Source organism: Dama dama, chromosome 3, assembly GCF_033118175.1.
Source record: "Dama dama isolate Ldn47 chromosome 3, ASM3311817v1, whole genome shotgun sequence".
Classification (NCBI taxonomy): Eukaryota; Metazoa; Chordata; class Mammalia; order Artiodactyla; family Cervidae; genus Dama; species Dama dama.
The window spans coordinates 42,636,287-42,888,048 of NC_083683.1; the positions used below are offsets into that span (position 1 = coordinate 42,636,287).

General features: G+C 44.8%; 2 protein-coding genes and 3 pseudogenes across 2 annotated transcripts; 3 read left to right on the plus strand and 2 right to left on the minus strand.

Moving 5' to 3' along the window:
• Positions 1-9,636: 9,636 nt before the first annotated feature.
• Positions 9,637-156,442, plus strand: LOC133049247 (large ribosomal subunit protein uL22-like; annotated as a pseudogene).
• LOC133049280 (U6 spliceosomal RNA) lies at positions 31,104-31,203 on the minus strand (annotated as a pseudogene).
• A 26,188-nt stretch (positions 156,443-182,630) lies between the features above and the next one.
• CALCOCO1 (calcium binding and coiled-coil domain 1) lies at positions 182,631-197,353 on the plus strand. Its single transcript, XM_061126612.1, has 15 exons — positions 182,631-182,757; positions 184,932-185,111; positions 185,453-185,555; positions 186,466-186,656; positions 188,090-188,248; positions 188,661-188,809; positions 190,461-190,551; positions 192,039-192,194; positions 192,397-192,651; positions 193,107-193,232; positions 193,718-193,813; positions 194,161-194,269; positions 194,492-194,697; positions 195,229-195,335; positions 196,295-197,353. Exons 2-15 carry the CDS (start codon positions 184,956-184,958, stop codon positions 196,470-196,472), a joined length of 2,082 nt encoding a protein of 693 aa, XP_060982595.1. The 5' UTR covers positions 182,631-182,757; positions 184,932-184,955; the 3' UTR covers positions 196,473-197,353.
• A 26,715-nt stretch (positions 197,354-224,068) lies between these two features.
• On the plus strand, positions 224,069-231,982 carry ATP5MC2 (ATP synthase membrane subunit c locus 2). Its single transcript, XM_061126636.1, has 5 exons — positions 224,069-224,199; positions 228,354-228,423; positions 229,506-229,583; positions 230,079-230,278; positions 231,720-231,982. Exons 2-5 carry the CDS (start codon positions 228,385-228,387, stop codon positions 231,832-231,834), a joined length of 432 nt encoding a protein of 143 aa, XP_060982619.1. The 5' UTR covers positions 224,069-224,199; positions 228,354-228,384; the 3' UTR covers positions 231,835-231,982.
• Positions 231,983-235,912: 3,930 nt separating this feature from the next.
• LOC133044832 (large ribosomal subunit protein eL19-like) lies at positions 235,913-237,651 on the minus strand (annotated as a pseudogene).
• Positions 237,652-251,762: the final 14,111 nt, after the last annotated feature.

Consider the following 251,762-nt stretch of genomic DNA (forward strand, 5'->3'; position numbering starts at 1 on the left):
GAGCATTCTTTGGAATTGCCTTTCTTAGGGATTGGAACGAAAACGGACATTTTCCAGTCCTGTGGCCACTGCTGAGTTTTCCAAATTTGCTGGTGTATTGAGTGCAGCACTTTCACAGTATCATCTTTCAGGATTTGAAATAGCTCAACTGGAATTCCATCACGTCCACTAGCTTTGTTCATAGTGATGCTTTCTAAGGCCCACTTGACTTCACATTCCAGGATGTCTGGCACCAAAGAATAAATGCTTTCAAATTGTGGTGTTGGAGAAGACTTTGAAAATCCCTTGCACTGCAAGGAGATCAAATCATTCAGTCCTAAAGGAAATCAACCCTGAATATTCATTGGAAGAACTGATGCTGAAGCTGAAGCTCCAATACTTTGGCCTCCTGATGGGAAGAGCCAACTCACTGGAAAAGACTGGTGCTAAGAAAGATTGAGGACAGGAGAAGGGGACAACAAACGATGTGATGGTTAGATAGCATCACCAACTCTACAGACATTCATCTGAGCAAACTCCAGGAGATAACGGAGGGCAGAGGAGCCTGACGTGCTGCAACCTATGGGGTTACAAAGAGTCAGACACAACTTAGTGACTGAATAGCATAACATAAAATACATTTGTAGAATCAGCATCACAATCAAGATAAACCTATTTTTCCCCCTCAGAAGATTCTTCTTGCCCCTTTGCCATCTTCCCCTCCAGCCTCAGCCCTTCTAGGCAACCCTCGACCTAACTTCTGTCACTGTAGAATAGCTTGCTTTTTCTAGAGTTCTATATAAATAATAATAAATATGTTCTAATTATTACCTGGCAACAGCCATTTTTTTGACTGACTAATGAAATGTGGATAATTTCTTTGTAAAAAATTAAAAATTTTTATTTAGTTATCTACTTTTGGCTATGTTAGGTCTTAGTTGCTGTGTGGACTTTTCTCTAATTGTGGCAAGCAGGGGCTGCTTTCTACTTGTGGTGTGCAGGCTTCTCATTGAGATGGTTTCTCTTGTTTTGGATCATGGTCTCTAGAGCATAGGCTCAATAGTTGTGGAGTGCAGGGTTACTCCACGGCCTGTGGGATCTTCCTAGATCAGGGATAGAACCTGTGTCTCTATGTTTTTTTACCACTGAGCCATCAGGGAAGACCTGGATAATTTCCTAAGGAGGATGTATATTTATTTTAAATTCTAAGGGGAAATATTTAAAAATTAAATTAATACTCAAGATCATGTGAATTTATTGATCAAGTTCTTCTGGAATTTGTGTGGGAAACTTAAATGCACATAGATTTGGCCATTTACAAATAGGAATACTCCTTTGAGTATGCAGTAGAAAATGATTTGGGAGCTAGAATTATATCAACATTTATATAGATATTATATTATATTATATTATTTATATATAATATATTATATATAATATAATATTATATTATAGATCTACATTTATTATAGGCTCCATCATCCCTAGAAAAGTGAGTCTGAATAAACTATTTAACCTCTCTGAGTTTCAGTTGTTTAACCCATAAAATGGGAATAACAAGGACCTCTTTATTGGGTGACGGGGAAGATTCAATTAGACTTGGATATGGAAGTTGTCTCATAGTCACATATTAGCCTCTCTTCCCTTAACAGTGATTCTTATTTCTATGAGAATATTACTTCAGAATCGTAAAGTAAGTCATCTAAAAATTACTCAACATAAAAATAGCCACTTAAAAGCCTTTATGAGAACATATCTGGTGTGTAGAGCTATGTTAATCTATGTAATCTTTTTTTACAGTAGCTGGTTAACTTTCCTAATTCTGCTTTGTCCTAAATGACATGAAAAAGAATTTGGTATTAGTATTCCCTGACTTCTCATTGATTAGGGATGGGAGAAGAGAGCCAAGAGGCAGACCAGGAAGACCATCAGAAATTGATCAAAAAAAAGACCATGGGTAAACTCCAAAATGGATAACCCCTACAGAGAAAATACTGAGACCATGACAGTAGCTAAAACGAACCAAGTGCTGCTACATGTGAGGCTTTGTGTTAAGGCTTTACCTTAATTTAACCCCCATAACAAACATTTGAGTTAAGAACTATTATTGGGACTATTCTACAGATGAATAAATCAGGCTTAGAGAAGTTTAGTAACTAATTCATTCAAACAGATGGAAGTGACAAAGGATTCAAACCTAAGTCTCTGCCCTCAAAGCTCAGATTACTTCTAGAGAAACACAGATGAATCCCAGGCTTGAAACACGTCCCTAATTTGCAAACACCCAATTCTTCTGTGGTAGGCCTCGGAGAAGTTTTACTCTCTTAGAAAGAGAGGAAAGGAAACTACTATAAAATTGTATCCTGGATTTTAGGAAAGCAACCATCCACAGTGACTTAAGTGGAATTCAATCACTTCTTGATCATCTTTCTGTACCATTTTTTTCCATGTGTCACCCATTTTAGGCCTTCCTCAGTCCCCTCCCCGCCCCCAGCATCACCCCCTAATACATGCCTTTGAGTTCCCTCATGGCTGGAAAAGTCCTCCTGTTGTTGAACCTCAACCATCCCCTTGAAGTGGAGTCCCTCCAGTCCTGGCTAACACCCATTTCCCTCCAGGGCTATTTGTCGAGGAGGGGGTGAGTATGGACTTAATGACATGCTTTCCTTAACAATCTTCCAAACCTATCATCTAGGATAGGGTTTATAAGCATTCATCAACAGCACCCCAGCAAAGTAGGTTAGTAGGATGAGCCCACTACCTGTTTAGGAATCTGGAATGCTAAGAAATAGGTACTAAGACTCAGGGATTTTACCCTCAGTTCCTCCTGTACCACATGGCCTTCAGTAAGTTGTAAGCTGCTCTGGTTGTCCATCTTTTCCCTGCCTTCCTTCCGCCCCCACCACCATCATCTCTGTTGGCAGAGTGAAGGCTGCGTTTTTGCCTTACTTCCCACGGAACTAATTAAAGTCTACAAAGTACTTTGAGAATATTCAGTGTGGAGTTCTTGCCAAGATAGAATTATAGGTGGGAAAGGCAAGGAATAGGAATAGACTAACCTGGAAGAGTTGAGTTGTGCTAAGAAAGGTTCTGAAAAGCCTCTTTCCACTGTGAATCTAAAGGCTTGTCCTTCCTTGCTCAGCCTTCACAGGGAAGATTCACTTCTTTTCCCCTTTCACAGGCTCAGACATAAAGTGAACTGGGACCTGAGTTCTGCTGTTGAATCTGCTCTTTCCCCTCAAAATCACACACAGACCCCTTCAGACAATACTTGTCTCACGAAAAGGAAATGGTTAGATTATATATTAGTCTGGAGTGAAGTCCTCAGATGCAGGGTGTTGATTGTTGCATCTTCAGGGCTTTACACTGTGGTTGGTTCATCTTTGTGTTTGAACTTGTACTCTAGTACAGCCTTGACATGGGCACCTCTGGTCGGGGACACTCTTCTGAGGAGTCAGATCCTGTCCAGGGGGAGTTTACCTATGAAGGTACACTCAATAAAAATTTACCTTTTACAACAAAAGCAACTTGAGAACAATTACAAAGCAACACATTAATATGGACAAAATAAAATAGCACAATGGATGTTGTGGGTTCTGCTTTGCTTGCTAGCTTTAGGAATATGCCCATTTGAAAGCAGAGAACTTTTGGCTTTAGTACTTGTCACTCATGTTACAAACACCTCAGTTCTTGGGATCTTTTAAATATGTCCTGCTTTTAAGCAGGTCTGCAGTATCTTTGGGTAACTTTGGGTATCTTTCCCATTCTTTTCTCACTGTCTTATGAAACATTTTCTGGCTCCATTTTCCTCACTCCCATATCCTGAATAGCAGAGACTTTCTATTGTCTAAATCAACCTGTTCCCTTGTGGGACATATCATGGAACCAGCCAATAAGCTGCCAGCTGAAGAGGAATGGCACTGTTAAATATTCTTTTGTACGAGTCTCGAAGTACAAATGCTGATGTTGTGGATTAAGGAGGGTGAAGGTTGGGAAAGGTTATCTACCCCTCATAAGTTCTCAGAGGTTAAGCTCCACATCCATCGAACCAAAGCCTTTCACCTTTTTAGAAAGGGCTCTTTGTTGTCTCTGAACTGAGGAGACTCTTGAAAGTCCCTTGGACTGCAAGGAGACCAATCAATCCTAAATGGAATCAACACCGAATATTCATTAGAGGAACTGATGCTGAGGCTGAAGCTCCAATCCTTTGACCACCGATGCAAAGAACTGACTCATGGGAAAAGACCCTGATGCTGGGAAAGATTGAAGGCAGGAGGAGAAGGGGATGACAGAGGACTAGATGGTGGGATAACATCACTGACTCAGTGAACATGAGTTTGAGCAAGCTCTGGGAGATGGTGAAGGACAGGGAAACCTGGCATGTTGCAGTCCATGGGGTCACAGAGTTGGACACAACTGATAGACTGAACAACAACAATTCTGTCATCTCAACTGACCATGTTTCTGGTAACCAGCTAGAAACCGATAGTCGAAAGAGATTTCTGATACAGATGGAAAGGTGTTCCTTGAGGGGTCTGATCCAGCAGGAAGAGCTTCTCTAGGAGGAGTGGCTATCAGGAGGGGTTTGTTTTGTTCTACTATCACCAAATGATAGAGCAAGGAGATGGCCAAGCCCAAGGATGCAGGGTAACAGGGAAAAGCTGGGCCGAGACAAAGCACCTGCCGCAAATGATTCCAAAATGTTAACAAACAGAGACAATGGCAAAATGAACAGACAATAAGTGGGAAATGATCAACTCTTGCCAAAATTATATTCTCATTGGAAGAAGAAATAAGAGGAAAGGGAACTCTAATTTGGGGAAGAGAAGGAGGTTACGGAGATGAACCCTAGCTCCAGGATCACTCTGTAACTGTGGTTTCTGGCCAGGAGGTTGTGTTTTCAGACTTGCAAGGTACATGACTACAGTCCTGGAAGAGAAGGTTCTCTTCAGTGTGGGTTCAGCCAAGTCAAACAGGCCCAATGTTCTCTTCTAGCCCCACTCTGCTCTGCCGGTTTTTTCTCTTCTTCTTTACCACCTGCTCTGTTGCACCTATGTTCCTGATCTTTTTTCTTCAAACTACGTATGAGGCTTTTTGGACTCCATTGGATACACTTAAGGAATATGGAAGAATTATATCTTAATACAGAGCAAGCTTCTCTGACATAGATCAAAATAATACATTTCATGAACTTGAAATGGCAGAAGGGCCAATCATAATTTTTTGATACCTGTCCTAAAATCTCCTGTGGTTTTAGGCCAGGTATCAATTATTCAATAATTTCAAAGAATATAAAATAATATTAAAGAATACCTGGCCCTGCCCAGAGGACCTTACAGCCCTGCCCAGAGGACCTTACAGTTTAGTAGGGAAAGGGAACACAAAGATATGAGAGCAATCAAACAGCTCACACAAGTCTAGGAAAATTACACAGCACATTTTGGAAAAGGGAGAATCGAAGCTAGATTTCCTTCTATTCTTCTTAACAACCATTTCTGAGCATTCAATGTCGGCCAGGCACAGTGCTGGCAGGTACTTTAATAATACTCACAAACCTTTGTGGTGGGAATTGTTACCATCATTTCAGAGATGAGACTAGGTAACTTGCCCTACTAAGCAGGAGAGTGGGTTGAAACACAGGCCTATGTGACTCAAAATTCGTACCTTTAATCATCACCTCATACTGCCTCCTTCTGCAGAAGAACTTTCTACCTGGAAAGAAGCTGAAACTCCTTCTTTGCTTGAGAGGGGGATGTACACTCAGAGGCTGTGAAACTAGTGGAATGACTTAATGAATTTTTATCCTTGCCCGATTGGCTCGCCCAGCTCAAATCCCTGGGCCAAGGGAAAAAAGGCAAATGCAAAACACTGCAAGCTCAAGAGATGCTAAGAATGCACATCTAGGAACCTTGGGCTGAAAGGTGCTTTAAGGGATCATTCTGCTTTCCTGAAGAAGGCTCTTTCTGCTCAGTCGCTCAGTCGTGTGTGACTCTTTGCAGCCCCAGGGACTGTAGCCCCCCAGGTTCCTCTGTCCATGGAATTTTCTAGGCATGAATGCTGGTGTGGGTTGCCATGCCCTCCTGCAGGGGATCTTCCTGACCCGGGGATTGAACCCATGTCCCTTGCATCTCCTGCATTGGCATATGGATTCTTTACCATTAGCACCACCTGGGAAGCCCTAGAAGGCTCTTTAGACTCAGTGGAATTCACTTTGGGAAAGTAGAAGAACAGTATCTTAGTATAGAGCAAACTCCCTTGCAGTAGAAGATTACATAAAGCATTTCGTGAACCTCTAGATTGGTTATTCCTCAATACAGCTTTTGTTGTTTCACTAGACTCAGTGAAATTAGTAAAAAGGAATATTTGGGGAATCACTCATTTGACTTTCCAGCATAGCAGTTTTCCCATATGTCTAGCCTCAATCCTTGCTGCTGTGAAATAAGCCTGAGAGTTTTACTGTGGCTAGGAAACATGCCACATACAAAGCTATTTAAGTTATACACAATATAAAGCTGCATACAATGGTCACTGTCCTCCAATAACTTATGCCATTGTATATAAGTAATTACAATACAAGCAGGATTCAACATGAGAGGAGTATGAAAAGAGACTAGTTCTTAGGACCAAGAGCCCCTTCAGTTAACGATATTTACACAAATGCTAATGGATCCACAGTCTACTTAAGAAAGTTTTGAGTAAGAACACTCAGGTCCTATGCTCAATTTGGGCTACCAACCCACCCTCTCCCAGAGCTCATGGACCATTTACTGGGCACTGATGCTTGCAAGCACTGGGAATGCAGAGATGACTGTGAGGTGATCCTGAGAGCTCTCACATACCTAGGGATCCATGTCCATCCAACACATCCAACTTCAGCATGGAGTTTAATTAGGGAGTGTTGCAGGGAGCACAGGGCTTAATGCTCAGGGTGCCGAGTCAACAGTTTCTCCACCCCACTTCCTCAGAGAGTGGGGGAGTTGGAGGAAACCACATGAGTTTCACTAATCCCCCATCAATAGCACCCACTGCATTACTGGCCTCATTATTTCTTAATGGGACTTCGTTGATTACAGACTGCATAATTATAGTGACAGACTCCTCTTGGTTGATGGGGGGTGTGGGGACTGGGGCAAGAAAATAAGAGTGAGAAGATATGGGGGGACTATGGATGCAAGCAAACCTGTCCTACCCCCACAGTCCAGGGCAGAAGCTAAGGTGAGGCAATCTCTGATCAGCAATGTTGACCCTCCCACCACTGCCTTCCCCCCAGTTAATAAAACCTCCAGAAATAAAGGGGGAAGTCAACTTCCTGTGATAGCTGTTTTCCTAGTATAACTTCCTTCTTTAGGCTTTTAAAATTTCTGGCAGAGTGGTGGTGGTGGTTTAGTTGCTAAGTTGTGACTGACTCTTGGGACCCTATGGACTATAGCCTGCCAGGCTCCTCTGTCCATGGGATTTTTCCAGGCAAGAATGCTGGAGTGGGTTGCCATTTTCTTCTCCAGGGGATCTTCCGGACCCAGGAATCAAACCCGGGTCTCCTGCATTGCTGGCAGATTCTTTACTGACTGAACTACGAGAGAAGGTAATTAGACACAGCAATATCATGTCACTATTGAACCACAAATATAATTCTTGGCACACAGTAAGTACCTGATAGATATTTGTTGAATACATGAAAGATTACTGAGAGAGACAAAAGAGGGAAAAGCAGACAGAGAGCAAGCTGATGATACATCTATGTTGGGCTACTTGAATCAAAGCACTGTTCCCCATCCACTGAAATCAGTTGGCAACAACAAAAGGCACTTTTAGCATTATACACATGCATCTAGTGATCAAAAGAGAAGAACGAAGAAGGGAGAGAGGTTTTTCTATGTGAGTAGATAGGTGCAGCTGTCCCAGAAAGGCTAAGGTGAAAAAACAGAGAATAGGCAAGGCAAGGTTAGAAACACTGAGGGAAAAGGTGTGGAGCAGAATGGGCATTTCAGGCCTTAAAGGTTTGGGGCTGATCCAGAGTCACATTTTCAAGTAATATGATTTGGTTCTTTTGTGGCCTTGAACTGACCTCACATTGTCACCCCTGCCATATCACCATAGCTATCCCAGGTACTCAATAAATATTCTTGGTTTAATCTCAAGCAACTCTTGATCAGTTGTGCTAATAAAAATGAAGTGGACAATGAACATTTTTTATTATTAAAATTTTTTTTTTAATTTTAACTTTTTTTTCTCTGTGCTGTGCAGCTTGCAGGATATTAGTTGTGGGTTGAACCTGGGCCCATGCCAGTGAAAACACTGAATCCTAACCACTGGACTGCCAGGAAACTCTGCCCAAATTTTAAAATTTGGTTTGCCCAAGGAGTTACATCTTAGCAATTATGATTTATATAAGCAATCCCATTTGAGAGTTTGCAATGCTGATTTGGGAATGACTGGGATAGGGGAGCCAAGATACATGTTGACAGGCAAGGAAAAGTCATGTTAGGTTTTTAAATTTCCTAAAGATAGTTGGCATGCCAACGTTTAATAGCTGACTCTTTGTACTCACATTCTTTTTTTTTTAATTTATTTATTTTTAATTGGAGGATAATTGTTTTATAATATTCTGTTGGTTTCTGCCATATATCAACATGAATCAGCCGTAAATATACATATGTCCCCTTCCTCTTGAAACTCCCTCCCGCCTCCCACCCCATGTACCCATGAACTACATGATTTGTGGAAATTTCTTTAATGTTCTTAGCTTTGATTTGTCATAGTCATCATCAGATGCAGATATATCTCAGGGTTGTTTCTCTCTTCTGTTATATAAACTGGTTTATGCCTTATTCTGGTAGAGTATTAAACTGTCTATAAAGCTCCCTAAATTAATCACCCAGTATTTTAAACATAATAAACATGTGAATTGTCTCAGTTAATTGGCCCAAGAAATTGTGTTCATCCACACCACCATATTTCTTTTTTCTCCTCACACTTTCTTTTTCCTCCCTCCTCACATAGTCACACTGAGCTAATGTCAGAAGCAAGAAACATTTGTCCTTGAAAAATGCTGAATTCATATCCAGAGTTAGAGCAAGATCTAAAATAGGAATTTAAGAGGGACTTCCCTGGTAGTCCAGTGGCTAAGACTCCATTCTCCCAACGCCGGGGCCTGGGTTCCATCCCTGGTCAGGGAACTAGATTCCACATGCCGAGTTTACATGCCATAACTAAAGATCTCACTTGCTACAACTAAAAAAAGCCTGCATGCCACAACTAAGTCCAGAAGAGCCAAATAAATACATATATATATATATATATTTTTTTTTTAATAGGAATTTAAGAAATATCTCACTGACTTGGAGAATTATCAGATGACGTGTGGATCAGTGACTTCTGAGGTGACCACTTTGTGTTCAGGGAGCAGAAGGGAAATCTGGAGACAGGAGACCCTCTTCCTATAGGTGGAGTCCAGTCCCATCGGGGAGGTGGGATGGCACTCCTGACACAGGGACCAAGGCAAAGAAAGACAAAGACACACCAGGAGGCACTTTATTGAGCTGCAGAGGTAAGTGCTGGAAAGATGTCAAGAAATGAAACAGAAAAATCAAGGTCAGGACTAAAGTTTAACATGAAGGGATAGCTTTTCTGGTAAGGGGCTTGAGATGACCTCTAAAAATGGTTCGCCATTCACTTGACTCAGGAAACCCCACAAAATCATGCAAATCATGAGGTTCATATCTTTGTGTTCACTCTAAAAACACTCATGGAACTGCCCAGGCCATTAAGGGTATGAGTATCTGAAAAGACACCGCATACCTGAAGGATGTCCTTTACAGAGCTGTGAGTACCACTCTGCCATTATGATAGTAGAGTTGGGAGGTGGGCCTGGGTCAAACAGTGGGGCCAGATGCAGGGTCGGTGGCCCAAAAAGAGTGTTGAATGTTTACTGCACGTGCTCAGAATGCAGAGTAATGCTGAACTTAAGGGTAGATTCTCTGGTTATTGAGTACATTCAGATAAACCAACTCCCAAGATATGGCACTCATGGTCAGACAACCCATTCATGAGCTCTCCCTGCCACACTGAGATGGTTCTTACCAAAAAATAACACACTGTTCCTAAACCAGAAGATGGGGTTGCACAGAAGAAAAGAAACCCCAGAAGAAACTGAAGAAACAAAAACTTCTGGGAATAAATGCCGTAAGAAAATAAAGTTAAAAAAAATAAAGAGAGAGAAACATGAATGGGTATACACAAGATGCCATGTATGTGTCTCTATGTATGTTTTGCAAGAAGCGTCTGGAAAGGGTAGTGAAAAGCAGTGGACCTAGATCTGTGGAGAGGAGCAAAGTAAGGACCTCAAGTCTGGGGAAGAAAGTAAGAGGGTAATAGACAGGGAGGTGTGATGGAAACTACGTTACCAGCTTTCTGTTCTCCCAGTTGATTCAGATCCACACCCACCACTGGTGGGCAGGCCAGTAGCTTCTTGCCAGGCTATTTGGCCCATGAAATACATCTTCAGGGTCCAGAGAATGAAAAAGAGTGATCTTGCTTACATAGACCTTTGAGCCTCTACTGAGGAACACTCAGAGTTAAGTCCACTCTAACATGAAAAGATGGGCACTGGGAGAGAACCGTCTTCCACACCATAATGGGCTTCAAATCTCTGAAGAGTTATTGTTTGTGGGACCACAGGCAGCCATTCTTCATTCTTTCTGGGGAAATAAAAACCACAAAGAAATAGAATGAAACTATAGATGCAACGATTGAGTTAGACAGAGGAAATATTTCCTGAGTGAAGCAACCCCCTCTTGGTAGTGTTTAGGGCAAGCTTTCTGATACTCACCCATCAGGATGACTTAGATGCCAGTTAGTCGAGCTTGTTGGAAAATAGTGCTAAATGCAGTGTTTCATTGCAGAACTCAAATATTTCCTCATCTGTAAGATGGGCAAAATAATTTTATTTCACAGAGATGGCATGAGAGAAAATGCATAGTCCCACAAGAGGCCCCTAGTAGGTAGAGTGTGTGTGTGTGTGTGTGTGAGAGAGAGAGAGAGAGACAGACAGACAGACAGACAGAAATAATTTCCTCAGTAAATATTGACACTTTTCTTTGCCCCCTCCTCAGTTTTCTTAAATATAAAATGTGTATGGACTGCATCCTTTAGAGGCTTAGTGTGACTATCAAAGGGGTTCAATAGATGGGAAATATTTAGATACTGTAAACACACAAAGATATATGTTATTATTAGAATCTCTCTGTAAGTATTTCACCATATTGTTCTATCAATATATCGCAGTGGTAAAGAATTCTCCTGCCAATACAGGAGATGCAAAAGAAGCAGGTTCAATCCCTGGGTCAGGAAGATCTGCTGGAGTAGGAAATAGCAACCCACTCCAGTATTTTTTCCTGGAAAACTCCATGGGCAGAAGAGTCTGTAGGCTATTGTCCATGGGGTCGCAAAGAGTCAGACATGACTGAGGACACGTGCACTGTCTGTTATCACAGGTCAGTGTTTTTGTGTCACAAATATAGGCTATAACCCTTGCCCCTGGCTCAGAACAACACCCTTACACTGCTGGAAAAAAAATGCCAAAATAATCCTAAAAACTCAAACTTCCCTGGCTTCAGATCAATTCTAGCACAGGAGAAGAAAGAGAATAAGAAAGCTCATAAGTCAGTCAGGACTGAGTCCAAATCCCAATACCACTCTTATTTAATACCTTTGAACCTTGGTTTTCTTGTTCACAAATTGGAGGTAAGTATGATCTCCCATTTGGACCGTTTTAAGGTTTTAATAAAATCAAATATATGCAAGGCCTGGCCTATTGAGGATGGTCTTTGAGTATTAGTTCCCTTCACACAAGACACATTACATCTTATTACCGGTCAGGGTTCTGCGTGGAGATAGGAGCATGAAAACATTGATGTCTAACAATTTAAGATTTGGAGCAATGTGTAAAGGGCAGGGAGAATCACAGAGAACCTCTAAAATAGGACTGCAATGCCCTGACAGAATGACCATCGTTTCCCTAATTGGTTCTTTCTTTCCTGTACCTTCTCCAATAGAAATTCCTCATTTTTCCCTGTAGGCTAATGCGCCACTTTAAATAGTTTTCAGCCTTAAAGTAGCCTCTGGGTCCTGCTTTGTCCAGGAGAAGAGGGCAAGGAGACTGGTGATTAAGGGAAGATGCTTCCACCGAGGGCTTGCCCAGTTCATTTCGAAAATTGGTCCAATATACATCCATGATAGTTTTCAAAGCACTTCTGCTCCTGACAAAAGGGAGCATGTTTCCACATCCCTCACCTTGCCAAGGGAGAAGGAAGGAGCCTGGAGGGGAAGCTGAGGTCTGCAGGTATATTCGTGTACCTCTGCAGGTACACACATTAGACAATGTGTCTGAATGGATATGTATTAGCGGAGGGGAAGGTGGCATAATCCGAATGTGGGGAGGCTTGCTATTTGGGTGAATGTATGATTAGTGAGTGCATACACTGGGTTGTTGCTGAAGCATAGTTGTGTCTCCAGGTGCCAATGTCTATCTAGCATGGCATAGGTGCTACAGACAGGTGTGTGTATTATGTATATTGGTGTTTGTGGCTGAGAAATATGATCACAGAAAGTCACATGCAGATAGAGCTCAATTGTCAAATTAAAGTGGAAAAACGAAGCCATATACACATGGCTGAACTGAATTTGTCAGACAATTTGAGCAAAAAGCTTTTCTGTTCTCAATCTGTCTCTCAGTGCAGTCTTCAGACTAAACCGTTAAAATATAAACATTATCAGGGCAGGAATTTTGACCGTCTTATCGTTTTATAAACATTTTATAAAACGTCTTAGACTGTTTTATCTGATGTATCCTCAGCATCTAGAACAAAGAGTGCTTGGCACAAGGTAGATGTGAGATAGATATTGGAATGCCTGTATGTGTGCTAAGTCACTTCAGTCGTGTCTGACTCTTTGCGACCCCACGGTAGCCCACCAGGTTCCTCTGTCCATGGAATTCTCCAGGCAAGAATACCAGAGTGGGTTGCCATGTCCTCCTCCAGGGGATCTTCCTGACCCAGGGATTGAACCCACATCTCTTATGTTTCCTTCTTTGACAGGCAAGTTCTTTACCACTAGCACTACCTGGGAAGCCCAAATATTGAAATAAATATCTTATAAATAAATAAGTGATTTATTTGAACTCCCAGGCCCATTATGGCTTGGCCAATTAATGGGGGAGTTGGGATGATGGCAAAGAAAGACTAGGGACCATCTGGAAACAGATACTTGAGGAAGAGGAAGCACATGAAGAACGAAGCTGGAAGAATTCATCCAAGCAGTCTCCTCAGGTGGATGGGGACGTAAAACAGAGAGCTGTTAACATTCTATGGGAGAAGTTATTCCTGAGTATTTGTTCTCTAACATTTTATGAGGATCTACCGTGTGGAGGATTCGGTACGTGGTGGGGTGATTATAATGATGAGCAAGCTGTGATCTTGAGGTATGCATTTTAGTGAAGACAATAAAATGGGCATGGGCCTTGCTGCTGCTGCTAAGTCATGTCCGACTCTGTGTGACCCCACAGATGGCAGCCCATCAGGCTCCTCTGTCCATGGAATTCTCCAAGCAAGAATATTGGAGTGGGTTGCCATGCCCTCCTCCAGCGGATCTTCCCCACCCAGGGATCGAATCCCTGTCTCCTACATCTCCTGCAGTACAGGTGGATTCTTTACTGCTGAGCCAGCAGGGAAGCCTATAGGCCTAAGTAAAGGTTTGTATAAAGAGCTCTGGGAGCAGATGGGATGGCGGAGGAGCTAGGTTTTGAAGCCTGAGTTCTTTTTCACTTGCCCAGTGCAGAAGGGGACAGGGTTTTCCAACCAGAATAGGGCAAAGCCCCTGATGTTCATGGGATCAGGGAGATGTGGGGCTTATTGTGCACAGGGGCAATGACACAGAGAATGCACGAGGAATCCAGGCTTGTAGGTACAAAGATTTCCTAGAGATGTTGTCCTAGAGCAGATAATCCATAAAGCACAAACCTAAGGACACAGGTATCATCTCCTGACTGCACATGTAGCATTGATTTCATGCGCTGTGCTTAGTTGCTCGGTGGTGTCCAACTCTTTTCAACCCCATGACCTGTAAGCCCACCAGGCTCCGCTGTCCATGGGTATGCTCCAGGCAAGAACACTGGAGTGGGTTGCCATGCCCTCGTCCAGGGGGTCTTCCCGACCTAGGGATCAAACCCAGGTCTCCCATATTGCAGGTGGATTCTTTCCCATCTGGGCCACCAGGGAAGCCCAAGAATACTGCATTGGGTAGCCTATTCCTTCTCCAGGGAACCTTTCCGACCCAGGAATCAAACTGGGGTCTCCTGCATTGCAGGCGAATTCTTTACCAACTGAGCTACCCGGGAAGCCCATTGATTTCTTACTTGCAGTCAACAGCAAGAAAAGGGCAATGTGTGGATAAGGATTAAGAAGTTACATGGAGATTTTTATGAGACAATATCATATGAACAGCATTGTAAAATGCAAACGAAAGAAAAGGGAAAACAGCTACTGAGAAGACTTTCTTCATAAATTCACTTAAGGAAACACAGCCCACATACAGAAAAATGGCTCAAAAAACACTTACAAAGCAACATAAAAGTAGTGCAAATAAATACAACACAGATCGTGTCCCCTGGTGCTATGTAAACACGGAGTAAACAAGAAACCAATATTGGATGAGGAGAACTAGGGAATGCTTCCTGCAGGATGGAGATTTAATTATTGGTAGTCCTGGGATAAGGGTATGTTAAATAGAGTTACTTGGAAATGAATCAAGCCACATTGTGAAAATAGGTAGGGTGAGAAAATCATCAGAGCCCCCTTGGCTCACTCCCATTGAGGCTGTTTTCCTGCCTGCCACATTGAGCACATTACTCATTTGCTACTTTGAACAGTCTGTGTTCATTTCCTATGCTGGCAGACACCCCTGTCAGATGTCCCACTCGGTTTCTCACAGACAATTATGACTTTCAGATTTCCTATGGCTCCAGGAGTATGGGGGTCAGGTAGCCCTAGACCACAGAGAGACAATTATCTCGGTAATTTAGGTGTCAAACTACTTTACTTGAGTATCAGGCTCATCCCTCCAGTTTTCTGCTCCCCACAGCCTGGCAGTTGACTATCCTAAGACCAGCATATGCATCATTGAGTCTTGGAAAATCTAACAATGTCCAATAAAATGCAGCTATATGGACATCAGGCAGGACCTTTGGGCCCCCAACCACCTTTTCCATCTGCCGTGTGGTTTGACATACACAGCAATCTTTAAGTTGTTGTTCAGTCGCTAAGTCGTGTCCATGGACGGTAGTAAACCAGGCTTCTCTGTCCTTCACTATCTCCTGGGGTTTGCTCAGGTTCATGTCCATTGAGCCGGTGATGCTATCTAACTATCTCATCCTCTGCCACCCCCTTCTCCTTTTGCCTTCAATCTTTCCCAGGATCAGGGTCTTTTCCAATGAGTTGGCTGTTTGCAGTAGGTGGCCAAAGTACTGGAGTTTCAGCTTCAGCATCAGTCCTTCCAGTGAATATTCAGGGTTGATTTCCTTTAGGATGGACTGGCTGGATCTCCTTGCAGTCCAAGGGACTCTCAAGAGTCTTCTCCAGCACCACAATTCAAAATCATAAATTCTTCAATGCTCAGTCTTCTTTACGGTCCAACTCACACATCCGTATATGACTACTGGAAAATCTTTAAGAGACTATGTTAATGTCTTGTAGATAGATGGGTGAAGATCGGCTTCTGGTTTTGTTAGGTTTGAAAATCAAAGTAGTCACTGACCTAGAAAAGGAATGTGAGTCTGAAAGAACCCCTCACCATAGGGATCTCTAAACTGAAAGACTGTTAGCCTAGACTTTGTCAATATAAACTGCCTGCTCTAGAGGTAGGTTTGAGAAGAGTTTAAGTGGAAAGGATTTGGTAATTTAAACAGTGGTAGAGAGGGAGAAGAAGAGAAAGGAGTCGATAAAGGTGACCAGGCTTCTGGCAGAGGCAACTGGATGCCCCAAATGAAGCAGGTTCCATAAAAGATAGAGCAGTTTAGAGAAAGCAGACGAGTTCTACCTTTGAGCACATTAAATTTGAGCTACTAGGGGGACTTCCCTGGTGGTCCAGTGGTTAAGACTCTGTGCTTCCAAGGCAGGGTGCCTGGGACTGATACATAGGGAGAAAACTAGATTCCACATGGCGCAGCTAAGGCCTGGGGCACCCAAATAAATAAATAAATTGTTGTCATTGTTTAGTTGCTAAGTGGTGTCCAAATCTTTGTGACCCCATGGACTGCAGCATGTCAGACTTCCCTGTCCTTTACTATCTCTCGGAGTTTGATCAAATTCATGTCCTTTGAGTTGGTGATGCCATCCAACCATCTCATCCTCTGTCACTCCCTTCTCCTGCCCTCAATCTTTCCCAATATCAGGGTCTTTTCTAATGAGTTGGCTCTTCCCATTAGGTGGCCAATTTGAATTTTAAAAAAATATGAGCTACTTGGGAGTGGACAGTGGCTGGATACATCAGTCTGTTCTAGCCTTGCCTACTCTGTATTCTGTTTTATTTCATGCTCATGTAGCCTTAACCTCCTACCATATTTCATGTCATAATGTCTAACATTTCTTTAGTATCCACCTGCAGAGAACCTCATATGGGGTCCACTCGCAATTGGGGCTAATATTTGTTGTTGCTTAATGGGCTGGGGAAAAAATATTTGAAGACTCTTTAAGAGAAAACTCCTCCCTCACAACTTGCTAATTTATTGGGGGCAGCATGTTTCTTTGAACCCAGTATAGACCAGTTTAGACCAATGTAGCTTTGCTGTTTAAGTCTGCTCTCTTTTTTTCTTTTTTTGAAATAGCCCTGGTTGTATCTATTCACTAGGTTTTTAAGTTGTCAAATGATATTAAACTGAAGTTAGGGTAGATGATTTCATAAGTCTGTCACCATGACTGCATTACTATTATTTTAGTCTATTACTTTATATCATAAAAATGCAGCTATATGGACATCAGGCAGGACCTTTGGGCCCAGTTTGTCCCACCCCCATAGCAAATGTACACATATCAAATAGTGCTAAGAGGACACAGGGAGAAGACTCTGACCTCAGAGACTAGAGATTTTAGAACCATCTATTTGATGCTTTTGAACTGTGGTGCTGGAGAAGACTCTTGAGAGTCCCTTGGACTGTAAGGAGATCCAACCATTCCATCCTAAAGATTAGTCCTGGGTGCTCATTGGAAGGACTGATGCTGAAGCTGAAACTGCAATACTTTGGCCACCTCATGCGAAGAGTTGACTCATTGGAAAAGACCCTGATGCTGGGAGGGACTGGGGGCAGAAGGAGAAGGGGACGACAGAGGATGAGATGGCTGGATGGCATCACTGACTCGATGGGCATGAGTTTGAGTAAACTCCGGGAGTTGGTGATGGACAGGGAGGCCTGGCGTGCTGCGATTCATGGGGTCACAAAGAGTCGGACACGACTGAACGACTGAACTGAACTGAACTGAACTGAATTTGTGGTAGACATGTTATGCTCCCACATATGAAAAAGCAGTAGCGTTAACTCTTTCCCCCCATTTCCTCGCTGCTATGAAGAGTACTCCATCAAGTTTGTGAAAATGTGGAATTAATTTTTAAATTCCCCCTAATCTTTGCCTTATACAGTCAAACCTTTCATGTTCTTCCACCTTTTTATCTCTCAGATTCTGCTCTTCTCTCTTCTGATTTCTTGGCTCTAGAAATCAGAGCCTGAAGTAGAAGTTTCTGTGATAACATTTTATTGAGGAGTACAATTCCAGGAAAGCAAGAGTGAAGGATGGGGAAAGCAAAGCAGAAAGAAGGAGCAAATCAAAAGGATTGTATTGGGACTTCCTGGGTGGTCCAGTGGCTTGGGACTCTGTGTTCCCAATGCAGAGGGCCCGGGTTCAATCTCTGGTCAGGGAACTAGATCCCACATGCTGCAACTAAAGATCCTGCATGCCACAACTGAGACCTGATACAGCCAATTAATACATTAAAAAAGTAAATATTAAATAAAAGGATTGCATTATATAGCTTACCATGGCTTCTTGAAAAGTTGTTGCTTCACATGGGACATTGTCTTCAAATGAGGCCTGTGAAGCGTCCATGTGTATCCCCAGTCTATCTAGGGGAAAGAAGGAAAACATTTAACTGCTAGCTCACATGATTAAATTTTTGTCCTTTGAGGTGTTAACTATCTCGTGTATGTGAGTGTGTACATGTGTGTGTGTGTGTGTGTGTGTGTGTGCACAAGCCTCTTAAGCATCAAGAGCAGCATGGAAGCCCCAGTGTAGGAGACAAAAGACAGAGAGGACAGGTGTAAGCTGGGCCAGTCTGTGCGTGTCTGCAAGTTACATGAGGGGCCTTGTTCACTGGGACTGAGCTCCCCAAACTCCTAGCAACAACAGACACCCCTGCCAGAGGCTGCATCTGGCGTATACTTTATCATTTTTATAGTCCTGAACCTGGTCTAGAACCAAATTGGTTGTCTGGACTATCTCAACAGACTCCTAGCCATCTTTCATGTTTTCTTGTGTCTAGTCTTTCCCTTCTTTATTTTTTAAATTTGTATTGAAACATAGTTGAATTACAATGTTGTGTTAGTTTTAGGTATACACCAAAGTGACTCAGCTATACATATATATTTCTTTTCCAGATCCTTCTCCATTATAGGTTGTTACAGGCTACTGAATCCTGTGCTATACAGTGGGTCCTTGTTGATTATCTGCTTTATATAGAGTAGTGTATATATTTTAATCCCAAACTCCTAATTTATCCCTCCTCCCTCTATCCTCTTTGGTAATATAAGTTTGTCTTCTATGTCTGTGAGTCTATTTCTGTTTTGTAGGTAAGTTCACCTGTATCATTTTTTTTGTATTCCACATATAAGAAATATCATATGATACCTGTTTTTCTCTGACTTACTTCACTTAGTTGATTATCTCCAGGTCCATCCACATTGTTGCAAATGGCATTATTTCATTCTTTTTTTATGGCTGAGTAATATTCCATTGAGTATCCCTTCTTTCAATTAACCAGTTACTGGTAAGAAATCAAAAATCCATAAGATTTGTTTTAATAGGGTCCCCTTGTTATGCAGTAGCTACTGTTGTTCATCATACCAGATCAAATCACCTCAGTTTGGGCTTAATTCACCCCTTGTGCTGCTTTAGCCCTCTCCTTCCATCTAATGGCTTTCTTTCTTTCTTTTTTTCTAATGGCTTTCTAAATGGAATCTCTTCTCTTGTTCAAGTTCCCTGTCTCCTCTCTTTCATATCTGACACACTCATGCAAAACCTTAGGACTTCATGTCAAAAATGCTCTTCTCCAGTAATGTAAATTCCTTTTCTTATAAAAATAATGATAGCTAAGATTTCTTAAATGCTCACTATGTGCCAGGCATTGTGCTGAAGATTTTGCATATATCATCTTCAGTTAACGTTTTTAAAAAAACCTTTAAGGCAGGTAGTATGATTATCCACATTTTACAAAAGAGTTAACTGGTACTTGGAATGATTAGGCATTTTGCCCAAGATTATATGGCTAATAAACTGCACTGTAATGACTTAAACTCTGGTTTGCCTAAACTCCACATAAAACTTCCTATTTGCAGGAACACTTCCCTTGTTAACTCAACCCAGTAGTGACAACTCTATTGCTCTGTGACTGCTCAGCAGTTGCAAATATAGTTTCATTATGCTGCTTTGCCTCTTTTGAAACATTACCTTATTAAGTGTTCTTAAGTCTTTTATTGCTGTGTGTGTGTGTGAGAGAGAGAAAGAGAGCACTTTCTCAAACTAGACCTTAGACTGGGAAATCCCAAAAGTCAGAGACTGACTTTCATGATTTTTTGGTTAATCATTTGGTTTATTCTTTTTTTTTTTTTTAATAATTTTTATTGGAGTATAGTGTTCTTCAAATTTTAAACTTTTTATTTTTTATGGGGGTATAGCCTTAAGAATTTGTGATATTTTCAGGTGAACAGTGAAGGAACTCAGCCATACATACACATGTATCCATTCTCCCCCCAAACCCCCTCCCATCCAGGCTGGCACATAACATTGAGTAGAGTTCCATGTGCTATACAATAGGTCCTTGTTGAGTATCCATTGTGAATATAGCAGTGTGTACATGTTGATTTACAGTGTTGTGTTAGTTTCAGGTGTACAACAAAGTGAGTCAGTTATACATGTACATATATCCACTGTTTTTAAGATTCTTTTCCCATATAGGCCATTACAGAGTATTGAGTAGAGTTCCTGTGCTATACAGTAGATCCTTATTAGTTATCTATTCTATATATAGTAGTGTGGATATATCAATCCCAATCTCTCAACTTGTCTCTTCCCCCTTACCTTAGTTTCTTTTGTACATCTGTAACTCTACTTCTGTTTTGTAGATAAATAAGTTTATACTTTTTAAAATTAATTTTTATTGAGCTGTGTACTAATTTCTACTGCACAGCAAAATGGATCAGCCATACGTATCCATATGTCCCTTCCCTTTCGGATTTCCTTTTTGCTCAGGTCACCACAGTACATTAAGTAGAGTTCCCTGTGCTGCATACATGTGCTCATTCTGTGCTTTTGTTCTCAGTCATAGCTGACTCTTTGCAATCCTATGGACTGTAGCCTGCCAGGCTCCTCTGTCCATGGGATTCTCCAGGCAAGAATACTGGAGTGGGTTGCCATTTCCTCCTCTAGGGGATCTTCCTGACCTGCGTCTCCTGCACTGCAAGCAGATTCTTTACTGCTGAGCCACTATTTTATTTATTGGATCAGCAGTGTGTATGTGCATTTGTACTTTTATATCTTTGTCATCAGAGGGCAGAACTCTACTCTTCGGCACTAGAAACACAAGGATACTAGAATGCTTACAGAGCAGCATTCAGATTCTTATTTTGTATAAAACAATGGTATGGCCACACACAGGATAAGAACCCACTCCTAGATTCTCCTCCCTGTGAATGAAAATGAAGTCAAGGATGGCCCAGGGAAGAGAGGCGGGACTGACTTATGACAATAGTGATCCTTATTTACAAAGATAAAATTTGGCTGGGTAAGGATACAATGAAAAATTTTAAGTCAAGAAGGATATGATTGAAGGTGAATATAATATTTACTAAATTATGAAGTAATGGGTCAAGGGGGGCACATTTTGATACATAAAAGAACACCTGGGGATCTTGTTAAAATGTGGGTCTTGATTCAGTAGGTCCAACGCAGGGCTGACATTCTGCATTTCTTCCAAGGTCTGGGTAATGCCAATACTGTGGTTATGAGCCACACTCTGAGTAGCATATATCTAGACTTTGCAAGAGACTCCTGAAAATAAATAAAGAAAATGTAACAACTCTAGTTGAATAATGTAAGGAAACTCAGATATGAATATACACTTCCCAGTATTCTGAAGTTGCATGTGTTGATAGTTTATTCCTTCTTGTTGCTGAGAAGTATCTCATTGTGTATATCCCACAACTTGTGATCCATTTACCAGATGATGGACTTTTGAGCTGTTTACAGTTTTAGCTCTATTATGAATAAGGCTGCTGTGAACATTTGGTGTTCAAGTCCTTGTGGAACATACATGGACTGTTAGGGATAAATCTGGGTTAGTTTAGCCTTGGTACTAACGCATCATCCTTCTGGAATTTCCACTGATTACTCCAGGTGTTCAATGATGTCTAAGTGAATGAAATCTGACTGTTTCCTAGTCCTGTGTAAATTCTAAGAACTGTCCAACTTAAACTTATCTGCTGTTGTTCTTTGCTCAGCTTCATGGAGTTTTACCCTACCCAAGCACAGATTAGTATTTATCCAAAAAATTCCAGGAGGCTGTAAACAGACTTCTGGAGCTTTTTCTCTGCATAACTCCTCCTCTAAAGTCCTCTTACCCACCAATTCTAGCTGTCTCAGCTTCCCTGATCTCCAGTTTCTACCTCAACTTGGCATGACCCCCATACTCTACTTGATGCCTACTGTCTCTGCTGCTACTCTTTCCAAATTGCCTCCAGGCTGGAATCCAGGGTGATGGTAGGATCCACCTTGTTTGTTTCCCCCTCTCAGGGATCACAGTCCTGCATCACTTCTGGGCTCAACATTTGAGAATATTTGAAAATATCATGTGTATTTTCTAGGTGTTTACAATAGGAAAATACGTTCCAAATCAGCTCTTTCCTTGTAAGCAGTCCTCTTACCTGTTTTTATTTTCTGTTACTCTTCATTTTTCATATTCTTCAGTTTCACTGACACTGGTTAAGTATGGAGTTTCTTTATTTAACTTGCTTGGAACTCATTGGACTTCTTAGCAACTAAGCAGCTTTAGAAAATTCTGTAGGGTAATTAACTCTTCAAATATTGCCTCTTCTCTATTCTTTCTCTCCTTTTGTTTTGGAACTTTAATTAATATATGGTAGGTCTTCTCACTCTATCTTCCATATCACTCAACTCTCCTCTATATTTTCATATTTTTGTCTCTGTCTCTCTGTGCTATATTCTGGATTTCTTCTGACTTATCTCTCAGTTTGCCAGTTCTCTCTTCAACTGGATGATCCAATCTGCTGTTAGATTCATTCTACAGTAAGTCCTCTACATATGAGCCTTCAATTGTGAATTGTCAAAGATGAGAACATGTGTTCCATCAACGTCAGATGTGAGTGAAATTGCAGTTTGCCCTCTGTCTCCTACTGCTAATGATCCTTCAGTTCAACCATCTCCCACTTCCTCTCCCTCCTCAAGTCAGTAACTCTTCTTATCTGTTCATTTGATGCTAGCTGATCTGATAGAGTACCTGAAGAACTATGGATGGAGGTTCGAGACATTGTACAGGAGGTGGTGATCAAAACCACCCCCAAGAAAAAGAAATGCAAAAGGCAAAATGCTTGTCTGAGGAGGCCTTACAAATAGCTCAGAAAAGAAGAAAAGTGAAAGGCAAGGAAAAAAAGGAAAGATAGACCCATCTGAATGCAGAGTTCCAAAGAATAGCAAGGAGATATAAGAAAGCCTTCCTAAGTGAACAATGCAAAGAAATAAAGAAAAACAATAGAATAGGAAAGACTAGAGATCTCTTCAAGAAAATTAGAGATACCAAGGGAACATTTCATGCTAAGATGGGCACAATAAAGGACAGAAATGGTATGGACATAATATCTAACAGAAGCAGAAGATATTAAGAAGAGATGGCAAGAATACACAGAAGGACTATACAAAAAAGATCTTCATGACCCAGATAACCATGATGGTGTGATCACTCACCTAGAGCAAGACATCTTGGAGTGTGAAGTCAAGTGGGCCCTAGGAAGCATCACTGTGAACAAAGCTAGTGGAGGTGATGGAATTCCAGCTGAGCTATTTCAAATCCTAAAAGATGATGCTGTTAAAGTGTTGCACTCAATATGCCAGCAAATTTGAAAAACTCAGCAGTGGCCACAGGGCTGGAAAAATTTGGGACTCCAATCCCAAAGAAGGGCAATGTCAAAGAATGTTCAAACTACCACACAATTGCACCCATCTTGCATGCTAGCAAAATAATGCTCAAAATTCTCCATGCTCAAAATTTTCAATAGTACATGAACCGAGAACTTCCAGATGTACAAGCTGGATTTAGAGAAGGCAGAGGAACCAGAGATCAAATTTCCAATATTTGTTGGATCATTGAAAAAGCAAAAGAATTCCAGAAAAGCATCTACTTCTGCTTCATTGACTACAAGAAAGCCTTTGACTGTGTGGATCACATAAAACTGTGGAAAATTCTTAAAAGAGTTGGGAATACCAGATCACCTTACCTACCTCCTGAGAAACCTGTATGCAGGTCAAGAAGCAACAGTTAGAACTGAACATAGAACAATAGACTGGTTCCAAATTGAGAAAGGAGTACGTCAAGGCTATATATTGTCACCCTGCTTATTTAACTTATATGCAGAGTACATCATGCGAAATGCCAGGCTGGATGAAGCACAAGCTGGAATCAAGATTGCTGAGAGAAATATCAATAACTTCAGATATGCAGATGACATCACCCTTATGGCAGAAATCAAAGAGGAACTAAACAGCCTCTTGATGAAGGTGAAAAAGGAGAGTGAAAAAGTTGGCTTAAAACTCAACATCCAAGAAACTACGATCGTGGCACCAGTCCCATCACTTCCTGGCAAACAAATGGGAAAGCAACGACAACAGTGCCAGACTTTATATTTTGGGGCTCCAAAATCACTGCAGATGGTGACTGCAGCCATGAAATTAAAAGACGCTTGCTCCTTGGAAGAAAAGCTATGACAAACTCAGACAACATGTTAAAAAACAGAGACGTTACTTTGCCCAAAAAGGTCCGTCTCGTCAAACCTATGGTTTTTCCAGTAGTCATGTATGGATGTGAGTGTTGGATCATAAAGAACACTAAGTGTCAAAGATTGATGATTTTGAATTGTGGTGTTGGAGAAGCCTCTTGAGAGTCCCTTGGACTGCAAGGAGATCAAACCGGTCAATCCTAAAGGAAATTAACTCTGAATATTCATTGGAAGGACTTATGCTGAAGCTGAAGCCCCAATTCTTTGGCCACCTGATGTGAAGAACTGACTCATTAGAAAAGACCCTGATGCTGGGAAAGATTGAAGGCAGGAGAAAGGGACTACAGAGGATGAGATGGTTGGATGGCATCACCGACTCAGTGGACATGAGTTTGAGCAAGCTCTGGGAGATGGGAAGCTTGGCATACTGCAGTCTGTGGGGTCGCAAAGAGTCAGACACAACTGAGCGACTGAACGACAACAGTACTTTACAAGGTATTGTATTGTAAGATTAAAAATGTTTTCTTTAGGACTTCCCTGGTGGTACAGTGGATAAGAATCCACCTGCCAACACAGGGGACACGAGTTCGATCTCTAGTCCAGGAAGATGCCACACACCACAGAGCAACTAAACCCATGAGCCACAGCTATGGAGCTCACACACTACAACTACTGAAGCCATTGCATCCAGAGCCTGTGCTTCACAACAAGAGAAGTTACTGCAATGAAAAGCCTGTGCACTGCAATGAAGAGTAGGCTCCACTTGCAGCAACTAGAGAAAGCCTGTGTGGAGCAACGAAGACCCAGTGCAACCAAAAATAAAAATAAAGAAAATGTTTTCTTTATTTTTTGTGTTTGTTTCTTATATATTATTTGTGTGAAAAGTATTATAAGCCTATTACTCACAGTACTATATAGCCAATTGTGTTAGTTGGATACCTAGGCTAACTTTGTTAGACTTATGAACAAATTGGACTTTCGAATGCACTCTCAGAACAAAACTCATTTGTATGTAGGGTACTTTCTGTACTTAATTCTGTTTCAAATCCACTAGGTCACTTTTCATATGTTCCCTGTAACTATTTTCTAGCTTGTCTTATATTCCTAAGAATTTCAGTGTCTGAATTTGTCATGAATCTGTCTCTGTTGTCTGTCGTTATTGCTGATTCTCTTTCACAGTGCCTTCCCTCCCTGTGTGCTTGCTTATTCATTGCCTTTGAAGAATAACTTGTGGGCATTTTTGAAGGTTAAGATTAAAGTGTTTTCACCAAGGGAGGATTTGCGTTTTACCTTTGCCAGATGCCTAGGGAAATACTTGTTTGGCATCACTCTAAAATTCAAGGTTTGAGGGTTTTTTTATTACCTAGGTAATGTAAATTTGGCTACAAATCCGGCTGGCTCAGAATCTCCCCGCTGCTGTGTTCAGCACCAGGGACACTTTCTTGCAGTCCTTCAGGAGGTAGAAGAAGAATTAGGATTACTACTGTTTCACCTTGGAGAAAGAAATGGCAACCCACTCCAGTGTTCCTGCCTGGAGAATTCCAGGGACGGGGGAGCCTGGTGGGCTGCCGTCTATGGGGTCGCACAGAGTTGGACACGACTGAAGCGACTTAGCAGCAGCAGCAGCTGTTTCACCCTTACCCTAAGGATGTAACCCTTTGATGCTTCAGTATGTTATAGGAAAGGTTTCCTATCAGACTCCCCACTTTAGCCAATCCTGAGTTTTAACTTCTGAGACCAGAGTTGAGTTTGCCTTAATCAGCAAATATCTTCTGGTCAAAACTTGCCTCTTTATTCCACTTACCACTTTGAATTTTCACCTTTCATTAAGTTTGACCTGATAATTCCTTACTATCTTGTCAGCTTTTTGATGCTTTTAAGATGTTTTAAATATTTCATCTAGCATTTTTAGTTGTTTTCAGCAGGAAAGTTGATTCAAATAACCTAGCCTGTCATGTTTCCAGAAACTGAAGTAGTTTTTGTTTTGTTTTGTCTGTTTTAACAGATTCCATCAAATAGCCTCTATAAGCAATTCAAAGTAGCATTGATTCTGTTTTTATTTGGTGGGGGGGGTGGTGTTTGTTGTTTTTTCTGGCTGACGTGTCTTCCCCAAAAAAGAACCTAATTTTTCAAATTCAAGTAATTGAAAACATATTCTACAATATGAGACTTTATTTTATGAGGATTCATATATAAACCAACTTCTTTTCTAGGAACTTATTTTGGGAAGATACAACTTCACCTTATATTTAGGCCAAAATGGTACATAAAGAGTCTTTAATAATACCCAGCATAGAGTAGGTATTTCATAAATATTCATCTCCCCCAACTCCTTTAGCTCTTCAGGGATCTCCTTTAAAAATATCTAAGTGGCCCAGTTATTTAAACTAATGTCAGTCTGTCTCTGCTTAGGGTAAGTGACATGGTCAGTGTGACATTTTCTAGGTCTCTTCTAGTCAACTGTAGTAATCACGTGAATTACACACACACACACACACACACAGCCACATAACCTTATAAATGACTGGGTTTTATGCTCTTTTATTTTACAGGGATTCTTATGAAGCATAACAGCCAATATATCATAGAAGAAATTTGAGTTCCATTTAGAAAATGAAGATTTCTTTTTTTTTAGCTCCAGATAGAACTAGTCTTTATTTACTCACATAGGACTTGGGGGTTTCTAAGAAAGAAATGAGTAAGAACAACATGTAGTCTTTTTTAGTGACTCTAGTGAAGGTGGGCTCATCTTCCTGAGGTAGAATAAGTATATTTCTAGGCTACAGGGTCACTGTACAAAGGTTGTAAGGCTTAAGCCATAGCCACTTCCCTACCCTCTAAAATATATCACATGTATTTCTGTAATATTACAAGATTGACCTCCCTGGTCCTTGCTATAAATTCCCAATCATTACCACCAGCACTGCTTACACACTAAAATGGCTTTTTCAAACCCCTACTAATTAGGTGTCTCTCTTGCTCCCTTTTTTTTTTTTTTTTTTTTGGTGTTGGCAGGTTTAACTTCTTCTGAGGTCTCTGTCCTTGGCTTGCAGGTGGCCACCTTCTCCTTGGTCTTCACATGGTTCTTCCTCTGTGAGTTCCAATCAGGTCTTTGAATTCATTTTTCTTTTATTCTCTGATCTCCCTGCTTGTAGAGTTCTGTCAATAATTTTGGAGGAGACCAAGAAGGAAAGGAAAACACAAATTCATAATATTTCAAGTTTAAAGTGGTCTCAGAGATGACCTAGTGCAATACTTCCCTGTCCAAACAATTAACTGAAAGGCCAGAGAGGTTATGAGTTGCCCAGAGTTACCCACATTAGAACCCTGGGGTTCTTGACTTCTGTACTATTCTACACCCCTATAATACTCTGCTACTGGTCCCCTGTCTGCTCCTCAGGACTTTTTTCATCTGGACTTCGTATTAAAGACAGTGAAGTGAATGCAGATCTTGAAGCCAGCTGAATGAAGTTCTTCACATGACTGAGAGAGGGAATCAGAAGGATTGGGAACACAAATGCACTTAGGAAAGGCAATTGACAGGCAGAGAGAGAGAAAATGGAACAGGGCATTAAAGTAACAGAAAGTCAGAATGATGAGAGATAAAAAGGCATCCCAGACAGAAAACTCCATCTGAGGCCTCAGTCCAAAGAAAGGATGAGATATATTGGGGGTGGGGCACAATAACAAAGTGACAAAAACATGGACCAGTAGCTCAGGTCAACAGTGCTCAGGTAATGAGACAAAATTCAAATAACTTTCCTCTTCCTCTTCTGGTACAAGGAAGACAGACATGAAACATAAACTAACGTTTGAGAAGCTTTATAAAAGAACTGAGAACTTTTAGCTGGAGAGTTCTAAGAGACACCTGGATCTCCTTTTTTGGGTGGGAGGTGGGCGGGGTACAGCAGGTGATCTTACGGGATCTTAGGCCCCCAGCATGGAAGTGCCAGCTCCTAACCACTGGACTGCCAGGGCATTCCCTGGATCTCCCTTTTCACAGTGACAAGTAATGGGTTGGAACTGCCAAAGGAAATTGAAATTAGACAGCAAAGGCAAAGAGCTGTGCATGTTCAACCAGAAGATGCTGAAAACTGAGGAAATCTTGAAACAAGGTCTAGAAGAGACAGCCTTCAGTCTGGGACGAGTTAAATTCAGTCCTGCCTAGAGGCAGAGGGAGGGTTGAAATGTCCTCTCATAGAGTCTGAAAGTCTGGATCAAGGCCGATTCATTCACTGAAACAAAGCATCTCATTATGGAGAGAGGTGGAGAACAGCAGGAAAAATCCCCAACCTATTTGCCTGGGGCTTCAAAGCAGTGTAGATGCTTTCTGGCTTGATCAATTTTAGGCTCTGATTATAACACAAAATTTTTCAGTTAAATCAAAGTGAAAGAACATCCTGTGATGCTATCATAGAGATTGAATCTCATTTACTGGGGATTTAACAACTGGGAATAATTTGCAAGAACAATTTAGGCACCACTGGGGATGGAAACAGAAAGAGGGATGAGATTATCGCTTGGTTTGGGGATTTAGGAGGCAGCATGAGGCCCTGGACTTGTCAGGGAGTGTTGGTTCAGTGAGGGTCCTCCCAGCCTGGTGGCTGTGCAGGAACCCGCTTCTGGGAACCCGTGAAGGCTGGGTGTGGCCGAGCGTGTGCTGAATTCCTGGCTTCAATTACAGACTAGCAGGCGGCTGAAGAGTCTGTCATTGCCGATGTCATCACATTTACAAGATTCATAGGTCCCCTCTCCAGTAAGACCCAAGAACTAGGGCCTCTCCACACCTGCAGCCATGGCCCACCGCTTCACGCCAGGTGAAGAAGTAGGGAGTAAATGTGAGGATCTATCTGGTGCATTCACTCAGTCCTAGCAGGGCAATGAGGAAATGGGACCTGGGAGAATTTACACCAAGCTCCCACTGCCCTGGTAAGGCCTCCATGTTATAGGCCAAAAAAATCTTCAAGGGAAGAAGAGATTTTTATTTATGTGGGATCAAGGCAGAAGTATGGATAAGATGAGCTCTCAAACATCCTTTCCATTGAAACACTCGATGATACCTTGATGGTCTATGGATTGTCCTCTGCCCATTAATATCTAATTAAATTCTCCTGTCAACATCCTGGGGGATTCAGAAGAGTGTGGCTGCTCATTCTGTCTTCTTCAACTGATTGTTTCTAGGCTCTGCCCTGGGGATGCCATTAGAGAACCGACAGGCATGGGGAACCGGCTTCTCCTCACAGAGCGAAACTCCCAAACAACCAGCCCCACATTCCTCTCTGACTCATGCCACCAACACCCCCCTCACCAGTGCCCAGCAGGTCAGTGGGCTGGGAACCCTGCCACATCTGGAACAATTGCAGCTGGAATAAGATGTCTATTCTGATACCCAGGACTCACCTCCTCCCATCCACAGCCCTGGATCACTCCCTGGCCTGTGCCCTAGGTTTTACCATAAGATACAGCCAGTGATGGGCAGAGGATGTCAACAAGGGATCTGCCCTAGGGCTGCCAGCCTCACCTGGAGAGATCTGATCTCAGTCTGTGGCTCATCTCCGATTCCTCCACTTGCCATAGTACAGAATCCTTCCAGCCTCTGGAAAGGCACTTCTCATTATCCAAACCAGTAGATAAGAGCAGAGGCACACAGAATTCTTTCATTTGTTGACTGACTACTATGTGATTAGTCCTATGATAAATGTTGAGTGTGAAATGGTGCATGAAATAAATATAAGTCTTGCATGAAGCTTACTATCTAGTGGTAGAGGCCACTATTAAACAGACTCCCAAATAAATATATAAGCTCAAAATGTAATTAGCATTACCAAAAAAAGTGAGTGAAATAAATGCATATTATTTTACCTACACAAAGTCGCTCACATACACACACTTGCAAACATAACATCTGTGTCTACCCCTCATGGTCTTTCTTTTTTTAAAAAAATTCATTTATTTATTTGGCTGCCTTGGAATCTTTGTTGCAGTGCACAGACTCTCCAGTTGTGTGGCCTAATTGCTCCGCAGTATGTGAGATATTAGTTCCCCTGAAAGTTGCTCAGTCATGTCCAACTCTTTGCGACCCCACAGACTATACAGTCCATGGAATTCTCCAGGCCAGAATACTGGAGTGGGTAGCCGTTCACTTCTCCAGGGGATCTTCTCAACCCAGGGATAGAACCCAGGTCTCCCGCATTCCAGGTAGATTATTTACCAGCTGAGCCACCAGGGAAGCCCTAGTAACCTGACCAGGGATTATCAAACCCATGTTCCCAGCACTGCAAGGCTGACTGTCAATCACTGGGCCACCAGGGAAGTCCCCCTGATGTTCTTTCTGACACTTTCTGCCAAACCCAAGGCAGTGCAAGTATGGAGTCTGCAAAAACCCACCAAGTAGATAATCCACAAATCAGGAATAAAGACTTTACCCAATGTCTATATGAAAATTCACCTTGATTAATCATCTAGATATGAAAATCATATCAGAATTGATCACAAAATTCCATGTGCACATCTAGGTGAATAAACTTCATCTTCATTTTCCTCAAGGTTTTCTATCTCTGAATTAGAAAAGCAAAAAAAAAAAAATTTTTTTTTGAGAAACCAGAAAGGCATGCAGCCTTGGTAAGAGAGACATGAAAAATGAGTTCAAGTCCCTCTGGCTTCCTCCGGCTAATTCCTGTTCTGAAATCACTGAGTCTTAGGCCTTCAGAACTTTGGAGGTCTCCACATCTGTTTCATCGCCTCCAAAATCAAGCAGACAGTTGGTAATTGACCTAATTCGTCTAGTGTCTCAGATAAAAGGAACTACATAATTTCCTTCATGAATGTGTATGTCATTCTTGCACAGGAGCCATGCTAATCTTCTCTAGTATTATTCCAATTTCTTTTATTTTAATTTTAAATATTTATTTATTTATATATTGCTCCACTGTTGGGCATGCAGGCTCTTAGTTCCCCCACCAGGGATTGAACCCCTGCTGTAGAAGTGCAGAGTTTTAACCACTGGACCACCAAGAAATCCCCTTATTCCGATTTTAGTATATATGCTGCCAAAGCACACACCACAGTTTCTTTCAGTCATCTCAATAACCCACTTTGTTGGGAAGTTCTTCTTTCTTTTGTGTTTCTAGTCTTTCTTTCCCCACAAAATTTAATTCTTTTGTTGGTATTTTGTCTTTTAAATCTAAATATATCAAAGAGAAGAATATCTTTTCTCCTCATTCATATTTAAGCATTATATGGAAAGTGGTCATCCCTTCCTTCTGCTTCAGAGGAAATTCCAGCAGAGGTTCAAGGTGAAAATATCATAAAAGTCCTGGAAGCTACAGCCGGTACTCTTTTCCCCTATGGTGGTGGTTTAGTCGCTAAGTCGTGTCCAACTCTTACGAGCCCATGGACTGTAGCCTGCCAGGCTCCTCTATCCATGGGATTCTCCAGGCAAGAATGCTGGAGTGTGTTGCCATTTCCTTCTCCAGGGAATCTTCTTGACCCAGGAATCGAACCCGGGCCTCCTGCATTGCAGGTAGATTCTTTACCAACTGAGCTACGAGGAAAGCTCTTCCCTTCTAGTAGCTAACATAACCCAGATTTAGAAGACCTCTCTGACTAGATCTAAAGGCAGTTTCTCCATGAATACTTACTCCCCTCAAGCAGGGTCAGTCCAGAAAGGCAAAGGTCAATGGACAGACAGCAGGTGTATGGACAGACAGCAGGTGTGAAAGTTTCTTTGCCTTACCTTGAAGCCTTTTTATACAGGAGAGATGGACAGACTGAAGGATGCAAGAAGCATGTGACTGGGTAAGCTCATTTCTGTAGAGTCATTCTATGATTCCAGAGTAGAACCAAGCAAATGGAAGAACAGAGTTCTTGTGAATAAATAATTACAGCTGAAATTTTAGCAATATTTTGAAACAAAACAAAACAAAAAACCAGACCCCTGGGCTTATGTTATCCTTGGTCTTTGTTCCTTCCCTCATGTTAGCAGAACCCTTATGTCAGATAGTAGTCAGAGTTCTAAAAACCTTAATACCCTTTTCTCAAAAGCTGAGGGGAAGAATACAAGTTTTAGTCCTCCTAAAGCTATTTTATTTATTCCCCTGCCTTCAGCTAGGAAGACACATCAACCTAGGTTGATCATCTCCACCAATTCTACCCTAATCTCTCACTGAACCTATTTCTTTTTATTTTTCCTACTTAGAGCTTGTGCTTCAGCCAAGATAACCCACTCATCAACTCCCACATTCCCACTCATTCCCACATCTAAGCCTGTGATTGACTATCATCTCCTATCCCCTAGAATGTTGTCTTCATGGCCTCTATTTCCCACATCTCCCATCAAAACCCAGCTGCTCAAAACCCTTTCCTCCAAAGAGCCTTTCTTTATTAACACCAAGTAACTGAGATGACTTTTTTGCTCCATTTTAGTTTTTCAATAATATTTAATTGCATAAGTTGCACATAGGTACGTTTGTATATAACAGTGGGAGAAATGTTTTCTGTCTCATTTGTTAAAAGTTTAAGTTCTGTGAAGGCAAGAAGTAGGGCGTCTGTTTTTTGGGGGGACTATCTAGTCTCCCCAAGAATCAGACACAACTGAAGCGACTGAGCATGCATGCATGCACACATCTAGCCTCACCACCTCCATCCTTCGAGTCCTTCAGTAAATGCTAAAACTGCTCATCACAGGATGAGACATAAAACAACATTTCTATATCAAGTTCTGAGAGACGGACCAATGATGAGTAGCAATACGAAATCCTAATTTTGTCCTCAACGAGCGACTTCTAGGATTTTGACACTATTTGGGGACATCGGATTAAGTAGTTTCCCATAGCAAACCAGTATCTAAACTACGACTCAGAAAGAACATTGAGTATAAGCTATATACAGGGAGAAGCATAGAACGGCACCTAGTACACAGCAGATGTTCAACCAGCATTTGAGGAAGGAAGGAGTGGTGGAAAGAAAGGACCGAGGGAAGAAGAAAGGGGTCAAGAAAGTCAACAGCTTCTAAATCTCTCTTCATTGTCACCTGTTAATATTGGTTAATATTGGTTAATATTGGTTGGCTTTCCAAGCCAACTGGAGGCTGCATGGGTGCATGCAGAGTTAATAAGACAAGTAATATCTATATGGGGGCATTCCCTGGATGATGGAAAATAGGACACAGACAAATAGGAACATCACTAAAAGATCTGGGTTGAGGTCTTGCCACCCAGGCTGGGAGGGATTAGGAAAGGTTAAGGACATTTCTGGAAGGTTGTCAGAGAAGACTTTCTATAGGAAGAGGAGAAAATAAATCAGGATATGGCAAGAAAGAAGCTACAAGAACTTCCCTGGGGGTCCAGTGGTAAAGAATCCACCTTCCAATGTAGGGGATGCAGATTCGATTCCTGGTCAGGAAACTAAGATCCCACATGTGGAGGCAGGGGGCAACGGCTAAGCCCACTCACTGGCCAGTAGAGAGCCTGTTCCCCTTAATGAAGACCCAGCTCAGCCAAAAAGAGAAAAGAAGCTACAGAATTGAACACAGAAGACTAGGACTGAAGAAATTACCCATACAGACCTTCAGAAATGAGAGAGGGTAACAATGGAAACAATCTAACAGTTTAATCTTAGAACATAAAGGGCTTGTTGAAGTCAGGAGACCTAAGATGGTGTGGAAGTGAGTAGGTGATGGGAAGAATTGTCAAGAAACCCAGGAGGTTAGACTTGTCTTTTCTTAAGCATATGTCAGACCTTATTTTTTGGGGCTCCAAAATCACTGCAGATGGTGACTGCAACCATGAAATTAAAAGATGCTTACTCCTTGGAAGGAAAGTTATGACCAACCTAGATAACATATTAAAAAGCAGAGACATTACTTTGCCAACAAAAGCCTGTCTAGTCAAGGCTATGGTTTTTCCAGTGGTCATGTATGGAGAGTTGGGCTGTGAAGAAAGCTGAGCGCCGAAGAATTAATGTTTTTGAACTGTGGTGTTGGAGAAGACTCTTGAGAGTCCCTTTGACCACAGGAGATCCAACCAGTCCATCCTAAAGATTAGTCCTGGGTGCTCATTGGAAGGACTGATGCTGAAGCTGAAACTGCAATACTTTGCCCACCTCATGCGAAGAGTTGACTCACTGGAAAAGACCCTGATGCTGGGAGGGATTGGGGGCAGGAGGAGAAGGGGACGACAGAGGATGAGATGGCTGGATGGCATCACTGACTCGATGGACATGTGTTTGAGTAAACTCCAGGAGTTGGTGATGGACAGGGAGGCCTGGTGTGCTGCAATTCATGGGGTCTCACAGAGTTGGACACAACTGAGCAACTGAACTGAACTGAACTGAGCTGAAGCATATGGAGCCGTCAAAACATCACGTTCTTCACCTCCTACCAACAAGCACAGGGGACCAAAGCCGTCAGCCCTTCCTTAGGCACTTGATAGGAAAAGCGCTGTCAGCAACATTATTGTAGCATAAAGAAACAAGCTGGGTGCCAGGAGTGAAATGAATACCTCTAAGCAAGTACACTGCCCTTTTTGCTGACATACAAACTCCTTAAACTGATCCCTTTCCCAGAAATCAGTATCTTCTCACCTTCAGGCTCCTCTCCCTTGATCCTGGTTTCTCCCCAGTGGCTCGGCAGAGCCATCCCTACAAATGCCTTTTGTTACGCAGGAAAGCTAATCTCAAACCAGTCCAGAAACTGTCCAAGGATGGATCTGCTTTCGGGGTCCTCTGAAACCTGTCAGTTCCACTGCACTTAGATTATTTTAGATGCTCAGCTCTTACAATAGACAGACGAAGAACACCCAAAGACAAATTCGGTCAGTACAAAATGGTGACTCGGTTAGAGGAGAACTGTAAGAGCAAAATGAACATAAAAGCAAGGCCCTGGGGACTTCCCTGGGGGTCTAGTGGTTAGACTCCACACTTCAATGCAGGGAGTGCAGGTTTGATCTCTGCTTGGATCTCACGTGCTGCTTGGCTGAAAAAACAAAACACACAAAAAAACAAGGCCTTGTTTTCCAATTAATTGATATTTCTTGAGTACCTACTGTCCAAAGCATTATGAGAAACATAGGAAGGGAAATAAAGTCCAAAAATACACAATTTCTACCTTCCAGAAGTTTACAATCTAGTAAAAGAGACATATAAATATATTATATAGATTATATAATATATATGTGTATATATGTATACATATGCATATATGTGTATATATACACATATGTATATGTGTATATATGTATACATATGTATATATATGTATAGGTATGTATACATATGTGTGTATATATGTATATATGTGTGTATATATATATATATACATTTTTCCAGTACAAAACAGTGCTATTACAGAGGTTCAAAATAATGTGACATTCTAGTTGGAGGAGAGAGAAATAGTGGTCACTTGAGAGATCTAAGAAGTATTCTTGCAGGAGAAGATTTTAAGTTCAGCTAAAATGAAGGATAGGACCTTGATAAGTCAATGAGCGAAAGGATGGCATTCCAGACAAAAGAACAGTATGTGCAAATTCTGGAAGCTGAAGAGCATAGAACAAGTTCAAGAACCACAAGACCCATGGGGTTGTAGTCTAGGTTACGTAAAGGAGCATAGAGATAAATACAGGCAGTGTCACTATGGAAGACTCTGAAGATCAAGCAATGGAATCTGGACTTTATTCCGTATGTAATGGAGAACCAGGTAATCACAAGTGACGCTTCATATTTCTTCAAAATATCCAGGTAACTGACTCCATTTCTGAAGTTTGAGAATGAACAATCTTTAAGTTATCATAAGGAAAATAGCATTTCTCATTTACTCCACCACGGAAGCTACTGTCTTTATCAAGTTCATCTGCATCTATCCGGCTCCACTGGAAGTAAAAACTGGAGGCCAAGGAAGCATGTACAATTTCCTTCTTTGAGAGGCCTTCCACAGAAGAGAGATTTTTTATTCACCTAAGAAGCTGGTAGGAGTAGTTTTCCTCTCAGTCAGGAGGCTCATTCAGATGGCCACAAAAAGTTCCTTTATGGATGTAGGGAGCCAATAGGGCAAAGGGCTAAGTGCAAATAACATAATGTTGAGGACCTGAGAAACAATGGAGTCCTAGGAGTCAGGTAAGGCCATTAAAGCAGCTTTATCCCCTGGAGAAGGGCATGGCAACCCACTCCAGCATTCTTGCCTGGAGAATCCCTTGGACAGAGGATCCTGGTGGGAAACAGTCCACAGGGTCTCAAAGAGTTAGACATAACTGGAGCGACTAACACCACTGTAGAAGAGACTTTTAGAACCAGGCTACAAAGAGGAAAGGGACAGGGTTGAACAGAGAGGACAAAGAAACAGTACTAAGGTTGAAGAAAGAGGAAACTGGCCTGTCAAAATGTCTGAAGGCAAGTACCGGCAAGCACATGTGGTGAGTGTCATGTGTGGGAGAGAGAGAACAAATGAACTCAGCTGGAATGGACAGTCTGTAACATGAGCTGACAGGGACTCAGTCCACAGAGAGACCAGTTTCCAGCACGGAACCTAGGTCAACAATGGATGTTACGCTAGTCTCGCCAGAAAGGGAGGTAGGAATTTCAGTCTTCATTTTCCCTTTATATTTAATACTTCCACAAGACGTGGGTTACATTCCTAGTTGTTCTGAAATTGACTCATCCTCCTGTAATGAATCTGAGTGTCTTAGGATATGATGCTGTTTATTGTACTGAGGGACAAAGTGAAGTGGGGGCAAAGAAGACTATGGGGCCCAAATTCAAATTATACTTAAGAATGAAGTTCTGCTCAGTCTCAAATTATACTCTTCATCCTCTGCTCCCCCTGGTCATCCCTAAACCAGGTGAAGGAGTGGTCAGGTGTAGGAGTTATAGGTTATTACAGAATGACTTCAGAAGGACTGCATTGCTTGGGGTTAACTGCCTCTCATAGCCCAGGCCCCCTAGGTTAAAGTACAACATTCTTGCTTCCAATTCCATCTGAATTCACAGAAGCAAGTAGCCACAATGGGAATTTCCTGAAGAGCCTGACTGTCAGAGTAGAAACTGCTCATTGACTATTCTGTGCAACCAGTGAAGCCATGTTGACCTAAGCCATGAAGAGAAGTTTTGTTGAGTAGAACCAAATGTTCATACAATCCAACTGCAATTAGAAGCTGGGGACAAGGCGTCCCTGAAACCCAGTCGAGGAAGTCCTCCTGCACGTTTTCTCTAAGCTCTGTATTCTACCACAGGAGACAGTTAAAAGGGGGCTGCCCCACACCCTTCTTGTAGGAAAAAGGTACACTTTGGGATGGTTTGGAGGCATCAAAATGGTAAGCAATTTTAGGGTACAATTAAGACCTGGCTGCTCAACCCTACAATAAATTACCATCAAAGGCACTCACACGTCAATAGGGGAAAGAAAAAAAACACAAGTGCTTGCAAGACGATGTGTGTTTGATGCTCATAAAAAAGATAAAAATATAGGTCATCATCATGTAACGAGCTTGTAGGTGTCAGAACGTGTGCTGTTGGGGTAGGTAGGGGAGGAGAAATAGAGGGGGATCAGCAAACCAAAAAACTGGAAGTCAGACTCTATCTCCAAGTTCTTCCCCGAGGTCAAAGAACGAAAGGTGGGCAACGGGGACACAGAAGGACATCTCTCCCATGTTTTATTGCTCGGGACATCCCCTTCCCTGCTCCCCTTCACTGGATTTCCGACATATTAATCACCTCTCCCATTTTGAAATCAGCAGGTCAGGCTATTATTCAAGCATTGTTAATGACACCATCGGCCAAGGTATCAATTAGGCAAGTTGGGATAAGAAGAGCAGAGAATGGGCTGGCCAGAGAGAAGAACACACGTCTGTTTTTGTGTAGGTAACCCACGCGACAGCAAGGGCTCCCTACTCTCCTTTTCTGCTCCGCTTAAAGGCAAACGCACTGAATTCCCCAATCAAGACCTAAACCAAAGCTAGGATAGTGGGGTCACAAGAGCCCCCTCATCCGCTCAGTCACCCCTTGCCTAGATTTCAGCTATCACTGAAATCACGCAGCAAATCACTCACCATAAGCAGGCAAAGGGCCTCAGTTAACCAGTGCTGAGGGGAGTTATTCCTGCGGTGGGGGCCCAGCATCACGGGAGTGAATGTATCTGCAGTCCACACTCGGAACTTCCTTTAAAATCTCACTCAACATTTCTCATTCAGAAAGGTGTTTTTTTGTTTGTTTTTTCAAATAAGGAAAGTCTTTCTATTTGTTGATCCTTTATTTCTTAAGTCCAAGAGCTCACTAGCATTTTTCTCATCAGACTGTTTCCTGAAGACCAGCAATTAACTCTTTTCTCGCCCTGCCATGTCTCTCTGCACCCATACCTGCCCCTACCCCTTCCTTCTGTCAAGATAGGCTCTGCTCTGGATGGGAGAGGAGTTTGGGGGAGAATGGATACATGTTTATATATGGCTGAGTCCCTTTGCTATGCTCCAGAAACTATCACAACATTGTTAATTGGCTATACTTCAATATAAAATAAAAAGTTTTAAAAAAAGACAGGCTGTTGTTTAGAACAAATGGGTGTGAAGATAATTGAAATTGGGATTCTTGAAAAATGAAGGGAACCAAGACTAGAATCAAAACTACAGTGTGTGTGTGCATGCTAAGTAGCTTCAGTCCTGTCTGACTCTTTACGACCCTGTGGACTGTAGCCTGCGAGGCTCCTCTATCCATGGGATTCTCCAGGCAAGAATACTGGAGTGGATTGCTCTACCCTCCTCCAGGAACTGGAGCATAGTAGGAGTCAATTTAGTCATCAAGATGTCCAAGTTCCTTCCCATTATATACTTACATACTTACGCAGAGTCTTTTGTTCCTAGACTCCAATCTTCTTGAGTCATTCCCCAGCTCTTTCTCACCTTGCCACTCTCCAGATGGAGACAAGTTCTCCGTGGCTTTCTTCCCACACCCACCAATTATACAGATCTTCAGGCCAATGTGGGAGATTAGAGAAGGATACAAGGTCGATATTTCATATTTTTAGTGCCATTTGCACCAGAAGAAGGTGGTTGAGACAACTCAGTTCCAAATACCACAACCAAACCCAGAACCCTCAGTCAAAGATATTCATATTTGGAGTCTTGAAGGCATGGTTCTTACCTATTAGATAGGCTAGGAGGCTGAACAGGCCTCCCAAGCCTCTTCTCCAAAGACTTCACTCCTTGGGTTCCCTTTAGCCCTTATTCTCTGTCCTTTTTCCTCCTCTGCCTTTCCTGCACCTTTACCCTGAACTCCAAAGCACTAACTTTACAGTAGCCAACAGACAATAAATTAACAAACTTTCAAAATGGAGTGGCCAGGGTTTTTAAGATGAAGAACAAAAAAAAAAAATCAGTTAGCTTGTAGGTTCCCTAAGGGCAGGCACTGTATTATAATTTTCTTTTTTCAATAAAAGCTTTATTGAGATATAATTCATATAGTATATGATTCACCTATTTAAAGTGTCTACTGTTCAATGTTTTTAATATACTCACAGGGTTGTGCAACCATCATCACAATCAATTTTAGAATATTTTCATCACCCTAAAAGGAAATCTAATAGCTCTTGTCTCCCATCCCCTACCCCAAGAATCCTAGCTCTGGGAAATCACATCTACTCTCTCACTTCATAGATTCACCTACTTTTAACACTTCATATAAATGGAATCATGTGATATGTGGTCTTTTGTGACTGACATCTTTCTTTTAGCATAATATTCTCAAGATTTATCCATGCTGTGGCATGGATCAGTTCATTTCTTTTTTATTGCCGAATAATTGCATTTTGTGAATATTCCACATCTTATTTATCCAGTTGTTGATGGATATTTGAGTTGTTTCCACTTTTCAGCTATTATGAAAGTTCATTCTGCTATGAAAGTTCATATACACATTTTATATGACATATGTTTTCATTTCTCTTGGGTATTTACTTAGGAGCGGAGCTGCTGGGTCATATGGTAATTCTAGGTTTAACAATTTTCAAAAACCACCAGACTGTTTGCAAAGCAGATGTATCATTTTATATTTTTACAGGCCAAGGTTAAAGTTTATCCAGCCTTCAGCAACACTTATTATTAATATCTTATTTTTTATTATTATAGCCATTCTAGTGGGCTTGATCTGCATTTCTTTGATAGTTAACGACACTGAGCATATTTTCATGTGCTTATTGGCATGTATTTCTTCTTTGCAGAAATGCCTATTCATATCCTTTACTCATTTGGGCTACTTGTTTTTTTGTTTTTGAGCCATGAGAATTCTTAATATATTCTAGATACAAATCTCTAATCAGATAAATGATTTGCAAATATAGTCTCTTATTCTGTGATTTATCTTTTCACTTTCCTCAGGTATCCTTTGAAGCAAAAAGTATTTAATTTTGATGAAGTCCATTTATGTATTTCTCTTATGGTGCCTTTATCTAAGAAATCATTACCTAATCCAAAGTCATGAAGATTTACACCTATGTATTTTTTTAAAGAGTTCCACATTTTTAACTCTTACATTTAGGTCTTTCAATCCACTTTGAGTTAGTTTTGCATATTGTGTGAAGTAGAACTCCAATTTAATTTTCTTGCACATGGCTGTCCAGTTGTCCCAGCACCACTTGAAAAGTCTATCCTTCTTCTATCGAATTTTCTAGGCCCAGTGTCAAAAATCAATTGACCATAAATGTGAGGGTTTATTCCTGAACAATTATTCTATTTCATTGATCTATATGTTTTTCTTTGTGCCAATACTCTACTGTCTTGATTACTGTACTATTTTTGAACGTTTAAAAATCAATAAATGTGAGTCTTCCATCCTTGTTCTTCTTGTTCAAGATTGTTTGGGTTCTTCTGGGTCCCTTTGGTTTCTATATGAATTCTGAGATTAGCTTGTCAGTTTCTACAGAAAAGTGAAATAAGATTCTGTTGTAGGCATTATACTGAATATGTAGATACATTTGGGAAGTATTGCCATGGACTGGGGATGTTTTTACATTTATTTAGGTTTTCTTTAATTAAGTTTCAACAGTGCTTTGTAGTTTTCAGAGTATAAATTTTTCAATTCTTTTATGAAATTTATTCCTAAGCATTTTATTATTTTTAATGCTATTATAAATGGAATTCTTTATTAAATTCACTTTTGTATTATTTATTCAAGTATTATAATTTTCTTTTAAATACTATAGTGATGGGCATAATTATTTACAGAGCACCTACTATGCAGAGAGTGCTCTGCTAGGTTGAATGGGAAACAGACAGTATAAGACTTGTGACTTCCCAGGTAGTCCAGTGGTTAAGAATCTGCCTACCAATGAAGGGGACACATGTTTGATCCCTGGTCCAGGAAGATCCTGCATGCCATGGGGCAGTGAACCCTGTGGACCCTAAAGCCTGTGTTCCAAAACAAGAGAAGCTACCACAACAAGAAGTCCTTGCACTGCAACTAGAGTAGCCCCAGCTCACCACAACTAGAGAAAGCCCAAGTACAGCAACCAAGACTCCAAAATAAATAAGCAATAAGTAAATAAACACATTTTTTAAAGGGTGTAAGATTTGGTTCCTAAATTCAAGAAATTTATGATCTAGTTAACTAGAAACAATGCTTTACACTCTTTTCACCTGTACATTTTTTTGAAGTATTTCAAATAGTTCATCTTAATCCTGACAATGCCATTCATTCATTCATTCATTCATTCAAATGTATTTATTGGGTGACTGGCCAGTGCATGGAAGCACTGAACTAGATTCTGGGAATTAAACGGAGAGGAAAATAAACACAGTTCTTGTCTTCCTGAATATGCCTTTCAAGTGAGGAAGACAGATCTTAATCAACTACAAGTTACAAACTATGAAAAGTATCATCAAAGTAAAGTACACTGAATAGTAAATAGGGCAGGAATTGCTGTACCCATTTTGCAGAAGACAAAACAGGTAAGCAAGCACCTGAGTGTTCTAGAGGCAAAGAGCAAATGAATTCTGTGAGAAGGGTTAGGCCCTTCAGCTTTTAACATGGAGTTGTTTGATTATAACCCAACATTTGGTTTTATTTCCTCCTTTCAGCCTAAGGTCAGGGGAAGGAAGAGGCAACAGGATCAGCAAGGATGTGAGGCCTCATGTTCCAATCAGGTCAGGACATTTCAGCCACCAGTCTCCCTCTCTGCTTGGCTCAACAGTCTTCCTTGTAGAACACGATACAGACCCTGGTCCCTGCCTGCTATCCCACTGCTCTAAGTAAAGGGTAGTTTTCTTTTCTTTTCTTTCTGGCCACACTGTGGGGCTTGCAGGGTCCTAGTACCCTGACCAGGGATTGAATCTGGGCCCTCAGAGAAAGCGCAGAGTCCTGACCACTGGATTGCCACGAAAGTCCCTAGGGTGGCTTTAAGCCGCTGGTTAGCACTGGCCAAAGTAAACCAAATGGGTTCTTTCTTATTATTTCACTTTCCTGGCACTCCAGCCTCCTCAGCACTAGTCAACCTGTCCTAACTTTTGTAAAAAACTGTCTTAAGTTATAAATACTCTTCCAGATAACTTTGAAATACTTTCTTAAAGATTTCACAGAAAATTGGGATAGGACAGAGTTAGAGAGAGCTGGTGGCTTCCCAGAAGACTCAATGGCAAAGAATCTGCCTGCCAGTGCAGGAGACATGGGTTTGATTCCTGGGTCAGGAAGATCCTCTGAAGGAGGGCATAGCAACCCACTCTAGTATTCTTGCCTGAAAAATTCCATGGACGGAGTGCCTGGCACACTACAGTCCATGGGGTTGCAAACAGTAGGACACGACTGAGCGACCAGGCACGAGTGAGCTGATGACTATTTTATGAGTGGATTAGAGAAGAAAACTTTGGTTTTATTTCTTCTGGGTGACACAGATACTGAGAGGAGGGACAGTGTATTTAATTAACCAAGGAAGCAGAGGTCTGGCACTGGCCCAGGATCTTGCCCCGATTTCATCTTGACAACCAGCAGCGGGGCCAAGTCACAAACTGCAATCATGGAACCTGATCCAGAACCCAGACCTCCAGACTCCTATTCCAGTGCTTCTGTCACTGCAATTCCAGAGACTTATATAAGTCCTTGACCAATTCATTCAACAAGCAGAGTATCATACTAAGGACTAGAATGTACGACAATAAAGTTCTGGCTCTCATCGTCCGCTCCTTGAGAGTCCATCCTCCACCCCAAAGAGCAGGTTAGATACCACCTCTCCTTTGTGCTTTTATAATACTCTCGTGTTACTTTTTTCATTGTATTATACCTATTTGCTAATATGTCCATTTCTTCCACAAATATGTACCGTGAGGACCTCATAGACAAGATCTTGTTGTCTTTACACCAGAACCTCACGCAGTTCCCAACACTTAGTAGGGGCTCAACACATCTTTGCTGAATGAATAGATGAGATGCTGGTCCTATCCTCCTTGGCCCACTTAGTTCTGCTGTCACAGACCTAGGTAGTATATAGGCACATATATCCCAAGCGAGAACTGGAAAGCTGGTATATCCACCCTGTGATTAAATGGCATCACCAGGAACATGGATGAAATAGAACAGCATCTAGGTACCTAACAGAGTACTTCCACTCCCTCTTCCTGCAGGCCCATTCCCAACTACAGATTTGACTCAAGTAAAACAACAGAAGTTGGTTTCATGTTGAATGTATTTAACAAGGTGGGATGTTTAAAACTGAACAATTCAGAAAACTCTCTTTTATTTTATTTCATCCCTGAGTAGTCAATCTTGGGTTTAAACAGGGTAGTCTTTCTCCAAGGCAGAGTTGTTTTCTTCTCCCATACTTCATTTTGGTCTTGCAAACAAGATAAAAGATGCAACTAGGAGAATGAGGTGCATATTTAAAACTAAGTTGTTGCTAAGCCAACCCAGAGAGAGGAGAATATTAACAAAACTCATTTATATAATTTTTCATAAAAAATTCATCACAAATGATGTAAAGTGGGGTCTTTGGAGCCTCCATAGTCAGCTCAGCCTGGACTATGCACAGGGAATGGGGAGATGGTAGCAGTAGTCTTCTTCCCACTCCATTGTCCACAGTGTAACCCTGAGCCCCAGCTCTTGGAGGCGGACTTGGGGGACGCAGTTCCAATATCTGTTCCAGTTTCAGATACAGAACCAGACTGGGAGATAAGTAGAAATGTCATAGAGAAGCTCAGAATCAAGATAGTGAAGTAGGGACTTACCTGGTGGTCCTGTGGTTAAGAATCCACCTTGCAATTCAGGGGAGGCAGGTTTGATCCCTGGTTAGGGGACTAAGATTCCACATGTTGCAGGGCAACTAAGCCTGTACACCACAACTGGAGAGAAACAAACTAAGACCCCACGTAGCCGAACAAATAAATTAAAAAAAAAAAAAATAGATGGTGGAGTAGAAGAACATGGAGTTCCTCCCACAAATACATCACAAAAATACTTTTTCTACATGCAGAATGATTCTCACAGAATACCTACTGAACACTGCCAGAAGACCTCAGACACTTGAAAGGACAAGAAAGATCTCCATGTAACCAGGGAGGATGACAGAACTGTCATAGAAATCTGATAAAATATTTGGTAGTGGTTTGTAAACAATTTCTCAACCAAGCCATTTTGGGTCTAAAGCACATCTCCATAATTGTGGCTCATGTGCACTGGTCTGTTCTTGTGTCTGGAGACAGCCTTGTTTTGCTTACTCCCCTCCACGGACCATCAAGCTGCTGTCAGTTCAGCCCAGAAAGAAATTAGCATCAGTTTAATGAAAGAGTGAGTGTGTATATGTGTGTATGCATGCATGCCTGTGTGTGAGAGAGCAGGACAAAGAGTGAGAGAAAATATTCTGACTTCATCACAAAGACAAATTTAAATTCTTTCTCTTAGCTTTTTCTTGGATAGTTTTCTATTCTTCCTCCCTTTAAGAGGGTAGATAATGCAAATTGGAACCAGTAGGTCCTTAACTATTCATCACACACCTGCATTCTTAAAGGCGAAATGAAGTGCATTCAACTGGTTCAAATTTGTAGGGGCTGATATATATATATATATATATATATATATATATCCTAACCTATTCTATATATAATGTATACAAACATCTGTAGGCAAACTAGAAAATATATACATAATTTATAAGTCTAAATACTTGTGAACATCAGGATAACAGTGAAATTTTCAGTCAAATATGAAAATGGCTACAATTTTCAAAAAGCATACCTGAGCTATCTGCGTAATTACCTCCACGTTCCACATGGTTGCTGTAGTTATATAAAAATATTTATATACCACTCTATTTAAATCTGCAAACACACACATTATGTAAGCTACTAATATGCAGAAACGTATATATGTTTATATGCTGAGATATATAGGGATTCATAAGTACATTCTTGTTCTTTTATTTATTAATTTATTTATTAGATTTCTATTAAACATGTCTATTTTGGTTAATTATCTGGGGAGAATCTGGCCTCACATAGCCCTGCCTCCCTCTTTCCATATTTCTGCTGCCAGGAGGTCTTGTGCCCTAAGGCCTGGGAATTTTTAGCTCCTTTCTGTAAACTAGGGAAAAGGTCAATCGCGGCCTGAATGAACCCATAAATGTTAATACTGCCCCATTTTCTAGGATGTTCTTACAAGAAGAGTCATCTATACACTATCCTCCCTAATAATTTTTTTATGTAAACAGGGGCAGTCCTACAACAGAACTGCTCCCCCCTCTTGGGCTGAGGAAAGAGGCGGTGCAGGGGCGAACCATGGAATCCTGTTTCCACCCCAAGTTTAAATATAACTCCGAGTCTGTATAAAAGTGACAGGTAACCACTCTACCCCTATCTTACACTACTTAAATTAACTAGACAGTAAGCTGAGCAAGTAGGCAATGAAATTTGGGCCCCGTGACCCTGTTTGTGTGTCTTTGTATTATTATTGTTTAGTTCCTAAGTTACATATGACTCTTGCGACCCCATGGACTATAGCCTGCCAGGCTCCTCTGTTCATGGGATTTGCCAGGCAAAAACACTGGAGTAGGTAGCTATTGCCTTCTCCAGGGGATCTTTCTGACCCAGGGACTGAACCTGGGTCTCCTGCATTGCAGGTGTTCTTTACCATCAGAACCACAAGGGAAGCCCAAGAATACTAGAGTGAGTAGCCTATCTCTTCTCCAGGGGATCTTCCCAACCCAGGAATCGAACTGGGGTACATTAGCACCTAAGGAGCCTTTAAAAAATACTGATGCCTGGGCCCCGCTCCACACCAGCTGAATATATACATCAGGGAGCAGGCATCACTACTGCTTAAAAGTTCCCCCAGGTGATTCTGATCCACAGTGTTGGTTGAGAGCCACTTATTTACACTGATCTGATTCAGTATGAGCTAGAGACATATCCCAGGAATTGGGGACTGATAGACAAACAGAGTGATTCTAGCCAAAAACAAACAAACTAACAAAAAAACAAAGGTTGCTTTCACAGAGCATTATGTGTTAATATCAGATCATGTAGAAACAGCCAAGAAACTGGGTTGGGAGTGGGGGGATTGCTGTCTTTTAGGAACTTCACATTTGGGAACCCATTCCCAGAGTAGTTACAAGGAAAACTGGGGCATGTGTGCGCACGTGCACACGCGCACACACACACTCATCCACATCCACACATACATACCATGTGACTGCAAGCAACTTAAAACAAAAAAATTTTAATTGAATTTCGGGGCCTGGGGAAGATCTGAACCTATAATTATTTCTTAGCAAACTGCTGAACACAGGGTTTCTCTCCTCTGGGACGAGATGAGACGGGTAGCATAATGAACCCTCTTTAATTAAAAAATAAAATGTTTAAGGATAATCATATTCTTCCAAGCTACATTATTTTTTTTAAAGGAAAAGAAGGATGATGAGAAAATGTCCATTTTCAAATGCCCAGTGTTAGGCGGCCACAAATGGCCTTATTTCTCACTCAACCCTCTAGATTTAAAATTAGGTCCTCAAGGGAGAACTCGAGTCTCTGCATTATTCCAAGGAGGAAGCTAACTTCTTCATCCCAACTTTATTCCCAGTTCTCTTAAAATCAACATGCAGATTCAATGCCAAATTGATTCTAGCCAAGGAGAGCTGCAGGAGGGGAGCAGAAGATGAGGCACCAAAAAGAGACTCTTTGCCCAACAGCCCTCTCACCTAATTTGATACGATTCTCCAGGAAAGAAATGCACTTTTCCAGACTTATGGACAGGGGGTGGGGGAGGGTTGGGGGAGGTGCTAAGAAGGAGAGGGAGGGACAAACGGAGAGAGTTGCATGGAAACATATACAGTAACATGCATAAAATAGACAGTATAGACAGTGGGAATTTCCTGTATTTGAGTTTCCTTGAGTAAACTCAAACCAGGGCTCTGTGACAACCTAGCAGGGTGGGATGGGGTGGGAGGTGGGAGGGAGGCTCAAGAGAGAGGGTACATATGTACACCTATGGCTGATCCAAATTGATGTATGGCAGAAACCAACACAATGTTGCGATTACCCTTCAATCTGTTACTCAGTTGTTAAGTTGTGTCTGACTCTTTGCAACCCCATGGACTACAGCACACCAGGCTTCCCTGTCTGTCACCATCTCCTGGAGTTTGCTCAAACTCATGTCCATTGAGTCAGTGATGCCATCCAACCATCTCATCCTCTGTTGTCCCCTTCTCCTCCAGCCTTCAATCTTTCCCAGCATCCTTCAATTAAAAATAAATGAATTAATTAATTTTAAAAACTAAGTGCACTGTTCATGTTTTCCACCATAGCATTCTTCCCCAGTTCCTCAGGAGAGAGATATTTGGAATGTGGATATACAGGCAGAGGCGGGGAAATAGCAGATCCTGGGACTATGGAAGGGGCTGGGGGGAAGGCAGAGGAAGGCATATGCTCTAATTAACAGAAAATGCTTCTCTTCAGAAAAGGGAACAAAACAAAGATGTCCATGGAACTAGAGGCCTGAGTTCTACCTCTCAATGGGATCTGAGTTTATTGGTGGCCTTGGGGGACAGTCAGTGATCAAACACCAGGATAAATATGAGACATCCAACTCAGGATGTTGTTTTTTAATGTTGTTATTTTTATTTTCTTTGAATCCTATTTTCTCTTCTACTGCTTCTGGGTCCAACACCCCTAATGCTTAAATTTCTGCATTTAATGCCGATCTCTTTATTCGAGATAATAAGTAATACACTGGAAAAACTAAATGAAAATTCCATTTTTCCAAAACTTTTCCTACCCCTTTTCCCTGAAGAAAGAGTAAAGGTATAAGGTTCAGATGGAAAAGAATCCATCTGCCAATGCAGGAGACGTGCATTCAATCCCTGGGTGGAGAAGATCCCCTGGAGAAGCGAATGGCAATCCACTCTAGTAATTTTGCCAAAGAATCCTATGAAGAGAGGAACCTGGTGGGCTACAGGCCATGGGGTTGCAAAAAGCTGGACATGACTGAGAGGCTAAGCACAACACACACAGTACATAAAACAGCTAAAACCTATTACTGTTGTTGCTTTCACATCACAAATGACGGGTGACAGGCTGTGTCCGTACTTCCAAGTGCAGCAGGTACAGTGGCTACTTACACAGCTTCTTTAACCACTTAAAATACATTACAGCCCTTTTCCTAGACAGTGTAAACTTATGTTCTCATAGCTAAAAGGGAAACATCCACACTTCAAACTACATGTAGACACACACACACACTGCTGCACCAGAAACAGTCACCCGCCGTGGCTGAACGAAATACTAAAGAGCCTGGAAATCTACCAGTGGGGAGGGACCTCTCAGTCAACAGCCTAGAAAGCTTTGCCCTGCCAGGTCTACACCTGCCCAGGGAGAATTTTGGTAATTTTAATAAAACCAAATTAAATCCTAAAGTAAGACCAGTTGGTGATTCAGTAGGAATGGCCCCAGACCATTATGGAGTGACTATAAAATAAAAATTATAGATGGATAAGAATAGGAGCAAAGCAAATAAAATCATGTTAATGGAGGCGAGAGAGAGCACAGCAGAGAGGAGGAAAAACTGCCAAGTGTGGAGACGGGAGTTGTTGACAGGATTCTCCAGGTGAAGAAGCTTTTGAGATGGGGGCCTGAGGAGGACAGAGAAGAGAATTGGCACTGAGCTTGGGATTTGTCCATTCGAGAGGAAAGGCTGGACGGGGGTAAGGAGGAAGGCTTGGGTGAAAAAGCCTCCCAACCAAGCACAGAGGGGCAGATGCGTGAGATGTTGGAGAAGGTGGAGGGATGTGGGGTGGGGAGGGGAGAAGGCCGGTGAGATCCCAGCTCTCAAGGAACTTCTCTTTTCATCAGGGGGACAAGTTTGGCTATAAGACACTCTTCTGGGTACTTGATGTGCATGTTTTACTCTGTTCTCGTGACATCTTGTGAGATAGTCTGTTATTCAATTCAGATTTAGAAAGTGAAGTTCAAAGGGTTAAGTAACTTGCCCAAGGTACAAAAGCTAGAATGATCAAGTCTAGGATTTGAACCCAGGCTGAAGCCCACATCACCATATTCTTTCTAATGCTGTGACAGAGACTGACTACAATGCCGGTGTGTCCCAGAGAGACGTGGGTCTGGAAGGATGCTCAGTGTTAGGGTCCAACCAACTGCTTCTTATGCTAAATCCTGCCCTCCTCCCGGGACCCCCTCCCTCACCTGAGAACTTCCGTGGGCAGGGCCTCTCTGGCTGAGGTTGGCTTCTCTCTCCCCACCCCCGCCCCTTCCCAAGAAGAAGACATCAAAGATCGCAGCAGGGCCATAAAGAGAGGGAGGGTGTTAGAAGGGAGCCACCCTGGGCTCATAAACTGGGCGGGGGTGGGGGGTGGAGACCCACCCATTTGTCAGGGACGCTGCATCTCACTTTCCCCAAAAACTGAGATCTCAGCTTTTGCTTGAGGGCAGGGCACTTAAGCAAAGTGCAGGTGGCTGCAGCGAGAGGCGGGGTGGGAAAGGGGGTGATGACTGGAGTCATTCTGACATAGGAACGGTGCCACATCTCCACCCCCACCTTCTGAGGCCAAGACACTGGGGTGGGGGGGTTCATCTGAGACCTGAGTTGCAGTTTCAGTTCCACTGCCCCGTAGCTGTGAGGACCTTCTTCCTGTCTCCTCAGTCTCTTTACCTTGTTCTGGAGTTAATCTTCACTGGCACCCCCCTTTACCTTGCTGACAGGTTCACTGGAGACCACACAATGGAGGCAACCTACAGAGCACAGCTGAGTTCCCTGGGCCACAACCAGGCTACACATGTTGGAGGACAGCTAGAGACCCCAAGATTATCCGTGGTCTCCCAGTTACCACCTCCTTCTACCATCACAGTCAACCAGAACCTCCAAACTCTTGTTGGGTGGTGTCTGAAACTGCAAGTCATGCAAATTCAGTAAAAAAATGCAGTCTCCTCCATTAGCCTAGGAGCTTCTCAAGGACAGAAATCAAGTCTTGTTCCCAGATAATTCTTCCACTAAATGGAGAGCTCTGCACACAACAGGGGCTCTTCAAATGCAGTCAGAAACATCCACATGGATCAAGAAGTCCACGTTCTCCTAGGCAAACTGGAGAATCACAGTTAAAATTCTCCCTTCCTCCCAATCACATTCACCATAGAACTGCTTTTTTTCTGCATCACTGTAATTATCAACAAGCTTTTATTAAATGTAGTGGGGTGCTCGGTGCTTGACATGACAGATATCACAGGTCCTGCCATCAAGAGACATGATATAGACATCTAAAAATATACAGAGTGTTGGGAGAGCTTGAGTTCTGGGTCGCAAATGCCTGGGTTCAAAGCTCAGCTCTGCCTCTTTTCAGTCATGAAACATTGGACAAGTTCTGTAACTACTCTGTACCTCTCTTTCCTCATCTTTGAACAGAGAAGACAAAAGGCCCTACCACACAGGGTTGATGTGGTGAGTAAATTAAATGATGCACACAGAGCACTTGGGATAGTATCTGACACACAGCAAGCACTCAACAAGGTAACCATGGGAACCAGTTTCTGAGCAGAAAAGTGGCATGGTTAGGGCCATGTTTTAGGAAGACAAACCTTGAAGCAGAGTTCAGGATTGTTACAAGGGAGAGAATTGAAGGAGAGGAGGGTTTTTGTTTGTTTTTTACAACAGATAAAGCTTTTACAGCAGATAAAGCAGAAAGGCAAGGACAGCCTGAATCAGAGTAGAAGGAAACAACAGCTCCTCAAACTCTTGGAGCCTTGACCTCCCAGAGAGACCAGGAGCAACCACTATGATTCAAAAGCTGATGTGAGAAGAAAAGGCCAAGGAAGTTGGTGAGGAAAAGTATGAGACCTGAAAAGTATGCATTCTGTTTATAAACTCATGAATCGATGTTACACTGGAAGTTTCCAGACAGCTTTCCAAATCACATATAGATATATAGATATAGATACAGATACATTGATAGGTAGCCCTTACCCCAACTCCCACTAACACAAAACTAGTTGGGATGGTAGCAAAAGAGATTATATTAGGCCTAAGATCTGGGTTCAATCCCCTGGAGAGGGGAATGGCTACCTACTCCAGTATTCTTGTTTGGAGAATCCCACAGAGGAGCCTGGCAGGCTACAGTCTGTAAAGTTGCAAAGAGTCAGATGTGACTGAGTGACTAACACTTTCACTTTAAGATAAAATTAATGACAGACAGGGGGATGGAATAGTTCAGTGGGCTTCTGCTGTTCTGATATCTTTGAGAACCAGTCATCTAACCACATGTTGACAGTACGGCCTACAGGTGGGGACCTGGAGAGAGTAGCCTCTGGAGCTTCCTTCTAAACCAGACTGCTTAGAACATCCAATATTTCATCAACGAAATATTATCAGGTTTGTGGGTGATGGCATACCTTTCCCAGTTTTCTTAATATTTTCTTATCCTTGCAGTTAGATTTGATTTTTTTAGACCTCATTTCTTTTTCTCTTTTTCTTTTGATCATGCTGTGTGGCATGTGGGACCTTATTTCCTCAATCAGGAACTGAACCCATGCCCCCTGCATTAGGAGTATAGAGTCTTAATCACTGGACCACCAGGGAAATCCCCTCTACCTCACTTCTTTTGGGGCCCATGCCAAGACCATCTTATCCTCAACCATTCATAAGACTTCATAGGAAAATCTGTATTCCCCACCCTGGGAATTCTTCAGAAAGGGCTCTCTCCCTCTTTCTTTCCTTGTTGGACACAGATTTTTCAGCCCCCCCATAATGGCCTCTAGACTTTAGTCAGATGCCACATGTGTCACTGTGTTGCTAACAAGTTCTATACCCTTGAGGAAATCACATTAACTGCTCTGTACCTCGGTTTCCTCCTCTGTCAAATGAAGGTTAGAATTCCATCACACAAAGCTATTGTATGATTATAAATGAAAGCACTTTGAAACTGTAAAATGCTACTAATATTTAAATGTTTGTTATTATTACTACAATATTTACCCATTACAAGAAAGAAAAAAGAGGGAGCTGGCAAGGACTCTGATCCCAACCCTATTTTTTATTTTAATTAACTAATCAATTTTATTTTTGGCCGTGGTGGGTCTTCACTGCTTTAGCATGAGCTTCTCACTTCAGAGGCTTCTCTTGTAGAGCACAGGCTCCAGGCATTCAGGCTTCAGCAGTTGTGGCCCACAGACTCAGCTGCTCCACAGCACGTGGAATCTTCCCAGAGCAGAGACTGAACCTGTGTCCCCTGCATTGGCAGGCAAGTTCTTAACCACTGCACCACCAAAGAAGTCCTCCTATTTTTTTTTTTTTTTAATTTAATTAAGTTTTATTTTTGGTTGTGCTGGGTGTTTGTTTCTGGGCAGGCTTTTCTTTAGTTGCAGCAAGTGGGCCCTACTCTCTAGTTGCAGTGTGAGGGTTCCTCATTGCTGTGGCCTCTCTTGTTGGGGGGCACAGGCTCTAGAGCTTAGAATCCAGTAGTTGAGGCACATGGGCTTCAGTAGTTGAGGCTCTAAGGCTTGAGCACAGGCTCAATAGTTGTGGTGCATGGACTTGGGTGCTGCACGGCATGTGGGATCTTCCTGGATCAGGGATCAAACCCATGTCTCCTGCACTGGCAGACGGATTCTTTACCACTGAGCCACCAGGGAAGCCCACCAACCTTTTATTTTATTTTATTTTACTTATTTTTGGCTGTGCTGGGTCTCCGTTACTGTGTGGGCTTTTGTCCAGCTGCTTGATAGGAGGCTTGCCTCTAGTTGGAGTGTGCAGGCTTCCCATTGCAGTGGCTTCTCTTGCAGTGGAGCACAGGCCTGTGCTGGCTTCAGTAGTTGCAGCTCCCAGGCTCTAGAACACAGGCCCAGTAACTGTGTCACGTGGGCTTAGTTGTTCCGAGGCACGTAGGATCTTCCCGGATCAGGGATCAAACTTGTGTCTCTTGCATTGGGAGGTGTATTCTTTACTACAGAGCCAGGGAAGCCCCACCCCAACCCTCTTTTGAGTTGCACATTTTGTCATTTTTCTAAATCAAACTACCTTTTTTAAATCCTCAGAAAACTGGAACACTGATGTTTTCCAAGAGGGTAACACTTATGCGACTGGTAGACAGGGCTAAAGCAAGTATTGTGTCATCTAAAGAACAGAGATTTCGGGATCTTTTGTGCGTCAGTATATTTAGAGGATCACAGGGCTTCCCTGGTGGCTCAGTGGTAAAGAATCTGCCTGCCAATACAGGAGTCGTAGGTTTGATCCTGGGTCAGGAAGACCCCCTGGAGTAGAGCATGGCCACCCACTCCAGTATTCTTGCCTGGAGAATCCCATGGACAGAGGAGCCTGGTGGGCTACAGTCCATGAGGTTGCAAAGAGTTGGACAGGACTGAGCGACTAACCACCACCACACGCATCAGTATGAGAGGTCCTGCCACTCTCACTTCCTAGTTGGTTTGAGACGACTTTTAGCCTCCACACTCTGTGCAGGAGGCTGGGACAGGAGCTATATCTAGGATTTGAGGGAATGTAAACTCTGCTCCAGGATGTGCAGATGAGGCCTAGAGGGAATAGATCAGAAAACCAGGCGCCATGCTTTCTCCCCCAGTTGTTGTAGTTACAGTAGGATTGGCAGATGTGGGCTAAGGAGAGAGGGGGAAGGAGCAGAGCTGCCATGAGCCCTAAGGGCAGTGACTGTGTTGAACTCCCTGTGTTTAGAGTCAGGCTGATGGTTGTCTGGCTTCCCCAAGGAGTAAACAATAATAACCCTGATCATCTTCAACATCAGAAAACGATCATTAGTGTCCAGCTCCTTTTCTCCCTTCCTCAAGAGTAAGGGTCCAGGTTGCTCCCATTTTGTAGACAGAAAACTGACTCATCATGACTGAAGTCAGCTGGGAAGAGGTACCAGGTTTGGAGAAAAGTCCCAAGTGTTTCCAGTTGTTATTTTGTCCAGAGGCACAGGATTAGACCCATAAAGATCTCTATCCAGCCACGGTGGATGCCTGTCTGAATTTTGGCAATGGCAACAATGGGAGGGAGGCGGAGCAGCGCGTGGGCCCTGTCCTGAGAGGGCACGGGGCAGAGAGGAGCAGCTCAGCATCCCCGAGGGGGGTGACGCTCAGTGAATCGGAAACTTCTCCCATTTGGAAAGCTTAAAGACTCTGCATTCCCAGTGACTTCTCTCTCCACAATTTTCTTGCCACCAATGACAAAGTACCAAGTCTTTCCTCTTGCTTAGCTTGAGTCTCATGAAATCTACAAGGAAACAAAGAAGGACCCTCAGGACTGCAGACTTCTCCCTTCTCCCCCAAATGAGGGAGAGGGACAGAGGGAAGCACTGCATTCAAAGCAAGCCTGTTTACCAGCTGCCAGCCCAGACACACCCCCAACAAAATGCCATGGAGAACGATGTCGTGACTCATGGCTTGGCAGGTACCGGGATCATGCCCCGGGCTCCCAGATACCACACTGGCTCCTCCAGGTCGCTCTGGCTGGATCTCCTCCTCCTCCTTTTCCCCAGAAGCATTCCTCATCTTGCCCTCTCTTTCCCAGCCCCTCCTCTCCTCAAATCATTCTCTGCAGTGAGAGGTGGGGGTGGAGAAGCAGACGTAGAACTGGGATTCGAGTTAGGGTTAATTTCAGGAACAGGATTAAGGATGGGATTAGGAATGGAGTTAGGGGCTTCCTTGGTGGCTCAGACAGTGAAAGAATCTACCTGCAACGCAGGAGACTTGGGTTCAACCCCTGGGTCGGGAAGATCCCCTGGAGAAGGGAATGGCTACCCACTCCAGTATTCTTGCCTGGAGAATCCCATAGACAGAGGAGCCTGGTGGGCTACAGGCCATGGGGTTGCAAAGAGTCAGACATGACTGAGTGACTAACACTAGGGATGGAGCTACTTTGAGATTGGGTTTAATCAGGGGACTTTTAGTCGGTAGAGACAACAGAACTCTACTAACTTATATGCATTATGTCTTGGGGTAGCAGAGGGTTAGATGTCTTGGCCAGAGGTCCACGTTCTTTTTTCTTTTTTGATCACACAGCATGCGGGATCATAGTTCCCCCACTAGAGATAGAACCTGTGCCCCTGCATTGTAAGGGTGAAATCTGAACCACTGGGCAGCCAGGGAAGTCTCAAGGTCTGCTTTCTTTGAGATCAGACTAGAAGAGTTAGAATCAGGTTTAGAAGGAAGGAAATGTCAACACTTAAACAAAGATGTACTCAAGAATCACTTCCTGGGAATCTGAGCAAAGGTTTCTGGGAATCAACTTCACCTCTAAGGGTTGTAGGTGCCATAGAACCACTATATCTGTTCTCCAGGCACTGGGCAATATTCTGTGACTTCACCTTGATCTCAAACTTAGAACTTTCTAGTACACCCAAGAGTCTTTCTTGGATTCCTTCTTCTAATCCCCTCCTGCTGCTGCTGATGCTAAGTCACTTTAGCTGTGTCCAACTCCGTTCGACCCCATAGACAGCAGCCCACCAGGCTCCTCTGTCCCTGGGATTCTCCAGGCAAGAATACTGGAGTGGGTTGCCATTTCCTTCTCCTACTCCCCTCCTAGTCTTATCCAAAGAATCGTTCCACTGTCCCATAGTCTCCAAAGCACCGGGGCCCTGACATTTGGGTACCTTGGGCACTGTCTTGGCAGTGAGGCACAAGCAAAGCATGCTGGGGCTTCCCAGACTGAGACATCTGTCAGCAACCTCAGGAGGCTCCCCTTGGGCGAAGGACAAGACACATTGCAAGTTCTGAGCTCAGTTTTCAGAGACAGGAAGAAAATAAAGTAGGAACAACTAGTGGGCAGTAGCAGGGCATGGAACAGGAGGCTTCCCAGGGGCTCCTCCAGGAGAATTTGGTCCATAAACTGATGTGATGGCATTGGATTGGATCCCTAGAAACCTACACACATGCACACACACCAGCCCCTCTTTACAAAAGTTGCTCAACCCAGAAAGATGAACTAGCAAGCAGTCCACCAGTGCTGTGCAAGCAAAATCTCTTCCATTTCATAGGGGCCTGAATTTGTCTTCTTTCTCTCCAAACTCTCCTCCCACATCTGGCCCCTTAGGTGCTTGGAGATCCTCCCGCAGAGGGACGAGAGGGTTCGAGGCTGGCACAAACCCCACCTCAGCCCTGCCCTCCCCATCAGCAGCAGCAAGACGGTGATTAGCTGCTCTCCCCAAGGCTCCGAGGTAAGGGAATTTTTTTCTTTCAAACATGTCACATCTGGCACATTTGCTTTCCTAGCAATGATGCATCCCAAGGGGTATAATCAACAGTTGGGGCGGGGCCGGGAGGCAGGTCTGTACTGACAGAAGCCTGAGCCAGAGATGCCAAGAGCAAAACGTAGGAACAGCCACTACCCCCACTCCCATTCTACCGCAGGGGCTGAAGATGGGTCCAATCCCTGTGCAACTTCCTGCCTTACAGCCAGGTGCCCTCCTCACAGGCCAGATCTATTTGAGGGCACAGAGATCATGCATGGTGCACTTTGCTTTGGGAAATTACATAATCCTTTCTCTTGTCCACGCTTAAACTCTTCTACTGGAATAGGAAGGGAAGTGGAAGAGAACTGGTCATCCATCCCCCTGCCACAAATTCAGAAGCCCTGGTAGTGGCTCCCTACTCTTCCTCCCCTACTCCTAGTAGCCACCTTCATCTCTCCTCTGCCCACTCTAACTGCTTATTCTTTCCAAGTCCAATTCGTCACTGCAGGGAAAATCTCCCTCCCCACCCTGGACGTAGTGTTTCAAGGGGTTACCTAAATGCCTCCTAGCAACAATTGGATAAAACACCATCAACACTTTTATCCTTCTGCCTATTGGAACAGCCCTCTCCTCCACCCCTGCCCCCCCCCCCCCCCACTTCCCTGTGACTTCTTCACTCAAGACACTGCCTGTCAGCTTGGCAATCTGCTTCCTTCCCTGCAAATGTCTCCCTTTCTACCTTCAAGGTCATTCCTTTCTTTCTTCAAAGAGACGGTCCTTTCTGTTCTTTCTGGTCCTAATCTGCCTCTCCCGAACAGCCCCCCACAGTCTCTCCTGAAGGAAGTCCTCTGTCAGTAAGTCACCCATTTTGTTTCTAGTGGTGTCTCTCCATCCTCCATCACTATCTAGACCTCACCTTCATCTCGCTATGTCTGTGTGTTTGTCATTATCCTGGGTATCACAGCGTTCCCATCACACCTGGAGTCTCCTTCTTGTGCCCTGTATACACCAGTTTCTTGCTGTAGTAAAGGAAGGTAACTGAACCAGAGAAAGGCATAGGGTCTAATACCTACTCTGCTCCCACAAAAAGACATAACCAACATATACACACGTACACACATGCATACAAATACACATACATACACCAAGTCATCCCAAAGATGACTGAGCTTGTCAGGTATAAATCATGTTTGGGTTTCAAATGCAACAGTAATTACACGGTATCTTAACTATCTGTGCAAACTGTCAGAGAAAATATATTGGCAATTCAGGGGAAAGAGGAGGGGAAGTTTGGAGCATCCATTGAACACCACCCTCACCTTCTCTGAAGTCATCCGGAGATAGGACAGCACAGAAGGGCAAAGACGTGCTGGGGCCAGTCCCAACACTTTCAGAGCCTAATGATTTTTCAGGTGAGTTGTGCCGTCCCAAGCTCCCAGGGAGGAGGGGATAATTCAAGATGAATTGTAGGCATCACCAGTCTCTGAAGGTGTTGCAAGCAGCAGCAGGAAGGATTTAGGCTAAATTTTCTAAAGACAGTCCAACAAAACAGAGGCCCCAGAAAGACTGAGTCCTTCCTCTGTGAGTTTGGGAATCATCTGATCTAACCCTTGGCATCCAGGCAGAACTAGATCCAGACAATTCCAGAAGGGGAGTGATATTTAGAACATCCAATTTTATCTTTTTTAAAGGAACAAATTGGTTTTTAAGATTTAGTATTTATTTATTTATTTTGGGCTGTGATGGGGCCTCATAGCTACATACGGGCTTTTCTCGAGTTGCAGCGAGCGGGGACTACTCTTCGTTGCAGGGCATGGGCTTCTCATTGCCGTGCTTTCCCATGTTGCAAAGCAGAGGCCCCAGAACATGTGGGCTCAGTAGTTGTGGCTCACAGGCTCTAGAGCACAGGCTCAGTAGTTGTGGCGTACGGGATTAGGTACTCTGCAGCATGTGGGATCTTCCTGAATCAGGGATCGAACCTGTGTCTCCTGCATCAGCAGGCAGATTCTTCACCACTGAGCTACCAGGAAAGCCCCCTAGAACACTCATTTTAAGTGTAAAACATATTCATATGTAGGAGGTCTCTGTGTCTGAGATTAGGATTACATTACTTCTTCTTAGTTGTAGCTACAATTTAGGGCACTCCTCCCCCAATTCTCTCTGAACACTCCTCCTGGCCCCAGACTGACATTTGCTTGGACTCCTCTTTTCCTGGAAGCACTGCTTATCTGTGTCCAGGCTACTTTTCATACACATCTTCCTTCCAGTGGTCTTAGGGATAGCAGACTGATAAGTTTCAGATGGAGAAAATGTATGTAGGGACAGGGCAGGGAGTGGGACGTGAGAGATGGGAACCAGACTGAGGAAGGAGAGATCAGACTGGGGGCAGGAGCACAGGCCTGGAGTTGAAAAGCTCATTGCTGCAGGGTAGAGAGGGTGAGGGGGACAGGAGGAGAATGAAAGAAGCAGAGAATGAAAGAAGCAGATTTCTGTGGTTCTTCTAGCCCGTCTCTTGCCTTTGGGCAGATTTTACACACACACACACACACACACACACACACACACACACACACACACTTGGTTCCCCACAAACATCAAGCCAGGGAACTGTGTCATCTAAAACTGAGAAAAGAATAGTGTATCAAGAGCTGGTTTATGAACATTTCTACTGTGCGTGTGTGTAGGTGTTCCGGTGACTTGGTGGGCAAGAGGAGAAGGAAGCTGCTTGGACAAAAGGCTGTCATATATGGCAGCAGAGGGCAGGGCCTTCTTCATCAGAGATGTAGGAAATGCAGATGGAATGTGTCTTCCCAGAATGATTCTGGATAGTCTATTTTTATATGTTCCCAGATCTTCTTGACCTAACCAACTAATAAAACAACACACATACAGACACACACAAATACATTGTATTATTACAAGCTCGTATAAATAGTAACCCCCAATTCCCTAGTTAGCATCTGGATGAATCCTATTTTGTTCAACACCCCAACTGTCCCACTAGGCCACAAGTTTCTCTGTCAAGGGAATAAGATTCTCTCCATTTTTCTCACTTGGGGCTTCAAACTCACAAGCCCTATTTTAATGCTGGTCCTACTATCAGTATCTCATTCCCCTAGAATATACATTCTAACTATCCTGTAAATGATATCCACTCTATTTATGGAACAAAAGTAGTATGACAGTCACACAAGCAACAGAGATTCAGGACAGACCCTAATGGCCAGCACAGCTTTCACACTTCCCCGGTAGGGTTATTCATATGCTGCAGGGCAGGCAACTAGAGAAGAGAGAAGAGAAGGGATTGTTTTTTTAGTTTGTGGAAGAGAGATCTCCAACCCAGCCCATTCCCCAAATTCCTAGGTTCCTAAAGATTCAGCGTTCCTGAACTCTAAACACTGGAGTAGGCAGGGATGAGATTTCCTGACCTGTCCCTGCAGAGCCGTGAAATTCAGTTATAAGGCAAACAAGGCCATGTTTGTCCCATAAAACCACCGTGTGCGAGCTAATTAAATGACACCATAAAACAGAGAGATAAACGCAGGAGGCAGGGAGCTCGCCTAGAGATGAAGATAGGATCAGATGCGTGGCTGAGATAAAGACAGACGAGGAAAAGAGTTGTGAGTGAATATCCCCAACCCCAACCTCAAGATTCCTCAGGAGCTTCCAAGCACAAGTGAGGGGTGAGAGAAAGGAGGGTTTGAAGATAGAGAAAAGTTACACGAGGCCTAAACTGAAAGATGCTAGCAAAGGAAGTAAAGTGGAATACACAAATGTGGACCTCCCCAACCTGATATCATCACTCATGGAGACTCTTACATATTATAGTTAAACGGATTTGCATGTTTACACGAAGTCATATGTAGAGATATAGATATACATAAGGAGTTTCATAAAAACACATTCTACACAAGATAATTCTCCTCCATTTCACCTCCAAAGTGAGTTAAGCCTCTTCCATTGCAATGCAGGGTTGTGTAAGTCATGACCACAGGGATTTCCTCCAGCCCTAAAAGAGTCTTTGATTTTGTGATCTCTGAGCACACTGAAAACATTTTAAATGACATATGATCACTGCTTCCCCTAAATAGTAACCCATTGAGAACGTCACAGAAATGATGGGTACCTAGAGAAAATAAAACTCACATTTGTATCTGGTCACATGGCCTAGATTTCTGCTGTTTGCAACAGCAGAATGGGTGAGGCCTATCACCGGGCAAGGCGCCTGTCCCAGAGGAATACTGTGGCAGGTGAGGTTCAGGAGCTCACAGAATTCCGGAAATAAGCTTAAAATTTAGTTTCCTTCATAGATCTTAGACAAGTAAGAGTGAGTCTCAGGAATTTCTCCCTCCCTTCTTCCATTTCTCACTGCTCCATCCAGGCTCACATCTCATCCAGAGAGGTTCGACTAAAAGTTCAACTCCTCATGCCTGTGCCCCTTCCCAAAGATATTCACATTAGAAGGAAAAATTGGGAGTGAGGGAGATATCAGATCAGTAAGACAAACTCAGGGATAAGGGCCTTCTATATACCAAGCACAACTGGAGAAACAAAAATGAATGACCCTGAAGAAGTAAAATTGTCACTATTTGCAGATGACCTGATAATGTATATTGTTGTTGTTCAGTTGCTAAGTCATGTCTAACACTTTGCAACCCTGTGGACTGCAGTACATAGGCTTTCCTGTCCTTCACTATCTCCCTGAGCCTGCTCAAACTCATGTCCATTGAGTCAGTGAGGCCATACAATCATCTCATCCTCTGTCACCCCTTTCTCCTGACTTCAATCTTTCCCAGCATTAGAGTTTTTCCAGTGAGCTGACAATTCACATCAGGTGGCCAAAGTCTTGGAGATTCAACTTCAGCATCAGTCCTTCCAACTGATACTAGATAACCCTAACATTTCCACCAAGAACTATTAGAACTAACAAGTGAATTCAGTAAAGTTGCAAGTTACAAGGCCAGTATATAGAAATCTGTTGCTTTTCTATACACTAATAGTGAACCATCAAAAACAGAAAGCAAGAAAAGAATCTCAATTAAAATTGTTTAAAATTGCATTAAAAATGAGTAACACATCTAGGAATACACTTACCAAGGAGGTGAAAGACCTATACTCTGAAAATTATAAAACGGTGATGAAGGAAATTGAAACTGATACCAAGAAAAGGAAAGATATCCCATGTTCTTGGATTGGAAGAATTAATATTGTTAAAATCTTCACACTATCCAAAGCAATCTACAGATTTAATACAATCCTTGTCAAAACACCCATGACATTTTTCATAGAACAAATAATCCTAAAATGTATATGATAATCTAAAAAAGAGTGGATGCATGTATATGTATAACTGATTCACTTTGCTACACACCTAAAACTAACACAACATTGTAAGTCAACTATACTCTAATAAAACCTTTTTTAAAAAAATCATGGAACCACAAAAAAACCAAAATCCCAAAGCAATTTTGAGGGAAAAGAACAAGCTGGATGGATCATGCTGTCTGACTTCAGACTATACTACAAAGCTACAGTAATTTAAATAGCATAATTCTGGCTCAAAAATACATACATGGGTCAACGGAAGAGAATAGAGAGCCCAGAAATAAGCCCATGTACCCATGGTCAATTAATCTACAACAAAGGAGGCAAGAATAGACAATGGAGAAAAGACAGTTTCTTCAGTAAGTGATGCTGAGAAAACTGGACAGCTACATGTAAAAGAATGAGATTAAAACATGTCCTTACATCATATACAAAAATAAACTTAAATGGATTAAAGACTTAAACGTAAGACCAGAAGCTGTAAAACTTCTAGATGAGAAGATAGGCAGAATGTTCTTTGGCATAAATCTCAGCAATATTTTTTGGATGTCTCCTGTGGCAAAAGAAAGAACAGCAAAAATAAACAAATGTGACCTACTTAAAAGGTTTTGCATAGCAAACGAAACCATCAACAAAATGAAAAGGCAACCTACTTAATGGGAGTTTTTTTGCAAATGATGTGACTAATAAGGAGTCAATACCCAAAATATAGAAACAGCTCATACAACCCAATATCAAAAATAAAAAAAACCCTGATTGAAAAACGGGCAGAAGACCTGAAAAGACATTTGCCAAAGAAGACATACAGATGGCTAAAAAGCACATGAAAAGATGCTCAACATTACTAACCATTAAAGAAATGGTAATTAAAACCACAATGTTACCTCAACCTATCACCCATCGGAATGGCTATCATCAAAAAGTCCACAAATAACAAATGTTGGCAAGGGTGTAGAAAAAGGGAACCCTGTACACTGTTGGTGGAAATGCAAATTGATGCCACCACTGTGGAAAACACTATAGAGATTCTTAAAAAAAAAAAATAAAAATAGATCACCATATGATCCAGAAATTCCACTCCTGGGTATATATCTGAAGAAAACAAAAGCACTAATTCAAAAAGATACATGCACCCCAATGTTCATAGCAGCATTATTTACAATAGCCAAGCTATGGAAACAACCCAAGTGTTCAACAGATGAATGAATAAAGAAGATGTAGCATATACATACAATGGAATATTATTCAACTATAAAAAATGAAATTCTGCCATTTGCAACAATACAGATGAACTTAGAGAGTATTCTATTTAGTGAAATAAGTCAGAGAAAGACAAATAATGTACAAATCACTTATATATGGAATCTAAAAATAAAACAAACAAATGTATATAACAAAATAGAAACAGACCCACAGTTATAGAAGACAAACTAGTGGTTACCAGTGGGGAGATGGAAGAGGGAGGGACAAGATAAGGGTATGGAATTAAGAGGTACGAATTACTATGTATAAAATAGATAAACAACCAGGATATATTGTACAGCACAAGGAAATATAGCCTTTATTTGGTAATAACTTTAAATGGAGTATAATCTATAAAAATATTGATTCATTATGCCATAAATCTGAAACTAATATAATATTGTAAATCAACTATAATGGAAAAAAAAAAAAAGACCCTGATCCTGGTCTTGAAGCATACACCTCTCCTTGGGCAAGGCTGTCTTTGTCCGTGATACAAAAAGGAGTCCCATATTCTGAAACGCTAGCCTCAACTTTCACCATTCTCTACTGAGTTCTTTTTTGTGCTGAATATGCAGAAAACTGGAGCCCTGAATCACTGGAAGTTGAGGAGATGGTCTCCCTGGACACTTAGGTTCCTTTCCTGGCTCCACCCTGTCTCCCTGGGCAGTTCTGGACAAGTTATGGACTCAGTTTCTCTACTTGGGAAGCGGGGGAGGCTCCCACTGACTAGTTCTCAACTTCACAGAGCAGCTTGGTGATTAATGGGTTAATGTCCGTGGGAGGCTTTGAGCTCTTGGGATGAAAGACACCCTAAAGCCCTGACTCTATTGGAAACTCTGCCCAGCCAGCAAGATACCCTGAAACCAGAAAGGGGGCCTTTGATCATATATTAAGGGTTGTCTTTGGAAGAATGAACTAGAGGGGATGAGTTAAAACAGCAGCAGAAATTAAAGTAGCATGAAAAAAAGAGGACTTTCTGGCTCCTGGGTGGAGTCCCTTGCCCTGGAGTCGTTTTCAGATCTTTCATTTGCCTGTAGAGGGGGGTGGTCTGGATCATTTCTGGAAGGTTTTTTTGGACATCCTATAGCCCACACCATGTTAGTTCCTCTCTGACAGATATTTAATATTTAAGGTTAAATATTTAACTTTAATGTCTCCCTCCACTCCATGTATGAAACTAGCCACCTTTCCCACTGCCCAAGTTGGTAGCAAGCATAAATAAGAATGGTCCACTTACTTTAAAAAATGTTTTAATTAGTTTAAAAAGTTAAACAGGGATTTCCCTGCTGGTCCAGTGGCTAAGACTCTGTGTTCCCAATGCAGGGGGCATGGGTTCTATGGTCAGGGAACTAGCTCCCCCATGCTTTAAGTAAGAGTTCACATGCTGTAACTAAAGAAACCGCATGCTGCAATGAAGATCAAAGATTCTGAGTGTCACAACTAAGGCCTGGCATAGCCAGAAAAATAAATAAACACCTTTTTTTAAAAAGTTAAGTGTATAGAAGAGTTTTGCTATAGAATTTATCCAAAATCTCAAAATACTCATTATCAGGATAAAGTATAAACATTGAGATTTCAAGCTTGGTTATGGGGTCAGACTTAAGTTTAAACACTGGCATTGCCATTTGCCAGTTATACAACTCTGAGCATCAGTTTAATCAACTGTAAAATGGCAATAATAAAAATTCTAACTTCGTATGATATTGTAAGGATTAAACTGGAAAATTCTGAGACTACTAAGAGTTGACAAGGATGGTAGAACAACAGGAACTCTCAGATACTCTTTTTAGAGTGAAAATTGGTACAAATACTTTGGGAAACAATTTGGTATTGCTGAGTAAACTTGAATATTCAGATATCCTCTAACCCAGAAATCCCACAACTAGGTATAGACCCCCCAAAACATGGGCACATTTGTACTAGGATACATGTTTAAGTATGTCCAAAGCAGTACTGTTTTCAATTGATTAAAAACTGGAAAGGATGCAGGTCTCCGTCAACAGTAGAATGGATAAAATATCACACACAATGAAATATGTATGGCAATAACAATAAACTACAGATATAACAATGACATGAATGACTCTCATGTCATATACATTCATGTAATATGCTGAGTAGAAAATGTAAGACTAAAGAACACTCACAGTTTGGGTGTATTTATATAAAATTCAAATGGGGCAAAACTTTGTTGTTTGAATACATGTTGTTATTTAGTAGCTAAATTGTGTCCGACTCCATGGACTGTAGCTTGCTGGGCTGCTCTGTCTATGGGATACCCCAGGCAAGAATACTAGAGTGGGTTGCCGTTTCCTTCTCCAGATCAACCTGACCCAAGGATAGAAGCTTCGTCTCCTGCATTGACAGGTGGATTCTTTACCACTGAACCACGTGGGAAGCCCCTTAGGGACACATACATTGGTACTGAAACCATTATGAAAAGCCAGAAAACTATTATTATAAAATACAGGATAATTACCTTTGGGAAAGGGACGTGAATGTGATCAGAAAGGGGGCTTCTGGGGCACTGGCAAAGCTCTTTCTTTTTATGAGTGTTGGCTACATGGCTGTTTCTAGGTGCCACAATATTCATTAAAATACACATATGTTCTTTACACACTTTAATGAATATGTGTCATATTTTACAATTTAAACATAAAAAAGATTTAATTAGATTACTTATGTAGAGTGATTAATAAAACGTCTAGTGAATACTAAGCTCTCAGTGAATGTTAACTATTATACCCATTATTTATCCACCGCTAGTTCAGAAATTGGACTCTTTCCCCCCATTAAGCATGGTAGATATGTGGGTTTGTGTTAATAACATTTAGTTGCCTACTATGTGCTGGGCTTTCCTGGTAGCTCAGTAGTGCAGGAGATGCAGGGTTCTATCCCTGGGTCAGAGGAGCCCGGCCAGCTACAGTCTCGTGTGTGTGTGTGTGTGTGTGTGTGTGTGTGTGTGTGTTAACAAGCTTCAGTTGTGTCAGACTCTTTACAACTCTATGGACTGTAGCCCACCAGGCTCCTCTGTCCATGGGATTTTCCAGGCAAGAATACTGGAGTAGGTTGCCATGCCCTCCTCCAGGGGATCGAACACGCGTCTCTTACATCTCCTGCACTGGCAGGCAGATTCCTTACCACTAGGGCCACCTGGGAAGCCTGGATAGGGTCCACAGGGTCGCAAAGAGTTGGATGGGACTGAACGACTGAGCATGGACACACACACACACACAAACACACACACACGCTATGTGCTACATACTGTATGAAGGAGAGATGAACCAGAGAGCATTCCCATCCAAGGTGCTCACTGCACTGATCTGACTGCACCCAGACAGCTCCTGCTTCCCAGAATAGCAACTTCACTTTCCATCTATCCAGGTTAAATGTCAACTTCAACGATGATGAAATCACAAACAGGCATTTGTGTCCAGAAAGAAACCTCCACTTCAAACCACCCCTCCTGCATCCTTACCAATTGTATTACTGCCCCAGACAGTGGATAACTACTCACCCTGCTACACACACACCAGATGCAGTCTGCATCCCATCTGCCACACCCTCCACTGTGGCAGAGAAAAAAAAGAGCCACGACCAAAAAATCTCCCCAGTGTCTGCACTAGCCTCCTACTCATGGCTTCCCACCCCAACCCCACCACCCCAGCTTCAGGGCACAAAATACATTATGACCCTGGGCCTTCGTTTACATGTAACAAACAGAGGTCAATTTATTTCTAAATCACTTTTTTTACGGCTCTATTGAACTATTTGCCACATTATTTATACGTTAATGGGCCAGGCCCCTCTGGGAAGCTCCCCATCTAATAAATAACGTGCCAAATCATTAAGCAAGGTGATAAAATCAAAACCATTTAAAAATACATCAACCTGCGTTCCCTTCCAGTGAAATAAGCTCCAGGGGACCAGAGAAGGGACGGGGGAGGGAAACCACCTTCTATTACTGAGTTTGGTCAGGTGTAGGGTTTTTTTTTTTTTTTTCCCTTCCTCTGGGCTGGAGATAAAAATCAGAGCTGAGAGATCCAGATAACCTGGCTGCTTACCCATATCCCTAGCAGCTAAGAGTGAGAGGAAGCGGATAGGTATTCACTAGGGATGGCTTCCCACCAGAGGAAAAAGGGGCATCAGATTCTACCTCCCACCTGCCCTGTAGTCTACTGGAGGTAGACAGTGGAGTCCAGCTGGGCAAAAGAAGTTACATCTTCTGGCTGGGAACTAGTAGTTAAAAAGAAAATCCACCGAAGGCCTTTGCCTTTCTATCTGTTTCCCATCACTATAATTCTCTCTTATGAATCTCTGTATTTACAATTAATCTGAGTCACAGAGAAGAACACTAATAATAACAATTACTCTGGCTACCCCTCCCCCATTCTCCACCTCTCACCCTAGAGGGCTTTCCACACCCTTCTTTACCACTAACCCCCTCAGAAAACCTGTCCCAAGCTGGCATAGCAGTGGCAAAGAAACCTAGGCTGGAAGACTTACTCCTGAGCACCCTGAGGATTTGACCTTGAGCTCCCAAAAGACTTGACCTTGAGGTTCTTCCAAACAGTCCAGAGAAAAAAGGCACAGGGGAACTCTTGAATCTGTCCCTACCCTGAGGCTCCCTGTGGGTAGACCCCTGCCTTAGGTGTTATAAGGAATGATTCAGCTAGATCATGCCCCCCATTGATGAGAAAGGTAAGACCCCTTCTCAGGACTCTGAAAACATAAACAGTAATACAACTGAAGGAAACACAGGTTGAATATCTAAGCAGAGAGGGCAGGCAAAGCAAAGACATTATCTTTTGAATAGGAGAGGTTTAAATAAATATGTAAGTCTCTTTTTCAAGGAAACCAAACATTGTTTACTTTGATCATAACAAGAGCCTTAAAAGGTAACTATAGATTCAAAGAAGTAAAAAGATTTAATCAGGTCACGTAACAGATAAGTAGAGGGCCAGGGCTTGAATCCAGGTATGACTGTCTACAAAAGGCTATATTCTTTTTATTAAATCATCATGCCAAGGAGTACAGATGAGCTTTGAGTTGAGTTCTAAAGGAAGAGACCCATAGGGATAAACTAAGAGAACTGGGGAGGTAGGGTTGCCAAATAAAATTCAGGATACCTGAGCCCAATTATTTCATGGGACACACACTAAAAAATTGTTCATTGTTTATCTGAAATTTAAACTTAATTGGCATCCTGTATTTTCATTTGCTAAATCTGTCAGCCTTAAAGCAAGCAATTCTTGGGACTTCCCTGGTGGTCCAGTGGTTAAGAATCCACCTTCCAAGACAGGGCACATGGGTTTGATCCCTGGCCGGGGAACTAAGATCCCATGTGCCACAACTAGAGAAAGCCTGAATGCCTCAATGAAGACCCAGCATAACCAAAACTTAAAAAAAAAAAAAAAAAAAAAATCAAAGCAAGCAACTCTTAAACCTTAAAGCAAAGCCAATGGCCTGAGTGAGAGCTCTGAAGTGAAGGGAAATAAGGCTTGCAGAAATGAGAAATTGGTTTGCCTGCTTGGTACAGGCAGTTCTATACTGGAAAGTCAAAAACTAGGGAGATGATGGTCATAGTCAGCTGCTAGAAAGGTCTTAAAGAATGAAAAGTTAGACTTCATAGGGAATTGTTGCTTCTAAATCGTAAGCTTTGAGGAAAGGACAAAAATAGTTTCACAGAATTTAGAACTGGAATTTAATTTATAAAATGTAACACCTTTTATCTATAGATTATAGTTATCAAAGCACTGTCACATACGTTTCATTTGATCCTCATATACCCCTGGCATGGTAGACAAATGGATGTCATCTGCTTCTGTTGAGTCCGTTGCCCCTCAGCCTAGCTGGTGTCCATCCTTCTCTCTACGGCCAACATCCTGAAAGGTACCCCATTGCCTCCCACCCGCAACTTTACCACCCTCTTGAAACTGCTCACAGGGTCACCCATAACTTAGTCAAAGGCTTCTTTTCATTCTCCACCCCACTTTACCTTTCTTTGGCTCTAACACTGTGGACAACCTCCTTTATCTGTGATACTCTTGATCTCTTGTTTCCTCCTATGTCTTGGATCACTTTTTCTCGGTCTCCATCACTCTTCTCTTGTCCTTCCTTCCCCTCCTTGATCTAGGTATTTCAGTTTCCTTGTTTGATCTTCTCCTTGGATGATTTCATCCATTCTATTTTCAGTCACTGAATGCGTACTGATGACTCCCAAACTTACATTTCTCATTGGCTTTCTAGATGCTAGGTTTGGATTTTAAATTGCCTCCTAGAATTTCTACTTTCTATGTGAGCTTAGTCACTCAGTCATGTCCAACTCTTGAGAGCCCATGGACTGTTTCATGGCATTCTCCAGGCAAGAAGACTGGAGTGGGTTGCCATTTCCCTCTCCTGGGAATCTTCCCAACCCAAAGATGGAACCCATGTCTCTTAAGTTTCCTACGTTGGTAGGTGAGTTTTCATCACTAGTGCTACCTGGGAAGCCGCCCACTCTATTCATCCTCCTACTGCCACCAAATCTAGCCATCTTTTTCAATTAATGAATAACTCCCAATTACTTATAGAATAAGATCCAACTCCTCACCACGTTCGTCCATGGCCATACAGTTATGGTGAAATTTGGTCTAGATAAGGAGATGGCAAACTTTTTCTGCAAAGACCAAACAGCAGATATTTCAGGCCTTGCAAGCTGCATATGGTCTTTGTTGTATGTTCTTCTTTGGTGCTTTTTATCAATACAACCCTTAAAAAATGTTTGAAAAAAAACTTCTTAGCGTGAGGGTTGTACAGACTTAGGGTCACAGTCTGCCAACCTCTGATCTAGGACCAGAACTCCAAACTTATTCTCTTTTCCTTGTTTTCAGAAGTTAAAAACTTATACGTGTAGAGCATTCACAGCTTAAAAAATTCCTCTCATGCACTTCATTTTATTTGTTCTCATTTCTTTGAACTTTAGTGGTTCCTCCTTGATGATACACCTTCCATTTCACAGCTTATTACTCTACTAGGCTGTTTGTGAGAATAATGGTTATCTCTCATTCATTTTTTATATTCCATAGCCACTAGCCCAATATGTTATTGATAATGGGCACTTCAAAATGTTTGTTGAAAGAATTAATAACCTAGTTTAAAATTTTTGTTTAAATAGAGAAAGTTGAAGAAGGATCTGAAAGCTGAACACTCGTTCAGTAGATGTTCTTCTGGACTATAAGGAGAGCCATGGGGACAGGAAGGAGTGGTGAGAATGACAGAAATCCCTCAACACTAAGATCTCGGCTTCCCCCACTGGGAGTCCAAGAGTTGAACTGCCCAAGATTTTTCCAAGAGAAGACCTATCTGGTTTTCATTGCCGGTGGGTGTCTTATCTGTTTCAGTGGCGCTTCAGAGGCCTACAAGGCATATTGGAATGAAATCAGAGAACTTTATATTTATAGGGGGTCCAGCTTGCCACCTAAATGGCTAGAGTCAACTCCCAGTTATCTCGGCTCAGGCAGGAGAGCTGTAACATGGCTCTCACCAAGTCAGCAGAAAAATTAAATAATTTCTTCTGGACTTCTTAATGTAGCATTTTTTTTACCTTCCAAAAATGTGTCTTTGCTTTCAGAATTTCTTAGGAAGTATGTCTCATAAGTACACCTTGCTGGGAAATGAAGGAGAAAGTAGCCTTGATTAGGAAAAGATTGAATGAGAGACTTGACAACCCTATTCCTGTAGCTAATCTGAGGCCTGGGGCTGTTAGGGCAAAAGTCATTGTATTTTAATATCAGGGCATCAATAAATGTTAATAAACTTATCAACCTACTCTTCTCCCATATCTTTCTGCCTTCTCTTATTAAATCATGCATTTGGAAGTGGCTAACAAGGAAGAATTTCCAGACATCTGAGCTTGGGCATTTCAGGAGACACAGCTAACTGAGAAACTGTAGCAAGACTGGGTCACTTTCATACTAAATATCTCAGTCTAACTCAACTTGTGACTGCAATCGAATGGGTTGCAGATGCCTCCACCAGTGCATCATCAATCAGTAGACATACCCAGAGCCTACAATAAGCATGATTTGCACCCAGGAAGTCTAAAGCTACCCTCTCATCACTTAAACTCATTTCTTTGCACAAGCATCACCAAGATGTGTTAATACAATTGGCCAGGTGTCAACTCCCTTTTTTCTTCCAGGAAGAAGCTGACTTGTATGACTCACAGAACTGTTTTAGACAAATGTCTTATCTATTCAGGGGCTTCTTAGGTGACTCAGTGGTAAAGAATCCACCCACGATGCTGAAGATGCAGGAGATGCCACAGGTTCGATCCCTGGGTCGGGGAGATCCCCTGGAGGAGGACATGGAACCCATTCCTGTATTCTTGCCCGGGGAATTCCATAGAGAAAGGAGCCTGGCAGGCTACAGTCCATAGGGTTGCACAGAGTCAGACACAATTGAGGTGACTGAGCACTATTCAGGAAATAACTCTGACAGCTGGTGACAACATGAGTCAGAAAATGGTTGATATGGAAACACAGTAAACAACATGTAGAGCCTTACTCCTCACCCTGTGATCCAGGGACCAACAGCATCAGCATCACTTGGGAGCTTATTAAAGTGCAGAACTTTGGGCCCCATCACAGATTCACCGAACCAGAATGAGCATTTTAACAAGGCCCCAGGTGGTCCGCATGTTTATTAAAGTTTGAGAGGCACTGGTGTATCAGATGAGGTTCTGCTACTTAGCAGCTGTGTGACCATGGGCAAGTTAGCTAACTTCTTCACAGCTCCGTTTCCTCATCTGCAAAGCTGGGATAATAATAGTATCTCCTCAAAGTTGTTGTGAGACCTCATTTAACACATGAAAAGTGCTTAGAATTGCACCCAACACCTGGTAAGCATGCAGTCAATGTCAGCCATTATTACTCTTCTCTCTGAAGCACTCCTCAAACTCCATTAAGGGGAACTGGCTGAACTTAAGGGGACAGGATAAGAGAAAGTAGAGGACTACATTTCTGTGTGTGTGTGTGATGGGGTGTAGAGAAGAGCACTGATAACAGGAGGAATAACTTTTTTGACTAATAACAACAAAAAAATTCAAGGGAGACAGCATAAGGCCAAGCTGGGGGTACCCAGAGCCCCCAGAAGAGTGAATGATGGATTCATTCATATTCATTCATTCATATGATGGATTTATCAGCAGATAAAATGCCAGGCCTACAGAGTGGTAAACAAGACATACAAGGCTCCAGCCCCTAAATTAGGGAAATTCAGAATTTCTATTAAACACTGTCAAGAAGTGAAGGCCTATGGATGCTATATACTGCAGCACATTTAGACAGCCCAAGTATGAGGCCTTGGAAATTTGGTTTGACTCTCTGCCCAGATCTTATCAACCTAGAGTCTCCATCACTCTTCTTTCTTCCATATCCCACGTCCCACTGTCACCTGAAGCAGTCACGCAGCTCACACTGGCTGTATCAACTGCTGAGCAGAATTCACTGAGAGTAAGGACTAGCCTGCTCAGAAGCCAGTTGTCCATGTTGTCCCAGTTTTCTGGCATTGTCTTTCTTTCCTTTTTCTTACAATCATCGTTTTTCTTATTTTTATTTTACATGGTAGTAGAGGCCATTGACAATGTTGTATCCGCTTCAAGTGTGCAGCAAAGGGATTCAGTTATACACGTACCTATTTTTTTTTCAAGTTCTTTTCCCATTTAAATTATTGTTATCACTGTTATTTTGACCACCACTTTTAAGGACTTCCTCCTAGAGTAAGCACCCCCAAAGTGGATGTTTGTCAGGCAGGAGCAAAGACAAATTTCATAGTTTGGTAGCAGGAGTCGGGATGTTCTTAATGAAGTCCTGAAAGCCTTGGCTGTATTTCTTGATTTTGTTTGGAGACGCCGGGTCTCTTGGTAGGGACCAGAAGCTAGGATTGCTCTCGAAACTGCTTCTGGAATTGTCTTTCTAAAACATGGATCTGATCTTGTTACTTCTCTGTTTGGAAACCCCGAATGGTACACACACTTTAGCCCCAAACTATTTGGCAGTTTCCTTACAAATTATTACCTCTACCTAGTGCAGTGGGCACCCTACACCTTAATTACAAGAGTGGTTAAAGACCAGGGCTCTTTTCAGAACTGGGTTTCAAATCCAGGCTTTATTGCCCACGGTATATGTGAAACTGGGCGAGTACTCTACCTAAGCCTTGGATTTTGCATCCGTTAAACAGGAATAGCGATAATGAGACAGTAATTTTAAAAAATAGCTAATATTATTCTGTATTAAGTACTACTCTAAGCAGTTTCCATCTATTGAGTCACTTCATCTTCACAACAGTCCTACCTCATAACATTGTTGTAAAGATTAAGTGTGTATGTACCATGCATGATATGAAGTAATATTAACTGCTATTATTATTGATATTAATATTACAAAGCAAAAAAGCTCCATTGTGCTTTCATATTCCCTATCCCTGGAATGACCAACTCCCTTTTCTGTGCTGCAAACTCTTAGCATTCCTCCAGAAACCTCAGTTTTTTAAGTTCCTATACACATAGTACTTTAAGTATACCTCCCTATAGTTCACTTATCCTATTACATTGAAAATAGTCTTTGCCTGCTTTTCTCTACCACTAGACTGTGAGCTTTCTCAGCAGTAAATATCCTGTATATTTACTTTATGTCACTAGGGCCAACTCTAACATAAGAAATATAGCTGGTACTACACGAATGTTAGTTCAATGAATAAATGAAAGTCTGAATAATTAAATACTTATAAGAAAGGACCTAGAGTGGGAAGTCCCAGAAAGGAGCTGGGGAGTAAAACAATCTAGATAGCTTCTGCCTCTATCCCCCAGCCTCTGAACAGCAAAGCCATTCCCCAGCCCAAGCTGCCTCACATGTCACTGGATGGATTGGAACTCCCCATCAAGAACACTCCCCAATCCCCTCTTGCTGTAGACACACCACTCGCCTCTGGCAGCGACAGAAATAAAGAGGATTACATCATTTGTTACAACAAAATGGTTATTATAGTAATAAGTATAATTAGCATCAGACAATTACAATAATAACATATTTCCTTGCTGCAGAGGTACTTTTTTAAAAAACAGGTTTATTTAATACCCCCCCTCACACACCCCCAAGAGAAAACAACTCTTTTCACGAAGAGCAAAGGCCTCTTTCATTCTAGTGAGATGCTATCTTAATGAAGGAACATTATTGACAAAGCCCATAAAATGGGAGCAGATTCCCTTGGAGCAAAATCTCTTTTGCTCTCTCTGGTTTCTTGGGGGAAAGGAAAATCTTGTGCCTCTCTTTCTAGGGATTAGAAGAACTGGTTGAAGGATAGAAAAGATGAGGCTGGGGAGAAAGACAAAGAAAAGAAAAAACCCCTGCTCAAACAGCTAGAACTTAATACCTGTTTTTGACAATCTCCCTTTTTTTCTTCCTGGTTGGATGGACCTGGAAGGGAAGACAGTCTATTTATTTATAGAGGTAAATAAGTGTTTTAGGTAGTTTTCCAAGCTCCATAGGAGCAAGAAGTGCCTGGTACACAGAGCCCCAAGAGGAGTCTGAAGGTGGATAACAAACAAGGCATAATGTCATTCCACGTGCCCCTGCCCATGTGAAATGCTTATACTACATCAAGTTTGTTATCTCCTGCCTTTTTTCTGAAAAGATTTGGGGGAGCTTACAGTAATCTGTAATGCAAAATGTAAAAACTAGATAGACGAGAAAATTAGGATACACATAGACATTTCAAAAACGTAACATATACTGGCACTTCCCTGATGGTCCAGTGGCTAAGACCTCAAGCTCCCAATACAGGGTGCCCAGGTCTGATCCCTGGTCAGCGAGCTAGATCCCACATGCTGTGACTAAAGAACCCAAGTACTACAGCTAAGACCTGGCACAGTCAAATGAATAAATAAAAATAAATAACTATAAAAAAATGACATATACCTAAGCACATGTACAGTTTCCATACATACCTAGAAAAGGAGACACACCACATATACATACATAGACATGTACATTGTACATAGCAGGCTCTCAATGAATACTTAGTGAATTACTGAAACAAACTCACCCCAAAGACAAAGAAATGTAAAAATAAGTGACTTGAATAGATATAGCCTAAGATACAGACAGAAATACGAATAAATGTTCATATATAAAATATATATGTGACCTCATGCCTTGTATATATAAAACAGACCACTCTCTAAATACACATCATGTATACACCATTTTACACACACACACACATAAAAAATTGAACCTCATCCTTTTACAATAGACACATAGATAGACATATGAACACTTTTCAAACTCATATATACACATAAAACATGGCCACATTTCCACAAATATGTGCAAGTGCACACTTATTCATGTAAACACACATTCATGCACATAGACAGGTGCATACAGAATACTCATACACACAAACAGAATATAAGTCAAACAGAAACAGCTATGAAGATACACGTCTTTCCTCATCATTCTTATCTTCTCTAAGTGATGGTGCCCAGAGGCACACACTTAATTTAGGGCTCAAGCTCATCACACCCAGTGCAAGAAAAGGCAAAACATTTGGGCAACCCACCAGGGAATCTGTCTGTCTCCAAGCCATCCACATATGTGTGTGTTCAAGCACCCTGGCATTTCAACCTCCCTGGAGAAATGTGTGTTGGCCTACTTTTCCAGGTGCTTCAGATAACCTCTTCTTCACCCTCATTGACTCTCAGCGCCAAATCTACCCCATCACACTTCCCAGGTGAGCATTTTTCTATTCACCTTGAATTTTCAGTCAAGTAGGTTGCCCCATAAACCATGGATACCTGCTCTCCACACCCACCCCATCAGCAGAGAATATTCTCTTTCCTCACTTGATGTCAGTACTCCTCTCTTCCAAGGAGCCTTCTCAGAACTTTCCCTTAAGACATTCAGCTGCTTATGGAACAATCATGTTTTCTTTCCATAAACAGCTTTCCTTTCCATAATGTCTAAAATGCATTTTTTCATCTCTCTTAAGTCACATATTGGTTTAATGTCTTATTCTTTTATCCAGGTGTCCTTTATGTCAGGATATGTATCTTAGATTCAAAGTTTCTGATTCTTAGGAGATTGGGCCTCCCTGTGGATGCCTTTGTACAGTGGCCAACACTTGGGTATTTTCCTTCTATCCCCCTCTATCTTTAGATAGACTCTGTCTTAGATGTTCTAGGAAGATACACAGAGTTCTAAAGAAGTGTAGTGCCCATCTTAGGGATTCTCAGTGTAATGGTAAAAACAAATATTAAGAAAGAAACAGAATAAGAAGGGAAAAATTCTATAACGTCAGAGCCAAGAGAGGATTGAAGGATCATTTAATTCAGATCCCTCATTTTTCTATTAAAGGAATGAAGGTCCAAAGAGGGGAAGTGACTTGCCCAGAGTCACCTAGAAAGAAAAGTGCAGGTTCCTATCTCTTAGTTCAGTATTCCTTCTACTACATCAGCATTCCCAAAACTGAAGTTGATGAAACACTAATGTCCCTAAAACTGACACCAAGTTTTTCTCTAAAAAGGGTGCTATGGTCTAAATAATATCGCATATGGTGTCCCCTGTTAGAGATTCAAAATGCATATCAATATGTTAAAGGTTCTGAGAAGATGTCCTGCAGTTTAAGAATTTTGCCCAGTGTTTCCTAAACTGACCTATTCATGTAATACTTTTTAAAGAAATTGCTATTAACATCACATGGGACTGTTTTGACAATTACACAGTTTAGGAAACACAGCACTTGCCTAAATACAACATGAAGAGGATCTGAGTTGAATTCCTTCTAGAAAAGAGAGAACTGATCACAAATATGAATATAAGACTGCCTTCTTCTCTATGGAGGACAATGTGAAGCAGGGTTCAATGAAAAGCAAGGTGGTGAAACGAAGCAGGACTTTGTTTGGCTCTTGGGCATGGAAGCCTTTCTGTGTCCCCCATGCCTTGTTTGTGGGGAATAGACTTCAGTATTCATCCTTACCTGAGTCCCAAAGGGTATATCCAAAGAGGTGCTCATCCAGGAAGGAAGGAGATGCAGAGACAAGGGAGGAGGAGCCAAGACACAATACCCAGCCCTGCAGCAGGGTCCTGGTTCTGCCCCAAGGGATACACATAACAATACCTTTAAATTGTTATAGAACTAAATCCCCCAACAAATGGAAGATGTCAGCATTCTTCTTTTCAGAGAAGACCATCTGAGGCCAGATTAAAGGGACCAGAGAAATTCACCAAGAGATTACCTGAGACCAGATTAAAAGTGCAGGCATTGCACACACCCTAATCTTATCAGCAGCCCCCACTCTTGAACCATTGCTGGAAAACTCCTCACTAAATCCCCCTGCTGGGACACAGTTTTTGAGGGCAGGGAGTCTGATGTGTCCCCCTTTGCCTGGCAGAGTAATAATGCTCTACTTTTCTACTTCACCTGAAACTCTGTCTGCAAGATTCAGTTTGGCACCAGTGCATAGAGGCCGAGTTTTCTGTGTCAGCAGAAGAATATTACAAGAGGTGGAAATGATCAATCAAAGACTTAATGAAGGGAGATGGATAGGGTTCAGAAACCAAGTTCTTCCGATGGTGGAAAAGGAGGGAAAAGGTGTTATTATTACTACTACAAGATGTTATAATAGGGGGGTTTGAAATCATTCAGTTAGAAGGTAAAAGTAACTGCATTCTCTAGAGCAGAAGTCAGCACACCCCCATCACGAGAGGCCCGAGCTCACACACAGTAGGCATTCAGTAAATATCTGTTGAGTGGATAAACCAGTGAAGCAAGCTGATTTACAAGTCATGGAGAGAGCTCATGCCAAGTGAATTTGAAGGTACTGCTCGTCTTCTGCACCTCCAGGGAAGATTAATGTTCTATGGGAAAGAGGAGTAGAAATCTATATCTAGATACCCACAACCATTGGCTCCCTTATTTCCATTGGGTCTGAGGGATTTTTCCTGGCAAACCCCAGCAATGAACTGAGTATGGCTGGTGGAGGGAATGAGTCAGGTTGAGCTGTTTGTTTTCCAGGGCAGGGACATGCAAGAGTCAATAAACACACTGGAGCCTCTTTGACTGGGCCTTGGAGCAAGAGATCAGCTTGTTTGTTCTAGGGAATTTGAACTTGGGTCAAAATGGCTCTCAGGGCCTCCCTTCCCTGGGGTAGAGACCTCCAGGCGGCAACTGAGGTCATCTGCTGGGCAGCCAGGTGCTCCGCCTAACAATGCATGCCACAGAAGAAAGTCCTTTCACCAGCTATTTTTTTTTCTTCACAACATGCAGTGGACATGTCAATCTTCCACCTACTATCTTCAGGGTGTCTCATTTAACACAGGCCACAAAATTGGTGACAGTGTCAGCTTAAGGCTATAGCACATCCAAGTAGGTTCACATGCTTCCAGAATCCCAGGACTGGAAACAACCTTAAGAAACCATTTCAAATACATCCCACCCTCAAAGCAAGATCACCATACCCACCTATCTCTAAGTCAGTCTTCTTTTCTTCTTTCCTTTTCCTGATTACAGTAAGAATTTTAACTTTCTCAGCCTATCCAATCCCTGCTAGTCAGGCAACAATATAAAATTCCCACTATGTGTTCCAGGCCTTTTTATTGGGAAGTTCCTAATATAAGTAAATTGAAAGTGAAGTGTTAGCTGCTCAGTCATGTCTGACTCTTTGCAACCCCATGGACTATAGCCCTCCAGACTCCTCTGTCCATGGCATTCTCCAAGAATACTGGAGTGGATAGCTATTCCTTCTCCAGGGGATCAACCCAGGGGTTGAACCTGGGTCTCTTGCATTGAGGGTAGATTCTTTATGGTCTGAGTCATCAGGGAAGCCCAATCTAAGTAAACTGATAAAACTTAAATTTCTAGAAGCTGACTTGAGAATGCTTATTAAGCAACAAAGCCACAAGTTCAAACCAACAACTGGGATGAAAAGATAGAGACCCAAGAAGTATTCAAAGACAAAAGAGGTACTTCAGGAAGGCTTCCTGGAAGAGGAGCTATGAAGCTGGGTTAGAGAGGAAGAAGGGACCAGAGGGAAGAGAAAAGTCGGAGACGACTGAGCCTGGGGATGGAAGTGGTTTAAGGGACATTTCAGAAGCCAAAAATGTGTAGTACGGACAGGAGGCCAGGAAGCAGCTTAGTTTCGCTAATAGACAATAGGGAGGGACAGGAAAGAACTGAGTGGAAGGAAGTTGATATGGGATCCTTGCAAGTCAATGTAGAGTTTGAGTGTGACAGGCATGGGGAAGTATAGTATTAAGTGTGTTGAAGTAGGAGTCAAGAGACATGGTTCCAGTCCTAAATCTGTGACCGTCTATAGTACCATACGTCTTAGTCTGCTCATCCGTAAAATAAGGACATTGGAACAGAGGGTCCCTTGCAGTTCTGAAACTGCAGGATGCTAAGGTACAAGAGACAATGAGGACTACAATGGCGGTTCCTGGACAAATCCATTTAATATTTTTTCCTTACAAGACAAGTCTAAGTTCCCTTTATCCCTGCTACTGAATTACAGCTTGAGCATATTTACTACATCAAAGATTAATCCTCTAAACCCGGCAAGCTCAATGGTTGAGCAGCAAGGAAATATCTCTATAAAGAGAATAGACTCTATAAATTATTGGTCACTTACCTAGGGTTGTTACTAAATTATTTTAAAAGGATATATATTCTGCTCCTACACTCTCTCTTCTGTCTTTCTCAGACTAATTGCTTCCTGAACTAAGAAGGGTGCCCAGATGGAGACCTGGGAAGTTTGATATATTCCGGATCCTTCAACGACTGAGATTCCAGATGATAAATAAACTGCTCAGTGGAATTTGAAACAACCTACTCACAGACTTGAAAGGAGTAGAAGGGTAAGTCATTGAAATTGCCCTCCTTTTTCCTCTTCTAAGCATTCCAAGCAGCAGAATATTTCCACTGGTTTCCATGAGGAAGTGTCAGCCTTCCCTTGCTCCTACCTCAGGCCTTATCACCTGGTTTTTTTTTTGTTTTTCGGGTGTGCTTTGTCTTCCTCGAGGCATGCGGGCTCCTTCTTGTGGTGCATAGGCCTCTGTTTTTGCAGCATGCAGGCTTCTCTTGTGGATGGATCACACGCTGCAGGGTGCTCGGGCTCAGTAGTCATGGATCATGGGCTTAGCTGCCCCGAGGCATATGGAATCTTAGTTCCCCCATCAACGATTAAACCCAAGTCCCATGCATTGAAAGCTGGATTCTTAACCACTGTATTACCAGGGAAGTCCCATCACATTGTATTTTAGATGTTTCTTTTTCTGTCCACCACTCTAGACTGCAAGCTCCTTGATGGCGGGGATTTAATTTTATTTATCTTTAAATAGATATTCCCTGGTGGCTCAGATAGTAAATAATCCACCTGCAATGAGGGAGACCTGGGTTCAGTCCCTGGGTTGGGAAGATCCGCTGGATGAGGGCATGGCAACCCACTCCAGTATTCTTTCCTGGAGAATCCCCATGGACAGAGGAGCCTGGCAGGCTACAGTCCATGGGGTTGCAAAGAGTCAGACACGACTGAGTGACTAAGTACACAGCACACCTTTAAATAAGACCTAGCATAGTGACTACCACATAGTTGATCCTTCCTTGTTCAAGCCTGAGTGCATAGATGAAGAAATCACTATCTGATTGAAAAAGACTGTCTAGTATCTAGCCTTAGTCTTCTGCTACCATAAATACGTACCTCCTTCTGTCTACAGGGCCAGTAAATGACACCTCTTTGCTCCTGAGTTAAATGTCTAAACCCTCATCCTGGTACCTGATAAGCATCTTCATCACAGTTCTGATCACGCCCTATTGTAAATGCTCTACTTGTCTATCTTCTCACTCACCTGAAAGTACTTAAAATGTGGACACCTTGCCTTATTCATTTTGTACCCCTTGTTCAGAGTAGTAGCTAATACAAATAAGGCAATTTGTTGAATTAATCAAAGAAACACAGTAGTTTATATTTTCCATGTTATAACCAAAGAAAGAATCTTTTAGGAGTTTATTAAAGATCAATCTCTATGATGTTGTGTTACTTGGCCAAAGGAGAGGCTTGTGGAGGCAATCATATGGCTATTTTAATTATCTAAACATGCTTCATAAAAACAAAAGTTGTCTATACAGTTCAAATAGGTAACTGTCCACCTCTAGTATTTTGGAATAGTATTAATTCAGTCTCTCAATTGCACTATGAGGAGTATGGAATGGAGTAAAAAAAAAATGCAAACACGGCTCTGTTGTCAAGGATACACAGACTAAAACATATCAATGAGGGTGAACATAAGAAAGATGAAGACCATCAGTGCTGTACAATTATCCAAAGAAAGGCATTAGGCAAAGGAAGATTCTGGGGGTACTTAGCTTGAGAAATGGGAAGAGGTGGCTAATCATTCAAGTTTTGAGAAACTCTCCTCTTATTGGGCCAGGACAGCTTCTTAGGTGTAGGGAAGAAAGCACAGACTGCTGGAAGGATGAGGAAAAGACCACCTAATAGTTTGAGGGAAATCAAGGCCAGACCCAAAATGTAAAAAAACTGCCCCAAAGTTATGAACAAGGAAGCCCAAGGTAAGTGGGAGTGAAATAGGAAAAATAGGCCTGATATGTATGGCTGAGTCCTTTTGCTATTCACCTGAAGTTATCACATTGCTTGTACTTGGCTATACTCCAATACAAAATAAAAAGCTTTTTTTAAAAAAAGAAAAGAATAAAATAGGCCTGATTCAAAAGTGTTAGTTGCTCAGTTGTGTCAGACTCTTTGAGATCCCATGGACTATAGCCCATGAGGCTCCTCTGTCCATGAGATTCTCCAGGCAGGAATACTGGAGTGGGTAGCCATTCCCTTCTCTAGGGAATCTTCCCGACCCAGGGATCAAACCCAGGTCTCTTGCATTGTAGGCAGGTTCTTTACCATCTGAGCTACCTGGGAAGCCAATGAAAGGGTCTCATGAATTCTTCTGAAAGTTATAGGTGTGCTGCAGGTGAACACTAGGAGAGACTGATGAGAATGTGAGCTAATTAATCAACTGGAAAACTGGATGACCAGACTCTAGATGATCCATAATGGAATCTATACTTCCAAGTTGTGTGACATCTCCCACTTACCCACCTCTGCCCAAGGGGCCATTTCCTTTAAGAATAATCTCCTCCTTTTCAGCTCCATGTTTGTCTCTTCCAAGAAGCCTTCCAGAGCTGATGACTCCCCAAATGCCCTTCTCCATCCACAGCAACTTGGATCTTGGCTGCACTACATATTACTCATTCATTTCCTGACTTTTTTTCACTCACTGTCTACCCCTGGAGACTGCAATCTGTCTCATCTTTGTAGAAGGGTACCCAGAATAGAAAGCATCTTATCCTCCTTTGTGCATTTTGCTCCCCAAAATTGTTCACGGTAGGAAAGCACAGACCACCCAAGGAAGACAGCCATCAGATGGCTCCATTCCCCGCATCACAGAGTCTGTGACGGGCTCTTCTCTCACACTGGAGTTATGGAGCAGGAGTTATGGCTCTCCCTGTAAAAAGTCATTATAATTATGAAAAATGTCTACAGCTCCTTCCACCGTTTAGGCAAAGCCTCTGGCTGTCCCAATGAGCAGAGATTTAAGATCCTGTTCTCCATAAAGATGGCTAGATAGCTGTAGAGATGGATGTGGTAACGCCTAATTGGTCACTGTTGAGTCATCAAATCTGTTTCAGAAGCGGGACTGGACAGTCTCATCTGATAAGGGAGGGCTGAAAACAGCTCAGGAGGGTGGTGGCAAGGGGTTCTTTTCGCCATTTTGTCTGCGTTAGCTGCCCCCTGCCCCCGCCCACTTCTGATATCTCTTTGCTTGGGACTTCTAAAAACAGCAGATTCCACAGTCTTTCTCAGAAGTACCTTCATTCAACTTCCCAGTACCGTAGGGCTTCCTTTAAGTCTAACCTTAATCTCTGATGTTGAAAGTCCCAGTTGTTTCTGCTCTGGCTTCATGAAGGCCAGTATTTTCCTCTTTGTATGTGTGTGTGTGCTCTTTCAATACTTTATTTTTAAAAAATAAAGTATTTATTTATTTATTTGCCTGTGTTTATTTATTTATTTGGCTGTGCTGGGTCTTAGCTGTGGCACACGGGATCTTTAGCTGTGACATGTGAACTCTTAGTTGGGACACAAGGGACCTAGTTCCCTGACCCCGGCCCCTGCATTGGCAGCACAGAGTCTTAGCCACTGGACCACCAGGGAAGACCTGCTTTCAATACTTTAAATCACTGGTCAGCATCTTCTCTCCCCATCTGCTTCCTCTATCATCACTCTTCCGTCTTGATCTTTCTCTTCTACATATTAATCACAACTTTCTTAGTGATAAACATTTTTCAAAATCTTGTGACTTTTTCTTCCCCCCAAGAATACCATCCCCTTCTCCAGGAGATCTTCCTGAACCAGGGATCGAACCGAGATCTCCCGCACTATAGGTGGAAAGTTTTACAGCCTGAGCTACCAGGGAAGTCTCTCTTGTGACTTTTAAAGAACACTTATCTAGAGTCTGTAATGACTGTCGCTTGGTTCAGAGTGGGTAAAATATATTATTCAAACAATAGTGCCTTTTGGCAGCAAACAATGTGGAAATATAGGCCAAACTCCAGGGGTCTATCACTAGGAGGCAATAACTGATCCAGTGTAGGAGTGAGTGAAGAAGACAGCACTCTTCACAATTTGTGGCTTTAAAAGCAAGGGAAAGAGGTCAATCTGTGGTAAAAGTAAGACTTTTAAGATGGTAGAGGGTGTGAAATCTTCATTTCAGGCTTTTAAACACAAAAACCATCCTCCTGCCTGAGTCTGAAAATATTTCAAATGGTAAAGATAACTTTCTGGGTAGATGGGACAGAATGACTTTTCAAGCGAAACCTGTGACTCTTCTTTCTTCCTAAGGAAGATGGTTTGGTTTGTGAAAATGGAAAAGGAATACTCTTTGTCCTAGGAGTAAAGGTGCAGATGCCTAGGGCAAGATGGGAAATAAGGACTGGCTCCCTCTGACAGTGGTGCTCCCTTTCCCACCCACCCACCCCTTCCAGGTGGATGCAATTGAGCAGCAACTCCATTTGTTCAGTTCAGTTCAGTTGCTCAGCTGTGTCCAACTCTTTGTGACCCCATGGACTGCAGCATGCCAGGTTTCCCTGTTCATCACCAACTCCCAGAGCTTGCTCAAACTCATGTCCATTGAGTCAGTGATGCCATCCAACCATCTCATCCTCTGTCTTCCCCTCTCCTCCTGCCTTCAATCTTTCCCAGTATCAGGATCTTTTCCAATGAAACTCCATTTGAGCTGCCCCCAAAAACACTCTGCCATCATCCAACATTTTTACTGACCAAAGCCCGGAACATCAACCCTACCCCTCACAGGCAGAAAAGAAGAGCTGTGTATTTATTGACTAAGAGCACATATTCCTTAAGGTTGTCCTCAGTATCCTTCTGTCTCTGGAATGCTCCTCCACCTCAACCACTTAAGTCAGAAATGAAAATTCTCTTCATTTAAAATCCATCACAGAAGGTGCCTCTGCCACTTCCCTGGTGTGACATCTTTCCTCTTTCTCCTATAAACCTAACATCACTCCTGGGCAGCCATAAACAGAACCCATTTCCTTTTCTTCTCCTGCCTACACACAGAGTTGGTCGTCCAAGCTCTCTTGGACCAACCACTCGCCTCCCCATTTCAGTCTTAGAGATGAAGGTCAGACCAGGTGGTTAGCCTCCATCCCTAAAGTCTGAGTGCTCCTCCACATCCAGATCCTCTTGAGACACAGGAGCTAGAAACGAGCCTGGTTTCTGTCTCTCCGTGCATCTCAGAGTGGCTGCACCCCCTAGAGAAGGAGCGTTTCCTAGTTTACTGAGCTCGTGCAAGGCTACCTGCCCAGCTCCAGAGGGAAGATGGCAGATGGTAAAAAGGAACCTTGCTGATACCCATCAGAATCCAAGGCAGATAAAGCAAGGCAGCTTGCCATTCCTCCGAGGGCCTGGCACTCCCTGGAGGGACACAGGGAGCTGGGTACCCTGCTCATCCGGAGTAATTGCTGCCGCCGCCACCCTGACAATAATAACCCCCGAACCACAGGCAGCCCTTTTCATCTGAAAGATCTCAAAGCTCCTAGCCGCCAGGTGCTCATTAAGCCCTCTTGGATGAGGTTGGCCTGACGGGTCTGAGCCTTGCTACAGACGGTCAGGGTCAGGGGGTGACTCAGAGAACCTGGGATGCCAAATGATGCAGAGGAGGGGGCCCACCACCTTCCTACACGTGGGAAAATGATTCTCCTTGGCCCAGGTCTAAGTCTCGACTCCAGAGAAATGAAAAGGAGACTAGCTCCTCCCCCAGCCCTCTACAAGCCAGGTCATGTAGAATGAATCCAGCACAGGGCTCGACTACCCCAAATACCAGACAGGATTGTTTACACCCCAAGAACTGGTGGGAGTCACAGGGAAGTGGGAATGGGCAAGGGGAGTTTTGAAAGAGAAAGGCAGAAACGAGAGACACCTTTTCTCTTCATGGAAACAGCCCCTGAATCAAGAGGCTGGTTCTGGGCATGACCCTGGGTAGCAAAGCAGAGATAGGCTAGTCTTCATTGCCCTGATATCAAAAGAGGCAAAATCTATTTTTCTACAGAAGTGACCTCTGTACAAAGACTGAATTCAGAATGAGAAGGAGGAGTTGTCATCCACTGAACTCTATACTTATTATGTGTAGGTCAGAATGTGAGTTCTGTTTACCACCTCTTCTGCTATCCTGTCTCACTTGAGAGCCTCCATCAGACCATGCCAGGAGTTACACGGATCAGGTAAATGAAAACATCCCCACCTGCCTCCCTAGTCCACAGAGATCAGTATACTGAAGTGAATCCAAAATCATTTTGAATGGCTCTTTCTGACACAGACCACAAAGCCTGCCTTTAGAAAAATAGCCCACAAACCAATCCCATGGACCATTTGGATGGATCATTAGACAGACAATCTCAGAAAATCATATCCTTCACTCACTCCCTTTTTCTATTACAACTACCACAACAAAAGTTGAAAGGCCTTTTATCTGATGGCATATGTGGTTTTGAATAGAGTCATATCTAATCTAAAAATAAGCTTTAGAATAATGGCATCTTTGGTAACAATTTGAAAATGCATAAATGGGCAAGATTGCAAGCCTGTCTTGCTCTTTTTAAATGACCCAAAGTCATATCACTACTGATTCATCTAGTAGCAACTGTTGGAATTTCAGGTATAGGTGCCTTAAAGAAAACGGCCTTTATTCTACAGCAAAAACTAACACTACATTGTAAAGCAATTATACTCCAATAAAAATAGAAAACTACCTTTAGTGCACCTTCATACTCCAAAACTAGAAGATGAGAGTAGACATACTTAGTGGCCTAAACTGTGGGCTGGGAGGAAGATCATTTCCTGAGTATCAAACTTGGAGAACCAATGACTTAGGAAAACATTGAGGGAGGAGAAAGAGTCAACTAACAGTTCCAGCTTGCCTCTGGAAACCAAAGCCCAGGAGACTCCAAGAAGTCCAAAGAGCCCCAGACCTGTTGTTTAACAGCCCCAGACCCGTTCCTAAAGGTTTCCATCACTCCACAACGCTATAGTCAGGAGAAATATCAGAAGTATCCTCTGTTTGGTGGCTTCCCAAGTGGTGTTAGTGGTAAAGAACCCATCTGCCAATTCAGGAGACTAAGCAACAGGGGTTTGACCCCTAGGTTGGGAAGATCCCCTGGAGGAAGGCATAGGAACCCCCTTCAGTATTCTTGCCTGGAGAATCCTATGGACAGAAAAACCTGGCAGGCTACAGTCCATAGGTTCACACAGAGTCCAACGTGACTGAAGTGACTTAGCACGTACACATGCATCCTCCATTTTTATTTAGTATACGCCTCAAGGTCATTTTTGTATTCTTTTGCTCCTAAAAAAGGACCTACCCCTACCCTCCAACCTTAACTCTCCCAAGCAAGAAAAAGGAGAAAGCATCCATTTGCCCAGAAATCAGGGGTTCCCACTCCCAACCTCCAAGAGGTGAGGAAGGCAGGGGAAAGACTCTCATTAGCAAGTTGCAGGTGCTGTTACTAGGGTATTATTTATTATTTGTTGGCTGCCAAGGCTTTCCTGAGCCTGCAAAGACAGAGCCATTGCCTCGGGGGCTGCAAAGTCTGAGACAGACAAACAACACACAACCCAGGCATGAAATCCGCCCCACTAAGGAGCTAGGGGTAACCTCAGGGATCAGAACCACCCTCTTCTTTGGGGAGTCCTTTGCCTCCTGAAAGTCTTGGGGAAGGTACAGATGTTCATGGCAGACCCCAGTTCAGAGAGGAGAGGGCTGTTCATGGAATGAGAGGGGCTCCAGGAAAGGATCCCAGGCGCAGGTTGAGGCAAGAGGTCTTAGAATGGTGTGAGAGGTAGGAGGAAATGAGATCAGGGTTACAGGCTGGGACAGCAGGCAGAGGAGGCGGGTTGGGGGGAGAGGCATTGCTGAATGGATGGGGGAGGCCAAGAGATGTCATCAGCTGTTGCGTGGGGGAGCACTGATGCCAGAACTCAAGTTGTGGCAAGAATGGACTGCCAGAGGTACCAAAAGATTGGGAGTTTCACCAGGGGCAAAGAGGGGCGGCTTGGTCACTGATAATACCCTCTGTTGAGATGCTGCTGCTGCATGATAACTGGTCCATCCCCAGTAAAAAGCAGGCAACAAAAGAAAAGGCTAGCACCTGGCACTGAAGGACTCTTCAAGACAACAGCTGGTCATGTATCCCTTTGCTGGGAGAAGTCCAACCATCTCAGAGATGGGTGAAAGCTGTAAGTCTTGCCCGTGATGGCTTTCCCTAGGAAAGTCATCTGAGTGCTCAGCATCCCCTGGAATCTCTGTTCCATATCCCATCTTCTTGGTCTGGCCTCATCCTCTGTGCAGACTTCAACAGTACAAGGGAGCTTGTTAGGAGGTTTAGCAGGGAAAACTGCTCTTGTCTAACCAAAGACAGCACTTCTAACTAAAGAAAAGTGCTTCCTGACTTTTTTTTTTTTTTTTTAATGTGCAGCTTCAAGAGGGATATACATGAAAAGGAGAGGGAAACAGGGCATCCCATCCAGTCAGCAGTGAAAATTGATGAGGTGAGAGACATCAGAACCACACTCAGCCTTCGCACCCCACACAGGGCGGCAGAAAACAAGGCCTGGGAGGAGGACAGAAGGGACTCTGTCAGTTTCCTTGCTCTCAGGAAGTCCTGGGCTCAGGTTAACCTCAGCACCTCCAACTTTGAAAGATCTCTTCTTACTCAGAAAAGGAGAATAGCAATTACCCTTCTTCATTTTGCTACCCCAGAAACTGGTTCTACAAGCCCCAAGCCAGGGTATCAAACCCCTGAGCCCCCTGTAAAATCAGCAGTCCTGGGTTTCATTTGCTGGTCTCTTCCCAAGAATCCCAGGCTGCACCAAGTGGGGAACCTGACAACAGGAAATCTGCCCGAGTTTATTTCTCTCCTTCAAAACCCGCACCCATTACTCAATAACCTTGGAGCACTCGCCCCATGAAAACAAACACCACAGGACAGCCCTCTCCTGCTATTCGTGCCCAAGCAGAAAAGCCAAACGCCAGCCTTCTGCTTTAGACTCACTAGAGCTACCTGAAACGGGATGGAAACCTCCTAACAGTCTGGTCTAAAATGGCCCTAGGAGACAAGCCAGGACATCTCTTCTGTAGGGACAATTACAGGGTCATCATGGAGAGCAGGTCTGCCCTCCTTCAGTGTGTTCCCAAACAGTAGTGAATGGAAACATCTTCTACCCTGCGCACGCTTGCTCAGTTGCTGTCATGTCTGACTATTTGCAACCCCATGACCGGAGGTCCACCAGGCTCCTCTGTCCAAGGGATTCTCCAGACAAGGATACTGAAATGGGTTGTCATTTCCTCCTCCAGGGGATCTTCCCGACCCAGATATTGAACCAGCTTCTCATGCATTGGCAGGCAGATTCTTTTACCACTGAGCCCCAGCTTCCTCTAAACTGTCAAAGCCCCTAAATAGGCTAAGAAGCAGCCAAGACTATAAGTCTCTCTGTAAGTTTCCATGTTCACCCCAAACAGTGAAGTCCTATACCCTGTGAACACTGGGAATGGAGAACAATAACCCAGACAATCCAAAAATGTTTAATAAATTTTCCAAAATCCATGTGGCTCTGAAATATTTTATTTAGTGTTTTTGCACAACACATGTTTATCTGTGTTATTTAAACCGCCATTAGATTGCTTTTCCCTAGCACATGCTTGCTGGGGGTGGAGGGGGAGCAAGCCCAGGGTCACAAAGATGTCCTAAAATGAAAACTAAATAATTGTTCATATTAAAAACTATTGCCTACCGAATCCTCATAGTCACTATATACAGAGAAATCCAAAACTACCGTGCATCCACCAGGGGGCCAGCTGGTCAGCAATCCTTCCCAACAGCAAAAACTGGGGCTGAGGGAAACGAGATATTATTACTAATCGCTGCAGGCTCGGAGGGCACTGGAAGGTCTACTCTCATATGTTAGTGGTGGAATCAATTCTATCCTTCAATCGGTTTTCAATTTGACTAATTTATTGAAAGGAGGAAGGGCAATCAGGCCAGGCACCGTGGAAGACTTCCTAGTAGAAATGTAGATCTATTAAGCTCTAGGCTCTCTCAGACTGGTTAGCTTTAAAAGCATGGAATCCGTCCTCTTTTTCAAGCTAGATTATAAGACAGTCTGTCCTGAGGCCGCAAGACTGGTTAAAGGACGCTCCTGCTCACTCAAAGCCTTGACTCTTGTCTCCTCAGGGAAGCAGATTCAATATCCAGAAGGTGAGGGCTGCAGTGTTATTTTACAAACCAGCCCTTCCTATATCAACGCCACTTACTGTACTGGAAGCCAGTATTAACTGAACCACTAGCGTAGTGCATCAAAGGCTTATTGAATATTGATTCCCATTTACGTGACAGCAAAATGGCCTAAGAAATCTTCTCTGGATGCCTCAGCTCCTTGATAAAGAGGGTGTTAGTTTTGTTTTATGAAGCCGGGATCACAGCCAGTCACATCTTATAGCTCCACTTACTTTTATTTAATAAAAACAAAGGATGGTATGAGTGAGGAGGGGGAGCTTGTTGTGTCATGTTGTTTTTCAAGAGGATTCGATCTGTGAGCAAAGCAGGAGGAATAGGAGTTAGACTTCAGGGAGGATTTTGTGATGGGCCAAAGAAGGGAACAGAGACATCCTAAAATGAGCCATCTCAAAGGCATATATATAGGGTTCCTTCTTCCATGAAAATGGTGAGATAGGGAAGGGATTTTGCTGGCTTGCAAGTACCATATGAGCAAACGATGAAATAGAAATTGCTGCCTTGCTTTGGCAGCAAGGGCAGAATCACAGAGTCTGTCTTCAGGGAAGCCAGGATAAAAAGGTTTTCATATCCCTTCTGTATATATGCTAGGTCTCCCTAACCCAGCCCTTAGTGGGAATTCCTACTAGTCTCCAAATTTTACAGAAAAAGAGATTCCGCTATTTTCCTACCCCTAGTTTCTAGCAGAGAAAAATTCCCTAATGTTAAGCCTTAATTCTATTCACCAATTTTTTTTTAAGTTTTCCATCCTAGAAGATAAACTACAATATTTTTGTGGAAAGAAACAAACAGCTCCATACCTGAACGACATGGAGCGGGGTGGGGAGCATGGAGAATAGGGTCAGACTTAGCAAGTGAACCGTCTCCTGGATCCTGACCCCCATCCCACTCAACCTCAACTCTTAAGATGACGCACCTGATAAAACTTCTCAGCATGGAAGACCACAGAAGCCACTTCCCCTAGCATCTCTAACTGGATGGGGTGCAGTGGCAGACAGATGCCAAGATTGGAAACAGAGCAACAGAGGGAGGGTGAAACAGAGGAGCTGGGGAATGACCACAAATCGGTCAGCCTGCCAAGAGCCACTGACCCCGTTTTAATATCCCAGAGGTTGGAGGCGAGAGCAGAAATCACAGGCTCCAGAAAAAACAATCTTTGAAAGAAAATTGCCTGTCGCAGCCAGAGATATATGAAAGTGCTGTTACAGTCGGGGGGGAGAGACTGTAAAACTACACCTGGTTATTGCACGGACTGGCTGACACCATGATGCTTTTGCACAGCAAACAGTTTTGTTTGAAATGAAAAATCCCTACGGACTTGGGTAACTAAGATGGTACTGGATGAGGTAAGTAGACAGAGGAGACGTGGGCAAGGCTGCTCCAGCTTCAGCATAGAAGCAGATCTGGGATGATTGGGTTGCTACTGGGGTGACCAGACTGCAAGGAGGAATGAGAGGTGGGACCAGGACATGGAATTCAAGTCCCACAGTAGCCAGAAGCAGGAAGAAAGCAGGAAATTTCTGGCCCCAGGGACTTTGCACCAACTTCCACAAGTAAACTCTCCACCTCTCTCCCCCGACAGCCTTTGTACTTGTGTCCTGTCCTTTCCCTGATGGCTTCCCTGGTGGCTCACAGGTTAAAGCGTCTGCTCCCAATGCGGGAGGCCCGGGTTCGATCCCTGGGTTGGGAAGATCTCTTGGAGAAGGAAATGGCAAACCACTTCAGTATTCTTGCCTGGAGAATCCTGTGGATGGACTCGAAAAGAGTCGGACACGACTGAGCAACTTCACTTTTACTACTTTCCTGTCCTTTCCATCTGACTTTATCTCTCTTCTTCTTTCACTTACCTTTCACTGTTCCCCTCTCCCTTGCCCATCTTTATGTCTTTCACTTTGTCTCTGCTTCTGCCTGGTTTTTGCTATCTGGTCCTCTAACTTACAACTATTTTCGTGTCTTTGTCTCCATGGTATCTCTGGCTTTTGTTAACCCTCCTTTCTTCTTACATCAACCTCTTGTGTCTGTCTACTTGGATATCACTCTCCCTGATTCTTTCTACCAAAAAGTGACCAGAGATCAGACAGGGAATTCTAAAGAAGACTGTTCACTAACTTTTTGTGAAACACTTGCTTAACATTCTTTTATTTAATCCTTACAAGTCTGAAAAGTAGGTCTTATTATCCCCATTTTACAGATGGGGAAACAAGAGCAAAGACTGCTAAGCAGCAGAGCCAGGATTCAAACCCAGAACTACTGACTTCAGGTATCCGACCTTAATAATTAATGGGCAAGAAAAAACAAACAAAATGATAAGAGGGTAAGTAGATGCCCTGGAGAAAACCATAGAGACAAGAGCAGGTAAATGTTCCAGACCAATCAGTGGGAGCAACTTGATGTACTTAACTTGCCTGCCTTCAGGCCCAATGGACCAATTACCAGATCTGTCAAGGAGATCCTCAGCTCTGTCCAGACTCAGTGGAGAACCACTAGCCCCAAGAAGAGCATCCTCCCCTTACGTTGGGCCTAGTCTTTCCTAAACCTGCTCTCTAATTGAGCCCTGAAATTCTTTGTGGGGGAAGAAAAAAAAAAAAAAACTAAACTGGCTCCTTCTGGCTTGGGATGGCACTGTCTCCACAGCCAGACATCTGTTCATTTGTTATGTGTAAATATAACATCATCAGAAACTGTGCTGGATCACAAAATTCTCAGGCTGGAAGACAAGTTTTGGTTTTTTTTTTATCTATACCCAATAAATCTCTTTTGTTGTAAAACTACAGTCCTCTCCATGTTCCCCATCCTATACCTGACACCATTCATGTTCACAAAGTTTTCCTCAGCACTCCTGTTCTCCCCTGCTAGAACTGAATCTCAGTCGCCAGACTTTGCCATCCAATTCTCGGATAAGCGATGGCATCTTCTAGCTCCCACGAGTGCCTGGCGTGTGCCACAGAGCATGAGATGGGATCTCTGTTATCTCAGCGTCATTACAAATGGAATAATTGGTCATAAAAATTATGCAGCCTGTTGGAAAAGAAATAACACACACGCTCATTACAGATTTCTGAGATAGCTTCTCCTGGCTAAAATTTCACATTTTCTCCACATCCCAGTCACCACTAATATCCCCCACTTCCTGTGCCCAAAACATTGAATCCTCTCCAGAAAGAAGGCTGAGACAGAATACAGACTCAAAGCTATAGCCGCATCAGAAGTTTTGCTCAAATGAATCAACATAACCTGACCTGGAAGTTGAGGGGTTCCTTAAAAAAAAAAAAAAGGCCTGTTACTTCTCTCATAAATCAAAATCTGAGACACTCTTTGAAGTGGAAAGGTGGGGGGGAATCTCCTTAAATTTCCTCTTCATCAGCCAATCTATATACTGACACGGGTATGAAGTGAGATCCAGAGAAAGGAGGTGTCATTCCATGTGGGCAGGGAAACTTCAGTTTGATGGTGAAAATGAGTGTGTTTAGGAAACGGACATATTGAACCCATAGTTGGAACGGAGCAGCTGTTCTGAGCTCCCAGAGCTGGTGTAAAATATAAGAGGGAGATACACTGGGCTTCCCAGGTGGTGCTAGTGGTAAAGAACCCACCTACCAGTGCAGGTAGATGTAGGAGACCCAGGTTTGATCCCTGGTTTGGGAGGATACACTGGAGGAAGGCACAGCAACCCACTCCAGTATTCTTGCCTGGAGAATCCCATGGAATGGCTACGGTCCAGAGCATCGCAAAGAGTCGGACACAACTGAAGTGACTTAGCTCACACACTGGTAATAGATGAAATGACCAGCCCCATGCCACCCCACAGGGAAGAGAGAAACAAGGAGTGTTATTATTTATTCTGAATAACAAAATGCTGGAAATCTACTATGTATAGGCACTATCAATGTTCTGAAAGGCCTGGGGTGCACCCAGCCTCGTGGTCCTGACTATCAGTCCCCAGTGCCTCAGCCTACCACTTCCAGGCATGCATAACACTCAAGGATTAGATTATTACACGTGGTGAAATCAAAGGCACTGCTCCAAAAGAGACATGCTTTAAAAAATTTTTAAGTTTATTTACTTACTTTTGGCTGTGCTGGGTATTCCTTGCTTTGCTGGCTTCTCTCTAGTTGGAGGGGTCAGGGGCTACTCTCTAGTTGCAATGTGCAGGCTTCTCATTGCAGTGGTTTCTCTTGTTTCAAAGCACGGGCTCTAGGGCACTTGGGCTTCAGCAGTTGCAACTCCCGGCCTCGAGAGCACAGGTTCAGTAGTTGTGGGTCAGGGGCTCAGTTGCTCCGCAGCATGTGGGATCTCCCTGGACCAAGGAATGAACCTGAATCCTCTGTGTTGACAGGACTCTTACCATTGAGCCACCAGGGAAGCCTAAGAAATGCTTTGTTTAAAAAAATTTTATTAGATTATAGTTGATTGATAATATTGTGCTAGTTATTGCTATTCAGCAAAGTGTATCAGTTATACATTTATCCACTCTTTTTTAGACTCTTTTCCCATATAGGTCATTACAGAGTATCGAGAAGAGTTCCCTGTGCTATAGAGTGGGTCCTTGTCAGTTATTTATTTTACATATGATACAGTAATGTGTATATGTCAATCCAGTCTCCCAATTTATCCCTCCCAATACCACACTTTCCCCTCTGGTAACCATAAATTTGTTTTCTACATCTGTGACTCTATTTCTATTTTATAAATAAGTTCATTTGTAGCATTTTTTTAGATTCCATATATATGTAATTATCATATGATATTTGTCTCTCTCTGTCTGATTTCTTTCATCAGCATGACAATCTCTAGGTCCATCCATGTTGCTACAAATGGCATTATTTGTTTCTTTTACATGGCCGAGTAATAGTCCATTGTGTGTATATATACCACATATTCTTTACCCATTCCTCCATCAATGGGATAAATGCTTGGAGATGACAAGAGACACACATGAGGCCTTTTGCTCAGGCTGTGGTCTGGAGGTCTCTGCTCTCAAAATTACCACTAGGAAAAAACCGAGAAACACATTTCTCCACCAATAGAGCAAAATTTAGAGACTCAGGAGCCCAGAAAAACATGGGAAAGATGCAGAGTAATCTCCTTCCATGACTCTGGGGGAAACCTCTCGTTTATATTATTTTCCCACTCAGCAGGTCACCTCTTCTTCCCCAGTCTACTCCAAACTTCTTTGCTCTCTGGGATTCCAAGGTAGCTCAGTGGTAAAGATCTGTCTGCCAAGGAAGGAAATGTGGATTCTATCCCTGGGTCAGTGAGATGCCCTGGAGGAGGAAACAGCAACCCACTCCAGTATTCTTGCCTGGAGAATCCCATGGACAGAGGCTCCTGGTGGGCTACAGTTTGGGGGGTCGAAAAGAGTTGGACACAGTGGAGCAACTGAGCTTGCATGCACTTTGCTCTCTAGTTGCTCTATAATCCCATTCAAGATCTAAAAAGAGGCAAGGCCGGTAGTTCCTGGCATCCTCTTCTGGAGATGACCAAGAAGCACCCAGCACCGATCTAAAGAATTTCATGCTCCTACCTCCAAGTGTGCTTCTGGACATCACAGTTCTACACCCAAATCTGGGAGAGCAAGGGAGCATGTTACCTACTCTCCGTGATTCCCGATGGGAGAGAGAACAAAAAAGAGGGAAGCTGGCTGTGAGCCAAGCAGACTGAGAGACCGGTTCCTAGTTTTCCCAGCTGTGGATTCAACTTCTTGGAGTTGGAGTGAAGAGTGAGACGAGGAGATTGCTATGTGAAGAACAGGTTTGACTCCCACACCCTGTCTCCACTCTCTGTGCTTCTCCGTACTCCCTCTCTGTGGGGTGAGGAGGAAGGAGGGAATTACACCAGCTCCTCAGCCATTCCCAGCTACAGTCAACCCTCCTACAAAATATGAATCAGCACCGGTGGCGGAGACAGAAACCAGGAGGTTATTTTGAGATCTGTGAGCTCTGCCTTTCCCTAGGACCTTAGGGACAAATGTCGGCTGGGGACAAGGTCCCATTCTGAGGTGAACACCATCAGTCAATCCCCAAGAGAATTTTAGGGAGCTTGAACTCTGTCCTACGCAACTTGGAGACAGACGCCTGGGAGGGTCCCAAGCCTTCCCCTCAAGAACACTGTCTCCTGTGCCCTTCCAGCCTCGCAGAGTCAGTTCCCAGCTTTCTAGGCAATTCTGATGGGGTTTCATCAATTCAAAGGACACAGATATCCTTTTCCCCCTCTTCAAAAATATCCACAGTTTGAATCTAGTCTGGAGTGCTACTTTAGTAGCTTTTACTCAGGCACATCTACAAGATAATTATGTACCATCCGTCCTTCAGCGGAGCTTCTCTCACTTTGTTATGCATGGGGTTGTTGTTCAGTCACGCAGTCCTGTCTGACTCTTTGTGACCCCATGGACTGCAGCACGCCAGGTTTCCCTGTCCTTCATTATCTCCCAGAATTTCCTCAAACTCACATCCATTGAGTCGGTGATGCCATCCAACCATCTCATCCTCTGTCGCCCCCTTCTCCTCTTGCCTTTGATCTTTCCCAGCATCGGGGTCTTTTCCAATGAGCATGGGGGATCCTGTCCAAATGCAGATTCTGACTCCATAGGTCTGGGGTGGACCCTGAGATTCTGCATTTCTAACAAGCTCTGAAGTGAGGCCAATACTTCTGGAGCCCAGGCCACCCTGTGTGTGGAGGATCTAGGATGGAGTAGGTGAACCCAGGGGAGATTTCTGTGAGAGGCTCTTGCCTTGAGGTTGCCTCCAGTCTGAGAGGAAACTAAGAAACAAAGAAGGCGAGAACGGGGTAAGAGCCGCCAGGCAGAACGCCACAGAGTGCGGGAGGGATAGGTCACGTTATTAAGGCCGGGGCATCACAGGACATCAGGGAGGATGTCGAAGCAGAAGTGTGGAACAGAAGAGGAAAGTCAGGGCAAGGGGGAGGGGCAACACGTGCACAGGATCAGGTGGGAAAGAAGGACCCTGGAACAGGAGCGCGGGGCCAGGATTGCCTCTTAGAGCAGGACTCTGAGCCAAGCAATGCTAGGAGCTCATTGGAGGTAGTCCATGGGGGCAGTGGAGATGGGTCTAGAAATTCAGCCCTAGGACCTGAAATTTAACAGAAGAAAGCAAGCCTCTGTGGTCAGAATGGAGCTATAAGAAGCTAAGTCAAATGGTAGTGGAGGCATGCCTGGGGCTAGGGGCAGGGGGTGGGGAGTTAGTGTTTCATGGGCACTGAGTTTCAATTTGAAAAGATGAAAAAGTTCTGGAGCTGGACGGTGGCGATGGATGCTCAACAACGTGAAGGAACTTGATGCCACTGAAGACCACACACATAAAAATGGCTTAAATGGACAATTTCATGTTATATCTATTTTACCACAAAAAACGTCATAGTGGAGGCTAAGGTCATAAAAAGATGGCACTACTATGTAAAAATGACTAAAAAATTTAAAATTTAAATAGGACTAAGATTCAAGCCCACCCCAGACTGAAGAGATGCTGGAAAATGGGCCTCCTGAAGTAAACTAAAATCTGGAACTCTTTCAACCCCAAGCCCCACCCCACCTCCACTTCATTCTCCTACCATAATGTGCGATGCTTATGTTCTTAAGGATTTGAAAGAAAAACAACCACATTACGAATGGGTTTCTGTTGAGTCTTTGAGCTCGACCTGCTCATCTTGAGTCACTAGGAGCTGCTGCATGGGCAGTGCACGGATCTTCTTGCTCAGCAGCCTGCAAGTGAGAAAGCAAGCCAACAATGAGGAAAGGCCAGCTCTTAAAATGCCCAGGCTCAGAGTCCTTGGGAATATGCAGCTGTTTCCTGTCTCTGCAAGGGAATTCAGGAGGAAAGAGATGAGCTGAACCGGTGGAGAATGAAAACAAACTGTGAAAAGAACCTACCAAGCATCCAAATTGGAAACCTTCCCAAGAAGAAAATAGTGGCCACCTTAAGAGGCCAGAGGAGCAAAGAGACAGGTCTGTCTACAGTCAGAGGCGTGGACATCCTTGGGCTACAGAAGGGGGTGCACACGACAGAATGCCAGCACGCTGTGTCGACATTTCTACCAGGCGCGGGCTGTGAAGTTGGTTTGCCTGAAAATCAAGGATGAGCCTCAAGCCAGACAACTAGAAGAAACCCCTGACAGGATTATGGGGTTGAGGAGGGAGTCTGGGGAAACAAAACATGTTTCCTCGGGTCAGAGGGGAGGCGGGTAGAGGAGAAAGGAAACCTCAGAAAAGTGAAGCAGCTCCCCTGAAACCCGTTATGTTGATCCGTCCAGTGGAGAGACTCCAGAGCGATACCCCATCACAACCCATCCATTAGGGTGAGCTCGGACAGCCAGGGTTCCAGGGAGCTGGGAAGATCCCGGATTCCAGGCACGTTCTCTGCCCCTGAGCAGTTTCTGCCCCAGCTTTCTGCCTCCACCCTCTGTAGGTAATGGGGTGAATCCAGCGGCTGCTCTTAAGTCATTAATATGAGCAGAGCTCGATGATATTTTCTGACTCAGGGCAGCCTAGTCAGACTCTTAATTTCTCTTTGGAAATCCATCATCTGGGATAAAAGCATCACTACCGCTCTCCCATGTAATCCCGGGCTCCTCCCGGGTCATCAGAGAAATCCCCCTGTCTCCCATGATAACGCCAAGGAACTACCTCATGATAGAGGTGGGGAGGGGGGAGACAGTTGTTGGATCTCTCCTTTTACTTATGTTCTCATGCCTAAGTGGTTAAGGACTCCGTTCTGAAGTCTGCCCTCAGTCCCTCTTACTTCAAGGACAAGTATTTGTTTTCTTCAAGAAAAACTTTTAAAGGGACATGTGTCTCATTGGCAACAAAGATCAAAGAACTGCTGTCTACAAATGAATACAGAGGGAAAAGACTAAGGGGTGATGTAATTCATAATTATTTAATATTCTCTTTTTAGCTACACTATTCATAGGAGAGAAAGGCTCTTCTGCATATCCACTGAGAAGTTAAGAGGGAGTCATGATCTAGCCTTCACAAAGTTTTTAGGGAACTATTATACCCATCATTTCAACCAGTCTTCACAAACATCCCAAGATATTGGAAAGTAGGTATTATTATGGTTATGAGGCTCATTTTAAAATACTTATTTGTTTATTGAATGATCTTGACTACAGGAGTTAGGTAACTAAAGTTAGATTTCAAGAAGAATTAACCATCTGTAGAAATTCTGAAATGTTAGAAAGCAATACTAAGGGATAAGAGTCCATCCAACTTGTCACAGCTGAAAGAGGACTTTGGGAAAAGATGGCCAGGGGCCTTCACTTGTTGCCTTCTATCAAAATTGCTCAGGTACACTGTGCTTCCTCAAACTGCTCAGAGCCTGTGTGTCCCTCAGAACCAACCAGGTCCTCAGCTGGCTGGCACTTACCAGGTCCTCGGTAAGAAGGGATAGAGAGAGAGGAGAAAGGAAGGTAGGCAGGGCTGAGGGGCATTGTAGGGAGATTAGGAGAGGTTGAGAGGAAGCTCAGGAAGGAGACAAGAGGGGGAAGGGTTGGGGGAGCCCAGGAGCTCCCATATACCTAGAAAGAGAAAGAGGCTTAGGGGGCACAGGAGCAAGAGAACTTGGGGAACTAGGGGCCCCCAGGACACTAGTGGTACAAACAAGATGGGAGCAGGGTCACAGGGAAAAAGAAGGTTATGGGGAAATTTCTATGCAAGAAGCACAGTTGGTGCCTCCTTTTAGAGGTACCTCCTTGGGGATCATGTAAGTCAGGGACTATGTTAGGTACTAAGAAGAGGACGGCTAAGAAGAAGGCTGCTAAGAAAAAGGGAGTGTAAGACAGACAAGTAGGAGACAGATATTTTTTCAGCAAACATCCCACAGCAAATCAGCAAGGATGGAGAAGCCAGCTTTGGCAACTGCTTTACTGAGAAGTCACTAGACAAGTCAGGCAGGTGGAAGGAATTCGGGGAGCACATAGAAGCTACTATGCCTAAGACATGATCTCATGTTGCTGGGCATCTGGGCGCCCACTTCAACTCAAGAACTGATTACAAAAGAGGTAGGACTGGGGCAAACGTCAAGGGACTCTGGGACAGGAAGCAGGGTAGAATCTTCAATATGCTAGGTGTCTTTTGGAGAGGAACTCAAGCTCGCTGGCTTTCAGAGGGAAAGTGGATAGAATTGTACAGCCAGGATTTTTGCTATATCCAGGCCTCACACTTTTGACACTAGAGCCATAGAAGCAACAGCTTCTTCACTAGCCTTATGTACCCACTCCCCATTATCACCTTCTGCTCCCCTGATTCAATGTCCTCTGCTCAACAACAGACAGACTACACTGAGGTGCCTTGAAGAGCTGGAGAGATACAGTGTATGAGAAACCAGTTCCTATTGCTGCAAGGAAATTTTCAGGAAGGATCATTGGACTGTGGATACCCAAATTAGTCTCTGGTTTCAGAGGAGAGGTCCATCTGTCTATATACAGATAAGGATAGCGCTGTTCCAAAGATTCACTGAAACCCCAGACCACACCACTGGTAAGAAGGGACACAGGCTTCTGCTGCATCTTTCCATCCACAGACTTCCTGAATGTACCTAGAGAAATCAGAGTAGATAATTCAGTTAACCTTGGAACTAGACTCTACCCCTAATAAGACCTCTACTCTCACCCACCTCCCCATCCCAGATTTTGATTCTTTTGAGGATTAAAAGGTAGCAGTTCTCCCTTACAGCTTCTCCTGACCTGCTGCAGGAATCAGAATAGAAATGAAGATTTCAGCCATCACCATGGAAACCAGCAGCCTCTCTGGCTCCCCCTCTCACACACTTTCCCATCAACTCTTTCCCTCCCACCTCTAAGTCACATCCAGCTCACAAGATTCCTCTTTGTGACCAATACACTAATTCATTTGGAACAAAGAACAGAAAAATAGTTGTTTTGGGCAGGGGGGGAAGACTGACCCTTGGCTTTCTAACCACTCACCTCAGCTGAGATTCTCTCCTAGACCATCACACCTCTTCTCTCACCCAGATGTTCCTCTTCACCCCCACCATCCATTTTCGGCACCCCTCTGAGCCCTTTCCCTCTTCTCACACAGTTGCCCCCATCCAGAACCCCTTTTCAACTGGTCCCCAGATATAGATCCATTTGTTTCATAAACCCCAGTTCACAACTGCTCACCCTCATACTGCCATCCTCCAAGTCCAGGCACCTTCACCCCCATTATTCACACACACACACCCCCCCATACACAGCCACTATTTCCACAGTCCCAGAGCCTCTCATCCCCATCCAGTTACCCTCCATTCTTAATGTTCTCCAATTCTCCAATGAGGGTCCTCATCACTTATTCTTCCCACCCACCGCCCCTCCCTGCCCAGAATCTCAAGCACTCCTAATGAAAAGGGGTCTTGCAAAATATTAGTCTTTCCCATTATCCATTCCCCTTTCCCCACTCAGTCTTAATTCATCTAAATTGGAGGTTTGAACCGTGGGCCCCTTGAGAGAAGAGGAGAGAAAGGAACTCTCTCTCGATGCTCCCTTCTCTTAACTTGGTCCTGCGTTGGTCCAGTCTCGGTCCCCACTGGGGGCTGTGAGAGTTAATTAGCCTTTTCCAGATTACTCTGAGATTCCCGAGACAGGCTCCAAAGACTATTCTGAGCTGGGAGGAATTTTATCGGCATCTTTTACGGTTTTGTTTGTTCTTCAATTTCTCCAGCTTGGACTCCTTAGCTGAGTCTCTTCAGTCATAAAACAACCTCAAAAGAACAACTGAAACCAAACGATGTAGATCCACCTTGATGCCTGCCCCTCATCCCACCCTGTGATGGGGAAGGGGTGCCTGGATCCCCAGGCTGCCCCTCTCCTGCCCACCCACCCCAAACATCATCTCCAAACATGGTATCCCACAGCACACACCCCCCATCTGGGAAAATGGAAGCCGAAGATGACTCAGGGGGTCAGGGAGGATCAAGGCTTGTTTAGAGCTTTGAGATCTCTAGATGAAAAGTAAGAAGGGTGGGGAGTTGTGAAAAAGTCAGCGTCTGGGGCTCAAGAGCAAATCACTGTCCACCCCACCCACCCACTTCCCAGACTGAGGTTCTTAGTCTTTCATAAATCGGTGCAAAACAGGTTTGCATCGAAGCGTGAGCACTTTAAGCTAGCCTGAACAGAACTGCCGGGTATTTGCTTCTCTAGGGAGTTGAAAATTGAGGAGACAGACACATCTTTTTAGGAGAGGCTCCATCTGTTTCAGCAAGATGAGCTAAAAAATTTCCATGAAAACCAGTCTGTTACTCTACTGGTCAAGATCCAGACCTCAGTAGAGAAGAGACTCAAGAGGGCTGAACATAGGGTCTTTTCTGTTTCCAGAGTTACTTAACCTCACCTCTCAAGAATTAGACAAGAAAAAGCTGGTAACAACACCAGAAGACATTAAAAGGTGGACCGATCATGTACTCTCTCTTTCCCAAAGAAACCTCCAACTTTCTAGCTTTCCCTCTGGATACCTTTTTTCCTCAAGTATCCCACCCATTTTCACAGCTTCAATTATTATTTCTATGTAGGTGAGCTCTCAGTCTATCCTTCCATACCTGACCACATCCTCCCTAGTCCTTTACTTCCTGCGTATGATAAATTTACCTAGTGGGGGTTCTACAGCAACTTAATCTAAAATGTAATTCATATTATCCTCCAAACCAGCTCTTCTAACTTCCACTCTTCCTTTAAACAGGTACCAGTATTCTAACAATCACCAAAGCTAAGAACCTCCAGCTTCATCTTTGACTCCCATTTCTTGTACCCTCTTCTCCATCGTACCTACACTCCCCACCCCATCCCCATCAAAGTCCATCAGTGACCAGGTTCTGCTTTTCACAGGGTTGATACCTCCATCCTTTCATGTCTATTCCCATGCCATTGTTAGTCTTTTAGCATCTCTCATCTAAACTTCTACACTAGTATCTAACTAGCATCCCTGCCTCTGTCTTTTTTCCAAGTTATCTTCCCATTGCCTCAAGAATAATCTCATTTAAACAGTTTTTTTATGTCATTTCATCCTCTGCATTAGAACCTACAGTTCTGTTCATATCTCTTTCAAGGTCCTCATATGAACTCTCAGTGCCGAATAAATGGGTAACTCTTTCATTTATTCAACAAATATGCTTTAACATTTACCTTCCACATCTTTGGCATGTTGAGAGAGCAAATGTGAATATATATCATTCTTGACCTTAAGAAGCTCAGAGAAAGCTCTATTGAGTATCCCTAAAATATGTCTTTTACTTCTTTCCAAGCCATTGTGCATTCCAACCATGTAGAATGTTTTCTTGTCCAGTCTTAAATTTTTCCTTAAAATCCTACCTCTTCCATGAAGCTTTCCCTAGCCTCCCTGGCACAATTCCCCCTTCATTCTCAGAATTCCGATAGCTTCAGCTGTCTGTATCACTGGGCATGTCTTACTGCCTTGGTGTATAGTTTCCCAATACTACACTCAAATATACTAATACTTCCCCAAATGAGGCATCCCAGGTAGTGCTAGTGGTAAAGAATCTGCCTGCCGATGTAGGAGATGCAAAAGACATGGGTTCCATCCCTGGGTCAAGAAGATCCCCTGGAGTAGGAAGTGGCAACCCACTCTAGTATTCTTGCCTGGAAAATTCCATGGACAAAGGAGCCTGATGGCTACAGTCCACAGGGTGGCAAAGAGTCGGACACAACGGAGTAACTGAGCACTTTCCCTAAATGACTCCAACCATCTGGAAGGCAGGGACTCTGGCTTTCTTTTTATCACCCCCAAAATATTTAGCACAGTGCCTTACGCACACAGTTGTGCCTGTAATATGATTGGAGATACCACACTGGCCATCAGAAGAAGTGAGTTTACCTTCCAACTCTACCAGTTATTAGCTGAGACCTTACATTCTGAGCACAGTGTAGAGGGTTTTATAAGGATTTAACTTCATGAGAAACACATGGAAAGAGTACACCCTTGCCTAGCACCTAATAAATGCTCAATAAATATTCATTTCCTTCATCCCAGTTTGGTTCTGATAAGAAGGAAGGTTGGATAAAATAACCTTCTTTGTGGGCCTTCCAGCTTCAGCATGTCCAGGTCACAGGAATGCAACCAGGGGAGAAGAACTAACCTACTCAATCACTGCTGGCTCTCTCGCCGTCTTTATTCTTAAAATCCTCAGCTTTCTGTTATCACATTTGTCATATTGCAACCTCTCCTCTCTAGGGGGTTTCCCACTCAACTTTCACTCAGGATTGCCCAAACTAGGAAATCTATTTGAGAACTTCAAGTCTAGAGAATTTATTTTCTCCATCCTCCCATTTCCTAGACCCAGCATCATCTCATAACCTTTTCTGAATATGCTTAAGCCTTTGAGGATATTACATCTCAGTGCCTCAACATCCCTTCAAGGAGCCCATTCTCATCAACATCAACCTCCACCTTTCCCAGCATCTCCCAGATACTGTAAAAAGCTTGGGACAGTGGCCTGAGCAATGAAGTGGCCAGGAAGGCTCAAGAAAGCCTAGCACCTCCCTGTTCAGCTGAAATAGTCAAGTCATCCATCCTGGAAGGAGAAGTGAGTAAGTGAGTGATAGTTGCTCAGTCGTGTCTGACTCTTCGCGATGCTATGGACTGTGGCCCGCCAGGCTCCTCTGTCTATGGAGTTCTCCAGGCAAGAATACTGGAGTGGATAGCCATTCTCTTCTGCAGAGGACCTTCCCAACCCAGGGATCAAACACCACATCTCCTGCATTGCAGGCAGATTCTTTACCCTCTGAGCCACCAGGGAAGCCCCTGGAAGGAGGGGAAGTGATTAAAAGTTTCTTTCAATTTTTCTTTATTTTCATGTTAGGGTCTAAAAATAGACAAGGAAACACAAAACGGTAAAACCCAGGTGTCCTGACCCAGTGGCGTCATCCTCTCCGTCACTGTCACCACTAGCAGCAGCACCAGGTCTCCACCAGGACCGTGAGAGCTCCTCTAATGGGGAGAAGGGGGAAAGGTAGGGATGAGTCAGCGGGAGCTGAAACAGAGTGTTTTGTTCAGGGAAAGAAGTCTGATGCAAGCTCTGGGGAAACAATGTGCTCCCTGTATCTTCAGCCCCTCCCCTCCCCCTCCCTCCTCTCCCCACACCTCAGCCAGGTCACTGACCAGGTCTCTGGTCACAACAGAAGATTCCTAAGCCTCTGGCTTCCATCTAGCCCTTCCCAACTCAACAACCTTTACCTTCACCATTATCCTGACTTTTCTTCTTCTCAGGGGCCAGTAGCAGCTCACATTCTTAATTTCAGATGATCATTCCTCAGTTTAAGCTTTAGGGTTTAAGTTTCATGCTGCGATTCCACAGTGCTCACTCATTGCTTTGAGCAAAGGAAAACTGTTTCTGTTCTTTCTGCCTCCAAATCCTTAAACCAGTCTCTGTCTGGCATGTCCTTTTCTTTTTTTACCTAGGTCTATCCCTTCCTTTCTTCCAAGCCCTGCTCAATATTCTCCTCCTCTGAGAAACCTTCCCCAGATAAGCCAGATTTTCAAATCCAAGCCCCCTTTTACACTATGTACTCTTAGTCTCTGGTAGCCAGTTTACCGTTTCATGTGCACGTATCTGTCAGACTCTAACTTGTGTAGCCGATGTTCCTACTCCCCTTCAATAATTTTTTGAGAGTTTTATGTTCAGCATCAAGCATAAAAAGAGTCCAAGTTACAGCAGTTTAAAAAATGGAGTGAGCAACCTGGGGAAGGAGGACATAGGGCAGTGATGGGGTGGAAGATCACGAAGTTGGGAGTGCTTGATGTAGAACTGATGTAAGAGGCAGCAAGTCATGAAAGTATGATCATTAAGCTTTTCTTCACTATCTATCTGCACAGATTTCTGGGCCTGGTTATACAGAAAGAAAAGGCACAGATGGGCTTCCAACACATTAAAGTCTCATAATGTAGTCATAATTGTATAATAAATAAAGGGCAAATGAACCCCAAAAATTTTTAAAAAATCAGAAGACTAGAGACTGAAATATTAAATTAGAATATCCCACAGAAGTCAGAAACAATTCTGAGAAAAGAGAACAAGATACATGCAAAATGAGAGGAGGGGACATGATTTGAAAAACAGAGTGGGGGAGAGATACAGGATGAGGCTAGGGTAGCAGGTTCCAAGTCCATTCAGAGTGAGACCAGAAAAGTCACCAGCTCTCCTCTAATTCAGAAGACATCTGAAATAAAGAAATTCCATTGAAATAAAGGAATTTTTTTAATGCTTTGAGGGGTAGAAAAGAGAAAGGGAAAGCAAACAGGCAAAAAGGGAAATTGGACCCGTGCATGCTCAGTTGTGTCCAACTCTTTGCAACCACATGGACCCTAGCTCGCCAAGCTCCTCTGTCCATGGGATTTTCCCAGCAAGAACACTAAAATGGGTTGCCATGCCCTTCTGAAGGGTATTTTCCCAATCCATGGACTGAATCCACGTCTCCTGTGTCTCCCGCATTGGCAGGCAGATTCTTTACTGCTAAGCTACCGGCAAAGCCCCAAAGAAAGGAATGAGATTAGATGAGCCCAAGACAGGTAGAGAACGGTCCTCTTCGATCTTGGTCCTCCACCAGTTCGTCCAGTAATCCCAGTCCAGCATGGCTCCCTGGGGCAGAGAACTGTTCCCAAAGGACTGGCTGCTTTGAATGAGTTCCATCTCCTCTCCCCTACCCAGGAAACGCTTCTACTCCCCGCTGAAGTGCAGGACTTCGTATCCTGAAATAAATCTCATCAATAGACCTTACAATTGTGACATTTTACAGTTTTCAAAGCATTCTCATATATCCGTTCTCGTTTGAGACCTCCCACTTCCTACTGAATTTCTATCCCACTCTGTGAATACTTAAACCCTTTTTAAGGGTCTAAACTGTATCACAGTTGGACATGATGCTCCTAGTACCTATTTCACACTGCCTGGAACAGAGCTCTGGCTCAGTAAACACCAAGAAATAAAGGATTGATTAACTGATCATATGTTCTAATTTCAACAAAATGGGATGATGTTTGATCCGAAAGGACTCAATAGTGTGGATAGGAAAGTAGTAAAAACAAAAGCCATACATAGTCACAGAACTGTTCCACAAATTCTCTGGTTAACGTGGACCTCTAAAATGTCTTTTCCTCCAGTTTTAGCTTCTAAGAGAGAAAGGAAAATAGTACTTGTTATATCCCTACTATGTGGCTGTAGTAGGTACTTATACATACATTATCTAATCAACCAAGCCATATGCCAACCCAGCCCTTCCAGAAAGATTGATTAGGCATTCTCTTTAATATTCTGCAGAGAGGTTGACTTCACAATTCACACATAGGGCCTTTCTACTTCTACTCTTAAGATTTTTCTTTTGACTAAGGGCATTACTTTGTGGTGCAATTTAAACTCATTTCCATTCAAAGCTTCCCTCTTACAATCCTTACTTTATCCCTCTCTCTCCCTTACTCAGCACCCCTACAAACACCCCACATATATTTTGTTTTCTCCTCTGGGTCTCTTCCTCCTTTTTCCACCCCAAAGGCAAACGACATTCCCTAAACAGCAAAAGGTGGAAGAAAAAAGAAGGAAGCAGAGGACACTGGGCGATGATGGAAGCCTTGAGCCGAGAGAGACTAACAAGGGCGAGAGGAGAGAGCCACCCGCCCTCCGTCAAGGTGGCTTTGCCTGCAGTTTTTATTATGCATCGATTTTCTTATCCATCTTCTTTAGAGCCTCTTAGATCTTCAGGCTGCGGCTGTTTCTCCAAATTGTCATTCACTCCAAGCTCCCTAGCTCCTTGCAGAAGCTAAGGGAGGGTGGCGGGGATTGAGGTTGCGGTGGGAGGTGGTGGTGGGGGAGGTGGGGAGGTGGAGGGAGAAGGCAGCCAAGAGAGGTGAATGAGGGTTGCTAAGTAACCGTTGCCAAGGAGCCGGGACCAAGGAGCATCCCAAGCTGCCTGCTTATTCCAACCTACCCCCCTTCCACATCCTCCCCTCACTTAAGTTCTCTCAGGTCTATAAAGCAGCTTGGTTATGTCACCTTCACCAGCTACAGAGCCATTTCCTCAGCTCCTCAGTTGAAGGGCTGCAGATTCCAGGGACTGAGAATCTCGCATTCCTAGACCTGGGCTGATTGTCACAGACACTCGTCTATCCTTCAGATGGCACAGTTAAAAACAAGTTACTAATGTGTTTTAATTTGATTAACAAAAAGAATGATCCTGTCTGCAAAGGCAGGTTATGTGTACTGGTCTGAATTCAGAGGGTAGACATGGGGGCCAGGCAGAGAGTCAGAATAAGTCCATTACCCTAAGAGGATTTCAACCCCCTCAGGGAAGCTCCATTATTTGATCTGAAATTTTGTGAATCCCATGTGCTTACTCAGGATCAATTCCATACTAAAATGACATTTTGATTATTTAAATTTTGGATTCTCTACTAATTAGGATTATCCATGACTGCCCCCTCAATTGATGCAGAGAATCCAGGAAGTACTACATAATACTTTTTAGCAAATTTACCTTATCAATTCCATTTGACTCAAATAAATATTAGAAGTTCACATCCCTTCAGGGCTAATAGGAGGAGTATATAGAAAAGAAAAAAAACAAACAAACGAAGGAGGTGGAGCTGGGAGAGTGTCATTGAGGAAAGCCAGTTGAGAATTCAAACTCTGCCAATAGGTGATCCAGAAAGCAGATAAACATTCTGCCAGTCACCCCAGGTAACACCGGAGCCACCATCTCTCCAAAGCTAGTTTAGAGGAGGTAAGGTACTACCCTGAGCTCCCCAGCCTCATTCCTAAACTGATTAAGTGCATTCTTCTCACTAGATCCACAGTTCGTACTATATGCCAGATATTGTTCTCAGAAGAGCCAAAAGGTTCTGGTGCAAAGGGTCTCTCAACCATCCTCCTGTCACTACTGAGAAAAATATATTTCAGTCCCCTTCAAAATCTACCAGAGTTTTCCACTGTTGAGACTCAGTACATCTTAAATTTTCCTGGTGCTGCTTCAGACCAAACAGCAGCACTAAGGATAAGAAGCCTTTTTAGCGGACTTCCCCAGTGTCCAGTGGTTGAGACTCTACCTTCCAATGCAGGGGGCATGGTTTCAAATGAACTAGGATTCCACATGCTACACAGAAAAAAAAAAAAAAAAAAGCCATTTTATCTAAAGATCTCCAAAAGGTAGCCATCCAATATAGCACAGTGGTGGGTAAAAGCAAAGCTTTAGAGTCAGACATACATAACTCCTTGAGCAAGGAACACCACCTCTCTAAGCTTCAGTTTCTCATCTGTAAAATGAGAATCATATCACCTATTCCACTGAATCCTTATAGGATTGAAGTAGGTACAGCGCCAACATGGTGCTCAACAAATAGTGGCTGTTGTTATCATCATCATTATCCCTGGTCTACTCAGGATTAGTGCATGCACGCTCAGTCGTGTTCAACTCTCTGTGACCCTATGGACTGCGGCCCACCAGGCTCCTCTGTCCTTGAGAGTCTCTAGGCAAGAATACTGGAGTGGATTACCATTTCCTCCTCCAACTCAGGATTAGGCAAATGGATAAATCAAAACCAGGAAATGCTCATCCAAAAACCCCATGTTTCATGGCCACCCATCTTCCAGACCTGAGCTAATTATCTGTGAAGTGAAGCCAGAAGGCTGAGGCTACCATTCTAGTGAACAACATGGACTAAAGAAGGAGACTTTCACTGAACTATGTTAGCATTGAAGTCCAGACCATAACCTTGGTCCATGCTGCCTGCTGATAAGCCCATGGAAAATTAGAAGTCCACAAACCAAAGTCTGAATTAAGAAATGGAGAAGGAAAAAGGGGTTGAAGAATATCGTTCTATGGGGCCACGGAGTTTCCTTTGTCCTGACACCTTAAACTAACCACATTTTATTTAGATTTCTGTCGCCTGGGATTTCCCTAGTGGTCTAGTGCTTAAGACTTTCATTGCCGAGAGCCTGGGTTCAATCCCTGATCTGGGAACTAAGACCCCACAAGCCCCACGGTGAGGCCAAAAAGTTTTTTAAATAATAATAATAAATAAAATAGGAAAGTGAAGTATTTAATGGCAATCACAGTTTAGATTGGAGTCTCCTATTTCTTTCATCCCCTAATCCCATGAACCTGGACAGGATCACGTGACTCCCTTTCTTCCTCTGTCTCCCATCCTCTGCTCCTCCCCCTACCATCTTTTCAACAAAGCTCCTTGGGAAAATCTGCCCATGTTCACCGGCATTAATGTCAGCCCTGGATCAGAATCTGCCCTGGCCTGCCCTGAGCTACGTGCCCTGTCCTGTTTGCCTAAGAAGCGAACACATAATGCTGCTGCCCACTGAAGGATAAACTCTAGAAAGGTTCTCAAACTCACAGCTAGAATATTGGTACATCTAAGAAATTAGTAACTCGGTACCCAATAAAAATCTTGGCTCCCTACGTTCAGCAGTCGGCTTAACCATTTCCCCTGCCTCCACGTATATTCTTGCTGCACTCTTCCTTTTCCTCTTCCAAGCAGTGTTATTTCTGTTCCATCTCATTTTCTCTGTACCCATAGCATAAAGTCCCTTATCAGATCTAAAACCAACCTCAGCTCATCTCAGGTTCCGGCCCTGATGCAGATAGAAGAAGGTATACAGCTATCCTATATGCCTCCCACTTCAGGCATAGCAAGTGGTCCAGCTTGGACAAGAACTTAGCTATTTGACGTCAAGAGTTGTGTCGGTACTCTACTGTGTATGTATGACGATCACAAGTATGCCTTATGTACGGCCTGAGCAGATAAAGGGAAATGTAGTTCTTCCTCGTCCAGCAAGAGTCTCTTCAAAACAAAGTAGCCTGAGTCCTCCAGGTACATTTCCAGATTACGCAGCAAAGAGGTAGAGTTCATCTGGAACTGTGCAAGGATACAGGCTCCATCCTTGTGCAGGATGCCATTTGCAGAGAAGCTAGTCCCGGTGGGGTGGGATAAGGCTGGAGAGAGGCAAAGGCTACAGCTTCAATTAGAGAAACTTACATCAACCTGAGTAAGACCCTCTCAACAGTCTGAGGTGTTCCTCAGCATGACTAAGGAAGTCATGCCCTTTGTGAGAAGGGGAACCATTAGTCTTGAGCTAGCAACTGAAATGTGTCATCCCAACAGGAAACAGGGGTCAGGAAAGGGTTAGCGAATGTAATATCTCCAGGTACTGGTATAAAACTCTTACCCTCTCCCAAGCCTTTCTTAATGGGACCAATCCTCTATGAGAATCAGAAATTAATGCTATCGACTTGTGCCAGGAGGAGGGGGGAAGGAAAGTGGTCAAGAAGGACTCTGGCACATTGGGAGGCTGCATGCTCCTCACACTCTCGATTGTCTTCAGCCTTGGAGCTGGAATCCAGGAAAGACAGAAGTGTGTATTGGTTGCTCAGTTGTGTCCAACTCTTTGCAGCACTATGGACTGTAGCCTGCCAAACTACTCTGTCCTTGGAATTCTCCAGGCAAGAATACTGGAGTGGGTTGCCATTTCCTTCTCCAGGAGGAATGACCAGGGGGGCTCTAAAGTCACTCGGGGGACATCTCCCCCCACCCCAAAAGACCCAACACATTGTGTTAGTTGCTCAGTCGTATCTGACTATTTGCGACTTCATGGACTGAGCCTGCCAGGCTCCTTTGTCCATGGGATTCTCCAGGCAAGAATACTGGAGTGGGTTGCCATTCCCTTCTCCAGGGGATCTTCCCAACCTAGAGATCAAACCCAGGTCTCCTGTATTGCAGGTTGATTTTTTTGCTGTCTAAGCCACCAGGGAAGCCCCTCCAAAGCCCCAAAGCCTTGATCAACCCTCCTCCCGCCCCGCCCTCCCCCCACCCCCCCCCACCCACCCCCCGCCACCACCCGATCCCAAAATCGACTGACACTCAAGTAGGAGGTGAAAGAGAGTCTCTGTGACAATTTGCCTCTCTCTTCTCTTTGTCTACCTCTGTCTCGATCTCTTCCCCAGCTTCTCACATCCTGGGGCATTATTTCAGAGGCCTCTGCCTTGATCTGTCTCCAAGTCTCTAGCAAGATCAAAGCTCTTAACACCTGTTTTGCATGTCGACTCCTAGGCTGGAAAAGAGGGGCAGGGTCCATCCTGAGGCGAGGGGAGGGCCCTGACTTCCCCTCTTCCCAAGGCAGAAGGGAGGTTGGAAGGTTGGGCCAAGGAAGGAACCTACTTGGAGGTTGGGTTAACGAAACACCCCTTGATGGGAAGGCTGTTATTCTTATTCTGCTGTTGATTTTATTACTGTTGGTATTCAGGTTGTAAACTGAATTAACTCATCAGCGTAGTTGGGTGACAGTGACCAGAAAGACCTTTCCTAATCTCCTCATCTAAAGAAGACTCCCTGATATTCTTTATCACAAGACCCTGTTTATTTTCTCCCAGTATTTATCACAATCTATAACTATTTGAAGATTTGTTTTTCTCTCTTATTGTCTATTTCCCACTAGGAAAAGCTCTATATTAGAATGAGAGAAAAAGTGAATGACAAATTAATAAATTCATTATTTCATCCTTCAGCTCAGTCATGTCTGACTCTTTGCAACTCCATGGACTGTGGCCTACCAGGCTCCTCTGTCCATGGAATTTCCCAGGCAAGAATACTGGGATGGGTTGACATTTCCCTCTTCAGGGAATCTTCCTAATCCAGGGATTAAACCCGCATCTCCTGTGTCTCCTGCATTGGCAGACAGATTCTTTACCACTGTGCCACCTGGGAAGCCCATAAATAAATTAGATATGTGCATAAATCTACCAGTGGAATAAAAAGTCCCTAATAATATGCTCTATACCTGAAAGTATCATATCCAGGCTTTTCTTAACAATAATATCCTTAATCAAAATCCATAATACCCCTACTTCTGCATCTCTACCCATGGCCTCTTTTCCTACAACTGTTATATTACTCATTAATGTTACTTAACAATTCTAAACAGCATTATGGAGTAAATATAAAACTATACAGGGCACAGTCTGCCCACTCCAGCTTGCAGTTGAGGAAGGAAAGACATACAATAAACACAGCTGAACACAGTGTACCCTAAGACAGCACATGATAAGACAGAAACTCAAAGGAGGGTAGGAATTCAAAGGAAATAAATTGCTTCTGGCTGAGGTTATCCAGGAAGGCTCAGGCAGGAGTAATATTTAGGCTGGTAACATTTAAGTGCTGACTATGTAGGAACTTCACAGTCAGAGATTGGAAGGAGGGAATTTTGAGGTAAAGACATAGCTGCTGGGAAGGAGTTCTTGACTTTGGGCCTCATCTGACATTGAACTTCTGTTCATCATTAGCCAGTGAAATACAAGCACCAATGAAATTCAAGATAAAATGGCAGAAGCTTGAGGCTTTAAATTGGGAAGACAGGAACCAGGACCAGGTTCCCAGCTCAGGTTCCATTTTATCCCCAAATCTCTTTCATCTGGTCTTATTTGAGGGATCCATTATGTCTCCATCTATACATCTCTCATCTCCTCTCTCCACCCCCCCCCCACCCGAGTTCTTTAATAACAGTGAAGTGACTTTAATCTCATCACTGAGAAGAGCACAAAGCACAGAAAAGCATATGCTACACAAATTAAGTAATTTGTATACCTGGGAAGGAGAGAAACTCCTCCTCCTTTCATCTCCACAGTCAATTTTCCTTGATCTCCTGACACTGTATGTCAATAAGTATCTGTATTTCCTCCTTCCCTGGAAAAGAGATGCTGTTAAATGTCAAATGTAAAGTAAAGTTTGTCATAAAAATCCCTCATAAAAAAAAAATATCTTCCAACTACAGCACTGGAAGGTGGAGGAGGGGAGTACTGTTTTTCCCCCAATAATGTTCAAGTCACCCCACCTCCTGCTTCCAGGAGCATCTCTGACAGCCTCTTCTTAAACTTTTCTAAAGTAAACAGAGGCATGCAACTCCCCTTATCACCCCTACTTCTGAGAAAGCTCATTCTGTTTGTGTTTTTTTTTTCTTTTTCAATGAAATCAGTTTCACAAGTGACCAGTTTCTCATAATCTCAACTCTAGATTCCCTAATTAGTATAATTTTTAATCCTTCTTTCTGGGATGGCTTAAGTATAGGGTCTCAGTTGGAAGCAAAGAAGTAAATGAAATGGTTTCTCTTAGCACCTTCCATCGGGGGCTTCTAGGAGAGTGGAGGTGGTTATGGAGGTGGTTATGTGGTGTGCCCACAAGGGCAACTGTGTATTCGGCTAGCAAGTAAAAGACAGGAAGGGACTGCCTTGCAGCTGCTGTTTCTCTTTCTCTGCAAACCTCCTCTGATTATAGCAGATTTATAGGGGCCCCAAAGCAGCCCAGCATCTTAGCTATAAACTTCCCAGAAAGAAAACTCATTGAGGCTCCCTTGAGAGGTGATGAAAAATAAATATCAGGGTTTGGTACAAACACATCAACCAGGGCCAGGGGTGGAAGGCAGCCAGTTCCCTATAGCTGGTTTAACTCCTTCAGAATTTGTGTACACACACACACACACACACACACACACACACACTCCACAACCATACCCTGAAAGTCTAACAAAAATACTCATGTTTATAGACCTACTGAGATAAGCATACCCCACTCCTTGGTACCTATTTCCAGTCAAAAGCAAACACATACGTCCATGGAGTATATATACACACATGACTTTCAATGAGTGGTTCTATGAACGTAATATATCCAACCTCTCCCCCTTCCCAAGCTCCTGACTCCAGGGCAAAGCACAGTGAAGGTGAATGAGGGAATGTCTGAGTATAAACTTGCATGTGTCACTAAGTGTGTCTCTGACGATGTTCCAAGAAACAAATAGAAATTGCTTTCTCAGTGTTCACTATTTGGGATCATTCACTGTCTTTCAGTTAGCTCTCAATACACCATCAAGTTCCAATGATCATCCCTCCCTTTCTGAGTCGCTGCTCTGTGCAGAGTACAGCCCAGGGGTTAGCAGCATGAGCTTTGCACAAAACGTGGTACAAATCCCAGCTTCACTACTTACTTTGCACAAATGACTCAACCTCTCTGAGCCTTAGTTTCAACTTCTGTAAAATGAGAATAACAATACTCACCTCGTATATATTATATTAAATTCAATAATCAGGTAAAGTGGTTAAGAACGAAGTATGTCATGTTACATGACATGACAAAGTCACTTTAGTCGTGTCTGACTCCATGTGACTCTATGGACTGTAGCCCACAAGGCTCCTCTGTCCATGGGATTCTCCAGGCAAGAATACTAGGGTGAGTTGCCATGGCCTCCTCCAGGGGATCTCCCCGACCCAGGGATCAAACCCATGTCTCTCACGTCTCCTGCATTAGCAGGTGGGTTCCTTACCACTAGTGTCACCTGGGAAACCCCAGTACTGGGCACAGAAGTCAACGAATGTTACTTCTGTTACTGTCATTGTGTTTCAGGCATTGGCACTATAAGGAAGTCATAAACAAAAGAGATGCTTTTTTCCCTTAGGAGTTCTTAAAATCTCATTGATGAGACAAGATAAACACATAGAGAGTGAAAGGACATTAGGTTTCTATCACTTAAAACTCTTATTTGAGACTGAAAATGCCACTTATTCTCCTAACTCCAAGCCCTGTTGTGACATTTTTAGTAGTGATTTCAATGAGATTGGTTTTTTCTTCAATCATTTACTGTCCCCATGCCTCACCACCTTACATACACCACACACCCACCCCAGCTTGGTTTTTGTTTTTTTTTAATTTTTTGGTTGTGCTGGGTCTTCGTTGCTGTGTGCAAGCTTTCTCTAGTTGCAGCTACTCTTCATTGTGGTGTATAGGCTTCTCATTGCAGTGGCTTCTCTTGTGGCAGAGTATGGGCTGTAGGTCACAGGGCTTCAGTAGTTTCAACACACAGGCTCAGTAGTTGTGGGGCACTGGCTTAGTTGCTTCATGGCATATGGAATCTTCCCAGATCAGGGATCAAACCTGCATCCCCAGCATTAGCAGGCAGACTCTTATCCACTGTACCACCAAGAAAGTCCTCAGTTTTTCACTTAAGGAGTTGGGATAGAAAAGAGTATGAGAGGGAATTCCCTGGCATTCCAGAGCTTTCACTTCAGGGGGCACAGATTCAATCTCTGGTTGGGGAACTAAGATCCCATAAGCCACAAGACCAAAGAAAGAAAGAAAGGAGTCTGAGTTCATTTTGTGTGTTTCCCTCTTTCCAGGAAGATGTCTTCTGAGGCATCCCAAACCAAACTGATGCCACCACGCACATGGCCAGAGAGAGAAAGTCCCCATCCTCCTATCTCCTTCAATCACCCCCTCCAACCTCAGATGTTTCTTTATTTCCAGCCTCCATCTGTTTTCCTTCAACACTGAACTCTCTTTGTCACTCATTCTTATTGGGGATGAAATAAACAGCTTTTCCAAAGCTTAAGAAAAGTTCTCAAATGCCTACTTGGTAACTTTTCTGCATTGCCTATCACCCCAGTATCTGGAAGTACATGTGCCAAATATTTAATCCATTAAAAATCATCAAAAGAGACTTTAAAAATGAATGATTTGGCCCTTGCCAGAGTATATCCCCTTTTCCAGTCATCTGTTCTCACTTTAAAACCTTTGAAAGATGAAAATATTTTCATTTCCATGACAGATAAAGAACTTCTATTTCAATCCCTCCAGCTCCCCCAGTCTCCTCAGTTAGCATAATCAGATTGTCACTCATTTGATTAAGGGACAGCACAACCCTGAAGCAGGGGCATGACTAATATGACCTCCCTGGTCCCTTTCAGTTCATTCATATGAAATAAGGGAAGCAAAATTGGCAGCAGTCCCAACCTACGCAATGCTTGCCCCAGGGGAGCCCCTGAGGAACAGGCAGACTCCAGCGTGGGCACAGTAGATATTTTCCCAAAGTAGACAGAATGCCAAACCCTGGCAGAGTGACTGGTGTGGGAGGCCTGTAGACAAGGAGGTGAGCCAGGCCCACACTCCCTGCTCTTCCCCAAATTCAGTTTCCTCAGCCCAGGCCCCTCCTCTTGAGCTCCTGATTTCCAAAGTTCCTAGTGTTCATCTAAGGCCAGACATCTATTTTTGAGGCTGGTGTTTCTCAAACTTGAAAGAGTTTACAGATGACTTGAGGGCTTGTTAAAAATGCAGATTCTGATTCAGTAGGTCTAGGTTGGGATCTAAGATTCTACATTTCTAACAAGCTCCATGGACCATACTTTGAAAATCAAGACTGCAGTCATTTCTATAAGAGTTTCCCAGGAAGAGTCCATCCATCTATCACCATCTATCTATCCATCCTCCAGACAGCAATGAGAATCATATTTTGTACCTTTCTGATTCAGGAATCTCCCTCCATAGCACAATACACAATACAAGCCTGGCTCATAAATTCCACTTTAAATGTGACAAAACATCCCTCACAAGAGTCTCATTCTTTCATCACTCTAAATGTCCATGCAGCCTAGAATTACTGTCTCATCTCTTTTCCAACTTGCCTATCCTTCTTTTGTTTCCCAAATTGCTCTAGTGGCATCCTCCTCCAGGAAGCATCTCTTGACCAACATTTCTCTCCCAGTTTCTACTTAGATCTTCCACTTCCACAGTAATGATGTCTCAATTCCTGTCTATTTACTAATCCCTCCTATTTCATTGCTAGTCTTTCTCCCCATTTTGAATGTGAATTCTTTCTCCCCAGAGAGTCTTTGATGCTCTCACAAAGTTTTTACACCTGTCTATCAAAAAAAGCCTCTAAAGGAGTTGGCAAGTATTTGAGTAACCCTGCCTCTAGCAGGTTTCCCTGGTGTCACCTACTCCTTGTTGGGAGTATCAGCAGTTCCAAAGGTAAGAGAGTTGCTTCCCATCTCTCCCTCCCAGGGCAGGTCCCTTACATAAATACAATAGAAAAACACTGGTCCTTCTATACCAAAGCATATAGCTCGGACTGCTTCAGGAAAGATGTCTGTTGTGCCCACGCTGGAGCCAGTCTAGTCTTCAGGGATTCCCTGAAGTCAAGTACAGTGGGTTGGGCCTTTTATCAATCTCTTTACTTCCTGCTCCTCCCCAAATTACATGGGACTTGATAGAGAGGAACCAAGGGAGGTCTTTCAGGCATTCTCCTGCCCCAGGGTTGAATTACACCTCATCACTCTTTGAATGAACACTATTCTCACCACTGAGTCTAGAGGAAGGAGAGAACCTAGTCCCTGCCCTGAACAAGATTTCACTATGATGGAATAGACAGGAGAGTCATCAGGACTCAGGGAAGGCCCAACAGAGACCAAATGAGAAGCAGCTGGGGCCAGTTCTAGACACCAGAAGGATGGGGAGAAATGCTGTTTCTTAAAGAAGTCTCCTAGAACTTTGTTTTAAAGGAGTTTTAAAAGACAGTATAGTCTGAAAGGAAGGAGAATCTTTTTTTTTTTATTGAAATATAGTTGATTTGCAATGTTGTGTCAATCTCTGCTGAATCACAGCAAAGTGACTCAGTTTCATATATATATATACATATATGTATATGTGTATATATATATATATATATATCCTTTTTTTTTAAATATTCTTTTCCATTATGGTTTATTCCAGGAGACTGAATATAGTTCCCTGTGCTATACGTCGGGCCTTGTTGTTTATCCATTCCAAATGTAATAGTTTATACATACCAACACTGAATTCCCAGTCCATGCCTCTCCATTCCCCATTCTACTCCACGAGTTGATCTCTATGTTTGTGAGTCTACTTCTGTATGTATGTAAATAGGTCCTCTTGTGCCATATTTTAGGCTCCACACGTAAGTGATATAATACGGTACTCGGCTTTCTCTTTCTGACTTACTTCACCTAGAATGATAGTCTCTAGTTGCATCCATGTTGCTGCATGGATGCATACACTCTGAATCTAATGAAATGACACTATTTCATTCTTTTTTCATGGCTGAGTAATATTCCATTGTATAAATCTACCACATCTTCCTTATCCATTCATCTGTTGATGGACATTTAGCTTTTTTCCATGTTTTGGCTATTATGAATAGTGCTGCTATGAACATAGGGGTGCACATTCTTTTTGAATTATAGCTTTGTCTGGATATCTGCCCAGAAGTGGGATTGTTGGATCATATGGTAACTATTTTTAGTTTTCTGAGGAACCTCCATACTTTCTATAGTGGCTACACCTACATACATCCTCATCAACAGTGAAGGGGGGTTTCCTTTTAAAGGAGAATATTTTATACCAAAGAAATGTACAAGGTTCAATTCAAGTAAATAGGAATTTATTAAATGTTCATTATGTATCTGGCACCTAGCTGGATAGTGTGCAAGAATGAACAAGATTCAGTCCTCACCTATGATCTACAACCTAGGGACAAAATTAAGAAAATAAAGACACACAAATAACGATTGTATTTTAATAGAGGTGCTTTATTAAGTGAAACTAGTGGGGCCTCCCTGGTGGTGCTAGTGGTAAAGAATCTGCCTGTCAATGAAGGAGACCCAAGAGACACAGTTTCAATCCCTGAGTCGGGGAGATTGCCTGGAGGAAATGGCAACCCACTCCAGTGTTATTGCTTGGAGAATCCCATGGACAGAGGAGCCCAGTGGGCTAAGTTCATGGGGTCACAAAGAGTCAGACATGACTAAGCAAAGCATGTGAAAGGAGCCTTTGTTTCCTTCACTTCATCTTTATAGGTGGAAGGGCTTCAGTGGGAGCTTTGATTTTCAGAGTGTGATCCCTAGATCCAGTCAGAAACTTATTAGAAATTCAAATTTGGGTCCCATTCAGACTCTCCTAAATTTGAAACGCTGCGGGTGGAGCCCAGCAATCTGTTTTAACAAGCCCTCCAGGTGATGCTGATAACACTGGAAGTTTGAGAACCACTGGGCAGAGTAATATTCCTAGCCTATCTCCCCACCCCTCACCGTGGTCCCTTTGATTTGAAGAGACAGCACTGAGCATGCCCAACTCAGCCTCTTCCATTCTGTTGGTGTTTTTATTTTTCCCCAGAGTCAGCCTGCCCACAGGACACATGCACTCCAACCTACTCAGACACAAGAAAATCTAATAAAAGTAGGTTCTATCCTAGTGGAAGGTGGCTGCCTGTTCAGCACTACCTATAATGAAAAGTAAGTCTGTCTAATTTAGTGATGCACTATTAGCAAGCGAATTTGTCTGCAGATCTAAAGTTGACTGTTTAATTTTCTATCTGTCTCTACTTCTCGATTAATCAATTAGTTCCAAATACAGGAGGGGGGAATGGGTGTTATTTATTGTACCTTTAAAATGCCAACAATGGGTTATAGTGAAAAGCAGGCAAGATACACGTTCAGATTTCTTGCAGTAGAGACCTAGTTTAGAGAGTGAGGGCAGAAGAACCGGAGAAAATCCACCATCTGTTTCTCATGTTAAAGAAGCAAAGCACTAAATGAACTGAGCGGCTTGCTCAAGGTCATATTGCCTGTTAGTGGAAACAAGACTAGAACCCAGCATACATGGCTCTCAGCTGTACACTTTCCGAGCAGAATATAACAGAAACTTTAAGAACACAGATATCACCAAACCAAAGAATCCAACTCCAGGGCTTCCCTGATAGCCCAGTGGTTAAGAATCTACCTGTCAATGCAGGGGACACAGGTTTGATCCCTGGTCCAGAAAGATCCCACATGCCTCAGGGCAACTAAGCCAGTACACCACAACTACTGTGCCCACAGCTGGAACTACTGAAGCCCAAGTGCCTAGAGCCCGTGCTCCACAACAGGAGAAGCCACTGCGATGAGAAGCCCGTGCACCGCAACAAAGAGTAGCCCCCACTCCCCTGCAACTAGAGAACTAGAGAAAGTCCGCGTGCAGCAGCGAAGACCCAGCACAGTCAAAAGTAAATAAATAAATCTTTTTAAAAAAAAAAAAGAAGAAGAAGAACCAACCCCAGAATTTTCAGCATGGGGAGTGGATTCAAAGCCAAAGTGCTTGGTGCTCACAGGAAACCTCTGGCCCCAATGCATCTATGCACCGTCCCCATTCACTCAGCCAAGCCTCAGGCTGCACAGCCTGCTCAGTGGGTTCCGAAACTACTTCACTCTCCTGCGCTTTTCCTAGTGTTACCCTCTCTGCCTAGAATTCTCCCCTGCCCCCGTGTGTGGTGAAATCTTATCCATCCTCCAAGAGCCAACTCCCAGCACCATCCTCTACAAAGTCTTCTCTGATTTCACCAATCAGCCCTCTCCACTGTGCCAGCCCAAAACCATCCTCCTCCACCCTGAATTCCCAAGATGCTTTATTTATATATAACTTATGACACGTGTCACTTTCTCCTTTGTGTTGCAGCCTGCTTCATCCCTTGCATCAGAATATAAGTTCCTTAAGGGAAGAGGCCATGTTTCATCTTATATGGGCTGTCCTTCCATAATGCCTAAGATGTGTGCACAGTAAATATTTACTGAATCTATCAGTCAATCAACCAACCAAAACTCAGAAGTCAGATGTCACCTGTTGCAGCCCAGATAGCACAGAAACTGATACCAAAGGATGCCATCACAAAATCAACCCTGCTTTCCCTCCGAAAAAGTGCCAAATACCTCCCAACATTCTGCTTTTTTACGCACCACATGACATAATCCCATTTGGGTTCGTCTAACTCATGTAGCTTCATGTACTAATTAAGCTGTAAGACACAACAGGGCATGAATTTATTGTGCAATAACTCACATGCGGGATGTTTGCGCAGTGCTTGGGCGTGAGTTATGACACATTAATTCACGGCCTAGAGGGCCTCACTGCAATTACAGAACCATTTTTTAAATAGCATCTGGATTTAAAATACAAACATTGGTCCCCCCAATCTGAAAACCCTTAGTCCCAGAAATGAGCTAGCCAAGGTCAGAGGTTGCTTTGGCTCCCTTTCTCCTGGTTCTATGTTATCCATTTAGCTATATTAATGACAAAGGATGCACAGTCCAACCCTGCACTTTACTCATCTAGACCACAGAGCTGCCAGGAAAAGAGAGGAAGAGGGGAAAGGGAGTAGAGACTTCCTAACCACCTGCAGAAATAGGAGAAACTGGCTATTGGGTAAGAAAACACGAAAGTAATGGATGCAGCAGTCAACTAGGGGTCCATTGCTGAGAAAGGAGAAAAGCCAGAAAGGACATTTTGTGAATTCTGACATTTAATAAACTTCACGCAAAGCAAGCAAGCAAAATTCACTACCACTTTTTTATGTCCACTGTTAGGAGAATGTGATGGGTAGGGAGAGAAGAAATAAGTCACCTGGCTTAGCAGCTCACAACTGAAAACAATTCCTTCTGTCTGCTCTCTCCCCAGGGTCCTGGGAGAAAAGGTGAGCTCACTTCTGTAGACAACTCTCCTCACTGGCCACACTGTGCTCTATAAACACCCCATGCCCTGTGTGATGTCAGCCACCAGCCACCTGGAGAATCTGCCCTGCTCCATGAGTTTGTATTAAAACACTCACTTATAGCTCCCCATTAATTTTTCACGAGGAGTTATTTTTAACTCGCTCAAACCATTGTCTGGATGTGCCAAATAGATTTTCTTAATGAACAAGCCTGGCATGTGGTTCCTCCTTCCCTCGAACCCCCTACTGCTATTCAAATGGTCCCCTCCTCACGGGGAGCAAGGCTTCAGATGAACAATTCACAGCGATGCCCCGGAAATGGGGAGCACAGAACAGAAAGAACCCCATCGAGCAGCCCACACCACCCTCCCTACTCAGGCATTGGTTTTGAGAGGATTTCAGGAAATGTTGTCAGACGTTCTTAAAGACAGGAAGATCAAGTCAACATTGAAAAGCCTTCTTGATAGATCATCCAAAGGGACCCTCGGGTTATTGCATCAGACCTTCCCTCTACAAATCCCTCTAGACTACCTTATTTGCCACTCACCAGTCCCGATATTACAATTTACTCACAAGCAAGAGAAGTAAAGAGAGTCGATTCTTAACTCATGGAACCTTTCTAAACTATAAATTTGATTGAGTTGTCCCTCATCACCACCACCATCACCAATGCCACCAACGTTAGTACAACCATCACCAACACAACACCAGCTTAAAACCCTTCAGTGGTTCCCCACTGCCCTCAGGATAAAACCACAACTTCTTAGCACAGTGCTTCCTTTCTTCACAATCTGACCCATGCTTATTTCTCTAGCCTGATCCCCTTCCCAGCGCCTGCTCTAGCAGCCCAGTTCTAGACTCATCCTGCTTCCTTGCCTCTGATGCTTTCTTGGCCCCCTTCACTTAGCTGACTCTTACTTATCAATTCCCAGCTCAAAAATTCCTTCCCCTGGAAGCTTTCCCTGACTCTTAGGCTGAAATAAGTTGCCCTTCCTCCATATTTTCACAGCACCTGTGTTTATCCCATTTGCCATTTATCATAACACATCACAATGCTGGTTTAGCTATCTGTCTCCTCCACTAGAGTGTGAGTTAGGCGCTCGATAAATAGGTGTTAAGCAAATATACAGAGAAGAGAAACCCTGAAAGAACACACAATCCAGAATTCCCATTTACTTGACTTTGAGATACATACTTTGTAGCCAAGCAACCTTTATAAATCTGATGCAGGTAAATTATAAATGGTATTACATTCCTTAAGGCTATCAAAATGAAAAGTGTGAAGGGAAAACCAACTGTGATAAAACCTTGACCACAGATAATTCACGGCATGTAGAAGCCACACATAGGTGATAAACAACTGTTTGCCTTTGGGGATACTCGTTTGAGAAGTATCAGGCTGCCTTAGGTTACAGAGAACTAATCACTCATGCCCAGTTAGAGAATCTCTACTTTTTTGAATATATCATGCTCAGCCCCTATAATCTAGGCAGGACACCCCCTAAGCCAGAGGATCTCATTTTGAGAGACAGAGGAGTCATAGTGAAGACACCTGTGGACCATTTTCAGACTCCATATCCTTACCCTCTGGAGATTCTTTTCCAACTAGACCCTTACTTTCCATGACTGCCTGAAGCCATCCCAAATGACAACTGTCCTAAATTTAAAAGAGAAGAGATTCTAAAATCACCCTTCAGGGACGTCCCCAGCTGTCCAGTGGTTAAGATTTCGCCTTCCAAAGCAGTGGGTGTGGGTTCGATCCCTGGTCAGGGAGCTAAGACCCCCACATGACTTGTGGCCAAAAAACCAAACCAAAACAGAAGCAATATTGTAACAAATTCAATAAAGACCTTAAAAATAGTCCACATCAAAAAAAATCATTAAAAAAATATTAACTCAGTCTCAAAGCTGAGTGACCCTGGACAAATTACTTAAACTCTCTGTGCTTTAATTTCCACAAATAGGAGTAAAGGTAAATACCTTCTAGGGTTGTTGTGAGGATTAAGTGAAATAATGCTAGCAAAGTACTTGGCTCAGGGCCTAGCAAACAGTATGTACTTAATATAATCAACCTAATATTTAAAAGTAAAATTTGATCCAAAGTCCCCAAACTTTGACTATCAATTAGTCTTTATAAATGTCTACCCTCAAAGTCATCCACTAAAGCCTGAGCCTCTTAGCTAGCCCTCATGAGAAACGAAAACAGTCTTATTCCACATAATTTGCCTTGAAGGTCTAAGGACTCACATTAGACACCTTCACCCATGCTGGTGATGAACACTTCAGGGGTTCCTAGGCTGCTCGAGTTATACCAGGCATTGAAAAATGCCAGGCTTGTGACTTCCCTGGGGGTCCACTGGTTAAGACTCTGTGCATCCAATGCAGGGGCATAGGGTCAATCCCTCGTCAGGGAACAAAGATCCCACATGCTGTGTTGCATAGACAAAAAAAAAAAAATGCCAGACTCAAATACAATAACAAAAATAATTATGATAATGGCTGACACTTATGAACCTTTACTATGTGCACTATATTAAGCATTTTACCTCTACTTCCTCACAACAGCCCTAACATGAGAGTCTTGTTATTGTCTCCATTTTACCTGTTAGGAAACTGAGACTTAGATGAATAAAAAAAAAAAAAAAAACTGTACAAACCACAGACAGGAAATGATAGAGTCAGGATTTGAACAAAAATTATCTGATGCCAAAACTCTGCCATCCTGCCCTCCTTCCCTATGGCTACTGTGAACAGCTTTCCATTTGACACCCCAGTTCCTAAAATGGGCAGAGACTGAAAGAAAGGCCACAGTTCCCTTCTAGTGGCTCCTTGAATATCATGAATTTTGTCTTCTGTCCAACTAGTTCAGAAGAGGAAGATTGCATGAATAGTAATAATAACAATAATATTATTAGTATTGCCTATGGATGCCACATCTTATTTCTAGAAGAGGCAATACTGGCTACTATAGTGGTAAAAGCAAAGACCATTATGTCAAAAATTCTCCATGTGGGCCCTGACTCTTCTACTTGACTATATAAACTTGGATAACTTAATCTCCCTAGACCTCAGGTTCTTTATCCATAAAATGGGAATGATAATAACACTGGCCTTACTGCACCAATTCGAGAATTAAATGAGAAGATACAAATTTTCACGCACTGCTGGTAGGAGTGCAACTGAGACCATCATCCTGAAGCACAAGCTTAGTGGAATTAAATACGCACCTACTCTCCGACCCAACAACCCTGCTCTGAGGTACATACCCAAGGAAACTGTCTCCCAAGTCCATGAAGAGGCCCATATGAGGGCAATCAACACAGCACTGCTTGGGGTAGGAAGAAGTTGGAGGCAACCTAAGCATCTATTACTAGAGGAACATATAAGTAAAATGTACTGTATGGATGCAATGGAATATTAAACAGCAAAGATAATGAAGTAGATTTACCCACAGCAGCATGGGGAAATCCTAGAAACAATTTTGCTGCTGCTGCTGCTGCTGCTAAGTCACTTCAGTCGTGTCCGACTCTGTGTGACCCCTTAGACGCAGCCCACCAGGCTCCTCTGCCCATGGGATTTTCCAGGCAAGAGTACTGGAGTGGGTTGCCATTGCCTTCTCCAGAAACAATGTTAAGTGGAAAAGTAAAAAGCAGGATGAGGTATACAGCACAATGTCATTTATGTACAATTAAAAAACCAAAATAACACTGTATATTTTTAAGAATAGACATATATCTGCTAAAACTGTACAGATCATATCATTCCTCTGTTCAAAACCTTTCACTGGTTTCTCTTAATATTCATAATATAAGGGCTTCCCTTGTGGCTCAGCTGGTAAAGAATCCTCCTGCACTGTGGGTGACCTGGGTTCAATCCCTGGGTTGGGAAGATCCCCTGGAGAAGGGAAAGGCTACCCATTCCAGTACTCTGGCCTGGAGAATTCCATGGACTGTATAGTCCATGGGATCACAAAGAGTTGGACACGACTGATCGACTTTCACTTTCAGATTATAAAGTCTTTGGGCTTCCCTCGTGGCTCAGACAGTAAAGAATCTGCCTGCAATGCAGGAGACCCAGGTTCAAACCCTGAGTTGGAAAGATCCTCTGGAGAAGGAAATGGCAACCCACTCCAGTATTCTTGGCTGGAGAATCCCATGGACAGAGGAGCCTGGAGAGCTACAGTCCATGGGGTCACAAAGAGTGGGACACGACTCAGTGACTCACACACACACACATGTAGTCTGTACTTCTGATGGCCTGCAAACTCCTACGTTATTTTGCCGCTGATCCAGCTACCTCTCAGTCTTGTTTCTCTCTCTTCTCACTCATTTTGCTCTGGCCCCTTGCCTCCTACCATTCTGGCCCCCTAACACACCAGGCAAGATTCTACTTCAGGGCCTTTGCACTTGCTGTTTCCTATGCTAGACCACTCTTACCCCAGGCATACATATGGTTGTTCCCTTACCGGCATTTGGTGAAACAGCACCTAATTAGTAAGGCCTTTCTTAATCACCCCACATAAAACTTTATTCTGCTCACAACCACCCACAATCCAATTTATCCCCTGCCCTTTTTGTTCCATAGCGCTTATCACTCTTTAAGTTACTATATGTTATTTAATTTGTTCATGATTTGTTCTAGAATGTAAGCTCCACAAAGGACAGAATTTTGTATAGTTTTGTTCATGACTATTCCCAGAACCTGCGACTGCCTGACACGTAGTCAGCACTGTACATTTGTAGAATGGATGAGTAAATCTAAATAAATACATAGAGCATGGATTGGAAGAAGGTTTATGAAATGCACCAAAGCAGGTGCTTGTTGTTTTCATTCTGTCTGCCCTCTGATGGAAGAGGATAAGGGGTTTCTGGAAGCTTCCTGGTGGGAGGGCATGGCTGTGGGTAAAACTGGGTCTTACTCTGGTGGGCAAAGCCATGTTCAGTAAAACTTCAACCCAATTTTCTGCTGATGGGTGGGGCCAAACTATGATAGGTGTAATGGAGGTAATGGTGACCTCCTTCAAAAGGACTTAGGCCAGGATGCTGTGCCTCGCAGGACTGTTGTAATCAGTACCCCTGACCCCGCGGCAGGCCACTGTTGACCCATGCCTCCGCCAGAGACTCCCGGGAACTCACAGGCAAGTCTGGTTCAGGCTCTTGTGCGATCACTGCTTCTTTCTCCTGGGCCCTGGTGTGCATAAGGTTTTGTTTGTGCCTTCCAAGAGTCTCTTTCTCTGGGGTTCTCAGTCCTTTTGCTGGCTCCCCAGGTTGGGATATCTATTGTGGGCCCTAGAACTTTTGCAACAGTGCAAGAACTTCTTTGGTATAATTGTTCCCCAGTTTATGGATCGTCTGCTCGGCGGCTCTATAGTGGAGCTAATGGTGACCTCCTCCAAGAAGACTTACGCCACAGGCCACAACCCCCACTCCTGCTGCAGTCAGAGCCCATGTCCCTGCAGCAGGTCACTGCTGACCCGTGCCTTCACAGGACACACTCAAACACTCAAAGGCAGGTTTGGCTCAGTCTCTTGTGGAATCACTGCTCCTTTCCTGGGTCCCAGTGTGCTCAAGGTTTGCCCTCCAAGCATCTCTGGCAGGTCTGAGATTTCATTCTAAACACGATTGTGCCCCTCCTACCATCTTGTTGGGGCTTCTTTGCCCTTGGACACGGGGTATCTTTTTTTGGTGGGATATAACATTCTCCTTGGAAGAAAAGCTATGGCAAAACTAGAGAACATATTAAAAAGCAAAGATATCACTTTGCTGACAAAGGTCTGTATAGTCAAAGCTATGGTTTTTCCAGTAGTTATGTATGGATGTGAGATTTGGGCCATGAAGAAGGCTGAGTGCCAAAGAATTGATGCTTTTGAACTGTGGTGTTGGAGAAGACTCTTGAGAGTCCCTTGGACCACAAGATCAAACCAATCAATCCTAAAGGAAATCAACCCTGAATATTCACTGGAAGGACTGACGCTGAAGCTGAAGCTCCAATACTTTGGCCACCTACTGCGAAGAGCCAACTCATTGGAAAAGACCCTGATGGTGGGAAAGATTGAAGGCAAAAGGAGAAGGTGGTGGCAGAGGATGAGATGATTAGATAGTCAGATAGCATCACTGAGTCAATGGACATGAGTTTGAGCAAGCTCCAGGAGTAGGTGAAGGACAGGGAACCCTAGCATATTGTTGTCCATGGGGTCACAAAGAGTCCAACACGACAGAGCAACTGAACAACAACAAAAGCAGGTGCCTCCAGTAAGGAGGAGAAATAAGAATAGAGATGGGGGATGAAAAGGAAAAACAGAATGAATTGGAAAGGGGCCTGACATAAATGGATGATGCTAATGTGCCATGAACTGGAGGGAGGTGAGTGACTCAATTCTATGCACTTGAGGGTCAATAAAGGAACTGAATGAGATGATGCAGTGAGAGTACCAGGTGCAGAGCCTGATGAATGGCAGCTATGCAGCTGACTGAAACTGAAGAGGACTCAGAATCCTATAGATGTCAGGATGTGGAGTGTACAAAGAAGGACTACCAGCTAGAAAGAAGGGGAAAATTAGTACCCTCCTACTAGCACCCTGGGTACCCCTTTCCCATCTCCCAGTTTCTCTTTCTCTTTCCATCTGCTTCATCTGTCTTGCAGGCTCCAGCAATTGGCACTAAGGATGCTTATACCCCATTTCTGTCTGGGGAACTATGCTCAGTCACCTACCTCTCAATAAAGAGTAGAACAGTGGTTCTTAACAATTTTTGAATCACAGGCCCCTTGGAGGCCACTCACCTCAGCAAGATGTTACACACTCTTCTGAAGTCCATCCATGAACCATGAGCAACAAGCCAGATGAGGAACCTCTAAATGGCAGATTCAGAGGTGGACAAGATTTTGCTCATTTCTGTTTTCCTCAACTTTGTTACTCAGGAAGGTCCTTGGGCCCCTCCCTCTTTTATTGAAAATGAGTGAAAATAGATGGACCTACAGACAAAGTATGAAGATACCAGGGAGGCAACCTAAAGAACAAAACAAATGGGAAAATTTATTATGTGTAAAATGGGCTTCCCAGGTGGCGCGAGTGGTAAAGAACTCTCCTGCAACACAGGAGACACAAAAGATGCCAAACACAAATTGATCCCTGGGTCAGGAAGATCCCCTGGAGGGGGGCATGGCAACCCACTCCAATAATTCTTGCCTGGAAAATCCCATGGACAGAGAAGCCTGGCGGGCTATAGTCCATAGGGTCACAGTTGGACATGACTGAAGCAACTTAGCATTCACGCACACATCTATAAAATAAGCTACAAGGATATATTGTACACCACAGGAAATATAGCCAATATTTTATAATAAATATAAGTGGAGTATAAGCTTTAAAAATTGTGAATCACTATATTGTACACCTGTAACTTCTAATATTGTACAGCAACTATACTTCAATAAAAAATGGGAATTAAACAATTACATTTTATTACTCAAACTGAAGTAAGTAGAACAAACAAATAACCAATCCTATAGAAGAAAAAACAAACGTGCTTTTTCAGAGGAATCCTGAGAAATCCTACCTTCAAGCCATCCTATAACAATAAGCAGAAACATCTTCCTCAAATGCAATGTTCAGAAATCCTCTTTCCTTGTGCAATAATCTGCAAATAGTCCAATTATTCCAAATATTCCAATAATCTGGAATTCACTCCAGACTCTACAACTTTAGATGTCAAACCCTTCCCTGATTCTACCTCCTCCCCACCCTCAGGCCCATTATTTCATTCCTAACTCAGCTCCTCATGTCTTGACTTACACTCCATACAATGAGACTTCAGCCTGTGGGAGTGACTCACTCTGTCCAGGATGCCCTCCTCATGCCTTTCTATCCAGTCTTGACCCTACAGATCCTCTTAACCCTACTCTACCACCTTCCCTGCCATCCTACAAAGCCCTTTCTAAATCATTCTGAACTGTGGCGTTGGAAAAGACGCTTGAGAGTCCCTTGGACTGCAAGGAGATCCAACCAGTCCATCCTAAAGGAAATCAGTCCTGAATATTCATTGGAAGGACTGATACTGAAGCTGAAATTCTAATACTTTGGCCACCTGATGCAAAGAATTGACATTGGAAAAGACCCTGATGCTGGGAAAGATCATGGGCAGGAGGAGAAGCGGAGGAGGGAGGATGAGATGGTTGGATAGCATCACCGACTCGATGGACATGAGTTTGGACAGGCTCCGAGAGTTGGTGGTGGACAGGGAGGCCTGGCATGCTGCAGTCCATGGGGTTGCAAAGAGTCAGACATGACTGAGCAACTGAACTGAAACCATTCTGATTCCTCAGTCTCCAGCCTTCCTCCCCAGTTCACTGGCCCTGAGAGCTCGCCCTGATGCTCAGCTGAAATAAATATTCCCTTCTGTCTAGTGGAGTCCTGGGTGTGGCCCTTAAATTCCTTTATAGACTAAAAGCTCCCAAAAGGCCTCCTCCTTCTGAATTCCATGTTCCCATCCCCAAACCTCTCTACCCAGGATATGGATCTGCTCATAATTATACCAGGCAACAAAAAGGGGAGTTTAGGACAGAGAAATGAATGTATAGATGTATCGATTGACTACTAAATCTTAAGATTCCTAGAAGTAGGGAAAAAAAAATTTAAGAGAGAAAAAGAGCCAGACAGAGATGGAAACAAGAGTCTAGAACATGCCTGATCATCTATTTCAAGAGTATTTCCTAAGTATATTTCCTAAGGAGGGCCCTGGGCCTGTGAAGCTCAGTTTAATTAGGAAAGTTCCTCCCAAAGGAGGTGCTTGGCACTGGGGAAGTACTTAAAGAAATGCAGAGAGAGGCCAGGGAACAGGAAGCCAGCTTGTATGAATTCCACAATGCCCCCGGCTCCCTCCTTCCCTCTCCCTCCACCCGCCACCTGCCCCCGCCCTTCGCCACCCCCCAACCCCCATCCCCCCATCCCTCCCCCACCCCCCCACCGCCCCCACCCTGCCACCCCCCATCCCCCATCCCTCCCCCACCCCCCCCACCCCCCGCCACCGGCTTCCCTGTGTTTCAGTCTCTGAGATCATTCCAAACTCCGAAACAAAAATTCCATTCCAAGTAGCCAAGAAAACTCCTGTCAAATCCAACAATCCACCCACTAAATTGCACGCTGTCCTCCTTTCCCAGCCAACCCCACCCACTTTCCTTCGTCCTGGAGGTCACTGTGTTCTCTTCTGTCTCTAAGAAGGGCACTGCCCTTCCTCTGGACCTTTCCTTTTCGAAACGTTTGTCCCAGGCAATAAGTCCCACTGGCTCCCTTTGGCTGGGTGTTAAGAATTCTGCCAGTCAGGAAGTTTGGCCTCATTGCTCCTGCTGAATAGCTTCAAATGTAGTTTGGATCTGAGTTGCTTTGCTAGAAGTTTAATAAAGACTTGAGAGGGGAAGGCTAATTAGGTTATTAATTATTTCCAGGTCTCAAAGTGTCAAAGAAGTGAACTTTAAATGTCACATTTTCAGAGACTGTATCAATCCTCTGTAGGCAAGTATAGCTCCTTTTCTTATTTATTCATATTTTTTTGGCCACACCACACAGCATGTGGGATCTTAGTTCCCTGGCCAGGGATTGAACCGGGGCCCCTTGCATTGGAAGCTTGGAGTCTTAACCACTGGACCACCAGGGAAGTCTCTACAGCTTCTTTCCTGATTCCAACTGTATGAGTTCTCTTATCCTCCTTAAAATTTCCAGAGAATGAAAACTCCCAGAACCAATCAAACCAGTGTCTCCCAACAAACAAATATAAAGTTTCTGGATATCTGGTCTTCCCCAGTTTCCAAAGTCCTAACTTGAACATCCTTACAACTCTGGTAGGGGGCAGTCAGGAACTGAAGAGCAGAGACTTTGAGTTCAGGGTGAGAGCTTTAAATAATCATGAGTGTGCTGCATGTAATAGACCAGGGCTTCCCAGGGGGCGTGAATTGTAAAGCATCCACCTGCCAATGCAGGAGATGCAAGAGACTCGGGTTCCATCTCTGGGGTCAGGAAGATCCCCGAAATCACATTCTCGCCTGGAGAATTCCATGGACAGAGGAGCCTGGCAGGCTACAGTCCATGGGGTCCCAAAGAGTCGGACACGACTAAGTGACTAACACTTTCACTTTCATGTAGTAGACCAACACTTCCAAACTGACAACAGCTGAGAATACATTTATGAGGGTAAATAGGGCAAAAGCCACTATGAAAATGTCCAAATCTCATATCCAAGGTTAGAAGAAAGTAGTTGATCAAGCCAAATGAAAAAGGAAATCTTCCCGTTTCTTTTCTGTTTGCACCTGCTCTGTCTCTAGTCATAGTCATGGTCATTCATTCATTCAACAACTACTTACTGACCCCCAAGTATTCAACACCGCAGACACAGCAAAGAAACCACAAAATCCCTCCACTCAAGCTGTTTATGTTCCTGCAGGGGGAAGCAGACAGTAAACAAGTAAGTGAAAAGAATATATTGGGTTATATATACCCAGCCTAATATATTGTGTTGGACTGCAATCAGTGCTGCCTAGAAAAACGAAGCAAGAAAGGTCAGGGTGGAAAATGCAACATTAAAATGGGTTGGTCCAAGAAGGCCCCACTGAGAAGATGACATTTCACTGAAATCAGAAGCAGGTTAGAGAACACACCACAGTGCAGATCTCAGAGAAGAGCAAGTACAAAGACTTTGGCCATTTTTTAATGATTTTTTTATTATGGTAAAATATATATAACATAGGGCTGCCCTGGCAGCTCAGAAGTAAAGAATCCACCTGCAAAATGCAGGAGACCTGAATTCTATCCCCAGGTTGGGAAGATCCCCTGAAGAAGAGAATAGCTGCCCATTCCAGTTTTCTTGCCTGGAAAATTCCACGAACAGAGGAGCCTAGTGGGCTACAGTCCACAGGGTCACAGAGTTGGACATGACTGAATGACTAAGACTTTCACTTTCGTACATAACATAAAATTTACCATTTGAGCCTTTTTTCAGTGTACAGGTCTATGGCATTAAGTCTATTCACACTGTTGTGCCACCTTCACCATCATCCATCTCCATAGTTTTTCATCTTCCTAAACTGAAATTCTGCATCCATTAAACAGTAACTCCCCACCTCCTCCTTCCCCAGCCCCTGTCAACCACCATTCTACTTTCTTTCTCTATGAATTTGACCTTGCTAAGGACCTCATACAAGATGAATCATCCAATATTGTCTTTTTGTGATTGGCTTATTTCACTTAGCATAATGTCAGGGTTCATCCATGATGTAGCATGTACCAGAATGTCCTTCCTTTTTAAGGCTGAGTAATATTCCATTGTATGTACATACCACATTTTAAAAATTTATCTGTTGACGGGTGTTTGGGTTGCTTCACCTTTTGACTATTATGCATAGTGCTGCTATGAACACAGGGGCTCAATTCTGCTTTCAATTCTTTTTTAAAATATTTATTTATTTATTTGGCTATGCCAAGTCTTAATTGCGGCACATAGGACCTACTAGTTGTGTCATGTGGGATCTAGTTCCTTGAAAGGGATTGACCTCAGGCCTCCTACACTGGGAGCACACAGTCTTAGCCACTAGACCACCAGGGAAGTTCCCTGCTTTCAGTTCTTTTGAATACATACCCAGAAGTGGGAATGCTGGATCATGCGGTAATTGTATATTTAATTTTTTGAGAATCATCATGCCATTTTTCCACAGCAGCTGCCCCATTTCACATTTACATCAGCAGTGCACAAGAGTTCCAATTTCTCCACATCCTCAGCAACACTTGTTGTTTTCTGGTTTTTTAATAATACCCATCCCAGTGGGTGTAAGGCAGTACTGCCTATTTTTGAGGAGTAACAAGGAGGCCCATGAGGCTGGTGCAGAGTGAAGCAGAAGCAGCAGGGAGTAAGGTAAGAGAGAAAGCAGGAGGCCAGATCCTTCTCAGGCTCAGTAGGGCCTGAGAGTCACTGTGAAGAGTGTGGCTTTTACTTTGGGTGTGATGGGAACCCTAAATAAAGTGACAGTTTCATAGGTTGGCTACCGACTTTCACATTCTTTGAGCTAAGTATTTGGCTCTCAGACTAAGGAATAGTCCTCCAGGGTTTGAAAACGAGGCTTGGAGAGAAATTAGATGTCTGGTGCTTCTGACAACACAATGGGGACTACACAAGCTGAGATTCTCCCATCTGCCTCTTTTTCTAGGTACCAAAGAAGAGATGTCATCCATCCCTCCGTGGGAGATGAACATGATGGACTGCTTTCATGGAAGTTGTTCCCTTTATGGATTATCTTTAGCCAGGATTCCACCACTTAAAAATCAAATAAGAGTCATCTTGGTATCATTCACTCTTTTAGGGTATCCCCTCCATGATTGCAGATAATCAAGCACTGACATGGAGAGAAAGGGCACTTTTTCCAGAAACTGGTAACATTGAGGGCTGCAAAGACACGGGTGGGTGGACTCTCAGAAAAGGCGCAGGAACAGTGTGAACCAGGCACTCACAACCTTGCAGAATTAAACAGATGAATTCAGTCCCAAGCCCCAGAAGCCTCAGAAAGGATTGTCAGAAATGTCAGAGATGATAAGAGCTAGGGAGAGAAAGGGCCCCAAAGGGAAGCCTGAAAACACATTTTTGAGAGGCAAAGAGTACCTCTCATAACCTCGCTTCCCCCAGGCGACAGGGATGAAAGCTTCAACATCAAAATGAGCAGTCCAAGGAGTTATAGATTTCCTCAACAATAAATAATCTGCAGAGAATGGCTGCCTAACCAACATTTATAAATGTTAGAAAATACTCACTTGTGTTGGGGCTGGGAGGGGTGGGGGGAATGGAAGGTGGAGAAGGAGAGAGTTATGGGGTTGTCCCCTCTGGGAAAGGAGGAGGGCCAGAAATCAGTTTTCACTATGGCATTCTTAGGATTCAAATGGGGAGGGACGTATGGTAAAATCTGGAAACTTAAGTAACTATTTTCTCTCCACAAGAAAACAGGCCATGTACTCCTAGGTTCTGTTGTCTTTCTTTCCATCAGAAACCACCTCATTCATCCTCTCATCTGAACCCAGTGCAATCACCACCCACCACCACCACCCAGGGTAGAGACACCACTGCTCGCCTCATATCATAGACCCCAGTTCATTTCCCTTCTCTGTGGTCTCATCACAGAGGTCTTGGATTACCTTTTTTTAAGCCCCATTTATGATAAAAGTGGGACAACGATAGAGGAGAAGGCTGCTCTTCTCCCTCTGTTCAAGTAGAAAAATAATGGACCTAAGTGGCAATGAAAGTTTTAGGTCACTCATTAAGCATCTTCTAAACGCAAGTCCTGAGAGTCCCTTGGACAGCAAGAAGTTCAAACCAGTCAATCCTAAAGGGCCTCAACCCTGAATATTCATTGGAAGGACTGATGCTGAAGCTGAAGCTCCAATACTTTGGCCACCTGATGCGAAGAGCCAACTCACTGAAAAAGACCTTGATGCTGGAAAAGATTGAAGGCAGAAGAAGAAGAAGGCAACAGAGGATAAGATGGTTGGATGGCCTCACCAATTCAATGAACATGAACTTGGGCAAATTCCAGGAGATGGTGAGCGACAGGAAGGCCTGGCATGCTCCTCTCCATGGGGTTGCAAAGAGTTCAGCACAACTTAGCAACTGAACAACAGTAGACGCCAGTCATTGTGCTTGGTATGACAGGCACAGCAGGAAGGAAAAAGACAGTCCTTGCCTACATGGTACTCACCATCTTTAAGTAAAGTTCTTATAACAGACTTGTGGTGGCCAAGAGGGAAGGGGGTGAGGGAAGGATGGGAGGGTGTGAGAGCAGAATGAGTGGGAAGTTTAGAATTAACAGATGGAAACTATTATATTTAGGATGGATAAACAAGGTCCTACTGTATAGCACAGGGAACTCTATTCAATATCTTGTGATAAACCATAATGGAAAATAATATGAAAAAGAATGTATATAACTGAATCACTTTGCTATACAACAGAAAGTAACACAACATTGTAAATCAACTATACGTCAATAAAATTTTTAAAAGAATGTTCTTATATAATGCTGGTGGTAGTTTAGTCGCTAAGTTGTGTCCAACTTTTGCAACACCATGGACTGTAGCCTGCCAGGCTCCTCTGTCCATGGGATTCTCCAGATAAGAATACTGGGTTGCCATTTCCTTCTCCAGGGGATCTTCCCAACCCAGGAATCGAATCTGGTCTCCCGCATTGCAGGCAGATTCTTTACTGACTGAGCTATGAGGGAAGCTCTTTTCCTATATAATATCCTGCCCAAACTGTGTAACCTGAATCTAACGATGAAAACAATCAGTCCACAAAACACCATTCTGCAAAAAGCTGACTTTTTTAAAAAAATTAATTTATTTAGGCTGAGAAAGTGGAAGCATTTGTCACTCAGTCATGTCTGATTCTTTGTAACTCCATGGACTATATCCTCCCAGGCTCCTCTGTCCATGGAATTCTCCAGGCAAGAATACTGGAGTGGGTAGCCAATCTCTTCTCCAGGGAATCTATTTAGGCTGTGGCATGCAGGATCTTTTCTTTTTTTTTCCCTTAGTTGTAGCATGTGGGATCCAGCTCCCTGACCAAAGATCAAACCATGGCCCCTGAATTGGGAGTGTAGAGTCTTAGCCACTGGACCACCAGTGGAGTTCCCAGAAAGTTGACTTTCTACAGAACAATTGACCTGTAATCTTCAAAACTGTCAGTCAAGAATTACCAGTTGAGGAACTATTCCAGATTAAAGGAGAATAAAGAGACATGACAATGAAAAGCAATGCATAACCCTACATTGGACCTGGACTGGGGAGAAACATTTTATAATAAAAAAAATTATTGAACAATTAGCAAAATTTGAATATGGAGTGTATTAGTATTTCATATATGTGTATATATAGAAGAGAGAGGATGAAATGTGGTAAAGTATGAAAAATTGGTCAATTATGGTTAAAGGTAAGTGGGTGTTAATTATACTGTTCTTGGAAACTTTTCTCTACAACTGATATTTTTCAAACTAAAAAGTCAGGAAATCAAGAAATCTCGATTGTAAAGGTTATGAAGTCTCCTTCCCTGAACAACCTTGATAAACAAGCTTGCCATCATTTTTGTTTGGAACAAATCCCACCCAGAACAATCTAGCCCCAAATCAGGAACTTAGATCAGAGGGGTGGGTGGGAGGATAGAACTCCTTTGTCTTTGATTTACAACCAAAATTGTCAGCAAGTAAAAATACCTAGAAAGAAACCACAACCTTGGCTCATGTTAGTATAGTTATAAAAACTACATACTGTTATTGTCATTTTGTGGGACTAACACAAATTAATAAATCAGGGCCCTAGACTTGAACTCTGTGAGGCACTGGGGAAAGAGTTGCAAAAGCCGGAGGCAAAGAAAAATGGTATCTGAAAAAGAGATATACCAGGCATATGTGCAAGAATTACAGAAACCTGAAGAGGAAGGTGAAAGAGAATCAGAATTTTGCTGAACTGCAAGTAATGCACATATGTTATTTCATCTAACCCCATAACAACTCAATGAAATAAGTATTATTATTCCACTTCACAGACTGAGATTAAATTACTTTCCCAAGATCATATAGCCAATAAAAAGAAGTGTTGGAATTTGAACTTGGTTCTTTGTAACTTCAAAGCCCATGTTCTTTCTACTGAGCACTCTGCCTCCACAAAGAGTAAAATTAATGGTTATTATTGGATAATTTGAGCCAGTTCTTATCCTAGTGCCCAAGTCAGCCTGTCAGTGTCTTCCTTTTCCTCCCTAACAGACAATGATGGGCATGGGCTGGAAGTAGCTGGATTACTGAATCTGAAAGCTCCATATAAACCACCTGCTAAAATCCTAATCCAACCAAGGGCCAAAATGTCTCCAGATTTTGCTCTCAGATGCCATGAAAGGCAATTCCAAAACATCCCTGTAGCCATTCCAATAATTTCCAGGTGCAATTTTACATTTAATTACAATTCCTACCCACAACTCTAACCCATCTCCTCTAGTTTGACTTTTAATGGAAATATATAATAGGATAATATTAATACATCTATGTGCTTAGTCACTCAGTCATGTCTGACTCTTTTTGACCCATGAACGAGCCTGCCCAGCTCATCTGTCCATGGGGATTCTGAAATACTGGATTCAGAATACTAGAGTGGGTGGCCATGCCCTTCTCCAGGGGACCTTTCTGACCCAGGGATCAAAGCCAGGTTTCCCGTATTGCAGGTGGATTCTTTACCAACTGAACCACGGAGGAAGCCCAATACATTTCTAGATGTCTATATGTCACCCTTCTTTTTTTGTTTGTTTTAGGTTTTTTTTTTTCCATTTTTTGGCCATGCATGGCATGTGAGATCTTAGTTTCCCCACCAGGGATCAAACCCATGCCCCCTGCAGTGGGAACGTGGTGTCTTAACCACTGGACCACCAGGGAAGTCCCTATATGTCACCTTCCTGAGACTCCTTTTATCATACTATTCCAAATCTTTCCTGTTCACTACCTCATTCTTGAGAAGAACAAAACCACCTTCAGTTCAGGCTAGGAAGGACTAGAGAAAGAAATGAAACCTTATTCTCTTTGGCTAAAGGAAGATGAGGGTGGGGAAACAGACAATTTTTAAAATGGGAGCCCGATGGCAGGAAGATGGTTGCAACTTCCCTGACAATCTAAATACCTCCAGATTTGGCCTTCCTAAACCTCAACCATCACCCAAGGCTTCCAGATGCTGCCGGCACACACCGTTAAGAAACATCTGTCACAAAGGACAGCCCCAAATGGGACAAAGGAGAGCAGGAAGGCAGACGGTGCCAGTTTAATGAGGATGGTTTAACAAAACATCTTTTAAGCTTCCTAATTCACTTGGCCATTTGCTCTCTAGACTTGGCTGCCAATCAGGAGCAGACTTGAAACGTTTGCCAGAGAACAGCAATCTCTTCCTTATCCTTAACCCAGAAGAACTCAGGATTACAAAAATGTCAACATGTCACTCTAAAACATGATTAACCCCACTGCAGAGCTACAAATTCATGATGACTCTGGGGGAAAGGACTTCAGCTACATCACCTTGATCACTGCAGTTAGACTGTTGGTGACCAGAGATCAGACTTGGTAGAATATAAAAATAAGCATTAGTGTTCCCATCATAACCCATGTCTGTGCCCAGCTCTGAGCTCATAACACCTAGAACATTCTTAATACTTATTAATCATCCATAGAAATAAGCACAAAGGCCGATGGACTTCAGACATCAGCATAGACCTCTTGGTCTTATATGGATCTCCTCATGATTTTGTAAAGGTTATTATAGTGTATGGACTTTGGACAAGAAATAATGGGTATTTGGAAATTCTATGAGTATAGGAAGATCAACAGAGAAAATAAAGGACTGTCTTTCCATTTTAGTTTCACAAGGAGCAAGGCTCTAGATATGCCCAAAGACAGGGAATTGGCAAAGGAACATCTAAGGATCCTAATTTTATTCAGGGAAATTGCATTACAATTTAGATTAAACCTCAGGAATTTTACCTGAAACCACTGGTTTCAGATATTTGGGGATCACCAACCTAGCTCTCAATTCAATTCAGCTAACATGAAGTCACTTAAACACTCAGCATGTTGTCCCCACTATCTATCCAGTAGGTTCCTATAGCTGGCAAATACTGTGTATCCAAGGGCCAGCCTCCTGCCAGACTCTCTGGTCCACCCTCCTGGTCCATAAAATTGGTCATTCTGAACTATGAGCTGCTCTCAGATCCCACTCAGATTCCCCTAGCAGGCATCAGAGAGTGCTGCCCTTCCTTGAAGCAGACGACAGCCCTAAATCACGACCGCCCTGACTGCTGCATTGCAGCAGATAACTGAAGTGTGAGTGCCCTCTACCCTCCTTCTAGAAAATGACACGTTCCTCGTCTTAAAAAGACACACACGCGCACACACACACACTCCCACACACACCCCCCCCTTCTCCCAACCAGACCTGCAGTCTCCTGATCTCTGCTGAATCTGAACTTCTATAATGGTATTTTCAGGACTTTCTTTTTGCTGTTCTTCTATCACGTACTCCTACTATTAACCTTCTCCGTGGCTCTCTACTTGAACAGGACAAACCTTTCCCACACATGAACACTTCACTGTCCTTCACAGGACCACCCTCGCACAGACTGTCCCTCGCTGCCTAGAAGACCCTCCTTCCAAACCTTTTTCAACATGACCCTTCTTCGGGAAGCGTCTCTAGCCACACCTACAGGTATTTGATCTCTCCAGTATGTTCTCTTTGCTCGTCTCTCCCCTCGTTAGGGTCCGGTGGTATAACTCACTAGAGCTTGGCACTGGGAACAGACAGTTGGGGAAAAGAGCAGGAGCCGTGAACGGTGACACGGAGCTGAGGAACACAGCTTCTGCCTGAGGAAGCTTCCGCTGACTTCTCCTTCCCACTGAAGCCTGAGATACAAACAGTCAACTAGGCACAGGCAGGGAAAAGTAAATTCCCGTGACAAAGTGAAACTACAAAGGGAATGACCCAAATTATCTGAGACAAAGCACATTATCTGTGACGTTTTTCATTTGCCCCAGTGTCATCCCCTTGACGTCCAAAGACTGAACAGACAACGGAGTTTTATTAGTTTCATTGCTTTACTTAATTTGGAAAATAAGTCATCTAGTGCTTTGCCATCAAGCAGCATGATATGATACTCAAACTGTAATAACTAAGTTTAATATTACACTACAGTAAAGAGGGGTGGTCTAGTAGTCAAATGGCTGGATATTGTTTAGAATAGGATTTTCCTTGTTTCAGGAGGATTGTGGAGGTATGCACGAAAAACCCATGTGCTGTAAGCTCCCAGAGAAGAGAATTTTCTGCATTGGCTATCATTTATCCCATACTGCCTGCTTGTTAGTACACAGATGGATTCTGTTACTCTTGGGTTGGGTCTAAAGTGAAAAACTGGACAAACTCTATATGGGTTTTTGTGGAAACCACAAAAACTTTCCATGTGAGGAAGACTGTTTTCAAACTATTAAAAACCAGACTTTGACTAAGTGTAAATGAATACAAAGACAAATCGCAAGTTAGAACACTCAGGCACCAGAATGATTCTTTGTGCAAAAGAATTCAGCCAAAACCAAAGTCTTTTTCCCCCTAAATCATTAACATAACCACCATCACCTCCAAATCACCACACACTCGTTTATACACAGTGCAAGGCAATGGTGACAGAGAATTCTCCCCTCTGGGAATGTACAGTTAGAGGCATTTTATGAATTCTTCCCCAACTCTCAAAATAAGTAAAAGATATATAAACCAGGAACCGGAAACAGAAATGAACATTATGATATTCACATCAGAGACAAGGGCATGTCAAGATCCCAGATGATGTCACAGCTGACAGAAGACAAGAGTAGTAGGAAAAAAAAAAAGAGTAGGAGGGCTTCACTCTCCATTGTTGGCAAGATCAGGGTGTCTCTTCCGTCCATCAAGGGAAGTCTGAGAAGGCTGCATGGAAGAGGGGGAGTTGCTCCATCTTGGCCTTTTGTTCAAGTTTTCCAGAGAAACATCAGTTCAAACTACATCTTCATAATGGTGTGACGCCTGGGCTATAATTCAATAAATCCAGCCTTATTGAGGCCTTTCTTTCATGCTTCCCACCAAAAATACAAAACAAAACAAACTCAACAAACCAAACAAATCCAGCTTGCTCAACTACGCAGACCACGCTTAATACACAAACACAAATACAGACTTCAGTACTAAAATACAACAATAATAAAACAATAAAAATCTCAGTCTTGGTCTGTGAAGAAAAGTAAGAGTCTATCAGGGAGAAACCATTTCAGTGTAATAAGTCTGTTACATTTCCCCTGAGGAGAGAAAAGTCAAGCTCAGAAAGTTCCCCTGAAAGTTTGGAAAGAAAGCTGAAGTGACCAAATTCAACTCTTTCCAAGGGAAATACATATGCAATCTTCTCTCCCAGAAGTCTTGCAAAAAGCAGCCTCACCAAACTGATCACTTGTCCCATCCATCTTCCCTCCACCTATGGTCTTACTTTGTGCTTCATTCTGATTGAATGCTACTTGGGAGAATATTCTGTCTCCCTTTCTAAAATAAAAACTCCTTAGGGTAGAAGCTGCTTCATGTTCTCTCACTGAGGCTAGAAGCCATAATTCTGCAAGTAAATATTGCCAGTTGCAACCAAGACTTGAACTTGAAAGCTGTGGCAGCCCCCAAACAGCTACCTCATCCAACTCAACTACCTACCCCACCACCCACAGCACTACCCCTCACAAATCCCATCCCAGTCTGACAGAGGCTGAATTCCAAGTAGTGAAAACTTATCCTGATATAGACCAAAACGCTCCAAATTTACACCAACCTGTTGACAAAATCCACCTGCCCAAATATAATCCAAAATCCATGTAGATGTAGACCAAAATACTTTTGCTTCCTTCCCTCAATATTCATGGGGCCTATACTATGTACAGATACTATACTAGTATCATATCACTATTTGGGTAAACTGATAGCCAGAGCCTCTGATGCTAAATCCAACATTCCTCAGTCATGATTTGACACATTTTCAGGTTTAATTTCAGTCAGAATCCAGTTTTCAGAATTCTTAACCTTTCTATCATACCAAATAAGATCATCAACTTGACAAATGCAAAAGCAAAAGGAGAAGCCTCAATCCCAAAGAAGGACAATGCCAACGAATGTTCAAACTACTGAACAACTGGGCTCATTTCACATGCTAGCAAAGTTATGCTCACAATCCTTCAAACTAGGTTTTAGCAATATGTGAACCGAGAACTCCCAGACAAACAAGCTGGGTTTAGAAAAGGCAGAGGAACCAGAGACGAAATTGCCAACATTGTTGGATCATGAAGAAAGCAAGGGAATTCCAGAAAAACATCTACTTCTGATTACTTGACTATGCTAAAGCCTGTGATTGTGTGGATTACTACAAACTGGAAAATTCTTAAAGAGATGGGAATACCAGACCACCTTAGCTGCCCTCAGAAACCCGTATGCAGGTCAAGAAGCAACAGTTAGAACCAGACATGGAACAACAGACTGGTTCAAAATTGGGAAAGGAGTACTCAAGGTTGTATATTTTCACCCTGCTTATTTAACTTATATGCAGAGTACATTAAATGAAATGCCAGGCTGGATGAATCACAAGCTGGAATCAAGATTGTTGACAGAAACATCAACAACCACAGATATGCTGATGATATCACTCTAATGACAAAAAGTGGAAAACTAAAGAGCCTCTTGACAAGGAAAGCTGGCCTGAAACTCAACATTAAAAAAACTAAGATAATGGCACCTAGTCCCATCACTTCATGTCAAATAGAAGGGGAAACAGCAGAAGCAGTGACAGGTTTTCTTTTCTTGGGCTCCAAAATCACTGCAGACAGTGACTGCAGCCATAAAAATAGAAGACATTTGCTCCTTGGAAGGAAAGCTATGACAAACCTAGACAGCATATGAAAAAGTAGAGACATCACTTTGCTGACAAAGGTCCATAGAGTCAGAGCTATGGTTTTTCCAGTAGTCATGTATGGATGTGAGAGGTGGGACCATAAGGAAGGCTGAGTGCCGAAGAACGGATGCTTTCAAATTGTGGTGCTGGAGAAGACTCTTGAGAGTCCCTTGGACTGCAAGGAGATGAAATCAGTCAATCCTAAAGGAAGTCAACCCTGACTATTCACTGGAAAGACTGATGCTAAAGCTGAAGCTTCAATACTCTGGCCACCTGATGCACAGAGATGACTCATTGGCAAAGCCCCTGATGCTGGGAAAGATTGAAGGCAAAAGGAGAGGAGGATAGCAGAGGATAAGATGGTTGGGTAACATTACCATCAGTTTTTGAACACTCCAGAAGGCAGTGGAAGACAGAGTAGCCTGGTGTGTTACACCACGGGGTTGAGAAGAGTCAGACACAACTTAGCAACTGAACAACAAAAATCTTTCTATCATACCAAACAAGATCATCAACAGGACAAATCCAAAAGCAAAAGCAGAAGCCTTTGCTTCTGGAGCTCTTCAGTGACTAGATGGGCTACTACAAAGAATCAGATTTTGCAAACAGGATTCAGAAAGAGTTGCAAAAAGCCAACAAGGGTATGAAACTAAAGGATTAAAAGGTGATGTGATATGTTGATGTCAAAAGTGAAAGTCAGTTCCTTCTCTCCTTCTCCCTGCGATTCTCTATCTCCCTTTTCTCAACGTATCAACCCAGAACTTCTGATTACACTCCTCAGATGAAAACAGGGAAAGGAAATCTACCTTCCTGTCCACCTTATTTTCCAACCTACAACTGTAACACAGGAAGGCTTTTGTCTCAGTGAGCACTAATCCACACTCACTTTTCCCAAGAAGCCTTGCTAAACAGCTTTAGTTTTGTTCCCTGCTTCCCCAAACCTTCCTTTTCCTGTACACATAGAATCTAGAAATCCAACCAGGGGTCCCATGTATCACTGTATGCTGTCTCTACTTTGAGACTAGCAGTTATGAACAGCCAGAGCCCACAGGCCCTTCTACCACAGACTTCCTCCCAACACCCATGATAACACACTGCACGTGAAGTGGCTTAGAAAATATCAACTACCTATCTGGTTATCTTCCATCATACCTTTAAAGGTGTCCTCTGTCCCCCCCACCATGTAAGTAGATGACCATCTCTCTCTCTCTGTCCTCTCTCACCAGACTTTGCTGGGTTCCTCTTATGGCCCTAGGTTGCTACTCCACATCCCCATCTCCCTTGGAGAGTTCATTTGTTTTAGAAAGACACCAGATCATCTGAGTTATAAGAAGGTTGTATCATGCCTCAGAGTCCTGAGTTCTTATCCAAACATAAATCAGTGTGACTTCTCCACCAAGACCCACCCAGCTCATGCATTAGCATCTACAGCAAAGAACCTTCACCACCATGCCTTTTAGGAGACGCACTCATTCCCTGATCTCTTCTTTCTTTCTTTTTTTGGACATGCCTCCTGCAGTGGAAGCACAGACTGCAAACCTCTAGACCGCCAAAGAATTCCCTCCCTGGTTCTTGCTCTAGACTGCCTTATGAGTTCTGTGATAATAAAAGGAAAAAAAGGACAAAAAGAATAGAATCCAAAAATAATGTTTATGAATTTGGAATAGACTTTTCAAAGGAAGCTAGCCTTCCCACATGATTTTGCTTACACAAAAGTTAAAATGAGTCTGCCTTCTGGGGACACGCATCACATGTCGATTAATAACAGAGAGAAGCTGCCCAAGAGCTGCTGGAGGGCAAGAGAAGACAATTTAGAAATAAACACTTGCCACAGCCAGTCAATAAAACAGGTGTCATGCATGGGTAAGTGTTGTCTGAGCTTCTGGTGTTGGTGGCAAGTGGGGGCTACTCTCTAGTTGCAGTGGCGGGCTTCTCATTGCAGTGGCTTCTCTTGTTGTGGAGCACAGGCTCTAGGGCACTCGGGCTGCAGCAGTCGCGATGCACAGGCTTAGTTGTCCTGTGGCCTGTGGAATCTTCCTGGACCAGGGATTGAACTGGTGTCCCTTGCATTGCAAGGCAGATTCTTAACCGCTGAACCACCAGGGAAGCCCCTACCTCAGCTTAAATTAGATAAGAAAGAGAAGATTACCTTCAGCAGATGCAAAAATGTCTATCTAGCTCCTTGAGCATCCAGGAAGAAGCCCACCAATCCTCTCTCATTTGTGTGGACCACCTTGTTGAACCAGACTAATGCTCTACAGAGTCCACATAAATGTCCTCCCTGAGATGATGAGATACGGAGACTTTCAGAACCACAAGTGAGAAAGGTGAAAAACCCAAAGGAGACAGCAGACCCAGGAGGAAGCATCTTCATTCATTCAAAGATCATGTCTAAGTACACTATGTGGTAGGCCATGCTGCAATAGAGCAAGGCCCACACCAGTCCATAAAGGCCAGGAGCAACAGCATGGCAGAAGAGGGAAGGATGCTGAAGAAAAAAGAGCCAAGGAATGACTTCCTCTAACTCATATTTTCCTAGGACCCATCTACTGAGGACTTTTCTGGCTTGGAGAATGGAGTGTAGGCCTCCAAATCACTCTGGCTCCAGCAAACCTACCCATCCCCTCAAGCTCCCAAGGCCTCTGACCAACACCCCCCAATCTAAAGTCCTACCCTGGCACCATGGAATACTCTCTGCTCTGTGGCCAGCAGCTCTTTGGGCCCAAACTTCTTCCTCTCTGGCTCTGGCTATTTTCTTACCAAGTCTACAACCACAGAAAACCACTTACCCATGGACTTTTTCTACCTCAGAGGAGAAAAAACTGAGAAGAAAAATTACAAGCCAAACCCAGGGAGAGGTAAGGAAGGGACTTGGCCAAGCAGCATCAGGAAGAAGGCCAGGGTGCCCAGAGGTGGGACTTAGGGAAGGCGTGGGAAAGTGTGAGAGATGGTTTATCCTGGAATCCAGGAGGAGCTGGAGGTAGGCAATGGAGAGCAAGAAGATCAAACCAGTCACTCCTAAAGGACATCAACTCTGAACATACATTGGAAGGACTAATGCTGAAGCTGAAGCACCAACACTTTGCCCACCTGATGCAAAGAGTTGACTCACTGAAAAGACCCTGATGCTGGGAAAAACTGAGGGCAGGAAGAGAAGGGGGTGGTAGAGAATGAGATGATTGGATGGTATCACCGACTGAATGGACACGAGTTTGAGCAAACTCCGGGAGATACTGAAGGACACGGAAGCCTGGCGTGCTGCAGTCCACAGGGTCACAAAGGACTGGACATGACTTAGCAGCGACTGAACAATGGATGCCAACCAGGGCCCTGTCTGGGAGAGAAGGCAAAGTGTGTTTAGACATTCAGTCATGTCCAACTCTTTGCAAGCCCATGGACTATAACCTGCCAGGCTCCTCTCTCCTTAGGAATTCTCCAGCAAGAATTGGAGCAACCCACTGGAGTGGGTTGCCATGCCCTCCTCCAGGGAATCTTCCCAACCCAGGGATCAAATCCAGGTCTCTCGCATTGCAGATATTCTTTACTGTCTGAGCCACCAGGGAAGCCCAAGAATACTGGAGTGGCTAGCCTCTCCCTTCTCCAGAGGAACTTCCTGACCCAGGAATAGAACCGGGGTCTCCTAAATTGCAGGCAGATTCTTTACCAGCTGAGCTATCAGGGAAGCCCGGGGAAGCAAAATGAGACTTTAAATGGAGATTGGCTGGAGACTGAGCAAGAGGCTATGGATTAGGAAATAAACATATTTTCTAGGGTCCTGTGTAAGCAGCGGGGGTTGATTGATTGGAGGAGAGTCTGGATAGGTGGTGGAGCCCCACATGTGGAGATGTGGGAACCAGTCCCAAATCCAGTTAAAGGACCTCGACTCAAGAGTCCTCTAAACAAGGATAGAAGAAAAAAAAAAAACCCACCAGCCTCTTCCAGAATCCTCCGACCAGGTTGCTCTATCCCCACCACCCATCTGAGCCCCCCCCCCTCACCCATATTTCCCATCACTCCAGAAATAAAACTAAAAGGAAACTAGTTTAAGCTTTATAACAAGGTAAAAACAGACATTCAGTCAGTTCTAGAAAGACTCAGACCAAGAAATATCTGGAGTCAGAGAGACAGACAGATAGACGGACAGATATACTGACTATATTAAAACACACTGGAGCAGAAAGAACTGCTCCAGATCTCAGAAAGGACTCCCAACTGAAGAACACCTCAAAGCCACTGATCCTGCCCTAATACGTCTCCATCAGGCATACAGCATTAATTGAACACCTCCTTTATTCCAGACACTATGCTGGGTAGTGGATGAGGGGGTCCCAGTCAAGGGTACAGAACCCAAATTCCTAGAGGCAAGGAGACAGGCAGGAACTGAAAGGATGGCTGCAATGACAGAACAGTTGGGGAGGGGCTTCTGGGTGTTTGATTTATGTCTGTTCCAACAGTCCTAGGCTGTCTTTCCCTGCTGCAAGCTGGGGTTTTCCCAGCTGTGCATCTGCTGGAGGGAAAGGAGGGCGGGTACAGGGGGAGGGTCTCCACGTCCTTGCATCTGGTCCCAAGAGCAATCCCTTCCCCTTTCTCCCCTGCTATCCACTGCCTGCTGGGCAGAGGGTGGGGGCTGGGGGAAATGCCAGGGCCCACAGATAATCACCAGGTAATGAAAAGTACTGGCCCAGGGCTGGGGGGAATGCAGAGGATGCAGAGTTGGGGCCATAAATCTCTCTGGGAGGAGGGGGTACAGAATGGGGGGACATGACAGTTGGAGCCCATCCAGGTGATTTCACATGAAGTATCTGAACCTTGAGGGGTGGGTGGAGAAAAGGTGAGAGGTGGGCAGGGGTAGGAGCCAGAGACAGGGGAAGAGGCTGAAAGAGACACAGATAAGAGAAGCAAATGAGAGATGGAAGGGCAGGCGAGAGATGGGAACAGTGATGGGGGAGGCAGCACAAGGAGACAGATGGGAGGAGGTGGAGATGGAGAGACTAAAAGGCACACACGGTGAAACTCATAAAGATGTGATGGTCCGAGGGAGCCTCGGAGAGAGGGAAGAAGGCATGAGGGAGACAGGGAGAGAGAGGAGCTGATGGCAGAGTTCTAGAAAGACTCAGGCCAAAAAAAAAAAAACCTGGAGTCAGAAAGACAGACAGGTAGACTGACAGTCAGATCTGCCTGACAGAGACGAAGGTGAAGGAGGCAAAGAAGAAACAAAGAAAACAGGGATGCGGTGAGGAGATGGGAGGGAGCGAGACAAAGAGAGAGCAAGAGGCAAGTGTAGAGCAGGAGGAGGGAGCGAGGCCGGGGAGGAGGACATATATTTTCTTTACGATCCTCTTCAATCTCACTCGGCTCACTGCTGAGCCGGTTCCCCTCTCAGGTGCTGCTCCGTGGTGGATGTGCCCAGAAAGCTGATCAGGTGAAACTGCCGCCATGGCTGCCCCCGGGCTCTCTCCCAGTGCCAACCTGGGGGATCTCAGAGACCCCTGCCCAAATATGAAAACCTGGCCTGCCTCTCCTTCCTACTTCTCCCCCTAAATACTGCAATCAGAAGAGGCCTGAAGCTTGGCCGGAAATTTTGCAGAGCTGATGGAGCCTCACACAACCAGTACAAGGGGGAGTGGGGCAGAGGAGAGAGAGAAATAGAGGCAGGCAGGCAAGCTCCAGCAGAAGTGTTGGGGACATATTTTGGTCAGGTGTCGCTTGGAGAAGAACCAGTAGAAGAAAGGACTGGGATGATGTCTGCCTTTGAGAGTTAAATGAGCAGTATGCAAAGGATAAGTAAAATAAGATACTAGTGACTATCCATCAATTTGGGGTCGACCATTTGGACACTTTCTGAGCAATTATGATCAACCCCTTCAAGCAACTCTCCACTATAAAAGGCTCCCACAAATATACACAGGAAATATGAAACCCACAAAAAGGAGAAATTGAGGCATAGAATAAAGATCCTGAGGCCAGTGTATATGCATGAATCCAGATTTTAAGGGACCTGTGATGGAGCAACCAGCCAAGTTTTGAAGACCTAAGACTTAGCACTGTAAGGTGGACCCTGCGTTGAGCTGAGCTCTGCAAACACGAGCTCCCCCAGCTCCTCTCAGGGCAACAACTGAAACAATCTGAAGGGGAACTGTTCTCCCCACACCCTTCTCCGTCAGCCACCTTTAAAGATCCCAGAAGCGAGATGACTGATTATAGGTAGAGCCCAGAGTCTCTTTAGCAGCAGGAGGAATCTTATCCCAGCTGGTTTGGGTCTCCCAGAGGTAAATTCAGAGGCCACAGGACAATAGCTGAAGTCACCTAACTCTTCCTACAGCCATCTCAAAGAGGTATGGGTGCATGGCCACCACAGGACAGGACGGGAGGGACTTCACAAACCATGGAAAAGGAGGACCCAATTCCCAGAGTGCCTGTCAACAACTAGGTAGGTCAGTACTTCTGGTATAGGAACCAAGGCTGGGCAGCCCAGGCTCCCAACCAGCTTAGGGACCCCGGAGGCAGCTCTAGGTCTGCGTCTTGGCTGGGTCAAGCAAAGCTGCAACTCGGAAGCTCTGCAGTACTAGAGGGGACCGCTAGGGGGTGCGCGCCAGCAGTCAGGCTCTAGAGAGGCTGGAGTCGGCTGACGTGGAGGAGACCGGAAGGCAATCGATCTGAGTCGCCCTGGCAACCGGGCTGAGCCTGAGACAGACAGCACGTCGATAATGAAATCATCGTTAAATGACTTCAAGCCCTAATTAATAATCCGGGCCAACCGAGGCCATGCCTGACTGGGGTCGGGGGGAGAGGATGTCATTGTTGGGGGAGCATTGGAAGCTTCTGGACAATTAATCAATTAATCCACTCACTCAATAATTGGCTCCTTTGTCCTCTGCTGTGCCCCCCTCCCCCACCCCATCCACCTCTGACTGTGGAGAGGGTAAGAAGAGATGTGGGGCTAATCATTTCCAAGGGTCACAGTGCCTCCTTCTCCTTTTTATTCACACGTCTGTTTCCTGGACCATCTCACTGAAACCTTCCCCAAGGTTGGACGTTCCTATGCTTTTATAAGACTTACCAAAGGGTGACTATTTCAGGACCTGGAGCCTTAGCTATCCAGGGACTTCCCCATAACCCTCTACTCCCTATCCTATCGCATCCTCACCCGCTCCCCTCCCCCCACACACACACACACACAGGTGCACACACAGAGTAATCACCCACCCACAGCCCACCCTGACTGAGGAAAGAGCCCTGAACTCCAAGCCAAGAGTCAGGTTTATCCCAGCCACACCGGCCCACCTTTAAATATGTGACCTTGGGCAGATTACATGTCCTCTCCAAAGATACCAGTTTCCCCATCTGTTACATGAGGGGATCCAACTGATTCGCACGATTTTCTAAGATTCCTTCCTGTCCTCTATGTAGTATCCTATGATGCTAATAATTGCACCTGGATCACCTCCCGCTCCTCTCTACTCGGTTTCTTTACCTTTGGGAGGTAAGAGAGATTGGAAGGAGTGCCGGGCACTGATTTATCAAATTCCCCATCCCCAAAGAATTCACCTTGAGACCTGGATAAAGGGAGATGGCAGAGAGTGTATGGAAGAAAGCTTCCCCCAGCCCATCCCCCACCTGCCCCGTCTGTCTGGTCCCCGCCACCCACCTTGCTTATTGCTCTCCACAACCCCCAGCAGGAAATGAAAAAGGTACAGGAAATTGCACTTTAAATCCCCCAGCTCCTGGCTCCCTCCACCAAGCCAGGGAGCTGGGGACAGACTAACCTCACAAACCAGGCTCTCTCTGTTTGTAATTAGTAAGCCACTTAAGAAGGGAGGGGCCTCCCTGCAGAAAGAGCCCCTCCCTCCGCCACAACCAAGTGGGCTATTCAAAAAAAAGGGGCGGGGGGTGTTGGGGACAGCATATGGGTGTGGAGAGAAGGAACCAGGAGATCTAAGAAACGTAAAGAGAGTCAGTGAGGCACCTAGACTGGATAGCACAGGTCAGAGTTTCTGGGAGAGCTGATTTAGAGCCCCACCTGTAGCTGGGTGAACCGGGGTGCAGCCAAAGGCTGGGATGCAGATGGACGGTGGAGAGGGAACCCTCCAGAGAAACCCTGCAGAGAAGACCAGGGAACAAAACCCACCAGGTCCATCCCACCCCCATGGACACTTAGTAGCTTAATAAAGTTCAGAATGTCCAGGGCTTATGTGTAATTAAAGCCAGGAGCTGGGTAATTACATTTCTTCTCCGAGTTCTACCCTTGACCTGCTTCCTCCCCCACATACACACATCTTTTATGAAAGACACTGAACTTCAGAAAATATCTCCACTAAAGAGATGGGGCTTCATTTCAGCAAAAGAAATTGAAAGTACACTTTGAAAAGAATTTCAAAGGGGAGGTAAATGCTACAACAAATGAGACGTACATGCGCGCGCGCACACACACACACACACACAAGTATATACCCCCAACAGGAAAAGGAAAGCCTGCTCTTGACTGCCATTTCTTTTCATGTGTGATTGACGTCCAGATGATGTGTCTCACATCATGTGGCAAAATACAGTCTCTCTAAACAGGAGGACAATAATTTCTCCCAACCCCTATCTCCAGGAGGGCAATGATTGTTCCCCTCCAGGGTCATGGCTAACATGCTAGCAGAAGGGTTACACAGGCCACAGGTAAGAGCCCCAGGTGGAAGCACCTAGCCTGGTGTCCAATCCCCCAGGCCCTCCCTCTTCTATTTAATCTCAACCTCTCTGTACCTCTCAGCGTCCCTTCTTTGAACTCATCCTGTGAACCCAGTTCTGGGAAAGGGAAAGGGTCCAAAGAGAGGAGAAGAAGGGCCCTGATCTCTGGAATGTGAGAAGAGAGACACACAAGACTGGAGATCCGGAGAGAAAAAAAAAATGCATGTAAGTTAACAGAGTGTAGCCAGATCCTTCAGGTGCCAATGGGCCTATGGAAAGGGGAGTGGAAATAAAGATTGAGATTCTAAAGCAAGATCAGAGAGGAGTAAATGCCAGGCTTAGAGGCTCGAAGGTGCAAAGGGCTTGGGAGGCAGGAGACTGTGGTGCCCAGCAGGTATGGAGAGAATAAGCTGGGAAGACATCAAAGATGAGGATGAAAATGATTTAAATGCCTAGTACATTTAGAGTTATAAATCTTTACAACTGTACACAGTTCTTTTGCATAAATTTCATTTTATCCTCAATAATAAGCCACAGAATCAGGTACTGATATCGCTATTTTATAGACAATGAAATTAGGGCACAGAGAGGCTGAGTAACTTGCTTCGGTTCACAGAGCTGTTAAGTGGCAGAGCAAGTAATCAAATTGTGTATATCAACTCCTGCTGGTTCTGCTTCTTGGGAAAGTAGTAAAGGAGAGACTGCCTCCCAGAGGGCAAAAGACCTGCCTCCTGGTGCCCTTCTCAGCATGTTCTGCGCAGGAGACTCCGGCTAAGTTAGTCAACTTGTCCAGGCATCTTGTGTGAAACGAGGAAGTAATATCTTAACCTCTGAAGATGAAAGGTTAAACCGGGTAACTGACTGAAGATTTTTAGCTTTAAAATGCATAATTCAATCCATGAAAGGGGTGAGCTTCCTCTCCTTCTTTCTGATTTTTCTACTGATCCCCAGAGGCCTCTTCTCCACATTTCACAGTTTGAGCAGCTGTCTCCACCCAGCCATGTCTCACTAGCCCATGAAATCCAGGCTCATTCATCCTCGGGCTGTAAGAGGACACATCAAGGTCAGGGAAGTCAACCTGACTTCCCAGCATCTCGCCCATGTAACCCAGGGTCACTGTGGAGCTACAGCGTGGGACGTTTACTCGGCCATCTCACAGCCCACCACCACTGCCACCCTCATCACATCCGGCCCCAGAGGGATGGTCCCCTGGGGCCTCTCCGCCCAAGCTCTCAGGCCAAAGCCCTCCCTCCAGCAATCCTGCCCTTCCAAACCCTGCCTCCTTCAGCCCTCTGCCTCCCCAACACACACTCCTTAAGCACACATGCACAGACGCACACACACACACACACACACACACACACACACACACACAGTCTACACATTTCTTCCTCATCGGCCTCCTGGATTCACATTCCCTACCCTAAGATAATGCACCTCCTGAGAGTTGCCTCTCCTCTCATTTCTACTGCTCCCTACTACCTAAAGGAGTGCCATTTTCCTTGTCTTCTAGGAAGTCTTCTGGACCTCCTCCATATCTTCCTCCATCTTCCCTCCTTCAGTCATTCCCAGTCTCCTGTCATCAGAATCACAAGAAGGCATGACCCAGTAGCTTCTGACCAACTCAACTCACAAGCGCTTGCTAAGGGGGGTGCCCAGCAGGCCCCTAGGCCCTGGCTATCAGCCTCACCTTACCATCAGCCTAGGAGTGCCCCCAGGGCAGGGCCCCGGCTCCTCCCCTCTGGGTCTCCCTTCAGTCCATTCAGGCAGTGTGTGACTCCCGGTTCTGCTCCCTAGGAGTGAGGAGGAAAGTCAGAGAGAGAGCAACCGGAACAGGGATAGGACTCTGAGCCCCACACTTTGTCCTGTAAGGGTTAGTGTCAGAGGACAGGCAGCTGGAGGGGACTATCTCCAGTGTGGTGCTGCCTTCCTGCAGCAAACCAGGGCTCCTTTGAATGTGTGTGTGAGAGAGAAAGAAAGACGCGAACCTGCATGGAGGGGAGAGAAACATGAGGGTCTGTGGCTCTAAGAGTCTAGTTCCCGCCTGGGGTTGGTGCTGGGGAAACTGGACTCCTAGGCTCACTGCGGCCTCTCAGCGGATCCAGTCCCATGCCTGCATCTACAGAGGGCAGCAGCTGCAGGACTGACACAGCTTAGACTCTGGGCATGCCTCCAGACCCCCTGGGTTTGCATCTGCTCAGACCAGTGCACCAATCCACACCGTTTCCTATGCTCTGCGGTTCAGTGCAGTCCCCATCTTCCCTCCTCGTCCACACTCAAGGCTCTGAGCTTAGAGCATCTGTTAGGATGAACCATATAAAATTCCTGATATTCAATTGGTTTGGGGCCTATAAAACCTACTGGTTTGGGTCTTCTCTCCTCAAAACATTTAAAAAACAAAACAAAACTCCAGGCTAAGGAGACAGGGGAGCAGATTGAGGAAGGGTTAAGAATAATAATGGTCTAATATTTATTGAGCACATACACTGATTATAGGTGTGTTACATTTAAAATCGCAGCGCTAATCGCATCTAAGGTTTACATCCCACATTTTACAGGTGAGTAAGCCCAGGTTAGAAGGTTACACGGTGAGGAACTAGGGCTGGGATTCAAACTCAGCCCAAGAGCCACCGCTTCACAACTGCCACCCACAACTAGGGAAGTCCAGGAAGAGACTGGGAGCCAGCGATCCTTGCGTGCAGCTTCACAAAAGGAAGGCAGAGAGAAAAAAACAGACCAAAGTCAAACTGTCTCAACCAGAAGAGCCCCAATCAGACGGGGCAGGGGCAAAGCCCAGGGACCACACCTGAAACCTAAGGCTAGACGGGTCAGAGAAACAGAGGGCCCGGGAGGAGGCTGGGAGGCTCCCGCCGCCGTGGGCAGAGCGCGGGGGAGCGGGAAGACAACGTGGAGGAGGCCAAGACCGGTGCAGATGAGCCGAAGGACAACGCCGCGGAGGAAGCGGGCTACGCTCTCTGCGAAGCGAGGCAGAGATCGATGGCGGCAGCTGAGGGAGGAAAGATAAAGTTCAGGCGAAAGTGTGGATGGCGGGAGGGAGGGAGAGACCCTGTGGAAGAGACACGGAGACTGCGGCAAAAAGAGGAGCCGAGGGTTAGAGGCAGAGCACGGAGAAGGGGGGAGCCGGACTCAGCCGCAGTGAAAGGGAGTGGGAGGGAAGGAGGCAGAGAGAAGGGAGGACGAGACAGACCCGAAAAAGAGAGCCAGAAGCTCACTCTGGCCGTCTGGTGTGAGAAGGGACCTTCATCTCAAGGACACCGCGAAAGACAGATGGATGGTGAAGAAATCGGGGAGCCGCGCGACCCCGGCGGGGCGGGCAGTGGCCCAGCAGGCCGCCCCCAGCCGCGCGGTCCTCGCCCCCGCCGCCCCCGCGCCGCGCCCTCCGGACCGCGAGCGCCCACACTCCCCTGCCCGCCCCCTCCCGGCCCAGCCTGTGCTCCGCGCTGGCATGAAATTGGCTGCAGCCGTAATGAGTCCGCGCCGCGCGGAGGAGGCTGAGGGCCCGCCAGGGAGCCCTGCGCGCCTCGTTTAGCTTGTTTATTGTTCAGGCCTAATTAAAACGTTCCACCGCGCTGCGTTTACATCCGCCCCCCGCTAATGAATTCTCGGCCGCCGGGCGATTTCGGAAACTGCCGTGGGCCGGAAGGGGGGTAGGAGGTGGCGGGATTGGGGAAGGAGTGAAGCGCTGGGGCGCGGGGGGGGGGGGGGCGCGCACAAACACACGCACGCACCAAACACGCTCGCTGCACACACCCACAGCCTTCCACGGCCAAAGGAGCAATTAGACATCCGATAGTTGACTCTGAGGTCCGAGTGAGCGCCCCCAGCCCCGTCGCCCCAAACTCCGGCAAGCAGGCATTTGGGGGGGATGGAAGGCAGGATTTGGACGAGGAGTGGAGAGAGGGAGGTCACGAGTGAGTGTGTGTCCTTTGCGTGGCAGGCCTGCGTGTGTCTGTGAGCGCACCTGCTCCCGGAAGCGCGACCGGGGAGCGGCCTTGTGCGCACAGGATTCTGTGTGTCTATCTGTCTGCCTGTCTGCCCGTCCTTCTAGCTGTTCATTCTCTCCCACAGAGGGAGCCTGCGCTTGGCTTGCAATGTTTCTGGTGGCTCTGGGCGCAGCATTTTGCTGTTTGCCTCCTTGTCACGACCTCAGCGAGGGCAGATGGAGCCAGTGGAGGGAGAGAGACAGACGGTGATGCTTGGGCAGCCAGGGCTCCCTGCCGGTCCCTTTCCTCCTGCAGACACACACACACATTCAGCCCTCCACTGCAGGTAGTCAAATAAAATACACAAAAAGCAACCGAAATCCCATTCACACTTGACCACATGGAAACACACAAATGAACAAACACTCGCAGACAGAGCAACTTGCCAATCACACACGCAGATGGAAAGACCACCTGTATGAACATGTCCCACTGCCGCGCGCACGCGCACACACACACACAGAAGACATGCATACACACTTCTCCAGGCAGTTGTGAGTGAACTGTCACTGCCTGACACATCCGTGTACCATTCAGTGGGCCCCAATTCCTCTCATAGAAAATTCAGTTCACCCAGCCCCACCTTCAAAATCTGCCCCTCTCCATTTCCCTTCATCCTGGTTCCCCAACCCAACTTTTTATTTCAGGCCAGAAAAGCTATTCCCTGCCTGGATTATGGTTTGCTCCTGCTCCAGAACCATCAGAGAGGTGTTCTTCCTCTTTTCCTACTCCATTCCATGCCTCCTTGAGTTTCTCCTTCCACAGCCCACATATAATTCTCCTCCTCCAGGCAGCCTTCCCTGATGAACTAACTGACTCTGAATCTTCCCTGGTCAGTTGCACTTGTTGATCTGTGCAGTGGTGAGTGTCACCAGGTTACTTTGATAGTACATTGTCAGGGAGAGAGACTGTAAGCTCCCCAAGGGCAGGGCCACTTGACCAAATATTTCAGGCCAATGTCAAGCTGAATGTGCCAGGCTTCAGTGCCAGGCTGGGATGTTCCTGGGAGTCCTATTACCTGGTTTTAACAAACAGAAAAATGAAACAAGTCCTCAAGAAGCCATCAGGAAAGTCTCCTTCTGTCACATCTTGCAAGTATCTCCTTCAGAATGACCTTTCAGTGCCACTTGGGAAGACAGACCCTCCACTGGGCCTTCCCACATTCACCTTGTTCTTAACTGGAAATACTGCTTCCCATCTGGGCACTACCTCATCCTCCAGTCTTGGAGAAAACTTGGCTCTTCTGAAAAATTAGATTCACCCTAAAGAATAAAAATTTGCCGTACAGCTCAGAGCCGTACTGCATGCGGTAAAAGTGATTCCCCAGAAAGGAATGTCAGGAAGGAGCAGGCAACTGCAGCAGCTGAAGATGCTACTTTGAAGAAGATGGCATGCATTGGATTAATAAGGTTCTTTTAGTAAAAAGACAAGGTCATCCTAAAAATCCACTTGTTGACTTCCCCCCCAACTCACCCGGTTGTTTTATCCCAGCCCAAGCTCTCTGGAGAGACAGGTGCCTGCCTGCTACTCCCCTGTCCCCTTAGTCTGCCTTCTTCTCAACAGCCAAGTGTCTCTCCATGCCCCTCTCCCTCCTGCAGTTAAAGGCTCCCTCCCTCTCCCTGTCTTTCATCCAAGCACGCCTCTGTCATATTTCTTTCTCCACCTCTGTCTTGCTCTGTCTTCTGTCAATTTCTCTACTCCCTTTTTCAATATCCGTTTCTCTCCCCCGATCTCTGTTGAGGTTCTCCCCTTCCATTTTCTGTCTCAGTCTTTCTCTAACTTCCATTTTTGCTCTGCTCTCTCCCCCATGCTGCACCTCAACTGCTCAAGCAGTCACTTGGAGAGGGAGGATGTGTAGTAGTTCAGCACCAGATGATTCTGGCATTTTGAATAGAGCTCTAAATTGCTGTGTTCACACACACACACACACACACACACACACACACACACACACACACACACACTCCTCTTAACCGAGTCCCAGGTGGTGAGACACCAGCCGAGTCTAGCCTCAGGGTCTCCATCATGCTCTAGCTTCCATCTCCTCTCTTCCCTTCTCTCTCTCTCTCCCTTTCTCATTACTCTGTGTGTGTGTGTGATCTCCTTCCCTCCAGTCGCAGATGGATCTGTCTTTGGCTCTGGGTGCCTGACTTTAGGTTTTCCCCTGGGCCTGGGTCCACTTCCTGTCTCTGAGTCCCTGTCTGTCTGAGCTAGCTCTGCCCTCTGGGTGTCTCTGTTGTTGTGTCTGTCTCCCGTCTTCCTCTCTGCTCTCTGGATGCTCTCTCCCATCTCTGGCTCTGTCTCTCTCCCGTCTCTCCATTTCCTCTCGGCCAGTGCCTGCCTCTGTCCCCTCTGTATCCCGGTCTCTTTTCATCTCCAGGGGGCCCTGACCCACTCGGCCCTTTTGGTCCTACAGCGTCGATCTTGGCTTGAATTTACAGGGCTTTTCTGTCCGCGTCTGTGTGTCTGTCTCTCTCCTCTCGGCCCCTCGGCACTGCCCGGCAGTCATGGGTGGGCTGGCGCGGAGGGCTTCGAAGGGGCGGGGGCGGGCGGCCCTTTGTGTGGAAGATTGACGGCCGCGCGGCGCAGCCTCCGCAGCGCTGATTAGGATGCAGCGCGGGCGCCGACTGCAGCATTCTCCTCCCCGCCCAACCTTCTCCGCGGCTCCAAACGCCGGCCCCTCCCTGCCCGCTCAGGGTCGTGTGGCTCACCCCTCCCTCGCCCCAGTTCGTCCACTGGGAGCCACTGGAAATTCTGGGCGGGCAGCTGAGGGCCCCCTCTCTCATTCAGGTAACCACATGTCTTGGGTATTTTAAGAGAAAAGGAATGAGGAGAGGTGGGAGGCCGCCTGGAAGTGCTTTGTCCCAGGCGGGCAGGTGTCGCGCGCGAAGAACAGAAACGCGCCCGGGGACTTGGCCTCGGCGTCATCCCGAATCGAGAATGGCCTCGCAGCTCCTTGCGCCCTTCCGACAGGCACACGCGAAGCAACAAGTCCCGGGAGGAGACACAAATGCGTGCCCCTCTTTCACTTCCACCCCTTCATAGGACCTATAACCCTTCCTGGTGCCTAGGGAGCTCCCGATAAAATTACTGACATATTTCACCAGTTCTTCCAAAATTAGCACCAACATCTGTGGAGCTCAGTTCCTTTAATTATGCCTCCTCATTCTCTGCCCACTCACACACACACACACCCCACTACACCGCAACTCAGTATCTGCTCTCTGGACAATTCCCCCTGCAAAGCCTTGCAAGCACCCCAGTGATTATCAGACCTCAGCTCCAAATCCCAGTTATTCCAACCACTCCACCCCAGCATCTACATGGTGTTCCTCCCGCCTCCTCTCCCTCCGTCATCCACGCCAGTGCAACCTGGCCCACCAGGTTTCTCCCCAAAGACAGTAAGTCACTAAGGAGCATTGACTACTAGAAAGGGAGGGCCAAGGGCAGCCTGGTGGGTGGGAGGGGATTCCAGAGCTAGCAAATAACGAGCCCTGTCAGCATCTGTCAAATATGCCATCTCCCTCCATCATCCCTGTCTCCTGCCTCCTGGCTCCTGCCAATCCATCTCCCTGCTGACGATGGAGCTCAGGTGCAAATTCGCCGAAGCCCAGACGCATAATGCCTGGTCCACTCCAAACCCATTTTCTCCAAGAATGTCACTAGACTCCGATGTCGTTCTTTGAAAACTCCTGACGATCCTAGGAAACTGGGGTTGTAGATGGAACCCAAAGAGAAAGAGAAATTGCCCTCTCTGATCAAAATCTTGCCCTCAGCCGCTTGTCTCCACCGCACACCGCCAAAAGCAATAGTTAAAATATCAGGCAATGGTACGAAGAGTCAAAACTCAGGAAGACCTTCCCAGCTTTTTAAGGAAGTCGTGAGGGCCTCAAGAAACTAGGGAGATGGTGAGGAGGTAGGGGGCAGTTCTTGGACAACCCAAAATCGCTTCTTGTAATATAGTCAATTTCCACCAGGGGGCGAGGGACGCGGCTCTGCGGATTTAAGAGGAACCTTCTCAGCGGCGACCTGTAAAGAGTTCGGCGGCCACAAGAGGGCGGCAGAGAACGGCGCTCCCTGCCGAGCCAGCAGACCCCGGCCCCGGGTGCTGAGATGGGGCCAGACTGAACAGGCTGCGGGGAGTCTTGCTCCAGCAAGAACCCATGAATTTCCAAATTCAGGAAACCCCTCTTGCATCCCTCTCCACCAGCATCTCTCCTCTGGCTCTCAGGCCCTGAAAGGCTATCACCACCACCCCCCCCCCGCCCCCCAGCACTGGGTCCATTGGCACAGAAGGGGCCTGTGGCTTTTTCATCACGATTGTACAGCGAACGATCCAAAATTCAAAGAAGTGCTGTTTCATAGGGTTTCAGCTGACAACTGGGAGAAGGCAATGGCAACCCACTCCAGTACTCTTGCCTGGAAACTCCCATAGATGGAGGAGCCTGGTAGGCTGCAGTCCATGGGGTCGCTAAGAGTCGGACAGGAGTGAGCGACTTTACTTTCACTTTTCACTTTCTTGCATTGGAGAAGGAACTAGCAACCCACTCCAGTGTTCTTGCCTGGAGAATCCCAGGGACGGGGGAGCCTGGAGGGCTGCCGTCTATGGGGTCGCACAGAGTCGCACACGACTGAAGCGACTTAGCAGCAGCAGCTGACAACTGAAGCCAGACTAGAACCCAGGTTTTCTTAATTCTCAATCCAGGGGTCTTCCCATTGTGCTGGTTGCCATTTCTGAGAGAAAAGCATACTTTACAGATCCCAATAAAAAACCAGCTTACAAATCAATGTCAGAAATTCCCTGGAGGTCCAGTGGTTGGGACTTGGTACTTTCACTTCCATGGGCCTAGGTTTGATCCCTGGTCGGGGAACTAAGATCCTGAAAGTCAAGTGGCATGCCCCCCCCCCCCACACACACACACACAATCGATGGCAAAGCTACACTCTTCCCCCTGTTTACATATGTAACTGGTGTACATGGGACTGTTAACCACAGGGCACAGAGATGCACCCTCTAGTCCTTAGGCATACACACTCCTCCACCCCTCTCTCCCTACTTCCTGAACTACAAGAGAAACTTCTCTTCATTTATAATTTGCAATTTTCATTATATTTGCAGAGGCCCTTAAAGTTGAGTCAGAGAAGCACTCTCTCGGTTCTAACCTCGGTCCTTCTTACCACAGCCCTGTTCGGGTAGAGGAGAGGGGCCAGTCCAGGTCTCTCTCTCCCAGTGATTCTCTGTCCCGAGCCTTTCACTGCCCCCTTGCCTCTCCCACCCCTCTGCTGACTAGCCTCCTCCTCTTCCAGATCTTTCTTGCCACTGGCTCTCCTTCAGCCTCAAGAGCTGAGTCACCTAGGAAGGTGAGCACAGAAAAGGGACAGAAGGAAGGGTGGGAGAGACAAGGAAGAGAACCTAGGCTTGAGTCCAGAGAGGCCTCTGTCCTCCACCCTTTACGCTCAGCTGGAGTACTACCTCGAGTATGACCCCTGCCTTCTGGCTGGTCCGCACTCCTTCCACTCTCCTTGGGGCTAAAGAGCTGATGAAGGTGAGAGGCAGTGTGGAGAGATGGGGCCTGTGGGGGAGGGGTGGGAACTCATGCAAACTCCAAACTCATGGGCTGAGTATGTGCATACAGGGGTGCCACACCCCCACCACTTCTGCATAGCCCCACACGTACACTCCATGTCATTCCCTATCCAGGACTCATTCCTTGTAAAACAAGAGGAGAAAAACTCCCCAACCTCTCAAACACCTTATTCCAACTTTCATCCTCCAGGGGAGATCTGAAAAGACAAAACCCTCCCCTTGTCGTCCCCCCTCCCCATGTGCTCCTTGTCCACTCTGGCTTTCAAGATGTCCCCCTAGACCCTTGGAGGCAGCCCCCACCTTCCACAGAATTGGGGAGGCACCAGCCAGAGCCTCCTCCCTACAAAGGACTGAGACACACGCCAATCACGTTAGGGCCTCTCACGGTGCCCATTCTGCTATGAATTCCCAAGGTCAAAACCATTCTGGTGTTATTAAAAACATAAATGTTGCATACCAGGCAGCAGGGGAAAAAATTATAAGGCAGCCAGACGAGAGGGAGATGGAGGGGCTGGTAATTGTCTTCGTCTTCCCAGAGTCAAGCTCCACGGGGCTGGAGCCGCACACAGAACATTGCTTTTTAATTTAACTCAGTAAGGTCAGCAGCAGCAAATGAGGCAGGAGAGGAATGGTACCTCAGAGGGAGGGCGCCGGGGCACAGCCCCCCACCCGGAGCCTGCAGGAGCCAGGGCTCCTGGCCAGGATCTCCAAGCAGTGCCAGGAGCAGAGGGGAGATGGTGGGAAGGATTCTGTGCCTCTCAGCCCACCACAGAAGGGAGCTGGACTAGGGGCTGGAGGAGAAGGGACCATTGTGAGGGCTTCTGAGGAACTGGGATTTGGGTGGAGGGAGAGAAAAAGGCTCCAGAGGGACCCTAGGTGAAACCTGAAGGACTCAGGCCGGTGGAGACAAAACCTTCTCCCATCTTGACGCCCCACAACACCCACTCTACGGATGACAATAACAAGGGCCATGACTGAAACTCAGGGGTTTGCCTTCCCCCAGCACCTGTGAATCCTGAGGCCGAAGCAGAGACAGTTCTCCTGTGGGCCATTTTGTTCCATCTCCAAGGATCCAGCAGGGCAGGGGAGTGGAGGATGGAGAATCCGAGGCAGAATTGCCCTCCCTCAGAACCTTCCTCATGGGCTCCTTACTCTAGCCACCTTCCCCTTGCAGCTCTGCTAGATGTATGGTGGTTCTCTCCATTTCCAGTGCTTTAGGAAGGACTGGAGTTAGACCACAGAAGGGACTTTCCTGATTAACATCTTGGTCATGGCCACAACACAGGCCGGGGTAGGGAAGGCTAAGAAATCTAGGCTTTTCTGAATAGGCCCAATGAACTGAGCATGATGAAGTCAGGGAACCCAGAGAAGATGGGCAATTTCCTGGGTATGGCAGGCAGCAGTGGCTTTGAAAAGACTGTGCAACTATCAGAAGCAGTGACATCTAAATACACATTGGGATTTATTGGGAAGTTCTTCTGCAGGTCAGACCTCAAATCCTCCAGCTTTAGTTTCAGGCTGTTTCTCTTTTAGGGCTCTTTCGGGGAGGGAGAATTTGAATAGTAGGTTTGAGACTTGAGGACAGAGTTTCCATTATCTCTCTCCATCTAGAAGTGTCCTTGCTACTCTCCTCGCAGGTTTCTTCTCCCCTGTCAATTAAGAATTCAAAGCTCCCTGAAGAAGCCACCAATGTCAATTAGGAATTCTGAGGCCTGCTACCCTCACAGTGTACAAGCCTAGCGGCCTTCCCAGCTGTCTTGCCAAGGAGGTCCCAATCTTGGCACCGGGACTCCATCCCTGCAGTTCTCAGTGCCTGCCACAAGGTGGCAGCCAACACATCGACGGGTCTAGAACTAGAGCCGGTGCCTCACCGGTGCTAGGACCCTCTCCTCCACCCAGATCTCCACTCACCCCATCCCGTCCTCCCTAGGCAGGATGCCAACCCTGTGGCATCATGGTGGAGCTTCCTGCCACTCCCCACACCAGGCCCAGCGTCCCAAGGGCCCCAGGATAGTGGTGTAGAGGGGCCTGTTAACGGGGCCAGAGGCAGCCAAGATCAGGAAGAGGAACAGGAGCGAGGGGTGAGGCCTAACCCAGAATAAAGACCAGGAAGGGTCTGCATTGCCACCTCCCTCCTCAGGAGGAGATCCAGTGGGACACCATTAGCTCCCATCCCCAGAGCACAGAAAGCAGGACAAGGTTCAGTCAATTCTCCAAGGCAGTCCTGACCCTCCTGCTGCATGGAGAAGGATCCTGGGAGGAAGGAGAAATCAGTCCTGCCATTGAGGCAACTTCCATTTGGAAGTGGGAGCAGGGTCAAGGTACACAGCTGGAAAGAGCACACACAAGAACCAGGAGAGACTTGCAGCTACCCTGGCAGTGGTTTAGAAGGAGAATGTTTGGGATCCAGAAACAGGAGGATTAATCAAGGAAGACTTCCCAGAGGAGGTGAGTATGAGGTGGTATTGCAAATGGTCGAGAGGCTAGTCTGCAAGAAGAGGAGGAGAGAAAATGGTTCAGACTGGGCATAGACCATGAGGCTAGGAGAGGGCAGGGAGGACCGAATGATATGAGGGCTGCCCCTGGATGCATCTAAGACAGCAGATGGTGGGGGCCTGCGAGGGGGATGGGAAACTGAAGGAACAGGTGTTGGCGGGGGAGGGGCCTCAAAGCCCAGCTGGGAAGACTGGGAAGGAGTCGCTGAAGGCTTCAGCAAGAAGAAGGGGGACAGCCCCCCATTAGCTGAAGTATTTCTCCCTCTATTCCCAACTCCATAAAACCAAGAGAAGAGAAGCAGGGTTAAGGGTTCCCCAATGGGACACAAGAAGGATTCCTAGACTAGGAGTCAGGGGTTTAGGACACTGAGTGAGTCTTCCCACCTCTGAGGCTCTAGCTGCTGTCTGTAAAGTAAGTGAGCTGCAACCCATGGTTTCCGAACTCTTGTCTCTGATATTGTCCTGTGATCATTGCCTTCCTCTCCAAGAATGATCGGACCCACCTGTGATCCTCCAGGCTTCAGTCTCCCATTCTCTGAGTGTCCCTAAACTTCAGACCCACTCCCCTATCCAGAAGAAGTTACTTCCATGCCAGGGGGTGCTAGGTTCCAATTTCGCACACTCAGCCTGGGCTTACTGGGCACACGGTGTAGCAAGAGGATAGAAGGTTAGACCCAGGAGGAACTTCCCAGCACAAGGGCTCTGAAAGCCTCAGCTTGTATGTCTCCAAGAGACAAGGACATTTGTTTTGGACCTGCCCGAGTAGTGCTAACTAGAGAGAGGTGTTCTCACTGTGGTTATGGACCACCACCACCCCCAGAGTCAGAGACCCTCACAGGAAGACTTCCGGAGACTCTACCACCCTAAGGCAGAATGGGTGGAGCCTAGAGCTAAGACTTGCAGCCTGGATGGAAGACACTCCTAAAACCTGGTGGGGGAAGCTGTGCAGAGAATAGGCCTGACCCCTCCACTGCTCAGGCCCCTGTCTGGGCCCCACCTCCTCACTGTCCTCCTGGGTCAGAGCAGGGCATCCAAGCACTTCCAGTTCAAGCCCAGAATGAAGATCTCAGGGCCCGGGTCTCCACCCAGCCTCAGACCTGGGACCCTGACACCATCACCCTCCCCCCATGCCTGGTGGGGCACAGGCACCCACTGTTCAGGCTACCCAACCCCCCGCGTCCCCAGCAGAAACAGCCTTCCTCTCCTGGCCTCTCACCTCAGCCCCACCACATACCACATCCTGGAACCTGTTAGAGATTTCAGCAAACGAAAGATATCTTCGGCTGTGAGGCTCCCCTGGGACACGACACACATCATACACCCATTCACCTGCATACATGAAGATACACACAACACCAAGGCACACGCTCATACATACACACAGACACGCTCAAAATACACACACATCCACATATTACAAACATTCTCACACACATGCAACACAGACACATGCTCATGAACTCATACATATACAGACAAGCATACATATACAAACTTACACATATTCCTACACTCACCAAACACACATATACACATACATACATGTGTCTCCACTCCTTCCTTCTAAGGATGAAGCGCCCAGCCCTCTAGATTGTAGAGGTTTAGAATGCACCAGGGGAAGCTTAGAAACCCAAAGGAAACCTATTTCCAGTTTCCTGACCCAAACTGGAACTCGTATGCTGTGTTCCCTTTTGCCTCCAGAATCTCTGGGATTCTCATCCATTGAAATGGAAACTGCAAAGCTCATTCATTCATTTATACAACAAAGCTCATTCATTTGAGCACCTGTCTGCCACACACATGCCTAGGTGCCTGAAGCTGAGGTGGACATATAAAAGAGTGAAACCTTCTCCCCAGTGGTGTGGTGGAAAGACCGAGTTCAGGAATCAAGGACCTGAATGCAAATCCTACCTTTGCCTCTGAATAAGCTGTGTTACCTAAGACACAGTACATAACCTCTCTAAGCTTCAGTTTCATCACCTGTAAGGTGGGGTTAAATAAAATTTACCCAATAATTCTGTGATGATTAAAAGACAGGGAAAGCCTCCATCAGCAACGTGTCCACTGTGGAAAGTCACCGTCTTTCCTTTCCCAGCCCCCTGGTGAGGGTCTCCCCAACATGCTCCCAGTCCTGCATCCCTGGAAACAGAAACCCAGCCTCCCTCCACCTCAGACCCCCAAGTGCGCGAACCTCGGGAAAACTTGATCTCGGACTTGGCCGGCTCCATCCGACTCCCCCGCCCCCACCCTGGTCCCCGCCTCTCCCGGTCCATCATGCCTCTCGCCCGTTTGCAGGTCGCGTTTTCCGTAATAACCTTTAATGCGGCTGGCCGCGGCCCAAATGTTCGCGATGGAGCGCTGGGCCCCGCGCATCAGATGGACGATGAAGTGTTAATCATCCCCCAGGGAGCAGTCCCGCGGAAAGTCGTCATTAATTTCTCTGAATTACACCAATTCCGAGACATTCTTTATGGACAGACAGTGCGGGAGACAGTTATATGACAGGACTTGCTGTGCTAAGCAGATGTGGGAGAGATTGCGTCGCCCCATGAATACTAAACAATCGCTCGGAAGAAACCCCACCAGCTTCTGCTCTCAGAACTGGGAAGCCGCCCAACACACCCCCACCCTAATGGGCACACCCAGCAGGTGCCTGGGGCTGGAGCAGGGAACAGGATCGCACCCCTACCCCAGCTTCTTAAGCGGCCTACTCAACGCCCCTCCAGAGTCAGGCCTCAGTCTCAAAGTGGGAAGTGGCTCTGAAGGTCTGCTCCTCACCTTCCTGGGACCCTCCAAGGACCCACAAACACCCTAGCTTTCTGTATCACAGCCTTTGCTCCCTACATTCCTTCCAGAGCCTGACCTGCTTTCTGAACTGCTGTCTGTCATCCCCACTCTGAGCCTCCTCTGGCTCTCCTTCCACACAACTCAGCACCCTAACCATCTCTGAGCTTCCATCAGGCATTGCCCCATCCTGGTTCTTCCACCTCCCCACCCCACCCCATCTCTCTCTACCACTCCATCCTCCTCCATATGCTCCATCACTCCACCTCCCCGTCCATCTCCAGCTCTCTGACACTCTCATCCTGCCCACTTCCCGCTCTGCCCGCCTCCTCTCCTCGCTCACCTCCCCAACCCGATAACCTGCTTCTCTTGCCTACCTCCCCAAACCACCACCTCCCAGGGAGGTCTGCTTTCGCATTACCTCCATCTCTGCAACCTGCTGCATTCTACCATTTTGCCCCATTTCAAGTTATTGCCCCTACATCTGCTTTCACATCTCTGCCACTCTTCAGAATCTAGAGGGGAAGGGAAAGGTTCAGAGCCGAATAAAACCAAAGTCCGCATCCCCAACCCCCCACCCTGCCCTCCTCCCTCTCTTCCTTCTGGCAGACAGGACAAGTGTAAATGAGAGCTTAAGAGACTTCTCCCCACAAGTGAAGCAGTGGGCGGGAAGTGGGGGAGGTAGAGGGTGACCAGGGAAAAACCTGCCGAGGCAATTCGGTCACACCTGAGGGAAGCCCCGCCCACTAAGGCGCGCCCCGCCCCCTCCTCTGTGGCCTCGCGAGGCCTGGCCAGCCCACAGCTCGCCCCGCCCCACGTCTGAGAGGACCCTGGGCAGCGCTGGGACCTCGGTCGCCTCAAAGCCACTCCTCCTCAGGAGAAGGCCGAAGGCAAAGGAGGACTGTTCCCCCCTCAGGGTGGTCCCACCACCCTCGCCTTCACTCGGGCTGCAGGGAAGAGCCCCCCGCTGCTCCTAGCTTGGGATTGGGGGAGAAAAAGGAAAGTGCGCAGCCTCTGCGCCTTTTCTCCTCGCAGATAATTTATGTCTGAGAGCCGAGCAGATGGCGGGTAATTCAGCAATTACCGTGTGCAGGAATAGGACTCGCGCCTCCACACGGAAGCCGCAGCCGCATCTTCTTTTCTGCCCGTTTTCTCTATTCTGTCTCCCCTTCCCCACTCCCGCCACACCTTGCTGAATCCCACCGCTCAAGGGGAGAGGATATCGTTCCCTTTTCCTCCTGACCCCTTCCTGGATCGGGCGGAGGATTTCTGTCTCAGGAAACGAGGAGAGCTGGCTGCTCCCTGGAAGTTCTTCCGCTCCTCTCACCTTAGTCTTTCTTGCTGCTATAAGTGACCATATTGTCCTGGGAAATTGTGAGGCGCTCTCCCAACCTTCTCCCCTCCCCCTGTTTCTTGAGGTTTTTTTCATGCTATTTCTTCCAGGTATCTAGGTTCCACATCCCAGGCTTCAGAAAACACTTCTGGGCTCTTAAGATAGACCTAGGAGCTGAGGAGTCTGAGTCTCTGTCTGCATGGACAGCAAGGGGGAAAGAAGGCAGTGGTTATGAAGATGAGAATAAGGAGAGGGCCTTTTGGAGTTCTGTGCACACAGTGAGCGTGTAATAAGTGTGAAATGGCTGATTGAGAAGCTGCACTTAGTGAGCTAAGCCTCACTAAGGAGGGTAGCCTCCTGAGGGAGGGTAGAGGGGACAGGAATGAAGCTGGAAGGGTCTCAAATGTCTCCTCCCTGTTCCACTCCCTTCCTCTCTGGGCCACCTGGAGAAAGGATGCTCTAAGACAGGCCCCGAGCCTGGAGACCTCACTAAGCTGAGGGAGCTGTCCTCCCCTCCATCCACCTCCGCCAGCCCAGCCCAGGACTCCAGGACACCCACCACTGAGAGCCCAGGCCACTGTACCCCACATACCCTCTCTTCAGCCAGGGCTCCCAAGTCTGTGACCCAAACCCTGCACACCAGCCTGATGCCCCTATTCTGGCAGAACCTTAGGTGACCTCTGGGCTCTGAACAGCTGGGCTCTTGGGCTTTGAGACACCCCCACCATCAGCTCCCCCAGATCCTCCTCATTCCTCAACACCAGAGGAGCACTAATTAATTAGCGTGTGCAACCAGCCATGGGCACGATCTCGTTACCCACCACAGGGACCCGCTGTTAACACACCAGACCCCTGAGACGCGGGCACACACTAATTACACAGCCAGCAGCTCAGCTAATCACAGCTCCTAGTGACACTGTGGCTCACAGAGGAATCTCCAGCTTTTCTCTCCACTCCCCACCAGCTTCTCCCCCCAACCCCTCCACCCCCCTCCACTTCCCACCCCCCTACCCCTTGCCGTGCTCCTGCCTCCTAGAACAGGAAGCTGGAAAGGAGGAGGTAAAGACTGGTTAGAAAAAAGTTGAAACTTTCTGGAAAACAGGAGGCCAGCCATGGAGCAGCTGAAGGGAGAGTGGGGATGAAAAGTCGGGAGGAAAAGAAAATTTTCCTACTAATCACTTTGGGCTATAAACAGCCACTGTGAAATTAGTAACTACAGCAAGAGAGAGTGGTGGTTAGACTATAAGAAGGACTTCCTGAGAAGGTGCTCGGGTAGAATTGGATCTGGGAGAGAGCAGCTTTCCCAGAGGCAGGACACGATGGCCACTGAGGTGGAGGAGGATGGGAGAGAGGGGCAGTTCCAGGAACTCAGGTATTGGACTCCATCCTGTCTCCAGTTACAGTTCAAGGGTACAGAGAGGAGGCTGCCTCACTGCAGACACAGATAGACGGCTTCCCCACACACACGTCCCATTGACTTTGCCATTCTGCTGTCACTCCACAGCTTCTCCAAGATTTAACATATTGACTCTTCGAGCTGCAGAAAATTGAATTTTCTTCATTACGACTGTCTCCCGACAAAAGCAGCTCATAAATTCTCCCATCTTTTTCAGGCTTCCCACCCCCTCACCACCCAACATTTCTCGAGGGGATTCACATATTTGAACACATGGTTCACATAGGTGGAAAGACAAGGCATAACCAGCATGCTCCAGAGACATACCTCCCACCAGGACCATCCCTTACTGCCCATGACCAGAAGCGGCCTACATCCAGGCCAAGCCGTTATGCTCAGGAAAGAGGGCGCATGGGTTCCAAACCAGGGTCCAAGGATGTGATACTCAGTGCCCCATAGCGCAGATACAGTTGGTCCATGCCAGGGGTCTAAAAGGCCCCATGCCTCCGTCACACATGTACTTCTCCTGTACCCTGACAGCACTCTCACAGATGTCATTCCCGCAACAGATTCATACAGCCTGCCATGCAGTATTCACGGCAGGTTCACATCTGCGCTGCCTGGGCAGAGCTAAAAGCCCCTCCCCACAGCATCAGAGCCCTGTGCACGGTCCCACCAGGGCATAAACCCACAAGCAGGAAACATGCACCAGCTCACATGATTTGCACAGACACAGAAAGAAGGGGAACATCTCCCAGGACCTAGTAGGGCGTCTTCCTTCACACCCAAGCAACCAGTGCTGTCTCCTCCCAACACTGCCCCAGGCCATCCCTACACTAAGGGAGTCCTCCATGGACTGCAGCCTAGTGTCCACCCCAAGGTCCAGATGACCCTTCCCACTATGGAGGGTGGGGTTGACACTGGTTTCCCATGCAGGGTGCTCCCTCTCCATCTGATTCTCCTTCACTTTGGCCCCAGCAAAAGAATTGGGGGAGGGCAGGGCCGAGTAGTAGTTCCTTTTGATACCTGTGCCAGTCTGGCAGCTGAGGCTATAATGGATGGGCAAGAGGCCAGGCTGATGGCCAACACCATGTGGCTCATGCCCAGGGCCAGATTGGGGCGGGATGTAGTGGGCTGGGTGCCCAGGCACTCCACCCTCCAAAATGCCACACAATCTGTGAGAGGAAAGAGACAGAAAGAGGGACCCAGATAGATACAGACGAGGACACTCCCTAAGATCAGACTAAGCCAATCTCTCCCCCCATCCTGGCCCCTCAACAGCTGCTCCCTCCCCCACAACTCTGACCCAGGCAAAAAGGGAAGTTCCCCTGAACTGGCAGGAGGGAGGCCAGCCAGTTCTTTCAGGTAAAACGAGTCCAACCTTACACAACAAGAATTAGGGGTTTGGGGTGCAACCAGAAAAGAGAAGGACAATTACTAAATTAGGAGAGTGGTTGAGACTTGAAGGGGGAGTCTTTATGCATTTTTATGTGTGCTAATTAATGTGCAAATGTTATGAAGTGCAGAACATCTATTGTCTTTGTAATCCCAACCTGCTCCTAATGGTATTTACACATACACACACACTCTTTATTTCATCTATGATTGACTCCTGTTTCTGAATTTCTGAACCACCCTCTGTCTTCTCCTTTAAGAGCATGTCTGGAGCAACAGAAAGATTGCCAGAAAGGCCTAGCTCCATAATACAAAGAATGATTCTCTGGAGACCAGGAAGTATTTCAAACCATCTATGTCCAGAAGGAGAACAAATTCCTCCACGCAGCCTCACCCTGACACCTGCTCCTTCCAACAAGTTCCCCATCTCAAGGAGGAACTCCCATCTACTGAGCCAAGAACCTGTGATTAGTCATGACTCTTCCTTCTCCCTGGCTTAGGGATAGGACAAGGAAGATTTTTTAAGCTAAAAGTCAAGCTTTTTTAGAGTCACATTCCACCGGCATCCAAATGACTTCAAAAATCAAAATGTCCTGCCTACCTCTCCTTTACCCTCACACCTTGTCCATGAAACCTCCTAAATAACTTTTCTGGGCTGCATCAGATGGTAAAGAATCTGTCTGCAATGCAGGAGACCAGGGGTTCAATCCCTAGGTTGGGAAGATCCCCTGGAGAAGGAAATGGCAACTCATTCCAGTATTCTTGCCTGGGGAACCCCATGGACAGATGAGCCTGGCGGGCAACAGTTCATGGGGTCGCAAAGAGTTGGACACAACTGAGTGATTAACACTTTTTCACTTTGAGGTATGCTGGATCTTAGTTCCGTGACCAGGGATGGAACCTCTGCAGTGGAAGCACAGATTCTTAACCACTGGACCACCAGGGAAGTCCCTTAATAACTCTTGAAGCTACCCACTTGGCTCCATTCTCTCTGGCAGATGAGGAGCTCTCAGCAAGATGCCTCCTTACTGCTTTCCCAGGCTCTGGGGTTAACCCTCTCTATTCTCATGGCACTGGGGAGGCCCAGGAAGCTTAGAGGACATTCCCACCCACACAGTTTCCCAGAGAGAAGTATTTTGAAACTGCGAGAAAGGTTATAGAATTGTCAAGTGCATGAAATCAATGACTAAAATTATGACTGTAACACAGCTTTGTTTACTTTGTAATAGTGTAAAAATTTTCAAACTTTTCAACAGAGTATAAAAATCATAAAAACTATAGAAATAACTCCTTCTTGAGGGGAAAAGACCACTTGTATCACTAGTCACCTTGGGGCCTGATGCTTCACCAACGTTTGAAGTTCTTCACAGAGGCTTCTTTTCTTCCAGGACAACTCTTATCAAATCTTGAATGTTGACTCAACCCCATGTTGATGCAAAGTGGAAATGGCACATGGCTAAATTTGACCCCCAGCCCCTTTGCAGTGAGGTGAGGCCATAGAACTGGTTATCACCAATGGAATATAAGCAGAAGTGATGTGTTACTTCTGGACTGAAGAAGTTGATAGTAGTTATAGTTTCTCCACATGGTTTCTCTTCCCCATCTGCTGGCTGGATGACACCTGGGCAACCTGAGGCCACATAGTTAAGATAACAGATCCACAGCATGAACAGATCCAGATTCCCGAGTTACTTGACCATAGACATCCACATTGGACTATGTGATACCTACGTCTTTATCATGTTAAGATGCTGAGATCTGGGGGTTGTCTGCTACAGCTGTTTTATTTAAAGTACAAATTAAGGTAACAAGGCTGAAATAGCAAGAAACCAGGCCTAAGGCACCATAGAATTTGCATTGTAATAGACATAGAAGGTAGAGGGGAGCACTTGGGATTCAGAAATTCTTTATTTCGGGAGCGTGCTTTGCAGCATGCAGAATCTTAGTTCCCTGACCAGGGGGTCAAACCTGTGATGCCCAAAATAGAAGCGCAGAGTCCTAACCACTGGATCACCAGGGAATTTCAAAGATTCAGAAATTCTTGATTTGAATACTGTACCATCTCTGTGACTCTGGTCAAGTTATTTAGCATTTTAGTATTTTTGAGCCTTGGCTTCTTCACTGATAAAAATTACATAGTAATAAACAGGGGCTTCCCTGGTGGCTCAGTGGTGAAGAATCCATCTGCCAGTGCAGGACACATAGATTGGATCCCTGATTCAGGAAGGTGCCTTGGAGCAACTAGACCTGTGCACCACAACTACTGAGCCTATTCTCTAGAGCCTGGGAGCTGCAACTACTGAATCCCACGGACCCAAGAGCCTGTGCTCTGCAATGAAAGAAGACACCACAATGAGAAGCCCACACACTGCAACTAGAGTGTAGCCCCCGCTCACTGCAACCAGAGAAAACCCCATGCAGCAATGAAGACACAGCACAGCCAAAAACAAATAAATAAAAATTTTAAATTACATAGTAATAATACAAACCACTTCACAGTATTGTGAGGATCAAATCAGTCCAAGAAGGTAAAAGGCCTTTGAAACCAGAAAGCTACATTGTCACTGGCTATTATTCCAGCTGTTGACACATAATCCTTATTTTAAATGTTTAATAAATAACTATAAATGAATGAGAATAAATGTATAGGTGAGTTCTCAGAGCCACATCTTCTCACCACTAATAAAGGAAGGACTGATGTGATGTGACATGAACACTTTCAGATTAGAGTTGGTCTGTGCATCAATAGAGTGAAGGGGAGCTCCAGGACCTGAATATTACTGAGAACCCTAGACCACCCTTCCACCTATCCTGAAGAAATAGCGCCAAAGAACTAAGAGGACAAAAGAAAATGGGCCAAGGGTCCTAAAGACAAGTCCAAAAGAATCCAACTTTGCCCTAAAATAATGCTAATATTTTCCTGCTGGTGTAGACTGATTGTGTCCACTCAAAATTCATATATTGAAACCCTAAACAGCAATGGAGTATTTGCAGATGGGGCCTTTGGGTGGTAATTAGGGTTAGATGAGGTCATGAGGGTGGGGCCCTCATGATGGGATTAGTGCCATTATAAGAAGAGATCAGAGAGCTTGTCTTTTCTCACTCTCTTCCATTTGAAGACACAGTGAGAACTCAGCTGTCTACTCAGCAGGAAAAGAGTCCTCACCAGGAACCAAATCAGCTAGCACCATGATCTTGCACTTTCCAGCTTCCAGAAACATGAGAAATAAATTCTTGTTGTTTGTGCCACTCATTCTATGGTATTTTATTATGGCAGCTTGAGCAGACTAAGCAGCAAACTAAGCAGACTAAGACACCTACTTCCCACAGAGTCCATAGTTTGGATACACTAGTAACAGCCTACAATGTCTGATGCACCAGCTGCTTCTGTATGTTTGTAAAGCACCCAGCAGAGAGCCTGGCACTGGCAGGCACTCAGTAAATACTAGCCATTATGATTTTCTGAGAAAGCATCTTGTTATAATGGAAAAAGTATGGGTTTCAGAATAAGATTGTTTTTTGAGATCTTGAGCAAGTTACTCTCAGAGTTTCAGATTCTTCATCTGTAAAATCTGACAGCATCTTGCAGGGTTTTGTGATGGTTCAGTGGGTGAAAGGACTCTCTTACACAGTAGGCACTCAACTAGTGGTAGCTCCTCAAAGCATTCCAAGAGTACAAGACTAACTTCCATTCAACATTTATTATGTATCAGGCACTGGGCTAGATGGAGCAATGACAGAGTTAGGACTTTTACCAAAGAGAAAAGAGACTTTAAACTTCAGGAATATAGGATTCATTTTGTAGCAGCTCCTTCCACAGCCTCTAGAAAGCCTCCCCAAGATCATGGCAATCTTACCCCAGCCCAGTCAGGAGTCAGCCTGTATTCTGAAAACACCAACAGTCCCAAGATCTCACAACCTCACTTAGAAGGATTCTTCAACCTCTACAACCGTAATTTCCACTGGTCTTTTTTCTTTTTTTTTTTTTTTTTTAAGGTTGCACTTGGTCTTCGCTGCTGTGCACAGGCTTTCTCTACTTGCAGTGAGCAGAGGCTACTCTTCTTTGTGGAGCACAGGTTCTAGGCGCACAGGCTTCAGTAGCTGCAGCTCAAGGGCTCTTTAGTACAGGCTCAGCAGTTGTGGCACATGGGCTCTGTTGCTCCAAGGCACGAGGAACCTTTCCAGATCAGGGATCGAACCCATGTCCCCTGCATTAGCAGGCAGATTCTCATCCACTGTACCACCAGCAAAGTCCAAATTTCCACTGGTCTTCACAATATTATTCCCTTTGTTAAAAAAGTCTCAGTGACTAACTTCTTATTCCTAATGGGAATCAAGTCCAAATCTCTTAACCTGATGGAAAAGACTAGCTACTATAAAACATAAGGCCCCAAATGTTAGTGCTTTAACAAAATAGAAATTGATTTTTTTCCTCAAGTGAAATCCAAAACACATGTTCCTGATTCAGTTCAGTTCAGTCACTCAGACCCCATGGACTGCAGCACCCCAGGCCTCCCTGTCCATCACCAGCTCCCAGAGTTTACTCAAACTCATGTCCATTGAGTCGGTGACACCATCCAACCATCTCATCCTCTGTCTTCCCCTTCTCGTCCCACCTTCAATCTTTCCCAGTGTCAGGGTCTTTTCAAATGAGTCAGTTCTTCCCATCAGGTGGCCAAAGTATGGGAGTTTCAGCTTCAGCATCAGTCCATCCAATGAATATTCAGGACTGATTTCCTTTAAGACGGAGGGGTTGGATCTCCTTACAGTCCAATGGACTCTCAAGAGTCTTCTCCAACACCACAGTTCAAAGGCATCAATTCTTTGGTGCTCAGCGTTCTTTATAGTCCAACTCTCACATCCATACATGACTACTGGAAAAACCATAGCTTTGACTAGACGGACCTTTGTGGGCAAAGTAATGTCTCTGCTTTTTAATACACTGTCTAGGTTGGTCATAGCATTTCTTCCAAGGAGCAAGTGTCTTTTAATTTCATAGCAGCAGTCACCATCTGCAGTGATTTTGGAGCCCCCAAAAATAGTCTGTCACTGTTTCCATTGTTTCCCTATCTATTCACCATGAAGTGGTGGGACCAGATGCCATGATCTTAGTTTTCTGAATGTTGAGTTTTAAGTCACTTTTTCACTCTCCTCTTTCACTTTCATCAAGAGGCTCTTTAGTTCTTCTTCACTTTATGCCATAAGGGCAGTGTCATCTGCATATCTGAGGTTATTGATATTTCTCCTGGCAATCTTGATTCCAGATTGTGCTTCCTCTGGCCCAGCGTTTCTCATGATGTACTCTGCATAGAAGTTAAATAAGCAGGGTGACAATATACAGCCTTGACGTACTCCTTTCCCAATTTGGAACCAGTCTGTTGTTCCATGTTCAATTCTAACTGCTGCTTCCTGACCTGCATACAGATTTATCAAAAGGCAGGTCAGGTGGTCTGGTATTCCCATCTCTTGAAGAATTTTCCATAGTTTGTTTTGATCCACACAGTCAAAGGCTGTCAATAAAGCAGAAACAGATGTTTTTCTGGAACTCTCTTGCTTTTTTGATGATTCAGCGGATGTTGGCAATTTGATCTCTGGTTCCTCTGCCTTTTCTAAATCCAGCTTGAACATCTGGAAGTTCACAGTTCAGGTACTGTTGAAACCTGGCTTGGAGAATTTTGAGCATTACTTTACTAGTGTGTGAGATGAGTGCAATTGTGCAATAGTTTGAGCATTCTTTGGCATTGCCTTTCTTTGGGATTGGAATGAAAACTGACCTTTTCCAGTCCCATGGCCACTGCTGAGTATTCCAAATTTGTTGGCATATTGAGTGCAGCACTTTTACAGCATCATCTTTTAGGATTTGAATTAGCTTAACTGGAATTCCATCATCTCCACTACCTTTGTTTATAGTGATGCTTCCTAACTTGACTTCCACTTGGCCTCACATTCCAGGATGTCCGGCTCTAGGTGAGTGATCACACCATTGTAATTATCTGGGTCGTGAAGATCTTTTTTGTATAGTTCTTCTGTGTATTCTTGCCACCTCTTCTTAATATCTTCTGCTTCTGTTAGGTCCATACCACTTCTGTCTTTATTGTGCCCATCTTTGCATGAAATGTTCCCTTGGTATCTCTAATTTTCTTGAAGAGATCTCTAATCTTTCCCATTCTATTGTTTTCCTCTATTTCTTGCACTGATCACTGAGGAAGGCTTTCTTATCTCTCCTTGCTATTCTTTGGAACTCTGCATTCAAATGGGTGTGTCTTTCCTCTTCTCCCTTACCTTTCACTTCTCTTCTTTTCACAGCTATTTGTAAGGCTTCCTCAGACAACCATTTTGCCTTTTTGCATTTTTCTTGGGGATGATCTTGATCCCTGCCTCCTGTACAAAGTCACAAACCTCCATCCATAGTTCTTCAGGCACTCTGTCTATCAGATATAATCGCTTGAATCTATTTCTCACTTTCACTGTATAATCATAAGGGATTTGATTTAGGTCATACCTGAACGGTCTAGTGGTTTTCCCTACTTTCTTCAATTTAAGTCTAAATTTGGCAATAAGGAGTTCATGATCTGAGCCACAGTCAGCTCCCAGTCTTGTTTTTGCTGACTTGTATAGAACTTCTACATCTTTGGCTGCAAATTATATAATCAATCAATCTGCTAATTCCTGATTAGCAGACAGTTCTTTGCCAAGTAGTGATTCAGGGATCTAAGTTCCTTCCAACCTGTAGCCCCACCATCTTTAACGTTTAACCTTCGGATCACTGTGCATAAGGTCCTATGCATGAAGCTAAAAAGGAAAGAACATGAAGGGTCTCCCTTGGGAGGTTTCATAAGCCAGGTGGGAAAGTGCAACACATCAGAGAGAAACCAAAAAATGTGGTCCATCTTTAAGTCCAAGAAAAAGAAGGAAAGAGATTCTGATAAATACATAGGAAGCTCTGTTTTACCTGGCATTCAGGGTTCTCCACACCCTGGCTTAAACTTACCTATCATACTTGATACCATTACCTAGACATGTGCATTAGTCAGCTTTGCTGCTATAACAACCAATCTCAAAATCTCAGTGACTGACAGCAGCAGAGATTTACCTCTAACTTATGTACATGTAGGCCAGCTCTTCTCATCAGGGACTCAGGCAAGAGAAACAGCCCTCATATGGAACATGCCCATTCTAGCAGCAGAGAAGAACAAGAAAGTATAAATTCACATGCTCAAACATGGCATGAGTCACATCTGTTCACATTCCATTGGCCAAAACATGAAAAATAATCAAGTCCAAAGTCAGTGAAATGAGGGGACTTCCCTGGTGGTCCAGTGGCTCCATGCTCCCAAAGCAGGGGGCCCAGTTCAATCCCTAGTTGAGGAACTAGTTCCCCCATGCTGCAACTAAGAGTTCTCAAGCCACAACTAAGACCTGGTACAGCCAAATACAAAAAGTGAAAAAAAAAAATTTTCAGTGATGGTTCCTGGTTTAAGGGTTCCTGAGTTTTTGTTTTTGTTTTTGTTTTTTTTTTTGGTGAAGAATTCTTATTTTTAATCCAAGTATTGACATCAAAATGGTTGAGGGCGGGGAGGCACCCACACATGTCCTATATGATTGAAATGTCAAGAAATGTCAAACAAACAAACGTGTCGTCACTTAGTCGTGTCCAACTCTTTGTGACCCTATGGAATGTAGCCTACCAAGCTTCTCCATCCATGGCATTTTCCAGGCAAGAGTACTGGAGTGGGTTGCCATTTCCTTCTCCAAAAAAAGTAAATATTAAAAAAGCAAAGTCAATAAGATGAGACATATACTCCATCTACAGGAGAGACTGCAAGCCGCATGGCAATGGGCAGAGGAGAAAGTAAATAATTTCAAATAATAAAGTCAATCTAATATGGCCATCTTCCACCTAGAGTACTTGACAGACATTACTAATTAATCCTAGCACTCTTTCCTCAGAATCCTCAACACAACATTTTAGGCAGTCATTACCAATAATCTGAGTTTGGAGGGGAAAAGGGGTAATTGATGTGCAGTTCTCATGTGACTTCCTTGCTGTGCTGTGCTTAGTCACTCAGTTGTATCTGACTCTTTGGGACACCATGGACTGTACTCCCCCAGTCCTCTGTCCATGGGGGTTATCCAGGCAATAATACTGAAGTGGGTTGCCATGCCCTCCTCCAGAGGATCTTCCCAACCCAGGGATCAAACCCAGGTCCCCTGCATTGCAGGCGGATTCTTTACCACCTACCACGGAAGCCCATGTGACTTCCTAGGCTCCAGAAAAACTTATTCATTCCCACTGCTGTATCTTTGCTTCAACCTGGCATAAGCTTATCCTTTTCAGATCGCATTCAACAAAATTTACTGAATACCTAGCACACTACCTGACACACCTATTTGCTGAATTAATGTTTCACATCACCTTGCACCATGTACACAAATGCCCGGTGAACACTTGTCCACTGAATAACAGCACTGTTCATTAGAACAGAGGGAGTTAGTACCCCGGGAGTTCCTAGGGTGGTAATATGGTGTATTGACTAGTTTTGCTTGAATCCTAATTCTACCACTTACTAGTTGGATGACCCCAGGTAACTCCCTTAAATTGTCTGTGCCTCAATCTTCATCATATGGAAAATGTAAAATGGGGATAATAATAATGCCTATATATAAGACTGTTGTATTAATTGGAAAAATCCTTATCATGGTTTCGTTGTTGCTATGTTCAGTCACTAAGTCATGTCCAACTCTTTGCAACCCCATGGACTGCAGCACCCCCGGCTCCTCTGCCCTTCACCATCTCCCAGAGTTTGCTCAAATTCATGCCCAGTGATGCTATCTGACAATCTATCATCTCATCCTCTGCTGCCTCCTTCTCCTTTTGCCTTCAATTTTTGCCAGCATCAGGAACTTATCCAGTGTCGGCTCTTGTATCAGGTGGTCAAAGTATTGAAGTGTCAGCTTTAATATCACTCATTCCAATGAATATCCAGGGTTGATTTCCTTTAGGATTGACTAGTTTGACCTCCTTGCAGTTCAAGGGACTCTCAAGAGTCTTCTCCAGTGCCACAGTTCAAAAACATCAATTCTTCGGCATTCAGCCTTCTTTACGGTCCAACTCTCACATCCATACATGACTACTGAAAAAACCATAGCTTTGACTATACAGACCTTTGTCAGCAAAGTGATATCTCTGATTTTTAATATACTGTCTAGGTTTGTCATAGCTTTCCTTCCAAGGGGCAAACATCTTTCAGTTTCATGGCTGCAGTCATCATTTAAACACATCGTAAACACCAAATAAATGAAGTTATTATTTCCAGCTCCAGCTAAAACTGAGTTTTCCTATAAGCCTTTATTCTGGGTGGAAGACAAAAACCAAGAACAACTGAGACTTGAGTCCCTGGACAGGCCTCATTCTGCATCCACCCCAGGACCTTGAGCATCTCAGCAACCAGCAGCTTGTTCCCTAACTCATAAATCCTGACTAATGACACAGACATGTCACTTAAATGTTTGTGAAGCCCAATGACTTATTGTTAACTGCTTGGACATCTTCAGATGAAAGGCACCCAAGGGCAAGCACCAGATATCCTTATCAGTCATAAAAGCAAAATACTACCCCCAAACTTGGAAAAGGCAGAGGCTCCATAACAGTGCAGGAGAGAATTAAAGCAGGCACCCAGAAAGTGCAAATCAATTCTTAGAATGTAATTCCTTTATACAGAGACAGACACAGAGATCATTCTGAATGTCTCAGAGTACTTGGAGGGTCCAGAACGCACAGGGGGAGCAGTATACCCAAGTCTTTAACAAAACTCGGGGTGCGGAAGGAGTGTGAATCTTTCACCTCTCCTAAACAAAAACAGGAGCAACAATATGTCTCTTATCCTAAATTTAAGCCAGTTAAGAGGCTTGGGCAAAGTAGTCCCCTAAGTGGCTTTTTTTCTGAATTGTGGCCCGTCCCGAACTATGCCAGGTTTCCTTTCCAACTTCCCCTTCTTCATCTTCCCCTCTTCTCCCCCAACCACCACGTTAGACAATGGATCCTCCTGGACCTAGAGGCCATTCCAGGGATGCCAGGCCAGGATTGTATTGGCAGACCCCTGGCACTGAGACCTTAAAGTTGGGGGGGGCGGGGGGGGGAATCGTCAGCGGTGCCCAACACATAGTTTTTGCAGGGGCCGTCCCTGATGTTTAAGCAGAGAAACTACTGCCACAGATATTAGTTTCCTATCCGATAAATGGTAGGGTTGCCGTGCTGTAATAGCAAGGAGACTCGGAGTCGTGCAATCCTACCATCTCATAGCTTTGATACTTTAGACCGGTTCCGTAACCATTCTGGGCTTTGGCTTCTTCATCTATAGAGAGTTGATAACAAAACTTCCTATCTCACATGTTGTGTTAAAGGTAAATGAGAGAGGAAATAAAAGTAAACAACAGGGCATACCCGAATGCTTCGGCCGGCTCTAAAGTATTACACCAGGAGCGTTAGAGCAGTAACTCCTCCCCACCCCCTAAACACGCACGTTACCAACTAGCAGTCGCCACTAATATAGCCTGCCCCCTCCCAAGGCATCTTGGGCCTTGAAGTCCTTTGGTAGCCACACCCTCGTTGGCTGCAGTGGAAGTGAGAACTACGCCTCCCAGGATGCAGCGGTAAGGCAGCCACCACGGCCGCCCTCTACTCCGCCCTCCTTGCGCACAGCCTCCTGGGATATGTAGTCCCGGTTCTGCGCCGCTTCAGTAGGAAAAAATGCACAGGGGAACCACAAACCCCAGAAGCACTCGCGCCCACCCATCTCCCTCCCACTCGGAGTCCGAGTGCTGTTTTTGTTGTTGGTGAAAGGTGAGGGAACAGCTGATCCGTCTGTGGGGTAAGAAAACTTGGCCTAATTTGGGGGCGATCTTATGGGGGGTCACCCCACTGTCCAATCTGTGAAAGGATCATCTAAGGGAACCGTAGAAGGGGGAGCAGGAGCGTTTGAGCGTTAACACTTTCCGTACTGGAGAAGCCATCCCCACTGTTTCGGGAGTTCTTGGTCTCATGGGGGGCCTGATCACGGGGGTTCCCTCTGACGGTTCTTGCCTCCCTCTCAGTCCTTCTCTATAAAGCTTGATACGCTTAAGGGAACTCGAGGGAGGCTGAAATCTGCTCGTTCTCGGCCCAGCAAGACTTGGCCCCACAAACCTTCCCTTTCCCCTTACCCCCTACGCCGTTCCCCCCGACCAGTCCAAAGGCCTTCCCTACGCTGGATCCGTGGGGAGGGAAGCCTTCCAAGATGTAGAATGTCAAAGAACTCTAGAGCCCTACAGCGTGGTGGGGGGATGGGGACACCCCCCCCCCCCCCATGCAAACACCTGAATCCGGCTACACGTACACAGCTTGGGTGCCCATAACTCTCTTTCAAACCTGGGGGATATTTCCAGCTGTTATGAATTTTGTGGGGAATATTGTCCTGGGTGCACAGGACAATGTCTTTGAGAACAATTCAGCCCCTTTTAAGAAAGCCAGAATTGTGTTGAAGGGGAAAAAACATAGACTAGTTTCCATTAGGGATTTTTCAGAGATGAAAATAAAGAGACGCCTCTTGTTGTCAATTAAGTCTCAAGTTTGGAGGGAGAAGTAGCTCCTTTTTATAGAGCTGGTCCACCTTCCTTTCTCTACTGAGTTTCTGTCCCCTTTTAAAGTCCCTGCCCACCTGACTTAAGCCTGGTGTGGGTTTGTGATGTTTGAGGGTGTGCACATGACTAGTGGCTGTGGTTGGTTGGACGCCCATCATTGTGGTTGACACAGGACTGAGTTCAGTGGGCTGGAGATGAGAGTTGACGAGGGCCATCTCACAGTCCTCCGCGGCAGAATTCTCTTGATTATTGTTACCTTTCCTCACTCTACCCTCAGATTTTCCAGTGAACTCTCCTCACCCAACTTAGAACACCTTTTCTTCTTAATCCCATCCTATAGCATGCCTCCAACTACCAGTCCAAGCAGATGGAAGGGTTCAGACATTTAGAATTGAGGCTAAGGGGAACAGAGAAAATGAGGGGGAAGGGGAAAACTGGAGATGGGTTAACAGTCAAACCAGTAGGTTTCGAGCCCTGCTCGAGACCTGAAGAGAAGAATGTGAGGTTCTTTTTGAACTGTTTCTCCTCCTCACAACATTATGTGCACATTTCCCCATCCCAAGGCCCCACACTTCCAGGCTGTCCCTACTGGGGGTGGGGCTTTTCTGGCTCCAGGCCCCCACATTCCATCTCCCCACAGCACCACGTTCCTGCTGAGTGTTCCACCTCACCCTTGAAGCAGCCGCCTCCAGAATTCTTTACTTTCTGGAGTAATAATTGAGGGAGAGAACCTGTATTTCCTTCCTTTCCCTTTGTCTCTTGGATGAGAGTACAGGCTATTATTATTATTATTATTATTCATGGCATAAGACAGCCAAGAGATGAGAAGAAAGGGTGAGAGTTCACAGGCTTCAGGAGTGGTCAGCCACATTCCAGCTCCAAAGACTGATTGTTACTTTCAGAGATGGTTGCTGTTTTCAGGTGTCACAAGTCATTTCTGGATACAGCTGGAGTGAGCAAGGAGACATGCTCAGGATGAGGGGGCCCCCCCGCCTCAGCTGGAAGTTGAATCTAAGAGCCAGAAGATGTGAGGGATGGGGTGAGGAGATGGAGACTGGAGAATTTGGAATATTCAAGGCTATTAAGAGATGGAAAAGGAAGGACTAACTGAAGGAAGCAGAGTCTGGGATACTGAGGCTTGGTCAGTGGGCTGTGAAAAGGGAGCAGAAATTAGATCTTAATTCTAGGAAAAGTCTATGACTCAGAGGGTGCAGTGTGATACAAGATGTGTACCAACAGCAAAGGCCAGACCTATGCCCTAGAAGCAAAGATTGATACCTTTAAAGAGTCCTGTAACTCACAGGGGTTGGAAACCAGATCCACCTTCATCTACAGGGGCAGAGGCTGTGGGTGGGTAGGGACAGAGTTGTGGGGCAGAGAGGTAGAGGGGAGAGACTTTTTAGGATATTAAATCTTTGTTTCACAGGAGGGCAGATAGCTCGAGACCAGAATGGAAGAGTCATCACTAAGCCGGGCACCATCCCGGGGTGGAGTCAACTTTCTGAATGTAGCCCGGACCTACATTCCCAACACCAAGGTGGAATGTCACTACACACTCCCGCCAGGCACCATTCCCAGTGCCAGCGACTGGATTGGCATCTTCAAGGTATCCCTAGGTCCCCTTCGGGCTCAGGTTTATGGGCCGTGAGTGGTGTGGAATAAGGGGAACGACTTGGTTTCTGGATCCTCAACCTCATAATGATAAGGAAGAAGGGGAAAGGATGTCAGAAATAGCAAAGGCCATCTGTGCAAGCAAAGCCCACCTCCTCCCTATCTTAACCTTGCTCTCTGCTGACACATTAGCATCCCTCCATTTTCCCTGTCTCTCAGCATCCTTGCCACAGCCACACCATCCTGCCCGCCCCTCGCTCAGCCCCTCAGCCCTTTGCACCATCTGGACCTGGGAGGTGCCTCACTACATCCCTCTCCCACTGTGGGCTCTGACAGGTGGAGGCTGCCTCTGTCCGGGATTACCACACATTTGTGTGGTCTTTGGTGCCTGAAAGTGTTACTGATGGTTCTCCCATCCATGCCAGCGTCCAGTTCCAAGGTACAGGGAAGAGGGGAAATCGGGAGGGAGGGGTCAAAGGGATGGAGTTTGGAAGTGGGTAATGGGCTCACCAGATATATTAATAGAATCATGGGAACAATAAAGGGCCAATAGCCCTGCCTCCTGAAAAAAAAGGAGGGAGCTCCTCCTGTGGAATTAGGAGGTAGGGAAGAGGGAAAAGTGGCTTCATACATTAACAAGAAGATGCTCATTAGATTCTGAAAGCTTCAGATCTCAGCTCTAATACTTATAAGCTGTTTGACCTTGGGCAAATTACTTACCCTTTCTGTGTCTATTATCTTAACAGTAAAAGGGGATGCCTGGCTTACAGGAACAATATGAAGATTTAAAATGATACAGATAAAGCTGTTAATACAGTGCCTGGCACATAATGGGTACTCAAAAAAATGATAACTAGCATTGTTACTGGGTTTCCCTAGTGGCTCAGTGGTAAAGAATCACCTGCCAATGGAGGAGATCTGGGTTCAATCCCTGGGTCGGGAATATCCCCTAGAGGAGGAAACAGCAAGCCACTCCAGTACTGTTGCTTGGGATATCCCATGGAGAGAGGAGCCTGGCAGACTATGGTTCATGGGGTCGCAAAAGAGTCAGACATGACTTAGCAACTAAACAACAACAGCATTGTTGTTCTTGTTGTTGTTGTTATTAAGGAGGGTAAGTTTGGGCAAAAGAGGAAAGAGGGCTAGGCAGAAAGGAAGGAAAGAGTATCCCAGGGATCAGAAATAGCCTGTGGGAGATGGAGAGGAGAGAAAACAGTCTATAGAACAGGGAGCAAGAGACTGGAGCCAAAGACAGTGGATACTAAGACACACCAAGGGGAAGAGGGTCTGCTGAGCACCTGAGGGCCTGGCATCATATTGGGGTCCGGGGTCTGTACTTTTCCCCACAGCCAGCTACCTGCCCAAACCCGGAGCCCAGCTCTACCAGTTTCGCTATGTGAACCGCCAGGGCCGGGTGTGTGGGCAGAGCCCCCCTTTCCAGTTCCGAGAGCCACGGCCCATGGATGAACTGGTGACCCTGGAGGAGACCGATGGTGGCTCTGACATCCTGCTGGTTGTCCCCAAGGCAACTGTGCTGCAGGTGAGAACAGAGCAGCAGGACTGTTCTGGGCAGGGGCGCCCCTTCCCGCTTCACCCCGCCCTGGCTGTAGCCTCAGCTGCAGACCTCATTGGGGGGTACACAAGGCCTTGCCTACAGGAAAGTCTCAGTCCAACACAGTCACACACACGTAGGATAGGAGAGCAGACCACCCACAGGCCAGCATCACTCAGTATTTCCTAAGAACTTTTTGAACCTCCTTCTCCTGGGGCTGCATCCTTCCCTGGGCTCCAGAGGAAGATGCAGAGGGTGGAGGGAGGCCCCTTGGAGAAGGAACATTCCGAGGGAGGGAATGATGAGACCCACTTCCAGGATGAGTGAGGAGGGAGAGCAGATTGGTAGGGCCCCAGACCGGTGGAGCAGCTACCCATGTGTGGCCCTTCAGCACTTGAAATATGACTGGTCTAAACTGAGATGTTCTGTATGGATAAAATACACACTGGTTTTTGAAGACCTATATTAAAAAAAGAATGTAAAAGATCTCAATAATGGTTTATATCAATTCCATGTTGAAATGGTAACATTTTGATCGACTGGATTAGATGAATGAATTCCACCTATTTCTTATTATTTTCCTTAAGCATCTACTAAAAAATTTTAAGTTATATATGTAGCTTGTATTATTTTTCTATTGGACCAAATAGAGAAGGATTAGGGAGAGGAGGCAGATGTTAGCAAGGCAGACTTCCTGAAGGAAGGGGAAAGAGGGCCTGGTGGGGAGGACGTCCATGCCCCCGACAAGAGGAGAGGCCTGAGGAAGGCTCAGAAGGTGGAAATGAGCAGTTTGTGATTTACACAAACTCCTGCCCTCTGGAACCGTCTAAACTTACGGAATCACCAGAAGGATGGGAAGAAGATGCTCATATCTTACATAAGTCAGCGGTGGGTGAACTCCTACCCAGTTGCTGTTTTTACATTCATTTTTCTCATTTAAACCTTCTAACAATCCAGGCTAGGGGATCATATGACAGATGAGGAGAGAGACTCAGAGAAATTAAGTACTTTGTTAAGAGTCACCTAGCTAGTAAAAAAAAAAACGTACTGGAGATTTAAACCCACATCTGTCTGACTCCAGAATAAATGGGGTAAAATTAGGGGAGCCATCCCTTTTGTCTGTGTGGATTGAGAAAGACTTCTGCCAGGTGAGGAGTTCTGCTATTGATGGGCAAAGAAGGGGCAAGGCCTCAGGGAGGAAAGAGAAGAGGAGTGGGCAGTTAAGAGTTTGGGGAGCCCGTGTGTGATGGGCAATGGGCAGGATTTGGTAGCACACCAGGCCTCCCCGACTCTCCCCTTTAATAGCCAGTATGTACTGATGTAACTTCCCCACCCTGACACCATTTGCAGAGTGGTGGGGACAGGACCTTGGAATGGGTGCTTCACAGGCAGGACCCAGCTTCTCATCCTGTCCCCTGTAGAACCAGCTGGATGAGAGCCAGCAAGAGAGGAATGACCTGATGCAGCTGAAGCTACAGCTGGAGGGGCAGGTGACAGAGCTGAAGAGCCAAGTGCAGGAGCTTGAGAAGGCTCTAGCCGCAGCCAGGCAGGAGCATGCGGAGCTGGCAGAACAGTATAAGGTGAGAGTTGGGCCGGTGAGGGGATGGTCCTGGCTGCCCATCTGGGGTCCAAAATCTAAACCCAGTAAAATGAAGACAGTGAAAGGGAGATGTTAGTGGGCTCTTAAGATGGTTCTGGCATTAAAGATACAGGCTGAAGGGGTCAGAAGAAGTAGTAAACTGGCTGTGACGGGAGACTTGTCCCAAACTGGTAGTGAGACTCCGTTCTCTTGAGTCAGAGGAGTGCTGAGATAGGGTGGAGGTGGCCATCTTCACTGGAAGGGGATGTTCCCTTACAGTTTCTTCTTCAAGGAAGGTGACCGGGTAGAAGGGTAGATAGTCAAACGTAGGAATTCTGCTTCTAAGCCTTTAGTCCACTCATTGCAAGGTGAGTCTCAGCTTCTCTCTTCTTCTTGGGGAACCTTAACCCCAGGGGCTTTCCCGGTCCCACGGGGAGCTCACAGAAGAGAGGGACATCCTGAGCCGACAACAGGGAGACCATGTGGCCCGCATCCTGGAGCTGGAAGATGACATCCAGACCATCAGTGAGAAAGTGTTGATGAAGGAGGTGGAGCTGGACAGGTGAGGGGACCCCTTCCACCCCCATCACTTCCCTTCGCTTCCCATGACCCTCGAACCTCAACCTCCTGTGTCAGGCAGGCAAGACCTGCCTGCCGGTTTCTCCTTCCCTTCTCAGCCCCACTCAGGGTATTCCAATTCCTAAGCTGTCTCTGTCTGCCAAGCTCTCTTCCATCTTTCCTAACCTATTCTGTATTCCTTACCTTTGGAAATAATCATTAGTATTTATTGTGCAGCAAAGGTGAAGCAGGAGCTAGGAGTGCAGGATTTGGAAGAACGGAATGGATAGAATGTTCCAGGCAAGATAAGAGAGGATGGATTTCAGATTTTACTTCAGCAAAGCCTAAGATTAGACTCTGTTCTCAGTATTAGGAAATGTTAGAACTGGTGATCCCAAAATGTTATGGGATCTTTGCCCTGAAAACAGGTACAAATCAGAATCTTAGCATTGGGAGAAATGTAATGTATTTAAGAGGGTATGTGAGGGAAGATCACTGCCTCAGAAGGTGGCCTCTTTATCACAAAGCTGTCATTTGTTCTATCTCTTGTGTCATATTTACTCTCCTATAGCTTTCCTGATTGGTCCTGGTTTAGACCTCTGGAGCCACATAGAATAAATTTCTATCTTCTGCTAGAGAACTATTCTCTCTACCAGATAGCACAAATATTGGCCACCTCCCTTGCCTCTCCTTCAGATTTTCACCGGGAGAAACACTTCTTTCATCAAATGACATAATTAAGTTTCTTTCATTCAGTGCTGGTAGATTTAATATCTTTTTAAAAACTCTTTGGAGAAAAGCAGCATGCTATCCAAGACCCAGAGTAAAAAGTGAGTTGGTCCCTAAGGCCTCTTCAGTCTAGGATGTGTTAGTCTTGCCCCAGGGAGATACTAAATGTCTAGATTCTAAATCATGGAATAGAAACATTGGGATCAAACCAAGCATCTGGAAAAGATCAGGGACTGTCTAGACCAGGGGTCAGCAAACTGTGGCCCACATGCCAAATCCAGCCTACCAAGTGGTTTTTGTATAGCCCACAAAACCAAGAAGGGTTTTGACAATTTTTAATGGTTGAATAACAAAAGAAGAGTTATATTATGTGACATGTAAAAATCAGATGAAATTCAGATTCCAGTTTTCATAAGTAAAATTTTATTGAGACAGCCAGGCTCATTCATTTACATAGTGTCTGGCTTTTTCCACACTCCCGTGGCAGAGTTTAGAGGTTGCCACAGAGTCCACACAGCCTGTAGAACCTAAAATACTTACTCTCAGACCCTTTACAGAAAACACCTGCTGACTTCTGACCTCAATCAAAAGTTTATCATTAATGATGACTGGCCCCTGTCTACAAAAAAATGGATTCCAGTCTCGATTGAGTGCAAACAACTAGGAAGTCATCAACAGAGCTTCCCTTAAAGTGATACACAGAGAGGAAAGAACAACTGTCTATTCCTAGACTGTGCTCTAAAGCCAGCAATCTCGGATACTTGGGGCTTAGACCTGGATTATTTTGTGTTGGGAATTTGGGTGTCCCAGAGAGGTGGAGTTCTGGGCTAGACAAGCCCCAGCAGAAGAGCTAATGACAAAGTCTGAGTCTTTGTTCTTTCTCTGGAAACTGATGAGTCACCTGACATTGTGTCCACCACTCACAGGGTTAGAGACACGGTGAAGGCCCTGACTCGGGAACAAGAGAAGCTGCTTGGGCAGCTGAAGGAAGTGCAGACAGACAAGGAGGAAAGCGAGGTAAGGGCTCCAAGCTGGTTTGCCTTCTCAGTTGTCCATCCGTTGTTTAACTGTAAACTTACGTCTGTACATTCAGGTGTATAACATTTCCTTATTAAATGATGAAAGCAATTAGATAATTTTGGTGGATACCAAACTTTGAAATTGGAGGTTGTGGATGACTGTTTTGTTGGCCTCAGCAGCTCACCTGTTTATGTATCGTGTGTGATTATACAGTATTGAGTACACCTTGAGTCTCACATACAGACCAGTACAAGTGATCATTTTTAAGCTTCTGCCTTGCAATTTCAGTTCACTCTTCAGGTCAATAGAAAATACAGTTGAAACTTTATTCAGAGGTTTTCACAAAAATGAATTAACCTGGAAGCACATGTCAGTGCTTGGGGATCTCCAGTGTGCTAACATGTGAGTCTATGCATTGTTTTCCAACATAATTTTTCATAATTTGGAAGAAACTGAAATCAAATATTTAAGCTTCCAAATGGTTTCATCAGAACCCTAGGCTTCCGTGGGAGATGGTCTGGAAACCACTTGCTCAGCAGTGAAGAGTAGGTAGAATTTGAATGGACAGAGATGAGAGGGAGGCCATTCTAGGAACAGAGGAAGACATGAGCAAAGGCTTAGAGTTGAGAATACACAGGGCAGTTGAATGTGTGGGTAAAGAGTTTGAAGTAAGACCTAAGTCAAATTGGAGAGGTTCTTGAATTTAGTCTTTATTCTATAAGCAGTGAGAGGCATTGATGATATTTTAAGTAGAGGATATGTTGTACTTAAAGAATGTTCTTAGAGACTATTAATCTGGGAATCCCTTGGCAGTCCAGTGGTTAGGAGTATGCACTTTCATCGCTGAGGGCCTGGGTTCAGTCCCTGATCAGGAAACTAAGATCCTACAAGCTGCATGGCATGGCTAGAAAAAAAGAAGACTATGAATCTGATTGCCTTGTGAGGTTATTCAGTGATCCAAATGACCAGAGCCTGAGCTAATGTGGTCATGGTCATGATCACAGCAGAAAAGGGAAAATGGCTGTGAACAAGGTGAAGGATAGAGAAGCATCCTTCCTATGGGCTGCTAGGAAGAGAACAGAACCACACATGGCACCAGGGTGTCCAGTCTCAATGACTTGGGAAGTAGTGCCATGGACAGAAACAAGAGTGGCAAGGATGGGGGTGGAGTGGGAGGAAGAATATGGCGAGTGTGAGAGCCTACATGACATCCAAGTTGAGTTTCGGTCTAAAAGGGGAGCAGACATGAGGCATGGGATGCCTAGATTCACATAAGACAACCCCAGGCTGTGCCACTGGAGATGGGACGTTCAGGATTGAGTTGTTTTGTGCTGCGAACCCAGGAAGGGCTGGCCAGGGCTGAAGGCTTGAGTTTGTGTTAAATCTGAGGAGTGGAACCTTGGCTTTTCTCATCACAGAGGTCCATCTGCCCGGTCACCCCAAATATATATTCCCTTTCCTTACCTCCTCTCCACCTCCACCAGGCTGAGCTCCAGATGGCACAGCAGGAGAACCGCCGCTTGAATTTGGAGCTGCAGGAGGCCAAGAGCCGGCAGGAGGAGCAGAGTGCTCAGGCCCAGCGACTGAAGGACAAGGTGGCCCAGATGAAAGACACCCTTGGCCAGGCCCAGCAGCGGGTGGTGAGTGAAGCCCCTGGGCAACAGGAAGTAGCGAACGTTCCAGGGCAGGTTGTAAACAAATTGGGGGAAAGGTATGGCTCAAGACTAAAGAACCCAGTCCTGAGATCCTGATGCCACGGGGGAGAGGAAGGAACCCAGTTGTCTTCCTGGCTCAACAGATGACTCCTGGGAGCCCTGATTCCATCTCCTCCTTTCTCCCGAGGCTGAGCTGGAGCCCCTGAAGGAGCAGCTTCGAGGGGCCCAGGAGCTTGCAGCCTCGAGCCAGCAGAAAGCTGCCCTTCTTGGGGAGGAGTTGGCCAGTGCAGCGGGAGCCCGGGACCGCACCATAGCCGAGCTGCACCGCAGCCGTCTGGAGGTGGCTGGAGTCAACGGCAGGCTGGCCGAGCTCAGTCTGCACTTGAAGGAAGAAAAAAGCCAGTGGAGCAAGGAGCGGGCAGGGCTGCTGCAGAGTGTGGAGGTAGTGGGATGGGGGATCTGCAGGCTCCTGGTCACTACTGCCCCCACCTCAGTGTGGTCAGATCCCCTGGGGGGAGAGAAACAAGGGTGAGAACCTTCATGGACTTAAGGGTGGGGAGGGCCCATGAGGGAGGTATTTCACTGTCCCAGTATGGCCCCTCCTTGCAAGGAGTGTCCAGTTCCTGATCTTCATAGCACCTGCCTTTGTTAACATCTTGATTCAGATACATGTTCCAACCTAGGCCCCAGCCCTGCACGATACCCATTCCTACTCAGCAAGGCGCCTTGCTGTCAGAGCCCTTCCTTCTTTTGGGGAATGGGGAAGGCAAGAAGGGAAGATGTCTCTAAATGGCTCCAAAACATTCAGTCCAATAAAGAAGAGACACAGTGAGGAGTGGAGCTGTTACCAGGGCATCCCTTACACTTACCCTCCGTTTGCCTCTTCGGCACCTCCAGGCGGAGAAGGACAAGATCCTGAAGCTGAGTGCAGAGATACTTCGACTGGAAAAGGCAGTGCAGGAGGAGAAGACTCAGAGCCAAGTTTTCAAGACTGAACTGGCCCGGGAAAAGGACTCTAGCCTGGTGAGGCACCCAGCCTCCCACGAGCCCCAGGCGAGGGCCTCCCGGGGCATCAGTGCCCCTTCCCTCTGCCTTGGCTGTGGGCTCAGAAGTGCTGAGCACTCACTTCCCTGGTGGGCAGCATTCCACTTGCAGGCCTCCCCTCCCTCATTGGTCGGAAGCCTGCCATGTGCCTTTCTGCTCTCGGCAATCATTCTGGGCCCAGTGGGGATGACTCAGGAGAATTCTAGGGTGGCCCTTCTCTGACCAAGGCCTCTGCACCCTAGTCCAGAGGCAGTCCTCCCAGTCCCCACTTGGGAGGTGGAGGCGAGGACTCAGGTGAGTCTCCTGCGGTTGAGACGGGGCACTCGGAGGAGGAGAGTCAGGCCTCCCGTGTGTCGGGGCAAGCGAGGAGCGAAGGCATGAAGAGTCGTGTTTCCATGTTGTGGTGTCCAGGTTCTAGGAGGCACATTCTAGTCTCCAGATTCCATCTGGCCCTTTCCCCCCAGGTGCAGCTGTCAGAGAGCAAGCGGGAGCTGACAGAGCTGCGCTCAGCGCTGCGTGTGCTCCAGAAAGAAAAGGAGCAACTACAGGAGGAGAAGCAGGTGAGAGCCCAGAACCCAGCCCCTGGATGCCTGAGTGGAGGGCCCGAGGGCTAGGAGCTTGGTGTCTTCTTGTCATCTCTCGGCTTAGAGATGGACATCAGTAAGAAGGGCCCAGAGGCTAAAAACGGGACCATGGCTCCTCTTAGAAGCCCACCCGGCAGGACAGAGGAGGGTTGCTAGGGGAAGAGGGTGGGCGTGGGGGGTGGGAATCAGCCTTAAACCCTCCCACCCTTTGATGAAGGCATCAAATTCTGAGGAGCTCAGAGATCACCCTGGACCAGGGGAAGGCTCTGTGGGGCTGCCTGGTTCATACCTTCTCAGACTCTCACACTTCTCCCCTCTTCCAGGAACTGTTGGAGTACATGAGAAAGCTGGAGGCCCGCCTGGAGAAGGTGGCCGATGAGAAGTGGAGTGAGGACCCTGCCACAGAAGACGAGGAGGCCGCCGTGGGGCTGAGTCTGTACACCCGCAGTCTTGTGACCCCCCCGCCCCCGACCCAGCTCTCCCTCCCCGTGTTGGGAAAACACCATGTGCCTCCCTGGGAGCAGCCTCTGCCCTCCGTGTTTTGCCTTCTTCCTTCCCAGACCCTGGTCCCCAATTTATTAACTATATTTCTCCTCCAGAGAAGCCAGAACTGATACAACCCTCTTTCTTCTCTGCCTGCTCCCTCGCCTGCAGGCTGCCCAGCGGCTCTGACAGACTCAGAGGAGGACGAGTCTCCAGAAGACATGAGGCTCCCACCCTATGGGCTGTGTGAGAGTGGAGACGCGGGCTCCTCCCCTGGCCCGGGGCCACGAGAGGCTTCTCCCCTGGTGGTCATCAGCCAGCCAGCCCCCATCGCTCCCCAACTCTCAGGGCCAGCTGAGGACAGTAGCTCAGACTCGGTGAGCAGAGAGGAGAGACTGAACAGGGGCAGGGACAAGGGGTAGGCCCAATCCCAAGTGGCCCAGCCTCCAGAGCAGCTTTAGCTTCCTGCTTTCTTTGGAGGAGAAGAGGCAGGCCCAGGCTGTCTTTAAGGCCACCCAGTAGACACCACCCCAAAACCCAGTCTGACCCAATAGCTCACTGCTGCCACCCTCTCTTCACATACCCGTTCTCTTCCTGTGCACCAGCCCCCATCCAAATGTGTCTCCTGGGACTTCCCTGGCAGTCCAGTGGCTAAGATTGCTCGCTCCCAATGCCCATGTTCCATCCCTGGTCGGGGAACTACATCACACATGCCATGATTAAGACCCAGTACAGCCAAATAAATTAACAAACAAACAAAAAAAACATGCTTCTCATGCCCCACTCTTACTACAGCCCTCTGTTAACAACCTCGGCCTAGTCTGCTCTTCCCTTACCTGTCCCAGCACTCTGCTCCCCCCGTCTTGGGACACTGCCCCAAGACTCAGCACTATCCCTTTGGTGCCCAGGAGGCTGAAGATGAGAAGTCGGTCCTGATGGCAGCTGTGCAGAGTGGGGGTGAGGAGGCCAACCTGCTACTTCCAGAACTGGGCAGTGCCTTCTATGACATGGCCAGGTGAGTGCTCAAGGGGGCAGACAGCAGGGAGGATGCCCGTGGAGAGGGCATCCAGATGAACAGTCCTCATGCCCTTCCACCCCTCCCCCTTCTTGGCCCCAGCTAAGAAAAGGAGATGCAGTTGTGTTGACACAGTGACCCACCGCCCCAAATCATTGGTGCCTTCAGGCAGTCCTCCCCCATCCTGTCAATGCACGTGCACACTCAGAGGCCCTGCCTTTCGCTGCCTTCTGTGTTGTTCTAGCACCATCTTCCGTGGAGCCCAAATTGCCCTGCATCCCCTCTCTCCTGCCCCTACCCCTTCCCCAGCCACCAGGTAAGTGCCTAGGCTCTGTCAGGGGTTGAAGGGAGGTGACCAAGGCCCCCAGGGACAGGAACAGAGAGAAGACTGGGGTCCAGCATCCATCTGATCACCCCTTAGATGCTGCTGCTCCTCTCTGACTCCCCTGGTCAGTCCTTTGGGTGGGGGATTCAGGTATCAGATTGTGCCCCCGCTGCCTTCCCTTTTACCCCTGCAAGTCAAGAGGGGAAGGCAGGGAGGCAAGAGAGGTTTTATCATCCAGCCCCCAGCTTCGCCTGGATATGAGAATGGGCTCAGGGCAAGGAGGAGGTGATGCTGTCATCCTTCCAGGCTGGAGCAGGAAGATGAAGGACGATGTCAGAGTCATTTTCAGCCTCATTAGGCAGCAGACGGAGATGGAGGGAGGAGAGCAGGAGGTTGGGGGAAGGGCTATGTACCAGAGCAACCATCAGGGACTAAAGAAAAGAGGGCTCGGGGGAGCCGGGAAGCTAAGGCTTCCAGTGCTGTGGGGAGAGGGACACTGTGAGAGGCTTGGAGAGGACATTAGGAACAGGGTCATCTGGAAGCCCACGTGTGTGGGTCCCTCTCCCTGAGGTCCGAAAGCCAAGAAGGCAGCAGAGCATGTTGACCCTCTCCTTTCCCCTCTGTCTTTCTCTAGTGGCTTTGCTGTGAGTCCCTTGACAGAGGCCAGCACTGGGGGCCCTGCCACCCCGCTGTGGAAGGACTGTCCTATTTGTAAGGAGCGCTTCCCAGCCGAGAGTGACAAGGATGCCCTGGAGGACCACATGGATGGACACTTCTTTTTCAGCACCCAGGACCCTTTCACCTTTGAGTGACCCCACCCCGCACTCCCAGTCCACACACAGAAACACACTTACCCACATGCACACACTCACGCATAGACATACACTTCGGTTTCATGCTTTTTCCAACGCCCTCAGCTCCATGATATTCTGTTGCCTGACAACCGCTCCCATGTGGTTTCATCCCAGGCTCCCCAACATCATCCTTTCCCAGCTGGCTCTTCTGTCCAGGCAGGAGTTCCTTCTTGGAAGCAGTGGCTGACTTTACTCCCTGAAAACGGTTTTGGAGGAACCAAGATGGAGGAGGCCTTCTCTAGGGGGAATGGAATCACCCCCTCCTGGCTCCGGTTGCTTCTGTTAGTCACACCAACCACTGCACCACCACCACCACCACACACACTCACACACTCACACTCTCTGATGCCCCAAAGCCAATTCCTGGGGCACACCCCCACCCCTTTTGTTCGGGGTCTGTGTTTGTTTACCTGAGTTTTCTCTGGGGCCTGCATTGACATCATGACTTCTTTAGGTCTCTTCCGGTTCTGAGCTTCTCTTGTTCCTCCTCCTGTTCCCCCGCTGCCTTCCATACCCCAGCCCAGCCTTTTCCATACCATTAGATATTAAGTTTGGAGGTTTCTTTTGTATTTTTGAGGTTTTCTGTACTTTATCTCCTGTCCCTCTCCACCACCATCCCCCAGGGTCCTCACATGGAAAGAAATAATGTACTTGTGCCTTCTCTGAGGGATGGGGGAACAAATGGTCCCAGGTGTCCCCACTTGCCAGCCCTCTCTCGCTCACCAGGTCCCCCCTCAGCAATAAGAGCTCCCCCCCATTGCCCTCCCCCTGCCAGTAGTTGAACAAATATATTTATATGATATGTATAACTATTCTAATAAAATGTGTTCTTATCATGAGGTGTGACTAGAGAAAAGACGCTCAAGACCTCTGGCTCTTAGACCTCGGTGGAGGGAGGAGGGTGGGAGGAAGGGCCCCCCCACCCCCAGCCCCATGCCTTAGGGAGGAGGCTGGCAGTATTTTTCCATGATGCTTCCATATGCTGGCCACCAGTGGGAAGTGAGGAGAGAGGAACGTTTGTCTCAGATGGGGGTCTGGTTGGGGAACACTGCAGTGCCGGAGGGGGCAAGCTGAGGGGGAGGGGAGCGTTGTTCCGAGGTGGAGCAATATGGGACCTGGGATATGGGCTGAGGTGTGTGTCTTGAAAGTAGGGTGAAGTTTCCACCGCTGAGACCTTTACTCTCCAAAGCAGCCTTCACTGTACCTGAGCCAAAGGATAGACATTACTCCCAATAAGAGTACACCCCTTTGAGTATCAGCTTGGTAAAAAAAATGTCCTAAACCTCCTACCTTTAGAATTATTTGAATTTCTCCCAACCCTGCCTCCCTCTCTCCCTCTGTTGCAATCCTCAGATACCAGTATGCACATGCAGACTCTACAAACACAAAAACACATTCATCCACCCTAACCAGCTTCACAGGCTAGACAGACACACACGCAGCATCATAAAGCATGAATTAAGGACCCACGTGCTCACCAAGGCTCTCGGCAGTACCCAGCATTAGCCGTGTCTACAGCCCACTGTTCTCTACTCCAGTTGCTCCCTTATCAGCCACCCTCCATTCCCTTCAGGGCCCATGGATGGGCCACCCCCACCATTCCCTCTCTGCATCCACCTGAAACCTCCTTGCCCACCCACTTCCAGCCCCACCTGGGTGACATCTTACATCCTTCCTTCTCTCACGTTGCTGTCTCCTAGCAACCCCATCTCGTTCCCTGAATCCCTTCCAAGGAAATTAGAGATAATGGATCTCTCCTCTCTCCATCTCTACTCCTCTTTATTGATCCTCCTTTAATGAAAGTTAATTATAACAATGATTTAATTAATAGAATCCCTCTCTTCCTTTATTGCTTCCCGTATTAAGACTATTAATAAATACGAGCTGGGCTGACAGAGGCATCCATCACCCGCCTGGGATTCCCCCAACCCTCCTTTTTCCCTCCCCCTTATCCCCTCCCTCTCTTGGCCTATAAACTTGCCGGGGTAGTGGGGGTTAATCAGAGAGGAATTATGAGCCAACATCCCCAGCAGGAGGTGCATTTAATGAAATCACTTGTGATTTATGTCTGGGGGAGGTTGGGGAAGGAAGAATCTGGAACCCAGACATCCTGCTTCTAGAAGGGTACCCCCCCCCCAGTACAAAAGAGGAGGAAGGGAAGCAGAAAGAGGGACCCTGGGCTTTACTGCCACCCCACAGCCCCTGCAAAGCCACACACACCCTGGCAGGAGCCACATGGGTAGCTACACAAGGCCATTGACACAGAGGCTGCCAGACTTAAAGTGCTTCCTAGGAGTGTAGTGTAAGTTTCACTCTTTCCCACCTCCACAGCTACATAGGTCATTTTCACCTCTTTCCCTTCTCAGCCCAGTTCTGCTTCACCTTCCCAATCTACTCTGCACTTTCCTCCTTCATGAGGTCCCCCAGTCCCTCATCAGACCCCTCAACCTGGGCATCTAGAAATTTCCAGCCCCTCCTTTCTCTGCCCTTAGTATGTTTTCTGGTGTGCAGTCTGGACCTTCAGTCTAGGAGTTCGCTGGAAACGTAGAACAATTTCTCTTCCTCACTTATGATTTGCCTACCCCAGGTGCCAGTGCCTGACACCGGGTGCTCAGGGGAGAGCAATTGACTGCACAGGCAGGGAAGGAAGACAGCTGGGTTCCCATCAGAGTTTTCTCCTACTCACGGTGTGGTATTTGGCAACTCAGCCTTCCTACTGTTCCCCTCCTGTAATGGATCGTCTGTCTTCCTCTGCTTCCCAATACTCTTGCAGAAAGTGATGGACCTGAATGGGCTCAGACCAAGGAACAGCAAATAGGAACTCAGGTGTCAGTATTTGGTGAGGGATGAATGAGTCCAAACATCACTCCCCCCTTACAGAACCTCAGTGGCTGCCTGTTACCTACAGGAATGCAATGTGTGCCAGTCGGGGCACTTCACCAACTCGCCTTTCCATTTCCCACCCTACCCTAAGGAACCCTGGACTCCAGTTTTACAGAACCACTCCACAGAAACAGGCACTGCTTTTGTATGCCTCTGAGCACATACTTTCGCCTCAAAACACACCTCCTCATGAAGCCTTTCTTCATCCCCTTCATTATCCTCTGAGGTCCCACATGCTAGCACTTTGTCAAAACTCACTATATCGTGTCTGCAAGTTTTTCTTCTCTTTCGATGATAAGCAGCTTGAGAGAGGGGGTACTTAATTAATCAAGACTCGAGGAGACAAAGCTTTCTGTGGATAATGACATGGGGGCTGAGTCTTAATTAATGTGTACTTGTTAGCTTAGTGTGTGCAGGCAGACAGGACAAAATGGTGAAGACCGAACTCACTAAGAAATCCCAACCTTCAACGCTAAGAAATCTTGATTCTCACTTAACTCTGAATTGGATTGGATGTGACATGGGAAGTGAAGCTGGACAGATGGATCATAGACATCTACTCGTACATATCCTCAACAAATCCTCACTGAATGCCTACCATGTGCTAGGTGCTGTTCTAAGCACTAGGAAGCTGCATGAACAGACAGGAATGTGTACGCTCAAAGAGCTTACACTCTATTGCAAGATCATGAAAGTCCAAAGAAACCAATTAGGAACCCACTGTAATAACCCAGGCTAGACCATTGAGCCCAGAACTAGGGAGTTTCCTGGTGGGCCAATGGTTAGAGCTTGGCACTTTCACTGCAGTGGCCCATGTTCAATCCCTGCTTGGGAAACTAAGATCCCAAAAGCTGATCAGCGAGGCCAAAAAACAGTGAGCACTGAACTTAAGCTGTGTCAAAGAGGAAAAGAGGCAGAATTCTTTAGAATGCAGAATTAGTGGGACTTGTTAATAATCAGATATGGGAATTGAACAGGAGTCCTGTTGATCCCAGGTTTCTGCTTTCAGTGACCAGATAACCAGTGATGCCATTCACCAAATTAATAATACAAATGAAGAAATAATACATTGAGGGGAAAGGTTATCAGTGCAATTTTGCCTTGTTGAATTCCCAGTGTCTTCAAGATCTTTCAAAGGAGACAGGACTCCAATAGACAATTGGATAGATATTTAAGTCCAGAGCTCAGGAGAGTTTAGAGCAGAAGAGAGAAACTTAAGATCCTTGTAAGTAAAGATGATACAAGTGAAGAAAGATTACCCAGGCCTCCCTGAGTGTAGAGTGAGAGGTCAGAGGACCAAGGGCAGCACTCAGGAGACCATCAACACGGAAAAGAAGGATGGGGAGTGCTAAGCCACGAGAAGAAAGAAGAATCAGAGAGGTAGGAAGCAACTCAGGGGAGGTGAGTCAAGGAAAAAGGCCACAGCAGCAGTGCAACAGAGAAGCCAGGGAATGTCTCCCTGGAAACAGCTGGTTTGACAGCCAGGACATTTAAGGCATTTAAGGAGAGTGTTGCAGGTAGAAGTAATTGTACAATTGGACTTCACAGAGCCTGAAACAGATACCCTGCAATAGATATGCCATTCTTCTGACCCATGGGAACTGGGGACATGTCTCTAGTGTCACAGAAAAACAAGGACTCCTAAGTCAAGGTGTAAGAATAATCAAGAGTGGGAACCAAGATGTCTGGATCCCCCATCAAAGATCCTGCTGCCTGTGACCAATCAAGTTTAGGCACTCTCTAAGCCTGCACGACCCACTTGGTGGCCACCAACCACATGCCACTACTGAACACTTGATTTTTTTAAATTTCTTTTGCTTTTTGGCCTTGCAGCATGAGGGATCTTATTTCCCCAACCAGGGATAGAACCTGTGCCCCACGCAACAGAAGTTTGAGTCCTAACCACTGAACCACCAGTGAATTCTCCACTAAAACACACTTGAAATGTGACGAGTATCGACAGATTTGTCAACTGCAAATCGCATAACAAATTTCACATTTAACACCAAAATGAAACAAATTTAAAATAATGTTATATTGACTGCATGTTGAAGGGATATAATATTTTGAATAGACTGGGTTTAATAAAATGCATTATTAAAGTTAGTTTCACCTAGTTCTTTTTAAAATGTGGCTAATAGAAGGTTTTGGGCTTCCCAAGTGGCCCTAGTGGTAAAGAACCCACCATCCAATGCAGGAGACGTAAAAGATGCCAGTTCAATCCCTGGGTCCGGAAGATCCCCTGGAGGAGGGCATGGCAACCCACTCCAGTATTCTTGCTTGGAGAATCCCATGGACAGAGAAGCCTGGTGGGCTATGGCCCATAGGGTCGCAAAGAATCAGACACAACTGAAAGTGACCTAGCACGCATGCAGGCACTAGATTTTAAATTATGTATGTTACCCATATTAAAGTTCTACTGCACAGCATTAGTCTAAGCTCTGCCATTAAATAGGACTCCTACAACATGGACATCCCTAAATTCACCCAGCCTTCCAACAGCCCTCCTAGCAGAAAGAGAAACGCCTGGAATCCCAAGATTGCATTCTGTAGGTACTTGTATGTCTCATGCTCCCAATGCCAACACCCATGGCAAGAGATTCTAGTGTCCAGTACCCCACCTCCCAGTTTCTCTGTGCCTGTCCCTTCTTCTCCAGGTAACTGTTGATAATCACATAAGAGCAGAAATGTCCTATTGTAACTCTCAGAAAAGCAGATTTTTTCCCCCACCTAAGAGTTCCAAATTTCTGTCCCAACGCTAAATTTAAAAGCCATGTCTTCCCCCGTTTCCCCCATTTCTCAACTCCTTCTTTGCCTTTCTGAAACCTTGGAAATCTCTCAAACTGGTAGAAACATAGTGTGGTAGCAATTACCAGGATTTAGAGATCTCTAGGAGAAGGCAATGGCAACCCACTCCAGTACTCTTGCCTGGAAAATCCCATGGACGGAGGAGCCTGGTAGGCTGCAGTCCATGGGGTAGTGAAGAATTGGACATGACTGAGCGACTTCACTTTCACTTTTCACTTTCATGCATTGAAGAAGGAAATGGCAACCCACTCCAGTATTCTTGCCTGGAGAATCCCAGGGACGGGGGAGCCTGCCATCTATGGAGTTGCACAGAGTCGAACACAACTGAAGCAATTTAGCAGCAGCAGCAGACTTAGTTTGCTGTATTTCCTAATTATGTGACCTGGAGTGAAACACCTCATCTCTTTGAACTCTTATCTGCAAAATGGATCTGTGATGATTATATGAGATCAGCTGTGTAAAACACCTTGTACAGAGCCCTGCCCACAATAGTTACTTTGTAACTTGGGGTTTCTCACTTTGCATCTTACCCCTGAATATCTGGAGAACTAGGAAAAGAAACAGCAAACTCAGTTTCATGTATATGGACTAATAGAATCTTAAAACCAAAAAGGGGCTTAGAGATATATTTCCAGCTTCCCATTCAGTGCAGAAATCACCTGGACTCCATCCCTCATTGGTAGTCATCCAACCTCTGCTTAAACATCTCCAGGGGCCATTCACTGGTTCACTCAATAAACAAGAACAAGGCACTGCGGGAGCCACAAAGAAGGGCAGACACAGCTCTCACTGTTAAAGAGCCTACTTATATAATAGCAAAAAGGATAGAGAAATTACTATCACATAAAATAAACGTTGGTATGTGCCAGTCAAGGTGCATACAAAGCCAACAACCTTACAGGTTAATAGATGTGCAACAAAGTGTAGTTCTAATGTTGAAATCCCTCCTAAATCCCAGACCTCAGTGTTCCCATTCGTTTCATGGAAAATGAAGCAAGATCCTTCCACATTAGATCTTAGGTCATTTGCTTTTTTTTTATTATTTTGTTTTTGGCTGTGCTGGGCCTTCATTGCTACATGCGGGCTTTCTCTAGATGCAGCGAACTGGGCTTGCTCTCTAGTTGCACTGTGTGGGCTTCTCATTGCAAGGGGCTTCTCTTGCTGTGGAGAACGGGCTCTAGGCATGCAAGCTCAAATAATTGAGGCATATGGGCTTAGTTGCTCTGCTGCATGTGGGATCTTCCCAGATCAGGGATCCAAACCGTGTCCCCTGCATTGGCAGGTGCATTCTTAACCACTGGACCACCAGGGAAGTCCCATGGGTCATTCTTAAGGAGGACATTTTTTGTAAAAACCTTTAAAATTCCAGGAGGGTGTAAACATGGAAAAGGTTAGAACAGATAAATGGTAGCACAGGTGTAGGGAGAACTGCAAGATCCTCCGGCCTCTTCTGTCTCAGAATTTCTAGGAATCCCTAGATGTCTACCCTAGATGTACAGTCCCTTACCCTACTACCAGCAATTCCTGTCCCCCTGGGAAGCCCTGTACATCCCCACTCTCGGAGCTCATCCAAATGTCTTCCCGTGTGCTCTTTTTTTCTTTTTCGTCCCATCCCTCTTACATTTTTTCATCTTTCATCAGCATCTCTATGATTTTCTTTTGTCCATCTCTGCTTCAGTCTGTCCCTCTCATTATTTTGATTTGGCATATCTGGTATTCTCAAGGTCTTTCTGTCTCTCAGTCTCCCTCTCTTTTACTCTTTCATCATTCTCAATTTCTTGGTTGGTTTCCATTTTCTGTCTCTGGCCTCGCTTTCTCCCCAGCTGCCGCAAAGCCATAAACCCAGCCGGCCCTGCAGCAGGCAGCCGCCAATCACCGGGCTCCAGGAGTTGCGGGGAGGGGGCTGCAGAGAGAAGGGGGCTTGGAAAAGCTGGGGCGTTGTTGCTACAGCATGGGAGGGGAGAGGCAGAAAAGAGCAGAAAGATGCCACTCCCAGAAGGCGACCATGGCTTTCCTGCAGGGAGCAGACGCCTGACCCCTCTTTCTGTTGGGAATCAGGGTACCTGGGTCCTTCCCCTGTACTCCCCAAATTGTGATTTCTCATCTAAAACCACAGGTCACAGAGCACTTACTCCACCAGAGATTTGCCTCCTCCTTCATTTTTAGGCTGTCCCAAGATGATGGAGCTAAGGGACCCTGGGAGTCTCAGAATGTTTGGGACATACGCTACATGAACATTGGGACAATAAGTGGATGATCAAGACATGGTGCTGGGAAGGCGCTGAGAAGAGGCAGGCTCTTAATTGGCCAAGGGCGAACCAGAAGGTTGGGCAATCCAGGCTCCTTACCTGCTACCTGCATCCCCAAAGCAGGACTGACAGCCTGAAACCCTGGTCCCTAGTCAAGGCTGGGATTGGGCAGTTCAGGTGCTATATAAGGAGCAACTATCCAGCTCATCAATAGGAAACAACAGGGCCTGGGGAAGGGGAGGGGTACTAGAAAAGGAAAGCAGAAAAGGGGAGGGATTAGCGAGAGATTTTAGGAGAAGACAGAGGAGGAACATTCCGTTCTGTTCGGGCCCAGCGAGTGGCAATTCCCGGTGTGCCGGCGACCCCTGCTGGCTACGCACCTCGCTGCCGGGGAGAAGAGAAGGAGCAGCCGGCCTCTGTGGGTCCCAGCGTGGGTCAAATAAGACACTGTGTTTTGTGAGTGTATCACTGTACAGGGGTCGCGGTGCCTGTAGCACCACCTGCGATTATATGTGGGCACCCCTGGGTGATGGCAGTAATGTGACCGAGCACAAAAGTCACAAAGTTCAGGCTTTGAACTCCTGGCTCCCCCTCAGGGAGTCCAGACTGGAAAGGGGGAGGTCTCTGAGCCCCACAGACGCCTCACTAACGTCATGTCAGTGTATGAACCCACTCGTTGAGGCTCTGCGGGCAGAAAAGTAAAATTTACCTGTCCGAGTTTAGGGGGGAAAGTGTGGGCTTACCTACGTTAAAATCCTGATTCCCTGTACTAGCCATCTAACCTCATGCAAGTTATTTAACTTCTCTGAGTCCAATTTCCTCACCTGAAAGGCATGTTAATACCCATCTCACAGGGTAATTGTGAGTGTAGCCCAGTGCCTAGCAATGGAAAGCATTTAATAGATGCTAATTTTCTGCCTCCCTTTTTCTTTACCTCCCACCCCCAAGATGCGGCAGGGATTTCAAAAGGCAAATGAACTGAGGATATTGTTGACACTGATGATGGTGGTGGTTTATATTTACATCACTCACGCAAATCATTTTAAACATTTTTAATACGTGGCTTTTTTCCTTTTTATTAGCCAAGCACGTCATGATCATGTTTTATTGGGATAGAAATATCCTGATGATACGGCAGGTACGTAGAAGGACAGCCTTATGAAGTGATAACAAGGCATGACAAATCTTTCTTTATTGTGATACATTTTCATTACTCAGGTTAATCAGGAATTACCCATTAGAACAAGGGCTTAAGATAAGTACATGACAGTCATCTGTGCAGATCAGAATCTCCTGATTTTCCAATGGGTATCTAATTGTTATTGCTGTTGTGGGGGGGATGATTAATGCTTTGATTGAACTGGTCTTAAAACATTAGAATAACTCGAGATACGACAGGCAGTTAGAAACAGTATATTCTGAAATTTAAAAGAGGATGGATTTCAATTCTACTGAAAAAATGTCTATCCATTACAGCTGTCCAGTGACAGAGGGCAAACTGCTCATGAAGTAAAGAGCTCCTTTTGGGGAGAAGTACTGAAGCAAAAGCTGGCTGATGCCCTGGCAGGCTTACTGTGAAAGAAATCTGGGCTGCAGAGGGAGCCTGGATAAGAGGCCCTTTGAGGTGCCTCCACGAATACACTGCCGTGCATAATGAATACTTAGCTCTGTAGAAGTGTTGTCCCAAATGACATTACTGCCATACCCAAGGCCATTGTTTGTCGCCATGGGGTGGGATGGGGGGATAGTGATAATAACAACTATATGCTTTTCCTGTTCAAGACTGTTCTTCCCAAGGCAAGTCAAGATTCCAGATCGTTCCCTCTTTAACAATCCCCACATTCCTCTAATTCTTTTTTTTTTTTTCTATCTTCAAATATCTTAAAGAAATTTTTGCTTTTTTAAAAAAAAAAAAAAAGACTTTTTTCATCTTTTAGTTTTCTGCCTCCAAGAGGTGGGCAAGCAATAGGTGGGGGCAGAGGAGGAAACAAACATTTATTGAGATCCTATTTAGTGCCACTGTTATTTCTGCGTTTAAGAAAAGTGTGTATCTGCTCTCATGCAGGTTAAACGTGTGTATGTGTGAGTTAGTCGCTCAGTCGTGGCCAACTCTTTGCGACCCCATGGACTGTAGTCCACCAGGCTCCTCTGTCCATGGAATTCTCCAGGCAAGAATATTGGAAAGGGTTGCAATTCTCTCTCCAGGGGTTCTTCCCAACCCAGGAATCAAACCAGGGTCTCCTGCATTGCAGGTGCATTTCTTTACTATCTGAGCCACCTATAATCTTTTGTAAATGTGATGGGGCCACACTTTTTTTTTTTTTTTACTCCAGGCTTCTCTGTGGGATTTTGGTTATCTAGCTGCCTGTGGGAGTATCTGTATGCAACTCCTCCAAGGATTTCAATTCCTCCTATGTGTACACAGGAGTTATTCTTCTGGCTTCAGGATCTTTGTGCAGGACACCAGCTTTGTCCCTATCCTGGGCACAAGGGTGTTACCATATCAGGACTCCCGCCTCCTCACATTCCGTGTGTGCATGATTTCCTTTTCCATCTTTGTCACAGTGCACACACGTCCCTGTGCCCAAGCTCCGCCACATGAAGCCATGTGTGTCCCACAACCCCTCCTTCCACCTCTGTGAAGAGTCCTTGGCACCCTCCCTTCCTGGCCACCCCCACTCCCCACTTTCCATGCCAGGAGAGATCTAATTACACAGAAATTAGTACAGAGAAGGATCGTTTGCTTTTATGGCATCAGCGCCAGGGCAGTTGTAAATCTGGGGCTGCTGCTGCAACCGCCTCTGGGCACTGTGCAGGCTGTAGGGGGGGCTCTCACCTCTGTACCCCACTTTGCTCCATCTCTGCCCAGCTGCCCAGGGCTCTAACCCTGCCCAGGACCCCAGAGCCCTATCATATACCCCTCTCAAAAGGAGGAGGAGACCTGTGAAAGGGGAGGGGTCAGTTAGAAGATGACACATACTAGCTGCTCAGTAAATGTTCCCTGAATGAGAGAAGGGTTAATCCTAGCAATGCTAACCACCACTAGGTACCCAGCTCTGGTGGCCAAGGGATGACTATTCCTACTATTCCTACTAAGATTTCTCCCAAAATATTTAACACTCACTAGAGAGTCTTCCCCACCTTCTTATAAACTCAGATGAAGTTTATGGGTCATCTTGGCTTCCACTTTAGAGCTCTTGAACTCCTTCTCAGGTAGTATCGGATAATGAAAACAGCCCAGTTTACTATCTAAGTGATCTTAAGTTCCACACACATACACACATACACACTCACCTGAGCCTTGGTTTCCTCATCTGTGAAATGGCAGTCATAAACCTACCTTTCAGGTTGTTGTGAAACATCCATGAGAAAGCACTGAACCAACAGGAAAGTGGTCTACTAATTGCTATTATCACCACTGATTTCTTGTGAGCTAACGCTTCCATTTTCTCACCACCCTTAAACTAGCCTTTATCCCAACCAATGCTCACACAAGTGCCACCACACAATTTGGCTCAATAGGGTATGCAGGCAAGGTTGTGTCCAACCTAGAATGAATGTTTCTTTGTGTTATGAGTCTTGTCTGGACCCAGGGGTGAGGACAGGTGACTCCCACAATCCTTGGGTACCTGTAGACACTGTTTCACCTGTAACCAACTTTCTCCAAGCTCTTACCTTGACAATGATTATTTTGAGCTCCATTATTCTCATGGAAGTTATGAATTTGTTCCTTGGAGTACCTGTGAGTACTGGGTAGAAAGAATCAAGGACTTAAGGAATTAGGAGAGAGCAGGAGCAGGGGAATCAGGGTGGTGACAGAAGACTTTAACCCTAAAGAGGGAGTAGCAAAGACAGAAGCCAAAGGTCCAGGCTTCCAACTTCCTCCCAACACAGTCTCCAAACCTAGGGACTTGGGGCCTCCTCCCTCTGTTCTCTCCTACTCTGATGTCTCCAGCCCAGGGCACTCAGCCAGGAATTTTTCACTTTCTCTCTATATGGATAACCCTGGAAAGCTCTAAATGGTGTGTAGGCCAAGAAGTGAAGGCCAAAGGAAGGAAGGGGTATTCTGCCTTTCTCAACCCAGCTCTGTGCAGATCTCCAAGCACCATTTGGACAAGACCCCCAGTTTCCATCAGTCAGGGGCAGGGAGAGCAGGCTGGAGAAAGCTGAGGCACATCATTGTCTGCATTCGGCCTCTCACCCCATGATCTGCGTCCCAGGGAGGGTGAGGATTCGGCGTGAAGGGCAGAGTGGCGAGGGGATCTCTGGCCCCCGCCTCCCCCCACCCCCAACCCCAACTCAGGCTGCAGTCTCTCCTCGTTGTAGCAGAGCGAGAGCAAAGGGACGGGCAGTAAAGATGAGTGATGGCGCGGAGACAAGCAGAAATACACCATCATGAAAATGCTAATGACTCCTTGCTCTCTTTCTTTATGGTTGGAGTAATACAGACTTCAATCATAAAAACAATCTCCCAACATTTTAATGGGCTCCATCATGCCCGCACTTGTCGGTATATTTGAAGAATAAATCACCCTCCCCTCTCGGAATGAATTCGCTGTCAAACTCGGCTCCCTCGGAGAAAATGGATGGGGAGCGAGGATGGAGGTTTTTTTGGGGGGAGGTGGGGGAGTCCTCTCCCCCTCTAACTCCCTTCTAAACTAGGCTTTAGACTGTTGTGCGAGGCGCCTGGATCCTGAGAGGGAGGAAGGGGGCAATTGGGAATTTGGTGGAGCTGAGCCCGAAGGGAGGGTTTGAGGCAACAGGGGGCAGGGACTGAGGGACTCTACACGGAGAGAAGCCGCCCCTTGGATGGACATGGAAGCGAGAAAGGAGCAAAAACTGTCATAGCATTGGACGGAAGGGGCAAAATCTTGATACAGAACCGAGAGAAGGCAACGAAAATGCAAAAAAGCATACAAATTCGCCTTCTTTTTTGCGAATTTCTTTCCGACTGAGCCTCAGACAGAGGCGCTGAGGGGAAAGTTTGAGATATCGCTTTGGGGGAAGAACAGGGAGAGAGGCAGAAAAAAAGCCCCGGAGTTCTGGCTCTGAGCTTGCAGGTTTCAGTGCAGTAAGCCACAGGTCCACGTCGCAGAGAAGGCGCTGAGAAGTCCCCTATCATTCTCATTTCCATACAGGTGGCCGTCAGCCAATGAAAACTTAGGATGCGCTCACCGCCAGCAGCCAATCCCAGTGAAGGATGAGCCGAACTGCTAGGCCTAATTGCATCTTGATTGGTTGTGATGTTGCTAGGCAGAAATGAGGTCCCGGAGATCGCTGCGGGCAAGACCGGAGAGACAGGTGGATATGAAAATATCTGGAAACCTAGACTCTTGGATTGTCATTTTTCTTCCTGAGCTCCTTCATTCTTAAAGGATTAATGGGGTCAGGGGAACCACTCTTCCTTTTCTCCTCCGCAGTGGGACAGAGCCAAATAGTTACCGTTTCCCCAAAACGCCTTCAGAGAAATCTGGCTGCTTCGAAGGTCTTCTAATCCAAAAAAATCCTCAGGAGGTATTCCAGCCTCATACTCAGTCTTCCCACTTAGGAAGTCCTTTCTGAGGCCTACCTTCAAGTCTCCCGGCTGTAGTTTGTGAACCATTTTCTCTAACATGATCAGGAAACGAGAAATCCTGTCCACGTTCTTCTTTCACACCGCAAGACTCAAAGAGCAAGAGATTTCCCTACAGAATGGCCCCTCCACCACCACCCAAGGATGCCCTGCAGACCGCGCCAAGGTCGAGGCGGCCATATAGTGGCTATATAGTGGCATTCTCAAACCTGTGGTTTCTGCATCTTTATTTGCATCTCATTTGCATCAATGCCGTTCTCCCGCTACCCCCAAACTCAACCGCCTCTGCCCGGCCTCGGCCCCCCTCCCCTCCACCTTACATCTGCAGTTCCCTCTCCATGTGCCTGACTCGCCCCCTCCTCCTCACTCTACCCCCTCTCACCAGTCCGCTCGCCCCCACCCCGGTGCACCCCCGCCTGCAGCCTCCGCTGCTGGAGACCGGGCTCCGGAGCCTCCCGCGGCTCCTGAGTCACAGCCTCCCGGGAGGCAGGAGGGGGCAGTGGGGGGAGCGGCCGGGGCCGCCGCCGGGAACTGAGAACCCGCTGGTCTGAACTAGACCGTCCGCGAACAATATGCCACCATTTAAATCTGAACGCGCGCCAGCCGCCGATTGTGATGTTAATTCGGGGATGATTTAGGGGGGCGGGAAGGAGTTGGGACTGGCCGCCTCTCTGTCAAAGTGCTGTCCGGGGGCTTAATACTTGTAATTGAAGCTGATGAGGACTCTGTCTGTTTCCACTGATAAAAAAAAAAAAAAAAGCAGGGAGGGAAAAAGAGCAACTAAATTATGGGGCCGGGAGAAAAACATGATTAATCAAAGGTTTGAACTGTCGCCGTGTTCGAGGCCCAGTAAATCTCGCCCGGCCGGGGCCTATTGAGGCCGGAGGATAAATCTGAGCCGACCGGTGTTTGCCGCCCCTTTCTGTTTGCCTCTAGGTTTGCACGTCAATTAATTCGATAATTGGATTTGAAGAGCTATCAGGAGATTATCGAGGGGGAGCTAGGAGGAGTGGATGTGGAAGAAGGGGCCCGGGGATGGCAAGGAGGAGGCGAGAGAGACGGCGAGATCGGTGATGGAGGGACGCAGAGAGCGGGCCTGCCCAAAGAGCACCTCACCCAGCTCGCCACCAGGAGACCCCGGGAAAGGCAGCCCGGGTGTGCGTTCCCTCAGCCACGGTTCCCAGCCCCGCTCGCCGCGCACCGCTCCCTCCAAGAAACTTTCCCAAATTTTCTCAGTACTGCCCTTGTGCCAGCACTCGTTTCCCAGCTCTTTCCTCCATTTAAAGCTGTGGGTGCCCCTGCGTGAACTCGTTTGTCATTGTATGTTATGCTCGTTTGTAAACAAAGTTTAAGTGTTCCCTCCTCTGGTTCATCCCATCTGACCCAGAGATCTGCCTCCCAGGAGGCGGGTACCAGGACGTCCCTTTGAATCCTTTTTAAATGACAAAACAGGATTTTTGTCCTCACCAAAATTTCTCTCCCACACTCACAGTTAGAATTATAACCTACAACCAAAGTTAACTTCTGCTTAAGGAAGACATCTTTACAAACCCATAACACACACAGGAATACATGCAAAACTGACAGAAGCAGAATTTTTCAGAAATTAAGCCCTTCAATAACCTCAGGAGGATACCCAAAGGGGTGCATTCATCTCCTAGAAGAAAAGTGATTCTCTCTCTGTGTTGCTTTTTAGGCTTGGGTTTGGGTTTTGGGAGTGATCTTGATTTGATATTTGGGAGCACGAGAAGGTCAGAAGAGAAATGAAGTCTGCCATCCATTCTGTGTGTTTGTGTGTGTGAGAGCAAGAGAAAGGGAGAGGAGGGGTGGGGTGGCCGGGGGAGAGATTGATTTCTCTTTAGGAGATATTTGTCCCTGTTCTCTGTAGAATTTTATGCAGGGATGGAGAAGGTTGGGGGAAATGCATCCAGGAGAACCATGCAAATGATTCTGGAAAACAACAACAAGAGGAAATTGGAGGCAGGGAAGGAAGTGAGGGCAGGGACATAAAAACCATCCTGCCAGGTTGCCTGGGAGTAAAGAAGCTCTAGGAAAGGACACTAGTAGGCACCCCAGTCAGAGGCTGCCCTGGTGAGAACAACACACAGCTACTCTTGATTCACGGACGAGAGAGGCTAAGCAGGGGCAGCTGAGTCAAATAACAACATGAGGGGTACAGCAAGCCAATTTTTATTTAAGCATACCAATTTAAAACAGTGATGCCAGCTAACCAAGCACACTTGTTCAGATAACTATCCTTTGTCTGCATACAAGGGAGGAAAAATTCCAGCTATGAAGGGACAAAATGGAGGATTTGAGCAGCTTCAGTTTCTATGTGGAGGCTCCTCAGAGAAATTGACCTTTCAAATCCACTCATGCCTACTCTTTCATGATACCTGGTCTCAATCTCTTGCCTGTGTTGATCAATCTCCACACACAGAAATGAATCAGACCTACCACCTTCCTTTTGATTAGTGCCTGGTTTTGGCTGTGTCCTCTGAATGGATTCATGATAACAAGCATCCTGAATACTGGGAAATATTTTTACTTAACTAGGAGTTGAGGGATGGAGTCACAGGAAGAAATTGGGCTCAAGGGTCCTTCTGCAGTTCTATAAGCTGCAGCCATGAACCAAGACATTCAAGAAGTCATCAAGGTCTTCATATATAATGTCTCAGAAAAGGATGCTCCAGTTATGAATAACACAACATCACAAGCTGCCTCTTACACTACGAGGAGATGAAAGATGAGATTTAGGGGATCACAACCAGATTTAGGCAATTGATACTGGTGGAGAAGCAGAGGACTTGAATTCAAAAGAATAAGCTTTAAGACTGGTGATCAGAAGGGGACGAAGACCAGAGAGCTGAGATGATTTCTGCAGGTCACACAGCAAGCATACAGCAGGGCGGGCTGAAGAACTCAGCTCTCCACTCTCCCAATTCATCGCCTGGACAGCACAGACTTCCTAGATTCAAGTTCTGTCTTTTCTTGCTTCCTAGCTGTGCCTGAGTTTCCTCTTCTGTAAAGTGGGATAATAATCATATCTACTTCATAGGGTTGTTGTTAGGATTTAAATAATTCATGTAAAGAAATCAGCAAAATATCTGGCACATAATCAATATTCAATAATTACTGTTTTTTATGATGAAAAATGGACACAGATCTCATAATTCACAACCTGAATGACACAAATTGGCAAAAGGTATTCACCAATGCCTGTAAAATGCTTTGTGTTTTAATCACTAGGCCTTAAGGAAAGGAGTGAACACTGCCTTGAAAAGACATTAGGCTCTCTGTTTTGATGCCTCTAGAGAGCACTTCTCCCCTCAAACGAGTCTCACACCTTTAAGTCTGTGAGAACTGGTTTCATATAGGAGGGATACACCTGGAACAGCTTGCAGGGTTGTTATCCAGTAATTTCATTCATTCATTCATTCATTCATTGAATGCCTAGTCAAAAAGCAGCATAGTTCATCAATTCATCAAACCTCTACTGAGGAACCATTATGTGTTCAACACTTTTATAGGCAGTTATTAAACCATGAGTCCATTACTAGCTCCACTAGTGAAGAGGAAATATATATATATATATATATTTCATTTTTGTATCCCCAGCACCTGAACCCCAGTTTAGGCACATGGTAACTCAATAAATGTATATTAAGTGAATATATAAACACTATGGGAAATGGAAGAGAAATAGAAATATAGTTCCTTCCCTTAATAAGCTTAAACCCTTGTTGAGGAGACAAGACTTGCACACATAAAAGGATAAGTGAACAGGACTTTCCTGGCAATCCAGTGGTTAAGGCGTGAGCTCCCACTGCAGGGGGCAGGGGTTCAATCCCTGGTTGAGGAACTAAGATCCCACAGGCCACTCTGTCAAATAAATAAATTCTAAAAAATTAAAATAATTTTTAAAGGATAAGAGAACAAGACTAAACATATTAAGACCATGAATAAATTCCAGGTGATATAGACTAGGGGCTTTCCAGGCAGCACTAGTGGTAGAGAACTCACCTGCCAATGCAGGAGATATAAGAGATGCTGGTTTGATCCCTGGGTGGGGAAGATTCCCTGGAGGAGGGCATGGCAACCCACTCCAGTATTCTTGCCTGGAAAATTCCCCTGGACAGAGAAGCCTGGTGGGCTATGGTCCATAGGGTCCAAAGAGTCAGACACAACTGAAGCGACTTAGCCCAGCACAGATACAGACTAGGGAGCTCAGAGGAAGTGGGGAGGGTAATACATACCATGGAAGGAGTGAGCCTGAAATAAAGAGTAGAATTTAGAACAGCTGAGACAGAGAGAAAGGGCATTCTAGCTGCAGGAGTAGAGAGAGTGACAGCATGTGGTAAGAATTTATGCATGTTACACAACAACACAAGATCAACTTAACGAGAGGGCCAGTCCATGTCTGAAAGATGGAAACCATCTGTGTTTTCAACCATGTTTCTCTGACCATTTTCCTGGTCTCCAAGAAATTATGTTCGGATTTTCTATTCTTTTTCTTTTCACACCTTCTTCCCCTGTCTTAACATGAAAACCGAGAATCGAAACAGTAACCAGCTGCTACTGTCAGCAAAACAAACAGATTGTAAAAGCAATTACGCTATTACCATTTCTCATTCATCTACACACAAGACAACTGACTCTCCCTCTTTCCCCCACATGGCCCCAGCCTGAGCTGGGATTACTGCTGCCTAGATTGTTACTGTTTCCTTTATAAACTCCTTTTTCTTGGACCCACTCCTCCCAGAAAAAAAAATTTACCTAGAACAAACTTCATATTTTCCCCAGCCTCCATGATTAGTTTGAGGGAAAGTGGTGATGAGTGAGAAGAAAACTGTAAACTGGGGAGGGGGGGAGGGGGCATTAAATAACAGGTGCTCTGCATATATTATTGTTATTTAATTCTCACAATAACCCTATGAGGTAGATATTACTATTGCCATTTTACAAGAAAGGAAACAGGCTCAGAGAGTTTGCCCGGGTTCAAAGAAGAGTAAATAAACATGAGAATACGGGTTTGAACCCAGTCTGTATGATTTCAGAGTCTATGCCCTTAGACCAGGTAAGAGGGACCTCTACCCTGGGCAAGTTTTAGAGGGTCTCTTCCTCTTGCAGGGGGAGGATAACTTTAGGCCAAGGGGGTGTGCCTACCCAGAGCTCAGGCCTGCCCACTCCTGGAACATGCTCCAGTAGCCAGACTGTCCTGCCAATTTGCCCCAAGCTGACTTCCAGGACCTCTTCCTAGGGTTTGGTTTCCTGAAAACACAGAAGGAGCTGCTGGGGAGCACAGCACCAGCCTTGTTGGTGTGGAGTTTAGAGGTGAGGCTGCCCCCAGCACGCACTTTGGTGTGAGGCCCCTTAGGTAGTGGGATAGAGCAAGGAACAGAGAGAGAACCTGAGGTCAGACTGAGGCTGGAAGAGTCCCAGGATTCTAAATATAAATCTTCCAGCTGATATTGATATATTTGTCAAGATAAGAGGGTAGAACATGTTTTATTTAACAGTTTGTTAGCTTTGATTTATAACTTGTACATATTTAGACATTTGGTATGTAGGCTATATTTTTTATCTTGCCCTGGGCCTCACAAGTATTAGGGGTTGGCCTGCTCATCTCACTCTAACCCTCTGACTCTTTTCCAATCAGGGAATGGCACCACAGTGACCCAGGCCAGGGAACTGGGCACTGTCTTCACCTCTCTCACCCGCTTCATCCCCCATAACAATCAATCACTGAGGCCCATTGGTTCTTCTTCCTAAACCTCTTGAGTTCTGCCTACTTTTCTCCATCCCGGCTATCACCTCAGAGTTCAGGCCACTAACATCTCCCACCTGGATCCTAACGACAGCCCCCTAGAGCACTCCCTGTCCCCAGTCCTACCCCCTCTCATCCATTCTGCACACTAGACCTACAGCGATTTTTCTAAAATGCAAATCTGAGCTCATGCTCTGGTTTAAATGGCTTCTGGCTGCTTTCTGGATAAAACCCAAATGGCTTGAGTTTGATGTTCAAGATCCTTCAGGATCTAGACACTAACAACCAGTCTCTGCACCCTGTTGCACTCACAACTATTCATTCTGACCACACTGAGTTACTTGCCCTTTGTGGAAGAGACCACTTATCCCTCTCTTCAAGCTTTGTCCTTACTGCTCCTTCTCTGTGGAACATCCTTCTACTTCCTCTCTTTCCAGGTTCTTTGAGTTTCTTGTAAATGTCACCTCATCTTGGGAGCCTCCCTTGACTACTAGTTCTCAGGACTGAAATATATGTCCTCCCTATGCGTTCCCACAGCATCCAGTGCTTATCCGTCTTAGAACGCTGTCAAATTGTGTTGAAATTATTTGCCTTTTGCTTCCGTATATTCCCTGATAGGCTAAAGCTTTTTAAGGGCAAGGACTCTATCTGATTCACCATTCAATCATTCACAAAATTTCTATTGAGAGCCTGTTAAGTGCCAGGCACTTTTCTAAACGCTGAGGATACAGTGGTGACAAGGTCTCTCAACTAGTGGAGCTTATCTTCTAGTGAGGAAAAAAGCAATAAAAATAAAACTATGATAAGTGCTAAAAAGAAAAATGAAGGAGGATAATGAGATAAAGAAGGGAAGATGGAGGAGTTTCCTGGTGGTCCAGTGGTTAAGACTCTGCGCTTTCAACCACCTCTGGTTCTGGAATTCAGATCTCACAAGCAGCATGGCCAGAAAGTTAAAAGGGGCTGGGGAGTGGCGGCTATTTGAACTGGGTGGTCAGAAAAGCCCTCTCTAAGGAGGTGCTATTTGAGATGAGACCTAGATGAAATGAGAGAGTGAGCATAACCTAGGAGAATGATCCAGGCGGAGGAAACAGCAAAGGTGGTTCCCGAGGGGAGACAAGTAAGTGTGGTGTGACTGAGGGTCAATAAGAGCCTAGTGTAGCTGAACTCTGAAATTTTTTTCTATGAGAACTGGAAAACCATTGGGAAGCTTTAAGTTGCATGATCTGATCTACATTTCAATAGATCACTTTAGCTGCTTATTAGGTGGTGAGTAGACCATGGCAAGACCAGACTGGAAAAGGCAGAACAGCTAGGAGGCCATAGTAGTGGTCCACCAGGAGATGTCACTGGCTTGGACCCAGAAAGATCTTGGAAGTGGTGACTGGTGAGCAAGTGTGGAATATATTCGTATTCTCAGAGTCTAGCGTGACGTCTGGCTAGACATTCAATAAATATTTGATGAATGAATTAAGAATTAATTAATCCAAATAAATGAGGACTCTGAGCTGGAACTGAAACCATCCATCCTTTAAGCCTCTACTAAAATCCCAACCCTGCTAAAAACTGGAAGTAGATAGCTGATACTGACAAAGAATCAGGACTAGGCTATATATATTTGTTAATTCCTAAAAATCCACAGGGAAATGACAAATAACCCAATAGGAAAATGGGCAGAAGACATATATGAATAGGCATTTCACATAAGGAGAAGCATGAGTGGCCAATAAATATATGAAAAGATGCTCAACTTCCCTAATAATAAGGCAAATATAATTAAGTATAAATTCAAATCACCATTTTATATCCAATAGATTGACTAAATACCAAAATTGGTAAGGATAGGGTAGCAAGCAAAACTCTTATATACTTTAGTAGGCATAAATGTTGGAAAACAGTTTGACATTATCCAGAGAGGTTGAAAAATTCATATGCTTCAACCCAGCAATTCATATATATGTACCCTGAAGAAACTCTTACCCATGTATACTAGGAGAACTGTTCTGAGCAGCATTGTTTGTAGTGGCAAACAGCTGAAAACAATCCTATATACTCTTCAACAGGGAAATTAATTGACAAATTGGTGGGCTATGATACAGCAATGAAAGTAAAACTATAGCTACCTACATCAGCTTCAATGAATCTTAGAAACATAATGTTGAATGAAAAGAGTAAGTAAAGAAGGATACAAGTAATATTATATCACTTTTAGAACAGTAGGGGGAAAAGACCAAAATAAGCAATATGGTAAAAATATGAGGAAAAATCTTGAAATGATAAACATAAAATTCAAGGATTACTTTACTATAGGAGAGATGCATGTGTGGCGGGGGGGATGGCTCAGTGGTATTAGTATTTTTTTTTTCTTTTCCTAAACTGGGGGTCATCTAATGGATGTCTATTTTATTATTATGCTTTATAATTTATATTAAAGTCACCTCTGAGGAGGCAAGGATTTTTGTCTTATTTTATTCACATCTGTGTTTCTAGCACCTAGAACAGCACCTGGCACATAGTAGGATCTCCAGAAATATCTATTGCATAAATTATATTCATTAATTGCATTCCTTTATGTAATTCAAATACTTTAAATTTTCTTAAAAGAAGAAAAAAAACTACTTTTTAATCATAGTGCCCCCTTGATCATTCTAAATGGAAATCATACTGCTTCCTCAACTCCTATAACCCATATAACCCATTAAACCTTGCTGAAAGTTATAGTTATATATGTACATGTTTTTCCTAGTGATTATTAACTTATGAAGACAAGGGACTGTGCTTTCTCCTTTTTTATTCCTAATCACAATATATGGTACAGCACCTTACATACAGTAGATGCTCAGTTAATACTGGTCGAATACTTAAAGTCACAGGAGGTGAGGGCAAAACAGGCAGAACAGATCTATGCTATTTACATTTAAAGCCGAAAAAGAATTCAATAGTCAGCAAGTGTTTTCCTACAATGTGCAGTTAAGAAAACTGAAGTCCAGAGAGGTGAACTGATTTTTTTCAAAGTCACATAGTTAAGAACGGTCCCAAATTTAGGGCTTCCCTGGTGGCTCAGTGGTGAAGAGTCCACCTGCCAATTCAGGAGACATGGGAGTAATCTCTGATCCAGGAAGATGCCACATGCGTTGGAGCAACTAAGCCTGTGGGCCACAGTTATTAAGCCTGTGCTCTAGATCCGCGGAACCGCAACTCCTGAGTCCACATGCTGAAACTACTGCGCCCACGTTTACTATAGCCTGTGCTCTTCGACAAGAGAAGACACTGCGACGAGAGAATAGCCCCCGCTCTCTGCAACGAGAGAAAACTGCACAGCAGTGAAGACTCAGCACAGCCAAAAATCAATCAATTATGTTATTTTTTAAAAGATATTCCCACATCTACATTCAGATCTCTAACTTTCAGTCTTAAGCTCTTTACAATGTATCAGAATGACCTTTTTCTTTTTTTGATTGGAGTATAATTGCTTTACAATATGTTAGTTTGTGCTGTTCAAGACAGTGAATCAGCTATACGTACATATATATCCCCTCTCTCTTGGACCTCCCTCCCACCTTGCCCCTTCCCACCCCTATGTCATCACAGAGCACTAAGCCGAGTTCCCTGTGCTATATAGCAGGCTCCCACTAGCTATTTCTTTACACAGGGTGGTATATGTATGTCAATGATCACAATGACTTTCATTTTCTGTTTTGTCTCTGTATGTTCTTTGGCTTGGGAGACAATAAATGGCAGGGACCAAATCTGTTCACATAAATACTTAACACAGTTTTTAGATAAATCTGTAGAGCATGTATAAGTTCACCTTATAAATTCAAAAGAACTTAGGTTCTTCCCAGCAAAAACTTGTCTGGCCTTCTCTCACCAACGCTTCCACTGATCCCTGTCTTGGAATCCTGGATAACCATGACACTTTTTCTTCTTCCATCTACTGTTTGTTTTTTTTTTTTTCTCCAAGAGTAGGGAGGTTTACTGATGGCCCACAATCCTGTTATTCTGGGGAACTGATTTAGCAAGAGAAAATAGAAAAGTCCATCAGTCAGTGCCTACCAGTCCCAAAAGCTTGAAATTAACAATCTCAAATAAATAGAGGAACATAGCACCCAAGAATAGTCCTTATGGCAGTGTAAAGTTACCACCAGCTTTAGAAAACAGACTGCTTATCAGAAAGAGAATCAGGAGAGTTAATATCAGATGGAACCTTACCGATCACCTACTTCTCCCCCTGATTTTTCCAAATGGGGACACTGAAACTTTGACAGATGAAGTAACTTGCATAGCTACTCAGCTAGTTAGTAGCAGGGCCGGGACCAGATTCCTAGTCTCCTGCCTCCAAGACAGCTGTTCTTCCCATGCCACACGCTGGCAACATGTGCCTCTAACAAAATGCATCATAAAGTAGCCTCCTCTTTTTTTTTTTTTTTTCTAGTAGCCTCCTCTTAAACCACCAGAAATGAAAACCAAATTATTCAAATCCATCCTCTTTGGCTATTTTTTTTTTTTCATTTCTCTGTGTCCTAGTCTCTTTTTACCACTCTTCTGTTTCCCTCTGTGAATCCTTCTCTCTGTTTGGGTTTCAAATTGAACTGTAGCATGCCTGCATGACTCTCTTGATTTTTCTTCTCTGAGCTATTGTTTCCAGTCCAAAGGCAAATATGCATAAACCAGTCAAGACTCTTTCTTGGTGACCTTTGTGGAAAAAGAACTCTCAGAATTTCTATATGAAAGGTGCTGGACCTACCTCCTAGCCTCTCCAGTCAATTAAAATGAGTCTCTGGCCCCCCTGAGGGTTGTTAACCAATCCTAAGAAAGAAAAGATCAATCTCATTTCACCATCACCACTGTGCAGGGAGGTGGCTAACCAGTCAGAATCTGCCACTAACAGTCCTTAGAAAAACTGGCCAATCAGGCCAACCTTGTTACATGGTCTGGTAGGAAAAGAAAAGGATTGATTGGAAAGGATAGTTCTGGCTCCACACCCTTTCCTTTCTGGACCCTAGTTTTCCCTCAGTAAAGTGAAGAAAGAACTCTTTCCCAAGCCCTTGGTTAAGAAAATCCCTAGACCCTTAGCTAATGTTCTCTTGGATTATATTTTGCTGTCTTCAAATTCACCCCTCTGCACATACCTCCAACCACTTTTTGTAGTCTCATGCCTCCAGGTTTAATGTCTGGTTGCAAATCTGGTAGCCCTGGGAATTCTCAGCCCTCCCCACAGATCCCCACCCACTAACCTGTCAAGTAACTCCTTTGTGTGATTTATGTAGGTAAAAAAGTTCAGAAAGCCATAGTTGAGTTTCTTTCAGGGGCTATCATTGCAAGAAGCTGGCAATAAAGTCTCTAGGAAGCAGAGCAGAACTGAGCTGCTATGCTCCCAACTATAACACTATTACTAACACACACACACACACACACACACACACACACACACACACACACACACAAATGTTATTATATTACTAGCATTTATTGAGCTGTTACTAAGTTCCAAGCTCCTTGCTAAAAGCTTCAGGTATCTCTGCACAGTCATGTTGGCTCTTTGCAACCCCATGAACTGTAGCCCTCCAGGTTGTTCTGTCCCTGGGATTTTCCCAGCAAGAATACTGGAGGGGGTTACCATTTCCTCCTCCAGATGTCCTGACCCAGGCATGGAAACTGCGTCTCCTGCATTGGCAGGCAGATTCTTTACCACTGCACCACCTGGGAAGCCCAAAAGCTTCATGTATATTATCCCAATATTTGTTGCTGAGCAAGCATTATTATCGGGCTTCTCAGGTGGCGCAATGGTAAAGAATCCACCTACCAAGCAGGACACTTCGGTTCGATTCCTGGGTCGGGAAGAACCCCTGGAGAAGGAAATGGCAACCCACTCCAGTATTCTTGCCTGGAGATATCCCACAGAGTAGCCTGGCCGTCTACAGTCAAAAGGGTCAGATGAGACTTAGTACCTAAACGACTATGAAGAATTATCATTCCCAAATTACATAAAAGAAGATCGTTATAGAGGGGTTAAACAGCTTGCCCAAGATCACACAGCAATTTGGGAAGCCCGGTGTATGAACTCAGAGCCTACCGCTGAACGGAGGTAAGGGAGAAATAAACATATCAGACACAGGCTCCTTCTCCAATTCTCCTTTGGATTGTTAGAGATATCTGAGAGGGGTCTAAATTGTCGCAACAAACAGCTGCAACAACTGGCTAGTGGTGGCGGCTCCTACGAGCTGTGGAAGTTTTGCCCTGAGGATGTCCAGCCGCGGGCTAAAAGGAATTCAGTGTGGGCGGGCTTGGGGTGTCTGGGGACCTCAGAAGATTTATTTTTTTGCCAACTGCTTCCAGGCATGAGGTATCTTAGCTCTCAGACCAAGGACTGAACCCCCCACCTCCTGCATTGGAAGCTTGGAGTCCTAACCGCTGCACCGCCAGGGAAGCCCCCCAGGAGATATTCTTGTAGCCTATTTTTCCTTTCTCCTCTGAGCATCTCACCCTGTGCCTGGCACCGCTTGGGACCTGGTAAATACCTGTTGAGTGATTCCCAAGGATACCAGTTCCATTTCTCACCTACCCGCAACCTCACCCCGAGTCAACAACTGGAAATGGAGAGCGATCTAGGCATTTCAGGGGAACCAGTGAGATTCCAAATTCTCGAGCTGGAATCTTAGATTTAGGAAAGGCGGGAAGTCTCCCACCCTTCTCCTCCTCGCCCGCTTCTCCGATTTCTCCCTACTCCTTCCCCTCCCTTTCAGAAGCTCAGGGCCATAAAAATGCAGATGGAGGATCGGTGTGAAATAACGGGCCCATATAAATCCCTCTGCCGCCCGCCTGCAAGATGGATTGGCCGCATTGAAATTCCTCCGCGAGGATAATTAAACTCGGGGCCTCATCCGGGCAAAATTACATTCCTGTAATGGCGTCGCTCGGGGTCCCGGGAAATTGCTCCGTGGGCTTTCAGCGGCGGTTTTTATCGCCGGCCGGGGTGTGCCTGGCTGCGGCTCGCCTCTCCTCCGGGACCGTAAAGCTGCTGCCGTGATTTATCCTCCCCTTCTCCCAAATCCGATTAAATGGAGGAGCTCGGGGCCGGGGCGCCGCGGGGCCCGGGAGCCGGGAGGGGGCGGCGGGAAGGACGGGGCCAAGGAGGGGAGGACAAACGGCCCCTCAGAGGGTGGCGGATTTGGCTTTATTTACAGCCGCGGCCTTCTTTTTATTTTTTTATTTTTTATGGGGGTTTGGTGAGCTTTCCCCGTCTTTCTTGTGCTGCGTTCAAGACGATGCCTGGACGGCCGAGGTTTGGACGCGAGGGGAAGTGGGTAGGCCTTGTGGACCTCCCTCCAAAGGAACAGGTCAGACCTATCTGGGACTAAAGCAGCCTAGAAGAAGAGGTGAGGGTCAGGAGGCCCCCTACTTTCTCCCATGGGGAAAGGACAAGCAAAAGGGGAAGAAGCTGAGGGGCCTCCATAAGAGCACGTCCTGGGGGTGGGGGACTGCTTATCTTAACTCGTGTAGATGAAGCCTGAGCAGAGGCCCTGGCATGCCTGGTTTGACCTCCCAACCTCACTGCTGGTCTCTGATGCCCTCTATTCCTTGACTGTCTCAGGCCTCAGGAAAGAATGCTTAGGGTCAGGGCTCTCGAGCCCTAATCATCTTTAGCCCCTATCTTCTGATTCCCTGATGCTGATTTTCTCATAGTTGATCACTGGAATAAGAAGAGGGAAATAAAAGTGAAGCCACTAGAGGCTGCTACTGCTGCTAAGTCACTTCAGTTGTGTCCGACTCTTAGTGACCCCATGGTCCGCAGCCTACCAGGCTCCTCCATCCATGGGATTTTCCAGGCAAGAGTACTGGAGTGGGGTGCCACTGCCTTCTCCGAGCCACTAGAGGCAACTGGGGCATTTTCCTGACTATCCGCCCATTGAATCCATAAATCCTGGGTCAGTGGCAACAGGCGTCGGGAATCCTGTGACCTCATTTTCCTTCTGCTAGATTTTGGACATTGAACCCCATTTCGATTGTATGCCATTTAACACTGAAATTCTGGACAGTTGGGTTTTCTTCTCATCCCCACCCCCGCAGTGTGATCGCGCATGCTTGGAAAAGAGAAGCAAATCCAAGATCCCAGCCGCTGTGCTGAGCAAACCGCAGGCCACGTTACGGATCGGCTTACACTGCGGAGTGCCCTCATTTCTCAGGCTCGGCCTGCAGTTTCTCCTCTCAGACGCCAGGTGGAGGGACTGGCTGGCTACCGCCACAGAGCTGGCAGGCGGCGCTGTGGTGCCTGGGCCGACCCTCAAGTTTGTGATCTCTCTATCCTTGGCGGAGCGACTCTTTGGTCCGGGCCGCGCCTGCGCTGAGCCTCCTTTTCCTATTCCCGCGCCTCCCCGCCCCTCTCTGTCTTCTCTGCACTGGGAGCAGGTAAGGCCTTGGGCCCTCGCGCCCGTGTTGCGCCGCGCACGCGCGCCGGACGCCCACCTCGCGTGGATGGTCTGAGGCCCTTACCTTGCGTGCTCCCACCTGGGTCCTCACGCCCTCCCTTGCCCCCGTATCCCCGCGCGTCAGGGCTGCCCCTTCCGCGTGCCGGTGACCTCCAGCCGCGCGGGCCTGGCGCCATCTTTGATGTCTCGTGGGTGGGGGGAGGGCGCCTTGGAGCTGTCGAAAGTCAAATCCCAGAGTGCTCATTTTACCTGTCGCTTGCAAACGCTCTTTTCTCACCCTTTTGCCCTTTCTGAGCTGTCCCAACCCCCAGACTCTCCCCTCCAATTTCTCCTTTCTTTTCTCATCCTGACTCGTGCTTTTCTTATTCTGAAACCTCCAGACTTTTGGCCCCAGGATCTCAAGTGTCGAGCAGTGGAGATTGGTGGATTGTCCAAAGCCACCAGTCCCTCTAGGCAGCACCCCTCGATTTAAAAAGTAAACCATGAAAGTGGTAGAAATGAACAGCACAGCCAAAGCACCCCCTACCTTCAGGCTGTGGACTGGGAGAGAGCTATAGCAGAAAAAAGGCAGGCTTCTTTGGTACCGCGTATCGTCTCCCAGTGACGTTCTCTTCCTTCCACTGCGGTGAAGCGGGACAAAACAAGTCGTGGGCTTTGTGAGGTTTTCCTTTAGAGGCAACAGGCCTGAAAAGCGGAGGGGCCAGCATGGGGTGCTACCCACTTGCCGGGTTTCCTGTCAAGGGGTTTACTGAGAGTCCCCAGACTCTGCCCTCAAGAGGAAAAGGGTAAGAAAGGGAACGATTAAGTAGCAGCCCTGTAACTCCCTGGCTGACCTCCACTGAGGAAGAAACCCATGAACCTGGGTAGTGCTGTTCCCCAAGGTGATATTGGTTAACAAGTGCAGACTTGGCTAAGTTTAGGTGGCCAGCAGAGGGATCACCGCTTCCTGCAGACTTCCTTCAGTTCCACATCAGGCTCTTTCCATATGTTATTTCATTTAATCCCTCTAAGAGCTATATTTTAAAAATGATGATATTGAGGTTTTGTTGCTTTGGGGGAAAAAAGTCTCCTTTTTTTAAGCTTAAAAGAAATTTTGGATTTTTGACCTAAGAAAACCTGAATAACCTGGCAGCAAAATTGGGTTAGACTTACATATGGGCAGAAATCAGAGTTCCGGAAAGGACAAGAGTTGAAGACATCCATTAATGTAAAAGTAACATTCTGGAACCAGAAGTTAATCTGGGAAAGTATTAGTCCAGCTCATTCAAGGAAGTGTCATTTAACAGGCCTAAGTAATTACTGAGTATTTCAACCTGTAGCATATTAGAAAGCGTTAAGAGTGAGAAGAGTTCAAATTCTTATTCTACCACTGCCATAGTTTTAAAACTTTTTAAGACCACGTTCTCCAAGTACCTAAGAATCATTTGGGAAGCCTCACTGAAATATAGAACGTTATTATTGTTTAGTCTCTAAGTCATTTCCCACTCTTTTGTGACCCCATGGACTGTAGCCAGCCAGGCTTCTCTGTTCATGGGATTTCCCAAGCATGAATACTGGAGTGGGTTGCCGTTTCCTTCTCCAGGGGATCTTCCCCACCCAGGAATCGAACCCGAGTGTCCTGCACTGTCAGGCGGATTGTTTACTGCTGAGCCACTAGGGAACCCCAAAATAGAGTACTTGGGCCTTATTCCCAGAGATCTTGACCCAGAAAGCCTTAAGGTGAGACCGAAGAATATGCATTTTTTTTTTTTTTTTTTTCTTTTTTGGCCACAGTTCATGGTCAAGGGATCTTTGTTCCCTGACCAGGGATCCCTGCAGTAGAAGTGCAGATTCTTAACCACTGGACTTCGAGAGAAGTCCCACATTTTTAATATATACACAGTCCCTACCCTCCTGTAACTAGTTCAGGTGGGCCTCCAACTGTACTTGGAAAAACCCTGCCTGTAGGTCTTTAACTCACCCACTCTTCTCTCAGTTCTACCAATTTAGGTACCTCAAGGGTGTTAGCATTGTTTAAGGTCTTTTTTTTTTTTTTAAGTCTTTATTGAATTTGTTACAACATTGCTTCTGTCTTTTGTTTTGTTTTGTTTTGTTTTTTGCCCTGAAGCATGAGGGATCTTAGCTCCCCAATCAGGGATTGAGCCCTAATCCACTGCCCTGGAAGGCTAAGTCTTAATCACCAGGGAAGTCCCTGTTTAAGGTCTTGAGGATACAGAATTGAATACCCCTTAGAATGATGGTGGAAATGAATACTTTTAACAGTCATTGCTAATTAGAGTAATGACAGAGTTCCTCCTTGATCTGCCTTATCTGGTTAATTAACATAGGAGATAAGTGTTTTGACAAATGCTTCCTCAGTCTGTCAGTTAAGTAGCTTAGTGTCTCTTTGCAGCCCCATGGATTGCAGCATGCCAGGCTTCCCTGTCCATCACCAGTTCCCGGAGCTTATTAAAACTCATGTTCATCAAGTCAATGACGCCATCCAACCATCTTATCCTCTGTCATCCCCTTCTCCCCCAGCCTTCAATCTTTCCCAGCATTAGGATCTTTTCAAATGAGTCAGCTCTTTGCATCAGGTGGCCAAAGTATTGAAGTTTCAGCTTCAGCATCAGTCCTTCCAATGAACATTCAGGACTGATTTCCTTTAGGATAGACTGGTTGGATCTCCTTGCAGTCCAATGGACTCTCTCAAGAGTCTTCTCCAATACCACAGTTCAAAAGCTTCAATTCTTCAGCGCTTTATAGTCCAACTCACATCCATACATGACTACTGGAAAAACCATAGCTTTGACTAGACGGATCTTTGTGGGCAAAATAATGTCTCTGCTTTTTAATATGCTGTCTAGGTTGTCATAACTTTTCTTCCAAGGAGCAAGCATCTTTTAATTTCATGGCTACAGTCACCATCTGCAGAGATTTTGGAGCCCCCAAAAAATAACAGTCTATCACTGTTTCCATTGTTTTCCCATCTGTTTCCCATGAAGTGATGGGACCAGATGCCATGATCTTAGTTTTCTGAATGTTGAGTTTTAAGCCAACTTTTTCACTCTCCTCTTTCACTTTCATCAAGAGGGTCTTTACTTCTTCGCTTTATGCCATAAGGCTGGTGTCATCTGCATATCTGAGGTTATTGATGTTTCTCCCGGCAATCTTGATTCCAGCTTGTGCTTCATCCAGTCAGCATTTCTCATGATGTACTCTGCATATAAGTTTAATAAGCAGAGTGACAATATACAGCCTTGATGTACTCCTTTGCCGATTTGGAACCAGTCTGTTGTTCCATGTCTGGTTCTAACTGTTGCTTCTTAACCTGCATACAGATTTCTCAGGAGGCGGGTCAGGTGGTCTGATATTCCCATCTCTTTTAAGAATTTTCCATGGTCTGTTGTGATCCACATGGTCAAAGGGTTTGGCGTAGTCCGTAAAGCAGCAGATGTTTTTCTGGAACTCTTGCTTTTTCGATGATCCACCGGATGTTGGCAATTTGATCTCTGGTTCCTCTGCCTTTTCTAAATCCAGCTTGAACATCTTTGACAAATCTTTTGACATGTTTTGACAAACGTTTCCTGGTAATTCAATAAGAGGATTGCTAGAGGCCCTTTCAGAGTCTTTTTTTGGGGGGCGGGGGGGGGTGGCTTGGCTATATGGCTTATAGGATCTTAGTTCCCCAATCACGGATGGAACCCATGCCCCCTACAGTGGAATCTCAGAGTCCTCACTGCTGGACTGCTAGGGAATTACCCTGATAGTCTTAAAAGGCAACATTTTTAGATCCAGGAAGTGAAGGCTTGAGAAGAGTTCCTTTTGGATAAGAGACTGAGGGGAAACTTGGGCAAAAGATGCTGGGAAAATTCATCTACAATCCCAACTCGTGAGGCTATGGAAAGAGATAACATGTCTTAAAGCTGGGACCAAGTGGCTTCTTGTTCAGACCAAGAGAAGTCACTTGATTATAAGGAAATATTGGAAATTGTGTGGAGGAAATCCTGACTTCAGGGTTCTCATTCCATCTCTGCTAAGACTTGAGGTCAGTTACTGCTTTCTGGGCCATTTAAGTTTTCCAGAGCACCTACTAATACAGCTGTCTTTTGATGAGCAAGAACAACACTTACACTGCTGCTTCTGTAATTGCAGCTTTCCTGCCACAGCCCTTCATCCCCTGAAAATGTACGCTTGCGCCAAGTTCGTCTCCACCCCCTCCTTGGTGAGTACCCACCTTTCCCAAGAAAGTTTTTAAGGAGAGGTGTTTTGTCTTTTGCTTCTCAGACCTCATGCTTCACAGTTGGGCCCTTTGCCTTGCTAGCCTGACGAGACAGTGAATGCTTCCTAGGCGTTCCTTGCCTTGTGTCCCATGAAGGCCAATTGATTTTTCTCATGCAGTTATAACAGAAGAGCATAAATGAGGATCTAGGCTAAGATCAGGTTATTCCTATCAGAAACACTGTGTCCTTGTAAACTGGAGCCCTGCCAGAAATGGTAAACATGAAATAAATTGCCTAAGTCAGACTGAGTATGAACTGTGTACAGGATCTTGTCCTGAGTGTCAGAGAGCTATAGCTAGGAGTTCCTTTGGAAGCTTAAATTTGGGTGGGAAGCTAAAATACACATAGGAAAAATATTTGATTCAAAAGCAACAGGATGGAAGAAATGAAAGAGTATTTGATAGTGGAGGCAATCAGTTCATTCACTCATAAGTGAAAAGGAGTGATGCTGTTAGTTGGTATTATTTATTGAGCACTTGCTGTGCCTGGCATTGAGTCTACCAGTTTATGTACATAATCTTATTTACTCCTCCAGTCGACCCTGAGATATGTTATTCCCATTTGATAGATAAGAAAGCAGGCTTAAAAAGATTTACATGACTTGTCCTAAGATCACACAAGTCAGATAGAGCTAGGATTTGAATCTAGTTATATATGACTAAAGCCTTGGCTGTTAACCACCATGTTGTCTATTTTGGAGACGCTGGCTTGGAGTTAGAAAAGACGTCCAGGAGGGGGTACATTTCCAGCATAGGTCTTTGTGCCTATTTTCCAGAACAGTGTGTTCAGGGAAAGATGTTCCAGTCATTCACTTCCTTCTAATGAGCTGGCCATTACCAGTATATGTGTAGATTTTTTATTGAGTGAAGTAAATGCTTTAAATGAATGATTCCAGATTCTCTTTTGAGATTCCAATTTAAGTTCTAGTGACTAAATGGGGCATCTCAGTAATAATTTGCAGTAGTTCTAAAACTCCTCTCCACAGCCTTTCTTGACCTTCTTGACCTTGTATTATTCCGGCTAGATCAGGAGAACCTCTACACTATTGAGCCGATCACTGTCTGCAGTGGTAGTAAGACGACCAGAGACACTGACAGATGAGGTACCTTAGGAGTGGGACTGGACCTGTGGGGAGGGGTGAGGGTGGGGATGGGGTGGGGAAGGGAGGGTTACCTGACAGAACCAGTAGGGGGAGTGCTGAGGACTCATGATACCATATACAATGTGATATATCCCCTAATGTTCCAGCTTTTGCCATTGGCAGCACATGCCCCTGTGTGCTGCTTGTAACTCCCATTTTACTTGATCTAGTGTACTGACTTGAGTTGGGATCATGTAGCCCAGGAAGATGATCTCAAGGCATCAGGAACAGGCTAGGGCTGTAGTCTTCCATTTCTAGACTGTACCTGAGTCATGAAGATATTTGACATCCACCTCTTGCATTTAAAAGTTCTGCTTGGCAGTAGAGTTTTCTGGGGAGTTAAAAGATTATCTATTTGGAGGAGAAATGATGGAAGAAAGGGATTAAATGGTACCGAAGTTTTCCAAAGCAAAAAAAGGATTTCCTAAAAACTTTCTATCTGCTGCTTCTTCACAGAGCCACAGCAGCTTGGCAGCAGTCCCCCGTCCCCTGACCACCGCACTTACTCCTAGCCGCAGCTTCCAAACCAGTGCCATTTCAAGGGACATCGACACAGCAGCCAAGTTCATTGGAGCTGGGGCTGCCACAGTAGGGGTGGCTGGCTCTGGAGCTGGAATTGGGACTGTGTTTGGGAGTCTCATCATTGGTTATGCCAGGTAAGATGGCCCCTCCATTGGCTCTCTGCCGTGCTTCCACAGGTCTGGGCAGAAATATTTGGGGTTCTGGAGCTGTAGTATCCTATGCAGTAGCCACTAACCACATAATGGTATTCAGATGTGAGTTTTAACTAAAAATACACTGACTTAAGTTTTGTATATTTTCAGTGTAGCTCAGCAGCCACATGTGACTTGTAGCTACCATTTTGGAAAGTTCTATTGGAGAGCTTTGGTTTAAAGTAGGAGTCAGCAAACTAAGGCAAGAGGTCTGTATTTGGGCCTGCCTGGTTTTGTATAGCTGAACTAAGAAGGGTTTTACATTTTTAAAGGGTCATGAAAATAAAAAAGGTAACAGGTTGTATGTGACCCGCAGAGCCTAAAATATTTGCTGTCTAGCCCTTTACAGAAAAAGTTTGCCACGTCCACCCCCCAGTCTAAAGCCTCAGCATAGTGGCTCTGCTACTGTTTTTCCCTGTCCCCGGGAATTCCCTTATCACTCCTGGGAAAACTGCTTCTGCATCCAGCCCCGGTGCTCCCTGACATTTGGGACTGTTTGGTCCCCAACAGCTCTGGGCAACTCAGTGTTAGAGCTAAATTAATCCTTCAGAGACCTGCAAGTTCTCTCAATGTCTTTGGGGAAATAAGTTTATTTTTTAGGATTTGTATGAAATAAGAAACTTCTGTGTCCACAATTCTGTTAAAAGCTAGTGTTGCTTCACTTTATCCATCAAGTCTTCTGGAGGTGACAGTAAGGGAAATAGAAATTATATATTGATTTTCAGAATTAGGAGTCCTTTATCCCATTTTGACTCATATTGTCTAAATATGACGCCCCCCACCCCCACCCCCAGGCAGTTTGTAGCCCAAAATCTTTTGACTATTTTGAAATAAGAGAAGTTATTTGTCCCTCTGATGTCCTTGTCCACTAGAATAGTGTTTTTCTAATTGTGTTACATAAAGCCCTAGGGTTCTGAGGGTACACCCCAGAGACTCTTAGAGAATGAAGGGGAGACCAATCAAACAAGACTTCCAGTTCCGCCACTCCATCACACTTTAGCTGTTACACATTTTGTATTATGGGGTTCTACTGCTTAAAGTTTGGAAATGCTGCTCTGATAGACCCTGCCTCCCAGAGATATCTTCCATCCTGGTTGAACCCTGGATAGTTAAATGTCCAGACCCAAGGAAGATGTGGTGATACAGTGGAGGAAGTAATGTTTGTACCTGGGCTGTGTTACAGAATTTTGGATTGTCCCCTCCCCCATTCATCTCTGTAGAGACCTTGATGGGTCAGAGCAAGAAATGGGGCATGATGGTGTCACCCTGAGAGACCCGTTACCTGAAATGTTAGCTTGAGATAGATTTTCCCTGAGCCCTCTTTTAATGTTTGTCTTTTTCTTTATATGGACTAGAAATTCAGTCTTCTCTCTTCCCCTCCCAGGAACCCTTCTCTGAAGCAGCAGCTCTTCTCCTACGCCATTCTGGGCTTTGCCCTCTCGGAGGCCATGGGGCTTTTTTGCCTGATGGTGGCCTTTCTCATCCTCTTCGCCATGTGAAGGAGACGTTTCCACCTCCCATAGTTCTTTCTCCTGTGTCTCGTCTGCCCCGTATGTTTCTTTTCCTGTACCTCCCCAGGCAGCCTGGGGAAAGTGGTTGGCTCAGGGCTTGACAGAAGGAAGACAAATAAATACTGTATTAATAAGATGTTTCTTGAGTCTCCTGTTATATTTCTTTTCCACAATTGGCTGAATGCCTTGGTGAAAGTATAAGGCCAGAGGTTAGTGGTGGTTTTAAACTCAACGTGGATCTGGGCTCACTTATTTTTCATTCTCTATATTGGGAAAGCTTTATTCAAATTAGTGCTCCTTTTTAATAATTTTCACTTGGGATAGCCTGTTACCATGGAGAATTGGGACAGAAGCAACATACAGTGCCGGTTTAAAGTTTTGACTAAAGTGGTTGTCTGTTTTCACTGCCACTATCCTGGCTGATGTCCTCATTGCCACCCACTGGTCTATTGCAATAACCTCTTAATTGGCCTTCTGCCTGCCATCTGTACCCTCTGGCATTTACTTCTACCCACCACTGCCAGGTTAATCTGTAAATGTAGGGCTGGTTCTGCCATTGACCAATTCAAAAATAGTCTGATTCAACTTTCTCAGCTTATGTCTTATTCCCATTACACTCTACCCAAAGTGGACTGTTTTGTCATTTTTCACTTTCCTGTTTTCCTGTCCTTACGTATCTGCAGGCCTTGAACTTTGTCCATCTCTGTGTTTTCTTTGCCTGAATCTTTAGTCACTTTCCTCTTTTTTTCAAACTTTCCCTGTTACCCTGAAAGACTTACTTTAAATGCTACCTCTTCCATGAAGCTTTCATCTGGTCTCCCTCTACTTTCAGTCAAACGAGCATTAGTCCATATAAAGGACTATAAAGCATGCTGCGTACTTTATAATGCTTACTGTGTGTGATAAATGTGGGCTTATGTACACGTATGCACAGATGTGTGCCTTATCTTCTAAGTTAGATTGTTAGTTTCTTGAGGCAGGGACTCTGTCATACTCGTATCCTTAGAAGTATCTTAACATGACACATCTCAGCAGTATCTCAGTTAAATTTTCAATTTAATTGTCTAAACCAACCACCTCACTTCACAAGTGACAGAACAGACTTTGAGATATCAAAGGACTCTCCCAAAGAATATTTATTAGCAGAGCTTGAGTGGGAGCAAGGGTCATGTCTCAGTCCAGGGTGTAAGACTACCACACTGTTGGTCTAGTTCTCTTCCAGTGTTGCTGGTGATTGCTGTTTTCTCAAGCCAAAAAGAGCAGAATAAGCAATGATAAGCCTTTTTCCTTAAAGATGCCTCAAGAGGGACTTCTGGACAGGGGTTAGTATAAAGGTAAAGGATTGTTATTTTCTCAAGGCTAAATTTCAGGGTCTTTCCTGGTGGTCCAGTTGTTAAGAAGCCACCTACCAGTGCAGGGGACACGGGTTCCATCCCTGGTCCAGGAATCTGACATGCCTTGGATCAGCTAAGCCTGTGTGCCATGACTATTGAGCCCACAAGCTGCAACTACTGAAGCCCATGCTCTGCAACAAGAGAAGCCACTGCAATTAGAAGCCTGCACTCGCCACAACCAGAGGAAGCCCACATGCAGCAACAAAAACCCAGTGTAACCAAAAATAAAAAAAATTTTAAAGGGCTACACTTTAGAACTGCCCTGATGGCGCAGTGGATAAAAATTTACCTGCCACCGCAGGGGACATGGGTTCCATCCCTGGTCTGGGGAAGATTCCACATATTGCAGAGCAATAGAGTGCACATGCCACAACTAGTGAGCCCACATGCCTAGAGCCTGTGCTCCTCAACAAGAGAAGCCATTGCCGTAAGAAGCCTGAGCTCCGCAACTAGAGAAAGCCCAAGCAAAGTAACAAAGATCCAGCACAGCTAAAAATGAATTTTTTCTTAAGTCTTTTTTGAAGAAAAAGGTTAAACTTCAAGTAAGACTTACCTTACATATGCTTGAAGTTGGGTATAAAAGTCCTTTCATGATAATGTCGATGATCATAACACTTTTTTTTTTGGTTCAATCAGTAATTAAAGCCTAGAGCAGACACTTGACTCCACAATAAACTGATGCTTAGGAAGCAGGTCACCTCAAATTATTCACCCTGTCCTTTTGCTATTGTCATCAAGGATTGAATGGGATCCTATCCTCAATTTGCTTCTAGATTGCTATACTATTCCAAAAAACTATACCCTACTGCACTTTGGGGCTCTAGGTGGACCTCACAAGAATAGCTCCTCCAGCCTTAAGTAGGTACAAGATATGTACATATTTGGGGATGATGAATAGTGCTCTCTTTGGTTTGTTCACGTAAGTTTGAACCTCTGGAAAGGGCTTCTTTGCCAGTTCTGTTACCAAGTAACCAGATCAGAATCATCTGTGTTTTATTTTTCTCCTTGGTCCTTTCTTTGGGATTAAAACTGACTCCTTAACAACTCAGGTGCTTGGAGAGAGCACATCTGGTGGCCCACGTGTTCTTGTTCTCTCTGAGGTGAATGATGAGATGGTGCTGCAAGAAGCTTGGAAGCAAATTTCTTAAGGAGTCGAAGCAACCAGGATCCTCTTAGTTTCAGGTCCCAAGAGGTATCTATGGGTAACCCAAGTTGCCAACAATTTGGAGTGGAGGAGTGCTTTGTTTTAGTAGAGACAGGGTGCAAGAGCAAATTTTCTGAAGATCTTTCCAGTTTTGATAACATGCAATCAAAGCTTTCTATTTGTCCTTGTAATTTCAAAAAGATTGCATGATTTGAAATTAGGTGTTATTGTAATCTTTCTTCTGCCCTGGGCCACTGTGATGGTGGTCAGATCACTAATAAATAACTCTAGGTCTTCAATTTCTCCCTATCTATTAAATCAGGATAATAATTTTCATCCAAAGAATTAAGTGCATGCACACAAAGGTGACTTTGGGTATTTGGAAAGGATGGTGCCTTGAAAGATCAATGTATATTGATTATAATTTGCTTTCTCATTCTCCATGAAACTCAGAGCCTGTTACAGGCATTTTACACAGTTTCTTCCCCTTGTGGTTGTCAAGTCTGGCTATAAAGCACCTGGAGGAAAAAAACCCCAGGGATGCTGAAGGCAGCAAGTCTTGGTTTCCCTCTTTCTTTTTTTAAATTTTTATTGGAGTATAGTTGATTCACAATGTTGTTTTAGTTGCAGATGTACAGTAAAGTAAATCAGTTACACACTTACATATATCCACTCTTTTTTATATTCTTTTCTCATATAGTTGGTCCCCTCTTACATTTCAGTTTCCCCAATCATCAGTTGTGTTTCTTCAGTACCAGGCAAAAGTGTCATCCTAATTAGAAAAAAAGGATGTTCTTTGAAAACCATCTACATGCTAAATAGTAATAATGAAAAACCCTGTTCCAGCTTGCCTTCCAGGATGGATTTATTACTTTGAGATCTTCTTGGGTCACCAGGATGAAAAAGCAGCTCAGGAACAACCCTGGTGTTTAGCTGAAGTTGGTACACAGGAACATAGAGGCTGCTCTGTGTCTTAATCTTCATTGAAGAGAAATGAGGTGAAGGGATGGATATCTACCTTGAATCCTGAAGTAGAATATGTAAGAGGAGTACAGGGGTATAATCCTGGTCCTCCGAGTTTTGAGCAATGAAATTCTCTCTTAGTTGAGCCATATCTAAAAAGATGCACTTTCCAACATGTATTCTTAGGACAAGCTCTTGGAGGGCTTGGTGTTGACACCATTTGATGAGGAAAAACTGAAGCTTGGCAAGAGTTTTTTTAGTGCCCAAGCATTCCTCAAAATGTCTATTATTGACCATTTACCTTAAGCCACTGTGATAGGACATTGTGACCAAAGTAGCCACTCTAGAGGTAGCAGAAGATAGAACGGGCAGGACACCATGGATGAGGTCAGGACTCTCATCGCAAATGCTTGGCTTCTCTCATTAGTATATTACTTAGAGTTTATTCCCACTTCCTTCTCCCCTGCATCCCAAAAGAATTCCCTTTCTTTTGAATAAGTGCTGTGGCAGGCAGAATTTCTTAAATGACCCCCTAAAAATACTCTAATCCCCAGAACCTGTGAATTTGATTAGCTATCGCACCTGTGGTAATGTTTGGGTTTTTTTTTTTTTTTTTTTTTTTAACTTGGCTCATAGAGCAGATACTTTATTGAAAAATTTATTGGTTATTACTACCAGATAAGAGGCAAGATAAAACCTACTTCTCATTTGCAAAAGAGTATAAAGTCAACTCAAAATGGCTGTGACAAGTGTGTATGTTATGTGCCTTTATTCCAACTCTTGCCAAGAAAGCTTTTTTTCCTTTGGACATTTTTGATGATTATAAACCAAAAAACAAAACAGGAAACAGTACTGATAAGGACAGGAAAGAAAAATAGGTTTAAAAATAAAAATAGGGATATTCAAAATGATGGCTTCAGTTCTATCTCAATAAGGCGGTCTAAAGACAGCTCTGGCAGCAGTCAGCAGTTCAGGTCGATCATACCTTCTGGACTGGTGGTGGTTCAGTCCCCACAGTCCTGGAGTTATAAGGCAGCAGACTGCAACCTTGAACCTCAGTGCAATTGAGGAGTGCAAGCATACTATTTTTTGTTGTTTTTAAATAATGTGACAACTCCCAACTGAATAACAACCAATATCTGACACCGTGTCTGAGATGCCACTTATACTCTGCTGTAAAGGGCAGTTTTGAAGCACAGTATCTGAAAGTTGGATAGAAGTCATTCCTCTCCTCCCTTCAAAGTAGGCCCCGCACTCCATGGATGGAGGGGGCATGAGCCTGACCAGAGGCTAAGAGCCAAGGAAGCAACAAAGCAGGAACCCAGAGAAGGGCCTGTATCCCAGTCCTCAGTTCTGGTCCAGTACACAATGAAGACCCACCAGGCAGCCAGAGAATTTGAAAGCAGAGAGGTAGTCTTGTTTTTTATTCAATGAGTGACCTATGCAATTGCCAAAGCCACTATGTACAGAGAAGAGGCAGGGAACTTTATTTCTTGGTCTCTTCCTCCTGGGACAGAGTCTTAATAATTTCCTCCTTCTTGGCCTGAAGCCACTCCACGGCGCTTGCGGACTTCCTTGGTCTTAGACCTTCAGGCCTCAAGCCTGTTCCGCCAGAGGCTTCTTGCGGGCCTTGTCTACCTTCAGCTTGTGGATATGTTCCATGAGAATCCGCTTGTTTTTGAACATGTTACCCTACACCTTCAGGTATAGGCAGTCAGTCTTCTTTGATTCACAGTATTGTCTGAGCGGCCAGCGCAGAATTCTCATCCTCTTCATCCAGGTTACCTTCTTGGGCATTCAAGCATTAGCAGTACCCTTTCGCTTAGCTATGCCCATATGCCTGCCTTTCCAGCAAGCCAAGGTGTTTTTCTGGCATCAAGCCCATGAATGGACAGTCACAGGCTTCCGGATGATCAGCCCATCTTTGATCAGCTTCTGGATCTGCTGGCGGGAGTTGGCATTGGCGATTTTGTTAGTCTCATTGGGGTCCAACCAGACCTTCTTTTTGCCACAACGGAGGACACTGGAGGCAAGCCTCTTGTGAAGCCTGAGCATACTCATGGCTGCGGCCACAGAGGTGAAAGGAAAGCTGTGGTAATGCTATATATGGCACAGCTGACTCAGATAGGGAGATTACCTGCATGGGCCTGAACTAATCAAGTGGCCCTTAAAAACAAAGAGCTTTCTCAGACTAGTGGCAGAAAGAGAAATCAGATTTGAAGAAAGAATTCGATACACTGTTATTATTGGCTTTGAAGTTGGAGGGCACCATATGTAAGTGACTTCTTCCGTCTGAAATTGACCCCTTAACCAACAGCCAGCAAGGAAATGGGACCTCAGTCCAACAAGTGCAAGGAACTGAATTCTGCCAACAGCCTGAATAAGCCTGGGAAGTGGATTCTTCCTTACAACCTCTAGATAAGAGCCCAACTCAGTCAACACCTTCCTTGACTTGGGATCTGTGAGACACAAAACAGGAAATGTGGGCTTCCCAGGTGGCGCAGTGATAAAGAACCCGCCTGCCAATGCAGGAGACGCAAGAGACGCAGATTCAATCCCTGGGTTGGGAAGATTCCCTGGAGGCGGAAATGGCAACTTGATCCAGTGTTGTTGCATGGAAAATTCCATGGACAGCGGAGCCTGGTGGACTACAGTCTGGGAGGTTGCAAAGAGTCTGACATGATTGAGCACACACAAACAAGAAATGTAATCAAACCTGCCTGGATTTTATGATCTACAGAAAGTAAGATAATAAATGGAATTTGTTTTAAACCACTGAGTTTATATAGTTTGTTATGCAGCAATAGAAGGGTAACACAAGTGCAATTTTCCAGTCTGCAAAAGGAGTGTAGTTTCATCTGAATCTTGCGTTGAAAGGAATTCTCAGGTTGACTTATCTGACCCTCTGCCTCCTAACTTCATTGACTCTAACTTAGCTCAAGAAGGCAAAGCAAGGAAAAATCTTTTAATTTTATTTATTTACTTACTTATTTGCCTATTTATTTATTTTTTGGCAAGACCATGTTGCATGCAGGATCTTAGTTCCCTGACTAGGGATCAAATCTGTGCCTGCTTGGGTGGAAGCATGAAGTCTTAATCACTGGACCACCAAGGAACTCCAGGAAAGACATATAAGCAAAAATTGTATGCCTATAGCTATTTTTACTATAGCTATTTCATTTGTGTGAGGTAGGTATTTTTCTCCAGTTTTAACAAGTGAGAAAACTAAGACTCAGATTCAAGAATGATGACTTTGTTCTAGAGATTACCTAGGTGGAAACTGATAGAACAGAATAGAAACCATGACCAGAGCTCCTTGCATTATGCCACACCATAAGGTGTGGGGGCCAGGATATCATTGAAGGAGAGGGAAAGATGAATCTGGACAGTTTTTTTAGATTTCTCAGTGAAGGAAATTGATCTGTTTTTCTTATAATTATCATCTCTGTGGTTAACTTACAGATAGGTAGCATTTGCCTACCCTTGTGTTCATTTTATCCACTGCTGGGTAACTTTCTTGCCTTCTGGGTAGGCTCAGTTCTTACCCCAAGATAGATATTTTTTTAACTATTGTGGATTAGAACCTTCCAGGAACTGCACTGCTGCTTTTAGAGAAACCAACTCTGTAGATCTTGCTGGGGAGGGTGGTGGTAGGGGTGGTGTTTGTATGTATGTTGTGGGATGATATCTATGCCTAACAGATTTCCATCCCCATTGCAACCCTGAGGCTTTTTGATCCACTTCTTCCAATATCTGGAGCAAGGACTTTTAAGTTTCCAAAACATAGCTGCAAAGGGTAACAAATACCTAGCCCATAATTCCCTCAACAACAGGAGGATAGTCAATGGGGATTTAGCTCAGGGAAAATCTGTACAATGCAAAAACTCATAAAATTTTCAAAAACAGCTTAGCCTATGGAGTTGACCAGATTGAAAGTCCCACAATCCTGGGTTCAAGTCACTTTTGGTTAATTCTTCTTGTGCCTCAACTCCTTCCCTTTTGTGAAATGATAGGCACATTTTCTTGAGATGTGCCTCCTAGAGGTGACATAGAAATAAATGAAATTAGATTTTAAAATTCTTGCTGAAGGGAATTTCCCTGGTGGTCCAGTGGGTACGATTCTGAGTCCCCAATGCAGGGGACCTGGGTTTGATCCCTGATCAGGGAACTAGATCCCACTTGCCAAGACTAGGAGTTTACATTGCTGTAACTAAAGATCGAAGATCCTTCGTACCACACCTAAGACCCAGGACAGCCAAATTAAAAAAAAAAAAAAAAACTCTTGTGGAGACCTAGATCTTGTAAATTGTCTTTATCTCTTCTGTTTCTTAGTTACCAGTTTACCAGGAGTAATTTAACACTAGGACTCTCTGCCAGGGCTAAAATTAGATTGCACCACTCTGGGGCTTCCTTTTCTCCTTCTTGCTTTTGTTTTGGGGGCTGGAGGGAAACATATGTGCTGCTGGAGTTAGTAAACTAAAGACCACAGAAAACTTTTCCTGCTAAAAAAACATTGTTTTCATCCTACCCACCTTAATATCCTTTTAAAGAAAGAATCCAAGTCTGCCTTGGATTTTGTCTGTTTGATTCACTCCTAGATATGGACCTGGGACAGCCTAGGAATCCCTGGGGAGTGAGAGAGAGAGAGGATAAACAGAATTGGAATGGAGACAAGTTAGGCTCTTGATTGCTCCAGACAGTATCCCTTTCCCAGCCAGACAGGCTTTCTGCCACCAAAACTGTAAGGTTCTCTGTCACGTCACAAAAGGGTCTGGAGTTACTCCTGTGGGCTGACATCTTTTCTGAGGGTGGAAGGCTTCACGTGTCGGACACCTTTCTTGCCCAGGGGTCTAGGGAAAAGGATCAGGCAAGGAGGGAGTCAATCTTTTCCAACTGTAACCTAGAGAGAAACGGAACAAATTCTTCACCAGGGAAGACTGTGTAAACAGTGCCTTTGGCTGGAGCCATAGAGTTGGGGAGCAAAGAAAAAGATCTTTGTTCTCCCCTACCCCAGCCGGAGCACAATCGTAGAGCTGGGATTGTTTGCTTTGGCAAGAGACTCCCTGCTTGAAAGGACTAGGCATTCCAGAGACTGGTGAGGCCTCTGTTAGGTTTCCCTTATGGAGCTGAGAAGAGGACAACCCCAGCCTAAATCTTTTACCTAAGGAAGTGAGCTGGGAAACCTGGAGGCTTAAGGCATCTGGCCCATTCTTCTCCAGCTTTGTTCACTTCTTTCCTTACCACAGCATAGGATGTCAGTTAACCTCAACCTTCCTGCCTTTGAGGGTGTTTTTGGTTCTTGTACTAGTGTTCCCAAAGAAGCTACATTTTCACAGAGTGCAGGACAATCCCAGGGCTCCTTTCTAAGGAGTCCAACAAGAAATAAGGATTCCAAGATCACCTTCTCCAACCTGTTCCTTTTAGGTTGTATTGCACATGCCCCTTATAGTTGTAGTCAGTCTTTCCCAAAATGTCCAGAAATGTCCCATTTTCCTTGGATAGCTTTGTTGTTGAGTCTCTCAGTTATGTCCAACTCTTTGCAACCCCAAGAACTGTAGCCCACCAGACTTCTCTGTCCATGGGTTTTCCCAGGTGATGATACTGGAGTGGGTTGCCATTTCTTTCTCCAGGGGATCTTCCCCACCCAGGGATAAAACCTGTGTCTCTGTGTCTCCTGCACTGCAGGTGGTCTTTACCACTGAGCCACCAGGGATGCCCAGTGGGTAGCATTGAAAGAAAGCTTAGCTGCTCTGTCATGTCCAACTCTTCGTGACCCTGTGGACTGTAGCCTGCCAGGCACCTCTGTCCATGGGGATTCTCCAGGCAAGAATACTGGAATGGGTTGTCATGCCCTTCTCCAGGGGATCGTTCCAGCCCAGGGACCGAACCCAGGTCTCCTGCATTGCAGGCGGATTCTTTACCATCTGAGCCACCAGGGAAACCCAAGAATACTAGAGTGGGTAGCCTATTCCTTCTCCAGGGGATCTTCCCAGGAATCAAACCAGGGTCTCCTGCCTTGCCGGCGGATAGCATTAGTGTCTCACAAATGTAAAATAGTATTTATTCAGTGCTAGGTGTTCTACAAACCCCATATCATTTAATCTCTGTGACCATTTTATCAGGTAGATACAATTGCCCCTATTTTACAGATTAGGATACTGGGGATTAGCAAAATAAAATAATTTGCCCAAGTCACACAGATGGTGTATTAGTTTGCTAGGGCTGCCATAATAAAGTACCACAAACTGAGTGGCTTGACAGAAATGTATTCTCTCACAGTTCTGAAGGCTAAAAGTCTAAGATCTGGGTGTTGGCAGAGTTGATTCCTTCCGAGGACTATGAGGCAGAGTCTGTTCCATGCCTCTCCCCTATCTTCTAGTGGTTTGCTGGTAATTTTTGGTATTCCTTAACCTGTAGATCTATGCTTTCATATTTAGATGGCATGTCTATGACCAAATTTCCCCTTTTTTATAAGGACACCAGTCATATTGAATTAGGAGCCTGCGTTACTCCAGTATGAACTTATTTTAACTAATTACATCACACGATGACTCTATTGACTAAAAAGGTCATCTCTGAGGTATTGGGGGTTAGGACTTGGACATATGAATTTGGAGGGGGACACAGTTCAAGCCGTAGTAGACGGTAACTTGCCATGCCAAGATTTGAACTTGGGTCCCTCTGATTCCAAAGTCATTTGTGTTCTTTCTGCTGTACTATGCTGCCACCTAAAAATCAGAAAGTTACTCAAAATGTCTTCTGCTCTCCATTATCTCTCATCTTTGATCCAAACTCTATATGGTTGCTGCTGGTAATCTCTCTAACGTGTAGATTTGATCAATCATTCTCTTACTTAAAAATCTTTTAGTGACTCCCAGTGACTAACTGGATAAGGACCAGACATTTTATGGTGATAAAGAAGGCCTTTCTTTGATGCCTGTCTTATAAGCCTACTTTTTCATCACTCTCTCTTCCTATCCAATCACCATAAACTCCAACCATATTGACCTATTTGCTGTTTCTCAAATACGTTATGCTTATACACTCCTTCAGTTCTTGACTTCATTCATCACCTCTACCAATATGTCCCTTTTTGCAGTTATCATCATTTCAACTATTCAGACAAAAAAAAACAACTGTAGGCTCACTTTATTTTTAAATACTTTTTCAGCTGCACTGCAGTGCATGTGGGATTTTAGTTCCCCATCCAGGCATCATACCTGTGCCCCCTGCACTGAGAGTGTGGAATCTTAACCACTGGACTGCCAGGGAGGTTGGGCTCATCTTTGATTCCTCTACTTCCTTCACTCTATACATCCATCTCCACTGTCATCACCCTAGTCTCAGCCACCATCATCTCTTACCTGTACTACCAAAATGACCCCCTAACGGTCTCCCTGCCTTCATTCTTGACCACTCCATAGTGAAATGATTACTGAAAGTGAAATTGGTATTGGTATTGTGATTTGTATTCTTTGTGATTTATAATCACAGTTCTGAAATCATGATTCATATTCTTCTGAATAATACCCTAATGGCTTACCATTAGACTTAGAATCAAATCTGAAGTTGTCACAATGCCTGTTAAGTTTTTACAAGATCTTGTCTCTATCTACCTCTCCAACTTTACCTCAGATTACTCCTCTCATCTCAATAATCTATTTACAATTGTGTAACAAATTACCCCAGACTTACTGGTTTAAAACAACAAATATCTATTATCTCACAGTTTCTGTGGATCAGGAATTCAGAACTGGCTTAGCTAGTTGCTTTTGGCTCAGGATTTCTCATGAGGTTGCAGACAAGAAATTGGCCAGGGCTGCAGCCCCTGTTGACTCAAGGATTGGGGTTCAAAGATCTAACTCCAAGATGTCTCACCTAAATGGTTGTTAGCAAAAGGTCTCAGGTTCTTATCATGTGGGCTTCTCCATAAGGCTGGTCAAGGTCCTTACAAGATGGTACTGTGGCTATTTCTCAGAAGTCACACACTGTCAGTCTGCCATCATTTATTTCTTAGCAGTGTGTCCCTAAGTCAGTGCAGACTACACTAAAGGAGAAGTGAGGCATGTCAAAGAATTTGTAGATAATCAATTCTCAGCCTTCTGACTAAGATCAGGTGTAGAATTTGTGGACACATTTTAAAACTGCACTTATTCCTATAGGTGATTATTTTTTAATTCAGACCTAGTAAGGAATGTACATACAATAAAGTTCACCATTTTTTGTTTGTTGGTTTGTTGTTATTATTATTTTTTCATTTATTTTTATTAAGTTCACCATTTTTAAATGTGCTGAGTTTTGGTGATGTGTATAGTAATACAATCGTTGCAGTTGAGATATGTGCATTTCTATGACCTCAACATCTTCTCTTATACCCCTCTGTAGTCATTCCCCTCCATCACCACCACAGCCTCAAGCAACCACCGAGTTGATTCTTGTCCCTATGGTTTTGTCTTTTCCAGAATGCCACTAAACGGTATCACGCAGCATGTAGGGTTTTGTGTCTGTCTGCTTTCCCTTCACAAAATGCTTTTGAGAGTCATCCATGTTGTTGCATGTATTATTCCTTTTTGTTGCTGAGTAGTATTTCATTATATAGATGTACTATAATTTATGTATATATTCACCAGTTGATAGCCATTTAGGTAATTTCCAGTTTTGAGCTATTAAAATAAAGCTGCCGCAGGCATTCATGTATAAGTATTTGTGTGGGCATATATTTTTATTCCTCTTGGGTAAATAACCAGAAGTGGGGTTTCTGGGTTATGTGGTAAGTGTATGTGGAACTTTATAAGAAACTGTCAAACTGTTTTCCAAAGGGAGTATGTCATTTTACACTCTTGTCAGCAGTGTGTGAGTTCCAGTGGCTCCTCACCCTCGCCAGCATTTCGTATTATCTGTCTTTAATTTTAGCCATTCTAATGGGTATATGGTAATATGGCACAGTGGTTTAATTTGCATTTCCATAAAGTCTAACGATGTTCAGCATCTTTTTATATATTTGTTGGGTGAAATGTCTATTCAAACCTTTTGCCCATTTTAAAAATTAGATTGTTTTCTTCTGAGTTTTGAGAGTTCTTTTTGTATTCTGGATAGCAGTCTCTATCAGGTATATGTTTTTCATACATTTTCTCCCCATCCCTGGCTGTTTTTTTCATATTTTAAACAGAATCTTTTGGAAGACAGAAGTTTTTACTTTTGATGAAGTCCAAATTTATCAATTTTTTAATGGTTTGTGGTATTTGTGCCCTAGATAAGAAATCTCTGCTTAACCCAAAGTTATAAAGACTTCCAGTTATATTTTCTCATAGAAGTTTTATAGTTTTGGGTTTCATATTTAGGTCTATCACCCATTTCAAGTTGACTTTTTTATGTGGTGCAAGGTATGAGTTGTCAATCCTGCACCACGTGGGATCTTCCGTTGTGGCTCACAGACTCTGTAGTTGTGTCACACAGGCTTCTCTAGCTGTGCTGCACAGGCTTAGTTGCTCCACAGTATGTGGGATCTTAGTTCCCACACCAAGCATTGAACCTGAGTACCCTGCATTGCAAGGCGGATTCTTAACCCCTGGATCACCGGGAAGTCCCTATAATAAATCTCTAAATCAGGTTGTGTGAGTCCTCTAACTTTGTTTTCTTTTTCAAAAGTGTTTTGGCTATTCCAGGTCTTGCGACCAGCAACTCTTGCATTTGAGTGCCCCTCTCTCTCCCCATCTTTTCATGTCTGACTCCTTCTTGTCATTCAATCCTCACCTTAAATGTTTTCTCCTCGGAAAGACCTTCTCTTACCATTTTCAGTTTAGAATGGACACGCACTCACACACTGTGTAACACTGTCACATTACCCTCCTTGGCGCCCCCACCACTGGAGTGTAAGCTCCACAAAAGCCTAGCTCTTCCCCTACTCGTTTATCACTGTATCTTCAGAATTTAGAACAGTATCTGCCATAATACAGATTCTTGATAAATATTTACTCAGTGAAGGAATTAATTCCTTTGAATATGTTTAATCCTCCACCCTCCAAATCTCATATTTATCCACTAAAATACCTCAGTCAAAAGCCCAAGTTTGTGATCTAATTCTAGAGTTTGTTGTCCCTCTTTGTGTCTGCATATATATTTATTATAGTACTTACTATTCATACTATCATTATATACGTACATGTCCATCTTGGCCACAAGACTGTGAGCACCTATGATACAGTAGCCACTCAATAAATATTTTTTTAATGGATGAATGAATGAAAGAAATATCCTACATTATGGATTATCTTACAGTTTATCTTTCTACAAGGTGCATGCTAAATCTCTTCAGGCAACTTTAAAACAAAAACACACATACACAAAATTGAAAATAAAAATACCATAAAGGACCACCCAATATTAGATGTAAGTAATAAAAACTAAAAACTATTTACCAGGTACTTACTATGTGCCAGACAGGAGCAGACCCAGTTGAGTAGGGCCTGCAGTTTATACAATTTGGGGATTCTCTTTAAGAAAAAGAAAAAAATTATAAATATAAAATTAAGTGCAGGGCCATGGAGGTAGCCTGTGCAAGTGAGATTCCCTGAAACTTAAATGTCTAGTTTTCAAGGCAAATCCACTTCTAGTGCCAGACACTGTTTTAAGGGTATTGCTTAATCTGCTTAAACAACCATATGATATAGAATTTCCACTTTAGAAATGAAGATGTTGAGACCTAAAGAGGCTGAGCAATATAATAAAAAAAAAAAAAGAGAGGCTGAGCAGTTTTTGCAAGGTCCCACTACTGGTAAATATGAGAAGGCAGATTGGAACCCAGTGTGGGTTCAGAGCCCATGCTCTTTTGCACTGCTGCCTTCCTGAATCAGTGTGAAATATTTATCATCCATTATTGGTCCAGATCTGACATCTCCCATCTAAGATAATTCTCAAATCTTAAAACTGACTCAGTATAACAAAAGCTGCAGAGCGTGGCTTATCTATAAGTGTCTGAGGCATGTTCTTCAGCTAGAATAGAATCCTGTACTTCAGAGCTTAGTCAAAGATGAAAGAGTAATACTGAGTGGTAGCTCTCTTGGATCCAACTATTCTATTATTTTGTCTCCTAAATTTGCATATCTGGTAATCTGAAACATAGTTCTTTAGGCTATAACTATGTAAATCATTAAAAATATCACAGACATCTGATTAACCATGCCCAGTTTAATAAAACCTCATTTTCTTTTGGCCACAAGTAAAAGAGCAGCCATCAAGACTCCTGTGAATGACAATCAGCAATCAAAATGATAGGAGGCTTTTTTTCCCCTTAGTTAAGAAATAATTATGAGCCTGCCTATCTTCTTACTTTCCTTCCTTTCTTCTTCCTTCCTTCCTGAATAATTCAGTCTAAAAGCCATTAGGTGGGGAATGTAGGAGTCCAGCTAGAATGAGTAACAGCAGTGGCTCATTGCAGTATATTAGAGCCTGAAGAGGGTAAGGAGGGTTCCGATTCCATGTTTGGAAACCATGGTGGGAGCTGGCATGGAGCGTTGGAGCTTAAGCAGGCATCTGTGGTTGGGGAGAGGGACAGGCAGCAACAGCAACAGAAAAATGGTAATATATAAGTGGGGTTGGTCAAGTAAATATATTGAGAACAAAGGAAGCCAGGTTTCTTTATCTTCCAGATAAAAGTCTCAACTGTGGAAAAAAAGAAAATCAGAATGAACCCTGTAACATTGGGTTAGAATTAGAGGTATCTGTGTAAAATGCATATACAAAAAATATTCCCAGGTGGCTCTAGTGGTAAAGAACCCACCTGCCAATGCAGGAGACATAAGAGACACCAGTTAGATCCCTGGGTCAGGAAGATACCCTGGAAGTAGGGCATGGCAACCCACTCCAGTATTCTTGCCTGGAGAGTCCCGTGGACAGAGGAGCCTAGCGGGCTACAGTCCATCGGGTTGCAAAGAGTCAGACACAACTGAAGCAATTTAGCACACACACACATACACACATTTTCCCCCAATTCAGTTCACTGAGAGGACTTGGGAATAGTGATACCCCAAAGTATTGATCTATGGTTTCTAAATACTAGTTCTCCACTGAAAAGAACCATTGCTCCAGGGGAAAATGGTTGTTTCAGGGTCTGGGGAGGGGAACTACAAGATGAACCTGAAATATGTGGTTGTGCCAGGACAAAATGTGGAATGCTCAAATAATAATGGGGACGTGTCACTTATAAGATCAGTCACAGAGGTGATGTACAGCATAGGGAGTAGTCAATAATATTGTAATAACTTTGTATGGTAACAGATGGCAACAAGACTTATCAGGGTGATCATTTTGCAGTATACAAAAATATCAAGTCACTATGTTGCACACCTCTAATATAATATCGTGAGTCAATTATAATTCAAAAAAATGGTGGGGACATCATTTCAAAAGGATGTAAAAGAGAGCTTTAAAGCAACTATTCCAAATTTTAAAAAGTTAAAGAAAAAAGAAAAGAGCTTGAAGGGGCTCCCACTGGCCAAATCTGTGATAATTTGAACATCAAACTAAATAATAACAGTAAAAGATTATAATCCACTGAATAAAACAGGAATCTGTGAGTCATTCTGATAGTAATAATTAATAAACAGAAGGGAAGAAGAAAAAGCTTTTCTCAGTAAAATGACAACTAATTAATGTAGAAGCAATGATGGAGTTAGAAAATGCCATTTAGAAGCCATCAGTAATAATTAAGCCACAAAACACCAATGAATACTAAACCAAATGAAAATTTGATGAGGGGTAGGATATTTCCATACTCTCAAAGTACTTTCCCACACAATACTCATTAATTACAAAAGGGAAAAGAATAATTTTACAGTGGAGAAATCTGGAAGACATCACCATAAGGGATGAAAGTTACTAACATTACCATTAATGGGACAAAGTAATATACAGGCTACTAGAATGCAATTAGAACATCACTTCCATTGTAATTCCTGACAAAAATGAATAATCTGAATAGAATCATGAGGAAATATCAGACATACTTGACTGAAGAACATTCTACAAAAAACTATCCTATAATCTTCAAAAGTGTCAAGGTCATGAAAATCAAGAAAAGACCAAAACAAGTTCTATATTGAAAGAGAATAACTACAACACATGACCCTTTTGCACTGTGCTACCTTAGTAGCACAAAAAAAAAAAAGGGAATCCTTTTGCACTGAGGAATATTTTTTGGACAACTGGCAAAACTTGAGCAGGGTCTGTGGGTTATATGGTAGTAGTATGTCAAATATCAATTTCCAGATTCTGATGGCTCTATTGTGGCTGTGTAGGAGAATACCCTACTTGATAGGAATCAGACACTGAAGTATTCAGAGCTGATGAAACATCATGTCTCAAATGGTTCAGGGAGGAAAAAGTTATTTGTACCATTCTTGTGTTTTTCCCTTAATTTTGACATTTAATTTAGAATATCACTTCTTTTACTATTCTTGTGTTTTTCCTTTAATTTTGACATTTAATTTAGAATATCACTTTTGAAGATTATAGGATAGTTTTTTGTAGAATGTTCCACAATCAAGTACATCTGATATTTCCTCATGATTCTATTCAGATTATGCATTTTTGTCAGGAATTACAATGGAAGTGATGTTCTAAATGTCCTTTGAATTTGACATTTAATTTCAAATGTGAATCATTTGAAACATATAGAAATATACCAAGAATTATAGAGATGTCTGCTCTCACCAGGCTTCCCTGGTGGCTCAGCTGATAAAGAATTCGCCTGCAATCTGGGAGACCTGGGTTCGATCCCTAGGTTGGGAAGATCCCCTGGAGAAGGGAAATGCTACCCACTCCATCATTCTGGCCTGGAGAATTCCATGGACTGTATAGACCATGGGGTTACAAAGAGTCAGACACGACTGAACGACTTTCACTTTTCACTGCTCTCACCGTTTGTACTCAGTATCATACACAAGATTCTAGTCGGTGCATAAAGAAAAAGAAATAAAAAGCATACATTTTAGAAAAAAAGTAAAACTGTCATTTTGCATAGGTAACATGATTACTTTTACAGGAAATCCATGGACTCTACCAAAAAACCAGTAGACTTAAGAAATTAGTGAGGCTCACAGGATATAAGATCAACATGCAAAAACCAACTATTCTTACATTGGATTGGCCAAAAGTTCATTTGGTTTTTTCCATAAGACCTTTTTGGCCAACCTAATACATTAGCAAAAATAATCAGATGTTGCCACCCAGCAGAGTATAACTGAGTCTCACTGTTCTATCAAACCAACTGCTTTTAGATGGTAGAGAACATGGTAAGACCAGTGAATTCCATGAGCATGGACCCATTGCTGCACTTATTCTGCTGCGAAATGAGTTCCTTGATCAAAAGCAATACTGTATGGAATCCCACAACAGTGGATTAAACATTCCATAAATCCATGGATGGTAGTTTGGGCAGAAGCATTGTATGCAAGGAAGGAAAAATTCATATCCAGAGTGTCTATTCCAGTAAAAACAAAATGCTGCCCCTTCCATTGTCCAGTGTATTAAACCTGCCACCAGGTATCTGGCTGATCACCCTGAGGAATGGTTCCATAATGGGTGCTCAGCAATGGCTGTAGTAATGTTGGCTTTGGTGAATGGAAGTCCATGTTGTTGAACCCATGCATAACCTCCATCCCTGCCACCATGGCCACTTTGTTCATGAGCCCATTGAGTAATTACAGGAGCAACTTGGGAAGGAGGCTGACCGACATCCAGAATCATTAAAATCCTTCTCTGCTGAGGTCATCCTTTGGTGACCTTTCACAATGTACACAGATATTTCAACTTTTTTTCTATTCAAAGAAGTCTGAATACATAACTTTGTTTTTCTTTCTTTCTTTCTTTTTGTTGTTGTTTTAATTTTTTTGATCGGGCCACATGGCTTGCAGGATTTTTAGTTCCCTGACCAGGGATTGAACCCCGGGCCCACGGCAGTGAAAGCACTGAGTCCTAACCACTGGACTTCCAGGGATTTCCCTGTGTATGTACTTCTTCCCTAAATTTCCTTGTCCCCAATTTTCCACTCATGTTCCTTCCAAGTCCCTGATCACCTGGCCAAACCATTAACCACAGCCCACAAATCGGTATATAATCATATGCCTGGCCATTTCTTCTTTCAAGCATAGTGAGCAACCAGGTATACTGCTTTGAGTTCTGCCCACTGGGAGGATTTACTTTCTCCAGTGTCCTTCAAAAGTGTTCCTGAAAGGGGCTGTAATACTGCCACTGTCTACTGCAGCCTGATACCTGCATATCACATAGAACTATCTGTAAACCAGGCCTACATCTTTTCCTTTGTCAAGTGATTACAGGGTACTCTGGATGAGGCCATAGTTTCAGGCTGGGAGAGAGATGGCAGTGTAGCAGGAGTGGGGATCATGGGCATTTGGGCCACTTCATATAACTTACTGTGCCCTCAAGGCCTGGTCAAGCCCAATCTCATATCTACTACTTCCATCTGACAATAGAGCACTGTTGTGCACACACAACTTTCTCACTTAGTGGGCCAGATAACACCCAGTTCATGATGCTGGGCAGCTGAGGTTACATGGTAACTTGGTTGCTCAGTGATAAGGACTCAGTCTCTGGTAAGGTCCAATAGCAAACCAAAAGCTTTCTTCGAAAAGAGGATTTATCTGCAGAGATGGCAGGGCTTTGCTCCAAAGTTCTAAGGTGCTATTATGCAATTCACCAACAGGAGCCTGCCAAAAACTCCAAAGAGCATATACGCAACCGACATACCAAGCACCGTTGGGTCTGCTAGATCATGTGGCCAAGTGCGAGAGCAGCTTGCACAAGACCTGTTGCAGAGCCTTCTTGGGTTCTGGGCCCCTCCCTCCAAACTAGCAGCTTTTGAGTCACTTTGGATCACATCCAAAGGAGAAATATTTTGCCTCCAAAATTCAAAGAGGCCCACACTAAGCATCGTTCCTCTTTATTGGTTGCAGGAGAGGCCAAATGCAACAACTTACCCTTCATCTTGGAATGGATATCTTGATATGCACCACACCACTGGATCCCTAGAAATTTCACTGAGGTAGAAGACTCCCGAATTGTCAGATTTATTTCCCACCCTCTGCCATGCACATGTCTCACCAATAAATCTAGAGTAGTTGCTACCTCTTGCTCACTACGTCTGTAAACATTCTGTCAATGATGAAATGAACCAGGGTGATACCTTGTGGAAACAAATGACCTTCAAGATCCCTGTGAACTAAATTAAGACATAGCATTGGAGAGTTAATATCCCCCTGAGGTAGCACAGTGAAAGTGTATCACTGGCCTTGCCAAGTTAAAGCAAACAGCTTCTGGGAGGCTTTGTTGATAGAGAAAAAGACATTTCCCAGATTAAGAGTTGTGTGTTAATTTGCTAAGGCAATGAAACTACAACT

Coding starts and splice junctions, on each gene's coding strand:
- CALCOCO1 (XM_061126612.1), top strand. CDS start 184,956: ATGGAAGAGTCATCACTAAGCCGGGCACCATCCCGGGGTGGAGTCAAC. Junction 185,556..186,465: donor TGCCAGCGTCCAGTTCCAAG/GTACAGGGAAGA, acceptor TTTTCCCCACAG/CCAGCTACCTGCCCAAACCC. Junction 195,336..196,294: donor GCCTTCTATGACATGGCCAG/GTGAGTGCTCAA, acceptor GTCTTTCTCTAG/TGGCTTTGCTGTGAGTCCCT.
- ATP5MC2 (XM_061126636.1), top strand. CDS start 228,385: ATGTACGCTTGCGCCAAGTTCGTCTCCACCCCCTCCTTG. Junction 228,424..229,505: donor TCGTCTCCACCCCCTCCTTG/GTGAGTACCCAC, acceptor TATTCCGGCTAG/ATCAGGAGAACCTCTACACT. Junction 229,584..230,078: donor CAGAGACACTGACAGATGAG/GTACCTTAGGAG, acceptor GCTTCTTCACAG/AGCCACAGCAGCTTGGCAGC.